Below are 288,358 nucleotides of genomic sequence, written 5' to 3'. Positions count from 1 at the left end.
TAGTTTATCTTAGAGTTTGTAACATAACTATTTTTAATTTAACAGGTACTTTTAAGGTAAAACACAATGACTGGATTTAGGTTTATATGAGATTCTTTTCTCTGGACATGAGAAAATAAAACAGCATGCAGCAGTGATTCATGATGTGTTTGTTGGAGCTTGCTTAATGGTTAGCTGTTTAAAAAACAATATATATTTTCAGTCTCTGGAGCGGCACAATCTCATCTTGTGAAATGTATTTCAGTGAAAGTGTAGGGACAGGCCACCACAAAGCTACATATAATTGTGAATGTGGAAGCCCAGCTAGCATCCTTAACAAATTTCTTATGAGTGGTGCTTGTTTGAACCCACATTAAAATGCTACACTTCGCTGAAGAAAGGCTGAACATGATTTCCCCACAGACGTCCCCAGTTCAAAGGTTCTGCATAATGTCTAAGGAGCAGCAGCCTGTCGGACATTTCTCAATGTAAAAATCATAAACACAAGGCTCAGTTTCTACTGTAGACTCTGAATTACAAATAATGGCTACAAATTATGCAGAAAAGGCTAAAAAAATTAAAAACTGTGATTAATTTTATAAACATTTGTGAATAATATCATCTTTTTAAAATCTGGCTCCAGAAATGTGTTTGTGTGTGGTTTTTTCATTCTGATATTTCACTGCTTTGCGTTGCACAGAATGATGTTTGTGCACGTTTAGATGCTTCTCACTTTTGCAAATTTGAATATTGTCCATATATGAAGACAGACAGTGCATTTAACTTTCAACATGAGAATTATTTACATATTTAGGGTCCTTGACAGGGTCTTTTGGGGGTAAAACATAGATTAAAATTGAGACTTTGTGCAAAACAGTGTTGGTCTTAAAGTTCTGTAAAAATCTCTGTAGCAGACTTTTAAGATTTAACTAAATAGTTTTGGCTTGCTGCCTTTATTCAACCTCATTTTAAGAAGAGAGAACCTGCTTTCCCTGCCAGCTGGCGCTCTGTGCAGTAACTTATAATTAAGCAGTGAATCACAACTGTTAAAGTTTAACAGTTAAAGAAAAATAGCTTTGTGAATAATTTATGTGGTGCTAAATACTGAGACCTTTTTTCTTTCTTTTTGTTGTCCGGATAACAGCAAATATTCCAAAAGTATAAAAAGTAAAAGTTCATCAGCTCATTTTGACCTGCTGCCAACTATTTATAATTCCATCTACAGTATATCATAATAATGTTTTCTCCATGTGAGGAGAACGTTAGAAAAATGCTCTGACCACAGGGCAGATAAAAAAATAAAACATAATATATTTTTTAAAAAAACAAGTGGATTACAGCTTCATAATATCAGAAAACAGTGCACCAAAGATAATCCTTAAACACATATAATCAGTAATTCAGTTCTCTGAAAAGAACATCTCAAAATTACAGACTGAACTAGAAACAGAGTAAAATATCTGGTAATGGGTTTAATCTGTAACACAGTTCCTGAAAATCTGAAATGGAGACTCTCACAGGCACTCAGTACATCATGTCATCTTGCTAATATAGGGATATATTTTCCGCTTGGAGGAGCATCCAGTGATTAAACATCCTCAGTTTCCAAGCCCATAAGAATGTCTCTATAGAGTGCTGAAAATTGACTGGATGGCCATACGGCTAAACAGCACTAAACAGACTTTTAGTGTCTTCTACATGGTTCAATATCTGTATGTGTTATTTGTCCTTTTCTGCTTCTTTTTTTAGCATTTATCACACAGCAGTTTAGATTTACATATTTTGAAATTGGTCCATGTACAGGGCCATGACAGTGATTTCTTCATTTGGTATAGATTTGCAGACTTAAAGCATGGTTCAGCCTTTTGAGATGTAATATTCAAAGAGATAAATGAATTTTGGCATATCAAACACACACACACACACACACACACACACACACACACACACACACACACACACACACACACACACACACACACACACACACACACACAGAGAGAGAGAGAGAGAGAGAGAGAGAAAGAGAGAGAGAGGACTGAAAACATTGTTTTAGCATGAAGACTTTTGGCTAGGAGCAGGCAAAATAAAGCTGCATAATATTATCTATAACCAAATTAATTCAGTGAATCAGACCTAACATAACAAACTGAAATGTAGAAGCTTGTGTTGCCTTGACATTTACAATGTCAGTGACACAGATAACATTTTTGGCTGCCTTGCAGTCTAATAGGTGAAACATCGGTCACACAGGAAATAATGGATGGTGAAAATTGTTCATTATTTATATATACCGATGTATATATGAAGAAAAAATAAGATAGCAACCTATTACAGAGGTATGACCTTTTCCATGACACTTCCTGTGATTAATGTTCAACATCTGTGTATATAAAGGTGGTCATTAAATCATTGAATATCTGCGATACAGTGGCTGTAAGAGTCCAGTAAGCTGTAAGAGTGCTGAATAATTAGTGCGTTTTTTCAATCATCACAAGAATTTCAGGTTAAACTGTGTTCATTGCTATTTGCTTGATATCTTTGGATTTAAAGCTGAAATCCCAAAATAATCCAATTCAAATCCAAAAAAGTTGCCCCATGATCAGAATTTTGATGTAGACTGTGTAGTATTCTTTCCACTTCCACTGACTTTATCTATATAAGCTGGAGCCATCTGATAAATAACAGCAGGGAACCATTACAAGAGAATTTAATCAAACTGCAATGATTATAATGGCAGCTATTTTACACAAGGATAGTTGAAACTGTCCTTTCAGACTTGAGCTTTAGATTTAAGAGCAACATATATGCATGTTCTGGGAACAATTAAGCCCAAAGTGCAGCCTTACAAAGGTCTTAGTGCCTTGTTAAGGATACATGATCAATGACATTGGGGCTTGGAATGGCCACAAGCTACAAACTGCCAGCTGGCATTTCAAATCCAGCCCTTTGTTGTACTGATCAAATTGGAAATGTCTCTTTATCGAGGCTTTACTTCCAAGGTCAGCATCTTATCTCATGACTTATTAGTGAAAAGCATTTACTTTGTGTTTGTCTGTTCTGCAGATACCAGTTTGTATTATTTTGAAGCTAAAGCTGCCTGACAGGGCTAATTTTATTTTGTCTGCTGGTACAGTACACCCATAAGAGGCAAAGTAAAACACAGTCAGAGCGAAATGTCAGAGTTGGAAGATGTTTTCTGCTTAACTTTTTGTTAACCATGGTGGAGTTAATGGCACTGTCACCTCACAGCGAGAAGGTCCTGTATTTGAATGTGGGACCTTTCTGTGTGGAGTTTATATTAGGGGTGCAACGATACAACAAAATTCACGGTTCGGTTCGGTTCGATACTTTGGTGTCACGGTTCGATATTTTTTCGATACAAAAAAAATGTTCATGCCTTTTTATTAATTTGTCATTTATTAAATTTTCACGGCACATTCTGCACCACATCTCTGTGCGTTCATCATTTGTTTGAAGCCAGCTCACCTCCTGCAACCACTTTTCCGAGAATACGTGCTTCTTTTGTGGTTCGGACTCCTTCTGACATTTCTTTGGAGGTGGAGGAACATCACAGTAATTGCTTAAAGGAGCTTCTTCGACATCTTTAAGAGTTCTAAACAAATGTCTGTCCTCTTCCTTAAAATCTTATGTACGCAAACACGCGTTGCAACTTCTTATCTTGTGCGGGTTTTTATTTTGACAGCGAATGCGCACCTGCGGACCACTTATGTGCAGCCCTGGTTATTTAGCTCGTCATATTGCAGCCACAGAAATTCTTTTGTCCATGAAACCATAAAGCTGCACTTTCTTTTTGCCTTATAGTCTGATTTGTCATAACCTTTCCGTTTTGTCACTTCTTCACCCTGACCTGTCTTATTTGGCTCAGCAGAACTAAAATATATATCCTGCTGCTTTTACACACGCACTAACATAACGCTCAGCGATTCTCTGCGCGATCAACCTCTCACATGTTTAAGCTGCAGGAGATTTCACTTGTCATGTTTGCATAGTAAGCTAACGATTGATAAGACGATGTCAGAGGAATTGGTGCGCAAATTATCATCACTCACCAATCAGTGCTGTCGCTTTCTATACACAGTTCACGCGATTGCAAAGTGAAAGCAAAAAACAAGCGCAAATTCAAACGCGATTTCAGTATGTCACATATTGACAGTGGCCGATGCCAATGACATAATTACCCAGCTACATTTCCGAAAGAATGCAAAAGCATTGACATATATTTTTCCTTCCTACGATAGGCCGACGGGCAGGGCAGAGATAGATTTTGGTAGCCCGACTGGAAAAAAGCCCCAGGACGTCGGGCTAGCGATTTTGCGAGCCCTGTATCTGATTGAGGAATCACTCATCTTTGGAAAAGAGAGTTTATTATGGAGAAATGTCTCTTTCCAAAATAAAAGCTATACTATACGCTTCTTCTGGGCTATATTCTCAGCAGCATATTAAACATATCAGGTCCCCATAAGGAGAATCATGTGCTAACGGCTGTCTAAATGACTGGGGTAAAGTTTGTAGCATGCGTGCTTGTTTTTGTCTGCTTCCACTTGTCTTTGCACTAGGATGATGTCAGAGTAAATGTGCAGTCATATTGGTTGTGTTCCCACTAGTGCTGTCAGCGTTAATCTGAAATGACGTTAAGGTCACAACACGGCAAATCTCCGTTAACGAGCTACCGCGGATCGCCTCATGAGTGGGGCTGGAAGACGTCAACACATTAACGAGCTAACTGCGCTAACACACTAGTTCCCACCAATTAAGCATTGCTGGCACATCCAACATACTGTTTTACTTTTGTCCATGACGTGCTTACCTTCAGGGTCATACGTCACATGAAAACCAAAATAGTTCCAAACGCCAGATCTGAATGAGGGTGGGGGAGGTTCAATTTGCCATGTTGCAACGAGCTTAACTTCTGTCTAGCTAGCTTGCCCTGCGCTCAGTGAATCTGTGTTCGACTACTCCGCCTAGGCTGCACTGTCGAGCGCAGATCCACTGAGCGCTCAACACAGACAGCATCGTCAGAAGGAAAGTTGATAAAATAAATTAAAAATGTTGTATCGTTCGATACATATGCGTACCGAACCGAAAGCACTGTATCGAACGGTTCGATATCGATACGAGTATCGTTGCACCCCTAGTTTATATATTCTCACTGTGTCTGCATGGGTACTTCTCAGGGATTCCTCCCACAGGGTGGGTTCAAGTTAAATGGTGATTTTGATTTGACTTTATGTGTGAACTATTGTCTGTTTCTGTGTGGTGGCCCTGCGAGAGAGAGGCGACCTGTCCAGGGTATACCCTGTCTCTTGCTCTGTGGATTCTTTAAACACTATGACTTAAAGAAAAACGTTAACCAAACCTTCATGATTCAGTCTAAGTGCATTCAGTCAAGTGTATAAAACACAGCAAAAATGCAAAGATTTACAGCAGCTGTTAAATGATACAAGAGCTGGATTGTTTGAGATTCTGAGAAAAGACAATGGAGTAAAAGTAAAATGTCTTTTATCAGGTGCTCACAGGTTCTTGCACTAACATTAAGTACAAAGTTTAACAAATTGGTTTTTGTTCCTTGCTTTATTTTTTGCTTGCTTTTCTTTCTTTTTACATAAACATTTTAAATATTTAAAAAAGAGTTTGACTTAAACATAATAAATTTACTGCAATTAATGTATTAATAACTTTTATTTATTTTTGTTTTTTTTTCCATAAAAAACTACATCAACTGCAAGCTTTAGAAACAGTCAAGTGATCTTTTTAAATTAATTTTGTAAGGCTTCACTAGTGAGGTCATTTCCTCTTAAATATGGAGGTCTGCCCACTTGTCTGCAGTTGTTTGATTTTGAAAAGTGAGAGTGCGGCATTCATTGAAAACCTACAAACACCGGTGTTGTGACAGGTCCGTTAGGTGGTTCTGTATTTATCACTCGTTACCAGCATCGTTTGTATCGCAATAAGCATTCAAATTTTCTTTAGCTTTCTTTTTTTTCCCAAGCTCTTTTAGTGAAATGTCAGCAAAGCAATTCTCATTCAGCTGGCTAACAGCTAATAAGTTAGCTGAGTTCATCACAGTAGCTGAGACAGCCTGCTAAGTCCCCCCCCCCCCCCTTTTTTTTTTTTGATAAATGTTCTCTATTGTATACAAGTATTATGTAAAATTCTTTCAAATTTAAGGGGATGGAGTTAATAAGATAAGATAACCTTTGTTAGGAAATTTGTTTTGTTGCAGCAGAAAGTGGACAGTGCAAAGTTACAGTAGCAAAATTAAGAAAAAACACTGGAATAGGATAAGATAATAAGAATACAAATAAGATACTGTACACAATAGAATAAAATACTATATACAACAGAATAAAATACAACATTGTCAGAAAAAGAGAATTGCACTTAGTGTTATTGCACATGTGTGGATGTGTGTCTTAATGAAGGAATATGTTGCTGCACGTCTGCCTTTTAAAAGTTCTTGTTTCAGTCTTTTGCAACAACAGCTAATATTACGAGAAACCAAATGTGTTACCCACTTCACTCACTTTAATAAACAACACAGGTTCCTGTTCTCACCACAGCAGAGCATGGTGTTGGGCAAGCATTTCGAGCATGCCCAACACATTCTACCTCAAGCTTCACAGCCGTCTTATTCAGCCAATACCTATTTTCAAATAGAAGATTTCCAATACAGTTAATACAGCAAAGGTTTCGGCTGAAATTTAAAACTTTCACAATGGAAAGAGATTTAACCCAAACCTCAAACTGAGATTTTGAATTCTAGCATTTGCCCACTTTGTTTTCATTTTTTGTTTTCCTCTTTTTCTTCTCCTGCCTTTTCTACTGTTTACAGCTCAAGCTTCAACATCCTTTGTCCACTATATCCGCTATCCCACCTCTGCACATATCCAAACCATCTCAGCTTTCCCTCTCAATTTGTCACTTGGGTTTGGTGGTCTCAGAACTGATTACTATGAAGAACATAGATCATCTGTTTTTACCAATCCACATGTAATTTGTTCTCAAAACAACCATAAAAATATAGAGTTGTAGCTAAAATATTACATAACTTTCAAACATAAGTCTTACACACCAAAAGTTTCTGGGTGACGCTAAGAGACATAAAATTATTATGACGATTTGCAGAATCGTCTGGGTCACTACTAGTGATCGTGAATTGGAGAGATGATTTGTCATAAAATCATCTTGTGAAATAGTTGATTAATTTTCGATCACACGCTTACATTCATTCAGGACGAGCCTGTTGAGCCACCTCTTTTTTGTTATAGTAATCCATGACAACGACCTAGACTGTTACAACTTTATGGAGGTCTCCCAAGAACTGCTGATGAACTTCTTCATAATGATTGGAGTGATCTTTACACTATATCTGCTACTACAATTATTACCAAGGGACTGAATAACACTGTATTCATTCAGAGTACAGTAGTCTGGAAGCTGGTAAACTGTTCCCCAACTTAGAGACTCAAGTGTGCGGATCACTGTATCCAAGCATAGTGTCTTGTTTTGTTTTTTGGTGGAGTTATTTTCATTGTTTTGTTGCAATAACTGGACTACAATAGAATTCTAATAGTCACTGTTTTGAATATGAAGGTTAACCAAGCAGGTATTAACAAATCACAGAACCAGGACAGTGGTATATGTACATTTTAGAGTTTCGACAGTTTACAGTGTAATGAATCAAATCTGTTACTGTGATATTCAAAAGTACATGCCATGTCTTTAGCACTTAAAAGTCTTTTTTAAAATGATTTATTTTAATATTTCTTAAATATAGTTTACTATAGAAATAGTTTTGTGTGATTTGTTTTTGAGTTTTCAATGTTGATGTTTGACCATTGTTTAATTAAAAAAAGATGATGAAAGTGAACAATAAATACGCAGTTTTCATAACTCAAAAAATGACTTGTACTCGTTTCTTTTAAGTTATGCCACCTTATTCACATTAGATGTCACAATCAGCGGGGCTGACTGTGTGTAGAGTGAAAGGTGGACCCAAATGCAGACGAAACAAAACGTGAAACGTGACTTGAATAACCAAACACGAGCCATTTATTAAGGCTGGCAAAATAACTGCAAACAAAAGGCAAAAGGCAAGGCTAACAATAAACTAAACTGGGTGAGCTAAATTAAATAAAAACCTACAACAGGAACATGGACCTGATATAAGAAAACTTGACATGAACTCTTGGCCTAGAAACAAAGCAGATGATCTGACAATGACACAATGAAAACAGAGGACTTAAAAACACAGGAGGTGATTAGAGGACGTGGGAACACATGGGGGAACAGCTGACTGACATGAGGCTAATGACAGGACAGGGGAAGTGAAACTAAATACATTGAGCAAAGAACACACCACTCCTTCAAAATAAAACAGGAAACATGAGACGCAGACATGACAATACAAGCTTGATAACATAAGACACGCAGCATGAAACACAAAGGGTGAGGGAAACTTAAATACAGGGGAAGAAAACACAAGGAGTCTAATAACCAAATGAACTAATCTAATGAACTTAAAAACAACTAATAAACAACATCCAAATAAACTAAAACTTAAAACGCTGGGTCAACAGACCCAGGAACATGACATTAGAGACATAAATCAAGACTTTAAGTTGTATTTAATAAATATTTGTGAATATAATTATTAAACATTTTACTTTTAGTCAAATGTAATTCAAATGTTGGAGTTCTTATAAGCTTCAACTTTTAAGTTCATAAACTTAATAACCTTAGGGCAATCGATTGCCTTAATTTATTGAAGTTCTGCTAACTTCTTTGGGTTTACACTGTACATCACATGGGTTATTGTGGATCTCTGCTGAAATACACATTTCCAAAATCAAAAACTGAAAAGAACTGAAAACATATTTTCATTGAGGAAGCACTTGTTTTTACTAAACTATGTAATCCATTATTTTCTCAGATGGTTGTACAAACAATAACGATATTATGTCATATCCATATCACCGCAGACAACATATGCTCAAGTGTTGGGTTTTCTTAGTTATATTTTGTAGGGTCTTAAACCTACAATGTGAAGTGCCTTGGCATTCATTTTGTTGGCACCATACAAATAAACTGAATTGTAATGAATATAATATCAAGCCCTACACTTCTGCCTTTCTATACACTTTGTCCAAAATACTGGCTCACACCACCAAATCAATGCACAAAACAGGGTCCACAAGGACATGGATGAGCGTGTGTGGTGTGAAGGAACTTGACTGACCTGCACTGAACCCTGATCTTGCTTTTGGACTGAGTTCATTGATTTGTAGGGTGAGCCAATACATGTGACAATTAAAGTGTAAGTAGCTGAAATAATTTTTAACAAACTGGTAAAAGAAGGAAAAAAAATCAAAACTGCTGCACTCAAACCTATTGGACAGAGACAGCGTCTTGCAAGATGGCGAGAGAGCTTGTCTTCATTGTTGTTCGTCTTGTGTAAATGTCCAGAAATCATGGGCCATGGATCATCTGTGGAGACAAAGGTAACAACACATTGGTCACTTAAATTATACAAGAAATTCACTAAAAATGGCAAAAACAGTTACCTAATTTGAAGTTCTCCACTCAAATTCAGTAAGCCGCTGGAGGAAAGTTGTGACATGAGGGTTAATCGCTTCACAGTGGTCCCAGTCTTTCTGCTTGTCCCAACCTTGGAGGTACATTTTGTTCCCTCTTCAGGGTTTATCCTTACAAAAAAACTTAAAACATGCCATAATAAATAGTAACATACAGTAACATTGAGTTGTGATGTGAAATAATGAGGTACTTAGGGATAATTTATTCATCATCTATCACTATTAGCTAACTGTTCAAACATACCTAGTTCCAATGTTGCACACGCTGACTCCTGGTATTCCAGGCATGAACCAAAGAAGACTGACATCACATCAGCAAAGGTATTCTCTTTGTCCAGCTCAACAATTACACGCCCCTCTGCACTCACCATCCAGCAGGTGGCGGTCATTGAGCTTTGTCCTTAAATGTATAGGGGCAACATTGTCATTGTCATTATGCAACATAAAATAATTTCAGTACTTCACTTCTTCACACTGTCTAGATAGTCATAAAGCAAATAGCTACGTACAGTTAATTATTAATGGCCTTATGTACACAAGTCTGTTTTAACATATTATAATTGTACATAATTGGGAATTATTCTGCACATTAAACACACCTAACAAAGAGTCAGCCCAATCAAATTACCAGAGACGAATCAACTGTATGGTTATTTTGGAGTTTATAGTTTGTGCTGCTGTTAAACTTTACAGTATTGACTTCAGTATTTCTGCTGTTGGTGTAGCTAGACTACCATGTTGATCAGTAATATGTAATGTGAAATTTGATATTGTTACTTTGCTGGATTCACTGAGACACATGTCCAACAACCTTGGTTTATAAAGGAAATTACAGAAATTTGAGCTAACAAAACAGAGACTGCCCTGTGTCCACGAAAAGCTCCTGTGCCAAACAGAAATTTTAATATGGTCTAATCAGCTCTATTTCATGAATGACTTCTTACCAAGCATAATCAGCCTTGGGGTGATGGGCAGGTTGCTCTCTGCTTCAAGGGACATTCTGGTAGATGTTTCCTGCCAGAAAAATGACCAAGACATTTTATGTAACAAAAAAAAAACAAACAAAAAAAAAAAAACAGGACAGGACAGCAAGCAACAGCATCAAACATAGAGCTGTATAAAAAAAAAAGCTTACATCTGCTAAGACAAAGAGGGAGTCTTCATCTTCCTTGTAATACTTCATCATGAGAAGTATGGCTGCTGTGCCAACCTTGTTGTTGGTCAAAACTCCCTCACTTTCTATCTGCTGGATGAGTGTCTTTATACCAAGGTTCCATTTGAGCTTCTGGCTGGAGAAATAGTTAATAATCCTTCCGCCTTTGGTTATGAGGGCCTGACCTAAGTGCTCACTGATATCGATGGCTGTGAGTTTGGAAAAGTGGTCCGAAAAACCTTTCCGAGTAAACAAGAATGGCCACCGCTCCTGAATTTCAGCTACTGAAAGTGAGGGACAACTGTTGATAAGGTGCTGCTGAGAAATATATGTGAGGCACATGAAGTCATCCACATCAGGTCTCTCCACAGCTCCAGGTTCTTCTGAATTAAAAATTGTTAACAGGATGTGTTTCTTTTCCTCTTGCGTTTCCCCCTAAGGAAGTTCAACTGGCTGCCAATTTATACAACCATAGCTATCAACAAGGCATCTAACTTTTTTAGGTGAGGTTGCATTACTGTTGGGACTGCAGTCTTCCTCATTCCTGGTTCTCTTTGTTTGATGAAGTCTATGTGTTGTATTATCTTGATTAACATGTTCAACTCTAGATTTGATGCTTCTTAGTAGTGAATAATGTCCACAACCCAGTCTTTCTCCCTTTTCAGTAAAATCTGCAAATGTTTGAGGGTATCTGTTTACAATGATCTTAGCAACCTCTTCACAAGATGCACGTTTAGGGTTTCTGCAGTTAACTTGTATGGCCTCCACAACAATTCTAACCATACTCCTCCTGTCCTCTGGATGAGCTCTCTCTCCTCTTGTGATTGCATGCAACAGTTGGAGTGGAAATCTTTCCCAAGCTCCAGAGTAATGGTGTCATTCAAATTCTTTGGTCTGCCATCTAAAAAAAGAGAGAGAGAGAGATCATTGGAAAAGCAACTTTATATGGCTATTTCAACAAATATCTCCTCATTAAAAGATGAACCCTGCAATTAGGATTGGGTACTAACAGAAAGGCAGTTTTGGGGACCTTGTCTGAAGATGAAAATCAATCCCAGGACTGCAAAAGAACTACAAACTCAAGGTCTTGCATTGAAAAGTTGAAAAATACATCGTAAAATACAGTATATTTTACAGTTTGTCACAGTTTCCACCCTTAGTCCTACCATTACCAACGAAAGGTTAGTATTGGTATTATGGTACTAGATTCAGTGTCTACTTTGTTTCGTGCATTGCACGGCTGCAAAGATCCTGAAATTATGCTCTGTATAGTGCTGGTTGGCAAGAACATTTTAGCCTGCATTTTTAAATGACACAAAGTCAACTGTCTTCTAATAGATTAACTGTGTCCTGTCCTTGTATTATGGCAAATCCCCCAATTTCTTGTTGCCTTGACTGCTGAACTGTCTGCTTATGTTTTTGAGAAATATGGCTGGAAAATGATGTTCGGACACTGAAGTATTTAGAGCAACCTTCAAGTGGACATAATCCCCCCCCCATCTTTGATATGAAATCTGAGAGGGGCACAAAGAGCTGTGAGGTTTTGTGCAGCATACCCACATCCAGGAACTTGACAGCTGAGGTCACCAGTGAACTTATAAAACTCCTCCTCAGTGGTCTCTCTTCTTGTTCTGTGATTTCTAGGCATATGTGAATTGAGGGCAGAAAATGTTCTGAAAGTGGCAGGGCAGTTCTCAGTTCCACAAGAAAGCCTATAGTTAGCTACATGTTTGTGGCTTTTAACATGCAAACTGAACAATATAAATTTCCATGCACTGAAGCCACAAAATTTAGAAATACACATAGTTGCAAAAAGTTCAGTGACCAATTACCTTTCCTAAATGACATATACAATGCAAAAAATAAGAGTTTTGTCAATAGGGACCAAATTCCCAGTTTTTACATGATCAAAATTATTCACAAAAGGCTTCAATAAACAGAAAATGTGTGCCGACAAGAGAGCAGTACACAAAAATGAAAAGATATTTGAGCTCGAAGCTTTAATGGGTTTAACATGACTTAGTCAGCACTCCGCACCGTACAGGTAGTACAAGCACACCTGAAAACACTGACCAGCTAACAGCTTTAAGCATTTGGGCGCAACCTCGGTAGTTCACCGATTCACCTGTTGCAAACATCCAAGTTTCTATCAAGTCTCATAAATCCATCGGCAACTATTACCTAACTAGTCTTTTGAGTCTCCACATTCATAGATATTGACATTTTGTCTTAGCATTTGAATGAAAATATCCTGGTAGGGTAGCTTAAAAGTCAAAACAAACAGTAATAAGAACGCATTGCGGACTTCTCTCGAATAAGTGAAAAAACACTTACCTTCAGACTGATTAGCTGATCCGATCCAACTTTAATGTGTCCCATGTCAGTCCGTTTTAGGGAAAAAGTGTTAAGTGGTTTCATTTAATTTTGAAATACTCCCGCATGGACGCGCAATTTGGAGTCTAGCAGAGTTATCACGAATAGCATAAGATCTTCAGATATAATCCAATCAACCTTGCATTTAACCCGATTGAACATCCAGTTACCTCTGACTACTTCTAAGTTGCGCATGTTAACGGTCTCATCATCACTCTGTGCTGCAGCGAACTGGATCTGTGGCACAGAATAGCAGATCAATATTTTCTTCTTGTTGTTATTTAATGGTGGCTGGCAACCAGCGAACCACCTCGAGCAATATTTTCTATCCCCATTGTTGTTTTGAAAGTGAATACCCGACATGTGCGTCATACGTCACGTTGTACGTCAGGTGAAGGTGTGGTGTCGGCTATCGCACCTGTCGCATTAAAAAGCTTTAAAAACGTAACAATGGCTTTAAAAACACAACCCAACGCGCTAAACATGAACAAACATAAACACCCGTGTTACATTATCACGTATATATCCAGGACATCTCTTCTGAACCAAGACGAAGTGGTGCTACAAAGGAATTATTTCTTTAGGAGAGTGCATTTAATAGCAGTCTGGCCTGCCACAAAATGCACCGCTAAAAATACAGTTTCTGCTTATACCAGAATTTATTAATTTTGAGAGTGAAGTTGTAGGACTGATGCTGGTTAGTGGTGTAGGTTTTATGGATGTGACACCTGAACTTGTGTAAAATGACGACCAGAGCATATTATTAGGTTAATTCACTGTAGTTAGGCAGAGGTGTCTTAAAAAGTACCACCTTATACAAAACAAATGAAGGGCCAGTATAAGAAAGAATAAAAAGAGAAAAAAGGAACACCATGCTAAATGAAGTCATTTTTAAACCTTACTCTAAATGTAGCCATTTGGTTTTTTTTGCTGGCCATACAAAAAATAAGTATACTTCAATTATATTTCCCAAGTATACCTTACCTAGTACGTATACTAATAATGCTTCTTGGGACTATATTGGCCCCCGTTTTAGTACATAACAGTATTCTTGAAATTAACTTTTAGATGTACTTTTTGTTCACCATAAATGTACTAGCATAATGTCATAATGTCTACAAGAGTATAATTAAAATATACTCGACTCTATCACAATACTAACATTACAAGTATACTATTAATTTACTTTTTAGTTTATATTTGAGTTACTTCTGATTGAAAAACAGTAATTAAAATGCAATTGAAACATATTTTTCACATGTAACAAATCTCTTCATTCCCCAGATATCAGATCTAACTATCAAAGGCTTCATTTGTAGAAAACTGCACCCATAGTTCAAGTACCAGAATTATATTGTGAACAGGTGAGGAAGTGTTTTGAGAGTTGAGGTTTATTAACTATTGACCCTTTTCACTCACAGTTTGAACAATTTCATTTTCTTAAATTAATGATTTACCCCACTTACTCTGTTCAAAAGGTAAAAGACATTGCACAAGAATTTTTGACAGATTCTTGTTTTAAAACATCATTTGTTTCATAGTTGTTTTAATTTCACAGTTAAAGCACTGCAATGCATGCTGGGTATTTCTTTTTACTTCTTAGTAAACCTCAGGTATACTTCAAATAAATTACATACTACATAGTATACTACAAGCACTACTATACTACAAGTATAGACTAAATGAACTTATACTTTTCTGCATACTTCTAACTGTACTTAAAGTATGTTTAAATATAATTTGGTCTAAAAAAGGAAGAAAATACATACAAAGTAAACTAAACGTATACTTGCTTGTTTTCTAGTTTTTAAAGTATACTTATACTTAAATATTCTTTTTGGTAAGAGTGAGACTGGTTGTTTGATACAAAGTGGGCTGTAATAATGTTTCACATTGTTTGAATAAACAAATACATTTATTAATATATGAGGTTCCATTCAGTTCAAGGAATTAAATGTTAGTGTGGCTGCAACTTACTCCTCAAGTGAAAAATTATGCTGTATATTGTAGTTTATATGTTATACTACTTTCACAGTGAATCACATTTTATAGTAATACTCTCTGAATGAGGATTTAAGTAATTACTCTTAGATCTACAGTAGAAAACAACAGAAATCCAGATGGTGTGATAGTATAATCTTAGTAACATCACCAATTGTTACATTTGCTGTATTTTACAGCTGTTTCCATGAGTACGGTGAGTTACCGTAAAAATAATGTAATCTCATGGAATTTTCCCACAATTACATGCAAATTACAGTACTAAACTGCTAACATCCTTTAGATTTTTTTACTGGTGATTTTGCAGTACTGAGCTATGGAAATTACTGCAAAGGCTAACAGTGTAGTCTAAAGTTCAATAAGGGAAATGGTTTTCATTGTCTGCATTTAAGGCCTCTGAAAAATCTGCTGAGCATTCTCCACTGTAAGAACAAGATTGATTAACTTATTTCTTTCCCATCAATGTCCTGAAAACAACTGCCAAAGGCATGAATAACTATTATAATAAAGCATGAGTCAAGCTAAGAACTGGTTGTACCATTTTTTTCATGCTACACTTGTCATCCAGAATCACTTGTGCTAGTGTCATCTAAAAACACGAGGCTGTCATGGTGTGGACACCACAAAAGAAGAGCCTGTCCTTTTACATCCACCACAAGTAGGTCATTTATCTTGTAATAGTCATTTTCCACTCTCAGATTCCCTGGTTGGAGTTAGCAGTGGGTGTCTTTCCTATTAGCTCCCTCCACTGAAGCCAGAAAAACATAATCTTTATGACTTTTGGATCTTTCAGTGTCCACTGATTTTTTTTTTTTCGTATAAAATTTCTCATGTATTTCATGTTTAATCCATAATATAAATTAAACTGATTTATTCCAGTGGTAACTTTGTTCATGTCACAAATTACACATCAAATGTGCTGTATATTACTAAGAGGTATTTTATGTTATTGCATAATAGCAACAGATGTGCATCACAGCCTCATTGATATATACATATAGTCATTATAGTCAAAGTGGCTATCACAGGACTGTTAAGTACAACAGCAACACATATACCATTTCCTGATACAGAAATTCTAACAATCTACTGAATGTGAAAGTGAGTGAGCATTACACAATGTGTGTGTAGGTTCTCTGTGATCCAGGTCATGGTAGTTTAAGGAGCTTAGAATGAAAGTGACTGGACTTCTTTAAGGTTTGAGGAGGTGATTCACCTCTCATTCAATGTGAGGTGAAACATCCAGTATTTGACATAATATACCGGTGAGCATCATTTTTGTTTTATAAGAGGGGCCTGCTGCACGTGTCTCTCAGTGGCATCAGCTAAGACCCTCCTATGCACGGCCTGCTCCCAGAACACACCATCCTCCCCCACCACTTCTGTCGGTTGAAGAGAGATGGCCAAGGAGAGGAAGAAGACAGCAATTGATTTTCCAGAATAAAGCTGTTCCCGCTGGTGAAGACCAGATCCTGGCACTGGGGTTGGGAGGTGGAAACGAGACGAGGGCTCGGGGTTGGTGTCTGCAAGGGCTGGAATTGCTAAGAGGTTGCTAGAATGGGGATATGCTGGATTTGCATCTGGCCCTGGCTCTGTTGCTTCGATGAGTACAACTGAAAGGGCTGGATTTTTGCATCTTACACTGGAGTCCTGCAAAGTCCTGCTAAACCGAATAACTAAAGCTGGTTAAAATTGTTAGTACATGTGTATTGTATATTATTAGTATGCTAAATTATACTGTAGCTTGATATTAACGGTATTAAACTCAGTAGAAACGGGAAGTTATTTATAAAATCATATAACAAAGTACATCAGAAAAAGAGACAGACAAAAGCTGCTGTCCATCATATATTGTAATTATTCTGGAAAAAGTTGTTACCACTGTCAAACTTTAACTGTAAAAAAACGCCTTGTTTTGTTATTTTGTTGCTATTTTCTATGATTCGTCAAGCAGTAAAACATTGTGTATAAAATGCATGTATATCAAATCTGATATTCTTGAATCTGCACCCGTAGAAAGATAAGAGGCAGCACAAGTACTGCTATGCCTTTAAGTCCAAACAATAAAGACAGCCTCTTAAGTAAAACTGAAACAATGTAACCCGGACTCTGACCGAGTGACGAGCACAGATACAATCTTTACATATTTGTGGCTCAGCGGAAGTTGTCAAATGACGTCAGACGCATCCTGTTCTGTGAGCGGGACTCTCACAGCTGAGCGCCGAATAAAAAAAAAGTGCTGAGGCTAACTTTGTCAAGAATCTGCGCGTTATTTCGGAGAAAATGGCCTTCGAGACGGAAGCGGATCTACCACCTAGTCTCGCATGTCTGAAAGTAGGTTGTAGCTATGTTTGATTTCAAATGTTTTGTTGACATGCTGGCTGTTAGCCCCCAGCTAACTGAAAACCCCAGCAGTAACACTTACATCACATTCGTTCAATCTTTTCTCTATAACTCACTTGAGTATCTGACGTGCTTACAGTTAGTAATGAAACGTTTGCTAACCTTGTAAATACAGTGCAACAATGACACAAGTCAATCTAATTTGACTAACGCTGAGATGTAACCCAAACCAAACCAAACATGCAGCTCTGAGCAAAAGTGCATCTCTAATCTTACAGGTCTTTCGTCTGGTCTTCGCTGGGTTTCCCTTCTCCTCGTTAAGGAGATGTTAAGGACATTATTTTCAGATACTGTTCATCTGCTGTAGATGGCTGTGTCATATTACAGCATCAGTGATAGTGCCACAGTGCATACAGTTTTTATTCTGTTGGTGTATTGTCAGAAATATTATTGCAAATTTCCTTTATGTTATCATGTTGAGGATATAGCTCCCACCCTACCTGGCAGTTCTAATTTTGACCTCTACTTGTTCACTGTCCTAATAGTGCTTTGGAAAGTGAGTAGTTGGTGCAAACATACTGTTTTGTTGTGGGTTGTAGCTTAGGACGTTATCTAATAATCAGAGGGTTGGTGGTTTGATCCCTGTCTCTTATAGTCTGCATGGGCAAGATACTAACCCCAAGTTGCTCACCAATGTAACCGTTGGTGTGGGAATGTTGGATAGAAGGCACTTACAGTAGAACAGTGCTGTATAAAATTATAATTATACGACAATACTATAATTATCATAGATTCAGCTTAAGAAATGGGAGGAAATTTTGACCTTATTCAGCCGGCTGCTAACATTGTGGCTATTTATGCAATTTAAATTTGGTTCTGTGGTAATTTATCTGTCAATTTGCAGAAGCAACACTGTTTTATCCCTTGAATTATGTGGGTTTTGTATGCTTGGTTTATTTATAGGTCAGTATTAAGTGGCTTAAAAATCAAGAAGAAAAGTAAAACATTCCTCTGAAAATGGTCAGGTACAAGGAGGGGACTGAAAATGAGAGAAAAAGCTGTTAGTGACCAGAGAAAATTTTTTAAAGGCCTTTTTTTTAAAAAAATTACACGAAAGCCTGGCTCCATGGAAGCAAAAAATAAAGACATGAGGGATGACTCAGAATGTGTGCACAGTATTGTCTGCGGTCAGAAAAGAAAGGACAACTTGTATTCTCGAATGCTATGCAAACATCACATTAAAAAAAGATGTGGAACCTTGAACATTCTTACAAGAGAACATTCAGCTTGAGACAGGAGGGTTAGATAGTTTCCTCTTATTTAGTTGGATAGACTGGTTTTAGGAAATGATATCCTTTGTATGGAAATGTATGGGCTAAACGAGGATATTCACCAACTCTAGTGTACTACATTTATTTATCATTCAGTGAGTAACATCTTCATCTGTGAGAACCTTTGCTATCCTGAATCTCTTTTTAAATGTATTTTCATCCTATATCTTGATGCATGCTCAATCATCCAGGTAAGTAAATCTCCAGAAGTTGATTCTGTTCACTAAAGGAACAATGGGCTGGGAGGTCAGTTCCTTAGTCTTAATCATGCAAATTCTCATGACCATTGATCAACACCACTGACCAAAACCCACTGATCAAAGCCCATTGTTCCTTCAGTGGGCTGGTTTCAGTCATTACGCAAATGTACTGTTTATAAGATTGGAGAAACCTGCAGTCAGCTCAGACTGAAGAAGTCACTTGGATGAGTAACGAAACATTTCTCCCACAAAACGCTACGTCCAGATGAACAGAATCAACTTTTGGATATTTTCATCCTAATATAATATATGATTAAAAGTGCAAAGGTTCATGCACGGATGCTTTGAGCCAGCCATACTTTTAGTAGGTAAAATATATTGTTGTTGTTGTTGTTATTATTGCCAGGTACTTGTTGATTTTCAGCTCTTTTTTTCTCTCTCACCCATCTACAGAATGTCGATGCGCTGCTTCGGTGTCCTATTTGCTTCGACTTTCTCAATATTTCAATGATGACAAAATGCTCACACAATTGTAAGTAATAGCAGTGCAAAAAAAAAATGTTGATGATAAAAAAAAAAAGTAATAGCAGTGCAGATGCAGTCATAAAAGAAGTTTATGCAAAATAAAAGGAAGAACACTGAGTGGTTGTTTGAAACGAGCAATCAGCTGTCCTTTGGCTGGTTTATGAACTATATCCCACACATTGCAGAGGCAGATCACGGAGTATATTTACATAAATTATTTTTGATTGTCTACCGTAACGCAACATTGACGGGCACACATTAAATTTCTATTGTTTTGTTTTTAACGATTTAAAATGGTTTACTGTAGAGCTGCAGACATAATATTATTTTTCTCATCTTCTTCTAACACTTCACCCTCTCTCTGTCACTCTTCAAATTTTACAATTTGCTAAATTAAAAACTGTCACACACATCAAATAGCGATGTGATAAAATGTTAACAGGCTGACATGAACAAACTTTACTGGTAGTGGAGAGGAGAAAAACCTGATTAAATGGGTACCACTTTACTTTTTTTGTAATTGATTAACTATACCAAAACTTTGTGTTTGCATTTTATTTTGCAGTTTGTTCTTTGTGCATCCGGAAATTTCTTTCTTACAAGCTCCAGTGTCCAGTTTGCAATACAGTAAGTATGACCATGACTTGTAATGGAATTACATAATAATTAAGGACATCACCTAAAGAGACTTAATCAATATCAGTAAATATTGGTTAAATTATTTAAGTAATTCACTGAAGAACATCACTTAAACATTGTCTTGCTCAACTTTAATTGTAAATATCACTGGATTTTGGACCTTATAGGCAGAATTTCTTCATATCTCGCTTCTTTTTCTTTTAGCAAATGACAGAAGCAGACCTGAGGAACAACCGTTTGTTGGATGACTTGGTCACAAACTTTCAATCTGCAAGGTAATGTACAGCTCATGACAAGTAGCAAGTGAACTGTCTTGTATCTGAAATGAAGAAGAGCTTTTTATGCATTTAGATCTTATTGCACACTGAATCACCACTAGTGGGGTCCACAACAATATTACAATATTAAGTTAAAGGACAGAAAAAAAAATACTTGCAGCTGTATTGCATGATTTGGTACACATATAGAATAAGTATGTATGCAAACTATATACTTACCGGCCACTTCAGTAGTAATACATTATCGGGTTTAACCCCAGTTTACCTTCAGAACTGCCTTAAGTCTTCATGGCACTGATTCAGCGAGGTGCTAGGAACATTTTTTTGTCCGTACTGATATGAATCACACAGTTGCTGCTGATTTGTCAGCTGCAGGTCCAAAAGTTGCTCTCTTGGATTGAGATGTGGTGACTGTGGAGGTCATTTGAGTACAGTGACTTCATTGTCATGTTCAAGAAAGCAGTTTGAGATGATCTGAGCTTTGTGAGATGGTGCATTATCATGCTGGAAGCAGCCACCAGAAGATAAGAACGCCGTGGTCTTAGATAAATCATCTTTTTCACTCCTCCAAGCTATACAGAATGTCACAGCCAGACTCCTTACACATTCTTGTAAGCAAGCTCACATTACTCTTTAGGTTGGCTCCCAGTAAATTGCAGGACTCAATTTAAAATTTTTGTGCTCACAGACTGAGCACTTAACAGCCAGAATCCAGACTATTTATCCCAGCTTGTTACTAAACACACTGCTGCTTGTGGTCTTCGATCACAGGATCTCAGAATTTGTTAGCGGTTCCTCGTACAGGATGAAAGACTAGGGGGGACAGAGCCTTCAGTCTGTGGCACCAAGGCTTTGGATCAGCCTCCCACTCCAACTTCTGACTGTGGACTATTTTAAGAAGCAGCTAAATACTTTGAGATGTTTTCAAACTACCTGTTTTACTTTGTTCTGCATCTATTGCCATTAACTGCACTTTTATTTTATTGTGCAGTGCTTTATGACTGCCTATCTATGAAAGGTGCTTTATAAATAAACTAGTATACTGTGGTTGTCAAGGGGCACGATAAATGACAATACTCGGGTATCCTGTGGAGATTAAATGATGGTCAGCTGGTAGTAAGGAGCCAAAAGTGTTCCAAGAAAATATTTCCCCACACCATTACACCACCACCAGCAGGAGCCTGAGCTGTTGACACAAGACAAAGTGGATCCATGCTTTCATGTTGTTTATACCAAATTCTGACCCTACCATCTGAATGTTGCAGCAAAAAGCGAGACTCGTGAGACTAGGTGATGTTTTTCCAATCTTCTGTGGTTCAATTTTAGTGAGCTTGTGTGAATCCTCAGGTTCCTGTTCTTGGCTGATATTCTCCTCTGATCTCTAGCACCAACAACCAACAGCATTCTAATTTCCTTTATTGTCATTCAGTTAATACATCACAGATGTACACAGTTCAAAAAGAAAACAGCCTCTCACTGGATATTTTCTCTTTCTCAAACATTCTCTGGAAAGCCTAGAGATGTTTTTGTGGGAAACTCCCAGAAGATCAGCAGTTTCTGCTATTTTTTATACCTGATGCAAACAACCGTGCAATGTTCAGTGTCACTTAGCGGTTGCTCTTGATGTATATTTAGGTCAGACATTGAGTTGCTGCCAGGTGATTGGCTGATCAGATATCTGTTAGCGAATAGTTGTGCCTAATAAAGTGGTCTGTGAGTAAGCTTCTCATCTAAGTATCATTAATGAAATATTTCTTTCTGGCATTTTGCACATCAGACTTGTTGGGACACAATGACTTAATATAATCCATTTTGCTACAGCTATCCAAAGTGTTTGTTTTTTTTAAATTCTTCATCCTGCAGAGGCAGGCTAAATGAGTAATAAAAACGGCAAATCAGATTTCCTCTGCAATCCACGTAAACCTCTTTACCATGAGCACAGGTGCTCTGAGCATCTCTTCAATTTGTATTTCATGATTGTAAGACCCGAAGGGGTAAAAAAAAAAAGATCACTGCAGGGATTTCAGGGGATCCCATTGTTATTGGTGAGATTACATTATGCCCACTAAGAAAACTATTTCACTTTTTCTTCTGTACAGTACTGAAAAAAACAGCCTGATTGCCTCCTAGTAATCTACTTCTTATTTACAGATTTTCTGTAAATCAAATGGGGATTTTGTTTTCATCAGCTGAGGTCACTCAGAGTTCTCATTGAATCGCACTTACCTGTGTGCTGTGTAGCTCTGGGGCTGATAAGTTTTCATTACAACAGGACGCAGAGATGAGGTGCAGAGTCCAGAGCTGGGCTAAAGGAAATTTCAAGGTACAATTTAGGTTGCATGTTATCCTCAATCTTCTGCTCTAGTGACACAGTTCACACAAATGAAAACCTTTCCCTTAAAATAGATTGTAAAAACGGATTGTTCTGTTGTTAATAACACTGGCCACATGCTTGCAGTCACAGGCTGTTGGTTTGTGTTTCTGTTGTGGAACAGTTGTTTATAGGGAGGTGTAATTATTGTAAATTATTTACAGGTCACTCCAAACTCTAATTATTTATTCCTTCAGGTTGGCACAGGGGTTATAAATCACACAAGGTCCCCTGGTGATGCTAAACTTATGTAAAAAGGGTTTAACTGTATTATTATTATTATTATTATTATTATTATTATTATTGTACATAGCTCTGGAGAAGCTTACATTTTCACCCCTCAGTAATAAAAGGCTAATGGTTATTGTCGTCACGCGGGCAGTCAGTGTCGACAAAACTCGAGAATGGGGTGACGTAGGATTTTGAAGTTTATACGACGGGCTTAATTGTCTTGAGGCTTAATTAGTACCAAGTGTGTCGAGAAAATATCTGCCATGGCATCACAAAACCAGTAACATGAACTGTTGACACAGTGCACAATTGATCCAAGCTTTCATGTTGTTCAGTCTAAATTCTGACCCTGCCATCCACATCTCACAGCAGAAATTAAGACTCATCAGACCAGGCTAGTAACAGGCAACAATTTTCCAGTTTTCTATTAGTAATGAGAGGTTATTTGAGTTACTGTTGTCTTTCTATCAACCCCTTATCTGACCTCTGACCTCAACAAGGCACTTTTGCCCAGAGAGCTGCTGCTTACTGGATATTTTCTCTTTTTTCTTTTTTGGTACATTCTCTATAAACCGTAGAGATGACTGTGTGGGAAAATTCCAGTAAATCAGCAGTTTCTGAAATACTGAGGCCATCCCATTGGGCACCAACAATCTTGTCACGCCTAACATCACTCCAGTAGCTATTCTTCCCCATTCTTATGCTCAGTTTGAACTTCAGCAGGTCATCTTGCCCATGAATACATGCCTAATTGCATTGATTTGCTCCCGGGTCATTGGCTGGTTAGATATTTGCAAAATGTAATTTAGTCATGTTTTGTGTCACCGTGTGTTGCCAAAGCCTCTGTATGTTAGCTGAACACCATTCTTCTGTGTTTTGATGATCTGCTGACTGGAAGAACCATAGCATATGATTATGTTTCAACCATTTAGGCCTGTGGATGGGATATTGTTATCCTGTAATGACAAGGATAAAAGCAAAGCCCCTCAGACTGACTTTGCATTGATTTGCAGTGACCCTTCCTTCTAGGGGACAAATGGACAGAGACTATGGCAGTAAATTGTCCCAAAAAGCATAGAACAACGCCACCTCACCCCTTCTCTGTACTGGAAAAAGATTCAAGTTTGTAATATGCCAAACTCGTCACATTCATACCAGCAAAAACTACATCTGTGAAATGCTTTTCTCTTTTGCTTGCGTTTCCATTTCTTCTGTTAAACCTACATGTCAGAACCGCCCTGCCAGCAACTCTGTATTCACAAACCTTAAAAAAAAGATCTGGTCCAGGTTTACCGATTAATACTAATCCTCCTGAACCACTTGAGGTGGCTGAGGTTGACTCCTTCTGGAACATTTCATATCTATAGACCACATGTGTTACTGAGGTAACGCATAACAATCTCCATCCCGGGGATAGTGTAAGAGTGGGGCTCCAGACAGCAACATTTCTAGTTTGCGTGAAAGTAGGGAACATTTTGAGAAAATGCTTCTGGCCGGAGCCTCCGCCGTTCAGGGCGTTAATAAACTCTTGTTCACTGAGAGTGACGCCATCCTGTCAGTCTTTTCTAAAGAAATAATAATCCACATGTAGGACAGAAAACATCTCTCGAAGGATATATATGTCCCTTTGTATTATAGATAGTCATCTATTAACAGATCATTTTGATGATCCATACTTTGGGGAATTTTGTAGCAACTCCTATTTAAAGATTAGTTGAAAATAAGCCTGTGAGCCTAAATAGGGCAGCCCCCCCCCCCCCCCCCCCCCCCCCCCCCCCCGCTTAAAGTCATTAGAATTGTTTCTTCAATATCTGGGCTGATGCCAATGCTGAATGCTGTTATCAGTCAGTCTACCACAATGTTTCCATCAATCACATCTCTGTTATCAACAGTCTGAAAGGTCTCCCTTCAAACTGTAGCCCTTCTGATTGTCATCACAGTTACGAATGAGTGGATTAGGCAGCAGCCTTTTCCTTCTCTTTTTAATTTCCTGTTGTCTAACACTGAGCATCTGAGAAATTGGATTCGTTGGTTTTGACTCTGTCAAAATGTTGTTTTGTGTAAAGATAGACTTGTTTCAACTGGATTATTTGCTTTGAAATGACAGCATTGCAAAGCATTTAGGGAATAATTATTTAAACATCTGTTTATGCGGTTGGTAGATTCTCTGGTCCAGCATGTGTTTGGGGATAACTTCCTTCATTCGGATTTATCACTGTGAAATCAGTGCTTTGGGTTGCTGTTATCTGATGGCTCTAATTTACTTCTATTAGAGGCCTTTCCCCCTCTAGCACACCATTAGCTGTTATCTCAGTGCTGCATATTTACACTGGTACAGTAACCAGTTACCTTGCAGCCTCTTGTCTCATTTGTGTATTTGCACATTAGGATAAGAGATAAATTGCTAACAAAAATATTTTTAATCACAATCACAACATGCCCTTTTCTATTATAAATGCAACATGGTTTGGATTTAGTGTTGAGAGACCATTTGTGAGGCTGAACCATCGCATTATGAAATTGTGTGTCACAGAGAGTTTCATTTAGATGTGGGTTGTGTAGTTTGTTGTATCACAGCTTCTTATAAAATAAAAATACTCTAAAATACTGACACTAATAACAGTTTCTGCAGTTTTGAAACTTTCTGGGTATAAGATATGAGCTGTTCTGATGTTCGGGCTCTCATTTTCTTTAGGTTTCATTTCACAATGTCTCGATGGTGTTTTAGCACCCAGACTTTTCTACTAGAGAGCCCTCCTATTGTAAAAATCCATTTTTTTTTCTTATACCATTCATTAGTCTTTATTTACGTTCCCTGAGGTCTACTGATATCCACACACAAAATCCTATTAATGAAATGATTCTGACTGCTGCAGGGCTGCTTTTTTAAAGTCTTGGCACAATTACCGTGTGTATTGTCCCCGAGTAACAGCGACGGCGACTTTATAAAATGTGGTCCAAAGGCTTTGTGTGGAATTCCTCTGATCTCCTGCTCTGTATCTATGGTTTAAGGTCTCTAACACCCAGCTTTAAAAAGTGCTGTAGAAGCTATACCTGCCCTTTAAAACCCAGTTCTAATTATAAAACTTTAGCCCTCACATTGTAAAGAAAATCAATGATGCACCTATTTAAATTCAGTAAGTGTTGGAAATTTAAGTAGGTTGTATTGATCTTACAGATCAGTGGGATTGTAAATAAAACTTTAGCTTCATTCCCTCATAATAACTAAATTCATCCTGTACCACCTAATCAGAGATCAAAGCTGAAGCACAGCTTTTGAAGAGAAGCTAGAGAATATAATAGGACCAGTTCTAAAGTAAGACGGTATTGTATTCATTTACCTCATAGTAATTTTTTAAAAATTATTTATTTACTATAAATTCCTATCTACTCATTGATAAAAAACAAACAAAGACGAATTCATATACAACAGTATGGTATTGGGCTAATCAACTGAATGATGTTAGTGCACTGGAATAATTATTTTGGATGGTTGTGAATACAACACATATAAATCTTTTACATTTATTTAATATATTGGTCAGTAAATGAAATCTATAACTCTGTTTAAATTTCTCCATGTCTGTCCTAACATTTTAGGAAACTTTTAGTTTCTCCAACTTGATCAGATTTTATTAATAATATTAACTAATAAGAATGGAGAGAGGTGGTTTTATTGTAATGCCATTGTAAGTCTCTGGGACACTGCGAGACCACGAGTGCAGGGGCTAACTGCCCTGACCACATCTCTGCGTTGGTAAGCTTAGGTGTGTTAATTGTGAGGCTCTGTATTAATATTCATGAAAAGAGCTTTGGACATAACTTGATAGCCAGGTGGTTTAAGTGCATCACACACGGGGAAAAATGTCATTAGCACAAAGATGGTGGGTTTGTTCATTGGACTTTTTCTGTTCATTTTTGTCCAGACTATGTGTATGCAGCATTACTGATGAATGTTATCAGGAGAGCATATTTGTTTAAGGTTGGGAGGAGTAGAACGTGTTTCCACATCACATGTGTGCAAAGCTAACTTGGCGTGTGCTTGCATCTGTGCGTGCACGTGCATGAACCCCCTCCTAATGTAGACAGAAAGCACAAATAAGTTCTTAAATATGGAAAGTGGAACATCGCACACCTCATTGGTTCCATTTTATTGCCAAGTAACGGCCCGGCTGCAATTTGTTTGCTTTCCACAATTTCTGAGGCTGCAGCCAAAGTGTCTCCTTTTTCTGGCTCAGTAGAAAAGGAGCGAGATGATTAAGCAGGTGAAGAGAACATCAGAGGGCTCACTTCAATGCCAACAACATTTATTCACACTTCCTATGTTGTCGTTTTTTTCTTTTTTCAAACTGAATGTAATAAAAGAGCATGTAACTGTGTTGTATTTTTTTTTCATTCATATGTGCCCTGTTTCTTTTCTCTTTTTCCAGGCAACAGTTGTTAAAAGCACAATTTGACTCTCCTCCAATATCTCCGAAGACTCCTGCTTCAGCCGTTAAATGCAAAACTCCGAAGGAGAGGGGCCAGAAGTGTAACAACTCTGTGCTGAGCCAATTTTTCCAAAAGAAGCCTAAAACACCTCCCAGCAAAGAAACGCAGCACAATGGTTCCATCTCTGAGTGCGTTCAGGAGGGTAAAAGATGGACTGCAGGAATCCATAATGATACTGACCTACATTCAGGAAAAGCTGAGCTTTCAGTGGTTGTGAAAGAAGAACCCATAGATATGGACGATGCGTCTACTCAGGGTTCGACGTCACTCACAGCCTTTCCAAGTATTAGCACTGAAAATGGGATGGCACATTCTTTAACACCTTCAAAAGACATTAAGCCCATAATCAAAGGTGAATCCAGTTTAACTGTAAACATACTGTGGCTGTTGCCTTTGAAATTATTGCTTTAAAAATGGGTAAAAGTGGCTTTTGAAGCATTCAGATGGCGATTAAAGGGCAATAAGACGGCATCAATCTGCTATTAGCTTGTGATTGACTCAAATTAGGAATTGCATGCTAACTGTTTATGATAAATGGGATTAATTGTGATAAACTGGGGAAAATCACAAATCTGTTAGTTGGAACAGCCTCATAGATTTAATACTGAAATTCCTCCACAAATAGATTTGTAGTTGCTGCAGGAGGTGGATTAACTGGAAAAACAAACCCAGTATAGCCACTTGGCAGCCTTATTTTTATATAGGAATACTAACAGGAAGCAACCAGTTGAGTCAGCTTCCTGTCTTGGAAGAAGCTGTGCTCTTCAGCACTGTCTGACTCAGACTGATTGCAGAGTGTTTGACTGCACTCTGTGTTTATAAATGAGAACAATCACCTTGCACCCAGAAGGACTGCAAGAAGTTGTTGGTGTTGTAGATTCAAACTGGGCAACTGGTCACTGCAACTACTTGTAATTTATAACCAAATGTGAAAAAACCTGCAGTCAGTAGGCAAACACTTTTTTTTCATTCTTTTTTCATTTTTGTCATCCTATTTCAGAGGTGGGAAGTAACTAAGTACAAATACTTCCTTACTGTACTTAAGTACTTGAGTAGCTTGAGTAGATTTTTTCCCCTGACTCCATTTTTTTTAAACTTTTACTCCCTACATTTGTAAACAAATATCCATACTCTGTACTCCTTATTTTCAAAACAGGCTTGTTACTTTTGCTGTAACACATTTGAGGGGAGTTAATATTTCATGTCACTGCAAGCCTTCAAACATCAAACCACCTTGAGCCTAAACAGAAACACTGTTATTAAACATAAGAAGAGACGACATGTGCCAAAGTAAGGGGTTAAAAGCGGGATGGTGGGGTTTTTTATGTTTGTTTGGGAGATTGGGTGGATTTTTGGGGGGCTTTTTTATTTTTTACATTTTTGACACCTGAACGACTGCAGGTGTCCATAAGTTGTGGTTGCGGTACTTCAGCATCTATGTAGCCCTACATGTTTTTAAACCCGATATTAGGTCTGTGCATGTGACGTTATGTTTTTTGATATTATGAAACGTGCTGCAACTCAAACTGAGGCAGACTACCTGTGTTATTTAAAGGCTGCATGGCAATCCTCTGCAGGTTAGTGCAGGATAAACAGGTTAGTTTGCTGTACTGTGATGGATCTAAAGTACAGAACAGTGTGTGACTGCTGCACAGTGGCTGTGGTTTCATGGTCAGAGTTAGGTTACAGTGTAGCTGAGATTCATATGAGTTTTAGCTGATGATGCTGAGATACATTGACTGAATTCCATCTTCATACCAACTTTGTACCATCTACAAAAAAGACAGCATAGAGTACAGTTTACCGTCAGTGTTTTTCATGACCTTTTGCTGTCACTATTAGTTTAACTGAGTCACAATTAAAATTCACCTCCAGTGAATATAACATATTGATAACAAAACATACAGATATGTCATTTCGGTTCAGTTCTTCATGTGCTTAATTTGAATTATCAATGAATTGCATAACTGCAGCTGGTTGGATGCATGCACTAAATTGCATGGAAAACTATCAACATTATTTTGTGTGTCTTTTTTGCAGTGGAGTGCCCCGTGTGTTCTGTAAGTGTTTCCCAGCATTTTATCAACAAACATCTGGACACGTGTCTTACCAGTGGCGACAAGAAGGAAAGCTTGAGAAGGTAAAGTATCCACTTTACTGATCACTTAAGTGAAGACTGTTCTGATGTCTTGTCAAGCTTTAATGCTCCTTTGGGAGGTAGGATATAAATAAAAGGGTCGTACGTAGGAAGAGTCAGAAGTCTCCTAAAGTTAAGGAAATTGTAGCAAAGAGAGGTCACACAAGATCAGTAATTTCCGAAGGTGAACGAACACCAGTGTGACAACCTAAGATGTGGGAGGTCTCGGACATCCAAGATAGCAAAGACAACAAACAGCCATTAGAAATGGTAGCCACTGCCGTTATCTCCAAACTCATCAGCAGCCCTCTTGTGGATCAGACAGACTAAAAGACAGATACGAATCAGATTAGCTGTAAAATTATTTTTAAACTGTTAAACATAGCATTATTTCAACTGTCATTAACATGTGTATGTGTAGCCTAACATGTTGAGATGTTTTGTTTTTTTAATTACTTGTGATTTTGTTTTAAACTAAAAATACCCCTTATGCTTCACATTAACAGGTACCATGTGGAGTTATGTTTACGTGGCATTTTTATTTAATCTTGTGTATACCTGCCTAGGGACAGCAGATGGAAATTAGCTTGTGGCTAAATGTCTTTTCTATAATGAGATTAAAGTTTTCTTGTGCATGGATGCAGTAAAAAAAAAAAAAAGAAGAATAAATAAAAGTTGAAGATAAAGAAAACTAAACAAAACAGTTGGGTTTCAGTCAACCGATGACCTTATGTCCTCCCAGCAGTTTTTTCCTGCTTTATTAATAACATTTAATACAGTTTGATACAAAATGCCGTACAATTACCAAAAACAGAAATGTTGGGAAAAATATTGTAGGGTTGGTCTGGATAAGCCGATTATAGCCAGACACAATATGACTTAAATGAATAACTCTCGTGAACAGGTCATGTCTGTATTGATTTCACAATTCACAATTACTCACAGTCCAGGCAACAAAAAGAGTCTATGCACTCTTGAATTTCATAACTCCAAAATAATGTTTCCTTTATACGCAACAACTTCTGTCAAATGTTTCTTGTGGTATCTTATCTCTTCTCCTGAAAAACGGTTTCAGCTTATCAGTTTTTATATTGATGAACAGCATCTCGACTAAGTTATGGTCAGGATTTCCATACACGAATGATCTCTTATCATTATTATTATTCAGCCAGTCCGTTGCTGATTTATGTGCTTTTGCTTGTTGTCTTGTTCCATTACTGAACATCTGCTGAGCTTTAGGTCATGGACTCCTGCCCTGCTGTTTTCCTCTACAATTTGATACAATTTTGCATCTATTGTTCGTTCAAAGGTTGCAAACATCTAGGCTGAGGTAGCCAAGTAGCCTTAAACTGTAATACTTGTTCCAATGCTTTAAGGCTGATATGAGAGTTTGTGGCTATTGTGCAGTTTCTTGTTTACCTCCAAGCATGCTGGGGAACTTTTGTGCCTTTAGAGAGGTTTAAAAGATTTTTCAGTGATGTATTGTGAAACATCCAAGCTGTCTTTTTAACATGAGATGTGCTTGTTTTTTTGGTTTTTTTGTATTTTTTTGAGAGAGTTTCCTTTGTTGTATTCTTCTTGAACCCCATTGTTATTCATTTTTTATTTTTTGTTGTAACAGAAACATGAACAAAGATCACAAATATAGATCTAGTGTTTCATTGTAACCCCTGGGCTCGCTCCCATTCTTAGGGAGAGTAGCAACAGTCATGAGTTTCTTGAACTCTTATGAAAATCTGTCTTGTTGTAGTTTGATGTCACAGGGCTTAACTTGTGAATAACTAAAGCTACAATCACATTAGGGGAACCAGTGGTTGGAGACTTGGCACGACCAAAATTAATGCGACCCTGTGAGCTCATTGGCTCTGAAATGGTTGCTTCAAAGTGGGGAACAGGTCTGCAAGCACTTGCTTTTCTTAAAAGTAAAAGTGTAAAGATATAAATTTTATACCTAATTTGGAACCTTTTCTGTTATGACAATAAAAATTCTACTTGTGTTCAAGAGCATTTATTTCTATAGTTGTAGATTTTTTTTGTAGCTTAGCACAGAGATGCACCTCAAGCATTAAAATGTCATATCTGTTGGTTACTGAAAATATACAGTGAATCTGTTTGTTTCCGCTCTCTTAGCCAGAAGAGGCGTCCAATGCCGAAGTTGGTGTACAACCTGCTTTCAGTGCAGGAGCTCAAGAGGAGGCTGAAGGAATGCCATCTTTCATTGCAGGGATCTCGAGACCAGCTGATCAAAAGACACCAAGATTTTGTCTACTTATACAATGCCCAGTGTGACTCTCTAAACCCGAAATCAGGTGAGAGGATTTGGTCTGTTTTTTATTAAAATGAAAAAACAAAACAAGAACTCTAAACTACTGTGATATCACAGTGTTTTGTTACACAACAAAAGAAGTGGACTGTATAGGATATTGTCAAACCTCAACTTGAAAATCAGAAGTGTTTGTAGTCTATTCAAATAGCCACACTTGAATGTGGAATGAAAAATCACACATCATAAAGGGGGCCAGATGCAGTGTTGTTTACAAAACAGGGGAACAGTCATATAATAGCTCTCAGTTGTGTACTTGTTGCCCTTATTAGTTATACAACAAATGAGAGGAGGGAGTGTGGCAGCCCCTGAACCTGTGCCTGCACTCTTCATTATACCAGACAGAGGCTTGCATGGACTTAAATGCTCTAGCCAGAAAATGACACTCAAATATTTAGAAACACAGTAGAATCCCCCAAAATTGAGATTTTTTTGTAAAATGTGAATAAAAACGAATGCAATGTTTTGTAAAATCTCATAAACCCATATATTATTCACAATCTAGGAAACATTAAATGCTTAAACTGCAAAATCTTTAACATTTCAAAAAAAATATTAGTTCATTTTGAATGTTATGCCAGTAACATGTCTCAAAAGTTGGTATGGAGGCACCAAAAGGCTGGAAAAGTATACCCCAACGTTAAAGAAAAACAAACAACAAATCAACATTTTATAACTAATGAGGTTAAATGGAAACAGATGGTAACATGATTGGGTATCAAAAAGAGCGTACAAAAGAGTGAACATGATCCAGAGCTATCCACAGCTTTCGCTTCTTGGCCATTTAAAATAGACGGAGCAAAAGTGGAAAACCGTTCTATCCTCATACTATTGGGAATTTGAAATTCCACACAGGGTCCTCTGGACCAGCGGTCCCCAACCCCCGGGCCTCGGACCGGTACTGGTCCGTGAGTCGTTTGGTACCGGGCCGCGATAGTTGAGGCTCAGGTGTGAAATGTATGGTTTTCAGGGTTATTTTGTTATCGTTTTTATCGTTAACTCGGTTTTCCTGGGTCTTTTCACGTGTGTTATGAATAAATCTTCTTTTTTTCGGTACCGTTACTAGTTTTATTTTGTTGTATTTATCCGCGACACCTTAAAGGCCGGTCTGTGAAAATATTGTCGGGCATAAACCGGTCCGTGGCGCAAAAAAGGTTGGGGACCGCTGCTCTGGACAAAAGAGAAGAGGGACCATCCAGTGCATCCGGACTTTTAAACAAGCATTCTCCCATCCAGACGACATTTATTTCAGTGAAGCTTTTGCATATTTCACAGTCCTGAACTTTCACCAGCTGAAACATTTAACAAATCGTGAAACAAGAAATACGACAAAGACCCGGGACTGTTGAGCAGCTGGAATCGTGTATAAGACGAGAACGGGACAACATTCCTTTTCAAAGTCCAGCAGATGGTCTCTGCTGTTCCCAGACTGAATGTTAATTCAGCAAAATCAGACTGAACCGTTCTGCATTCACTTTAACAAACACTCCGCTTGTTTGGGAACAGGCAGTTTTTTTTGTTGTTTGTTTGGGGGGTTTTTTGTAACTCTATCGTGAAATGCCTTTGCTGTGGTACAAAGCTTTAACATTTTTTCCCCATGAGACTTAAACATAGAATGAAGTATCTGATATTTGACCTCACTAGTTTGGTTTTTGTCTTGATTTTTTTTACTTTTCTTGAAAACCTCAGTTTTGTTTTGCCACCTCATGGGTCAAATGGTACATTTCATATAAGGGACAATATTTGTCACCTCAAGCCAAATAAAGATTCATCTTTCGTCTGTCAACAGATGAGGAAATTGCCAAAGAGGTCGAGGCCAATGAGAAGATGAGAAATCAGTTGCGGGGGAAGGCCAAGCCAGTATGTATTAACTGCTTAATGAGAGCTTAAATTTTGTTTTTGTTTTTTCTGAAATGTACGTTGCAGCATCTTCAGTAGCGTTTATATATCATCGGTAAGGTTTATTTTACTGTATTTTAATGTTGTTGTTTTTTTGAGAAACAATAATTATGACAAGTTCTTACAATTTAAAAATTTCGCAGTCTTATGAAAATGAGTTATTTGTAATAATAAAAGCAGTACTTTTGTTGCACGGGTGCTGGCTTAAAAAAAGACAGGTTAGCTCAGTTTCTTTACAAATATTGCAAAATTTCAATATTTGTTTTTCTTGATTCATTGTCAATATAAACAAATGTCTCTCCAATTAATCTTTTTCCAGGTGATGGTTTTCTCAAAGAATCAGTCTGAGAAAGAGATCGAAGTAATGCATTCAAATTACAGTAAGTTTTTCTTTTTTCCTCCTGACACTTTTATGTGCTGAAGCGTTGCATGTTTTACATGCATACAGCAACGCAGTCCTAGGCAATGATTCGTTTAAATCAACACTTGTGAAGAACAACACATGTAGTGACAATAAACTTTGGTGATGGAAAACAAAAAGCCAGAGTCCTGTTGACTCTGTTTATTTTGGCCAGTAACTGAATGGTGTTCATTTTTGGATGCTGCTGTCTTTGGAAAGAAAGACTGAAATGTATGGCTCACATGAAATACAACACACAAACAGTATTGTGAAAGTCTTAAGCCACCTCTCATTTCTTTATATTTTTCTAGGAAAATTGTAAATGGGTGGGTAGATGGCTGTAGACAATCATTGTTGTATATTAATGTCAGTTTGAACCAAAAATCTCAAATTTGAGCTCATCACTGATTTCTGTCAGGTACAATGAGAACGCTTGAAAGAATTTAGGAGAGCTTCTCTATTAACTCTATACAGAGTTGTTTTTTTTTTTTTTAATGAAGGAATAGAGACGTATTCAATTCAATAAAACTTTATTGATCCTGAAGGTTGACCCCGAAGAAAATTGGGTATTCAGAATTAGAGTACATATTATATATTTTTTGGCTACAAAAGAAATAAAAGTTTAAAATTAGCTGGATAGATGTTATTGACAGCCTGTTATGACAGTTTTCAAAGCCTCCATCAGGCTTCTCGGTGATCAATTCTTATAGGTCACTAGTTCAGTTGGAAAATCCACTGTAAGAGGACTTACTGAGAGGCCGTCCATCTTGGAGACTGTATGACATTTTTGTCAGGTTGAGTAATTGTTGCTTGGTAATACTGTGGATAGGTCGACTGTCCCTGTGAAAACCGGCATAGGTTACTGATATTCAGTATCTCTAATATAACATGCTTTTGTTTCTCAGAAAGAGGATTGCAATTTTGCATATGAAGTGTGTCGCCCAGCCATAACACAAGTGTTACTTTATTTAGTCTATAAGCTAGCCTCACATACCTTCATCAACAAGTTAAAAAAGAAGCAGAAACATGGACAACAGTTGTCTGAGTTATTTTTTGCAGCACGTGGTGACATAGGTTTTTGTCTGTGTAAATAATCTCCAGTATTTTATTATAATTTATAGGGCCACTTGTCTGTTGATTTGTATGTCTGAGACTTTTTCCCCCCCATGTGACCTCGGAGGTAATCACTCGGATACACAGAAGCAAGAAAATCTAGATGAGCTCAGTGTTTTTATCCTCGGGGCAGAGGCCAGTTCACCAAAATCACAGGACATTGTTCTCAAGTCATGTTGACATAGTTGAACTAGATGAAAAGCTTGTTGGAAATAACTCTTAAGAGCTAACTTTAAAAGTGTTTAAAAAATGGATGTGACTCACAGGAGGTGTGCTCTATAAATAGCTGCGCTGCTGTGATAACCTCCTGATTTATCAGAGGAGGATGTGGATGACTCACTCTGCCAGCATGGGCAGTGGTGCCTGAGCAGGCAAGAAGGTGAAAGCGGCGTATACACATGCACACACCGTATCCGCCGGGAGCTCGCAGCCTTTTCTTTCTGTGACACCAATTTCTTTTAGTGTTAATACAGTTGGTAGCTAGTTATTCAGAAAACATTCCCATTTGGTAAAACAACAGCAGGTTAAAAAAATGTTCTGCAGTAACTTTCTGAGACGTGAGTTTAAACTGCAGCTCCAAGTGGTCAACTGTGCGTTACAGTCATTTTAATTAGCAACCATTTCATTAGAATAACTTTAATTTATGACTGCATTTAATCTAAACATTGAATTCAAGGTTAGACTCTCGAACCGCTATTAGAAAACAGTGACTGTCACATAACGTCATAATCATTCTATCCTCTTGATGTGTTTGACTCTATAGCGATATGCTATTTTGCCCACAGGGAAGCAGCACAGCAGTGACTTTTCCCGGCTAATAGCGCAGGTCCGCGGCCGCATGGAGACCACCAGACAACCTCGTGTTAAACAGGAAGTCAGCGAGGTGAACAAGGACGTACAAAAAACGCACTCTGCAGGTACTTTGACATTCAGACATAATATTTTCTAGCCAAAGGACACTTCTGTGCACTTCTCTGACGCCCTTTAAAAAAAAAAAAAAGTCACTTGATGTCTGTGGTTACCTGCTATCTTGTACACTTGCGTGAAAAGGAAAGCTTTCAGGGGATCCTATGCAGCCCTGTGAAGACTAAGAACACCTTTGCTGTTTTTACAGGAGTTAAGAGATTAAGTAGCAGCCAGGCGCTGCTAATCAAATTCACTTGGTAAATTGATCGTCTGCAAGTGTGAGCACCTTTTATAATAGCAGACGTTTTGGTAGTTTGTTAGTCTGGAGCATTCGTCGGTGTGAAGACATGATGTTGAGAGAAAATGCAAAAAATCAAAGCCCCACATGTTAGAGTTCAGAGGCCTCAGTTAGCATGTTTAAATTAGAAAAAGACTGAACAAGCATGGCTGTCAGGTGGAAGCCTCTTCTTTTTAAAATGATCATGGCAGCCTGGCTTAGCTTTGCAAACGTCTGAACAAACCTCGAGATTTCTAGAACAGTGTCACGTTTGGGGAAAAAAGCAAATACAACATATCAACACAAGCAACTCATATAAACTGTCAAGCATGGTGGTGGAGGGATGATGATTTGGGCTTCTTTTGCAGCCACATGAGCACCTCGCAGTCACTGCAACGACCATGAACTCCTCTCAAATTTAAGGCCAGCTGTCTGACAGTTAAAACGTGGCTGAAATTGGGACAAGCAGCAGGACAATGATCCCAAGCACATCAGCAAATCTACAATCCAATGGATGAAAAAGAAATAATCAGATTGTTGCCTTGGAAAAGAGCTGTGCTTGAACAAATACCTGCACATTTCAGTGAATTGAAGCAATGTTGTAAAGAGTCTGTGCATCAGTGTTTGTCTGATGCAAAAAATAATTACTTCAAGATATTCCTGCAAAATGTGGCTGTGCACTTAGTTTTTTCACAGACCCTGCAGCCCTGTGAAAAATGTTTTTTTCCACACAACTGCCTTTAAAGAAAAGAAAAGTCCCATCTTTTTGTAAGAAAGTAGTTTTTCCAACTGAGTAGAAAATCACAAGCACTTTTCCACCACCGAATGCTCAGTTTTTTATCAACAAAGAAATGATGCCTGGTGTTTGTTCATTCAAATGCTCTCTCAAAATTGGTGTTGCAATCCAGAAATGTTAATTCCACATTTAGCATATGTCATGCCACTCTGTTTACACATTACTTATCACATCGGTGAGGAGGGAAAGAGATTCATTTTGCATAGAAACTTTCCTCCTGGATCTGTAGCATGACGTTGTACAGCAGTTACTGTTTGCCTCTTTCAGATCAAGGTGCACAAATAAAAAGCTGCACAGAAGTGAAGGTTGAACATGAAGCTGAAGACGAGGAATCAGGAGGAGTAATCGAGGTGCCATCCAGCCCCACCTATAGCGACGTGTCCGTCAGCAGGTAAAACAAAACAAAAAATACAAACAATATTTAGAACCACTGAGTGCTGCACTGGACACCAGCATCTCAACCCAAAATAAACAGGTGCATCAGACACACCTCAGTCTCTTAGTGTTTCATTTATAACCAGACAGCGCGTGCACACAAGTGCCAGCAAATAATCCAGAAGCATCAGTTAACACACATGACAGCTAACGTTGAGCCCCCGCTTGTGACAAGACTCTATAAAGATGTTTTTCTTCTCTTCTCTGCTTTATGTTTCCGTGTGTGTCTCCTCTGCTCATGGGTCTGCTCCGCTGGGCAGAGGAGACACAACTAAGATGAAACCGAGAGCAGCAAAACAAGTAGATCCGAGCACTGAGCCGCAATGAAACAAATGCAAATAAAATACTGATTCTCTCTTTTAAAGCACTGCCTGAGCACTCCAGACTGGATCCTGTCATCTCGCTTTGCTATCATGTTCACCCTCTTAGTGGAAATATTCAACTGTTATGAAGAGAGGCTCGTATCTGCTTACATGTGGATCTGCTATCAAACCACAGGCCTGAGAAGCCTGGATTTCAACACACACAGAGGAAGCAGCGATGGGAATCAGACCGGCTCCAGGAATACATAAATAAATCAGTAAAGAATCTGATCTAAAAATAGAATTGATGACAGTATACACACCCCATCCACGGAGTTTCACTTCATTGTCTTTACATTTCAAATTCCTTTTTGAAAAACTAGCGCGCTTCCTCCAATAAGTTCTACAAGACATGATTTTTTCTTTATTTTTTTAAAGAAGTCATTAGTACCATATTTCCAGAAACATTGCAGCATTTCTTTTCATGTTGCTCTTACTGCGTTCACATTAAATCTGTTGGATTATTTTCTTACAAATCCTAAAGGCATTTGTTTTGTATATGTCAAATAACACATTCTTTTGAGGGCTTCTAAGCTGATTGTAGTGTTTAATTAGAACATAAAACGCACTGGTTAACAGTCAATTTTCTTTTTGTGACTTTTGAATTCAGATAGTCCAGATTTACTGACAAGTTCCTAACTTCTCTATAAAACTGATAATTAGCTGTTTTTCATGTAATTAGATTCCCCTCCCTCCAATCAAGTAGGCAAAAAGCATCGGTGTGGAGTCACGCAGGTGTTCAGTCTGGATTCAATTATAGCTTTGAATATAATTGCAAAGAGGAAAGATAACTGGCTGTCACTAAATTAAGCCCCGTGCTATGAGACTCGGGAAAGAGACAAGGTCCTTTGCCGCACAGTTATAAAGGATGTTGATAGCCTCTTGTGTGTGCCGCCTAAATCAGACAAAAGTGCCTTTTTAAAGTTGGGCACGACTGAGGCCGTTACTTTAAATTCATAATCCCTTTCAGCCTTTTTTTGTCCATTTGACGCATAAAATGAGAGAGAGATTTCCAACAATACAAATCCAGATTCATGTGCTTCTATGTGGGACACATCACTAATGATGAGAGGTAGACTGAAGCTTTGAGAAATAAAATAAAGGATAAAAATGCAAGATAAACAGACAACAAATAACGTGTAGTTTCTGTAAAATAACATTACCTACAGATGAATAAGTACAGCCTTTGATTAAATATGTATATTGAAGGCCTACAACAGTTAGGTGTACACTGATAATGGGAAAGAAGCCAGTGCAGCACTCATGTCTCTATCCTCAGAGATCACCTGCTAACTAGAAAAATGGCTATTCCTAGCACACCGCAGACAGCTGAGGCAACAAAACTCTTGCTGTGAGTTAAAGATGAAATGGTTGTCATATTTTTATATAAGCGGGACGTACCTTTAAGGCTCCGCTTATGAAGTGTGGCTTTCACACAAGGCTGACTTTAGTTTCTGTGCCCAGCCATAAAAAGTTGCGTGCAATAAACACAGGCCAAGTAGCCAGTAAATGATAGTATGGGACCAGCTCTGGACCAATTTCCACTTCATTTTCTTTTTTAAAGCACCCCACTGTTTTGAGCTCCAAACCTCATCTGGAAGTTGTTCAGTGATGTTGAGATATGCTCGATGCTTCGCACGCACCAGCTTGCCCACAGGGACCTGCTGGTAAATGGCAGTGCCTACCACTAGCACATCTTGAGAAGCACTTTTTTGGTTTGGTTTTTTGTGGGTTTACACACTTACATAATACCTTTTGTCAGCTCAGTATTTGTATTGTTGGTTTCTCAGAGTGCCTTTGCATGTTTTTTGTTTTTTTTAGCTTATCCTGGAGTTCATCCACCGTCTGAAACAAGCACTTTTAGTTCCTCTCCTTTTAAGTCCACCCTGACTTTAATTGGCCGGCCCATGCTTACAGGAGATTTGAACAGTAGCAATAACTATCCAAAAGAGTTGTGAGGTATTTAATGGTGTTAGGAATGATCCGTGCCTTTAAGGATCAACAGCTTGGGGAAACCAAAGGAGCTCTCCCAGAATATTTAATATAAGTGGAGAGAGAAAGTTGCTGTAAGACCTATTCGCCCTCAGGGAGAGAGAAGCCCAGTCTTAGGTTAGATTGTGCTTTTCAATGCATATTTTTGCAGTTTCTTTTGATAAAACTTTAATTTCCTCCTTTTTGACTCATGACTTCTCAGCTCTGACACCATTTCACATTTTATTCAAGTTAAAATTGCTTATCAGGGAGTTGGTGTGCCACATTTCTAAGGGGTGTAATGTGTAAATTTCATGGTAAAATGTAATGTAGTTTCTACTAGAGTTGTGTTTTTTATCCATTTAAATTTGTGTATTTTAGTCCACATCCCAAGTAATTTATCATTTTTTTAAGGGTAATCAATCACGTCACCGTTAGTGACTGCTGAGCTAACATGAGCTGACGTATTTTGTTTTTAGAGCGTCTTGTTTTGTTTTTTTATTTTAAAAGGGGGAAGATAATGTTTTTTCCTGAGCTCTACCAGTCACATTCTGTTCTTAATATTCACACTTGGCTTACTAGACTGAAAAGGTGCAACTAATCACTTTGGACAATTTATTTTCTTTTTCTAAGCCATTAAACACATGAGTGGAATAATGTTTTTCACAGATCTTCCTCCCTGTTTCTACTTCTTAAAATCACAACAAGATGTGACTTGCAAATGCAAATGAAATCAAAGTCCAGCGCCTCACAAAACTCAAAATGTCACACAGAAACTAAAATACACGGCGAAGTCTGATGCACACCGATAGCTTATTGTTGGTTTACAGCGAGAACGGTAGAAGAATAAATCATGGCGTGAACAAAAAGCTTTTTGTGCCGGAGGTGTTGAACGTCCAAATCAGTTAATACGGCAGAGAGAGAGAGAAAAAAGGCAGCGAAACATCCACAATGCATTCAATTAACAATATATTGTTATCAGGGGTATGGAATTGTTCTTTATTTTCAGCGCCCACAGAGCATGAATGTGGCAGAAATTAGATCAGTTTATAGTTTATGCACCCCACCGATACAGCACAGCAGCCTGTTGTGTGTGCGAGAGGAACAGCAGCACATTATAATTGCAGACTTTTAGATTTTATGTACTGACAACAGCCCAAAAAAAGTGAATTTCTTTTTGTATCTATATTCAGATTTATGAAGTGTTTGCCCCAGCTTTGTGCAATACCTTCTAGTTTCAAATCAAGCCGAAAACCTGGGGTCAATTTTTGTTATGAAGTAACATCCTGGGCCTTTTTCACATTTTATTGATCTTGCCAATCAACTGGCTTTGCCTGTGATTGCAGGTACAGTAAAACACACAGTGAATCTGAAATATGAGGTTTTAGTGTAATCTCACATTTCTCCTGCAGGCAAGTTAACACAGATACAAGGCAAATCATTAAATGTGTTTATTATTGAAACAGCAAGTATCCTGAATCACGGTATATCACACTGGTACGTTTTTACTGTGTTTATGTTCAACATTTACAGTACTCCATTAGAAATTTTCCAAATGTAAACAGTTTAAGTGTTTTTCATTTAGTTTTAGTTTAAAAGCTGCAGGATTTTGTTTGTCGGGACAGACTCTTTGAATGTTTGTGTCAGTGTTTCTCAATCACATCAAGATTGAATCTTATCAGACGTGAAAAGTAAAGTGTAAAAATCAGCTTCACCTACGTTACGTTTTGTAATTTTAATACTAGCTGTGTGGACACTTCTTACTATTGCTATGGCTTCTTGTGTTAGTGTGCATGTAGCCACAGTTAAGCTCTTTAATTTATTGCCCTTTCCCTTTCTTTGTTTCCTCCCCTACAGTTCTATTTCTGACATCTTTGGTCCAGAACCTGCCAGAAAGTAAGTTATTACTTTGTTATTGCTGTTGTCTAAATTTGATATTGTTTTACTGCCATCCATCTGTTTCTTTTTTGTTTTGTTTTATATTACAAGTAATGTTGTATGATAGTGTACTGTTGATGTTGTTGTGTTCGTGTTGTACATGCAGAAGCGCGCACACACACAAACAAATATATACAGTAGAGTTTGTGGGTTGTGCTAATGGAAAATGGCTTATTCTGCTATTGACTCTTGTTTCACTCACGTTATAGCAGTATTTGGAGTGAGCCCCAGTACCACCCCTAAATTGAAGGCCAAGTTCCATGTAACACTCAGTGGCACAACTTTTGTTCCGCTTGATACCTCTGAAGGCCCCTACTAGCTGGGTTTTTTTTGTTTGTTTGTTTTTTGGCCAGTTCTAGTATAGCAGGGAGACTGAAAGGTAGAACTTACTATAATTTATTAAAAAAAATATGGTGCTGTCAGCTGTTATATCCTGAAGTAAATCAAGACCATACAGTCAGGTCCAAGTATTTTGATCTGACTCAGTTTGGCCGCTCTGCCCTACCACAACGGATTAGAAATGATGCAATCAAGATGCAACTGAAGTGAAGACTTAGCTCTAATCCAGAGGTTTTGGCAAACTTGCGCATAAAGGATTTAGAGGCATTTTTACATTCGCTCCACTTTCACTGGCTCATGAGTAATTGACAAATAATTTTATTACATGAATATAAATTCTTTGCTGTCAGTGAGTGCCTGAAGTTTCCTTCCTTGAGATGCTTTGTCAGACTTTTCCTGCAGTGAACTGTTAGTTGATGCTTGATTGTGGGTGTCATGCAGAAAGCATGCTCGCTTGGACTGAGGCTAATGGGGCTATAAAAAATATTACATTACAAAAAATTACATTTCTGTCTTAAGAATCTCTGGGTAGCTTTAGGTCATCATCTATACTGTGAATCAGTATTTATCAGAAATAATAGCTCCATGCTAAGTTCCTTATGTTTCTTCATTCATTTAGCAATTTGTCAGTAAACACTTTTTCCAGGACACATAAACTCTTGGGAACCAAATTCAGGATTTTGTAATTACTGTGCTGTACACATGATTTTAAAGTCTTAAAAGATTGAATCTTTTTTTTTTTGGGGGGGGGGGGTTTTTTTTGGATTAAGAAAATTCACTTACATGAAGGCAGAAATATTGAGTCACTCCTGCAAATTTCTTATTTATTTATTTTTGGCAAATGGTTGTTAGGTGCTTTTTTTGGAAGAGGGGGTTCGTAATGTGTTCCAGTGCACAAACATTATTGTTTTGACTTTTTAAACATCCATAGAACAGTGATTTTAATCAAATTAAACAATCAGAAACTAAAATCTTTCTATTAAAAACATCTAATTTTTGAGGAGTACTGGTGGTGGTCGGTTTGAACACACTGTAGCTGTCGCGTGTGGGCTGACTGCAAGTGTGCCTTCTGGGTTTTCTTTTCTTTTTCCCTCATACTTACTTTTTCGGGCCTGTTTCTGTCATCTCTGTCAAGTGAGATTCAACCTGAAAAGAACACCACACGCAGCATTTAACCCCCAAAAGACTCACATAAATAACAACACTTGAGTCGGAGCTCATTTACTTGCAAACCATGCACTAGGACACTGAATCATTCCAGGGTGGTGGTGGTGTTTCAACCACAGAGTTTTGCATCTTTCCTTCCTCTCCATGCATGGGTTTTTGCTGCTTAAGTAAAATAAATAAATAAATAAAATACAATTAGAAAATGCAGTTTTAATGTAGGACAAATTAGAGATTCATTCAACAGCTCTACGGTCACAAAGGTGATAGCACAAACATTTTCTAAGCTTATTCTCAGCTTTGTTTTTGTTCCTTGTCTGGACTCCCCTCTTTATCTGTGTTTTTGACCCTGAAGTTGGGCTCAAACCTGCCAGTTTTCACTCCTAATCTTTTCGTTTCACATAACATTTGACTGAATGTAATCATAAGGCACTATTCAATACTGAAGTCGAGTGTTTTTGAAACAAGAGTGACAGGAAAGGTTCTTCCATTGAGCAAGGATTTATATCCATCCTCTAGTTTTTGTCAGACTCTGGAAAAGTACTGAGCAAAGTGTGGACCAGTAGAAAAGTGATCGGCTTTCTACTGTGCTTACCGATAATCCACAACACCTAGAAGATGCCTCCTTACTCTTTTACAATGTCCATGTGGCCTTGTGACCCTATTTCCAATGCGGGAATATTGTTTTTTCCTCTTTATGCAGTTATGATTAAAAGCCTTGTCTTGTCTATGAATGGTGAGTTATATCTATAGGTAAAACTTTAAGTGATTCCCCACATGAGACACTGGTGGCATCAGGGCTCCCTTTTGGTTTCTAAGCCATGTTATCTGCACACTTGTTGTGTAGGAGATTACACATCGTTGTCAGTTAATGTCAAGCATGATTCATTAACGGGGATGTAACTTTAAGCTACGTGCTGAGCTGTTGAGCCCACATGGGGACACATGGTAGCAAAACATTGACGTGGCGAAAGGTAATCCATAAAGGGAAACTGCCTATTTAGAAGTATTGAGTATTTACTCTTGACGTCTTCTGCAGACAACAGCGTCACTTCCCCCAGAATAAAAGATGGGAGTGTGAGTGAGTGAGTGTATAGATTCACCTCTATTCTTTTCTCACTATAGCTTTCCTGTAAACCTTTAAATGTTTGCTTCCAAGATGATTATATTTTAAGAGTAAGAAGGGTGCATTTCATTTACCCATCTTATTTAACCCTGTAAAGCTCAAACTATGAATTAAATGCCAGGGCTCTCAAAAACTCATGTTCTTGTTATTGTTTAGGAAAGGAGGAGAGAATTTGACTCCTAATCTTATTCCTCCACTTCCCTAAACGTAATCATATGGAGGATAAAATTATACAAAGTTTCCTCCTCTGACAGATTTAATTGACCTCTTTCACATAACATTTTGATATGAATAGCAGGAAAAGCACAGCAGCGAGATTAGCGCTACTGATTTTGTTAACGATTGTGCAGTTTCACCGAGGTTGACTTAAAGGATGTGCAGTTGTTTTCAGTTGCACGTGTGCAGCTGACCTCATTTCTGTATGTTGCAGTTTGTGCTTTTGCAAAGCATGATAAATATAATAGTTTGATTAATAATTTTCTGCCACGTTCTCAAATGAACATTTTGACTTTAATTTTGCCCGATCGTCATCGGGCAGTAGTGTGAGAGCTTTTTGTTAGCGGAGGCGTGCCTTCTTCCTTTCAACATTCTTCCTTTCAAAGTTATTTTGAACTTGTGTGTGAGCAACCTTTTAACCCACTGTAATAAATTTGCTGGAGGGCTGTCAAGCCGTCTGTTGCCGAAGATAGTCGTTTTTTTTTTCCTTTTTCTTTCAGCAGCGTGACAATCAGTACGAATGCAGTACAAGGCTTTGCGTCCTCGCTCCTGTTCTCATCAGAACGTGTAGAGTCTTCTCCGCATTAGTTGGTGATATTAAAGGGGCTTTTGGTGTTAATTGGCTGTATGAACTTTTGGTTAGTCAGATGCAAGTGCAAATAGGCATTCATCTTCCATTTTTAATTTGCAATGTGCATCATAACTCCTGTTGAAGGTTTTCTTTGGCTCGAGTAATCATGTCTGACTGGAAAATCACAGAATTTAATCTTGTAAGTGGCTGAATTGTAGGATTTCTCACACCCATTTAAATGTATTCTGTGTTTCCTCAGAGAACAAACCTAGAAGCTACTTTAATGAGATTCAGTATTGATTAAAATGAAGGGATTTAAGAGCCCATGGCTCCAATATTATGTGTTAGACAGAGGCAAAGGTTTGTTAACTTCTCAGAGTAGCACTTAATTTGTAGGTGAAATTAAAATAAAATGAGGTGTTTTGTGGGACGACAAACAGATGTGAGTGGATGTCTCGTTTTTATTTACCAAATGGGGATCTGTCAAAGTGTATTATGGCATGGACAAAGCATATTTCTGAGGGCCTGATGCTCTTCAGACTCATCGGGCGGGAAATGGTTTTTGCCAATAAGTCAAGCAATTAAGTACAAAAAGTGGAAAATCAAGACCGTCATACATGGTGGAATAGTTTTACAAGGGGGTCACGCTCAATACTTTTGCACATTATTTTTCCTCAATTAATAAATAACCAAATCTTTTGGTTTCAGTTTTACGTTGTCAAAACATTACCGATAAGAACATCTGCTGACGCTCCAGCCTTCCAGGCTGCTTGTTCTAATCTCTTCTGTTCACAAGACATTAACTAGCTGTCTCTAAATATTCATTCACAGAGATGTAGAGAGGACCCCAGGCCAAAAGCGAACATCCCACTCGACAGAAGACAATGGCACTTTATCGCCTGTTTTGGGAAAGCGACGGCGAAAAACGTAAGAGACGAAGGAAAGGAGGGAAAAAATCTAAAGAAAATCCCACGGCTTCTGTATCGGCTAACTTTGAAGGACATGCACATTCCTTTTAACATTTCTTTGTACCCTGATTATGTTGCACTGGTAATTTCATGTTTACAACTAAATCTTTGGTCTTTTTTTACAGTTTTGACTTTTGCAATATTCTGGTCAATGTCCCATTTCTGTTGTTGCTACCTGTTTGTGTTTTGACTCGAATCCATAGTTTGTATTATTGCATGTTTTGCTACATAATTTTAAGAGCAATAAACTAGTAGAAACATTCAATATTTTGACACAGGAATACTTTATATTTTACATCATATACTGCCTTAATGCTTTGTGGCATAAATTCAATGTGGTGCTGAAAACATTCCTCAGAGATTTTGGTCCATGTTGACATCATGGCATCACACAGTTGTTGCAGATTTGTCCATTTTGTTGATTTCCCATTCCATCGCATCCCAAAGGTGGTCTGTTCAAGGCTACAGTGATCTTATTGTCATGTTCAAGAAACCAATTTGAGATAAATTCAGCTTTGTAACAGGGTGCGCTATGCTGATAGAAGTGGCCGCCATAACTTTTGTACAACCAAGGTGTGCCAAGAAAAGGCTGAACTGTTAATAAAAGGCAGGATGGATCAATGTTTTCATGTTTACACCAAATTCTGACTCTACCGTCTGTATTTTGCAGCAAAAATTGAGAATTTTCAGATCAGGCAAGGTTTTCCTAAGCAGCTGTCATGATGTGAATTGTTGTCTTTTTCCTGTGCTTAGCTGACAGGAGTAGTACCTGGCTGTGTTCTTCTGCTGGTGTAGCTGCTTCAAGGTTGAATGTGTTGTTGCTTGAGTTACCGTCGACTTCTTAACAGCTCAAAGAATTCTGAAAGGAAGGGTCTGCCATCAAGGCATTTTAGCAATGTTTTAAATGAGTCCCAATTTTTGTTTCCCCCATCAGATAGCTAGGTTTCAGTCTTGTTTGCGAATCTATCGTTTCCATCTTCAAAATTTCCCTCATGAGTTTCCAAATCCTGTTAGGGGCACTGTCCTGTGTGATTCCTCTGTCATTCTCAATTTTCAAAGTTTACAACACATCTGTAGCTTTTTAAATTGATTTGTTTTTGTTGAAGGAAAAGTAACCAGGGTCGGTGTAACCCAATAAGCTCGGCGCTCGCAGAAACCCGAGGTCAAGGCAAGAGAGAGTGTAAACACTTAAGAAGAGATGGTGGTGTTTATGTGCAAATGCATGGGAGACTTAGCAGGGAAACATTTGGGAGCTGACCTTGATTGAAAACAGAGCTAGCCCGGAGTCAGACACGTGGTTCTTCCGAGTCAACCGTCTCACTCCTCAGACAAAGCAGAGACATGGCCAGACATCATTAGGCTCCGGCTGAATGGAGGGAAATGAGCATTAAGCCACACATGCCTTATCTCACTGCATCCTTATTCTTTCCTTTACAATGATGCATTTTGTCATTGGGTTAATTAGCATGAGAGCAACTGCTCTTTCAAATAACAGGAGAGCACTGAGAGGCTTTTGATCTCAGCCTAGATTTAAGAAGAAGTGAAGCAGGTAGTGATCTCATTGATCACACATATACCCATTGTGTCTGGCAAAGATCCAGACACCTCACCTGAATGACAGTCACCTTACTTGCCTGTTCCTTGACAGCAATGTCGAACAGGATATTTATCAACTGTCTAACACAAGGTGAAAGAGATTTAAAGGCTCATAAATATGCAGTAAATATTATGATGTCCCTCTCTGGTCCCAATTCACATTATATTAACTTAAAATGACCTTTGAGTGGCTTTTCTAACTGCCGAGGTCCCATCAAATCACTTAAGGATAACCAATCTTAATGTCATGGTTACAGATCAGTCTGAATCTAAGGCAGCTCGCGTACAGGGGCACATTAATCCTCAGTGCTCTGCATGAACCTCTCCACCTCTGGCTGTAGCTCACTTTAAACTCATCATTGATAACAAAAAATTATCCATATTTAGTGCATTTCTGGTGAAAATTCAACATTTGTTGAAATGGGTATAAACATTATTTTCTTACCCTGCAATTTGTATTAGCATTGCACTGTATATTACATAAGACTCACTGCGGTAAATACAGTTTCTTTGGCATAAGTGCTTCATCCTTTTTTGTACTCCTTACTTTTTGTGATGGAGTTTCTTGATCCAAAGCAAAATGAAGCTGGTAGAATGACAGGGTTTTAGATGGAGCCTTTAATTCAGCTGGAAACAAATGAAAATGATTCCTGTTTGGTTTGGGATTCAGGTAGATGAAGAAGCAATTTCCCCTGCCTAAATTCTTAGATTTTTTGCAGATTTCTCACACTTACATGTTTCATGTTACATGCATCATTGTGCATCATCAAACAGATTTTAAAATTAGACAGCGATAACCAGGCTAAATGCAGAATGCAGTTTTTTTAAAAGATGATTTCATTTATTAAGGTGAAAAAACGCAATCCAAACTTACCTGGCCCTTTGTGTAACAGTAATTGGTCTTTGAACCTAATAGCTGGTTGCATCACTCTTGGCAGCAAGAACTGTAAATAAGCTTTTGTGATAACAAGCAATGAGTCTTTCACAGTGGTGCGAAGGAAGTTTGCTCCGCTCTTCTTTGCAGAATTGTTGCAGGTTACTCGAAGAAGCAATGTGGCTCTGTCCTTCTGTTGACCCTTAGTGGTGTTCTGTTATTGTACTATAAAGAACACCATATTTGACAATAAGGGTGTTGTGCACATGCCACAAGAACACCCTAGGTTACAGGCAATGATTTTTGTCCATGTCTTGGACACTGGGGTAAAGAAAAGGGCTGAGCTGTCAACTGATCACCAACTGGGGTTGAGTTAGGTCACCACCGGGGGACGGACCTGGTTCCAACATATTGTCAGGGTGAGCTGGGAACGTCTGGTAGAGGCCCCACTCTCCACAATATTCAATTCCCGCCTCTTGCAGAGCTTTGATTGCATTCTGAGGGAAGCTAAGGACATTGAGTCGAAGTGGACCATGCTCAACACCTGCATTGGTGAAGCTGTAGTAGTTCCCAAAACCAGATGTTGGACACCAGAGGTGAAGGGAGCTGTCAAGCTGAAGGAGGAGTCTTATTGAGCTTAGTTAGCCGTGGTTAGGCAGTGTGGTGTGGGAAGAGTTTGGTACTGATAAAATGTTTAGATTTGACAGTTTTTTATACTGCAAGAGTGTTGACCTTTTAAAATCTTTAACTCGTGTTACAGGTACTGCAAAAAAATTAGAGACTTGCGGTATATCTTCCATTGTTCCACTGCCATGTGATTGTTTATTTCTATTTCAAACATTAAAAAATATTGTGATGAAGTCACTTTTCCCCATTTGTTCTAATTAAGAACACAAATGTAAACAATATCTTTGGCAGGATTATTGTATATGTTTGACTTGTCAGTTACAGTCTACATAGAAATTTGAACGTGGAGAACTGGAATTTATTGACATACAACCCACAGTTGAAGCTTGCTAAAACATTTTTTTAAAGTTTCAATCCTACAGTTTAAGTCTCAGTAGATCTCAGTGGTCCACACATTACGAGATAGTGAAAACCTTTCAAAATACAAACTGCTTTGAATGAAGCAGAACTGTAAGCAGACGTAAAGGATTCATAACAAGAGGGAACATGGAGCCATTTCCAAGAACAACAAGGAAGAACCTTCCTCGTTGACCAAGCAACAGCTTGACTGAAAAGCCATGTACATGATTCCCACTTGTATTATATTTCCAAAGCTTTCAACGACCTCTCGTGGCTGTCTTCACGGGATGAAGTTAACCATCTCCATGACAACTCAGTTTTGTATTGCTTTAAGAGGATTCTTGACATTTACTTGGAAGTTTCCAAAGAGGACTCGTGATGGCAAATGAATCACTTAAATTACTTTATGAAACCTGAAAGTGAATGTCCAAATGTTTCCTGCAGCCAAATTACTCAAAGTTTGAGGCAATAAATACCAGCATTACTGATCTCTCCTCCAGTCTGGTTTACTTATGAAAGAGGGAATCTAGTAGTAATTTTTTACTCGGTACTGTCGGTTGATGCTCAGGTGGCTAAAGTGGTGGACCCTCTACTTTGCCCACCATAGACAGTTAAGAAAGATCATGTCTTACATATTCACTAATGACTTAGAAAAGCATCATCCATGCTTTTATCTCTTGCAGTATCAACCAGTTCGGAGCACTTTACTTTTAGATCAGCAGGTGAAATATCCAAAGACTGCAGTTGGTCTGAAACACTGCTGTCAGCCTTGTAACATGTACTGAAAGAATCAGCCCAGATACACGAATTGTCGCTGTCCTTCAGTGGGAATCTGGGAATGCTAGAAATGGTTTTACGATATTACTGCTTGATTTTTAAAGCCTTAAATGATGGTGCTCCTGTCTACATCAGCAATCTTTTAACTCCCCCTGTGAGTCTGGTTACTACTTCAGATCATCTATAAGAACCTTTTTTTATGATTCACGATTCTCTATTTGGCCCTAAACTTAGGAATTTGTTAACTGAGTCCCTCATCTGTGGAATTCTCTACTTGGAGATCTCAGGAAGGCACACTCAGAGTTCATTACTACACACTGCTCGTTTTTAAGTGGAGACAACAAACAGTGTTGGTCAATGATATCGTCATTGTGCATTTAACAAAATATCTCTCATGATATTATGTGATAGCAATTAATGTTAAATATGTTTCTGGTTAAAATGATTCAGTCTTTCCTAAACACTAAAAAGCCATCTATGGATAATGGGAAGGTGCCTCTACCCCCCAAAGAGCCAATCAACAGCCCAACTAGGGAACACAACTTTTAAATCCAACAATATGTGCTTGAAGTGTAGAAAAAGGGGATAATCAAAAATTTCTAATTAGAAATTACAGCCATTTTTATACTTAGTCCTCCAATTTCAGAGGTGCAAAAGTAATTGGATATTTGCCTGACAAGCATTCATGGCCAGATGACACGTGTCCTCTCAGTATTTCATGAAAATTAAGCAGATATAAAGTCTGACGTTCGTTTGAAGTGTTGAACCTGATTTTGGTAGCTGTTCACTAGACCTGCCAATATTAATTCCAAAGAGATGTCAGTGTAAGTGAAGGAGTCCAGCACTAGGCTGAAAAAAAATAAATAAAACTACCAGAAAGATCGGAAAAACTTAAGCAGTGGCCAAATTAACAATCTGGTACATAGTTTTAAAAAAAGAAGAATGCTCTGGCAAGTGTAAGAGGCCTGAAAGACCACAGAAGACAGCTAAAGTCACAAAATCTCCTTAATCTTAATTATGCAAATTCTCATGACCATTGATCAACATCAATAAGATTGAGGAACTGACCTCCCAGCCCATTGTTCCTCAGTGGGCTGGTTTCAGTCATTATGCAAATGTACTGTTTATAAGATTGGAGAAACCTGCAGTCAGCTGAGACTGAAGAAGTCACTTGGATGAGTGATGAAACGTTTCTCCCACAAAACGCTACGTCCAGATGAACAGAATCAACTTTGGAGATTTACTTTCCTGGATGATTGAGAATGCATTAAGAAAAAAATCACTGGTTATGAATGGTATTGACACGTGCAGCTGGTAGTGGAACCTTGTCATAGTGTTTAGTGATGATATGACTGCCATCAGAAGTAGCAGGATGAATTATGACTTGTACAGAGTTATACTATCTCTGCTCAGGTTCAGCGAAATCCTGCAAAACTAATTGGATGGTACTTCCCAGTGCAAATCAAGAATGGCCCAAAACATACTGCAAGAGTAACCAAAGAGTTTTTCAAGGCAAAGAAATGAGATATTCTTAAATGCCCGAGTCAGTCACCAGATCTCACCAAACAGAGAGGTTTTTAAAAACTGAAGATAAAACTGAATACTGAATCAAGCAGCAACTGAAGTTAGCTGCAGTCAAGACCTGGCAGTTCATCTCATTATAGGAAACAGCATTTGGTGCTGTCCATGGGTTCACTGACTGACTACAGCTACTTGAGGCAACTGTTGCTGTTATTTGGCGCAATATAAATAAAATTGAATCGAAGGAACTGAATTGAATTAAAATGATTTACATCCAAGTCTTAAAAACAATCCTTTTAATTAAAATTGTCAGTTCACCCAAAAAATAGCCGTAATTCTGAAACAGTTTATGCAATACTTTTTTTAAGCCCCTTGAATTACCACTAAAAGCACTTCAATCACATCTTGATTTTGTGGTGGTGTACAAAGGCAAAATTACAAAAAAAAAGCCAGATTTCTGACTTTTTCTCAGAATTCTGGGGCAAAAAACGACGCCCACATTTTTTCCCACTGGTCCTGACCCACTTCCGTACAAAATTTAAAAAATTGTGTCGCTGATCAAAATTTATGGACCTAACTATGAACCAATCATGTTGAATGCATGTCTACTTGTTACTATAGCAAAGTGTGGAAAGCAAGACTCAGTGATAATTATGATGTAGTCGAACCATTAATGAATGAATAATACAAGATCAAAGACTGCAAAATTGAGTTTCCTTCAAAAGAGTAATTTTTGGCCTAGGTATATGTCAAGAGCACAGTATTAGTGTAGTAGTGTGACCCACCCAAGCTTTCAACTGTGTAGAGTGAGCCTGGCCAAGATGAGGCCATGTGTTGCTGTGGATTTGTGTTCCTTTAAATCTGTTCAATTCTGGTCACATAATCACGTTTTACTTAAAGCAACCAGCAACAGGCCCCTGATTGTTTTCTATCTCATTGTCAAATAGGAAATTAAGACCTGAATGCAATCGATTACCTAGTAAGATGAAACACCAGCAGCAATGACAACAGACTCAGAGGCACAAAGACAAGGTTTTATCCAGGAAGTAATTTTGTGTCTTGACAGCATCTGGTATAATCAGCAGATTGTTCAACGCTTTTTGTTGTTGTTGTTTTTGTTTGGTCTTTAACTGTGTTTTGGTTTGGTTTGGTTTGCTGATGTTTCCAGCATCATTGGGGTGTTCTCGAATAAGATGAAAATTAATTTTACCACTAAAAGGTAATTCCTAATTCATTAAAACAAATGCAAAACATTGAGGCCTAATTTGTTTTTGTTATCTTATAAACTGTGAACTGTTTGAGAGGAAGCCGAAAATCCTGTTCAGTCTTTCATTTACTTGTCTATAATAACAATGGCAGACTCAGGCTTATCATTTAACACAAAAAGTACTGACAGATTAAATTACAGTTATTTACAGTATTGAATAGCTTCTTTGAGACTTGATGACAGGAACCTATTCCTTAGTATAATAAACTGGAGGTGGCACAGAAGCTAAAAAAGATAAAACACTGGAAAGCTATAGCTTTTAGAGAAGTAATGACATGTGATTGTTTGTCTTAGCAGGACTATTTCTATTTAAATAAGCACATTTCCCATGATTGCACATGGGCAACAGTGTTCTTGTGCGTATTTTGAAAACACTATTGCTTCTTCTCTGTTCCAATTCTTTCACTTTTCTTATTCTTTTAATTTGAGTGTAAAACAGCTGTCTCAGCTTTTAACATAAATTTAAATGGTAAACCTTTAGTGTCACAGTTATATATGGTATAAAATGCTAAATGCATCCTTTGTTTCCTATACCAGATGGAAACATGACAGTTCGTTTAGGTAATAGGAGAATGGCATCTGGTCCCATTCGAGCAAAGGTATGTTCAAAGGATTTAACGCAGGCTGACAGATGCTGGATCCAAACAAACACACAATAAGTTCATTATACAGAAAACGCAATCTGTTATTGCGAGTTCAAGAGGAAGGCACAAACTGTGCTTCCAGCACAGAGACACACACTAGCAGATGACAGTAGGACGCACAGTATGTAAACACTACTGTATATGCAAATATTTAGCAGCCCTGCTTAACATTCAGACTTATGTGGGTTTTTGCAGATGATCAAATTAATTTGCTCCATCAACAACCTGCATCATGTTTAGAGATGTGTCAAGGTTTGCACAAAAAAATACTGTACTGAGAATAATAGAGAATAATAAGAGATTTGCATAAATACATCAGAGGATATTTCATATTGAATCACAATCACGCAGTCGTGCTCCATAATCAGATCCCTTTGAATCAACTTCAATTACCTTTGCCACATGCGTTTACTCTAAACAGGGATTGTATAAGTAGCATTCATTTGCCACTAGACATGTTTGCAATTGCAATGAGGCTGAGGTTTAGCACTTGGATAGAAGAGGTGGGCAAGTTGACAAACACACTGAGATTCTCAATGAGGCCTTAAGTGATTATTACGCTCCTGCTTCCATGTGCCCCATGAGCGCTTTATTGATGATTCCTGTTTCTCTGCTTGTGCCCAAAGGTGACCGGGCATTTGCTGTCTGATTCCCTCCGCTGTGGAACTCCCCACCTATCTCAGATTGGCACATGAAGATTTGATTACCACACATTTACTGCTTGTTTAGTGGGGACAAAAGACCATTTATAGAACAGACCATAACAGAATTAAGTGACATGATTAACATTATTTCTTGGCAATTAAAGCAATATTATCGTTTCTTCTAGACATGCTGTTGCATGTTCGGAGGCAGCAGGCAGTATCTGCAGCCAAGTTTTGTGATATAAGACTCTCTCCAGTTAGTGCCCAGAATGTGAATGAAAAGGAGAAAGTGGACAACTTTTTTTTTTGTTGTTATTGCTGTTAATAGCTTTCTTAACTTTGAGAGATGTGAATTGGTCCCTCAACAGCAGGCTGTGTAATGACTTGAAATTGAAAACAAACATTACACAGAGCTCAAGTGTCATTGGGTAAATTTAATAACCATCTGTACCAGTTCTGTTGTGCTCAGGCTGACTTTGTTTGACCTCAGTGGAGAAAAGCAAGCGAAAAGAAAAATTTCACACACCAGTAGACAATATACATCAATTTCCTCTGGTGTATTTAAGCCATATTTATAGTCTGCTGTTTTTGTGGTTTTAAAATTTTAAAATTTCATAATAAAAAAAAATCTTCTGCTGTGGCAATAATTATCCTCTTAAATTTTGTTTAAGTCTTGTGGCATTTCCCAGCTGCTGCTTGTTGCCATGTTGAGAGACTTCAGCCAAAACAGGCTGAATGCCTGAATTAACCTCTCATCTGCCAGTGAGGCAGATGAGAGGTTAATTAGGTGAAATATATTTTTTGGACAATTAAAAAAAAAACCTTTAAGTCTCCTTATAATAATTATTATTTTGAAACAAACTCCCCCCTGAGCCTATTAATTGAATTTTAGATGGCATGAAATCCTTTAGCGTTTAGATTGGTGATATTCACTGATGCGGGGATTGGACATGTGGGCAGAAAGCATCTGTAGACATAATACTGATATGTACGGTATGAACTTGTCACTAAAGCCAATCACATGGAAGCAACTCAGTGCATTTCAGCATGCAGACGTGGTAAAAACAGCCTGTTAAAGTTTGATCATCAAAAAGAGGGAGAAAGATTTTCTAAGTGACTATGAATGTGTATGGTTGATTCTTGGTGCCAGATGGACTGCTAATTTACTGGGATTTTTCCACACTGAGGTTTATACAGAATTGTCCAAAAAAGAGAAAATATCCAGTGAGAAATGAAAATGTCTTGTTGATGCCAGATATCAGAGGAAAATGTCCACACTGCAAGGAAGGCAACAATACCTCAAATGACCACTTTCACAAGATATGCAGAATAGCATCTCCGAATGCAGAATATCTCAAACCTTGAAGCAGACAGGCTACAGCAGCAGAGGACCACAGTGGGTGGCACACCTGTCAGCTAAGAACAGGAAACATAGGCTACAATTCATTCATACTCACTAAAGTTGGACATTAGAAGATTGGGAAATGTTGTTGAGTCTTGATTTCTGCTGCAACATTCAGATGATAGGGTCAGAATTTGACTTAAATAACAGCACTGATCCATCTACTGTATTAACAGTCTAGGTGGATGGTGGTGGTGTAATAGTTTCGATTGGGCCCCTTAGTACCAGCTGAACACAGCCTGGGTATTGTTGTTGACCATGTTCAACCCTGACCACAGTGTACCCATGATTTGGTGGCCACTTCGAGGAGGATAAAACACCATATCACAAAGCTCAAATAATCTCAAACTTGATCTCCACAGACATCAGATCTCAGTCCAATAAAGCACCTTTGGGATTAGTAGAGCAGGGGATTTACATCATGTATGTGCAGCAACTGTGTGGTGGCATCATATCACCATGGACCAAAATTTCTGACAAATGTTTTTAGCACGCTGTTGAACTAACAGAATCAAACCATTTCTAAAGGCATAAGACCTAGGCATTTAGCAATACATGAATTTCAGATCTGTCTGTGTGAAACACACGTCCATTTTTAACATAAAATAAGAAAAGACATATTCTTTACTCAGTCTAAAACAACTAAAATTACATTTTAAGGGGATGGTTAAATTGTAATAAAGTAAAATAAAATAAAATAAGGGAACTTCATTTATACAGCATTTTTCAGAAAAGACATGCAAAGGCTTTAAAGTGCTTAATTGACTTGGCACTTAGTTATTGGTGCTCTTGTGACCAGTACAAACTGGTTAATAACTGAATATTCCTAGTGGAAAATCAAATATTACCATTATCCAGGTGATTGCCATTATATTGTAGAGTGCATTTGAAGTAGCACAATCCATTAACAAAGAAAACAAATGATAATGAACTTAATTTATGTAATAACTTTTCTAACTATGTTACAACATGCATTTTAGATAAAACATGCACAAGATCTTATAAACACTTTATCAAATTAGCATTGGAGATTAAATGAAACAGGTGGCCAAAGCATTTACAATCACATCTCCATTGCCTCCAGCACAACATGACATACTAAAATTTGTCACACTGCTGGCATTCTCCATTATCTTCCTGATGTTATTAGGTCTTGATTAGCACTCTATTTCATATTTATTTTTAATGTGAGAAGTTACAGCTCTGCAATTCCATTTGTACAACATGATTGTGCTTCAAGGGACTAAAATTAAATCTCTCAGTGTCTGAACCAGATCTGGACATTGTATGGCCTCTAGGCCACATCCAGCCCTTTGGTTGTCCCTGAGTGGTGAGGTCAATGGTAAAGTAGGATTCAAACATAAATATCCACCATACAGTAGTTTGAATCACCATTAGGAGACTAAAGTTGCAGAGAAGTACAAGAATTTGACTGATGCAGAGTGGCAACAGACACCTGAACCTTTGCTATTAAAGCTGTAAAAGCAACAAGGACTTCACACATTCAGGGACAGATTAGTCAAGATCAACCATAAGACTAGCCATAAATTCAGAAAAACTAGTAAGCCATGATGGGGAGTTGAAAAACAAAGCGGGCAGTTTTGACAGCCCATACAATCGTTTTTTGTATCTGGGGTAAAGAAGGAGTTGGAGGTTATTAAGACCTGGCAGTGTGCACTGAATGAAAGGGACTCAGGCAGAGAATTCTAGGGAGGTAACTTAGATAACTTAGATAAGCTGAGGCTGAAAGGGGATTGTTGATTAAATAGTGGTAAACTGTTGGCATGTATTTTCACTTTTTCATTGCCTAATTGTAACATTTAGCGCCACCTGTAGCACTTTATAAAGAAATAAAATTAATATTAATTATTGGTTCTGATGTGGCCCCTTGGGAAAAATTAATTGCCTACTCCCATCATTTTGAATCAATCACAGGCATTTTGGAAAAGATGATCTGTCGAGCATGAGCACTGACTCTCACACCATGACAACTGTAAGCTGAATGAGCAGTTCAGACTGACATATGCATGTATGTTCCTCCAGTACTGACAGTCATCGTAGAAAGTGTGGACGTGCCGCAGCTGTGTTCAGTCTTGTGATGAACTCAACTTATGAACCAGTCACTGATTTTGTTTTGATATTCCTTTTTTTTGTTGTCCCAGGTCAAAGCACATTTTAGTTATTTGAGCAGGTTTAGAGTGAAGATAAGTTGGAAAACTGTAGACATGAAGCCATACAAGGAAGTAAAGCAGCTCTGCAGTACCTCCTGTGTCACATTCCTGTTGTGTTATCTCACCAAGCAGGAGATAAAACCAAGAAGGGAGGGTAACTGGAGAGAGAACTGAGGTTCCAATGACAGCCATGCAATATCAGTGAGATCTGAGCTTAAGTAATCAACAACTCCCATCTAACAAAATCTGGATAATTTTTAAACTTGTTCATTAGATTATAAACTTATAATTGGGATTCCTACTTTTGCATTAAAAAAAAGCAAATATCACATTGACATAAATATTCAGAATTTTTTCTCTTTGAGTTACTTCTATGCCATTGTTTGTTGCTCATTAGATTTTTCATTGATACACTACTCACCTATCCAACAATTGACAGTGCATATGTGTCCAAAATCATTTGTAAATGGGAGAAATCTGGAATAGACAGGGTTTATGCTACTGCTTGTATTCTTGCCAAACTAAGTATTTGGGGGAGAAGGGCCTTGGTAAGACCAAGTAACAAACGATAACTTTGGGAGACCTGAAGAAATCCTTGGTTGAGATGTGAGAAATCTCTTTAAGGACTACCATCAATGCCCTAATCTCTAATCTGGTCCACTGAGACGTTTTCTGGTTTGATGAATCTGTGATTAAACTTTTTGGCCTTAATTCTGAACCTTGTGTCTGGACAAAAATTGGTATTGGTATTGGTATTAACAATATTCTCAATATTCAGGTGTGATGGTGGCAGCATCATTTTGTGTGTTTGTGTGGTGCTCTGGTCAGGGTTACGCTGAATGGCAGTACAGTACACCAAGATGAAAATATGTTTAAGAGTGCTAAAGGTAGACGTTTCAGCTTCCAACATGAAAAAGGCTCAAACGCATGGTGATGAAGCAATATGGTAGAGAAAACTAAGTGCTTAGTCCTTTGCTTTTTCACCTGGCACTATTTTCAGTGGCAGCAGCTCCTGTTGTTTTTTCATTTTAAATCTTAAATGGACTGATTCTTACAAAATGCTTTTCTACTGTACTTGAACACTCAAAGCAGTTTATACTAGAAACCTCATTCGACTGTTCATACAAAGACTTTTTCTGTGCCCAAGTGCTTTCTATCTAACAGAAGTCACATACATTTACACTCCAATATATGCATCAGCACAAACTATGAACTCAGTGTTTTGCACAAGGACACAATAGCATACAGAAATTAAACCAGTAACCTTCAGTTTATTAGACAAATTGCTCTAACTCCTGATCACACAGATTAATGACTTCATCATCACATTAAGTTGACTTTTCTTGGTGTGGTGGAGAAATGGCTGCTTTTTATTTTGTCAAGTCTTGTCAAGTGTTGCAAGTCTACCCTCTGCTTTTTCGCATACTCTGAAAACAGAGATTCTCACCAGCTGATCACACCAGCAGTTCTAGTCCCCGGAGCGAGGCTTTTAATCCTGGAGAACCTGCAAGAAGACCACGGGAATGGCTAAGAGGAGGAAATATAAACCATCTGTTCCAACAATCATCATGGGAAATGTGAAGTCCTTGGACAGTGAGATGGATGAGCCTGGTGAGCAGTTTAAGAACCAGAGAGAATAATGAGTGTAGTTTGATTTCACGGAGCCACACTCACACTACCCAAACCACAGTGTGACTTTTCCTGGCAGACAGGGAAATTAATCTGAGTGGTAAGAATTAACACTGAATTTACAGTTTTTCAGTAAGTGGTTTAATCTCAGTAATGTTATTTTAAAAGAATGTGTCTGTGGCCTGAATTTTGAACTGCTAGCTCTGGGAATTTGTCCATCTTACCTGCCAAGGGAATTTTTGTCCCGTCATTGCTATTGCTGGTTGAATCCAGTTCCTCCATCATTCCTCCATCAGCTGCTGCAGAAGTCATCCAAATGACTGTGGCTGAATGCATAATGAATGGATGCAAACCACTCTATGCACCACTTGCTGGATAGGCAGCACAACACTTTGTCTTTTTGTCTGCTTCAAACCACAACACCCGCATTTAGTAAGAGTTTATTTATCGGGCTTCTTTTCCTATTTTGTTCAGATTTTGATTTATTGAGCTCTTCACTTTTTTCTATGTTTATTTTATTGAGCTGTTTAATGTTTTGAATCTATTTTGTTTGGATTGTTGTTTTGTTATGTTTTGGCTGCAGTAACACAATAGTTTCCCAACGTTTATAATAACTAGACCACATCTTATCTTGTGTGACCAAAGCCCTGACTTGAATGCAGTCAAACTTCACCTTGAGATGCCTTGAAATGTCTTCCTTTATCTCCTTACTTGCATGTTACTGAATATTTACTTAAACATTAACTTTAGCGTTTAGTCTAATAAACTGTAAGAGATCGTACTTTGGATACTGGTATTTGATTCAGTAAGTTTGAGCTGATACTGGGTGCAATTCTAGAAAATACTGCACTTTTCACATAGTAAATGAGTAAATTAAAACATGCCAAAACACAACCGCAAACTCTAAATTCTCATCAATTATAGGTAATTTAACCCAAGACACTCTGAGAAATAAAAAACAATTTGTCAAGTACAGCTAGCTGCCATGGAGAAATCAGTATAGGTCTCTGGATAATCTGCTGTAATGCTTGTTGAAATGCTCCTTGATTGGATTGCTAATACTAATAATAAAGCGTGAATGTGTGGGTCAAGACAAATTAACTATTTTCCATCTATGTTTTCCTCTAAGGGTGTTGTTGCTTCGTGTTTATCAAGTTTATCACAATCCGTTCATCCCCTGAACCATCATGCCACAACTTTACAAATCACATTAGCCTGCTGTAACATTTGCCTGAGAATGTCTCTTAACAACTCCCAGTTTCAGTTTGCTATGTGCAGGCACTGGAAGAAGTTTCAATAGAGACCAGAATTTACAATTTCATTTCTATCTAAGCCTTCCAGGTCTCCCTTTTTTTCCTGGCACGCAGACAACTGTTTCTCAGCAAGAAAAAACAATGCCAGTGCTTCTACACTGGGGTTTTCTCTGTCCTTTTTCACTTCTGTTTTGTCTTTTTCCTGGTTGTCAGAACTTGTTCCTAAAGGATTGTCTGATATTATGCAAAGGCTGTGTTGAACTAGAGGTCAAAAAAAGCAAACACAGAGAAACCGAGCAGGAAATTGCAAACACCAAACGAACAATGTATGCTTTTTGGGGTTAAAGCCCTGTGCATGAAGGTCACAAGATTGTTTTAGTTTTACCGTTCCTTTTAATGGCTAACGCTGTCCCATTTTTCCTATCATGGTGGTGTTTTTCACATATGAAAATATTACTTTGATCAGGAAGGTGATCACATAAACACAAAAGCATCCCTGTGACTCTCACTAAAAGCTGATATCTGCTACACTGTTACAACAAGCTCAAGTGATTACATTTCACTTTGTCATTAATTATTAAAATGGAATTATTGGTGTTATCACCATTTGGGAAAAGGTAGTATCCTGGTGACTTTTTATGAAAAAAAGAGAAAAATGAGTGCAGGAGAAAACAAGGGAAAACCTGCAGCAGCTGAAGAGCCTAAAGGCAAACAACATGCATTGTGGAACATATGCAGTGTAAATGAATAATATGAAACAAAGTAAACAATGCAGGCAGTTAAAGAGTGACAGTTTCAAATCGCATTAATTCACAGATAACATAGGTGAAACCACTGGGAGCACAATCTGTCATCACACACAAAAAGCCAGCTTCCACTTTTCACGGATCACTTCACGTGTACTTTGTTCTTAGGTTTCCTCTTGATTGCTTTTTCCGGGTACCGGCCTTATGTTTTTCTCAGCACAGAAGGTTCTGTAGCTCACAGTAAAAAGCTTTCTCCTTATTCTTAACTAGCTGTTATTGTACCTGCGCATAGCTGGCCGTCTTATACTGTATTTCCTGTCTATGACATTACACAGTAAACGCAAAATTTCCAAGGTTTCTTACTGGAGCCAATGAAATATTACAGTGTAAGAATGTGTTGGCTCGTGCCTCCGTTTCTACAAGTTATGTGATTTAAGGTGCAAAGCTACCTTGTGTCTCTTTTCCAAGAGCTCTAAATCAAAAAGATAAATAGAGATGATGAGACATGCCCTGGCTAAATTTCCACCGCTTTGACAGAGAAGAGATTTACAGGTAATTCAGTGAGAGCATCTGAGCAGCTGTGGTGATTCATCTTTAATGTTTAATTGTGCAATTATGTCATTGATGTGGTGCATGAGCTTCAGATTCGAAAAACTAAAATGTCACTCTGTTTACGGTCTTGGTTGGTAGAAGTCAGGACAAAAGCACTTGTTTTAGACATTCTTTCTCAGGAGTTGTGCACCCTGTGCTATTGTTTGCCTTTCATACATACTCCAGCTGCGTAATCCCTGTCTATCACATTATTTCAGGGATAAAGACCCGAGGCAAGACATGTGCTGACTACTGATGTATCCCCGCAATGCCAGCACAGAACAAAGCAGCTTTGCAGTGGTAGGAAGCACATCTGTCCTTCTGAGGGGCAGCATTTCATTTGCTTTCTTCTCATCTGCCAATATGCCACAAACAATCTTATTTGTTACTGCTGCCAGTCGACGGGGGTGCGAGAGTGATCCATTTCCAAGCTGCAGTACGAGGATGCCGCGAGACTTGGAAAACAGCAAACTTGCACAGAATGTTAACGTTACCTGATTTCGAAGGAGTTCAACAATAACGTGGAGTTTTGTTTACTCGGGTCAGTTTTGTGCTTTGAATGAGCAAATCTGATGTTAATAATGTAAGAAGTTGTCCAACAGGTGTAGAGAAGGCAGACAAAGAAAAGACTGAAGGGAAAAGAGTCAAACGAAATCACAGCTTCTTGCTTTTCTGGGCAGCTGACATTTTGACTAAGTTGATTTTATTAACTCGCTCCAAAAACCTCCAGTTGTCAGCCACCCACCCCCACCCCGATGTGTCACTGAATGATCTATGTTGGAGCATGAAATGGATAGAGAATGAAATGTGTTTAACAGAGCCGCATCACACTTTCAGTTGTCAAGGGGATTGTAAACAGGATAATGCAATTGAAGGGAAGGAAAAACATCAGCTCTGCTTTAATATGTGCAGAAAATTGTGCGTGTAATCATTTCAATGGCTTGTAAATTAAATGGTTCCTTGGAGACAGCACACAGTGTTCATGTTGGCTATTATCAGCTAGAGGGTTGTCACAGGGGGGGCAACTACATAATCCTGTGTGCTATGAGATTACAGCTGTCCACAGTTACCCTGCGTGTTATTGACTGTACTCTCTGTTCTGTTGACCTGCTACATCATGCAGTAAGACCAAGGGAGATCCACATAAACATGATGCATTCAGTGCTGCCTGACAAGACAGATGCTTTGCTTTACTGATGCCATTTATACCCATAGGCTCCCACATATGACACTCTTGAAGCTGATGCATTAAAGTGAATGTGCTATTCTTCATGTGATGGTCTGTGTAGATTTAGTCACAGATTTATTACAGCTAACGAGCTATTCATTTAAGTCCTGTTGCCCTTCCTCTTGTCTGCTATATGCATCCCAGCTTAACTGTTGCAGGTCATCCATAATGCAGCTAATGCAATATAAAATTTACAGTCGCATCACTTTCCACTGCCCGGCAGACATCATTTAGTCTTTTTGAAAGATATCATTATTAATCTGAAGAATTTCTGGGACTGTGGAGATATTCTTATCCCTTCACTTTTCATATATATTTATAGCCTCATTTAGTTTTCGTTTATACAGGACTCTGACTGTTAAATGTTGTTTAGCATTTTGTGCTGTCCTGTCTGGAAATGAGAAAGTGCTTATAGCAAAGTAAAGTAATTTACTCTCTCATTTGGTGTCTCTTAGCATTAAATCCTTTTTTTCAAATTAACTTCATTTATCTTCAATAGAGTTTCTCTGTAATTCCCACAAAGTCGAGGTAAAGCAGCTGCCTCTGAGTATAAGTTGATAGTAACATTTTAATTGTAGAGTAGTGAACGAGCATACTGTGTGTTTTCTGGAATGACAATAAAGGCCATTTAATGTTCTGATGACTTCTGTTCTGTAATATACCTTTGCCCCAAAGCTGAGACATTGGGAGAGACGTCTGCAGGTAGAGATATTTTTTCCATTCTCAGTGCATTTCACTCTGTAAACTCTGCATATTCTTCTCCATTGACCATCTACAAGCCGAGAAGGGTCACTTTTTATTCACATCCATTAAAGTTCAATTTATCTATTTAATGTGAGTTAAAACTTTACAAAAGAACAGAGCAGAGTCCTCGAAGAGTATGTGACAGATGTTGTCAGTTGCCTTTATCTCGTCTGGTTAGTGTAATACTGTAGACAGCAGTTGTTCCTGAATATTGAATATATGTTTTAAGCAGTTCTGGGGAACAAATATGAATTACGAATGTAAAAAGGCAAATTATTAATGCTAAAAATAGGCGTTTGCATTCAGAGCTGGACACACTTATGAAATCATGCCATCAGCTCTCCAAACTGCATTGCATCTTAACCTCTGTGGAACTAATTAGGACCTCACATTACACTTGCCTGAAAGTATTTCCATTCCCAGGTGGCAACTCCAAACCAATTCTGCAAGTCAGATTTATAAACAAAACAGCCAATACAGTCAGTCAGTCTGATTGCACCGCTGACCACAATGAGACTCTGTAAAAGTGACACCGAGAGTTAATTGCTGCTGACATACGGGGCACATTTTAGTGCTGCAGTTGGCTTGATTTCCTATCTTCGAAACTATCATGAAAACACTTCAATCTTCCAATACATGTCAAAGTAATTATATTTTAAGGTAAGAAGATGTGCTTTTCCATCCAGGATTGTGTACAGAGACGTATATGAGTTATTAGTATGTGCACTTCCTCCTAAGCACAGTCCAACAGGCTCAGCACTACTGAGTGTAATGGAATAGCTGAGGCCTCCACATCCATCTTAGCAAGATCGAGTGGAATGTCTCAGCCCTGCTATCCTCACAAAACTAATGACCAGTTATGGCCCTTGTCATACATATGAGGAAGCAATCTGTGTGCGTGCGTGTTTATTTAATTCTGGTCATACCCTAAATATAGCAGTCACTCAGCTTCTATCTTTTCAATATTTATTTGGTTAACGATGAGTTGATAAGGAACTCACAAAGCACATCAGAATTTCTCACATTCGGTTTAATGTTGAGGTGAATAACAATGATGTGTCTAAGTTCTTTTACACAGTGTTGGTATTTCAGACTGATTGTGATGTTTTGACGAGTTGCGCAACATTAAATTAAAAATGTGGGCTAATTGTGTAATAACTAGGTAATTTAAATGAAATTAAATAGTTTAGCAACATGATTCAGTGTCCCACTTTGACTAATAACTCTAAATCTCTCAGTGGTCTAATTCCCCAATTATGTTGCTGTTTTTCTGTGTCAAAGTCTTTTTGACCCTGTTAGCCTGATAATCCATATCATGCATGCAGCTCAAAAAAATTAAAGAAACTCTTTTTAATCAGAGGAAAGCGTTAAGTCAGAAAACAGGAAAAAGCAGGAACGGTTTTACAGCTGGAGGTCATTTTTCTGTCCTCATGTTTTCTGGGTCTTTTTTTCACTGGTTTTGCATTTGGCTAAGGTCAGTGTCACTGCTGTTAACGAGAGGCGATGCGGTGACCCTACAGAGGTGACACGGGATGTCAAACTGCTCCAAGGTGACACATCAATACATGCCATTGTCTAAAGGTTTGCTGTGTCTCTCAGCACAGTCTCAAGTGCATGGACGAGATTCCCAGAGACAGACTGTTCCTCTAGGAGAGCTGGACAGAGCCGTAGAAGGTCCTTAACCCAACAGCATGACAAGTATTTGTTCCTTTGTGCACAGAGGAAAAGGATGGCCACTGCCAAAGCTACAATATGAACTCTGAATCTGAGGGCCCAGTGTCCTCTACAGGGCCCTGTGTTCACTGCCCAGGAGTCTGATAAGCCTGAGTGAGAGATGTGAAATGGTCTGCAGAAGCTGTGGAGAACATTATGCTGCCTGTAATATGGTTCAGCTTGACTGGTTTGGTGGGGGGTTGGTTCTGAGGAGGCATATCCATGGAGGGACACACAGACCTCTACAGGATCCTGGGTTTCTCCTGGTGCATGGCAATGCCTGGTCCCCTGGGTGAGAGTATGCAGGCAGTTCCCAGAGGATGAAGGAATCGACGCCATTGACTGGCCCCCACACGCACCTGACCTAAATCCAGTGGAACACCTCTGGAACATCATGTTTTTGACCATCCGATGCTGCCAGGTTGCATTTCAGAGCTTAGCAGATCCAGGAGCTCATTGATGCCCTGGTCCAGATCTGTATATCAGAGACATTCATTGTCACACAATAATAATAATATTAATGTCTAATCTTATTCAAGGCATAGTATGCTGCTTTCCTGTGACTAATTTTAGCTTATTAGCCCCCAAATCAGATTCAAGATAAAGATGTTTTATGAAATCATTAGGAAGAAATCTATTTTCTACTTTCCCACAGGACATCCTCCATGATATAATTAGTTGAAAATATGAGGAAAGTTATCATAATAGAAGTGACACCTATGCATGAAACTGGGCCCCAAGTGCATCCAGGTAAAAATGGGAAAACACTGATCTAATGAAACACTGTCCCAAACACTGAGATGAATGCAGTAAGCTATGCTATTATAAATGAAATTAATTTAAAGCTCTGTCTCTTCCTCATTGCCATCTATAATTTCCTTATTTAAGCTTGTCTTGTTTCTAAATTAGTTGTACGTGTCTTATTGGCAATTATTTCAGTTGAAGCTCCATCATGCTGAGCATAGTTTGTAAATAGGTTTGAATAAGACAGGAAGTCAGCTAACAAATTAAATTGGATCCAGTTACTCTCTGTGTTCCACGCAAGCTGGAAGAATCAGTAAAGAAAAACAAGTATATCCATCGGGAGCTCATCAACAGGGGTAAGCATGTGGTGTAGCCTGCTTATACAGTCATGGTAAAAAGAGACACCACCATTTGTAAATTTGAAAGTGTTATGTATGAGGACATAATGAAACATAATCTGGTCCTTAGTGGGTTCAAAATTTCAGTAAATGCAATCTCACATAAACAAAAAATATGAAATATTACACCGTGTTGTTATTTATTTATTTAGTTAGAAAAATAATGAGCCAAAAAGTAAAAGCAGCGTGTGAACATCTAAGTGCACCATTATGAAGAGGGTAAGGTTCAGCCAGGCGCTGCTAATCAAATGCACCTGATTAACTGATAATCATGTGTTAACATCATGCCAATGAGGAAAGAAACGTTTCTAAACAGTCTGTGGTCATCGTTCTATTGTGTAAACAATTTTTTATGAGTGGAAAACGTTAACAGCAGCTGTCGATCTTCCCAGGATTGGACAGCCCAGTAAATCCATCCCAAGGACAGACTGTACAAAAATCTGCAAAAAAGTTCCTGACAGTAAAATTAGAAAAAGGCTGAACCACAGTGTTGCAATGGCCCAGTCAAAGTCCAGTCCACTCAACCTGATTGCTATGGTGGGACCTTAAGGGAGCGATGTTAAATGAAAGCACATCTCCTACAACGATGTGAAAAACAGAGTTATTAAACCATTGGGTGTACTTAGTTTTCCCACACACTGCTACTGCATTTTGGCTCAGTGTTTGTTAAATAAATAATGGCAAAGTGTAATAAGTCATGTGTCGTTTATCTGAGGTTTTATTTACCAGATTTTGAGACCTGATAAGAACTTCATCATTTTTTATCATGACCTGATCAAACCTTAGAATTAACAGTATTTCCTTTTTTACATTATTCGATGTGGGGTCATAGTACCAAAAGAGTAAAATAAGATAATAAATGAATCTGTCAGTAGTATTTCCTTTTTGGTGTGGCTGTATCAGGGCCAAATTGTAACACTTGGTTATGCTGAAGTGCTTGGTACCCATAAAGAGGGTATGCAGGTTTTTTGTTTGTTTTTTAATTGTTCATAATGTCATACTACTTAATGTTTACTCTAATTAGCAACTGGAATTTGTCAGAATTAGTCATTCATCTGTAAGTCACAAAATAGCTCAATAACTTTCACAATAGCATTCCTGGTTAATTGTATGTACAGCTTTGAGGCAAGTCTTGAGAAGTCTAAAGTATCCACTCCCTAGTATTCCCTAGTAGTCTCGTTTGTGCTCCTGATTATAAAGAACTGGAACAAATTAGTAAAGACATGTCCCTGTGTGGGCACAATAAGAGGGCATGATGGATTTAGAAATAAAAATGGTGGACTTCCTTGTTTGGTCTAAATTGAAGCATAGTACCCAGTTCTGTCCTTCAACAAGAAGCACCTTAATTGCTAAAATGAAATGTCCAAAGTGGATGCATAGAACTGGAAAGCTCCACAGATGGAACGTGTTGTGTTTTTAGATGAAGCTCAAGGTAAAGCAAGCAGTTCTTGCTACTCCACAGAAGGCTCTCAGAGTTGCTTGCCAGTGTCAGCATTAAGATGGGCCCCAGGGGTCCAGGCCTGTCCATAAAGGTTGCTGTGTCCCCTCAGCTGAATTTTACTAACATACTTTTACAACCAAATAAAATGAAATCATAAAATTTGATAATGAAAAACTTGAACACCCTTATTGCCGGTAAGTTTTTGCAGCAACAGGTAAGCTCATGTTAACAAACCGGTAGCTTTGTGCAAACACAGCAGGATGGCTGAGGAGGACACTGATTTTGGAGCATATGGTCCTATTCGAGTCATACTTTGGGAATTAATCCCCATGTGTGTCTTTGGAACCCAAAAAAAAGTCATTCTTCAGCTTGTGCAGCTAGTTTAAAAGCATGATCTTATTCAAAAAAATGGCAGAACAAATGGAAATGTGTTGAGTTTATCTGCTCTTAGAGTCAGTTGCCGCAGCTGTCCTGGTGAGTGATGAATTCATTGATCTACTTCTGCATGTAGAGAAAATGTTTCTCCTGTTTTGCATACAATGTCATCAGTTACAGATAGCTTTGTAACTGTGGCTACATTCCTCTATGAGCATATTATGTGTGCGTGATTGTATGCACACACACACATTGTATTGTATTACATTGTATTGTTACACATACCAGTTCATTATGTGATTTAAAATATGTTGTTTATGCTTAAATTGGTTGATTTGATTTGTGAATTTAGTGAACCAAATGCTTGTCAGGTTGGCTGCTTGTGCAATCCATCTGCTCGGGTGCTGTTCATAGAGCTAGCTAAGCTAGAATGAGAATAAAAATCAATGATTGTCAGGTCATGCCATGGGGCTGTAACCACAAACTGTACCATGATGTCCTTTTCTTTCATTTAGCATCTGGCATTTGTCATCAGGCTAATTAGCTTATCACCTTCAACAGTGACTAAAAATGTCCTTCTGGGGCTAGGTACCGCATGCTAATGATATTTTGTGGGGCTACACATTAAAGAAAAACATCCAGAATGAAAACATTAAACCTGCCTCATCTATTAGCTGCTTATGCCCTGTGCAAGAGCAGGAAGCTTGATAAACAACATTAATCTAGTAATTCAATGGGATAGGGGTTTGTTTTTAGCTAAAGGTCAATAGCCGCTGTGTGAAAAATACTGACACTTAATTGAAAACATGATGAATTCCTATGTAAAGGGACAATGGAGTCACACAAACCACCTGCAACTCAACACCTCAAAGACTAAGGAACTGGTTGTGGACTTTGGGAGGTCCAGAGCAGGTCCACTGCCGGTTCAGATAGAGGGGGAGGAGGTGGAGGTGGTCAACAAGTACAAGTACCTCGGGCTGTGGGTGGACAATAAACTGGACTGGTCATGCAACACAGAGCACCTGTACAAAAAAGCCCAAAGCCGACTGTACTTCCTCAGGAGGCTGAGGTCTTTTAACATCTGCAGGAAGCTCCTGAGGATGTTTTACCAGTCGGTGGTTGCTGGAGTACTGTTCTATGCTGTGGTGTGCTGGGGGAGCAGCACAGCAAAGAAGGACTCATCCAGGCTGGAAAAACTGATCAGGAAGGCTAGCTCTGTGGTCGGCATGAAGCTGGACACTCTGGTGACAGTGGCAGAGAAAAGGACACTAAAGAAACTGCTGGACATTATGGACAATGCTGGGCATCCTCTGCACACGGCCATAAACAACCAGAAGAGTCTGTTCAGTGACAGGTTGCTTCTCCCAAAGACAAGAACCAACAGACTTAAAAACTCCTTTGTCCCTCACGCCATCAAACTGTTTAACTCCTCTCTGGAGGGGAGAGGGAGGGGAAACAGGAGGACAAAGGAGGGGGGAACAACTGAGCTGTAGTGCCTCTCCACTTCACTGTGCAATCACCTTTTGTGCAATACTTTTTGTTAATAATCAGCGGTGCAATAGACTCCATACTTGAATGTGCAATTCACTTGTATTTTTATTCCTATTTATTCTATTTATCCCCTTTGTATATTTTATCTATATATGTCTTTGTATTTGTATTTATATATGTGTGTGTGTGTGTGTGTGTGTGTGTGTGTGTGTGTGTGTATATATATATGTATATATATATATATATATATATATATAATATTCTTAACTCTGTAACTTATGTCGGTGCTGTGCTTTTTGGAAAACAAATTTCCCAGAGGAACCCACCCGAGGGATGAATAAAGTTTTATCTTATCTTATCTTATCTTAATAAGGACATCAACCTGCTAAGAGGTAGATTTCCTACTGAGGCAGATGAACCAGGTATCATGTAAAGTATGGGACCCTGACATGCATCTATTCATAAACCAATTAAAGATCCAAGTTGTCCTTGCTTTCTCGCCACCAAAAGCAATTTCCAAACCACTTTGTTAAGACTGAGAAAAGCTATGAATTAGAATTCTTTACATTTTAGAGAGAAACATCAATTGCAGGTTTTTGTTACAAGGATACTCACTCTTGGTTCTTTAAAGTTAGGGAGTCTAATTGCATCTGAGGGTACACATTAAACAATGCAGACATATCAGTGTTTTAAAGCCTTATGAGTTAATTCCAGCAGTGCTGTTGATGTTTGAGTTGGCTTTTGCTCGACTTCATTCTGCTCTGAATTTTCTCTTTTCGAATAGAAGATAATGAAGGGAAAATGATCTGAAAATTATGGGCATAATAGACCCTCGGCTGCTCAAACTGAAGACAAAATCTGACACTAATGCAGGCTAAGCATGATCCTCAGTCTTGCTCTCAATGGGGTGATAGAGTACTTACTGATAAGCTAATAATAGCTTTCATTTGGTAAGAGGATTATGTTTTGTTTCAATTAAATGGGATTATTGACCTCTGATTCTATTCTCTTTGGTGTTGGGCAGGATGATGAGAAAAAGTTCACTTTCATGATTGCTTCCCACTGTCTAACAATAACTTTGTTACGCTCATATGACTGCTGAACCATGAAGCTTGGCTGGATAGAGGGTGCACTAAGAAACTTGTGGCTCTTTGAGAAAGTTATATAACTATCAGTGTAAATGTAATATCAGTAAAATTAACTTAGCTGTCTCTTCTTGGGAATATTTAAACACTTTGCTGTCAGATATTTATTTTGAAGTCTCGGGATGAGCATTGACACCATTGCCCTCTTGTTTCGGTGGCGCTTTCTGTCAAACTGCTCATTCGCTAATGACTGCTCATTAGTCAACCACTTGTGGTTTCATAAAACCAATAAAGCTCCATTTTGGAATATAGTATGAGCAAGATTTGCAAAACACACTTAATTTTCTTATTCAGTATGAGCCAAACTGAGTGACTGACACACACTTTGGTAGCTTTAGAAGAATGCAGGTTTAAGAAACTTGTGCATTGACTTAGTTTTTCAAACCAGGAAGCTTTGTCCCTGCTCTATACAATTTCAAGAGGTCAGTAAAACTTATGTAACTACATTAACTCCCTTGTGCACACATTAACATTAGCCATTGGTGAGCTTAGACCCTTTTTGGGGGGTGCCCAAGCACACCTAAATTTCAGCTGAACCCCTCATAAAAATAACATTGTCTTCTAATGTTTTTTTTCCCCAGTTTCTATGCTGTAGATTCTGTTTCACTGTTGCATTTACCTTTTGGTGACTGTACAAGGATGATACAGAGGGTGAGAAGGTGAGAGCTGGGGGACGATAGCAAAAGGAGAGAAATAAGCATGAGTGGAGATATAGTCTGAGGTAAATTAAAAACAGCAATAATACAACATTTAAACATATTTAAACATTTGGCCTCTATACATAAAGGCCAAGATTCAAAATATATATAAAAAACAAAAGCAGTCCTGATTGGGCTGCTGCAAATATAAAACCACAACACAGTTTAAATAAGCAAAACTGAATGCTCACTTAATGACTATGGAAAAAGAATTCTTAGACAGCATATGTAACCTTCAAAAGATAATAAAAGCAAGCCTGTATGGTTTATATCTCCTTTAAATTCTCAGAAGTTTCCTATTTTTTAGTTGCAAGCATATAAAGTCCAAAGAGACAACGCAATAATTTTTAAAAGTTTCTCAACCCGATCAGAAGTCAAGAACAGGCAGCTGATTCTGTGAAGTACTTAGAATGTTGATAGTATCCCTCGAAGCTTTGCGGTTTATTATATCCACCTCAGTGTTTATTTTGATTGCATTAGATTATGGATTTGTTTACATTGTTGCTGTGTACATTTCGTGTTCGCTTAGTATTGCATTTCTGTATTGATATTGTAGTCCCCCATGACCCTAAATCAGATAAGCAGTTAAGAAAACGGCTCAGTGAATAGATTTTGTTGTTTGAACTATAATAAACTTGTTTTTCCCGACAGGTTGGTGTAATTTGTCGTTTAAGAAACCAATGAACTTGAACCTTTCGCTTTGCACGTAAAAGCGGAAGCAGCACAAACACTTAAAAGTTTAAAAATGCACAGACACGTTCACGAGACACGAGCACGTCAGCTCTACTGATGATTGCTGGCTGGTAGAAGAAGTAATCTTTCATTTATACTACATTTACATTAGAAATTAAAAGCTATTATGTATTAAATGCAATGATGTAGTTTTTGTTTTCTGTTTTTAGGGTATTTTTTTTTTATCCCATGTAGCCATATTATAGACTCCAAAACCTCCAAGATACACCAATACACAAACACACAGAGGATAACAAACAGTCCAAAGGCCACCGGCCAACTGGTGTATTTGGAGGTAATGGTCCGAGAAAAGGGACCTACCAGTTGTTCAAAGAGCTGTAATTATCCTCCCTCACGTACGTCTCAGTGCTACTAGTCTCAGCACAGTTTTCTTGCACAAGTCTGTGTCCGAGGTATTTTGAATAATTTGAAAGAAACACCGGCTTTACCCAATGCCACCAAATCCTGGTGTTTCATTTCTGAGGCTGTTTGAGGCAACGAACATAAAATATCAACCCAGTTATATCAAACAAAGAGAGGAAAAAGAAAAGAAGTGAATATTTTTTCAGTCTCATTTTCAGTCACGTTGCAAATATCAGTGTGAAGGATTTGTTTTTGGCTGCACATTATTAGAAGAGCACTACCTAAATATGGGCAAAGAAAGAATTACTGATCATTTATACTGATGGTGCGGCAGGTGCATGCGTGGTGGTTACAGTCTGTGATTGCCATAAACCCGACTCTGCCGTTTGCTCCATTCACTAATAACATACTCTAAACACTGTCACACTGAGTGTGACTAACAGTGTGTCTAACACTCAAACAGTGGCTGCATCTCAGTATTGCTGCTCCCGTCACTGCCTTGTTTTTCCTTTGCTTTGAGGTCACGGTGTAAATGGAATAATGTTATCTGTCGTGCCTTTCACAATTTTTACTTGTTTCAATGCTTGTGTGTCAAATATTTGCATGTCTGAGGAACAGCTGCATGAAGTTAACATAAACGTTTGTTAGAATATCCGAGGTTATTAAAATATGTGCCATACTTCAGCAAATCAGGCAAAATAACTGAACAAAAACAGTAGTTGTAGATTGCCGTGTCCTGTAATGTTATATACCATATTGCACCACTAGAGGGTGGTGTCATAAAAAAGTGGGGAAAAAAGTAGCATCAAAAAAATTAAGCTAGTTAAGATGGCGAACTGATAAACTTGTATGTAACACCATGCTGTTGGTCATTAATCAAAATGTCTATCAAATTAAAATCTTGACTCCATAAAAGGTCAGGGGTCACCAAAAATATGGCAGTTGCTAATGAGCTGCTAGCATCACCTAATATATTCAGATTTTTATTTATTTATTTATTTATTTATTTTGTACTTTTCAGAAATGCAAAGGTTGGTTAATTTGACTAGTTTTAGATGTAAACATTACAATGTGCTTTTTTTATTAGAGGTACACTACAAAGGTGGGCTGTAATGGCTGACACGTCGTTCATCGTGGCCATGCCTTTGATTCATCTCACCAATAAAAGCAAGAGGAAAGAAAATACAGTTGACTGGTCATAAAGATAATAAGGCGAACACCTCTGCTTTTATATACTAAGGCACTGCGCATGTGGAAAAAACAATTACGTTTATCTGACATCAACGCAGACTGTGATTAAAAGTGATCCATTCTTCACCCTTTCGTGACAGGAGCCATCTGTAGAGATCCCATAATCACTGTTTTCTTGGCAAACAGGCCAGATGTTATTTGTGGATTTTGTCGGTAGGCTGAATCGAACAATGTGTGTTTCGTCCAACAAACGTGAAGCTGGAATTGGGAAGAGTTATTGTTTAGTCGTTTGCTTTTTTTTTTTTTTTTAAATTCAAGATCCTGTAAATTCCCTTCAAAGCCAGCAAACCCACATGTACGTAAGTTTTCCAGACACACTACATGAGGTCTTATTGTTTTATTGTTCTATAAGAAGATGTCTTTTAAAATAGCCTGAACTCAGGAAGCTCCTGTAATGAAGTAGGGCATTTCCGCAAAGCTGAGGTCCACATCAAGAACTCTGCATGCAATATCGTACAACAAGTCTGTTATCCAACAAGTTCCAGCTATTGCAGCTCCATGTTTGAGTGAGAGATGCCTCGAGCTGGTGTGATGCATGACTTAGTTTGCTTGTTTAGACAATCTATCAAGCCACCGACACCCATGGCTGTAATCTCAGAAATCACTAACGTCCTCTCCTCTGTGAAGGTAACGTTTCTCAGTAATGGTTTAAGTGACATTAGCATGCAGAATATATCATACTCCCACTGAGCCAGGAGTGGCAGAATCCCGCAACACTTTAGAGTGCATTGTTATGCTTTTACATGCCTCGAATGACACAAGATCACCCAGAGGAAAATGACTGAGAACATCATGATCTGAGTTATTACAAAAGCAGCAGGAGCCAAAAGTATTAGCGAGCAGATTCCTTGCATCCTACTTCAATAGAAGTTTGAGCCTGAACCTTGTCTCTAATTAGATCTGTCAACTGAAAGCCCAAGATGTGTGGGAACAGCACAGAGAAGTGCTGAGCAAGTGGAATCAGTCATGAGGATGGGATACATATGCTGAATAGGTTTTAGTGGGCAGAAAACGTGGAAACCAAACTTGTTTTAATGAGGCTCAATGTGATCACAGCAAATTTATCAGCGCTTCGGAAAAAAAGCATTGCCTGCGTTTACTATAGCTCCAATGTCCACAACTATCTGTAAACTTATACTGTTTTTACAACAGTTGTCTCAGTGCCATATCAGCTGTATGTCTGTACAAACAGAAAACATCTGTCACATCTTTCTACTGTGACATGGGAAATTCACACCACAGTGGAATGAAGACAGGCTAAAAGGTAAGAAAACAAATGCAGTACTATCTAAATAAAATCAATTAAAAAGTAATATGATGTTTAAGGCACACACAAAAAATCTTAAACAACATGTATCCGCCTTTGTAAAAGTTGGATATATTAATTTTATTAAACACTTAGCACTATATGAGTGATTTTGTGCAAATATTTCTGCAAAAAAAGATCGATACTTTAAGTTTTAAAGCCATGATTTGTGTGTAAACTTAAGATCCTATAAATATATAGTTCTAGTTATGTATAGTATAATACAATATACAGTACCGTGCAGTCTTGAGCTAACCCTCATGTCTTTATATTTTGCTTCCAAAGAGTGGCCATGAGCAGTAGTTTTCTCTTCAGGCAGCGGGTGCAGTCTTTACACCCGACCATTTTCAGAGGAATGTTTTTTTGTTTATTAAGACACTAAAAATTGGCATATAAATTATTTAAGCATAAAAAAAAGGCATCTGACTCAAGGGATGAACCAGTTTTGAAAATTACACAATTTGACATGAAAATAGAATTTTTGCACCAATAAGATGATTTGCACAGAATTATTAGCTAAAATCTTAGTATATCTCAGCATTGTGTGCAGTGTCTACTTAAAAAAAAAAGCATTGAGGAAGTTGGACAAGTGGAGGAGAAAAGAATAAGTGGCAAGCCTTAAAAAAAAAATCTATCTAAGTAATCTAATCTAATCTAAGTCATGTAAGAGGGAAATATCCAGCAAAGACCTGAGCTAGGACCTGAGACATGCATCTGGACCTGAAGCTGAAACATCTACTGTTCTCAGTGGAAGGGTGTTGACAACAGCTCTGATCAAGTGATTAATGCATATTTTTTTTATTGAAATTGTCATAAATATGTACAGGAAGAGGTCAAAAGAGAGGTCCAGGAGCCAGAATTGGCTCACTGCATGTCTTTAGAGTCACACATACAACCTTTCATACTATACAAGAGTAATCAAGTAACAGATAATCAATTAAATGAGAGAAAAGTTCCTTTTCTGTTTGTTTGTTTTGCTTTTACGATCTACTATAAAGATCTGACTTTTTTTTTACAATATGTGCAAACATACAAACGTTCTGCTTTATAATAACAGGACAGTCTGGGTAATGAGCTGCCAGAACTTTTTCTGTAATTTACAATTTACGATTTTTTAAAGTCCAAAGAGTTGTGCCAACAGATCTCTGTCATTAACTAAGTAGCATTTCTTTGTCTTGTAGAAAAACTGAGACGTGCTGTTAAAAGCACACTGTGGCTTTTCTCCATTCTGGCCCATTTGAAAACAAAGTGAGCTGTATGTGGCCCACGATGTAAAATGAGTTTGACATCCCTGGTCTACAGCCATCTGTAAACACGGTGGAGACTCATGGTCATGGTCGAGAACTGCGTTTCAGCCTGTGCTGTTGGAGAGCTTGCCAAAACTGATGGAATTAGGAAACATCTGATTGGCAGTGGCTTCACTTTTTAACATGACAATGATCCCAAACAAACTGCCAGTGCAGTACAAGCATACCTGGGTAGAAAAACACACAGTGGAGTACTATCAGCCATGGATTGGCCTCCACAAAGTCCTAATTTCAACATTATTGAAGCAGTGTGGGATCATCTTGAAAGAGAACAGAACAAAAGGCAGCCATCATCCAAAAAAAAGAGCGTTGGATGCCGTTCAAGAAGCCTGGTGAACTATTCCTGAGGACTACTTAAAGAAATAACAAGAGAGTTCAGGTTTAAAGGTGTTAAAGAAAAAAAAAGTGGTCATAGCAAATATTGAGACTTTTGTAAAGCGCTGTACATTATTAGGAAAACCTGAGCAATATATTCAATACAATAGCACATTCACAAATGTTGTCTTAACACGAGTTATAATGTTCAGATTTTTAAACAATAGTGTGTATTAGTGAGGTCATAAATGCTGTACTGGGAAACATTATTTTATTTTACTCCTGCTTGTGATGCAATAAATGTCTGCAAATTAAATCACCGCAGTTAGACTATGTGAAGACCTTTTATTATACGGTATTCTCTGTAGACCAGTCGGCTGTAATTTGCCTCTGAGCTGAGTCTTTTTGAATTATAACATTGTACATATGCATCCATCCACATTTGCCATCCTGTTCTCCTTCATCACCCAGACACGGGTAAGTCCTTATGCAAATCCCCTCCAATAGTTTCCAATGAATTTTCTCCTTTAACGTTGCTAATATCAGGAAATTCTAGACCATCATATTTTCCATCTGTAATCTTTCTTACTTTCCTAATGTTTCCATGACGGTCTGTCCTCACCACAAGGAACCTGGACTCTGAGCCTTGTCAATTTTTCTCTCTTCATGGGGGAAAGATCCGTCTAACACTCTGCTCTCTGCTTTGTCACACAAACCTGTAACTGTTGCAGCCTTCTTTCCTTTTCAAACAATCAATCAAGCACAAACTTCGAACCAGACTTCCTGCTGCTTAGCACTCGAAATGAATTCACAATTATCCACACCTAGTTCGACCCATAAGCACGACTTTGATGATTTGTTGCTTGATTTTTTTTTCTATTTTTGACCAAAACTACACAAATTAAACGCTAAAACACGATCAACAGATAAACCGCACAATACCAGTGTCACATTTCAGTGGCCTCGCTTTTAATAGATGCACAACATGAAGCTGTGTTCTTCAGGCAGCCTGCAGCTCTGACTCAATCTGTGCTTCTTCCTCACATCAAAAGGTTTCATGTCACCTGAGCATATAACAGAATTAACTTCAAATTAGGCTGCCCTCGTGAAGCCAACTGTTTCCAAGTTTAGCACCAGGGGGTTTACCCGAATTGAAAACAAAAAGAAAATACCATGGAAACATTTTTTTTTTTGTATTTTAAATTTAAGTTACAAGCATTACGGAGCTACAGACATTGACGCATAATAGAAAATTAGAATATTGTCTATGAGATCAGCAGTGATAATTTGTTATCTGCAAACACAAAGGTGTACAGTAAGGTTGGCTCGCTTTATGACTTGCAGGGTTTTATTATTTCATGCTACACCACAATTGCTTCAATAGACACTAGCCAGAACACGTTTTTGTTAATACGTCCTGATGAGGACCAATCTGTTCTCAGAATGAGCACCTCTACCTGTAGACAGAAACATAACAGAAATGTATTTTATCTTATTTATTTTTGCCCCAGTTTGTTGAAAATTAAGTGTTTATTGAATCTTCTGGTGTGTTTTTTTAATAAATTAAATATCATTTTGTATATATGAGTTTTAATTTGCATACATTTTCCTTTTTTGTGCCTTCCTTTTTTTCCAATTTATTGGTTTCAAATGATATATTTTGCTAATTATTTAGGTTTTAAGGTCCACACTGGTGATGTAGAAGACTCAAATACTCATGTATGAAATATGATACACTAGTTGTTAAGGGGTTAAAATCTGCATTTGTCATTGTTACTATGGCAATGGCTTTTAAATAGAATAACTTTTTGGGTGTACTGGATTTATTTAACACATCCCTGAAGCTAAGATTACTCCTCTACATATGTCTGTTTGCACAAATATCTTTTACGTTGTCTGCCTTTTTCGGTAACTCACTTATAAGGCCCAGACTTGGCAGTGTGGCTTCAGCCTTTCTCTGTTGTCAGATAGCATCAAGACACAGCCTCTGACAAACCCTCCCCTTAAAGCTTCGCAGCCCTGATGGACTAGAGATGTGCTTTTCATTTTCAGAACCATTTTGCAAACATTTCTCACTTTAATCCACATCTTCTTCCATGAAACGTTTTAGTACTCATCAAACTTTCTGCAGAGCTGCAGATTGTGATGTACTGGATGTGTTAAACTTTTCCATTTTCACTTCTGATATATTGGGACAATTTCTCTTGCTATTCTGTTATTTTCAGACCTCCCCTGTTTCATTACTTGCTGACACACTCTAAGCATCTCACCAGAGATGTAGTTAACAACCACATTAAATATTTTCACTGCAGATTGCACAGTAGATTCAATTCATCGTTACCCTTCTTTTCTTCTTTGTCTTCTTAATTTACAGTCGCTGCTAAGCCATCTTCTTTTTTTTTACGTAACTGCTTTCAAACTCCGGGGTGCCTCTGCCTTTTTCCAAACCCAAAACCACAAAAGTGGGAAGGACCCTGTGGCATAGATATATTTTCCCACAAGGCTTTCAAGGCTGTGTTGTTGGAAATGTAAACAGCGTGCAGTAGCAGACAAATCCTATTTTTCATTAAACTCTGTCAAATAAATCACATAAAAGAGCATTTTCATATGTTTTTTTTTTTAATGTGGTCATGAAAACAGCAAACCTCAGGACTCATTAAGTGTAATCATCTACACTGTCAGTTTCACATGGTTAATGGTGTATATTATTTCTCTATCACAGAGAGAGTGGCACACATTATTTAGTATTTCACATGATGTTTAGCACAAATCCTTCTGTGTTTTCTTTTCTTTTTTTTTTGGTCTTTCATTTCTGCACTAACTCTCCAAATTAATCTATAACAGTTTTCATGTTGGTGTAGGACTTGCGCAACACCCTTCACGCTTAAGTAGTATTAATCACCATTGTCATTTGAATCCCTAAATCCCAGTGCAGTGCTGCTCTTGGCAGCACATGTAGGAAGAAAAAAGAAGTATATGTTCAGAGGAATCAGGCCAATGTAACACATGGATATGAACATTTTAAAGGCAAATGTCTTCTTGTGATGGCATCAGCCACAAAGGGGTAAATCAGTCCATTTTTTCACTTTATTAGTTCGCTTTGCAGTTTTCTTCATTAATATAATTCATTAATCATTTGGTTAAACCTAACACTGATATTATGAGGCGCGCACATAGTAGCATTGTGTGGTTTTTCTAAAATGTTTTGTTATATTAATTATGTTTCTCTTACTTTGAGTTACCTGGGTTTGGGCGGTGGCTGTTTCCTGTCTGAGGACTCTGGGAACAAAATGCCTGCTCAGCAGGACCAACCATGGGCTTACCAGGAGCAGGGGTGTTTTAGGTTTAGTTAGGTTATTCTGTGCTTAGTTAATATTAGTGTGTTTTTGTTTTCCCCCCTATTGTGTGTAAATGGTTTGGCCAAATCATTATAAAAGCTACCCTCATGTGTCTTTGTAATTAGGTCAGTTTGTGAGTTAAGTTGTGTCTCACTTTGTTTTGTTTAAGTTTCTGGAAATTACTTTTTGTAGAGTTATATTTAGTTGACCTCTTTTATGGGCCTGCAAGTATATTTTTGAATGTTGTTAATTTTGGGCTTTTTGAGGGTTAAAATAAAGAAAACCCTTTTTGAAGATACTTTTTTGCCTTTGTCCTCTTTGCTTTGGCTGCTTGGTCCCTCACACTTATCCCCATGTGTGTGGGGTCATCATTCTGTCTTCCTTTATTATATAATCATATATATATATATATATATATATATATATATATATGATTATAGAAAGAAGAATAAAAGAAGAAGAATGCTGGTCACATAAGCAAAACCAGTGTTATTCTTGTCCTACTGGACAGTTTAAAGGGACCCGTAGAAAATCAGGAAGACATTTCCAAAACTTAAAGCAGCCGAGTCATGCATCTGGTCTAAGATGCCTTTTGATTCAGCCAATAAAAAGCATATGCTGAGAGCACCAAGGTGCCTTTAAGAATAGTTCTTTGTCAGGTCTCAGTGCCTCTCCTAAAAAGCTTGTGCTTCAGACATTTCATATGCCAGCCAGCACTTCCTCCCATTCATAACCAGATCAGCTTCAAAGGGCGAAGATGATGTCACAAGACTGAATCCATTACCATTTATGGCGTGCCTTATAAAAATGAATTGCTTTCTTTTTCTTTTTTAAATGTCATTTCATACATACAATCAACACGTTTTTGATTTTAAGTTATACAAATGTGTTTTATGGCACAATTTTTTAAAAAGTTATTCACCTGTATGTGCCTGCACTGACATTTAGCCTGTGAATGAGCTTGTGTTTATTAAACACATGTTTACTTATCTAGCTGTTCCAAAATTTGACTCTGGGTGTCTTGACATCAGGATCCCTTCAGGTCTCCAGCAGAATAAAAACATATTTCACTCTGACTTCCCAGGTGGTTTCAAAATATGAAAACAGCTTAATATATCTTCTATATCAGACTTCAATTTGGAGCTAGTGTTTTCTTCATAGCTTTCTTGATATTAAATCTGACAACAAACAATCTTCATCAATGAGGCTGGTTGGTTATAAAATGAGCTCCGTGATTTATTGCAGATCTGGAGGAGAGTTGGTACTCGGAGCTGCAACCACCATCGACGTTACTACTGAATAGTGCATATAGCCACCTAGTGGTAGTGTTGGTGATGAGTAAGGCTGTTGTCTGTTTTTACTGAACTGGGGATCTTATAATAGGGGCTTATGCTGTAGTGCCGGTCATTCGGATTCTTACCGCAGATCATGGTGGAGCTTTCCATTTCTATAGCTTTTCACCCCTCACTGTAACATTTTAATTTGCATGCCTTAATCTTAATTTTGAAAACAGATGAATGTATATTTTCAAGACCACAGCCTCTTAATTGAGAAAGAATGATTTTTGTTTTGGGATGTTACCTTGACCAGTGAGATCCTTATATTTTAGATCCTGTTGTTGGTCGCTACTGTTCCCTTCTTCAGCTAACGTTTCTTTTTCAATGGACTTTTTGTGAACTGTTCTATATGATTTAGATAAGTGGAAACATTTGCTTCCCTCTCACACTCACATCCTGCTTTCAGAGGGGAAAAGGTATGGGTGATTGAGATTCAAAGAACGAGTTCCTTTCTTTATTATTAAGGAAACGTTTTTGAGCAGGGTTATGTCTTGCCACTGGTGAGGACGCACGGAAGACTTAAAGACCCTCCAGGTGACTCTTTCAGCTATTGCATGACTGCACAACCCTGACGCATCAGCGGAGGACGAGACTGCAGCAATGGAAAGTATTTCAAATGAAAGTGACATTTGGCAATTCAATGAATCTTGGAGGAACTCGAGTCTCATTAACGGAACCGGTGGTTTGAATCAGACAAACCCCTTGAAGCGGAATGAAGAAGTGGCGAGGGTGGAGGTGACTGTGCTCGCCTTGGTCCTCTTTCTGGCGCTCGCGGGTAACCTGTGCGTCCTGTTGGCTATCCACACAACCAAACACAGCCAGTCTCGTATGTATTATTTTATGAAACACCTGAGCATCGCCGATCTGGTTGTGGCGATATTTCAAGTTCTCCCTCAACTTATCTGGGACATTACATTTCGGTTCTATGGACCAGACATCTTGTGCCGGTTGGTGAAATACCTGCAGGTCGTTGGGATGTTCGCCTCCACTTATATGTTAGTTTTGATGTCTATAGACAGGTGTTTGGCAATTTGTCAGCCCCTCCGTTCATTGCACAGGAGAAAAGACCGTTTATATGTCATATTTTCCTGGATCCTGAGTCTGCTCTTCAGTATCCCCCAGATGTTCATCTTTTCCCTGAGGGAGGTTGGTTCGGCCGGATCAGGGGTGTATGACTGCTGGGGCGACTTCGTGAAACCTTGGGGAGCCAAAGCTTACATCACATGGATCAGCCTTACCATATACATAATTCCAGTGGCCATACTGAGCATTTGTTATGGGTTGATAAGCTTTAAAATATGGCAAAACTTTAAACTGAAAACCAGACGGGAGCAGTGCATAAACCTGACGCCTAAAACCACCAAAAGCAACACACTGGCCCGTGTAAGCAGCGTAAAGCTCATCTCCAAGGCGAAGATCACGACAGTGAAGATGACTTTTGTGATCGTGGTGGCTTACATCGTCTGCTGGACCCCCTTTTTCTCAGTTCAGATGTGGTCTGCGTGGGATCCAGCAGCCCCCCGTGAGGGTAGGATCAATGTTTAAGTTTAATAATATGTCAAGTTCGCGCCAGTGCGCAAAGGATATCGTGCTCCACGCGTCCTTACGCACTTACATTAATTTAAAACATGCTATTCCCACCACTCCTTTACGCACCATCCACACAGTATTTACAAATGACAAAATTTATTTATTTATTTATTTATTTATTTATTTATTTATTTATTTATTTTTAATCTGGTCCTCGTTAATTTGTGCACCAGAGCTCGAGTTAGTTGAAACAGACTGACAAAGAAAACACAATTTAAGCCGTGCGTACTCGGGTGCTTCGTGTCTTACGTTTTATAATGACTCAAAGAAAACCTGGTTCTGTTTTTACTAGAACGGCAAACTGTACAGGGTGGGGTAAAGATTGGGTAGAGGTTTTACGGTGAAACAAACGCAAAGAAAACAAAACGAGGAAAGATGTCTATGAAGGTTCTCAGTCATCCAGGTCATCGTAGTCAAAAACGAGGAAAGAGTTTCACATAAACGTTTGGAAACGCAAAGCCAATGTGAGATATTCACGTGATTTTAACAAAATATATAATTTCCACTGATACACCTGGGACTACGTAATTAAAAGGTTTAAATGTGTATTGCCATCATGTGACTGGCACATTCTAGGCAGGAAACCAGTGAATTCATTTTACTGTTTTCAGTAATGTTTTCTCATCTCATAAAACACATTTTTGCGGTTAGAAACATCAGTGTTTGGGTTTTTAAAGGGCAAAGCAGGGTTTTTCAAGTTTCTTTTGAGCCTCCCTGCACTGCAGAGACTGAGTGATTGCTAATCATTAACCAAATTAGTGTGCGCCACCACGCGCTCAGCAGCTTTCATTTGCGCCTGTGGGGTACACTGACATTTAGCCACAATGGCCACTAAACAGCCATCTACTGTATTTGGTCTCGGTGTGTATGGATCGGCGGGACTATGTCCACACCCACTCAACATCATAAGCTTTAATGAGTCACAATACATTTGCACATCTGAGCGACATTCTTTAAGCAGAAAAGATTAAAAGCGCATATTTATCACCTTGGTGATTAAGGAAATTAAATTTCAGCCATTAATCCGAGAGAGTTGCAAAATAATGTGCTTGCATCTCATTGTGAATAAAAATAAACAGCCAAAGGGCATTGCAAAACCTGTTTTTTGTCACTAAATCATGTGTTCTTTAGTGACCATGAAAAATTTGTCTTTTTCCACACATAAGATGAAAGAAACTGTCATGATGCCCCCCTGAGAAAAGGGGAACATTGTCTGGTGTTACGGTTCTTTCTGTTCTTCTGCTTCTGTGCGTTTGCATTAAAGGGTTCGGCTGACCGGAACTTCCTTAAGCTCCATTGTTCACACCAGATGTTTATACTTACACTTAAGTTTTAAAATAAGAGGCTTATTGCGCGATAGTTTGCTGAAAAGGCTAATTGGTGTAAGGGCACCATAGTCAGTGTCAGAGAAGCGAGAAAAGAGTGCTTCGTCCTGTGAATGGAAAATGAAGTGATTCATTTATTTTCTTTTGCAGTAGGCTCCATCAGTGCAGGTTGATGATTGAAAGTGAACAGCACTCAGAAAGGGCAGAACTGGCAGTGACACACGCCAGTGTTTATGCACAAAAGGAGACAGGAATGCCATCCATGTGTGCGTGTGCAGATAAACTTTTCATTAAAGTCATAATAAATTTTTTTAAGTTAACCCAGACCAGAGTGCTTAAGAAACAACGGGAAGAGAGTTATTTAATATATGTTTTAAAAAGAATCAGCAAATGCTTGTCAGTTTTCAAATGGTATAATCATTCATTTCTTTAATCTAATATTTGGTTGGGATACAAGGAGATGACAGATTGTGCTTTGTATTACACTGGACAATTGGTAAGGATCATACAATAAAACTGAATCACTGCTCATGGGAATAAACAACTTTTGCATATTTCTCTTCTAATTTTAAGAGATATACAATTTAGAAAATGGGGAGATTCAGAGAGAAACAGTTACCCCGCTTTGTCCCCAAAAAATTCAGGCTTTGCCAGTAACTGCCTGCCATTCCTTCTATAATTAAAGGCCAGAAAACATTTTTGACATACTGGTTAAACAACTAATTTAAATGTGTTCCTTTCAGATTTCCATTTTCACATATTCAGTTAATTAGATAAAATTATTAATAAAAAGATGTAACACTCTTGACTACAAGTGGATAGAGTCAGGCAAGCTGTTTCCTGTTTTTTCTAGTCAATATGCTAAGCAAAATGTCTGCTTAGGTTCTTGGTCATCCAGGTAATCTAAGGATCTGGGAAAGAAAAGCAACTTGACTTCTCTAAGTTTCTTGTAGATGTTTCACGTCTCATTTGAGAAGCTTCTTCAGTTCTAAGACCAAATTATGGAGAGTCCCAGGTATTTAAGCCCTAGTGGGAGTGTCCCTTAAGAGGGTCGTTGAATCATTTGCCTCATCACATGAGCCAACAACATTGTCATGCCTTATGAAGCAGGTTTATCGAGAGAAACTCAGGAGAATCTTCTCCAAACACAACATCCCAGTGCACTTCAGACCCAGCCACACACTCAGAAAAAAACTGGTTCATCCCAAGGACAAAACTCTCAAACAAGCTAAACAATGTAGTGGATTCTGTGCAGTGCAGCGAGGAGTGCTCAGACCTGTACATTGGAGAAACCAAACAGCCTCTCCATAAATGCATGGCACGACATAGAAGAGCCACCTCAACAGGACAAGACTCAGCTGTACATCTGTATCTAAAGGACAAAGGTCACTCTTTCAAGGATGCTATTTTTCACATTTTGGACAGAGAAGACAGATGGTTTGAAAGAGGAGTAAAATAAGACATTTATGTCCACTGTGAACGACTATCTTTGAACAGAGGGGATGTCTTATTAAGGAACAACTCCAACTAGGGCTTAAAATTTGGGACTCTCCACCATTTGGTCTTATAACTGAAGAAGCTTCTCAGATGAGAGGTGAAACGTGTTCAAGAAACTTGACGAAATCCAGTCGCTTTTCTTTCCAAGCTCCTTAGACTACGTTAAGCAAAGCAGCTCCAGTGCAGACAGCACAGTGATATCCATCTTCTCTCGCTTAGCTTGCAGAGAAACCAAAGTATTCCCTTGCTGTCATTTGAACAAAGCATTTGAATGCTGTATATGGTTGTGCAGCATACACACATTTAGTGTAGGAATATGTCCTCAAAGCTAGTGAGTCTTTTTCCAAATTCCTCCCAAACTACTGAGATGTCAGCGTTATTATTCATGTTAAGGAGGCAGGACCTTTCACAGATGAGAATTTGACCATTTTTAGCACCTGGTTAGGCTTATCAAAGCTATTTCTGGAAATGTCATAGGATACTAAAATGTCCCATTCCTCTCAGGTTTGCTAGAAGGACATCAGCAGCATCTGTGATTTCACATTTAACAACCAGACAGATTTCATTATGTTGAGGACAAAAACAGAAGAAGGTTAAAGCCTGAGTCAGACACTCACAGAATCACCCCACCCAAAAAAAAACCCGAAAGAAAATTTAACACAAACATCTCCCCACTGAGCCTGCTGCCCTCAGACACCGGCTCACACTCTATATACTATTGATTAAGAGCTTGAGGAACACAAAGCCCCATTGTTCAATCTCCAAGTGTTACACTTTTTAAAGGACAAGATGTGAAGTGAAAAATGCAATTTACTCATAAATATCACATATTGTAATGATCAAAATGAGATTACTGCTGATGTTTGTTTGCCCACAGGAAAAAAGACTCAGTATTGGGTCATCTCAGTAATGAATTGCTCAGAAGTCTTATGTGCTGGCTATTATCAGTTGTGGCAGCCAGACGGATGTACCACCCAGGAGATGATGCTTCTTATTCTTTTCATTTGCTGAGTGATTTATTATTTCCTTGTGAAAGACACCAGGAGCTAATTTATTAAAGCCTTTTTGGGAGTAGTTCCTATTATTCAGCATCAGTGCAGGCCGTGCTCTCGCTGCTCTGATAATAAATGTCTGAAAACTGCTAGCTGATATTATGCTCTGGCTGTTTCACACACTATTGCTCAAATCGTAACATCCATGACCCTCTAAAAGAAGTTCTTTGAGGCATAAATCCAACCCTTAATGGCTATCAGTCAACTACCTTTAATCATGCATGTGACTTTCACTCCCTTCCAAAGAGCATTTACATTGATTTTTTCTTTCTTTCAAGCTTAGAAATTAAAGACAACATGAAAATGGGAGGAGCATAAACACACTGAAGAAAAGATCAGCAAATCAGTGAGATTAGGTTAAATACAGGGTGTAAAGTAATTATATATATTCCACTACTCATTTGTTAAATGTCATGTGAAAGGTGTAAACTTCATTTTGCACGCTTCTGCAGATTTCTTAGTGTAAGGTAATGACACTGCAGGGGAGCCATTTTCACTTCTCTTATTCTAACTGTTCCTCTTTGCAGGAATTCCCTTTGTTTCAGAAAGTCATCACTTTTCTTCTTTAAATAATTCACCATTTCAATTCTTTGTGTTGTATATTCCCCCTTCTTACTCTGCCAGCATCCTGAAACAGGAGCTGTTTTCAGCAGGAATGCATCTTCAGGAATATGTCAAATGTGTCGGCACAAGCAATTTTATTTCAGGTATCAAGTACTGCTCGAGTCACCGTGTGACGTTTAATGATGACTGAGGTTGCAATTATAATGCCAGACCAATTGCCATTAGTCAAAATTTTTAAATGTTGACTATTTTTTAGGAAATTTTTAAAGGAAGCCAAGCAAATATTACAGATGACTGCAGGTTGGTTTAATCTGTGGCTGCCATCGTATCAAAATTTTTACCCCATCATTAACTTAAAAAAGTATCTTTCAGTTTGTAAGTTTGTTTGTTTTTGCAAATGAATTAAACTCATAATATGATGATATGAAGGAAAATGCACAAAAGATTTCAAGAAGAAAAACTGCAGATATTTCAATATTATCAACACATCCTCACCTCCAGCTGACTGTCGTCGTCTCTCCCCCCCCCCCCCCCTCCCCCGAGTCTTGTTCTGTTGATTTCTTCTTGTTGAAAGGGAGTGATTTGTCACACTATAAAAAGAATAGAATAGAATTGAACATGATATCAATATTTATTTTAAATATCACAGTTATGGTCAATATCAGTGTAACACGGTGTAAATCTTTCATCTTTGTAACTTTTCTCTCTCCCCACACGCAGCCATGCCCTTCATTATCTCCATGCTGCTGGCCAGCCTCAACAGCTGCTGCAACCCCTGGATCTATATGTGCTTTGCCGGGCATCTGTTCCAGGATCTTAGGCAGAATCTTCTTTGCTGTTCCACCCGCTACCTCAAGTCATCCCAGTGCCACTGTGAGCGTGACTTTAACTCCAGTCACAAGAGCAACTCTTCAACCTTTGCCATTAAGAGCACTAGCAGTCAGAGGAGCATCACACAGACTTCTACCACATAAGCTCCGGGCCCTCCATTCCCCTCCTCTCGCTGTGCCCTCAGCCGCTCACTACGTGCTGTAGACCATAAAATATCCAGCAGTTTGATTTCTTTAATGCCTCCTCACTGAGGCTTGCTGTTTAGAAGTGGGAAGACAACAAAAGTCTTAATTTTTTTTCTGTTTTATATCAGAGTGAAGTGGAAAAGGAATTGTGATAAAAGGAAATCTTCAGCCGAGTATTCCTAGGGGGTAAAGTGTTGCTGTTTAAAACTCACAGAGAGATAATCACAGACTAAGCTGTATCTTCAGCTGATTTTTTGTTGTATTTTCTTCTTACACTTTTCATTTTAGATGTACAGTATATGTTTGCAATGCAGAAAAAGTACAGTATTTACAAAGCTTCTAAGCGCTGTCAGCCACAGCATGGGTTCAGTTAGTGTCACCAGCAGAGCTTCTGGATCCTACTTGTCATGTTGTGTTATGATGAAATTGTTCTTCTGTTGTAAATACTGCGCACCACATTGTTCATTTTGTCACATTTTCAGTAGACTGCATACCTGTAAAACATGTAAAACGTTACTTGAGTTCTTGTTAGATGTGAGATACAATGACTGTCACTGGTAAATATTTTCAAAAAACATGTTAAAACAATAAAGAATGAAAGCAACCAAAAATACACGTATGATAGAATTATTTAAACACAGCTGGTTAGTTTTCCTTTTGCCTCCTGAAAAGAGTCTAAAAAGATTCTTGGCATAACATTCAAGTTGGGAACATCCTGTTTTAGCCACAAAATTCAGTATAGGGTTGAGACCTGACCTGGTTGAGACTTTATACACTAATGAGTGTCTCATGTTTCTGTCAGACACCTGAAGGCAACAGTTGCTGCATGACATGAAAATAAAATAAGCTGTGACTAAATAACTCTGACGTGTTGACAGTCTGGATTTGTTAATTACAGCACAATGGTTATCAATACTGGTAGTCAGAAGGGACTTGAATGAAAAGCCACAACTGTATGATACAATGAATATTATAATTAAATATGAATAAATAATACTGAAAGTACAGCAACATTCCTCAGATGTGTAAAAGGCAAGCTTCATTATTATTCAACTGCCTTATACTGATCGAGCCAAGCTTTAGATTTAATAATGAAGAGTCAAAATGATGGATTTGAGTAAGCTAATATTTACCTTGAACACTAATTGGCCACTTTTTCAGGTACAACTGTTCGAATGCTCATTAATGCAAATATTGAATCAATTAATCACATGGCAGCAATTCAATGTATTTAGGCATGTGGATTTGATCAAGACAACCTGCTGGAGTTGGAACCGAGCATCAGGATGAAGAAGAAGATCATACAACTGTAGGTGCCACTCCTGTCATCCAAAAACAGGAAATCGAGGCTACAGTTCACACGGACCCACCAAAATTGCACAATGGAAGATTGGAAAAAACATTGTTTGCTCTGATGATTGTGACAGATTCCGATTCCAATCATTTTATTTATCCCCAACTTATTGGGAAATTAAGAGTGTCACGAGTGGCATATAGTTACCCGAGTATTGCTGCCAACCGTATCACTTTATGACCACAGTTATCCATCTGCTGATGACTGCTTCCAGCAGGATAATGCACCATGGCACAAGTTCAACTCATCTCAAACTGGTTTCTTGACCATGACAATGAGTTCACTGTACTCAAATGGCCTCCACAGTCACCAAATCGCAGTGCAGTAGAGCACCTTAGAGATATGATGGAATGAGAGGTTTTCATAATGAATGTGCAGCCAGCAAATCTGCAGCAGCTGTGTGATGCTATCATGTCAATGTGGAGCAAAATCTCTGAGGAATGATTCAGCACCTTGCTGAAACTGTGCCACAAACCATTAATGCAGTTCTGAAGGCAAAAAGCAATCTAACATGTACTAGCAAGGTGTACCTAATGCAAAGGCCAATCTTTCTATTAAACAGGTATACTGTGTATGGATTCAGTCATTCGTAACCTTGTTACTGTGCTAATGTTTAAAGCCACTAATGGCACCATTATTATTAAATGACTCATAAATGAGCAGTTATTGACCACATCAATAACTGCTCATTCACAAGTACTTTATGGGTACATTAATTAAAAATAAATATGGAGGCCAATCAGTGTGTGTGATTCTGCTTTTTTAATTCATGTTTCGCAAGAGGCAGAAAAAATATGTAAATGAAAAATGTAAAAAATTAGTATTTATATTTTTTAAGTCATATACTTTACTTGCTAACTGCCTTTTTTTCCAGTGATTCAGCAGCATAAATTTTGTGCTCATGAAACTGACAATTTGTTTTTGATAATAAAGCCCTGCATTTCCTTTTAATCTGCTTTCCAGTGTATTCAACCTGACAATTCAGTGTAAGAATTGTAAAAATCAGTGAAATGGTAAATGGTAAATGGCCTGTATTTGTATAGCGCTTTTACTAGTCCCACCTAGGGACCCCAAAGCGCTTTACACACCCAGTCATCCACCCATTCACTCTCACATTCACACACTGGTGGAGGCAAGCTACAGTTGTAGCCACAGCTGTCCTGGGGCAGACTGACAGAAGTGAGGCTGCCATATCGCGCCATCGGCCCTTCTGGCCAACACCAGTAGGCGGTAGGTGAAGTGTCTTGCCCAAGGACACAACGACCGAGACTGTCATCTCGAGACTGTCGTCTCGGTCATGAAAAGGTTTAATCTTGCAGTAAACATATGTTTGGTATCACAGCACTAAAGTCTGTGAGTTTAAAATGTGAGTCTTGGTTATTAAAATGTGTGATGTGTGAAGAGAGCTTAACCTAATTAAGTCTGACAAATTAAGAGCATCATTCTAGTAAAATGAAAGTGATTAAAGCCATTTCGTTTTAATAAAATGTGATTGCATAACTACATAAGGCTTAGCATTAAACAGTGGGATAATGTCTTGAAGAGTCTGCTATTTCTCAGTACTATGGTATGTGGACAAAAGTGATTTATAGCTAAGAAAAAATGAGTGTGGTGACAATGAATTATTGATCGTGGATCTCAGACACAAAAGAAAAGCACATGAAAGATACACAACAGCAACCTCTGGTGGGTCACAGGTCACCTCTTCCAGAAGGACAGTATCAGTGAAACAGATGTTAGGCACAGGTCTTTTCTGACGCCTCTCAGAAGGTTTTGAAAAATGCACACAATACACTCAAACTCTGGTGCAACATAGTCAGCAAAACGATTTTCTGTCCAGTTTAAGGTATTTTTGTAATCTTTTTGCTTCTCAGACTGCAGGTCTAAAAAAACAAAAACAAAAACAAAAAAGAAAAACACTGTGAAAAATTAACACAGATCTCACAAAGAATTTTTACTTCACTCCAACTTAGATGTTTAGAATTGACAAAAATACGCAAATAAGCATGTTTATTATTCATCTCATCACACTTTGAATAGAGGAAGTGTCTGTTTGACACATGTATGCATTTGTAAGTCTTCAAAACAACTATTATGTTTTGTACACTAATCAGAAATTAGGGGGAAATTACATCAGAATACACAAAGAAATCGGATCAGACAAAGATAAATTCTTTCACTCACATTAAAGTATTAACAATAAGATCCATTCATTTAATTCAAGTGAAACAATTCCAGATGCAGGATCGTACAGCATCAATTTTAAGATGGCCAAATGCTATTCAATAAAGCAGCAGCATCCTCAGGTTACAGCAGTGTCGTGCAGTTCGTTTCATGTGCAGTGAACCAGTAGACATTGTCCGAGCATTTTGTGTAACAAATAATACATGAGGGCAGTCGTATCTAGACAGGGCCTTTCTCCAGAAGTGCCAGAGCTGTCGGAGAACCACACTGCCTGCTTCAGCTGTCACAGAACTTCTGCTGGCAAAACCCACAGTGGGCATATCAGGATTCAGATTGATGAGTCAGACACTGGGAGGGTGGGGAACAACATGTCATGTCAAGGTGGAGGAAGAGTATTAGGCAGCAAGCAAGATGCCAAGTCTGATCTTCTGGTGTATAAAAAGATACCACGCTTCATCCGATCACGCTACAAACACTACTGCAGGAGTTCTTAGACTTCTTTGCGCAGTGCCACGCGAACACTGCTGAAGATCTTGCCCAAGGCTTCAAAGAAGGGATCGCAGAAGGTCTGGATGCAAAGGGAGTAGATGCGGCTCACGCACTGCGACTCAATCAGGCAGCTCTTGATGCAGGGCACCACAGCCCAGATGTGGCAGAAGGAGATGCAGGCAAACAGGAAGCCCCAGAGCAGGGCCACGGGGATACCAAAGACAGCAGACAAAACGCGGTAGCACCAGTATTTGGAAACAGTGAAAGTGGTGTAGCTGAGCTTCCACACCCCATCCAGGCTGTGTGTACCATCAGGCTCTGCAATGACATCCTCAAACTCCACCTAATAAGACATTTTAAAAAGCCATTCATTAATACCGATACACAAGAGCACAATGCTATTAGAGCAAGCGTCATGCACATGGCAAAGACATGCTTAATAATTAATAATCATATGCCTCAGAAAGCTGCAGTGTTGGCGCATGCAGAGAAAATAACTGTTTGTTGCACTTTGTGTCTTTCAAACAGAGAAAAACTGAGGAGTGTGTTTAATGCAGCATCGTAATAATTCTAAAAGCTTTATTGCAGCACAAACCGAAGATAAACTCGTGTAAAATTCATGAGAGCTACTTTACATTGGTCTAATTTGTTTTTTAGTTTTCTAAAGTGCAGTCTTGGTGAGCTGCTTTTTCAGCTCAGGCTCAGTGATGAAATGTTATTCAAGCTAGAAAGTGATCATGTCCACATCTAAAGCATTTTCTTTGCTTCCAGAACATTGGTTATGATCAATTTGGGAGTAAAAAGGCTGTTTCCCGCAGAGATAGCGGGGTGAGATTATACTTTGAACGAACAAATGAATGAATGAATGCACTGCTGTTCTATATTTTTCTGCATGGTCTGGGCCATTTCAGGCATTAGAGTACTATTAGAGGCATATGTAAAGCAAAAAGCAGTGTAATTTTAGAACAACCTAACACGCACGTGGTTCATACACAAGCTGTCAAATCCTCTGAAGGATTCTGTGACTAATTGAGGGATAGCGTTTTCATGGATCATAAATCATTTTGGTTTAATAAAAAAGCAAAGAATATGAAGTGTTAGTAAAGAATTGGATTACATTATAAGTGCTAATTCATCAATAAAAGTACTATCTATGCAGGAGTAAATGGATTAGAGATAGCCCTTACAGTTTGATAAATATTTCAGTTATTATGAGTTACTGTTGTATAATTTTCTGAAAACTGACAAAAGCAAGCCTGTAAATCAGTCATGAGCTTACACACTACACACTTTCGCAATCCTCATTGTTTAAATGTTTACCTTTAGTCAAACAATATATAATCTAAAGTATGGTGGGTTCTGTCCTTACATAAAGGATTTTGTGGTGACAACATGGCAACAATCACAGTATAAACAGTAACTTAAATAACACATTGTGGCACAGTGTATCAGTTTCAGGCTGTCCTGCCCCTTTCCTAAAATAAACTTTGCGTTCTGCACAAGCAACAGGAATAGCTCTTGGTCTATTTTCTTTTTGCCATTACACTCATATGTTATCACTTCTTTTTTTTTCCAGCAACCACTTAAAAAAATCCACATTTCCATACATGCAAAAACAGATGACGGATTCTTAAAGCTGTAAATGGCAGGGTGTCGTGTCCATGCTGCACAAACCTTCACCACGTCCTCATTGATCTGCTTGGGATCTCTGTTAATCAGATCTATCTCTTTGGTATGGCTGTCCTTCACAAACTTCTCCTCATTAGTGTTGTACTGGTACTGATCCGCCATGGTCGAGCTGCAGGTCCTGGATGAAGAAAGTGAAGATAAACCTTTAATCAACCTGCGCGCAGCAGCCTCAGTTCGCTTCTGACCCTAGTATCACTACTGTGCCGCTCCCGCTGACATGCCAGGGGACAGCTGCTGCAGACGCCCTGATAAAAATGGAGGCCTGACCCCACCCCACCCCACACGCACAGAGAAGGTTTACACTCACACACTTGCACACAATGTAATGCACACAGACATAAAAGGAATGTCTTAAAGGAGAACCCAGGGTTGTGTCACATTTCACACAGGGTTGTTGGGCTGACTGGGCCGGGTTTGCACAGAGGCCCCAACTTCCACTAGAAAGTGAGGCAGAAAGTCTCATCCTGTGGCTTTAGTTACTACACACAGTCTTAAGACTGAAGTTAAGTTTAGAGGATTGACTTTAACATGTTTTCACGTTAACAATCAATGATAACAGCACTCTGTTCCATTAATGTAATGGTAATGTAATTAATTAATGTTCACCTTAACACTCAGACTCATCCTCCATGTCCTATTTTTCACAGCTTAGAATTTGTATTATAAATTATATGAGGCACTGTATATTCTTTTAGAGGGCTTGTCGGGAAGGTTTTGCCATTACATGCTGAATATGTTTGCAATTTCCAATGTTTCACTAAAAAATATGAAGTCTTTGGACACACAACAGAGTGCTCAAATACTGAAGAAAATACTGCTCCATCATTGGAGGCTAAGGCAGAAAAGTGATAACAAAAACAATTTAGCTTTTATATTCTAATCGATATGTTTACTTTCATAATGGTAATCATAACAACAATGAGACTCAGTCATTACTTTCTATACGCTGTGGTACAGAGCATGACGAGCCCACACAAATGCATGTCCGTAGCCTTCTCGTATACTTCTGATCTAGTGACAGGGAATACATAAAATTCAATAGACCCCAAAATAAAACAGGCTTCAGTCTTTCCTAAGCTCTGCAGTTGTTGCTATCAGTCATAGCTTTCTATATTAGTATATTCCCTAAACAAACTCATACACTATTGCTGCAACAAAAAAAAAGGAGGTGGGGAATAGAAGGCAGCGCAGAGATTGCTGTTATGAAAATTGTTTCAAAGGCTCTCAGCACCACCAGCAGCACCGGCAGCTCTATGTTGCTATGTATCTCAAACAGTTCCGTGTAAGAGAAGTACAGGAAGCTCGACTGTGGATCAAGGATTGGCATTACTTGTCCCAGTTTCCCGTTGGTAGAGACGGAGATGAAGAGGGAGAGGCGGAATGAGATCAGAATGCATGTGATTGGGTGCCAAGCCAATTAGGGGTGTATTCTTGGCACTGAGGCAGACGGACAGAAATAGCTCTGCAGAGAGTCACGGTGGGCATACCTCTGTCTCCATGGGTGTCAGCGCAGTTAGCTGAGACTGCACTGGCTCTTGTCTTTCATTTAATGTACACAGACACAAGCGAGTCTCATGCCTATATTTAGACTCATATAGAATGTAGTGGGTAGAGTAAGTATCACTAACTCAGGTTATATTATGCACACAGGTGGTGCTCCCTTTGCAATGAGCACTGCTGGGTGTGTAACTTGAGACAAATACAAAATATGATTTATAATGAAATGAATTTCCAATAACAATAAATTCTTAATTTGTTTAATCAAATATTAGGTTTGATCCTACAAGCTGTACAAATGAGGTGAATCACAACATTTACAGATTTGTTTTAATTTTTAAACACAAGGGGTAGCACGCTGGTTCAATAGTTAGTTTTGCATGTTCTGCATGTCTGCATGGGTAATTGGGCTTTCTTCTACAATCCAAAAATTTGCCTGCCAGGTTAATTGGTGTATCTAAATTGGAATATGCAGATGTGATTGGGTGCCTAGGCAATCAGAGGTCTCTATTTGAATATGCAGATGATGGTCTGTATTTGACTATCATCCACAGATAATGGCAGACAGGTTCCAAGGTTGCACACCTTCTGGCTCTTAAACTTCCACTCCTTTCGATTTACACTACATTTAACACAGGAGGCTTTCTGTTATAAATGTGTTACTTCCAATCAAGCTAAAAGAAGATTCTGAGGAACCTTTTTCCATAGAAAAATAAATCAGAGTGAAATTAGTTGTTGGTCTCCACCTTCAGCTATCATCTTGTTTAGTAGATACTACAACATATAGCTGGATTCAAAACCTTAAACCTAAAGTTGTTAGCAGGTGTTAAAACTTTTTTTTTTTTACATATTTGCATTCATATAGTCTTCATTAACCTCACATACACATCAGTCCATCCAGAGGACTGTCCAGTGCTCTACTAGAGCTCTTAAGGCCTCCTAATCTGTTTTTATAATCAGTTCAAATTTTACGGGTGGATATCTTTTGCAAATTAATTGCAATATTTGTCATTCACTTTGCTTTCAGTGGATACTTCTTTTACATGTGTATTAAGGAGGTTTTTAATATAATTTATTATTGAATTATTATTTATTAATTCCCCCCAGTGTATGCTTTTTGTGTTGCCCTTATCTAGACAGCCAAAAGGTTTTATGCATAATGCACTATTATATTTAGAAAACAGTAAACGAATTATATATTTCAGCATGACAAATTACACGATAAGTGAATAAAAACATAGAATAATCACAGATGGTTAAAATACAGATGATCATTTCCCTCCCAGCAGAATTAGTTTGCAGTCTGTTGCCGCTGTTCATGTGCCATAATTGCTGTTTTAACCAATCGTTTCCACACAGTGTGTTTCCATCAGTTTTCATCTTTTGCCAGAAGGATGGTGATTTGACCACAGCACTTTCCATTACTGGTAAAGAATGGACTGATAAAAATGTTCAGTATGCTGGCCCACACAGTCTGAACCCAGCGCATATTGATGAGAAGGAGCTGCACACATGGCACGATCAACCTGAAGGACACAAAGAAGAGGACAAAATATGAGCTCATTTAATAAAAAGGAAGTAAAAATCATTTTGGACTCCTGGACGGAGTCCCCTGAATGTATCAGAGAAAACGTGACAACCATTTCTGCCTAAAGATTCTTACTTAGCAGAAAACTAGTGCAGCTATTCAGTCTTGTCTGTAAGTCTGCTTGTCACAGTGTAAGTGTCCTACCAGATATGCAGGCAGCTGAGCACAGCAAAGAGGAGCCCTGCTGCCAGTGAGACTGGCACAGCCAGCAGGAGAGAGATGAATCGGTAGCACCATAGTCTGGACACCTCAAACAGGGCGTGACTCCATAGCCACACTTTATCAAAGCTCCGCACAGAGGGGGGTTCTGCAATCACATCCTCAAACATAACCTCCAGACACAAACAGGGAGACTGTAAGTGATTCCTATGCTGGCATGAATGCCGTTTGCATGTTACAAATATCAGAAAATGATCATGAGAGATGAGGTAAATGAATGTGTTACTGTATCAGAGAAACAAAACAATACTTTATGACAGTGGTCCAAAACTATTTCTGCCATGCTCTTCCTCAGATTCCAGTAAAATTTCAATACACTCACTCCACAATTTTTATTAATGACTAACAATAAAAAATCATTTACATGTCACTAATAGCACTATTAGAGTATGTGCATATGTCCACTTGAGGTCAGTATTGGGAAACACGTTATTATTAAACTGGTAATTCCTCTTTCATTGAGTGGAAATTAAGCATAAGGAAAGTTTTCAACAAGGACTGAATTTATCCAAACTGGATAACAATTTACTCTTACAAACTTTTTAATTGGATGAATCACCTGTACAACAACAGCTTAATAACTAAATCTGAAACACAGATTTAGTTACTAAGATTTAGTGCTCCCTGTCTCGTGTCCTGTACTGTGTATTCTCTGCTCAGGTTTATGCTGGTTGCACATTGGTTACCTTAAGGCTGCTGTTGACTTTTTTGGGATCCCTGTCATAAATCACAGGCCTCGTGTCACTGTGGATGAAGTCCAGAGCTTCAGAGTGAACATCCACCTTTACTTCCAGCAGTTCGCCCAATGGTCTTTTGTGTTTCAATCTTTCGTCCTCCATGTTCAATAAGCTGCGCTGTGTGTCTGAATGGTATCATCGAAAACAGGGAGGAAGAGCAGGAGGACGGCTGGCTTGTTGCTAGCACCCAGGTGGAACATAGTATTCTGCTGACTGAACTGACTGCTGTAGAGGAATGCCTTTATTGGCTTTTACAGGCACGCTTTGACATTTTGTGACACCCTACATTATAAGTCTCATTTGTGCCTGCATGAGAAATAGCCATCACTTGTGGAATCAAATCAGTCCTGACTTCCTGCTTAAATATTGCCTGGGTGATGATCAGGGGGAGTACTCTGGCACTCACATTACAGAGTTACTTCATCACAGCGACAGTGTTTGGCAGTGTTGGTCAATCAAATATAGACTCCTCACCAAATCAGCAGCTTCTTGCTAGCAGTCCCTATCCCTCACAGCATAAAGTAAGCTGTCCCACTGATTTTTATTTTGTATTCTTTTGTCTATTGTAAAACCGTGCCTGTGTGTAGTCACTTTTTTTTTTAGCTTCAGCATGGCTCCTTGTATCAAGAAAAAAAAAACCCTCAAACCTTAGAGTCTTTAAATTGTCCTCACAAAATAAATCCTCATTCATTTCAAAGCATCAAATTACAGTGTGAGCTTTATGTATTGATTTCATATCATATTAAGTGTATTTCTATATTTTGTTGTAGGTTGTGACTTTTTCTCCCCTGACCTTTAAAAATGTATCGCTGAAGGATTCTGTCACTTACGTGTGTGGCGTAGGCGTGTTTTTAACATGTTCTTTGGTACTGCCCTCTGAATTAATCAAATGTATCTTTCAATTTATATTCTGGGCACAACCAGATACAACTGTGCTGTAAAGAGTGTCAGATTTGGCCATAGACAGCACTGTCGCATCTGTATAAGACTTAATATTCTGTGAAAAAGAACACAGCCAGACACTGCAGACAACGTCTATCCTGTTATGTGTTGAAAATTATTTCAAGTCTTGGTCTTGTTAGAGACGTCAAAATAAAAGGATGTGAGGAGGATTGACTGGTATGTAGCACACTCTGTTGGTCATGGTTCTTCATTGCATTTTTTTTAATACATCCCTGTTACTTAAATCAGCTATTCCACTCACACATGCTTAAATTGGTCTTTTTCCCCACATGCTTGGGATGCAGTACTGTGGTAGTGTTGGCAGGATCTGATTAGCTGATGATTAATAGTGTTTGGCAACCACTGTGATGAAAAGCCCCTGGAAGACTGTGTTATATGATTGTGTTCACAGTCAGTAGATTCACTTATTATTAAAAGTTGCTTACATAGTTTAATCTAGCTTATAAAATTATCATTTTAATCAAAGTCATATCATCAAGAAAAATTAAGAGGAAAATCACAGTAAAGCAGTGTATACTTACAGTTTGAAAAGATAGCATAAGCACTGCACAAGTACTTGGTTGGGTATACTGCTAAAATACCCAACAAGAATTAAAATATCAAGTGTACTTTATCCAGATTAGGTTCTGTGTGCACATGCTTTGTGAAAATGGCAAACAATAAATGAAAACATAATATTAAATAAAACGAATAGCAAAGCCCAGGCCATAGTGGTATGACTTATAGTATTGTATGTTTTATTGCTATTTTCTGAAAATGTATTAAAACTGTACAAAATAAAACCTGAAAACAACAGTCTAGGTCATGATTTGTGTTGAGCTAGAATTCTTCACAACATTCATCATAGCTGTATTACACTATGTCCTCTCTGTCTGTAGCTCACAGGCCCAGATGAATTGCCTGAAGATCTGTTAAGGAGGCAGGCACACTGTGATTTGAAATACCTCAAATCTTCGTGACTGGAATTTTTATTTTCACGCCAGCTGCAAAATAAAAACATCAAAGAGTGCATACGTCTGTGTTGTCTGTGATCAGTTTATTCCAGATCAGGCCTTTGAAATGTGTGTGTCAAAGTGAGTGTTCTTCCCTTTGCCACTATTCAGCCGGATGAGATAACACTTTACAAATATCTTAAAACAAGCTTTTCTTCCCCCACCCCATCCTTCAATTTCCTCTATCTGCGCAGATATAAACTATTGACAGGTCTTGAACCTCTAGAATTACATTCTCAGATTCAAAGGGTGGTAGATCCACACATAATATGAACATCAGCAAATAGGCACAAAAGCACCCAACACCAATAACCCGCTGCTGTTTTAAACTCCCTACAGCTCTGTCAGATTTGAAGAGAGAGGTCAGACTTCTGTCCGACCTTTTTCCTGTTACTGTAAAAGAAATACTCGTACATTTCAAAGCTGTTTCCACACCAGCTGTGTGTGTGTGTGTGGTCGTGAGAAATAATATGATGGTGATCCAGACTGCACGGTAAGAAAATTCCTCATTAAAGTATAAGACTGTATTATAGGATTGCTAGTATTAAGATCTTCAGAGTGTACATCCACGTTTACTTCCAGCAGCGTTCTCGTTAATTTATGGTATGTTTACTGTAATTTACAAGTAAAATTTGTTACTGTAAAATGTATAATACAGTGCTGTGATGCTGTGATGTGTTGAAGCTTTGCATTTTTAAATTGGTGCTACTGTATTCTCAAAAGAGTTTATTAAGCTATGTAAACTATAAATGCACCTTCTATTCTTTTTTCTTTATTTATGAAAAAAAAATGCTTTGATTATGGAAAACTGTTGTAATCAAAATTTTACCAGCTGTCCTCAAGGCAAACACACACAAACACTGGAAACATTACAACAACAAAGGCTGAAAACAGCCTAACTGGGGGAAAAAAGCAGAATAACAACAACTTATTAATTAATGATTCGAACGTAAAGATTTTGTGCTTGTCATGAGAAAATACTGAGGTCACAGTAAAAATGTACAGTAGTCGGCGGTTTACATTATCCCCAAAGATGTCAGCATTTACACAATTTATTTTTGCATCAATGTTTTACTGTGTGTCCTACTATTAATCTCTTGATTGATGTGTGTGAGTCCTAAATTGTGCGTATTATTATTATAATCTCAGAACTGTACATTTGAATAATAGAGTCCTTTATGCTCCCATGTGTACTTCTGCGTCATTAATATCCACCTGGTTAAAATAAAATAAAAAAAGCTACCACGGCATTTACCCAGGGATTAAATATACAGCTACAGTAAGGTAAGAGTGGTGCATCGTGTATAGCACAGCAAGTGAAATGGTGTTAGTCGTTATTTGCTGTAACCACACTATTCTGTCTTTTTCCCTGTTTGTGAAAGACTAACACAAACAGCAGGGGTCATAAAATAGCACTTTGTCACCACTCTCAGACCATAATCATTGCCCAGTAATGATTTCTATTGTAAATTCACTATCGTTTCCTCACCATACCCACTATTATAGTAGTCCATATTTGCAGGGACTTCTGTGATCTACCTTCAGTCTTTCTTTGCATGTTATTGATCCGTATCTGAAGTTTTAGACCTTTTAGATGTGAATTAGCAAACTCCAATCAGGATCTGATTCTTAAGTATACATCCAGCTGAAAGGCCGCTGGTGCTGTGCGAGTCACCTCCAGTCACTCAATTTCCATGACGACAGAGCCAGCTGATGCCCACGATCCATCAGCATATCTGTTGCACAGAAGAACTCAAAGGTATTAGCCCTCAGGTTCATTTGACCTCTGAACACAGAGAGCATTGGCACTTCCACGGGATTATTTGGTCATATATGATAACCACAAGCTCCTGAATATTAAATAGAAAGGCCCACAGCTTGGAAACATTTAGCACTTTAAAAATGTCAACACAAAAATAGCATTTAAATATACATTATTATTGAGATATATAATATACTTGTTATTGAGAGGAAACCGGCAACCAACTCTCAAGACCTTATTATTGCAGTATTCCAGATTTACATTCATTCCAGATTTACATTTACATTTATATAAAATTACCACAAAAACTGTTAAAATCAGAGAAATCAGAGAAAGGTAAATTTACGTGGGAGAATAGATCATCATTTCAATAATTCAGGTTACAGTACAACCACAGTCCCTTGACCTAAATAGGAACACTTATCATAATTAAAAGATAAAATATCCAAAACATTATATTTGTACTTGAACAGATTTTTTCCAATACTATCTTAAAACAATACTATCAATGTCCATATGTATGTTAAAAGCATTATTGTAACTGTTCCTTTTGTTTATAGAGGCCACTGGATTTTGTCCACCATCACTTATTCCTTCAAAAGTGGCCTGCAGTGGCCTGCAGAAACATATTGATAAAGATAAAATGTCTTGCAAAAACAACGAACAGTGACAGTGACTACATATTAGCTCTGTAGTACACAACTTCTGCTCATCATTGTTTAAGCATGCTCTTCTGGTATTTGTCCAGGTATCTTATTTACTTGATCCACAGTATGGTTAGTGGATGGTTGGGGACTGGAGTTGGCACAGTTGGATCGAGTTTCAGTTGTACTAGTGGTTCTTTGGATGAACTGCAGGAAGTTTTCCTGAAACGAACCCTCTTGGCTTGATGCCCCAAACTCCAAAGGCTGTGTAAGGCAGCAACGTCTAAACTTTACCAGCTCCTCTCTGATCTGTCTGTTCAACAGGCCGTAGAAGAATGGGTTGACAGCAAACGAGGAGTAGGCCAGCCAGGTGACAGCTTCCTCCAAGTCCCCAGGGCTCTGCATGGAACCAGTCAGAGACATCTGTAGGTGGAAGATGAAGTAGGGCAGCCAACAAACCAGGAACTGGCCTACGATGAATACCAAAGTCAGTGCAGCTTTGCCTCCACTGAATGCCCTCTCTGGAGAAAGTCTTTGTGGCAGAGTACGGGTGGTAGTGATCATGGTAGTCTGGCTGTTGATGGAGTCAGAGCGATCCTTGGCAGGGCTTGCATTTGCCCATGTTGTTACTGCAGGGGCTTGCTGCAGGGCTGCAGAACGAGCCACCTTGTACACAGCACAGTAAACAGCAAAGATAACCACTGCTGGAGCCATGAAACAAACCACACTAAATAGCACTGCAAATACTCCTCTTAGGCGACTGTGGCTCGCGTGAAGAGAGCAGTGAGCCGCTGCAATCGAGCTCTGAGGTCCGTAAGCTGGCCATCCAAACAGTGTGACAATAGCCAAGAGGACTGACTTAACCCAGATCAGTAACATGACACCGATAGCAAGATTGATGGTCATCTTGACTTCATAACGCATTGGGTGCACAATATAGAAGTAACGTTCTACACTGATGGCTGTGATGGTGAGAATGGACAGACAAATGAGGAAAACGTTAAGAAAGATGTAAACCTGACACTCCAGAACAGTGAACACAACAGTTCCAAAGAACGGCGAGCTGGATATGATCCCCAGAGGCATCAGGAGGATGGCACACAACAAGTCAACTGCACACAGGTGGCACACAAAGGCAAACCTCTTAAGGTGAGGCGCACGAGCAATCGCCACCATCACACCAGTGTTGGCCAACAAAGCAATGAGGTTGAGGGTAACCATGCAGAACAAACCGAAAAGATCTTTGATCTGTGACTGAGAGCTTGTGACAACACCCACATCAGCAGGAACGGTAGGATTGGGTTCCCACTGGGCAGTTGTAAGATTCAGAACAGAATGATTTGCCACAGAGGCTAACATGGACCTGGTCTTGTCAGCCATTATTAAATCGCAGCTTCCTCCATTTTTATCTCAGATTTCTTCATATGTGGATCTGTGTTGAAAGGAAATGAAAAATTCTCATAAAACATCAATAAACATTTTAAAGTAGTATAGACTTTACAAGCGTATTTATGTACCTATTAAAAAGGTATGCTTTTTATTTCTGTGTATGTGATCGCCTCTGTCCATATAATGTCATGCAATTTTATTTAATATGAATTAATTGAGAAATATATTGCAATTAAATTTCCACAGTCATTTAATTCCTCACTGTGACTTGTTAAAAGGTCATAAGAGTAATAGCAGCTGGTGTAAACATATTGATGGGTAAACTTTGAAACGTTTAGAGTAAAAACAATGGTTATACAACGTTCAGTCAGCTTACTAAACTGCTGTTAAATTAAAGAGTTGTGAGGAGAGTTGTTTCTCTTTAAAAAGTCTAATCCATTAACAGCCAGTACTCTAAGAGGTTTTACAGACTGACTGATTTAGATCTAACTGCAATCTGATAAACCTTTGTTCACACGGCCTTTTGTTTTCATCAGGAAGGAATTATTGACTCCTTTTGTTGTATTTGCAATGTCAGGATCAATTACAAGGAGATGATGTGATGTAGAAGTTATTATAATCACAACTGTGACTGAACAAATTTTGGTAGATTTGGTAGATTTTGGTAGACACACTAATAAAAGTAACTGAAATTATAAACCCATTGTTATGGTAAAATGTAGACAAGTACAAGTTACTACTTTAGACCTGCTGTAGGAACACACTAGTACCACTACCAGATACTGAAATAGATTGCAATGGTACACTTTCAAAGATTTCTGTGCCTTCATATGTTATTGTGGGGAAAATATATTTATTGACTGCATTTTGTATTTTTGTATGCTTAATAAAGAAACAAATAGAGCACTGAAAAATGAGATCAAACTGAAATAACTTACCCATGAACCACTCTGTTTCTACACCATAGTTAAATCTGAATAGGTTAACCAAGTGTCAGCGCTGACACCACTATAGCCTAAATCCCACATATTGTTTATGCAGTCCCAGCTTTTTTGTTGTTCTTGTTAATTCCACATGAAAAGTTTAAGAGGAGAGTTTCAGAGCTGCTAGACAGGTATATTCCCAATTCCATGACGGTTTTCCATTTTTAAATGATGCTTCTTCTCTTCCTGCTCCCTTCCTCTAGTAACACCCCTATTGCTGTTTGATGCTGTGTATGGCGGTGACTGTCACACATTGTATTGTGTGATTGTGTGAGTGATGTGTTTTTTGTTTTTTCAAGCAGACACACACTCCTCTGTCTTCCTCCAGAGCCCAGTCTCTCCTGGGTCCTAACAGCCACCAGTTCAAAGATTTATTTCTGTTTTTAATGTAGCTTACGTTGGCACTGCAACTGTTTTCTTTTTACATCTATTTGACTTTAAATATTTTCAATTTACATCTACTCCAAAAACTATTCATACATCTTAAACTATATGTTTCACTGAGCTGGATTATAGTATACCTGTAGAGAACATCACTCGCATAATACGAACTTTCCTAAACATTAATAAATAAATGATAAGCAGTGTTTGCAGCAAACACAATGTGAGCTAGTATCTTGCAAAATGAGTCCTTTAATCCCTTTGCAATAACAAATACAGCGCTTAAAAAAAACCATTAAACCACCTGTTATAAAAAAGAAACCACAAATACACACACAAAAAAACCATGTTTAAAACTAAAAAAAAATGTAATTTAAAAAAAAAATAAAATACATTTTTAAGCTGACCCACTGGACCCCTCTGAGAATTAATCAAGGATAACATTCAACCACTAAAACTAATTTTTCGTGTCATGAATCTAAGTAAGTAGCTGTAATCTGGGATCTTAATCTTCACCAATATGCTATACTACATTTTCCACTTTTCTGTAAGATAATACATTTTTGGATAAATTCACAGATAATAACAATAACTTTACTTTAGCATTAAAAATATTAGTCCGATTAAAGAGTCTGCACATGCTGGTGGATTAATCATTACATTGGGTGGTGGACTAATAAATTTGTTAAGCACTCTACATAACACATAAACATAGCATTATATGAGAAACATTATGAATTCGAAAGAGAAGATATCCAAACAACCAGTAAACATTTTAGATGATTTATTCTTTATTTATGGATTACTTGTTTACAATCACAGTCAGTGCATTACCATTATGGCATCATTTTAACTGTTTGCCTTCATAATAAGAGATGTTTCAGGGACACTTCAGTATATTCTATATTCACGTAATGTCATAGAACATTGTTTTTAATCTAAAATGGAGTTTCTCATTAATGACACCATGTGGTTGTATTTGGAATAAACCAATAAGGCATAGTGGGACTGGCTTACAAAGCAGAAAACTCCTTGAAACATTCTTACATTTGTAACAGTTCTTCAATGTTACCTAAAAATTTGCATTTTACATTTTCATAAATATGTCTTTGTATAGGTACCATTTATGCCTCTTTCCCACACCAGTTTATCTTAATTTATCACTACTCAAAATGCATATATAGGTGCACATTCAAGACCCTTTCTTTCTGAAGCACAGGACTGTGTCCTTCGTTGTCACTTAGACAAAATGATGCGTATGCAAATATGTAAACCCTATAGAAACAGAACTGAGACGCCAAACAGAACGTGAGGTTCAATATGTAATTCAATGGTTCTCAAACTGGCAGGCTCCACCTCATTAGTTGTAAGAAGTCATCCACTGCTTCTCAACAACTAAAAACTTGAACATTACTGTTTTTTCTTAAAAAAGAAAATCACATGAATTGAAATCAGTTTTCACTTTACATTTTTCACATTGTAGTCCAGCCCTCCAGTTTTAGAACCACTAACTCAATTCAAAAACAAAAATGTGCAAAGACCACCATGCTCTTCATTGTAAATTAGCTTTACATTTTTTAAAGTATGTATAAAAACTTGCAAACTACACAAACATAAGCGTAAGGCACAGAAAAGTGCATCTAAAATGAACAGATCCACATTCACTGCATTAGACCATAGCCTTATCAGAAGGACAGTAGGAAGTCCATCACCAAGAAACAAACAAAAGGACCTTCATTTTTCTTTGGTTAGAATTAGCCATACATGTTTAGCTCCAGCAGGTAGCGAAGGCGGCACTGACTCTCTTTGTAGATGAGATATTCACTGTTGCTGAAGTGGCTATCAGAAAACTGGGGTCGCTTTATTGGCTTACCCTGAGGCACAGCAACCTTCTTACCCTCCAGGGTGATGAAGATGTCCTTGGACGCATCTGAAATCAAAGAATCACAAAGTGATATAATAAAATTGACAGGAGGTGGCATTCATATTGCACTTTTCCCAGACTAATTGATCATTCAAAGTGCACTACAGGCCACAAGGTGCTTACATGAACACCTGCAGCCTATTTAGAGTCACCATTTCACCTAACATGCATGTCTTTGGGCTGGAGGTAAGGCAACTAGCACAGGGAGATCACGCAAGCTCCACACAGAAAAGCTACTGCCACTCTGATTTTCAAATGTTTATATTTTTATTCATTTGGGGGAAACTGACATAATCGGATAACATGAATAGCAAGTTTCTTTTAATGAATTTGCCATGAGTTACCAGTAGAAATTAAACTTCATCCAAACTGCCAAACAATTTCAAGGACAAAAGGCACGCAGATCTCTCAATATGCTGATAGTTTACTTTGTGACATTGTATATTTCTTTATAAAAGGTATTATTTTACCGTATAAAACTTAAAAAGTACTGCACCTGGTTCGACAATGCCTCGTGCCACCACACTATCACACCCGGCTGGAGGCGTCCTCAAGGAACAATCGTCTCTGGTAATGGTATGTTCTTTGCCAAGGGCGACCTCACTGAGAAACATCACTCCTGTATTTTTGGAAGGGCGCACTGAAGATGGACAGAAAGTGAAAAGTACAATGTTATGACTCCAATAAAGACTCAAAATTGTCTTGTTTCTTGCTTCTAGCCTTACCGTAACCTGCAGACTTGCTGTTTTCAGAGGCAAAATAGATACCACAACCGACACGGCCTCCCGAATGGGGCATTATCCTCAGACCACTCTTCAGGATAGCTGCAACCACTGCTATGTTCGTACCATGCCACAGCAGACGCCGATTGTCCAGATTATTGTTCTCATTAAAGCGCTGCCCCTGCAATGCGGAACATGTGCTTTCGGTCAGAGGATGCCCGTTTCCTGTGTTTGACTTAATAAAACTGGCTGTAGTGCCTACCTCTGTCTCTCGATCGACTTCCCAAACATTGAGAATTTTTGGTTTGTAATAGTCACCTGAAGTCGCTTTCAGGTAATTTTCTATGATCTTCAAATGCGAAAACACAAAGAGGGAAATAACACAACTGCTACTATTGTATAAAACAACATGAATAGCAGATCTGAGATAAGCAGCAGTCCAAAAACTTTGTATTTATAAGACTTAGTCACGTAAGAGACAGTACCTTGAACATTTCTGTGTTCTTTTCCATCAGAGTCAGCTTGCATTTGAGAGAATTGTAGTCTTGGTCTATAGGGTGAGGAACCGTCTGTATCATCTCTTCTTGAGCCTTCTCAGTTTCTGACTTCAGAGTCTGGGCAAGCTCAATGTCAGCCAGCACCTGTAAAAAACACACAACAGGGAACAGACTTTAGGAATGAGAACACAGCACAGCAAGACAAAGCTTCTCCTAATTTATGAACCAGAAAATCTTACCAAAAGCATCTCTTTTTTCTTCTCCACAATCTCTTTATCATTAATAGTAGGCGGTCTGTTCCTGCCAAAGTTATGTGGGATTGTGGTGTAGAATTTTGAGGAAAGCTCTTCTAGACGTCCTTTTCCACTTTTTTGATTCATAGCAGCGTCAATCTCCTCCAAAACCTCAAAGCCTTTTGCAATCTGGACCTTGCTGAGCTTGCCCAAAGGCATCTTTTTGATGTCTGCGTAATAACCACATACAAAAAACACAATTCTCAAGCAGATCATTGCATGTTTTTGTCATTTTTGTGCCCAGGATTGCACTAAAAACACTTGACTAAAAAAGTGTTTTTAATGCAATTTAAAAGGTTTCCAAATGAGAAACAAAAATGTAAGGTTAGGTTGTTTTCAGATGAAGTGTGCTCAGTGTGCTAGTGTGCTCATAGAGGAAACTACACAATTGAGCCTTCTTTCGACTTTGATTTCAGGGTTTAGAAAAGTATAGTCAAAACAGGACACTCTCGTAAACCACACAACCTTTCAGACCAAATCAGATAGTTACTATTAAGTCTTCACAGGAAACAAGTTATGGAGGTGCAGTGGGTTAAGCATAATAATGTGTGAAGCCAGAAGCCAGCACTCACTTATTTTTAGAGCTATGAAACACGTGCAGATGCACAGAGGACAAAGGTGCAGAGAGAAGCCTATCGAGTTTTAAGCCTAGGATTGCTTTTACTGTTTTATCTCTTCATTTTTGCCTTTTCTAGCTTTCTGCCTACTGCAGCTAGCAAAGCTCTGAACATTGATCATATACGTCCAAAATGCTGAGATGAGGGAAGATATGCAGATGTAGACTTTACCCTTTGTTTGTAACAATGTTTAATCATTTACATCGCATCCTTTATTGTTTCCTACAGTTCTTAGAAATACAAGTTAGGCTTAATACACAGGAGTATTTTTAAAGTACGCACCCATTTCAGCTTCACAGGTACATTACACAACTGGTATTTTAAATACAAAGAGTGTTTGCAGACTGGATCTGTCGTGTGAAAACTTTTAAAAGTGAGACACACCCACCTAGGTTCATACATTCCATCGCCTCCTTGAACATGTCATTGCTGAAAATGAGCTTAATGAGGCTCTGTGTAGCTTCATCGAGGGTACAAGGTAGGGCGTTCTTTGCAACCTGGGCTGGCTTGCCATCAACACAGTCTACCTGCAATGTCCAAGAAAACGCACAGGGAGATTCTGCTAAAGCTCATACAGAGTGTCAAAAGTCTAAAATATTAGAGACGCAGTTGAAGAATTTGCATTATTTATTTATTTTTAGAGACTTTGCTTCTCCTACTGTGATTTTAACAATTTGAGGTTTCATAACCACGCTCAATGCTCCTTGATCTAATCATACAGGTATTCAAATTACCTTGATTTCAGCATCTTGCTCTCCATCCACCTCTATCAAGGTGTACTTCCCAGGGTGAGAGACAAAATTCATTCGGTCGCTCCAGTTGTTCTTTGTCTTGTCCTTAAACTTCTTCTCAAAGTCCTTGACAGCATTTTCAGCCTTATCAAAGGGCGAACTAAGTTTACTCTGTCCGACTTCCCCCTGAAACCAGGTTAGAAATGAAGCACTAACAGTGATGCTAATATGTCAACACACAGCAATAAGCATTTGGGGTTAAAAATCAATAATGTCTGCTTTTTCCCCCCAAAGCCCTTTAGAAAAAGAATCAATCTATCTATCTATCTATCTATCTATCTATCTATCTATCTATCTATCTATCTATCTATCTATCTATCTATACATATATATATATGTATAAACATATATACATATATATGTATAAATATATATACACATAGTGTGGGCGTGTACATGAATTAACAGACCAAAATGCATTTAAAAAAACAGTAGAACAAACTCACCACTCTGCCCCATCTGTTCCATGAATAGTACTTGTTGTTTGCTTTAACAACTTGGATGACATAAAACTTATTGTTGTTATGTCCGATATTTGTCTGATTGAGCATGCAGTCACAATCCTCATACACCTGGTGAAGACATCAGAGAACATTTATCAAAATCAGCTTTCTGTTCCTGCACTAACAAGCCCTACTTCACGTGTCCTACCTCTCCACAGGATGACAATGAACAGTGTTCATCCACCTTCTTGTTGCTTTTTACTTGTGGCCCTGCAGCCAGTAGGGCTTCCTTTGCAGAGGTAAAGGCATCTTTGGCTTTTGGTGTTTCAGGCTCCTGTTTGACCTTCTTTCCACCAGCCTTGGCAGCAGAAGCAGCTCGTCTCTTTGGTGCCATGGTCCTAACTGAAAGGCCTGTACACAAATTTATCACTTTGGTCTCTGGACATTATGACTGGACAAGTTCAGGCATGCCTGCACTACTCATACAACCATCTCTGACTGTTCACCAGAACAAGCCGAAGTACTCCCCACACATCCGTTACCGATAATTACAGACTATCTGCCATTAGTAAAAACAACACCCGACACTGCAACAGTAGTTTTGATATGTTTTGAAGCAGCGCAGACACTGGACCAGTTCCGCCCCTTGTTATTTATCATAAAAACAACAAGAATTCCCCTGTGTACGGGACTCACCTTGTAACGATAAATGATGCTAACAGCAGACTCAAAGATATTCCTCGTCACCAAAGCAGAACACCGGCTGTAAGTGAGTGTCTATGATTTTCTGTAAGTTTACAATCACTTTACAAAACGCGGAAGTGCTGGAGCTGAGTTGTGCCCTCCTCCTCCTCTGCTGCTGGAGTCAACGGAGCGAACAAACGGCTATACCGCCACCTAGCTAGCTGAGTCCGGTGTGAGGCTCGTTTGTGCCTTTCACAGGTGGATTAAGCGAGGACCAAGGCCAAAATGAACTGGTCTTTTAAATCCTGTGACTATTTGTGCCCTACCTATAGCTATATAATATAACAGAGGTACTTTCTCAAAGGTTTAATCACGTTGCTTTCCCTTCATCCGGTCCACGATTAACAACAGTAGGAGCTTCACAACTGTGCGTTTCTTTTTCGGATTTTCATGGAAAATATATTTTATATATTAGCTTAAATCTTTTTATATTCATAGAATTTTATGTAGTAGCAAATTGCTATATAATATCATTTTGACAGCTCCCTTAACTTAAAAAAACCCCTAGCAAACAGTCTTGCTAAGCAAAAATATTAATTACCTGATGTTTCCAGTTCAGTATATTTTGACATTAAATGTGTGAGATTGAACACGTTACACTTACTGCAACTCGATGAAAAAATTATTGCAGTCATTTTTAACTTATATACATATTTTATGCTAAAATTATGGAGTGAATAGGTTGCAGAGAAAAAAACATTGGTGGTGGTGGTGTGTGACAATTCATTAATGTACAGTTTACACTCATCAGCCACTTTTCAACTGCTCTAATAAGTTAATCGCATGCATAATATAAGATAAGATAACCTTTATTAGTCCCACACTTGGGAAATTTGTTGTGTAGACATGTATACATGTCTGTGCCATGTATACATGTTTATTTCTAGCAACCTAATAAAGGGATTGTTGAGACAGCAGGGTACCATGTGACCTTTGTGTTTGTCCAAGGGTTAGACAAACATATTGGACAACCTTTGTCTCTTAAGCAGTTTAGTTGTAACTTAACTTAATAAAAATCCAGAAAGTCTGTTTAAAAGCTGCCTAACATGATGAACTAAAATGAATGAGCTACATGCACAGTGGTGGTTTTCCTCATGAGGGTGAGACTATCAGTTCAAGAGTTTAACAGGATTGCTGCAATTAACTGTATTGCACAATCAGGCAATACCGAAAATTAATTACCCCCACAAAATTGTGTCTGTGTCTTGATAATATGCTTGATATATTGCGAGCCTGTCTTTCACAGTAAGGAACAGCATGTTTGGCCTGTCCCACGTAAAAACAGCAGTTTGATGATGTTCAGTGAGCAGATCTACTGAAGCAGAACTGCAATTATTCATTGACTTCCTTCATATGGAAATGTTCTATATTTGGATAAACCCCAAAGCTGCGTGCATGTTGGTCAAATTAAGACAAATGAAAAAAATGTGGACACAAGATGGCAGTGTTAAATCGTTGATACTGTATGGGCCGGGTCCAGGACAGCTTTGGTGAATTTTATCTCATGTCAACAGATGATATTTGTGCAGGTAATTCTCATTTCAGTGGCTGTTTGGTCTAGGCAGATGGTGTAGATTTAAGCTGTTAAAATTTGGGCACCAAAGATTTCAGATCCCAGCTGATGGAGGTTTAATTTGCACACTATTATTTTAAAGAGTTGTGAAAGTTGACTTTTGTATTCATTGCTGGGTTGCTTCTTTTGTCCAAGTGTGAAGATAAATAAGACACTGAGTCCCAAAATGTTCTTCTGGTCACATCAGTGCTTTGCATAGTCCTGTGAATAAATTACTGGAGTTAGGGGAAATGAGAGGCACAGTGCAAAAACACTGCATATGTGTACTCTGTTTTGCATTTAGATGAATCCTGCACTTGCCAAGGGTGAAAATTTCATGTTATAACATAACATGACAGCAGATTTACAGCATATTTGACTGATTTGGCTACTGAAAATTGAAGGTTTATTTCACATTTTTAGATTATTGGCAATGTTTTTTTGCATATGTTACCCTCTACAATATGAATCTCAATATGGCGTGCAAAGGAACAGACTTTGAATCATTTCAGTTTTAATAAAAAACACATTTTATTTACATAAATTACAAGAAAGCACAAACTGGTTCACCAGAATCTACATTAAAAACGTCTTGTATATATTACATTTAACAGATTTACTATAATTTACTCCATTGTTGCAAGTAAAATCCTCAAAAACAAGGGCTATATGCGACTTTATTGGCATCTCATTTCAAATATGCTACGAGTAGAAGAACAAAAGAAAATAATTGGGACATTGTACTCACAGCACTTTGAGGACAACAAAGTCAGGACGATCATCTGTGTGACCTCTTCGATATCTGAGACACCTGACTCAGGACTAGTGATTATATAACTTTGTTTACAATGCTTGGCAAAAAATAAAATAAAATATAACTCAGCTGATCTTCACAAAGAGGATGTTGTGGAGTCCACCACCTCTCGTCCATTACACACTGTTGGAACAACATTGGAGGCCGTTGCTGCAAAACATAAAAAATAGGATATTTTGTGTAATGTCAGCAGTGTAGTTACAGTTTGTGATATAAGCCAAAATTACTGTACTATGTAACAACCCAAAGGGGCACCTGGGTCCCAGATGCCCCTTTGAAGCATGATAATTAACTCATGGATGATGTGGAGTGCAATGCAGCTTGGTTTTTTCTACTTATGATATGTATATTGAAGCACTGTATTTTCACTTAATTATCATAATAACACAGCACACTTTCTGTTAATATCTTATAGAAATGTTCTAAATAAACAGACTTTGATTTTTTATTTACTTATTAAACTTATTAATTTATTTTTGGCTACACCAGATCTGCACCATCAGGGATTTTCTTGTATGGGGCCATTTTTGGTATTTTAAAAGGTTTTGTTTGGTTTTGGGTTTTTTTTTATTATGTATGACTTAAAAAAGACAAAAAAAAAAAGGTTAACTATTAATAACTCGCAGTGTCAGAAGTATGACAGACAAGTGTGACACAGTGATAAAGCATGTACCAATATTTTCATAATAATATCAATTGTATTATTATTATTTAATATTTGTTTCAGTTTCACGAGTTTTGCTGTATCTTGGGTGGTACCTTGAGAAAAACTGGAGCCGGGGCCAGTGTTTACACTGAAGCGGGTGGTGTTCACCCTGAGTGTACTGACATTCTTCTGTGGCTGGAACAGGATGATGTGGATCTTGGGAGCAAAGAGGCAACCCAGTACCACCGACCCACTGAGACTGACCGAGATACACATGGTAGTGGTCTGTACCTGGAGGAGGAAACAAAAGGTAAAACTCCAAACTGTTGTGTTTTAGAGGTACAAAAATATGTACAGTAAGAGAAAAAAAAAAAAGTCACATTTCTAGATTGCCAAGCGTTGAGGGAATTCCCGTATACCTCAGAAGTGCTACTCTTAATTTCACACCTGTGGTTGAAAACGCCCGAAAGTTGCTAACTCTGTATATGGAGGACCATTTTTGCAGCTCAAGAGTATTCATTCTGAACAAAAAAAAAAACCCTGAAGTCAGAAAAGAAATGATAAGTACGTCTTTCATAATTCAGAATCAAAGCCAGGTGCTACAGAGGAGGAAGGGGATTGTTTATCAGCTGGGATTTCTAATTAGAGGTGTTAAGCGATCTGTTTATTTGCTTGTCAATCAACTGCGTAACCCTCGCTCCTTTTCGGCTCACCCTGCCCACATCTTGCTATGCATCTTCAGTCTGCTTCTTGCTTTCCAACGCTTTCACAGTCGTCTTTTTAGTTTTTTTTCAGTGAGAAGATATAACACAGCAACATGGCAGGTGCATTTCTTTTTCGCGAGACGCAGCAGGTGTCTGTCATCAACCTGAATGCTAATATCGGTATTAAAATATTGTGGGTACCAAGTGTGATGCTGTGCACTGACAGCTCCACAGAAAAAGCTATGCGAGTTGAGACAGAGATGTAACTGGCACAGCGTCAGTTTACCTGGTTTATGTTGAAGGAATATTGTTTAATTACTGCGTCGGTTTCTTACTCTCTCTGTAAATTCATGACTTGAATATATATTTTATGACTAATCAAGAAAAATATCTACAGGACATTATTGATATGTATACTGTATTTCACACTTTTGAAACATAGTGGTTATCACTATGTGTGGTCATGTACCATGTAGTGTGAAACAGCTATATCACTAAACTGACCTTTAGTTGCATCGAGTTTTCTAAGTTGCCATCTGCAGTGAATTCAACATTAAGATTCTCCTCACACCATCTTTGAAATACAGTGCACACTGACAGGCTCAGGTGCTGTGTTGTAGTGTAAATTCACAAAGCCTCAGATTCCCATTTTTTCACTATATATCTAAGCTGTAGTTTTGAAAGCATGGAGTAAGTGTAACGTACGGATGCATGGAGGCTGTTTAAAAATAATAATCTCACCAATCCCAATGCGGACAAAGGCTAAATACTTTTGGTTTTGAATAACACCGTGGACAATACTGCATAGAAATAACCTGTTAAGTGGTTTTAATAATTCACAAGTTGTTGCAGTGAAAGAGCACAAGGAAGAAGAGGACAAGGAATCTGCTTTTCCCCTTATATTTCCCCAGATGTGTTATATTCTGGAGTATGGATATAGAGCATGGCTGCTACAGTCTCTCTTCAACCTTGTTTTTCGCTGTGTTGACCTTTGATGGTGCTGTTTTTGTTGCACAAATACAGCATTGTCTCTGTGTCTGTGTTCAGCTAACCTAATCCCTACAGAGACCCTCTGAGATGAGAGATGAAATTTCTTCTTTTTATTGCAGGTTTTACTGTGCGTTTATTGAAAAGCTTTACTGAAGTCTTCCAAGTCTGGCATGGATGCTGAATTTGCTAAAGTCACAAGTAATTTAAAGATCAGTTTAATATTTATTCGATATTTAGATGTCGAGAGAGGGGTTTTTTGTTTGTTTTTCAAACTGCTGAACATTAAACTTTGGACAGTGAACAGTTACTTGCTATGCGTTTGGTTTTCAAGGAATTTGTGGTTCACCTCTTGCTTAGTCTGATTGTGTCTATCTATATATCTATATGGTTACTATATATTTAGTGGCGTTACACTAATTTTAGCTGAAGGCAGGTGTACCCTGCCTCTCGCCCTAACACAGCTGGGATAGGCTGCAGCGCCCCCCGTGACCCTGAAAGGGATAAGGGGAAGCAAATTGATGGAGTTTGGAGCTGAAGGAAATCAAATTTAGGAAATATCTGTCTAAACACTCTTCTTGATAGACTTCACAAGCAGTAGTTACTTTAAGTATTTTCTGTAGCCTTCAGTGATTTCATAGAAGCACTTTGAATTTTAACAGTAGTAGCTATTTAATTAGCTTGCATTTGCTGCTGAGATGACCAGCACTGGCATAAGAGAGGAGCCCTCTTCCCCCAGCGGTGTGGAGAGCATCTTAAATATTTCATTTGGTAATCAAATGTGTTATTCATGGCTCAGTAGATTGTATTTAGCTTAGTTTAACATTTCATGACTGCCTACTACAGATCTGTATTTGTTATTCAGCTGGAGGTTTGCATCAGGCTGTGGCAACAATTTGAGAAGAAGTGTAAAGCAAGGAGAACGCTGGTAATGTGTCCCTGCCTGTGAAAAACTAGAGACACTGTGCCAACTCAGTTGCTTCAGTAATTATTCATCGGTCAAAGGGGAGATTTGCGTCTATCTGATGAGCCTGTTCAGGCTGCGAATTGCGTTGCCTACGGGGCCTGGAGGAAGGGTTCCTCTGAGCCTCACTACAGTCCCAAGACAGAAAGCACAGCTGGGACTCAGCAGCCCAGTCTTTCACACTCCATTCCACACAGCTACGCACAGGGACTCACAGGGACTTTCAGTTCCCTAGCAGCCCTCATGGTCTAGCCTGTCTTCGCCATGTTTCTGTAGAGGCAGCTGTGTCAGGAGGTTCCGCTGTCTTTCTCCCTTCTGCCTCTGTCTCATTGCACGTTGTTCAGATCCCAGTGGGATGAACCCACACAACTCAGACCACCTTTTCTCTGAAATTCTATCAGTTCAGTGTATGATCCTATTCAGCAGATGTCTGGCTGGCTGTCTGCCTGCCAGTTATTTCATTTAATCATAAGTAGTGTATAAAATGAGAGTGAAAACAATGTAACCAAAACCATAGCGCACAGCACATTTTCCCCAGAGAGGGAAAAGACTTCTATCTTTGAAGTTCTGTTAAAGTTTTACATGAGGTGCATAGTCTCATTAATGGGTTGCTCTCACTCCCCACATTATTATTTAAACATTAGAGGTAAAATAAGGTAGTGAAAGTGTGCTGATAATCGTAAAAAATTGAAGCAACTGTAATAAAGAATACATATTGTTGGGAGCCACAGGCAATGCAGATATTGCTGACAACTGAATCGATATTAACTGGCATTGCATATAAAATTGAAATTCAAGCCCAGAAAAAATTATCATTATCTACAAGGATGTATTCTGGTCAGACTATAGAAATCTAAAGCCATCTGAATAAATAATTTATTGCAAATGATTACCATCCCGTGTGTGTGATTTAGAGAAGAATTAATTAACAGTCAGTGATAGTAAGAAGTCTGTGCATTCCCCAACTTCCATTAAAAGGGCTGTGTGTGCCTGCTCGAGGAGCAGGTATAAGCTCAGTTAACTCACCCTGTAGTCACTGGCAGTAACATAGAAAATGGGCTGGAAAGCCAGCCAGATGATGCAGGTGGTGTACATGGTAAAGCCGATGAACTTGGCCTCATTGAAGTTCTCGGGGCATTTGCGGGTTTTGAAGGCGTAGACTGTGCAGAGGATAATGAGGATGCAGTTATAAGTGAGAGACATGAGCATGCTGGAGTCCTTGCTGTTACACTTCAGGGTGACCACATCTCTCCTCTCTGGGTTCACTTCCTTCCTCACCCCTGGGGTCTCCACCAGCAGCCAGACCACCACCACTACCAGCTGGCAAGAGATCAGAGCACCACAGATGGCAACCTGGGAAGCTGGGCTGATAAAACGAGGCCTCTGGGCTCCATCCTTCACTCCACTGAAGATCCGAGCAATGCGATTGGTCTTGGTTAAGAGGGCTGAGTAGCAAACGGCAAAAGAGGTGCCTAAGCCTAGCCGGCGTAGCGTGCACACAGCTGTGGAAGGTTTGGCGATGTAGATGAATGTCATGCAATAGCACATCAGCACTCCAAGCAGAAGAATGTAGGAGAGCTCACGTCCACTAGCCTTCACTACTGGTGTCTCATTGTGTTTAAGGAAGAGGCCAATAACAAAGAGTGTACACATGATCCCTAGACATGCAATGGTGACAGGGCCAATGGCCCAAGCATCTTCCCAGCGGATGTACTCCTCAGGCAGATCATAACAGCCTGTCAGGTTGGCCAGGGGCCACTGTCCAAAGCTGCAGTCAGCACAGGTAAACTCATCGTGCAAGTACTGGTAGGGCTGACAGGGGATACAGATCCAGCAGCACACATCTCCCGGCTGCATACTCTTCACCTCATTCTTCCTGCAGGGGTCACTACACTGGGAGGTGGGCACAACATCACCAGGCCAGGGAATCAGGCTGTGGTTCAGGCTCAGGCTTTGAGCCCAGTAGCCGACTTTACGGTAGACATAGCGTTCCCCGTCTTTGTGATAGTGAAAGATGTTGTAACGACCAAGGCTGTCTCCAAAAGTATCAAAGCGGACTATATTGTCTCTGTCTGGAGGACGAAAGGGGGCTGAAAGGAATAGAGAAAAAATATTGTGTAATAGTAACAGATGTAAAAAAAATCATCATAAAGAGTACTTTAAAGAGGACTACGGTATAAAATGTAAGGTATAAATATCTAAATTGGTCAACTTTGTAACATTTTAACTATTCAATTGTTTCGGAGCAACAACAGTGTGGACTGGGAACTCATATGTTATGCAACTCATTCTGTTTGTTCTGAAAGGAGAGTCTTATCTTTTAATATGTGCCCCTCAATATAGACTCCATGACTGTGAAAGGACACAGGTGCAAACTGGCAATTTACATGATGGAAGTCACAGTCTGAGTCTGTTCCTGGATGGAACAATAGCATGGAGATTCAGAACACACAGGACCTTATATGGCAAAATGTAAATTCATGGAAATCAAAGAAGAAATGAGCTATCATCTGAAAAATTGAAAGGTTACCAGCATATAAAAATTAGTGTTTGGGCCAGCCGTTAGTGATAATTTTCAGTACTGGTTAATCTACCTGCTATTTTTTCATTTATTTAAATAACATTTTAAAAGGTTGTAAATGATGCCTTTTATTGTTTACTGGAGTATGAGGTCAATTTTTAATCACCGTTACTCATTTAATCTTATTATTAAAAGTTACAATACTAATATATTACTCAACTTATTATTTCTTAAAATTACAGTTAATAAAATTGCAATCAAGTAACTGCTTCAGTCTGCAACAGCCATTCTTTTACATACACTGTAGGGTTCCTTATTCAGTATTTTCATTTACAGCCTACGTATCTATCACACGTAGTTTAGTGGTCCACCTGTTTTTGTGTGTTTTCTCCTTAGAGTGTTGCAGCGTCTCATGGGATAGACTAATTTAAGGCCTTTCATCCAATTTTAATTCTCTGGATAGTAAAAATCCTTTGGGTATTTTATTATTTATTTATTTATGTTTTTTTTTAATTTAGAAATCGTGAAATGCAGCACAGCTGGATACAAACACGACGCTCCGCATTCATCTCATATCAATGAAAATGTCAGTATTTCCATAAATCAAAGCTAATTTGCACAAGTAGGAGCATTTATATTGGAGAGCCAATCACTTACGATGTGTGTGAACTGATGCTGTTACAGTAGTTGACACTTGTTTTGTGCTGCAGCTTTGTGTAGACAAGCAGGAAACAAGTTATATTTTTTAAGCTGTGTCTGATTTGTTTTAAACTGAATAATCCATTGCTCTTTTCACACTTGCATGCATGACAAAAGCAGCCTCCGAGCATGAGGGTGAGGAAATTGTTTCATCTCTGCTAATTGAATCATTATAGAAATGTTCTCTGGGTGCAGTGAATAAACGTGCAGACTTAGTCTTAAATTCAACATTTTATGGAAATCTAAATTGATTTAACTCAATTTGGCACCATCTAGTACATGCATTGGTACCTGGAGTTATATTTAGTTTTATATACAGATGTTCAAATAATGACAAACATATTTCTTTAAAGCTTTGCTTAAGTAATGTTAGTTCATTAAGATTCACTCACCATCAATTTTGACCTTGAGAATATAGTCTCTGTAAAATTTTCGTCCATTGCCAGGTTTAAGAGCATCGCACACCTTGGTGGAGTTTGGGCACAAGGCTTGTCTCATGTTATGTAAGGCAGTAGCCATTGCATAGACAGCATTCACTACAAACATGATCTTGGATTCTGGTTGAAATGGAACCTCCCGGAGCGAGTGTTTCCCACAGCCTAGATCATGGAGGCTGCACTGGAACTGGTTTTCCCAAAACTCTCTGAACCAGGGATTTCTGGTATTGTTGTATGGATGTAAGGAGGTGAAGTAATCATTAAACTTGGGAATTTGATAGGAGGAAAGTTCAATGGTGAACGCCCCATCTGCCACAGCTTCACTTCCCCTCACCACGCTCTCCTGGGCTCCCCAGCCATCGCTTGCCACCCAGGTAAAGGTCACATTCATGCGGTTGGCTGCTACCAGCAGCTCACGGGCATCTTCGCTGCGGGTAAACAGAATGACCACCTTGGCGGTGGACTTCTGCTGCAGGGAGCGGATCACGTTTTCATAACTCCACCGGCTCATGGAGCGGCTCACCTTGGCCGAGGTGGCAATGCAGATTTGGCGGGCACGAGCTTCCTGTTGGAAGGCATCAATGCCAGTCTCACCGTAGTCACCTTCTGATGCCACTGTCGATACGTATGTCCAGTTAAAGTAACGTAGGATCTCTGCCATGGCCTTAGCCTGGTAGAAATCGGGGGGCACGGTGCGGGCAAAGTAGTCATAGCGGGACTTGTCGCTTAGCTTGGCACTGGTTGAAGCATAGCTGATCTGAGGGATCTGGAAAAGTCGCAGCAGGTTGGCAACCTGGAGGAAGGGAAAGACAACAAATAAGCCTTTATGAACTATTGATAATATGAACATGCAGTTCCACTTTTCTATATTTCTACATAAATATAACCAGAACAGACCAGAATAGATGTTCATGCAATAAATAGTAATAAAAAGTAGATAAGGAGACCATGGTTAAACAAATAAAGCAAATACTATTTATTTATTTGTGTATTAATTGAGGAATAGGTACTTCACTATAAATCTGTGAGTGTGAAAAGTAGGAAAGCTCTGGAATCAGAATCCACTTCTATTTAACGACCAGGGATATAAGGCAGTTAGATTTTCATAACACATGTATCAGGATGGAAAGGGTTATAGAGCCTAAAAGGTTTAGACTGCACCCATTTACTGTTAAACAGACTGTGTACAAATAAGAAATACAAATGAAGCTTATAATAGCCCGGGAGGTCATCACAAACCCAGGGCACCTCCTCTGCAACGACAACCCTCTTTCACTGGCTACAACAAAAACAATAGTCTTCAATCCAGGGCTGCTAAAGGTCAAGTGATCGAGCCAGAAAGCTGTTTGACAAATGATTTATGAAAGAAAGAGATCAAAATAGAAGTTTCTGGTTAGGGTTAGGGTTAGGCAAGGTAGTGGTAGTATCAAGGTTTGGGCTTATTTTCCTGCATCTGGGCCAGGTGAGCTTTCTCCATCATGGATGAAATAATGAATTGTGAATTAAACCACTAAATACTAGAGGCAAACATTAGGCAAAAACCTGTATATGAACTGAGTTTAAAATGCCAGGCAACAATGCAACGACCCCCAGCACATGAGTTATTCTATAAAATAATGGTCAAAGAAACAAACAAAGAAAACAAATCTGACGGAGCAAAGAGTTCACGTAAGAAAACCCACCAACATCCTGGTTTGAACCTGCTCAGCACTGAAACCTGGGATTAGCATTGAGGAACTAAAATCCCTCAAAACTAATGAGCAGGTCTGATCCACAGTCACCTGAAACAAACATTCCCATGCTTTTGCCTCTGAGAGATACATAATATTAGATCATTGTCTTCAGTAAATAAATCACAATGTGTAACACAATTGGATTGTATTTTTGAATGCAATGATATGCAGCTGCATTTATGCAGAAAATCTCAAAGGGTTCACAATATTTTTGTCACAACTACGTTTTTTCTTTCAGACTGAAGCGATTAAGTTGTTAAAGCTACACAGAAAACATACACGGACCATCGGTGGGAATTGTTATAATTGCCTATTATTAAATATATTAACGAAATTAACTACACTACGTCTTTTCCCCCTGCAGATGCAATTAGTCTCCCTTCATCCAGGCTCCTATTTCTTAAACGGACCCTTGCTAGTCTCTTTAAAACTTAACACTGCTGTTGAATCAGTGGTGAGATCCTTGTATGTCTTTAATAATTGCAGTGACTGCCTGTCTACCTCATTATTTTTGATCTGTAATGCTTTCAACAAAAAATAAACAATAAACGTGTGGAGCACAAGTGGCTGAGTGGCTACAGGTGGTACACACAGTAAACAGAATAAGAAGGAACACATTTTCAGAAAAGTTTCTGATGAGAGAAGAAAGAAGCATGACGAGACAGGAGTAGAGTGAAACCGAGGGTAGGGATGAGAGTGAAATGACGTCAAAGTATCAAAGAATCTCAAAACTTTGTATTTTCTGTGTAATAAGCTTTGTCAGTGTTGTGACACTTCATGCTGTGTGTGCAGAAGCCGCCCCTGACTAACTTTTGCTTCAGGCACTTCTGTGGGAGCCTAAGGGGAGTCAGTCTGATCAGTCAAAAGAATGCCAACCTAATTATGGCGCACTTTAATGCCGACTCTCACACCAGCACACTCATGGTGCTGCATCCTGAATGCCAATGAGTCATTCTTAAAAAAGTCAGAAAGGAAATTCACATTCCAGCTCATCCAGTGTGATTTCTTCTATCATTACTATATATTATCTGGATGTAGCTGTAGTGAGAGCAACCTGGTTTACGTTACAAGCAGTTTATAATAGTGGAACTACAGTTTATTGCCATTTTAACTGTAGTATTATTTTGACATCTATTTGAAAATAATGGCACTAATTTAAGTGCTTTGATGTATCAAAATCATGAAACGGAGACAAAGTAAAAGCACATATATGTGAGGCTAGAATAGTATTCCTATAGGTAGTAGCCAATATGCAAATTGCAAGTTATTGGTAACAAATCGCTTGATTTGGATGGAAAACAGTGAGTAGCAAGGAAAAAGCAGGTCACATCAAATAACATAGGCAGACACTTCTTAGATGAGAATTTATCTTTATAGAAACACAGAGCAATGCACTGAAATGTCCCCTTAGATCTGCTGTGATGTGCCTGGATTTAAATCATCAGAGCTTTATAATTCTGTTGGATCGTAGTGAGATGAATGTTAAATGAGCCAATCACAGTGATTTCCAGGCTGCTAATTTTATTGAAATGAATGACAGGATGTTTCACACAAAAAATGATATGCACAATCAAGTGCCACTGGTCTTGTTTTTTTACCACCACTCAAACAGGCACAATATCAAACACTTTTACTAGCGGATGATTTAGAGCTTTTATTTTGCTTCTTCTGTAGTGTAGCAAATGAAACACTATGAAAATCCAGGCTGTTGAAACACTTTACTGATTTTTTTTTTCAAAGGTTCGTATTCAGTGAGAGTTTGAGGTCAGCTGGTGGAACTCTGATTATGCAGAAAGGCCTATATGTAATCACATTTCTACATAAAATCATCTCTCTCCATAAACCGTCATGACAGCCATTCTCTCCATGTGGTAAAACAGCTGGCAGTACTGTGCTTGCTTGCTTTAGGAAGAAATCAGAGCATAACTTAGAGTGCAAGTGACATGTAAACACAGATTAATCATTTTTACATTTACCAGTTCACCCTATGATAGCTAATCAGTGTACTCCATAATTCTTTCATATTTGCAGTGGGAAATGTTTCCTAACAATTCATTGGGGACATTCACAATTTTTTTGTGTTAAATTGAGTTTCTCCTGTATTTCTTTCCTAATTTAATATTTACATAATGATATCAGCATGTTGGTGATATCTGACTACAAAAAAGGACAGTAATGTTTCCAAAGAATCAAGGTTTGCTGATGTCATTAATATATTACTAGCTGTGTTGTGCAATGTGTTTCTGTCATGGACTGCAACACCTGACTTAAGCAGCACCTTGATTATCACCATCTTGATTTTTTTCAATCTAGACATCACAGGTGTGACATCTCACCCTCTATGCTTCCTGCTTCTCCCAGTCTCGGTGGGTCGTCAGAGAAGTGGCTGCACCTGAAAAGAGGGACTAGCTAAGGGTATAAAGTTTGCACTTTCAGTCTATCCCCCCTCTCTGTGACTTCATCTGTTAATGTGTTAGTGTCATGAAAATGGCTCTCTTTTAACCTGGCTAAATCACCATGGTAACTAATGCTAACCTGATCAGGAAAAGGTTTTGACCTGAATTTTTGATTGATTTTTGATTTTTGATAAAATTAGCTTGAAGTGCCACATTTTCACTGATTATTTACTACATGTTTTAATTGCAATATGGATTTTCTGCTGGTGGAATACATTTTTTGTGCAAGTTTTACACTGTAACATCAAGATTGAAGCCCAGCTGTAAAGTTACAGCAGCACAAACAGTGTGTTGCATAATTAATTTGGTGATGCAGAAAATCTTTGCTTGTTTTTATACTTGATTCTAGTCTTTCATACACTGTTTGAACTGCAGCTACTAGAACACAGAGCACACACCAAGAACACCTGTCCAGTCAATAAATGTAATTTTAGAAAGTTATCTAGAAACTGAAATGATTTCCACGTCTCTTTTATTAAGCTGTAATGTTTCCAGTTTGAGACCTCTAATGTACTGCCGTCATGTTCAAAATCCCAAGATTAATGCTTTTCTGCAGCATTATATTCATGTCTTTTTTTAGACTTAAATGTTCTATACAAACTTTTATTTTTACTTTTTATCATCATCATTTTATCATCATCATCTAATAGAATCACTGATTGGAATATGCATCACTTCCCTGTGAGTTATACGAGACATGAAATGCATGTGTGAGCATGCACAAAACCTGAAGCTGAAAACCAAGTTTAACAGAGAAAGCTGAAAACCACCATCACCACCATCACCCCAACCCCACCAGTAAAAAAGCAAAAAACAAAAAACTGGATGTGTTTAACATCTTCATAGTGTTCGCTGTTATATAAGGAACAAAGGCTAAAATTTCCTTTGGTTGTACTGATGGTTTAAACCATGTGTTACATGCTCAAAGATGATTAATTGGTGAGATATAAAATGAACTTGAAAAGTAGAAAATTCGAAGTATAAATTGCTGTGAAAGATGTTTTTCGTTCAGTTTAAAGTTTGTATTCACATCCTGACTTTAGCATTAACAGAAAAGCAGCCAGAAAGTCTAAGAGGGCTCCTGTAGGCAAGAAACAGACTGTCATCGAGGCCTGTGAGTCCCGTGACTGTTAAGCTGAGGGTATTAACCATCTCTGAGCTGTTATAGACAAAGAAACAGATGTGTGCTATTGATGCTAGGAAGACCATATTGGTCATCTGAGAATACTCACTGGAAAATTCATTAAGTATACCTTGCTGGTACTGGGTTGGACCCTGTTTTGACTCAATTTTTCATGGCATACATTTAACAAAGTTCTGGAAACATTCCTCAGAGATTTTTGTCTATATTGATTTGATAGGATTACACAGTTGCTGCAGATTTGTCTGCTGCAAATCCACGATGCTAATCCCCCAAAGATGCTCTCTTGGATTGAGATCTGGTGACTTTGGATGCCATTTGAATGCAGGGAACTCATTGTCATGTTCAAGAAACCAGTTTGAGATGATTTGACCTTTGTGACGTGGCACATTACCCTGCTGCAAGCTCCCATAAGAAGATGGGTACACTGTGGTTATAAAAAGATGGACATGGTTAGCGACAATATTCAGCCAGGTCATGGTGTTTGCACAATGTTCAGTTGGTACTAAGGGGCTCAAAGTGTGCCAAGAAAATATCTCCCACGCCATTATACCTACCACCCACCTGAACCATCGATACAAGACAGGATGGAGCCATGCTTTCATGTTGTTTGTGTCAAAGAAACAGAAATCGAGACTCATTAGGACCTGACAACATCTTCTATTGTCCGGTTTTGATGATCCTGAATGAACTGTAGCCTCAGTCCATCTGCTTCAAGGTTCAGCGTGTTGTGCATTCAGCTTTCTTGGTAGTAATGAATGATCGAGTCACGTCAGCTCCAAGTATACTGCCCATTCTCCTCAGACTTCTGACATCAACCAGGCATTTTCAGCCAGAGAGCTACTGCTCATTGGATATTTTCTTTTTTCCGGACCATCCTCTGTAAACCCTCGAGATGGTTGTACAGGTAAACCAGCCTATCTGGTACCACTGAAAGTCACTTAAATCACTTTTCTTCCCCATTCCGATGCTCAATTTCAACTTCAGCACATCAGCTCGATCATGTCTATATGCCTAAATGTAATGAGTTGCTTCCATGTGATTGGCTGGTTAGATATTTGTGTTGAACAGGTGTACCTAACAAAATGACTGGTGAGTGTATTTCGTTGTGTTAATGTTCATATGTGAATTCACCAGCTGCCTTTTGTTCTCTGGTTCCCTTAGGTTTACACCACCTGCAGCTTGATGCAGGTGGTTGTTACAGCTTGCCTCCTTTGTGTCTGCGTTTTGGCCCCTTTGATCTGAACTCTATTACTCTGTAATTATTTTTATAACTTAGCACGCTGCTTATAAGGAGGTTGTCAGTATCGGTTGTAACAAACTTTCCTAATCTTTGCTTGATTTCTGTCGTCACTACAGTATGATAGTATGATATAATGATGACATTTATATAAATATCTGTCTAGGGTACCTAATATTCCACCTGCAGTATCAGTACATTTCACGGCATAGTTTTGTTGCCATGATTTTCTGTGCACAGTTAGAAAAATAAAAACATTTATCTGTGCTGCAGAAATTCTTCAATGCTCACAGTGATAGTTCTCTGTGGGGTGTTAAATGGAGCTGTAATCCACTTACACGTAGCTTATGAAATCTTGTATCACACAGCGGCAGGCATGACACTGATACAAAAGGCTTAATGGAAATCATTATATTGATGTTTATATGGCATGTATTAAAAAATGACAATTTAGGGTCGAGGCCACTGGTAAAATAGGATAGTGCGCGCGCAACTTCAACAATCACCATTTTTCTTTTTTCTGCTTATCCATTTATTACTCTTGTCATCTTGATTATTTTTTTAACATCATTACGTTCCTTTAACCTGGGAGGTTTCTGCCAGCTGGCTTCTGCGGCACAAGGATTCTCAGTCGAGAATGAACTCCCGACAGGTTCAAAGGAATACAAAATATGACAGCAGAGGGCAAGAACTTGAGGAATGAATCCTGTCACTGGAAAATCTGTGGCAAAAGAGGGAACAATGTGAAACACATTAAGTCAGTGTCTACAGGAGAAAAGGTTTCATCCTGCAGTCTTTTCTGTTTAACAATTTGCACTCGGAGGGTTTCTTTCTGCCTGCACCTGCAGGTTTTAAGAAGGTCCTGAGAACGGCTCTATAAATGGCTATATATAGACAGACCTGCGTGTGCTTCTTCATATCTGGTGTTGTACATTAATTTAATGTCAATATTAATACTTTTGTACTGGAAATTAAAGAGGGAATCTTAATCTTTAGTAAATTCGGTTAATTTAGTGGTCGATATTGCATATCTTATGTGCCGGAATTCATTTAAGAGAGTAAAATTTATTGATATAGCACTTACCAAGATAAAAGCTGAAACCTTAATTACATAACTTACGGTTTGGTGTCGGATCCCCACTAACACTGCTACTACTACTTACTTTTTGCAGGCAACGATTGGCATTTTGTCTATTGTTTTTGTTTTGACAAAAAAGACAGCAGGTGGTGTACAAATATGAAATCTTAAAAATTCATGCAAAGGTAAATGGTAAATGGACTGATTCTTATATAGCGCTTTTCTACTCTCCCGGAGTACTCAAAGCGCTCTATAAAGCGCAAAGGGGAAACTGAACACTCATTAAATTAATTTACTTGAATGGATCAAAATACTAAACTATACATAACTGCCTTTGGTTTTAGCTGTAGTGTATGGCTTCCAGTCTCTTACATTCAGCTATAAGGGATCGTGCTGCCTCAGACAGCATCTTATTTAATTAATAAAATTAAGAACTGGCCTAGTGTGGATTTACAGCTCAGGGTCTGGTTCTGAGCAGATTACTGTGAAAGTGGTTTCCTACCAAGCAGTGAGGGCATGCCTCATCTGGTAGCAGCACTTGGGCCGATCTCTCAGCTGTCATATACTGCTAGTTGGCAGGAGAACAATGAAAAGATTTCAGACTGCATGACGGAAAAGTAAAAATATATATGTGCAAATTTCAAATGTAAAAATATGCTTTGATCTTTTGGAGATATGGAACATATGTTGCACTGATTTTTTTATTATTATTAATTCTCCAATGGCGAAACAAAGCATTTTATATCATCTCCCCCTCCACCGAATCAAGTTTTCTCTGATTGGTTGACCCACATAAACAAAAGGTTTCAACAGCAGGTGGGTGGGACTATAACTATATATATAATTATATTAATGATATTAGTGAGCTAATTGCCATACAGAGCTCATAGTTTTAAAAAAATGTTTATAAGAAAGTGTTAATAGCATTCTGATTTTTGTACATCCGTTGACCTTGATATAACATTTTGGCCATGTTCATTATAAGCATCCACCAATGTATATACGGCAGTAATGAACTGAAAGAATTTAATATACTAGTGAGGGGGTGAGATGTACTCAAAAGAAAAAATTGAAAAGCGAGAGATATACAAGAACACAGAAATAAGAAACTGAAACAGTGTCCTCGTCCAGAAAATATCAGGCCTCCTTTGTAGAGATGTCATGATTTTTTTTTTCTTTTTTTTACATGAAAAGCCCATCTGCTCTTCCCAGAAGACTGTTTCTGTGTGCTTCTACAGCAATAACACTGTATTCCCAAAGCAGCAGTCCTTAGCTTCACTCAGTATCACACACACACACGGCCCACTGCAGCACTGTGGAACACTCAGGCAAACGCGCACACGGGGAGTGGACATGCATGCACGCACGGCACACGCACGGTGTTATCATTAGCAGTGGATCATTATCCGTTTATTTCTTATCATTTAGTTGCTTGGCAACAGCTTTAACAGAATAGAAATATGAGCTGTCACATACTTGGAGCAAGGTTGTTTTTGATCAGGTCCTGCCCTCTAATGCTGCTGGATAATACGAGTCTCCTTTATGCTGCAATAGTCTTTCAAAGCCCCCAGAGCCATGCGGCCATTCAGATTACACTAAATGAGAGGCTACGGCTGCACTTCCATTCATTTTAATGTCAGTCACTCAGCTTTGACATGTACTTTTATTCATTTTCATTTTTTTTTGTCATTATTTCAATTTCATCTTTTTAGATTTAAATCATATCTGCCAGAGATGGTCAGTACAATCCAGCCGGACACTGGTGTTAAAAAGCCTCAGACACAGAACAACAAAACTGGGGTTCAGCTGACCTTAAGTCATGTTATCATTCATATCTATCATATAAGATAGATATAGATGTTTGTGTGTGTGTATGTGTGCGGTGAACATGATATTTATTTCAACCGCACAAATAGTGGATTTGGTCAGGTGGCTGAATAATCCAATCATACGTGAATTATTTACAATTTCAGGGCGCATTCTTCACTTTTACCCATGAATAATGCATTTTGCACAGCATAGCTTTACCGATACGTTTCATCATTATTATTCTCCGGGGTTTGCGTTCTGTCATGTGTGTATCCATGTTTAAATCCTTCATATGACTCATGTATGCTCTGGAGATTGGCACAGTCTACCTGCAGATGAAGACAATTCTAAAAATAGTCTTCTTTGCGGGTGATAAAAATGAAATTCTCGAGCTGGCTGAAAGCTCATATATATAAATATATCCTATTATTTTGCTCACACAGTTTAGTCTTCAAATGTCAACCAGACTGCTCATATCAAGATCAACATTTTTTTTTATTCCAGCATGCATCCTTGTGAATCCAGAAGAAATTCCAATTATCCACGAAGTTGCCATTATTCAGAAAGCGCTTTTATCCAAATACCCTGGAACAAGCCACGTTTCTGCCTCCAGACAGCAATTTTTGTGTGCTGCTCTGAAACATCACAGTGTGTTATTTTCCATTGTTTGCGGATTGGTTCCAGAGGTTTTTGATTTTTTCGTTTCTTAATCTATCCGTGTTTTATGCCTGAGCATTGTTCTTTTGTGAGCACTTGAGTATTTGACATTCCAGAGGTGTTGTTCTTCTAATGTGCCCCGGTGATTATGTTTTGCCTGGGGATGCTCTCATACCGGTGAGTCATATTCAGCACCGAAGACTGCTGTCGGGGTAACAAAAAGTGGAGTCCCGTCCGTGTATTAATCAGAATCCAGCCCCGAGGCTAGATGTTCCTGGACTGCAATTGTAGAATATAATGCACCCTTTCTTTAACCCACCCATTTAGGCCACTGCAGAGTAATAAAGCTAATGTCCCCGGTTATATAACGTGACGCCGGATGTGGACTGGCAAAGCGCTTCAGTGTCTTTGCTTCAAGTATAGAATGATATGTCCAGAGGGTAAACGTGTAACTTGTTGGTGCTTCACACATGAATAAAGATGCTGAATGTAAGCGAGCATGTCATCACAAGGTCATTACTCACCTTGCACTGATGACCCACTGCTTGGATACTCCGCAGGGAAAATGGTCGAGGCTAAAAATTTGAATCACCCAACGATTTCTACATGTACATTTAGTCGAAGCATCCAGATGGCATCACAGACTTCCCCCAGACTGTTTAAGATACAGACTTGGGGTTGTGAAGTGCTTTGACGCCACATGACGCCATGTGACTCACTCCATCTCCTTCACTCTGTGATCAGATTTGCACGTCGGCGTCTCCGCGTTTCTGAGAAACATGAGCTTTCATTCCATCCCCCCCTTTTTTTTTTGTCCTCTGTGTGCATGCACACCTCTGCCAATCTACCAGACAGCCCGGCTGCAACCACAGATGGGAAAGACAGGACCTACCCTGCAAGAGCGTCATCAAACTTCGCCTCCACACTTAACTCAATCTGGGCCCATGTAGCTGCAGCATGGCTAGGCTGGCAGCCAGATCCACCCCCATATCTGCGATTGTCACACCACAACACCAGCAGCACAGCACAACACGCTTCTTCATTGTGACAGATTTAGACAGCACTCAGCGTTCTCACCACCTGTCAGTTCGACATGTTCCGCCACGTCGCCGGACCGAGAAGCGTCTTTAAACTAATAAATGCTGCTTGTCCTGTAACTGCCTTGCCTTTGGGGTGAAATACACACATGTGTATTAACTCTGTGCCATTCGCACAGACATTATAAAGTTTCACTCACTCAGGCTGGTTCACCGAAAGGTCTGACAGGCTATAGATTATATACAAATGAGGCAGTTACAAAGAACAGACACATTATGTGGAGATGATTTCCAGCAGCAGCCCAAAAATATCACATATTTCTCATGTCCCAAATGCATATGTTTGTGGAAGAACACTGTCCCAGAAAATAGCAGTAAATCTTTAGAACATTAGGAAGATTAAATATAACTATGTGGTTAAAGTTCATTTTAAAATGCTAGCAAGTGTGTAAGAGGAGGGCAGATATATTTGCATAATCACACGCTCACCAACCAGGCGTGAGAAAGAGACACCTCATGACTGAACTTCATTACAAGTTATTTGTGGTATTGAAAAAAAAATACATCTGTATCCTATGGTGTTCTTCTACTATGAGAATTATTCAGCGAGAAGCTAGGGCAGACCTGAGACCTCAGGCTTGTAATAGCATACCCATAAATTACCACAAGACAAGGGCACTCTCTGAGGAGCCCCAGATGCAGAGTTTTGCTAAAATTACAGCTCGTTTATCAACTCCTTTATTTTCAAACTTTCCTTTTGAACAGAATTCCCTCTAAAGGTGCTATAGGCACGACTTTCCTTAAGCCTTTTCCCTATAGCTCTCCAGGAGCTCTCCACCTGCAAAGTGTATCATTTCTTTACATATTTGGTATTATTTTATGTCAAGACTACAGTAAATGAAGATGTTTGCATTTACATAGCGCCTTCCCAAACTTACTAACCATCATTTACTCATTTAAAAACTTTTGGAGTTATCGTATCAATTTTTTGCAGAATAGAGACAGATTTTTCATGTGCCCGCTATAGCTAGTGAAGCAGCTGTTCACAGGGAATTAATTATTTTTGGCTTAGCATTGTGGGCATGTCTATATTGTAGACAAATCATGACTAAAAAGTGTGCATAGGCGCTTCCCCCAGCCTATTGTCCTGCCATACGCAGTGGGGAAAGGCTGCAAACAGCACACTGCCACTGACAGGGGTTCCTGCAGAGTCTGTTGTTTATCGGCGACCTGATTTTTGGATGAGCAGAAGTGTATTTCTTTTCTTCCAACAAGCAGATATCTGGAACATGAAGCTGCATATCTCAAGTGAGGTGAACCGTGCTCTTCAGATGAGACGGCGTACTGGGTCGTCTGGCTGGCTGAGCCGGGATGATGAGTTTGGATTAATGCTTTGAAGGCATGTATATTTGTGGATGTTTACAAATCTCAGTTCTGCAGGACGCACAGTATCTCTTTTCACAATGACTTGAAATTGCATTTATGTGGCAGCCATATTACAGCTGAAGATTGGGAGGCCCAATTAGCAGAGCTTTCATCGCATCAGCTTGAGTGAGCCGAAAGGAGCACTGCTGCTGAGAGTAATCATGCCATCACTAGTCATCCTGTCAGCCCGTCCTGAGTGCAACATCTGTAGCATGTCTGCCTCTGACAGGACCACTGCTGAAGTGTGAATTACTGGGAAAGAGAAAGAGAGCTTCCAAATTAGATCAGCCAAGCACATGGGCGTACAGGTAAACAGATCCTTCTTGCGGAACTGATACTCATTAAGTCCCTGTGTTAACATCTCGCAAGGGGTAATTGCACGTGGTACTTAAGTCTAAATGGACAGTTATATGACAATCCATCACAATCACTCTTGGGTTAGTAATCCCTCCCCTCTCTGGCGCTCTCTCTCGAGCCTACAGTAACAGCTAAAAGTGAAGTTCATCTTTTGAAAATGGTCTCTTTGACAAATTTAATGCAGAATTTTGATCAGTTTATTTATTGGCATAAAGCATTTTTAAAATAACAAATGAAAAAAGATGAACATTTCTGTTTTCACTAGTCCTTACCTGAATGGAGACATCGCTGTAGGACCCTCCTATGACCCCAGAGATAGCCAGAGGGACATCATCATGGATGGCGTAGGAGCCATCAGGGCACGTGTACTCACTGTCATCCACTTTGGTGAGGGAGGCCCTGACAAACTCTAGGGATTGCTCCAGAGCATAGGTGTCCTTGGAGCATGTGTCCAGTATATGAGCTCCCAGTCTGAGCCCATGAAGGATGTGTTCATCCTTGTTGATTTCGTCTAATGCCAGGAGCATGGCTTCCAGTCTCTGGATCCCTCTCTGTGCATTGATCTTTCCACAGTCCTCTACACCCTCGCCCTTCTGGTGCACAGGGAACAGGCCACCGATCATCAAATCTCCCTCCAGCGTGATCTCTTTCTTGGTGTCAGTGTTGTAACCCACCACAGGCAAACCCTGGGGAGCCTGGGCAAAGAGAGACACACATAAGCACAGCAGGCTGAGGTTGGACAGCCAGAGGGGTCGGGGTTGAGGGCGCACCCCCGACACAGGGGCTTTCCCCAATGACATATCCCTGGGCAAAACAAAGTCACCGTCCCGCCTGCGATTTCTGGTCAGCGTCCGGTCGGCTTTTGAATACGGCGGCACTGAAGAAAAGAAGGTGCAGCAGCAGCCCCGCCAGATCTCAAAGCTCCACTGTTTTTATTCTGACAGAGGCCATTTACAGCATTATTGCCATCCTCCGCATCCTCTTCTTCAGAGTGTTTGTAGATTACAGCCTGCAGATCAAACAGAGAAATTCAGTCACAGCTTTTGAGCCGAAGTACAATGATCCCTTTGTCTCACAGACTGTGCGTCTGCCAGGGACAGACTCAGCCCTCGGAAATATTTGACATCTACACATTAGTAAATATTTGTGTCCTTTGATTCTTATTGATGATAGATATGACAGGCAAGACAGTGAAAACAAATACTCTCCATTTGTTAACTGTCACCACACGCGCTGCTACACAGCTGGAGTGAGTTCGCTATCTTAGACAATTTTTTTTCCAGTTTGTTTTCCAGTTTTCACAAAGACCAATGTTTCTCTTATCCAGAGTTATATGACATGTCTAGCTTTGAAATAGCCAGCTTATAAAGCAGCTTAAGGACAGGGTTCACCATTAGATCAGAGTTCACTGAGAATAACAAAAACATCCCCGTAATGGCTATCGCGTGTTTTCGGGCAGCATACAGTTAATCTCTCATTGTCGAGGGCCTCATTTAGTGAGCGTGTACGCTACACTTTTGATTCTGCTTTTCTATTCTCCCTCCATTTCATCCCCTCTATCGTTGTGACCTCACATTGCTTTTCTTCCAAGGCAGATGATTGTACAACTCTTTTATAATCACATGTGCACATGCTCCTGTACACCGAAAGTCGAGAGAGATAACAAATCGTGTCCCGAAGGAACATTTTGTCAAATCACATTAAATGCTCACAGAGTCTTACAAAAACAATATTTATGCACAACAAAAGAAAAATCCGCGCAAAAATAAAACGAGATGGATTTGAGGACTCTGTTTTGAGCAAGCAAATTGATTTTGTTGCCAACAAATTGAATTAGTGGGATTTTATCTAGAGATACATGAATATACTTCAGTCTTCGCTCACTGTTTTGGAACATGATTTATTTTCATGGGTTTGATGAAACGCAAAATTAATGTGGGAAATTCTTAGAAAATAAAAAAACATTTTTGTAAGACCAATGTGAACAAGACAAACAGTGCAGTGGGTGCAGATGTTCAGTAAAAGTGCACCGAAGCTGCCATTTGGGTGTTAAATCACAGCCAGTTACACTGTGTTTATTTAAAGCACTTGTTCTCTAACGATGGGTCAGACACCCTTTTGTTTTTAGGGCACACAGTGTGTTATGTTTAAGTTTGGAATATAAAAAATTAAAAAAAATTCTCTGGATTTGTTTCATTTGTGTAATCATTACAAACATATAACACAGTATATGATGATGCTGTTGTCATTGAAAAATAACAGTTCTCAGCTTCATGCACATTACTATATATAGTTATATATATATAATCATTATTAAGTGTATTAAAACCAAGTATAATTCCATTGCTAATACATACATACCTTCTAAAAACCTGTTTTAACTATAAATTTAACATTTGTTAACTGGTATAATTGGACGGCGTTACTGAAGAAGGTGTGGTAAAGTCACTCCTCACTCACAAAGTACACTGAGTCTTCTGCAGTCAGTCTTGTGTGATATGATGTGATATCTATCCATCCATTCTCTTCTGCTTATCCAATTCAGGGTCGCGAGGGGGCTGGAGCCTATCCCACCTGCCATAAGGCAAGAGGCAGAGTATACCCTGGACAGTTTGCCAGTCTGTCACACGGCTAAATGATGTGATATTATGGACATTAAATATAAGATTGAGTATAAGTTCAGAAACTTATTCTTACATAATAATATGATTGTTTAGTGTTCTCCTGATGGTGGTTTTTACAAACGTGAGCATTAGTCAATGTGAGCGTGGCATAATTGCTCCAAAGTTACCCTGGTTCCTTTGTGACTTTTGAGATTATCAAAGTATACACTCACCAGACATTTTATTAGGTACATCTTTCTAGTACTAGATTGGACCATGTTTTGCCTACAGATTCAGACATCGTCAGCAACAACATTCTGGTGTTTAAATGATGCTCACTTGGTAATAGGGGGCCTGAAGTGTACCAAGAAATTACCCCCCACACTATTACAACACTAGCAGCCTGAACCATTGATGCAAGGCACGATGGAGCTATGCTTGTATGTTGTTTACACCAAATATCTGAGCCTACCATCCGATTGTCGCACCAGAAATCAAGATTTATCAAACCACTGTTCTATTATCCAGTTTTGGTGAGCTTCAGTTTCCTGTTCATAGCTGAGAAGAGCGACACCCAGCATGGTCTTCTGCTGCTGTAGCCTATCTACTTCCTATCTTCTGCGTACCTTGGTTGTAAGCAGAGATGATTGTGTGGGAAAATCCTAGCAGATCATTCCTAGCACATTTGGCACCAATAACCACACCGCATTAAAATCACCTTCTGTCCCCATTCTGATGCTCGGTTTGAACTTCAGCAGGGCATCTTGACAATGTCTACATGCCTAAGTACAGGGCTCGCAAAATCGCTAGCCCGACGTCCCGGGGCTAGCAATTTTTCCAGTCGGGCTACCAAAATCTAACTCAGCCCTGCCCGTCGGGCTATCATAGGAAAATATATGTCAGTGCTTTTGCATTCTTTCGCCAATGTAGCTGAGTAATTATGTCATTGGCATCGATAAGCCACTGTCAATATGTGACATATTGAAATCGCGTTTGAATTTGCGCTTGCTTTTTGCTTTTATTTTCATTTTGCGATCGCGCGAACGGTGTATAGAGAGCGGCAGCACTGATTGGTGAGTGACGATTAATTGCGCACCAATTCCTCTGACATCGTCTTATCACTCATTAGCTTACTATTCAAACGCGACAAGTGAAATCTCTCGCAGCAAGCTTAAACATGTGAGAGGTTGAGTGCGCAAAGAATCGCTGATCATTATGTAAGTATGTGTGTAAAAGCAGCAGGATTTACGCTGGTATTTTAGTTCTGCAGAGCCAAATAAGACAGGTCAGGGTGAAGAAGAGGCAGCCAAAGAAAAGCCGATTACAAAACGGAAAAGATATGACAAATCGAGCCCGTTCTCACTCCCGAGGCGTAACATGGCGACGTTTTGTCACGTCCCGCAGCGTTCCTTAGGAACGCGAAAGGAGACTTTCGGCGTTCTTATGGTACGCGGCGGGTTATGGCTGAAATCCAGTGCAATGACGCTCCCGCGGTAATCAACGTTCCAGCCCTGTATTCCAGCCCTAAACCTAACCTTATCCCTAGCCCTAACCATAACCTTTTTCCTCACCTTAAACAGGACTTAAATGATGTTAAATAGCGTGTTTCTAAGCTATTTGAAGGAAAAGAGCGAACATGTGTAGATTGAGTCCATACGGTTCTCACATTTCCTCATTTTTCCGAGGTCGTTAGGAATGTGGTGGGTAGCCGAAAACGTAATATGTTGACGATTTGTCACCTAGCCTAAAATGTTACGCTTTGGGAGTGAGAACGTGTTGGACAAATCAGACTATGAGGCAAAAAGAAAGCGCAGCTTTTTTGGTTTCATGGACAAAAGAATTTCTGTGGCTGGAATATGACGAGCTAAATATCATGATGTTCTGCCAGGTGTGTTGTGAGTTTCATTTGATTTCTGAGTCGACAAGCGCCTTTGTTACTGGGACCAGTCATTTTAAGAAAGACCCCATCAGAACCCATGAGAAATGCAAGAAATGCATTATTGCCCAGTCTGCAGTATGTTTCCCAGAACAAACACCAATTGCAAAAAAACATACTACAAATAAACCAAGCACAACAAGAACTCCTGAAAAAGCTGTTTAGAACAGCTGCTATATTGCAAAGAGTGAACTACCATTGGCAGAATTTAGCAGTCTTTGCAAACTTCAAAAAGCAAATGGCCTAGATCTTGGTTCCACTTGCCTCTTACCCGTGACTTCAGTGAAAATTTCAGATTCAGGATCTGACACAGACTGATTCATGTTCTACACAGTTCTTACAAGTTCATAGAAATTTCTGTTCAATTAGAACCAAGTATTTGAGTTGATGGTTTTAATTTTTATACAGTTGTTGTGATTTGTATTTTAACAATTTTTTTTGATTAATTTTTGTTTCCGTTTAAAGTATAATATTGTAAAGGAAACAAAACGTAAAAAAAAATTCTTTTTTTATTCGGGCTACTTAAATTTATTTTGGGCTACCAAAAACTGAAGAATGCCTGCCCGAAGGGCTACCAGAGATTTTGAAATTTTGCGAGCCTTGAAGTACAATGAGTTGCTGCCATGTGATTAGCTGATTAGATATTTGCATTAAATTGGAGTTGAACAGGTGTATCAAATAAAGTGTCTGGTGAGCATAGTGTCACTGACTAAGCGAATTCTTTTCTTTTTCTTGACATTTGAGCGATTAGTTATCTCTAAATGTTATCCTCAGCTCTCTAGAACTTTGTCTGTTTCTCTTTGAAAGCTATAAATTCATTAATGTCACACTATGGATGGATCCAATAAAGGTCCACAGCAATAACAATTATGCATAATGACATCTGTTCTGGCGCTGATGGAAAACCTTACCAGCGCAACTAATGTCCAGTGACTGTGCATGTATCAGTGTTCGATGTGTGGTGAACTGCGGGAGTGCAAATGGGGCTTATAAATGTGCGCCCAGCTCCACAGTGACAGCAAAACAGAGCCAGGCGTACTTGTGGCTTTATAAATCTGCTGAAAAGATTGTGCATGCATATTTCTGCTCTCTGTGCATACACAGCCTTTTAGTTGTTAATCAACGCAGAGTTTTATGCGCCTGTTCCCTGGTGTCAGTTCCCACAAATCCCAGAGGCTTAATTAAGCAGCGTGTTGAGTGTGGGACAAGTTTATCGGAGTAAATTATTGAGCTAGAATGATCTGTCTCAAATCCATTGTCTCACCAAGTCAAGTAGGCTGACAAGCAGTAATTATCTGTATTGATGAGAGATTATGAAAACAGAGCAGGGGGATATTAATGCGCATATGTCTTCAAATCCATTTAAAAATACTGACTTACCTATTAAAACAACATAAAGCTCTCAATGGGATCAGGCTGCAGACCACGTTCTTTGGGGTTTTTCTCTGTTTCTCTGTCTACCCTCTCTCTTTTTTTCTCTTTTTCTCTGTTGTTTCCATGGAAACTTGCCAGTAGATGGAGAGGGTGAAGGGAAAGTGGAAGACAGACCAGGACAAGTGGGCCAGTCTGATCATGCGTGGTGCCTGGTCTTATGGGAGAACTGGGAAGCCTGCACTGTTCACTGACCAAACTTATCAAATTCCTGCCAGAGCGTTTCATGTTTTGCCTTCTAAACAGCAGCCCACCCTCAACCGCGACTGAAATAAAACAGCAGAAAGACGCAGCTAACACCGCTATTGTTTTAATATGTTATCTTTGACAGATTCTTAGTTGTTTAAAAATTGTTTGATGAAGAATTATCGCCTAGGAGATGCTTCTGGTGTATGTGCGACATACTTTACTGGGAAACAAGATGTGACACGTAGCGTTACACTTCAGGAACCATCGGTGAAACTTAAAAGGTCCTTTTTCTTCCGCACAAAATAATTGTGTAGGTGTCAGACTTTCCATTTGCTCCCTCAGCAGCTTGTCAACAAGTGAAACTCCAGTGCAATCGCCTGCGCTACTTGCCGCACGTACAAAGGCAACCACAACAAGCGAAGGAATATGACTTTGTACAATAAGAACATTCTAATGTTTGAAGAGTGTATTCCGGATAAAGTGTAGCTCTCTGCCACATTAAAACACCGATGCACAAGTTTTCATCAAATGTCTGAGATGTAAGCTGACTAAATGTATTTACTGGAGATTCTGCAGGGGGGAAAAATTGTCTGCCATGGCTCTGGCAAAGCACTTAAGCACACAGTCTCAAGGGAGAAGGGTGACAAAAGGATTTCTGACAGACACATTGTCAGTCTCTTTTCTGATCCTGCATTCCCACTGGGAGCCTGTGTGTTGCCAGTGGACTCCAATTCTCTGTTCAGAACACTCCGGTGTGCAACCTATCACGGTAGCAGACAGACAGACTCCTGTTGGAAAACCAATCTTTTAAAAATTCCAGTATGTCCATGTGGAATACAGGTTGGGATTCCCGATCCCATCAAAATGCTGCTATTTTAGGGCAAAATAAATTAGGCAAATTCTATGTATGTAGACACAAATGTATCTGAAATTGACAGTCAAAGGAAAGGTTTGACATTATACAGCAAATATGAAGTTCATTATCTGTTCATATACTTTTAGTTTCTGCAAATTAATAAGATTTTTCACAGTTAAGCTTTGCAGTTTGTTGTATTGTAGATCGGTGTGGTGCCATTCCAAACTGCTGTGTGTATACTTAAATGACAGACGCTAAGAGCGATATTTACACTTTAGATGTAATACCCCACCCAGGATTCTGTCTGCATGTTAACTTCAAAGACAAACTGTTCCTCTCATTTTTTCCTCTCCCCTCCTATCCAGCCATCTACGTTTCTGTCTCCACCAGATGGCCTTTTTAATTCTGAAGTGTAAAGCCTGCCAGCCTCTTACACACTTCAAACCAGACTGTGCGAAGGAATTGGTTAGGGGGATGGGGGGGGTTGGGGGGGGTAGTCAATGGGGGCTGCAGAAAATACAACAAAAGATAGCAGATGTGAGAGGCAGGGGGAAAAAAGTGGAGGGAAATAAAGAGGGGGGGCTAGGTTTGAGGAAGATGGTATCCAGAGTGATTTTTTTTATGACACTCATTTGCCCCAGGAGCATTAATATGGTAATATCACCCGCAGGCAACAGAAAGTGTTGAAGACTGGAGGTCATTTTCTGTACATGCTGCCATGAGTCTGGATGAGCAGGTTGGAGATCCCCAGTGGAATGACTTGGAGTCTTGCTAAGAGGAAGCAGAGGAAATGGAAGTCAGGCTTCCCTAAAATCACATTTCCTGCTGACAAAGAGAGTGGTCCTGGGCTGGGGGTGGGGCGGGCCGAGCTGGAGGTGGTCTGTAAATGGGAAAGAGGGCTCAAGAGTGCAAAACATATATATGCACATATTGCCAATCATAGATGGAAGATCAGGCTGGAAGAACCTGAAATTCTATATCAGCTTCTTAATATTCTATTGCTTATTGTCAAGAAAACTCTTATGGCCCAAACCCAATCTGACATTACTCAGCTCTTTAGCTTCACGGTGTTCCAGGATGTCTGGAGGGGCGTTAATCTCGAGTGCATCATTTTGCTGCCAGATGACTGGATGAATATTATTCTGTCATTTCAAATTTCCCTCTGAAATTGCACCACTGACACCACACAGTGCCCAGGTTGCCTTTAGGCATCACTGACGCGTCCTATAGTGTAACACTAAATGTCGTATCTTATTTCCCAGTACAATGTGTTGCTTTTGCAACCAGAAGCTTTTCTAAGGCAATCACTCTTCATCAAACAATTTTTTGATGAATTATTTTCAGTATAAAAGCTGGAAAAATGCAGGCGCATCCACTCCAAAACAGGGATGGTACTGGTGGGCTGAAATAAATCAGGCAACAGAAATAAAAGGGAAAAAAGCTAACTGCTTGGATACTGTGGGCCTCCACTTTTACCTCCAGATTGATTCCTTCAGTTTTTCTCAGTCTGCAAATGGAAAACCTCTGTGTATGCTTCCTGTTTTGTTTTCAGCAGCTTGCTTTGTCTTTTGCACTTGACTTTATCGCCTCCTCTTCATCCTCTTTCTACCTGCGAAGGGGGAATCCCTCGCTTGTGTTGAATGGTTCTTTGACTCCCAGCAGCCTCATCCTGCTTCCATCATCAAACATTTATCCACTCCCTTGTCTCTCAGAGATCATTACTGCCAGGCTTATGACTGGTCCGAGCACGGTGATAGACGTGCGGCGCTTGGTGTTGTTTCAGAGATTTGCGTTTTTTACAAACACAAAAGATCGATGTCTGTTTTCCAGCAACTGGACTAGAGACACGTGCTACTGGGGGAATTTTAAGTTTTAATCATTATTTTACATGAAATATGACAAAATGAGAAGTCACATTTAGTAATTTTGGGATCTTATGTAACTACAAATCCAGATCCCACAGCAGGATTGCTTTTAAAAACCTGCTCCAATTTTTCTCAATTAGCTTTTTCTTCAGCTATATGAAAGTTTTATTGTATTCAGGCTAGGTTGCAAGATTAAGCAGTGGTTTATTTCAGAGGGTTATTAAGTTTCCTTCTTGGTTCCTTGTTTTACGAATAAATCCTGAACGTGAACCTCAACATTTTATTTGGCTTGATTTAGCGACTCTTTCAAACTTAAACTGAAATGGTAATCCAAGGGGCAGGGATAGCTCAGTAGGTAGAGTGGTTGCCCCATGATCGGAAGGTCGGGGCTTCGACTCCACTGAACAGCTACCCTGAGGTACCCCTGAGCAAGGTACCGTCCCTACACACTGCTCCCCGGGCGCTGCATTGGTGGCTGCCCACTGGGTGAATGGGTTAAATGCAGAGGAGTAATTTCCCTATGGGGACTAACACATACACATTATTATATTTATTATTATTAAGGTTTTGTTTTTTTAAAAAATGATTAAGACTAAATAATTACTTGTGATTACTCAATTATTCAGCATTCAGAGTTTCCTGTTTCTCAGTGTGGTATCATGCAATGAAATTGTCAGTAGCCTGGTAACAAAACAGAAAATTAACAACTTTCATCACATTTTTATTCAAATACAGCTTCGTGATTGGTGCTTTGTACATGTCATCTCATTTTAGTCAACTAAGCACCATCCAATTCAAGCTGGCAAGAAGAACACAAAGGCAACATAAAACCCTAAATCATTTTGGTACAATGATTTGGGGGTTTGTTATAAATCCTTATTCATCAAGTCCCATTTTTAAAAGCCTTGACTTGAGCATTTTGGTCGTCACTATCTTGGTTTTTGAAAAGGAAGGAGTGTATTTGAAATCAAGGATGCTGAACAAAACTGCTTTATTAGCTGTCCACACTTTACATAATGAACACAAAGTTTAGTATTAAAAAGGCATCAAACTAGTGATTGAAACCATGAACTTATTGTGAGACTTTTTTCAGAGGTCATAAATCAAGTGGCAAACTAGTGAACAGCTGTTTTCTCATACACTTTTATACAATCAGTCATTTTGGACATTACATGCACATCTACGGTACTTCTGCCTTGACTTTTGACTCAGAAGCTTAATCCATATTTTATGTACACTCTGTGACAGGAATAATGAAATCCTTTATGTGAAACAACCAACACAGGCCCAAGGACTCAGGCGCACTAGAATAAAAGTAGGATGCCAACTTTTTTGCAACTCATAAAAACTTTTAGTTACCAGGATTATTATTATTACACTGAAATCTTTTGCATTCAGCAGCTGATTGCAAGTAGTTGCATTGACCAGCTTGTCGCTAAGAGATCAACTGTTCAACACCCTCAACTTCTGGGACTCTATTGTCATGAAAAGGTGATTGTACAGGTCATCAATTATTAACAGCAGTCTGTCTTCTGGTGTGGTTCCTGCAAATTTCAAACATGCAGTAGTGCAGCCACTGCTTAAGAAACCTGGCCTTGATCACACAGTTTTAGCGAACTGTAGGCCTGTTTCCAAGCTGCCTTTACTTTCCAAGGTTTTAGAGAAAATTGTTTTTAGTCAACTGAAAGATTTTCTAGATGATAATGGCATCTCTGAGGTTTTTCAGTCATGTTTTAAAACCCTTCATAGCACAGATCTGCATTATTAAAGGTTTTTAATGACATCCTTCTGGCATGTGATTCTGGTAACCATGTTGTCCTTGTCCTGCTTGACCTAACTGCTGCTTGTGACACCGGAGACAGTGTTGGGAAGGTTACTTTTGAAATGTATTCCATTACAGATTACAGAATACATGCCCCAAAATGTATTCTGTAATGTATTCCGTTACGTTACTCAATGAGAGTAACGTATTCTGAATACTTTGGATTACTTAATATATTATCATGCTGTTTACAACTACATGAATGTACTATTGCTGTGCTTTATTACTGTTACTGAAGGTCCGCGGCTCCGAACCGTAGTAAAGGGACCTCTGGCTAATACGGTGGGTTCTGTGTCGGGCTCGTAGCCGAAAAATAGCTTTACTTTGTTGTCTGGGTCAACTTTGCTTGCGAGAGACAGAGAGAGGCATTGAAAGGCTGCTCCAACGGAACTTATTGTTTTTGGAGGAAAACACGAACACGGTGTATAGTCGAGTCTTAATAGCTTACTTACAACTGGGCTCGTCAGGCACTCTTCTTGGCTGCAGCGGTTATTATTATATTTACATGCTTCCAGCTCCTGTTTTTGCTCGATGACAGCTCGTACTTTTCCTTTTTCTCCCTCCCTCGCTCACAGACACATAACGTGTATGGCAGTCCATTCTCCCTGCAGCACGGACTACGCTGCCTATGATGCTACATTCTTTAGAGCTATACCTGTAGCATTCTGCCTATTAGCTTAGCACAACAACAACAGGCGCTCTCTCACCCAGGAAACACGCAGAGAGAGAGCGTCACCCTGTAACCCTGGCAACCGTAACGCTGCCGCCTGGAACAACAGAACATAGCTGTCAAACAAACCCAGACAATCCTGACCCGCGACAATATGAAACAGGGAAGTACCGCCGTGTAATCCATTTATTTCAACAAAGTAACTGTATTCTAAATACCACCCTTTTAAACGGTAACTGTAACGGAATACAGTTACTCATATTTTGTATTTTAAATACGTAACGGCGGTACATGTATTCCGTTACTCCCCAACACTGACCGGAGACCACAATATTCTAATTTCTCGAATAAGTAATGTAGTAGATATTGGTGGCACTGCACTCAATTGGTTTAAGTCTTATTTATCGAACTTTCTCTGTCAGCCTTCTCGGTTCCGATCATCTTCTGCTCTTCTGTCACGCTGTGTCCCACAGGGCTCAATTTTAGGGCCACTACTGTTTTTACTGTATTTATTGCCTCTGGGTTCCATCCTTAGAAGGCATGGGATCGCATTTCATTGTTATACCGATGACTGCCAAATTTATTTGCCACTGAAGCAGAAGGATGGCATCTCCATAAAACCTCTCCTGACATGCCTAGATGACATTAAAGCTTGGTTGGCTCTGAACTTTTTAAATTTTAATGAAAAGAAAACAGAGTTGTTGGTGTTTGGACCCAGTGGTCCCTGTGAGTCCTCCTCTGTGGATTTGGGACCCCTGGAAGTCTATTTTAAACCTGTTGTTACTGATCTTGGTTTTAAGTTGGACAGTGATTTTAGATTGGACAACCAAATCAGAGCAGTGGTGAAGTCCATTTTTTATCATTTAAGGCGACTGGCAAGAGTAAAATCTTTTCTTTCGAGGCAGCACCTTGAAGTAGTGATCCATGCTTTTATTTCCTCCCGCCTGGACTACTGTAACACACTTTATGTGGGGGTCAGTCAGTCATTGCTCTCACATCTGCAGCTGATTAAAAATGCTGCTGCACGACTCCTAACAGGAACTCGTAAAAGAGATCATATAACCCCTGTCCTGGCCTCACTGCACTGGCTGCCTGTGTCTTTTAGAGTTCATTTTAAAATTCTTATGTTTGTTTTTAAATGCTTTCACAGTCTTGCCCCACCTTACCTCTCTGAGCTTCTTCATCTCCACACACCCTGTCGGTCTCTCAGGTCAGCTGACCCGCTGCTCCTGGAGGTACCAAGATCCAGGAGTAAGCTCAGAGGGGACAGGGCCTTCTCTATCATGGCTCCAAAATTTTGGAATAATTTGCCCTTGCACGTTAGAGAGGCCCCTTCACTTTTATTCTTTGGCTTTTAACCTCAGTGAGACTTAGTTTTCCGTTGACATGAAATTAGTTATTTAATTAATTATTTTATTTTTTCTTTCTTTTATTTGGCTTTTATATATATCTTATGTAATTTTATTTTATGGTTCCAATGTACAGCACTTTGTGTCCGCTGTGGTTGTTTTAAAGTGCTTTATAAATAAAGTTGATTGATTGATTGATTGATTGATTGATTGATTGATTGATTGATTGATTGATTGATTGATTGATTGATTGATTGATTGATTGATTGATTGATCGATCGATCGATCTATCTGGTGGGAGACTGTCGCCAGACAATCAGTGCAACTTGGACCGACTGTCAGACTGGTTGCCAAAATCTACAAATAGCTGTCATCTAATTTATTAACACAGATTACCAACATCTTACAATCAGTCTTAGAACAATTGGTCACGCGGAGCTGCTGCTTTATATTAAGTTACTAAAAGCAAATGAAGGTTGGCTGTTTTAATTAACATTAACACTGGGTCTGCAAACACTAATCAGCCATAATGTTAGGCCATAATGTTTCATCAGCAGAAACCAGGTGTCACCACTTGATGCTTTAAGACACTTTCTTTTTATAGTAAATGTGCAGTATTAGAAGCAGAGCAAGGTCATTGGGCTGACCCCTTTCCACACTGACGTTTTTCCCACAGACACATACAGAGGTCTCTCTTAGACCATAGCAGAAACCAGACTCCTATTGCTTAATCCTCAAATACAAAGTATAATCCTGTTCAAGCAAAAGTCAGAATTTATTTTAGCACGAGTTGGAAGTAAAAGGACTGAACAGCTGTTCATTATGACTCACAATGGAAATTATTGGTGCAGCTGACCTAGGACTCACCTAGGAACCTCTCACATATGCCCAGCATCACTCCAGCAGTCACTTTTAATCTGAGTCACGCGCATCATTAATTACCTGGAAGCTCCTGTATGCTTTCACTGGAATCCATGTTTAAATATTTCTACTTCGTCAGAAATCAGCTGAAGGAACAATACTTTGTTTTTTTGTTTTTTACTTAATGCTCTTTGTCCTTTGTCTCTTTGTGTATTTTGCATTACCATATAGTGACTTGAGCTTCATTTTAATTTATATATAACAGAAATGAAACTGTAGGTTTCTCCATTTATTGTAAAAATTGGAGCCAAGACCGCATTTCCGTCATTTCCCATCTTTCATGCTCACTCTGTCTTCACTGTGTGCAACGCAACTGCACCTTATTAAAACTGGTGCAGATGTACCATCTGATTACCAAATCTAAATCGGCAGATGAACTCCTATGTTAACACTGGTGAGTGAGAAATTAAATATTTAACTAAACAGATGTATTGTAGAGACATAATATGATCAGTCTGTGGATCCCACCTGCATGTATGTGTGTATTTGCGTGATCAGATGGAAGGGTGAGCTATTAAGCTGTCCTTTCGATAGCACAGGCGTGTCGTCATGCTTGAATTTAATCACTTGTGGCTGGTAGCAAATGCAACTCGTGTGTATTGTAAAAGGTTTGAATGATGATGAAGTAACAAGACCGATGTCTCTTAACATGAAACTGAAATCTAGAAAGCAGAAGGGGTAAAGTTTAGTCACGCTCCATTATTAATAACTTGGTAGTCAACCACACATTGGTGCTAATGTTTACATAAGAGTAAGCTGGCACGCAGTTCGTGCACAGAGTTTTGTGTTCTCTGTGCATTTGAGTCTTTTTTGTATCGTCTTTGTTCACGCTGCTATCTGCACTGCTCTGAGAAATGAAAGTAATTAGGGATCCCTATCCCTGTGCCGCACTGGCAGTGAGTCCCCGTTGTCATCAAGTGAAGAGTAACAGGTGAACCTGGCCACACACAGGAGTGAGCTGTGTGTAGGGACCACTAGGTTAGACAGCCTTGCCCCTTTCTGCCACTTTTTGTTTCTGGATTCAGATGATGGCAGCAGAGCGTGTTCCTCTCCAGTCAGCCATGACCTGAATAATTTACAGTAATCAACATCTTCAGCCGTGAGAGCATGAGCTCACATATTATTCCAGTTTTTTAGTCTTAGAGGAGCGTGCCTGCTGTAATTCTGTTATGTAAGAAATTCAGATACATGCATCTGATATATTAACAGTTGATCAAGCAGCCTAATAAGTACACCTTTTGGTTTAATCTAAATCTGGGGTTTGACTAAACTGAGGCATGAAAAATGAGGCTTTTTTTTCTTTCTTTCTTGTGTTTTATCTGCTGAACGTGCAGCCACACAGATGCCCCCTGGGAATAATCCACAGTGCATTTTGCCTCCTTTAATACCTTTGTCCAGTATTAAGGATGCAGCCTCACACTGTTTGCACAGCTTTTGCATTTCTTCATATTCCCCACGAGTTTTGAAAATGCTTTTTAGACGCTTGTGGAACAAATAATTACACAGACACCCCGTTTCTAGACACACACAGGGCATCACAAGTCTCGGCTGCTGAAGAATTAATATGAAAATGCCCAATTTAGTGCCAAAGGGAAACATTTGAGATAGCAATCCATTTTCCCGTGGAAGAGAGCCAGAGTCAAGTAAAAGCCTTTGCCTGGAAAGAAAAGAAACAGCTCCTTTGTGCAGATCATATTCTTCTTACATGTAACTAATGTCAATCAAGTTTTTGTCTCACTTTGAAGTCACACGGGAGATCAACCCAGTGAGGGAGATGGTGGATGTTGTCGTGTAGTAGTTACTGCATCGCCTGTTTAGTAGTTTTTTCAGCAGCCTCCCTCATTTATCATTCTTTTACTGCTTATGGTTATGCCCGGAGCCAGAGATGCAAACAAAAATCAGGTCAAAATGATGATAAGCATCGAGATAATAGCTCCAGAAATGAATGCCTATCCACATGTGTAGCTTGCTGCATTAAAGGGTGTAAAACCACAGATGTCTTGTCAGCATCATAAGAATAATTTTGTCAACCATACAAAGTCAAAACGCGACTTAAGCGCCTTCCTTGCAAAACAACTCGTTTAACTTCAGAAAAATGCACTTTGGAGGCTTTCAACGCACAAATAATCCCAGAAAATAAGAAAGGGGGAAAAAAGAAACACGTTTTCTTACCTGCCAACGGTTCCTCAGTTTCCAGCGCTACCGTGCAGTGGATCCTCGGTGCAGACTAAACGCATATCCTTCGCGCCACTGTTGGAGTTTTTCTTTTTAAAGCCTAAAGCAAGTGTGTTTGCGAACTACAGAGGAGCTGGGGAGCAGGGTGGATGAAGGAGGTGAGCGTAGCTGCCTGAAGTTTGAGCCGCGTGCCAGGCAGCTGTCCGTGGTGCTGAAAATAATAATAATAACGCCACACACACACACACACACACACACACACCGCAAAAAGAGTCGCCGGATTCCTGGAGGAGCGATTCCTGCAAACAGCGGTTCAAAAGTCACAGCTCCTAAACGCGCTTGAAATAAATGCAAGTGAAGCCCACATCACTGCTTTGAGCGAGAGAGTGTTCTCTCTCTGTTTCAGCGCCAAGTGTGAGAGAGATTAATAAGACGGCGTGCATTAAAGGTGTTGTTTATCCTGGTGGGATGCCAGTTTATCGACTTGGCGCCCTGAGAACCGACTCAAAGTTTAAATTCTACCTGTTACTCGACTGGCAAAATCCCCCATAGCTGGCAACGAGACACATATGTGTATATGTATGTTGTTTTTTTGTTGTTGTTTTTTTTACATCAGCTGATGAACGCGCTCGCTGCGGATATGGCCACAGCAACCTGGGAGAACTCTCAGAAGGTTTTTCGCACTTGAACAAAGACGCAGTTGCTCCACGCAGGAGCAGTCCTGGATATAGCAGTCTGCCTCGTCGCAACTCTGTGCCAAATTATGTCATTTAGAGCCCAATGAACCGACTGCGTAGCTTCCTCCAGACGCGAACTGACGGACTGTGGATGTCAGTGGAGAGAGGCTTTAAAGAATCACCCGCTGTTTAGTTCAAATGAGCGGGGGGGGGGGGGGGACTGATTATCTCCAGATGTGGTAATTTTTATTTGGGATCGGCAAACAAGTTGTGACACGGCGCGAGATGAGTGTGAGGTCAGTCCCAGATGGCAGGCCGATGCGTTTCAAGGGACGTGCGCTTGGAGAGGGGATGTGCTGGGACCCCCCCTCCTTCCTGTCAAAAGCAGCTTCGCACACGCAGTCGTGGGCTTCTACATTTGTATGTTGAGACTTCACATCGTCTCTCTCTTTCTCTCTTTCAGTGTAATGAGATTGATAATTAACTTCATGGACAGGCAATAATCTCCGCGCCCTCGAACGCTGTGTGACACCCATGTGGGTTTCACAATTAATTAAATCAGTTGTTGACCCAGTGTGTCATCGCACTCTTTTCCTCACCGATTTTTATTTTTGCCTTTGGACCACGGCTGGGGTGCCAGAGTTGATCCTGAAAGTGCAACACACATGTGGTGAGGGCATCTGTCCCCGCAGACTGGTCACGCACAAGACACTGAGCTCATTTTTTTTCTCTCATCAGAACAAAGACAATATTACTAAAGGCTGGCGTGGTTTGTGCGTTTTCTGGTCAACAGATAAGGTTATATTTCTGTATGAGCCTTGCAAGGCAATCGAGGACAAAGTGAAGGAAAAAACAGTGTTATAATGAACCCTCCAACAAAAGTGGCCCTTGGTTAGATTGCGTGCTTGATTTGTGGGAATCACTGTATAAGACCAAAAGATCAGCGCTCTGTTGATGGTGGTTGTTCAGTAACACTCAGGTATCACATCTTCATCATCTGCCATCATCTACTGTTCATTTATTAGGATTTCCTGAGAGTTTGAGGAGCCAGACCAATATTACATTTTGGTGATAACATTTGTAATAGAATAACTGTAATAGATTAGCTGTTGCGCATTTTTATAGTCACTTTTTATTATTTAAAGATCTGTTAAAAATGAACACAGTACATTTCTGCAACAACAGGGTTTAGAAATAACACTGATGTCATAATAAAGTTAACACTTATGAGATTTTTGCATAGTATCAGTATAGATGTTATGGGTCCAATAAACATGGAAGGCAGCTTAAATAAAAGATTTCATTTCTGCCTAACACCATTGTGCGGCTCCAGATCTCTAAAAAGCCAAAACACATCTGAACATTAGATATGCCAAATGTGAAGCAGAGTTTTTAGAAGAACTGGCTATTTTGGTACATCAGGGTATCCATGTGTACCCATTTGAAATTTCTCGAGTCTCTTTCAGTCTGCTATGGTGACGTCAAAGCATGTGGAACATTTTTGAAACTGCAAATATGCTATTGCACATACTGTGCTGTGTTACTGTGGTAATCATGATGTCACTGACGTGCAGACTGAGTTGTAATTCAGTGGGATTAACAAAAGTATTATTTAGGATTTGCAGCCATTTTATAAATAATCCTCTATTTTTAGAGGCTCAGAAGTCATTTAAAGATCGAATGACAAAAAGTTTCATTGCCAGGTTAGTGTACCAGAGGGGTTAACAGTTTAAGATCAACACATGGAAGCAACTCTAGATCTTTTATCTGCTTAATTTGTTGTGAAATACTGTGGAAACAGACCTCGCCTGGCCATGAAAATGCTTGTCAGACAACTGTACAGTTGCTTTTGAACATGCGAATATAGAGATTATGTACAAAAATGGCTGTAATTCCTAAATAATACTTTGAAGTGAAGCTGAAGGACTGTATTGCAGTCATATCTGGATTGTTTTATATCCAATCCACTGTCGGTGGTGGTGTATGGGGGCTTCTTCTTCTTTGGCCGCTCCCTTTAGGGGTCAACACGGCAGATCATCTGCATCCTCCTCTGTGGCACCAACCCCATGCACGTCCTCCTTCACTTCTCTTCCTCCTGCTGGCAAACCATCTCATCTTGCTTCTACTGGCTTTTATTCTTCTCTCCAGAGCATACCTCCACCTTTCCATAGCCTCTTCCACCTGCTCCCAAAATACGTATCACTGTCCAAATACTCCAACTGCAAGTCAAATGCAAAGAAGAGTGTAGCTGTGAAATCCTTCTTCAGTGGACTTTGGTGTCTACACATCTAATTTGGCTTGCATTCCTAACAAGCCCTAAATACATTTTTCTTTTTTTCAATTAAGTCAATATCCTCAAAACGAACAGCATGACCAGGCGCATGAAAGGCTTTTCTCTCTCTCTCTCTGGTTAGTGGCGTATTACTCAGTAAAATTACCATGGTTACAATGGCGCTGGATTGGAAACAAAACATTAACACTTATAGGTCATGATGCTCATTAAGAACCGCAGGCTAAAGAACAAGTATGTCCATCAAACTTCAGTAGTCAGCTGGAGCCTATTCTTCCTGTTGTTTTGTGCACACAGCTGATTAAATAAATTGTAGAACAAATGCCAAACCACTCAGTCAAATGTTGACCCGATCGATGCAGCGCCGGCATTTGGATAAACAACATTTTGTGAGACTAATCTTAAGTGTTTATGCTTTCCAAATGTATCTACATTTGTATTATTTTATGCATTCTGATTAAATAGTTTCCCAGTTCCCCAGTCCTAAGGGTGCTGCGGAAATTGCTCACTTAAAAAACAAAACAAAAAAAACCCCTTAAAGCAGTGCATTGTTTAACTCACCCGGCACTGAAAAACTGATGTTATGGGCTATTTTGTACCATTTCTCTTTTATGCAGCTTATGAATTCACATGTAAGCCCCACAAAGCAATCGTTACATCGTAAAGTCATGAAACTTCAGAGAAAGCTTTGACTGCCACACACACACTTTGTTACCTTCCTGCATCCCTGTTGGGAAACGCACAAATAAATATGGATAAAAGACCATTTTTGCTATTCTTCTCAAACTAACATTTCTTTGAAAATTTTATTACACACAGGAAGACATGGCAATGCATCGTACATCATATCCGACGTCAACCTACAAACATGTTACATCTAGTTTCAGATAATAGGTGAATTTTGTCTACAACAACATAAATGTAAATGAAATGTGGCAGAACAAACTGCCCACAGAAAAAACATTAAAATAATTCAATTAACCTTTTTTTGCAGAGTGACAATAAAATATTCTATACACCTTTCAGGGGGAAAGCTTACAAATATGTCTGAACTTTAATCTAAATCTTAGTCCTGGTGACCCGGAGGCATTGATGATGTTACTTTAATAACCTTTTTCTCCACCTCAGCTTTTAGAATTTCCCCTTGTATAAAATAACACAATGAAACAGCACCATGAACATTTCTACAGCAGCGGCAACGCCTGCACTTTTTCACCCAGTCGTTACATCACAACACCAAAGTCAGGTAATGCGCACAAACGCGTGACACAAATTTCCTCAGGACTTGACCTTGAGAGCGGGGTTGCAATATCACCTGTCACATATGGGCAAAACAATATATACTTTCTGATGATCCATGATAGTAGGTAACTCTGTTTCCCCTTTGCTTTTAATCCTTAATCTTAAACTGAAGGGTTACTTCTAATCTGAAAGGGAATAAAAGTGATCCAAACAGGATTACAATTAAAATGAAATATCTAATTAAATCTCCCATTTGTTGTGTGTATGTTTGTATAGACAGAGATACATGATCTGGATTTTTTTCTTTTTCTTTTTTCTTTTGAACTGAGATTAGAGCACAACAGAAAGTACAGGCTTCAAAAAGAGATTTAGAAGGCGCGGAAATACGGCATGTTGGTCATTACATTAACGGCTTTAGATCCACCAACAAGATTACATGACAGATAACCAGCAACAGCACAGCTGAGAAGCTCTCCAGCAGGCCAGTGTTACGTGGCTACATCCTTTATCTCCTCAGCATCCTCCCTACTCCTCTCCTTCCCCTAAGCGCTCCTTCTTCTCAGCCGCAAGTTCAGCTCCTTCTCTAGCTCCGCCTTCACCTTCAGGAGTGTCCTCCTCTTCCCCATATTCCTTCACCCTCTCTTCACCTTCCCCCAGCTCCTCCTGATCCATGTCAAGCTCTTCAAAGGAGGAGCCACTGCCCACTGAGTCATTAGAGCCTCTGTCGCTATGGTCCCTGTATTTAAGGTCTTCACTGGCATCCAAAACGTCTCTCAGGGGCAGTGAGGAAGCCATGGAAGCGGCTGTGGAAACAGCCAGGGACGTCTCTCTGCTGTCCCAGGGCACGCCACCGCTTACTGAGCTCACATCACTGTGGGAATCTGCACCTGCATCAATGCAAAAAAACAAAACAAAACAAAACAAACAAAACAGAAGAAATTGGCTGTGAGAAAGTGGGTCATGCACAACTAATTAACAAAATAAAATCATTGGAGGAAAGGCAGGAAAGCTCACGTAGACTAAAACTGAATGATTGATTTTACAGGTGAACAGAGGAAGTCTGTACTAAATATTTTGCTAATTCAGCAAGGTGGTGTTCTGATACTGTGATGTGAAAACTTTGAGATGAAGTCAGTGGCTGAACAAAGTCATTAGGATTCATCCTCTGGGACATTGCTGCAGATATTCAAATAATGGTGGCAAGGCAGAGACTATTACTTACACAAAGCACACAAACAATGGAAACAGCTACGGAAGATAGTAGTTACTGCATGTATATATCTGTAGCCAACTTCACAATCGGTTGTCATATCTCGTGACTTTATGATCCATGGCAACACTGCGAATATGGTTAAAAAGCATCATCTTCTCAATGTTGGTTGGGTAAGTAATCTTAACAATATGCTTAGTATTGAAGCTCATCAAAAATGATGCAAGGATGTGAAGATATGGGTATATGCACTTACATATTCCTCCATCCTTTGATCACAGATTAGAAATGTAACGTTGGCTTCATGAAACCTAAAAGTGCTCACCACTTAAAATTCAGCAGATGTAGCTCAGTCAACTTTAACTAATCAGATGAGCTCAGAGGGACAAAAATATTATTGAGAGACATTATTTATACAAAAGTCACAGACCAGTCATTTACATGTTGGCATTACTTGCATGAAATTGTGTAATGGACTATAATTTGCAGAGAGGGATATTCTTGCTGTGCATATTGCATATCTGTAATCACAAAGAATGTCCATTAACCTGATTGATGGAGATTTTCTCACCCACATGATCAGCTTACTAATGCTCTCTGTCTAAACCTGATTCTAATTGCCCTTTGATCTACGATTCACTGTGACCCAATAACCACTTATTGTCCCTGATGAATGTTATTCATAGGAGTTTTTGTGCGAGCGATTTGGAAGGTTATTGCTGTACTGTGTAGGTGGACCAAAAAAAATCTGCATTATTTAGGAGAAATTTAAAAACTAAAACTTACTGGAAGGTTTAAATACAACATGTTCAAGGTTCACGGAAAGAAAAATACTCTGCATGGGTCAAAGATGTAAGCAGAGACACGTGAAAGATATAAAGCTTTTTCTGCTTAGCCTCCCTAAAATTACAAATGAAAACTGGCATTAGGGCAAGAAATGTGAGAAGCACATCACACCTCCCACCTACAGAAGAAATATTACTCAGTGATCTTTCCGCAGTTGGTCTTCTCAAAGATACTTCAAAGAAGTGGAGGAAAAGCCCATGTGACGATAACTCTTAAAAAGGCTCCCTGTATAAAGCTGTGATCACATGCTGAATTAATGTGTTGAAGTTTGATTTTATACATATATGCATTACTGCGCAAAAGTCTTGAGCCACTCCTCATTTCTTTATATTTTCCTTCTAAGGAGCCAGACTTTGTTTTAATTATTTTAAAGTGGTGTTGAGAAAAGGTTCTCCAGGCTTTCTGAAGGTCTTTGAAAGTTTTTCTTTGAACATTGGATGCTTGTTCGCTTGTTTTCAGTTCAGTCCTTGTACCTGACCAGTATCAAAGAGAATGCTTTTTTGTATGTTAACCCACTTAACACTGATCTATGAATCATTAACCATAAAAGTACCAAACTAAAGGGATGAACCACTGTTGTGTCTACACATAACAGACATCTTGGCAAAGAAAAGAAAAAAAAAATACATTTTTAGGCAACTAACAGCTTGTCACAAAAACAGTTCATTTGATTTCATTTCTTTGGTTGAATCAACAAAAATTTCCAAAGATAAATCCGTTTGATAGCTATAAAATTAGACTTTTGCACCAACAAGGTAACTCGCAAATAGTTTTTAACTAAAAAAATTGGCATATTTCAGCATGGTGTGCAGTGTGTCTTTTAAAACGTTGAGAAAACTAAACAGTTGGAGGGCAAAAGAAGAAAGAGCAGGTTTAAAACCTACAGCAGATGAATAACACCTGAAAGTAATGTCCTTACGAAACAGGAAAAAATCCTGCAAAGACCTGACAGAAGAGTTTCAGCTGATCCATCTGCTACTCGCTGAAGCTCCTCTCAAATTCTGATGAGGATTCTTAAGGAAGGGATACGGGGAGAAAAGGCTGAGGTATGACAAATTATGCAAGAATTCGACTGAAAATCAGTGGCACGAGGTTTTATGGAGTGATGTATCCAAATCTAATTGTTTTGGTTCAGATAAGTGGAGAGGTAAAACAGTGTGTTTCTACAGCCATCTGTAGAACACAGTGGAGACTCTGTCATGGCTTAAGCTGCATTTCAGTCAGTGGTGTTGGGGATCTCATTAAAACTGGTGGACTTACAAACATACTGTGATACTATCTGAAAAGGTTTCATTTTTCAGCATGACAATGATCCCAAACACACTATCAGTACAGTAAAATCAGACCTGGGTAGAAAAGCAAAGAGTGGAACACTAGCAGTCATGGATTGGCCTCCGCAGAGCTCAGACCGCAACATTAATGAAGCAGTGTGGGATCATCTTTGAATGATCATTCAAAAGCTTTGAATGTCCTCCTGGAGCCTGGTGAGCTATTCCTGAAGACTACTTAAAGAAATGATAAGAAAGCTTGCCTAAAGGTGTTCAGACTGTCTTAAAGAATATAGGTGGTCACACCAAGTTTGACTCTCAAGCTTGTCTATTTTTGCGTCTGGACTTCTTTAAGTTGCTTGAAGACGTCTCATCTGAGAAGCTTCTTCAGTTCTGAACTGAAGAAGCTTCTCAGATGAGAGATGAAACGTCTTCAAGCAACTTAAAGATGTCCAAATGCTTTTCTTTCCAAGCTCCTTAGACTACAATGACCTGGATGACTGAGAACCTTCACAAACTTAATTTGTTTCTGCAAAGTAGAAGGACAGCCTTAAAATGAAATGTGTTTGACAAATAAAACCAAATCTGACTTGACTATCCCATTAGACACTAAAACACTTGTATCCACATCATTGTCTTTCTGCCTTCACACTCCAAATGAATCTCATCCACACATCTAAGTGTGTCTGCACTAAATCTATCATCAGGGACCCAAACACAATAAACAGGGAGTCTCCAAGCTGCTCTGTGAGGTTCACCATTTCTTTTTATTTGAATCCCAACAATCTAATTATCACATCCAGCAGATCTGATCTTGTCTGGAGTGTGAAATATTACATACGGGAGTCCATTTAGGTCATTATAATAACTATTTATGAGCCTGTTGATTAGCTAGCATGTCCAAACACACCCGATGGGAACAGTCTTGGGTGGCACAGAAAGTGGTTATTTGACATGGTGGTGCTGCTTCAAAATGCATATAAACGGGTTAATGTAGTGATCCATAGTCTATTTCATTTGTGTGTTGCAGTGAAAAGATTGTTCCAAAGATTCATTTTACAATATAAGGTTTTACAGGAAATAATGGGTCTCTTTAGGGTAATTGGGTGGACAGCCCCCCAAGGAAAAACCTCAACATACTGGACAACTTTCACCCTTCACTACAACTGCAAGTCCTGAAATTGGTAGTGTGGTTGAAGCCTCTGAAAGTCTTTTAGGTAACATTTGCCTAAATTAGTTGTTAAATTGGGCCCATTGGGATTATTAGCAGAGAATCAAGGTCTTGTTCTTCAAACTGTTTGAAAGAGAGAAGAGGATTTTTAAGGAGGCAATTAGACACAGACAGGGCTAAAGCTTCCTTAGTGCTTGGATAAGCAGAGTGGATTGCGATGCATAAACATACATTAAGAAGTGATACACTTAATAGATCATCATATTTACAGATGAGAGCCAAAGAGAACAAGCGTTTTAAGGAAGCTCATCATAAAAAACACACTTACACTGTGTTTAATGAAACTTCTTAATTTGGATTGCTTGGTTGTATTTGTTGTATTGTTTCAGTGTGCAGTAATATCATAGTAAAATGTCTTAAAGTAAACAGTGTACAGCCCTGATGTACAGTTAATATTTTCAAATATATTAATGAGCAGAGCTGAGCCGCATATATAATATATATACAGATGGTCAATCGTCATTAAATTGGTATCGGCTTACATATAGTGTGTCTGCTCTGATTGCCACTCAATACACACTCCCCAGCCACTTCATGAGTTGCACTTTGCTTATACTGGTTTGAACCCTTTTTAGCATGTGACAAATCCCCTGTTTAAACACATCCCAAAGGTGCTCTACTAGACTGAGATGTGGTGACTGTTGAGGTCATCTAACTACAGTTAGATGAGCTTTGGCGTGTTATCCTGCTGGAAGCAACCATCAGAAGGTGGGTACACTGTGGTCATAAAGCAATGAACATGCTCTGCAACAATACTCAGGTAGGCTGTGGTGTTTAAATGATTCTCAGTTGGTACTGCAGGGTTCAAAGTGTGAAAAGAAAATACTCCCCATAGCACTGCACCACCAGGAGCATGCTGAACTACAGATACAAACTTCTGACCCTGCCACCTTAACTACAACCCTGCCAATAGAAAAAGGACTTCTTTAATCAAAGGCAAATACTCACTCATTCAGAATATTTGGGGAACTTTTCATTTATCTGTTATCTAAAGAAAACTGATTTGACCTCAGTGTTGGAGATTCCTCATGATCTACCTATAAATAGCCTTTTGTGATATCCAAATGATGCTCTGAAATGTTTTAAGCACTGGGCACATCTTGGCTTTCTGAGTAATGGGCATTTAATAAAGATAGATTCTGTTTTTCACAGTGACGATTTATGGACGCTAATTCAAAACCACAGATCACAGCCAAGAAGAAAAACTGCCAAGAAGTGGGTAAAAAAACATTTCTCTGATGGAAGAAACGGTATTCAAAGGCATTCAACAAATATTTCCAAAGAAACTGATTTCCAAGCCAATTTTCACAAGTATGAAAAAGCAGAACACACAACTCTCTGATAAAAGAAACTCTTCAAAATAAAATAAATAAATAAAAAATCCACCTCTCTGCAAACTCCACTTATTGTTTCATTTCTACTACACACAGTAGCTAAGCATTGTTAGCAGTGTCAGCATTGTACTGAATGATTAAAAAGGCTCTGTGTGTTAAATGTGGAGCATAAAAAGAAATATCACATCTTTCCAAAAAAAGTGTTTAAAGTGAATGTGACAAATGTTTATACATTCTGTTGTACCACTTAGTAAGACCAATGTTTATTGAACTGTCTTTGATTTAGTTTGTGAATAGAATAAAGTGATGTGATAAATCATCGTTAGACTGGTGCCACACCAGTTGAAATACTACAACAAAAGAATAGTTTGAAACTTCGACAAACGCTTTTGTTTTCAATAATGTAATGTTTGCAGGCAGCCAGAGGAGAATCCAGTAAGTCACTGTATAAGGAAACGGTTAGAGGCAATAATTCTCCCTAAAATCTACCCATTTGTGTTTATTCACCCAAAAACAGCCATTGCACTGACCACCTTGCTGTTGGCTAGCTTTGAGCTTTGCACAATGGACACACCACTCGTCTGTGTGGAGTGAGTCTGTTTGTCTTCTGATCTTAGAGCCTAACAGAGACTCATAATATCTTTTATTTTGCTCCAGCCTCTCTCTTTGATTTTATTAAGTTTAGGCTAAAATATTTTTATACAGACACATCTTTAAGTAAATTCACATGTAGATGTGTCCTTTCATTGACATTGTATTATAGCTGTGTCACCTCTACTTAAAAAAATAAAACTTTTACATTTCTATTTGGAGACATGTTCATTAGTAATATTAGTTATGATGGGGACATCTTTGGAAAGAGCAAGGCTAGCTGTCTATTCCCTACTTCTAGCCTTCATGGTAAGCCAAACTAATTAACTCTTGGCTATGGCTCCAGACCGAGCACACAGCCACAAAGGTCTGCTGGATTAACGCAGACACGGCGGCGCGACGAATTAACAAAAGATTTGGAGACCACTGGGTGAATGCAGAAAACGTAAGAGTGTGCAACGTTGCAAAATCACTTTCTCCTCATGTGATTAAGACATGTGGCAAATCGAATTAATTTGATCTGAATTAACGTATTTAAATGCTTTCTGGCACTTTAGGTCTTTCTTATTTACTTTCTCATTTGTTAGGGAAGCAATAATCAAAACTTTGTCTCGGTCTGGTGATGCTGACAAACTCATTTAAAGTTGTGAATAGTTCAGACTCTCAGTTTGCTCTTGCCTCTCAGAATGTGAGAGTCTCCACAGCGGATAAAGCTGCTGTGTATGGACAGTGGTCTTCACCTCTGTCATGTAATGACGCTTTATTTTAAAGGTGGCTGCCAACTAACCATGGTCAGAACATGTTAGGCCTTCTTCCATATATGTCTCTGAAATTTAAGCTGTGCTTACAAGGGATGTCACATGATCTATTCTTAAGGCACCTGATTTAAATCAACCCATCCCCACTCACTCTGTCCCCACAGAGCAACACCATTTTTGTTCTCTGGAGATTTGTACGCTGATTAAGTCAATACGGCTCTGAGACCAGCCCACAGGTCGGCTGTGATTCAAAGAGTAATGGCAGCATGGAAGACATCGCGCTTGAAGGCACATACTTGTAATGACAGAGCAATTACAGAGTCTCAGATATCGCCCGTCCTCTGTGATCCAGGGCGAGAGAGGAGTCAGCGCAGTGGCAGACAAAATAAAAGTTGTTACACATTTTCTCTTTGTTTGTTTTTAACTGACACAAGCTGTAGGATCAACAGAGTAGAAATGAATGCTTGGTAAGACTGAAATTAGACGACAGCAGTATAACCACATGATGGCTCCTTTTTCACGTGGCATTTGGTTGTCCCTGATTTTTTTTAAAGCTGCTTTCACACATCATTGACTCATCAGGCTAACCACCTCATTGTGGTTAAAACCACTGGCCACATGGTGAGGTTTGCTCTATTGTCACATAATCCGAGAATAGCAGAATATAGCTGCACATCAGCGCAGTCCGGTGATAATTTAAACCACAGGAATCGGATAAGTTTAGTTACCTTACTACTCTCTTACGCTCTCCTACAAACTTCTTATAAAATGTACGCATCAAACAAATTAAGAAAACACCTGAATCACATATCAGATCTCAATGAATGACACATTAAAAGTTGAAAATCTTTACTGATATACATTTTGTAATCCATTGAGAACAGCGAGTGAAAACCGAAAGCATCAATTCTTTGACGGCTAGATTTTAAAAAAGATAAATAAATAAATCACACAAAAAATCTAAACTAAAGTTGTTCCGCTCTGAAAATTGTCCCTTAATTTTTGTGAGCCATATATTTTGAATCAGACAAATTGACAGCTCTTTCTTCTTGTTTGAGAAATCTTTTTAATGCTGTCACTAATTGCCTCCGGGGAGCTAACAGTATCCGAGGATGTGTAAAATCTTTACCTGTAATGTCGGTTCCTCTATCGTCGTCCGAGTCCTCTTCCTTCACATCTGTTCTGACCTCCTCTTTCATTTCTGGTACAAAGAAGTCCGTCTGACGAGACAGCGGAACCATATAGTTGATGACATCCGAACTGTAGATCTCAATAGTTGGGAATGCACAAAGCTTCCTCTCCTATTAAAATGGAAAAAGAAAAAAGACACAAAACAGGAAATGAGATTTACCTTATAATATCCTATTACCCTTGCAAAGATAGGCGCGTTCGTTCTGTAAAAACCACAAAGACACTGTCGAATGTCACCTTAATATTTGTGCAAACTTGTGCTTGTGTCTCTAATTGAGAAAGCGATAACCTTTCATAATTGCACTGAGCTGGAAGAGGAAAAAGAAGAAAAACCAGCACACAGACAGCATGAAGTCTGACTAGCTTTGAGCTGTGAGAAAGATCAGATCAACAGAGAGCAGATTATCTGCTTAAATGACTGCTATGCACACAAGATAACAGAATTCTACATAATCGTCTTCACAATGATCAAATTCAAGTGATGCACAATCTCTGTAAACAAATAACATGCCCTTTTCTTCACAGTGCCAGTGGCACCGGGGTCACTGGTTCTCAAAATGTGATCCCCACTGGTGGGGAATAGAGCCACTGCAGCTGTGGCGTACACGACCAGGAGAAAACTACAGATTTCTGATGGAGTCGAGCTAACTAACTAAAAAAACTGAACTATAATCCTGTTTTTTTATCTTTGGTGGTAGGATATGAACTTTTTTGCCTTATGTTGTCAGACATGCCTGAAAAAATGTTTAGGAAGCAGTGATGCAAAGGCCCTCGTGTTTCATTTGCATGAAAAAGGTCTGAGCAGACTCAATTAACTTCAACACTGAGAGTAAAGGACATCTTCAGTTCTCACTGTACCCATCATGTTTTTCCAAGTTATTATTTTGCACTACAAAAGCTAAACACAAATTTAAAACACCCAAAGGCCTCATAAAACTACTGGTTAAATCCTTTCTTTCAATGTTTCTCACATAAAACACGACAAAGAGCGTAGGGACCGAGGACCCGTGCTGAAGGAGTGTGATGAACACCTTAGACAAGCAGAAAACATTTCAAATATGCAGTTCAGAAGTGCCTTTGCTGATATAACACTATGTCTTTCATACATTAATATGTATATACTGTATCCCCTTCCATGTGAGTTCATTAAAGTTGCATTACCATCTACATCTGTGCGTCTACACTCTCCGCAAGAAGTATATGCAGTGAGTGGAGAGTTTATAAATATTATACTATATTTTCCTCTAAAGTGGACATTAGCCTTTCATAATTTTTCTTTATGCTTTCATATAGTTCTCAAGGGACTGCAGAGGAATGAGCTGTGTGATGAGCCATCAGAGCGCGGCAGAAGCAGAGGTGAGCTGCACAGGCTGGTCTCAGCTGTGAACGGCTGCAAAGTGACATATGAATGCTGGAATGCACAAACATGAACACAAGTCAATAAAAATCCCACGCAGTGTTTTTGCCCTTGATTTTATTTTTTTATTCCTTATGATTCATAAAAAAAGTTGCCTTGTTGTTCACTTATAATAGAGATCTGGCTAAGGGTAACACTCTGTAGCTACTAAAGAGAAGGGAGCTCAGTATGATGGGTTGTTTTACATAATTCTTTCTCGTTCCTCATATTAAAGGCAAATTTATGACTGTATACTGCTGCTGGCTGTGAGCACAGCTGCAGCTGCTCTGTCTGGCTCTTATAGGTGAAGCTGTGGCTGGATACAGTTATCACTCAGCCTTCAGACAGCTGCATTCGAAGGTTGACTCTGTGGTGCTGTGAATATGTACGGCTGTACTATTTGCTTCTGTGACAAATGTGTTAAACCGCCAACCCCATTACAGCACATTCATCACTGCACACACACACGTGCAGTCAGTGTTCTTCTCATTAACAGATATGTCACAGTCAGAACTGCAACAGCCCAAGTACAGCCATGGCTACAGTGGCAGCTTTGTCATACCAAGGCTGCCCTCACAATCACAGCAATTACAGCCTCTGCCTCAATCAGCTTTGGCAGTGGTCACTGAGACCCCCCTCTTCCAGTTTTCTTTCAGTGCCACACTGAGGCTGCACCGGCCTGCCTTTACATCGCACAGATTAATGCATACCTATGAGATTTTCTCTATTGGGGAAAAGGATTAAAAGGTGGTGCAAAAGTTTTGCAAGGAGATACAAAAGTAGTCCAGGAAAACCCGACCTTTTTGGGTCTAACTATATTGTTGTTTTTGTATATTTTTGGGGGCCACATTCCTGACATTTTAGGACATAAGCATTATGTGGACAACTGATATCAGCAAATGGCTCCAAAACACTCAAAAGAATTCATAGTTTTGAGCTGTGCTTTGGGGCATTAAATCGCTACAAATATGCCCTTTACCAACACCAAAGCAACCTTTAACCATAACATTTCTCCACCATGCTTGAAAGATGGCTTCAAGCATTCCTTCAGCATCTTTCCATTTGCTACACATCTAAGAGCTCAAGCACACATGTGTCTATACACAACACTTCTTTCCCCCCAAACTGTCTCTGTCCAGTGTCTTTGAGAGTTTTTTTTTAACCACTCTTAATCATCTCCTTTTTACTGGCCAGCCTCACATTTGGCTTTTTTTTGTTGCAACTATGCCTAGAAGGCCAGCTTCCAAGAGTCGACTCTTGACTGTGTGTTGATAATGGTGTTTGGTGGGTGCCATTTAATGAAGCTGCCAGTTGAAGACCTGTGAGGCGACAAATACATCAAACTACTTGTCTTCTTGCTCAGTCGCGCTCCAGGGCCTCACACATCTCTTTCTATTCTTGTTAGAGCAAGACCGCTCTGCTCTGTGCAAGGAGAACTTGCCAGCACTGCATGCGATCTTCAGTGTTTGTCAGTTTCCCACAGCTTTCATTTCTTAGAACAAGAGCAAGAATAGCAATGTTTACAGCTTTTTGGGGGGCCCTTTTTAAGACTTGAATAAAACCTGCAAAGAATTCAACATTAACTGAATAAAGAAGTGTTTCAGAGTTCAGCCGTGATAACAGGAAAAGGAGTTTTTAATGATCAGTTAGGATTTCGCTTGCATTAGAGAGCAAAACGTGCCGTTGACACACAGGAGTGCGCTTTGCTATGAGCGTCTGTATAAGACAACATTCCATTATCATCATTAATGGCACTCACAAACAATTTCATTAATTTTATTTATTTTTTATGTACATGTCTTTAAACTTAATAACAACATATTTAAGTGATAACTTATTTTTTAGCTAAAATTACAAAAAATCAATAGAATGAAAAAGTAAAAACATATGCAATGCTAGTTACAAGTAAAACTATAAAAGCATTAGAACAAAATTGTCATGGTCCTGGGTCGTGTGACCCAGTGTTGAGTTTCATGTATCTTTTGTATTCATTTATGCTTAAGCTTAGTTCGTCTAATTAATTTCTAGGGTGCTGTTTAGCCCTTTGTTTCTTAGTTGTTTATGTCATCTCCCTGTACTCAGTCTCCCTGGTTCGTGCGTCTACCTGTCATGCGTCATGTCTGCGTGGTTATGTTTAGTTCATGTCATGTCTAATCTCCATGTTTCCTGTTTTACTTTGAAAGTCTGTATTCAATGTCAGTGTATTTAGTTTCACTTCTCCTGTCCTGTCTTTAGGTTCATGTGTGTCAGCTGTGCTCCCATGTGTGGCCACTTCCCCTGATCATCCCTCATGTGTATTTAGTCTCTGTGTTTCATGCAGTCTGTGTCGCGTCATCTGTGTTCCCACCCTCCATGTCCTCACGGCCAGTCTTTACAGTCATCGTCATGGTTTTCTGAGTCTTCATAGCTTATCAGTATCTGCTTCCAGTTTAGTTTAAGTTCCGTTTAGTCACGGTATTTCTGCTTTGTTTGAAACCTGTCATCAGCCATAATAAAGGCTCGCTTTCAGTTTAAGTTTACTCCGGTCTACTCTCTTGTGTTCGCACATGGGTCCACCACACACATCACTGTACCGTCTGTCTCCTCAGATCGTGACAAAAATGCCCTTGAAGTATTAAAAGCACACAAAACAGAAAAATTGCCTCATGATTGTTATGTTATAACTGATGTCTCAGTATCTCCTGCTGAAACTGAGCAAGCCGGTGCTAATTTGAGCTACTGAACCTTGTAAACATAGCTTTTATCACCAAGTTTATCTTTTTAAATTATTACCACACAAAGTAGAAAGTAACTGTAAAGGAGAAGCTGTGAAATAGCTTTGAAGATACTTGATATTTTTCTATTAAAAACAGGAGACTTTGAATAGAAGGAAGCATGCAGGGAAAGCTCCAGGGAAGTATAACTCTAAAAATGTGACTTTGCACCATTAAATAGATTTAAATATTCTTATTCTATTCACTTTTTATTCTTTGACTAGCAAATAAGCGAAAATGACATTTACAAGAAGTGCTTTTGGTTCAGCTCGTTAGTTAAACCTCTCAGAACTGAAGTGACCACTTCAAATTTTTTAAAAAGCAGTTTCTCCCCAAAAAACTAAAAAAAACCTTAAACCTGGTGCACTTTTCAAAACTTCTTTTTGCTCTTTGAAAATGTTGCGAGGTTTATTTCTTTAAATCTGCTGCTGGATAAATGTGTTGTTGTGTTAAACCGCACTTCTGATTTCTCCTTAGCGCACATATTCGTTCCCACGTGGAAACCTTCACGCACTCGCTCTCTTTATATTACACAGTATAACTCCACTGTTTGAATTTTTATGCTCGCGCTGCCCTTCATCTCACCACGCAAATGTTCATAAAGGTCTCGTCTATAAATTTAAGTGAATGTATATACTTGCTGTGTTGTCATGGTTATGTTACAAAACAAGCTATTCTGAGCTCTGAGGGGGAAATAATGAAAGAAACAAGTTGGATGGCCTAACTGCGGTAACCTGGCTCCATTTCCTATGGGTCAGGGTGATCTAGGTTGACTGATGGGTTTTAATCTAATCCTTGCAAAATAAGACTATAGGAGCTGGTATGAATCACCTGGCTGCTACACACAGAGGCTCCAGCCTTGGGGCTCCTTATGCAAATGAGTGCCCATCTCCTTGAACCTACTCCGATAATGAGCAGAGAATTTGAGACAAAGACAGTTCACTATACTGTAGGCATATATGTATCTCCAAGGGATACGGTAACAGATAAAAGAAAGAAAAGCACATATAAGAAAGGTGTAAACCAATATATCTGCATTACAGACAGTAAGAGTTACTTTAAAACAGTCATTTGTTAATAATTTCCCATTTCTTTCCATAAAAGATTCTTCCAGCAGTGACTGCAAGATGTTATTTAAACACTTGGCTGAATCTGATGAATTAATGGTTACCACAGCATCAGGGAGACAGGATATAACTTCCATTATCTTTGGTACAAATACAAATTTAATTTAATTTAACAAAGGAAATGCAAAGTACTTTCTTTTGCAAAAGTCTCATACCTGAATAAAAAAATAAATGAACAAATAAAGCAACACAACAGCATGTGAAGCTACAAGAGGCACAAGATGATGCACATGTTCAATAATCCACTTTGCAGGATGCCAGTGTGTTATAAAGACAGCTTATTAGACAGCACAGGTTTTCTTTGACTTTAAAACAATTTTTGATTCTGGACCTTTTAATTTTGTAAATCATGTCATGCATATTACCAATTAATTACTAATTAATACTATATAGTGATTTACTGACACATATATTAGCCCATCTCAGTCCTGAGGAGGAATGTTTCTATAACATCTTATCTCATCTTATCACCTAATCCTGCAGAATGGAGTCAAAAATCCTACTTGTGACCGTTAATGTAAAACTCCCTGTGCATTATGGTGTAGGTCCCTGTAATGGCACTAAAGTAGTTCCAAAACATTAGGGCACGGTCTGCTGGGTCATGTGGGTGGAGCTTCTGTGTTCTTTGGGCTGGCGGTGTGGTTGCTTAAAATGCAGCAGCGTTAACGTACGTAGATGCCAAAATGACATCAACATAAATGTCCACAGTTTTCCAGCAGGGCATTCAGTTGTTGTGACAAATCACTGGGCACTTACTTAATTCACAAACGCACCACTCTAGAGCTGTTCTTCAAAATAAATGTACTCCACATTAAAACAAAATTTGCTTTAACAGAAACATTGAATATCATTACTGCACTCCTGCTAACGCATTAACAGTGTTACGTTGTTGAATATATTTATTTTGAAAATCATCCTAAAAATTACGACTGGTGTGTTTTTCACTTCCATTAACATATTTTGCAGTATGAAGTTGATTTTTTGAAAGCTTTTATTCTAATTTTCCGATTATAAAATCTTCACATAGGTTTGTTTATTCAATCATCTTCCCTGCTGCAGGCATTTTACTACACTTAATCTGTGGTTATAAGATTCATTTCTATTGTATATTCTGTTGCTCTTTAAGGTATTTCAAAGACCTCAGTGACAGTTTTTTTTTTAATTACTCCTTCTGCTGTCGACACAAACAACTACTTCTAATTACACAGTAATTGATTCTTCACTTTAACTGTACTTGCCTTTATGAACAGTGCACAATCAAAAGGCAATCTCTAAACTGAAGTAACCAAAGTAACATTAACATAATTAGCTTTTTTCTGTCTTTGATGATATTTAATGAAAACTAAACAGAGACAAAAATACCAAAATATATACGGAAGCAGAGGTTTTAACTAAGATCTTTGTTTCAAACATAAGCCTACCTGTTCCAAACTTGAATATCATTTCCATGGGTGCCTCAGCATTCACTTACACTGCCTAGTTATAGCTGCTCAAATCTTCAGGCAGCATTAATCTTTACACCTGACAGTGACTTCTGTGATAGATTTTTATGAAGTTAACACCTGTATTTTAGGGGGATTGCACTTCTTTTTCAGGAGGCCTGATGGAACCTTTTGGAGAACAATGACCCATGTTGTGTTTGGTGCTGTTTGTTTTGGCTCTAGGATAGGCCTCAAGGACAGACTAGTTGCTTTTTGATAGTGCAGAGGCACAATTTGTTTCCTTATCTGGAGAGCAGACATAGAAGGGGGTATATGAAACTCTGTGTGAGATTAGAACATCAGAACAGGGATGATGATACCTGCTGTAATGTGTTTTCATTTCTCCTCTCCTTGATATTCAGTCATTTTCATAATAAATATATTCATATTTTATACTATTCTTCTGGGTCCCTTGATTATTTCTGCATGAAGAAAACCTCTCATCATAACTTCTTACTAACCTGCTTTTGTTTACTCCAACATTGTTGGGTACCCCCCCCCCCCCCCCCCCACCACCACCACCACCACCACCACCTCCTTTTTTTAATCAAAGTATTTTTTCTTGTGGTAAATCCTCCTCAGCTAATATAAAAAGCAGGTCTAACATACATTAGTTTATTTCAGAAGGCATTATTACTGGTACTGATTGGAGTCACTATCATATGTTACATAAGTTTCACTGAAATAGGCTTGTTCCATATTACATGTTATACACAGTGTGTTTCATTTTTCTTACCTGTTTAAATGATTACAGCCATCTCATCTGACAGCCAGCAAAAGGAAAAAAACAACAACAACTAACATCTATTATTAAACAACGATATGTACAACAAAGGGGTCTGATCTGTGAGGGGTATGTTTCACTGACCAGTAATCTATACTTACTGTCACTGGGGAAATAAATAAAGAAATCGCAGACAGATTAACTGTCATAATCAAAACTCGCTCCCGGCTTGAACGTCTTAATTATACGACAAGCAAGATGTTCTCTTTCCACCCAGTGGCCTTTTGTGGTTTCTGCCTGTCTGCTCTCTGATTGGGTGCCATCTATTTCCCGAAAGCTTATCATGGAGTCAACAAGCTTCCACTTAACCTGTGTCTTGAAGCTGCTGGGAATGAAATGTGCTCTGCTGCAGGATACAGAGGCAGATGGCTGAACCATCGAAAAACAGGTCACTGCTTCCTTGCCCGTCGCCTCCTAGCAGACTCAATGGTTATCATCGTCACGGCCACACTTTCCAAAATTCCTCATCACATTAGGAAATCTCACCTCTTAATAATTACTGATGACCAAAGACTAAATTGACTACATTTAAATTAAGAGCGAATACAATTTAATGATTAATATTTACTATACAAAATAGTCTTTTCTTAATTTTTCCCATAAATAATACATTTGAAGGAAAAGCTCTTGTGCTTGCAAATAAACAGAAGATAATCCCCAAGTTGGTGATGTAAACAAATCAGAATATAGTGGAGGTGTGAAATCCAGGTATAATTATGTGCAGTCAAGTGCTAAAGGCACAGAAGTTTGAATTTCAATAAAAAAATACACCTGCTAAAGTCACTACTGTATTTGGTTACATTTTGTCTATGAAAAAAACACATTTTAATTAGAGAAATCAGACAGTCTGGAGTTTGATTTGCATGACAGCTCAAAACTCTGGGGCCTGCTGTTTGCTGACAACAGTAGAAAAAACATATATGTAGGCGTTGCGGCAAAGTGTAAGACACAGAAGTGGGTGATATCCATCATATATCCACCAGCCACCCCTCATTTCTTTTTTATGTTTTGCTTCAGAGGAGCCAAATATAACGCTTTACTGTATTAGTTACCATGTTTTCAGTTGAATCTATGAAAACTGGCAAATATCACAGTTTTAGGCATATCTCAGTATGAGGAGTGAGTCCTTAAAAATTTAGGAAACTGGACAAGTGGACGACAAACGAAACAAGTGACAAACTTATAAACTATCAACAACAGATGAACAGTATCTGAAAGTCATCCTTAAGAAACCCACCAAAAGCCTGACACAGGGTCTAAAACATGCATCTGGCCCTTCAGTTGATCCATCTACTGTTCACGGACGCCTCACTGGTGTGGGATCATCTTGACTTAGAACAAAACAAAAGTCGACCAAAATCCAAAGAAGAGCTTTGAATGTCCCACAAGAAGCCTGGAGAAATATTCCTGAAAACTACTTACAAGAAATGACAAGAAAAGTGCCAAAGAGAGTTCAGGCTGTGTTGAAAAGTAAAGACAGTCCGACCAAACATAGATTTTCAAGAGATCTTGCCCTATAAGCTGTATTTCCATGTAATGTTTGCATATAGTTCAATACATTGCTGCACCTGTTTCCCACATTCCCTGCAAAATATAAAGAAATCATGGGTACTGTAGTACTCTACCTTCAAAATACGCATCACAATCTCTGGCACATGGCAGAAGTTCAAAAGCTAAGAAAACATAAAATGTTAGAAAAATATGTTATTTGCTGCATGTATTGTTACTACAATACAACATTTCATGCCTACACAGGATATTTTATCTTATGTGTAACCATGTCAGGATTTCCTTTGGAAAGAAAAGTATTAATTAATATCAGTTGCTTGGCCGATGTAGTGTACAGGATTTTTAACCAGAAAAGAATAGTATCATCTTGGCTTAGGAATGCTTCTTGTATCACATACCTCATTAGGTAATGAGTAATTAATCAGGCTCTATCCTTAAAATAAGACAAGTACTGTGATATTTACAGGATCTCACAAAATGTCCGTGGAAGAAGAGGTGTGAAGTGAACAAACACAGAACAAGTCAGTTTGAAGGAGAACGAGATGATTAAATAGAAGGACACAGGTTGAAGCATCAGTTCTGTGGACGTGCCCTTGAACACAGTCTTATCCCCAGGATAGTACTCTGACTGACCTTTTATTAATACTCACTTCAAGATATAGGCAGTAATTCCCGCACTGAATCAATAGAAATGCCCCCACTTTTAATTACTGCTCATAAAGCAGCCTTCCAGGAGGAATATAATACATCCTACTGTAACAATCAAGATCAGTATATCAGTCAGATCGGTCTCATAAAAAGTCTTCTCGGGTGAGATTGAAATACATACTTTTTTCACATTAATTTAAAAGCAACTGGTTTTCTGTAACTTATAAGAATATATGAGAAATGATAGCAGCTGCTCAAATGATTGAACAGAGACAACAGTCAATTTCTAGACCACAAAAGCAAATGACTTGAACCCTAATAATTTCCAAAAAGTTACAATGTTTTGAAACTGGAGATTTAATTGAATCTTCTGACAGAAAAAGAAATGGCATATTAAAATTAAATAATAAATTAAATATTATTTTGCACACATGCATTGTTGTGCAATTTATTCACGTTTTTCAGTAAAAAGAAATCATACTGAGGATGAGGAGGTTTCAAAAACTCCCAAAAAACCCGTGTATCGAATATGGAACACGTGGCATCACAGTGCCAAGTTAGTAGTTTATGGTGATATAACTACACCTGTGGGTTACTCAGGACCAGTGTTGGTCAAGTTACTTGAAAAAAGTAATCAGTAATTAATTACTGATTACTTCCCCAAAAAAGTAATCCCATTACTTTACTGATTACTTATTTTCAAAAGTAATTAATTACTTAGTTACTTAGTTACTTAGTTACTTTTTAAAAACATGATTTACAACCTGAATAGGTGATAAAGCGATAGATCTTTCAGCCCAATTCTACTTTTTCTACATAATCCATCATACAAAATGTAATCAAATGGAAAAGTCTCTTTTTAAAACTTGTTTTGTTAGTTTTAATCTTTTAACTTTATGCATGAAGCAAAATTTTAATTATATGCACCATTATCTGACTGGAAGAAATTTGTTTAACATTTAAACCTATTTTCTGCACATTCCAGCACATAATAAATATATATATATATATATATATATATATATATATATATATATATATATATATATATATATATATATAATTTTTTTTTTTTGTTTAAATTATTTTTTTGTGTTTACACTCACTCTTTCAGATGCAAGTAAAACACAGCAGAAAATAAATAAAGTCAAAGACTAGCGGTCCTTTTGCTCTATTTTCACCTGTAAAGCAGGAGTAGAGTAGGCGGAGGTTTATCCTGGTGCAGGTGTGCTGCAGCGGTCAGCGGAAGGATACCGCAGTTTCTCTGTGAGTTTCCCATTACGATGTAGCTACTCGGTGCTTGCTTGGAAGTTTAGGGGTTTTTTTCGCTGTAAAAAGAAGTTTTCTTCCCACGCACAGCGGACACTAATGTTTTTGTCACTTTTTACGGAATCAAACTCAAAATAAGGTCAGTACTTCCACGCTTTAAACGCTGCACGCTCATACTCTCTCCGCACTCGATATATGATCCATTGTTGATCTGCACACAGCTGTTGTCACGAACATCACACTCGCTTACGTCACTGTCATGAGACATTCTCGCAAGAAAATCACGGTTTTAGTAACGCAGTAACGCAGTAACGCAGCGTTCCTACGGGAAAGTAACGGTAATCTAATTACCGTTTTTGCAATAGTAATCCCTTACTTTACTCGTTACTTGAAAAAAGTAATCGGATTACAGTAACGCGTTACAAGTAACGCGTTACTGCCCATCTCTGCTCAGGACTGACTGGGACAAAAAGGTTTGTGTTTTCACACTGTGTTTTAGTGTAATTAGAGAGTGTGTGTGTATGTGTGTGTGTGTGTAGGGAGAACTGCAAGACAAAGATAAAGATATAGGGGAGACTGTCCTGGGGTTTTATAGTCTTTGACCTCTCTGGCAGCAGCTCAGTGAACGCACAGTATCCCCTCCTTCAATAGAAACAGCAATAACAGGAAGGTGAACATGGATAACAACACCCCTGGAGCTTCATTTACTGCATTGCTTAACTAACTCTGAACTGACCCCCCCACTCCCCCAGAATAATGAGGCCATAAATGCAGCAGAAGTATTTTAGCCTTTCACATATTATATGTATTCTATCCTCTTAGGTCTGATAAATAACACTAACACAAACAATCATTCACTTGCAGACTTGCAGACGTGTCTTGAAAGATGTGATATCAAAAAAAGGAGATTTTCAAAGATCTGAGCATTAGGTTGGTTCTTCCTTTCATGTCTCAGCTCTCATCTCCGGGTTTGTGTTCAGCTCAGGAGCTGTTCTGGCTGTTGGCCAGAAAAAGAAGAGACAGAAGACACAGGAGAATCTCACTTTGAAAACGCAGAAGACTCACAAAGTCGAGGAACAACCCACAGCAAATATCAAGAGGTCTGACTCTAGATTGACCGAGACACAGGGGTCATCCTTACCTCACTGTGTTCTTTATATTTTCAGGGATGCAGTGTGTTGTTTGTCAGGTCCCATGGATGAAATTTAAACTGTGAGCAGTGGATAATTTACCCAGCATCCTTTTCCGAGACCAATACTACATGGTGGATTTTGTTTTAGGAGCAATAAGATGTGTGACTTTACACCTTACTGCAACTACTGTTTGATTTATTTGGGGACTATTCTTGTGATCTAGCTTAATAATCCCTAATAACGAGAGCTGTTCACCTCAAGCTGTATTTTGTTGTTTTAGCTTGTTTTCTATTCTTTTTTTAACACACTACATAGTTTACACAATTGTCAACAATCACATAAAGAAATAGATCAATTTGTCAAAAAACCTGTGCTCAGATTTGATTAACTCTTAAAGAAATGGCAATTCTCACTTTTTAAACTCTTGCTAGAATCATTACTCCCAGCTCAAACACCATGTCTCAGCTTGACGTTCGTTGTCGTGCAGAGTTGCAAATGTTAGAAACTTGCTGCCTTAAATAGAGGTAGGCAAGGCAGACTAATATGGCCAAACAAATAAAAAGCAAATTATCGCCCTTCATTACAGCTCCTTTTACTCCGTGTAAATCACTAAGATGTTATTTAGGACTTTAAAATGTGCCGATCCTATCGGTGAGTTAGTGTATATTCCATAAGTGAGTAGCCACCAGGGAAGCCTATAATTGACTGTCCCACATGACTGAACGCAATTTGTGACAGGTAGCCCATGAAGGCAGATTACAGTGCAGTAGGTAAAAATCCATCCTCACACTTACTCACTGTTAAAGAACACCATCACACCTGATATAGTTATGTTACCTTGTGGGTTATTTTTGGACTTTTTTAATTGTATATTTGTTGAAAACATGCTAGCTGTGTGGCTTTAAAGTTTTTTTTTCCACTACCTTGGGCCACACTCAAAAAGTTTCTACAAGTGTTACAACTATGTACTGTCCCTGAAGGATTTAGCACACTGACCTCGATAATTCCCAGACTTCTGAAATATTAACATGTTAAGATTTACTGTATCTCAATTATGGTACTTTGGTAAGTACAATTGCTCATCATATACACAATGGTCTCTCTAAACTGTTTAAAGTAATTTCTAATATAGGACATGTTTGAATAACCCAAACTGCAATATTTCAGTTTAATTTCTGGTGTTAACTAAGCAGAGTAAATCACCTAATCTGCCCAGCTAATAGTAGATCTCTTCTTTAAACACAGCTAACTATCGTTAAATAAACTAGCAATCCTAAAAGGGACGAAGCTATAGTGTTGTCAGGAGTAAGACACACTGACAGCCTACCTCCGTGTCACAGGAAACATGTGAGCTGTGTAGCAGCAGTGAATAATGAAAGGAAGACAATGTTCATTCAGCCATGTAGTAAACTGCTAGCCCAGTGCAAGCTGGTAAAAGAAGCTTGCCTCTAGCTATGGGTGTAGGTCACTTTATCATAATAGGGTATGTAAAGAAAACAAACCCATTCATACACACATGAACATATGGACACACTTGGGCACATTTATTTATAGATGGATGATTTCTCACCCCAGCCCAAAAGCACACAGAAATGAAAATTAATACAAAAGGTAGGTGACTTCTGGTGATAATTGGTGACAGTCTCCCGAGTTCCCTCTATCCCCTGGTGTATTTACTCCCACTGCACTATTACAGCCACAATCCACCCTCCTCACACCCTTCATAACCTCCTCACCCCTTCCTATCTGTGGAAAGAGACAAAAACTCTACTTCACACCTCTGCAGAGGTGTCCAATTCAGATTGTCCCTTATGGTCACACACTTCTCCGGAACAGAGCATTTTCATTCTGCCTCCAATAAGGCTATTTTCTGCATCCCTCTAAGCAAGCCCAGGCCTTCTCCATCACCTCTATCACCTCCATGCTTCCATGCCCCAGTGGAAGTGTGCAGAGATGGCTGGCTGGAGGTGGCAGAGATCTGACGACTGAAAATTGCATTGCTGCAGAAGGCAGGGCGATGGGTTTGTAGCAACCTCTCTGTGCACCTGTGCAATCAATAAGTACACAGCCTTCATGAGCTACAAGTATAGCGACTCAGTCAGCAGCTGCTGTGGCCTCCAGAGGTCTCCCAATTGATCTGATGAGCGGGCAAGAGGTAAAAAACAGTGAGAGTGGCTAATTCCCAAAATGTTCATTATAAACCCCATCTTACTTGCTTGCTGTAGGACATACAACATGAAATCAAAGTAAAAGAACAGGGTAGTTAATATGAAACTAGGAAAAGGTACCACTGATGATCTGTTCCACCATATTATAATGTATGCAGTGTCTAAATCACTGCTGACGAATGAAACATTAGCTTAGACTTTTTATGTCTTTTAGATTTATTCCCATTTCTTTCTTTAGTGCTATCTGAGCAGTTGAAGCACTACTATGGTCCACGCTGAAATATTTAAGCAATATTTGCAGGAATTCTTACTTCCAACAGGTTTAACTGACATTTTTGATTTCTGAGGGTATGTCTTGAAAATATCAAATGGAATGCAGTGCAACCTGGTACAGACATCCACAAAGCCAAAATAAATAAATAAATAAAGTCAGTTCACTTTGTTAATGCTACAAGTAAGTTAGAGTTTCACATACAATATGCAGCAAAGCCCTGGATAAATTGCAACAAATATAATAACCACCACAAATAACTACCATGCTAAACTGTTCTGCACATATGCAATGCAGCCCTGAACATTTCTAGATGTTTCCACCAAGGGGGGCATATGAGAATGCAAATATCTGATGAAATTGAATCTGACATTAAACAGGCTTTAGCCTGATACCACAAAATAATTGTAGTGTCCAGTAGTACACATGTGAGAATACCGGAGGCAGTACTGTGTCATGTGTGTCCTGCCTCATGTTCACTCTATTTATGCTGCTTGCTCACACAAACCACGGTACTTCCATTAAGGAAAACTCATCTATCTTTGCTCTGCACCACATACATGTCTGTTCCTGATCCTGCAGACATCTTCTGAGATCCATGTGTGAACTTGTAACCTTTCCCCAAATTCCACTATAAGACTGACAGTTGCGATTTGAAGTGAAATGTCTCCACAACCATAAGATGGCTTTCCAGATAAAATGTTTGGATTTCCAAATATAATATATCTGCTAAACATCAGGATGTTGAAATAGTCCAGGCCTTGAGGTTTCACTTCAAGGCAGAGGATGCCTCACACAATACGCAATGACACAGACAGGCTGAATGAACAAAAGGTTCTTCTGATAACGTTTACTACAGGTAAACAAATGCAGACAGAGAACAAAATTTAACAGAAAGCATCAACAGAGCGCAGGAAGGCTGAGTACAAACAAGATCCAACAAAAGACGATCTAAAAGAGTAACCGAAAACAAGACGGCAACGGCTCAAAGGAAAACACAGGAGCACACAGGAATGGACAATCAGAAAAAGATGCATTGACAACAGGAAGCAGACGATACAAAGAGTGTTTTGGGTATTAAGACACAGGTGAACCCAATGAGGGTAGGGAAAACGTTCAAAAATAACAAACTAGAGACAAACTAGGTAACTTCAAAATGTGACTGGAAGTAAATGAAAAAAGAAAATATGCACACAGAGACTAAAACCACTGACAGGGAAGCAGGAGGGGACGTGAAAAACAATAAAAACACAAGTAAGGATTTCTATGATATCAACAGTTAGTACAGCTACATGCTGAGGTTTATATTGGGCTTAAGGCACCATCCCATATACATAAAGTCAGAAAGCCTACAGCATGCTAAAACATGTTAAAGCAAATCAATGATAATAATATTAAGTGCACAGATGTTGCATTGTGTCTGTTTTATGTGAAAATATCTTATTTTAAATTAGCTATTGCAGTTTTTTTTAATCCAGCATAAGCATTCACTTGCACTATCATGATTTATATGCCTGAAGGTTTTGCACTGAATTATTCACATTTAAAGATCATCCTGGTTACCAGCAAAGTATTTATATGTTTTAAAAAAGGGGGCAGTGTTAAAAGGGTCTCTCCTAAACTCTTACCAAGCCTGTAAACAAGCTAAGTGAACTGCAGAGTTCAGCTCTAAACACATCCTCTAAGAAGGATACTTAATATGCCTTTAAGACCTAAAGTAAACAGTAGCTTTTATTGTGGCAGTGAGATTTCCCTCTGAAAACAGATTTAAGAGTAAGCACGAGGCCATTAAGAAAACCATCGGAGAGGTTTGCAGTCAATTAGTCCTGAACATTAAAGCTTCAGGAATCAGTGAAGCACTACGTGGAAAGCAGGATACAGAAATGCATGAATATAAATCGTGACTCATTTTAAATAGGCAGAAAGATTCCCTCCTTTATTTGGGATTTTAATCTGAGAATCTAATGTTTGAGATATCCACATATCTGTTCTAATGAGATACAATTAGGATAAGGGGATGAGGACAGTGACTGTGACATGGAGAAAGAATCTATCCATTTTTTGCTTCTGCCGGGATCTCATCTGCAGAGCACCTTAAATATTTGCCACAATGAAAGTCTCTACAAAGTGCTGCAGCTTCTTTGCACAAGCAAACCCGGAGGCATTTAGAGAGCCCAAGAAATGATTAGCAAATAATTTTTGACCTGTCAAGTGAAGAGGGCTCAATTCTACGGAAATGGCATTTTGCTAAGTTTCAGCAGTATAATGAAGCTCTACAAAACCTAGGGCAAAAAACTTGAATTGTGTCTACGTCTCAGTGTCATCCTTAAAGAGAGCCACACACAGCCAATCAACTTATATACACAAATCCTGCCCAGACATAATTTAAAAGTTCTGAAAGGCAGCAGCAGAAGAAAAGTATTGTCCAAAGATAGAAAAAGGTGTGATTAATGTAGCGGCGATGTGTTTAATGTGGCGGTAATGAGTTCTGCCAAGTATTTTGTGAGATTTGGCCAAAGAATGAAATGACAGACAGGGCACATTATAACAAAGAGCTGTGAGTTAAAGACCTGCACAGGATAAAAAGGAAGTAAGGGGTGATGAAAATTATTCCTTCCACACCTAAAATTTCATAATCAGCAGACAGAAACAGAATTCTGTTGGCCAGGATTTACTTAGTGCAGTGTCTCCAATTAAGTCCACAACAACCTGGCCTTGTAGAAATCAGCCATAAGGCATTCAACATCGTCTCTTTGAATAAACCATGGCTACCTATCCTTGGCATTAACAAATGAAGAGAGTGCACACATCAATCTTAATAAATCACAAATCACAAATCACAAACAGGACTTTTTTAACATTTTTACAATTCTCATGTTTGCCTTGAAGTTAAAAACACCCACACTTACTATATATTCTCTACAATTCTGTGGCTAGAGATGCTGCTTTCCTTTCACAAACCCTCATCTCCTGGCATTCAAAGTTCACAGCAAACAAACAATTACAGCTGATGGAACTGAAGACATTATAAAAGAAACAGTCTAAGCAAGATTATGAGAGAAACGTGGCACTCAAATAATCTAGAATCTAAATCCATATATGAATCCGTTCTTTAAGGATGGGCTCAGCACTCTGTAGAGCAAAAAGTATATGTATCTGCAAGCTCTTTCTTTCGATTACTACCCAGAACTAATTACCATAGGTTTGGCTTTAGCACAGACTGATTGGTAAATTGACAGTTTTGCCTTCCAGCTCAGCTCTCACAACACCACTACAGGCAGGCACAATGCCCACGTACCTGCAGATGTCCCCTGACCAACCTGAAGCTCTATTTCCTAAGATACCGGTAGTCTCTCCCTGACTCTCATCCCAGCCACTGTACAATCAGCTGCACATCATGCTTGAGGCCATATTATAATCAAGTTAACACAACCACATTGTCTGAAAAACCAGGGATTTCCAAAACAAAAGTTCTCCTATCCCCAGCTATGCTTTAAGGTCCTGTCCATGAACAGAGACGAGAGGCAACTTTTGCCAAGAAACACTGCTTGACTTTATACCAGGCATGTAACTATGGCCCAAGACCCTGTACTTCCACAGTACCCCTTCTCAGCTAAACCCCTGGGGAACCCAGTTCGCATGCTTCTCCAAAGCACATGTAGACGTCTCTCATTTAAGCGCTCCTTCGGCTGCACGAGAATAAACCCAGCTAGGATTGGCATTTCCCTGGACCCAAGCCCTGATTTTCTTTCCTGAGTTGAGGCCAAGCCAAAGTTCTTCTCCGTTGCCTCCCCAACCGCCTGCCACACTCCAACTTTTCTTATTCTACCACCACCAACTGGAGCCTTCCCACATTGTTTTTTACATTTTCCAGTTGTACACAGTGCTATCAAGTTTAAATGAGCCAACACAAAGGCGACATACTAACATCCTCAGCATTATTATGCCAGTACATACAAAATCTGTTGCAGAGCGAAGTGGCTAATAGGACTTTAATTAACTCCAATAAACTACACATAGAGCCAACAAAATTATAATAAAGAAGGAAAACAAACTTCAGTTTCTCAGCCACAATCAGTGTGAGTGGAAGAGAGAGAACAAAACAGGAAACTCAAACTAATCTTTTGACTAATGACATGTTTTAAGTGGTACCAAGGATAACAATTTGTTTTCGCATCACGCCTCCATCCTTAAAGATCCCAAAAATCACAGGGAGGGATGGTCTGATGTCAGACACAAGACAGAAACTGTTGGGTCTGGGTTAAAGTCGCCATTGCCCTACCGCTGTCCACAGGGCAAGAACCATGTTTAAGCCACAGGCCACCCTTTATTAAGGCTCTGTCAGCATGGCACAACGGCAGCCTAATGGTTACAATTAACAATCCCTTCTGCTGACAGAGCCCCTATCAGAATGCCCCCTCTGTGATACTTGCAGCCTGATCTTGTTCTAATGATTGTGTTTTATGGGTGCAGTGAAAAAGAAACCTGAGCTAAAAGATGGAGCCAGAAGATGAAGAATAGAGAAAGAGGAGGTTGAGAAATAAAGAATAGCGCTAAAATGGGACAGAAGTTTCAGATAAATCTAATCATGAATGGAGCTTTGAGAAAATAACACAGAATGTGGCTCTTGGGTTTAGACAAGGAGTAGTATGCAGTGCTGAGATATACTGTAGTTATTGGTTGGAGAAAAGCACAATCATATAACAGTATAATAAAAAAATGAAAGAAAAACATTTTTTCTTATAGGTTTGGTTTTATTGGGTTGCTGCAATGATAAACACAAACACCAATATAAACCATCTTCATACTGGAGACACAATTTTCAGTTACAATTTTAAGAAGCACATATGTGTTCTATTGCTACATTTTCCATGCCTATTACATTGAAACAATATACAGGGCAGGGAGAGGACAAAGATAGTTTTACACTGATCTGTAAAATTATTTTGGCTGTTGTTTGCTGGAGTCAACCCTGAGATTGGGGAAGAGCTGAGAAGTCCTATAAATAAAAGCTTCAACATGGTGGTTTCATTCGTTTAACCATCTATTTTATCCCAATTCCATTTCCTTCAATCGTAGCATATTCTGCGGATGAACAAAGCCGTTTTTTTCCATCAAGTTTTGAAAGCAAATTTATTGCTTTATTAATGTCAGTTCATTTTAGCTGTTTTAATGTTGCCATCTAAATAAAGAGCAAACTGCTCATTTTAAAATACCACTTCTTTAGTTATTTAGTTATTCAGAATAAAGTTCAGATGGTTATTGGCAGTCACAAGCAAACAGGCCATCTGGAAGTGTGAGAGTTTTCCTCGTGGAGCGGTGAGCTGGTCATGAGTCTAACAACACCAAATATGAAATGAGATTGGAAAATTCTCATGTTGTTTGATCCTTCTGACCAATTGACGCCATACAGATGTTAGTCTGGCAGTGTTTAAATTAGCATTTGACAGTTTTTTTCCCCCTCCTGCCAAGTTTACTATGGAGTTGCAGTGTCCTTAATTTATATTCAAGTTATTATGTTGAAATTGAAGTAAAAAATGTTCATGAGCCAGAAGAGCTTCAATTAATTAAATTCATTGGGTTTCTGCAACTCTGTACATGATTCTTTCAAAACACATCCTCTCATTTGGTTTGATTATGGTAGCGGAGAGTGCTAACGCACCAAATATAAAGGGTTTTGCTGAACAACCATTCTGATGTACCTGTTCAGGGTGATACGCTTGTTGTACAGCGTTCTGTTGATGACAGGTGGCTGCCAGCAAACATTTTAGGCTCTGTTGCCTAGGTGATGCTCTAATGTATGTACCACCATGTGATTGAATGAGAGTGTCCATGAGTTTGGTATCCTTCATTCTCACTTGTAGTCACTTCAATCACTTGCCTAAAAATTACTAACTGGTTAACTAAGGAACCACCAGTTTAACCACTGATCGCTCACTGAATGTAAGTGATTTTCTCTGGTCAATGTGTCACTGCTAGTTCCTTCCTGTTTGGATGGTATTTACGACCTCAGTTACACAAGCCTAGGGCCTGGCGTGTGACCACCTGGCAACAATCACTTGCAAAGCAAAATTTTGTATTAACCTACGGCAACCACTCACCAAACGGTCGATGAACATACATATTTCCCTTGTGACCAGAGAGTCGCCTACTGGCCTCTAGGTCTCCAAACTGACGCCTTAGTTAATCACTTGCCGACAATTCAGGCTCTGGTTGCATAGGTAACCCTGTTATATCTGTAGTTTTTAGTACTGTTATTAACTTCAATCACCAGTCCATTCATATTGTTTAATATAATACATGCCCACTTCATGTCTAACAGTTATTTCACTTTTCATTGCTACAAGCTACTGAATCCTTTCATTCTTTCTTTTAACAGCATTACTGCTAGACCATGCCATATGCTTTACATATTTCCCAGGACCAATTAAAAAATCTCTGCAGAAGTCATTTTAAGTTAAATATGTAACATGTTACATCACTAATAAAAACTCAATTACACGCATGAGTATAGTTTAAATAAATACATGTTTAAAACACAAGCCAATGTGTGTTTTTTCCTTAACAACATGGATATTTGTTAGCCTGGAAAATGTTCACCCATACAGAAAACAATTACAGTGTTCAATTTGTCCTGTTCCAATATATTTGCAAAGTGAGAGAAGCTGTGATTTCCAACTGCACAACCTCCCTACACTAATACAATTTTAAAACAATCACTGGGGCTTGGTAAGCAAACTGTACCCAATGAGTTTAAGCACCCATCTATATAATTGATGGACTTGGACACACTTCCAAAACAATCTCAGCGTTCCTCTCAGAGCTGTGTCCTTAGCCCACAACAGTTTACACTGATAACCATCAATTGTAGTGTCAAGGACTGAATTGCGGACAAGACAACAGTAGTCGGCCCACTTTTGGGCGTCAAGGAACCGGCTTATAGGGAGGAGGTCAAACAACTTGTGAGCCGGAGAAAGACCAGCAATCTATCCTCGAATGACAACAAAATGAAAGAGATCACCGCTAACTTTGGCACCATATTGGAATCCTTGGGATGCACATCACAGACAAACTGGTCCAAAAAGCATGTCATCCCTAACTACAACAGCCTGACACCATCTGGGCTTCTTGGAACAGATAAGGACAGCAAACCTCCCCCCTCCACTTTTGCTGCTTACTACAGGTATGTCTAGCTAGCTGCTTCTTTACAGCTATGCCTCCAGATACTATAATACCTTCTTTCCTTAAGAATTCTGAATAATTAACTGGCAAAAAGGGCTTCAAAATAATTTTGTTACCTTTAGTATTATTATTAATCTGTGTTGGATCTTTTTAATGTTAATAACAAAAACAATAAAGCCAATAAAAATGTTGCCGACCCAAAAGTTCATTTTCAAGCTACTTGTACACTGCATCTTTCTTGTTATAATTCATCCAAATTATAATCCAGAAAGACTTGAAAATGTTCTTCCCTTATCACATTACTTTACTCAGACTTTCTCTCACTTTTCCCTAAAAAAATACCACTTTGCTTCAGCGGGCACTTAACTCTGACCCATCCTCCCCCCTAAAGCTCATTCAATTTGGCCACACCTCACTGAATCTAAATTACTATATAAAAAGCTAAGAAAATCCTCATCAGAAAAGCCTTGTGTTAGAGCAAAAGCCTCCCATTAGCATGTCTGTTTCAATGCTTTCCATCACTATTTCTGTCCATCAGTCTAACTAGTGTCACTCCACCTCTGATAGGTTTTTATTATGTGCCGTCCCCGAAGGTAAAACGTGAACTTCCAATATTGTTCCACTGTCTGTCTCTCTTGAAATTCACAGCCTTATACTTTTAAATACCTGCTGGCTTTATGAGAGTAAAACTACTCTTCAAAGACACTTTACTCCTTTGTGTGTGGGAGGGGGGTCCTTCTTAAAAGTTTTTGAAAAGTTTTACACACACACACACACACACACACACACACACACACACACACACACACACACACACACACACACACACACACACACACACACACACACACACATATATACATTCTTTCTTGAGGAAATATATTTAAAAAGGGCAAAGTTTATTTGTAGTATTGTATTTTCTTTGTCCTACATTGTTGATGCTGCATAAAATTTCCTGTTTCCTAAAACTCAAAGAACCCAGGAGAGTATACTCCAGACACATCGGCATTGTGGATGTTTGTCCATTAATTGGTGTGCTGCTGCATTTAATATCACTGACATTTCATTTTGGACTTTGACTTTTTTTCTTTCCTACCTTAGGTTTGCATTCCCAACTTGTCAACAAATTACTAATTGGATTGTACGGTCCCTCTGGAAACTAGACTATGACGGCAGAAGAGCTGCTTACAGTCAACTCAAACTTCAACAGCCCTGAGGCTTCGGTATGTCTGTTCATGTCAAAACCACAGGTAACTGTCAGGCCACATCAATAAGATATACATTATTTAGTATTCCTGATTTTGGATGCTGCGCTAAACAAAAGTAAATCAATACATTTCCTCTGTCTGACATAGTACATTCAGCTGTATTGCACAATGGTGTCGGACTCTGAAAGCAAAGCCCTTCAAACTTAATATATTGCAACATTTGTATATTTTACTGTAGCACATCTAAACTCTTTCAGAAGAGGCTTCAAATAACCTGTAGTTTCAAAGCAGAAGCTGGAGTTTGTCAGGTAGAGATTTTCTGATTTTCTACTGGAGCTGACAGCAGCATAGAAGATGGAAAATGTCAACACTGACTGCTTCTCAAAATGAAACACATGACACTCACTTCAGTCTGGCAGTCTTTCTTAAAAGACACTTTTGCACAGGAATGTGCAGGAAATGGAAACGCTCAGCAGCAGCTCTGCCTAACAATCACTGACACAATATGATTTGAATGACAGCAGCAGGGAAGTGCATGTTCTAAAAATCCAACCTAGTACACGTGCAAGACAAGGCAACCCACTACTGAAGTCTGCTTGACTGCTAGTGTCAAAAGTGTGGGTGAATTTATCAGCACTCTTAATTCTTCCAGTGAGCAAGTCATTATCATAGCGCTACAGTACGCACATTTTTTCCAGGGAGAAACTTTTGGAAAGCTGAATAATTCTTTAAGAATAAAGGTATAATTTTATAATTGTTTAAGAAGCAGCTCTGAGACATCTCATAAGGCGGTGCAAACATCTAGCAGTGCTATTTTGTCCTCTAAACAAACTGTTTTTCCCCACACTGTCTTCACCCCCATTGTCTTACTCGGACGGGACAGGTTGTCAGCTGCCCACTTTCAGGTATGTGGTTTAGTCATTTGTGTTTTACCCCCGCTCTGGGCAGCTGACTTGACTGAGCTTGTTGCTAGGGGCAACCACCTCTCCCAAAGATCCCCCTTTGTGTTTTCCATGGAGACAGGATACTTTGATAATGTGAGGGATTACAAAAGACGTGGGGGAAGTGCCGAGTGGCTGGCAAACGTCTTGTGAAGAATGTGAGTTTTCTCAAAAGAGCAAAATGAGTAAAGAAGTAGAAATGCCAACAGAAATACTGTGTGTTCTTGAGATGTCCGCTTCTATCACTCAATCTTTGTAAGAAATTAACAGGTTTTGCCTTATAATTTCAGTAGCACTTTACATTACACCTTTATTACAATATAATAGTAGCCATTGGGTAACAAAGATGTTTTTCCCGTTTACCTTCCATCAATCCCAACTAGTCATTGCAGATAGCTGGCCCTACCTGAGCCTGTTTTTTTCAGAGGCTTTTTCCTGTTAAAAGGAAGTTTTTCTTTTTTACAGTTTTTAACTCTCAGTGATGCCACAGTGATCGTGTGACTTAGGGACCTGCAGCGGAGTTTGGGCCCAGGCACGGCTAATGACGTCAGACTTAAAGACCGCATTACACCACCACCAGCCTGAACTGTTGATACAAGGCAGGATGGTCCATGCTTTCATGCTGTTTACACTAAATTCTGAACTACGGCAATTTTTAGTGATCCCATGCGAACTGTAGCCTCAGTTTCCTGTTCTTAGCTGACTGGAGTGAAAGCCTCTTGTGGTCTTTTGCTGCTGTAGCCCATCTGCTTCAAGGCTTGACATGTTGTGTATTCAGAGATGTTCCTCTGCCGACTTTGGTTGTAATAAGTGGTTATTTAAGTTACTGTTGATTTATCATTGGCACAAAGCAGTCTGACCATTCTCCTCTGGCCTCAGGCATCACTAAGCATTTTCAACGAGAGAACTGCTGCTTATTGGATATTTTCTCTTTTACAGACCATTCACTGTACACCCTCGAGGTTACTGTCTGAGAAAATCCCAGGAAATCAGCAGTTCCTAGAACACTTGGATGTCCCTGTCTGGCAACAACCACTCCATGTTCAAAGTCACTTAAATCACCTTTCTTCCCCATTCTGATGCTGATGCTGTATGCCGAAATTCATTAAGATGCTACCATGTCATTCACTGATTAGATTTGCAATTTGAATAGGTGTATATGTAACATGTAGCAGGTAAGTGTATTTCTGTGAAGTAAAAACTGGTAACAGCATAATTGTTGTGCTTAAAGTGCACTCCTTTTTGAGTCAGTGTAGCTAAATTTATATATTTAATGCTCTGCCGTGTTACCTGGAAACACTAATACACAGAAACTGAGAGTTTCTGCGTATTAACCACACAAACAATTTCTTTTTAACTCTGTTATAATATTTGAACATTTATATACATTTAATAAAATAAGCAAGAGTTGAACAACATAGCTATGTCTACCACATTGTCAAGAGGGACTGTGAGAAGCTGTCTGTAGCCCATATCAAGGTCAACTTTTAAATACCTTAAGCTTTGTAGTCATTATAACACCATCTTTAGTACAATGGCTTTCAGAGGCTCAGAGGACCTTCTTTCTGAATTTTCCAGTCTCATTGTTCCTTTAGCAAAGAGCAGATCTCTACACTGGCTGGTGTTTCTTTCAAAAGAGAAACAGTTTAGTTTCAGGTCATCTATTAAAATAACTTACAAGAACACTATTCTTCTAGCTAGTCATTTTCATCCTCAATCTCTCAAAAAAGGTTTGCCCCCAAGACAGCTTCATCATGTTAATTGGATTTGTGATAGTGATGAAAATTATGTTAAATATGCTGGTGAAATGATGAAACATTTTAGAGATGATTCACAAGCCTTGTATACTGCTGCCAAAATCAAAATCAAATAAGGATCAAAAACACAGAAAACCCCATGAAAAATGAATTTCTAGTCATTTTCCTTGTTTTCAAAAAATTTCAATCAATGTGCAGCACATTTTATACTGACAGTACCGTTACAGTAGACAGAAATTCTGGTGAAATCGCTAAGTATGAGATATAAGAGCAAATGCTAAATCATTAGGTGACATTGCATACTCCAGTGCAAGGTATAAGCAAAAGTTTGAATCGTTACACCATTACACTGCACCACTAGAAGAGCAAACGAAAAAACATATATTCCTGTTGCCCATCGGCAGAGACACACAGAAAATGAGCATATATGCAAATGAGCAAGGGAAAAAGGAAAATGTAAATCTGGTTGTGCTCTCTATACAAAACTGAGAAACAATTTATCTTCATTTTCAGAGAAATATATAAAAAATCCCCAGACATAAATATATGAAAAACAATAAGCTGCCTTCAAGTCTCAAGGGACAGCAGATCCATACGAAAGCATTTCTCATACTGTGCTAGTGACAGCATTGAGACGAATGAAGGCACCGCAAATTTTCAACGGTGGCAAAGTGATGCCATTATGTCACATTATTATCGTATAGAAAACAGACATCATCGTGGATTGCTGATCAGCAGCTGATTGAAACCCACAAGCAGTTACAAGGAATAAAAACATACATGTGCATACCTACACACACAGACACACTTGCAGTGCGAGAAACACGTCTGCAACAAATCTGACTTCCCACTCAATGTGTAAAGTGTTCCAGGAAAATTCTATTTATGGTGCATCCACTCCAATTAGCAGACTTGTGCAAAAGCAAAGCAGCACGCCCACACCCAGCATAAATTCAAGATCTTTCTGCTGCTGATACTATCAGTTCATAAGTTTCTGGTAAAACTCGATAAAACTGAAAAAACAAAGACATTACATAATACAGTGTCCATAATTAAATATATGTCTGCTGAACTTTATTTCTAGACTTGAACTGTTTTAGAAGCTTCTGCTGGCATAAATTTTAAAAATGGCAAATGGTTTTCAAAAAATACTGACATTTCTTAGCGTGAACACTTGATATAAGTGTGTACTTGTTTAGTTAAATATAGGGTTTAAATAGTGCTAATTGTTACCTTTTGTATTTATTTTTTGTATGGCATTCCAACTTTTTGTACATCAAGCCTACAGTGGCTACATTAATTGACGTTTAGGTCTAAACTACTGACTAAAGGTTTAAGGAAGCTTTTATGAGTGTATTCAGTTCTTATATACTGTCTTTCTGGCACATATGTTAAAATAGTTACTGGCCACTGGAGTCCTTTGTCCACTGTTTACACAAAGCAATATTCTACCTTCCTATGGGCCTTTTGACTCATTGGCAACGACTTGGCAACCGCCAGTCACTAAGGAGAAATGTCATTGTGGTAGAAATTCCCCAACCAGTTGGCAAGCAGTTACTGGAGGCTAGCTTGCTGTTGATACTTGAAAACTAAGGGGTCACTGACCGGTGTGAGCAGCCTGCATGACTGGGTCTTTAGCAACCAACTTCACAAGGACAGCCAGCAACCTCCAACAACCACTCCACCACTGGTTTCTTCCTAACGACCGGTGGTTGCTGATAGGCCTCTGTGACTGAGTTCTAGTATGACTAAAGTATATGAGCTGGAAAGATATTCTGGACTTTAATGGAAACTAATATAATGTTATTGATATCATATGTTAAAAATGTAACTTTTTAATAGAAATAATTACCTCCACACAGGTAAAAACACTTTATTTTAAATTAAAAGTAAAGCCAAATACATTGACACTGGACTTCAAGCAGATATAAATATAATCCACTGAGTGTAACAACATTCACCAGAAAATAAACATTAACTGTCAGCTGAGATAGAAGAAGTAGCTGCCAAGTGTCATAGTGATTTAAAATGATGTCACATCTATCACAGGCAACACTGTCCTTGACCTGTGACATTAAACCTACTATAGTAGTCTATAATCCCCAAGGCAGAATGGAGTTAAGATCGACTAGTTGGAACGATTGAAATCATGTGTAAATGTGACTGCCTGTGGATCAGATGTCATTTATTAATAATTAATAATCAGGTATAAATATGGCCTGGAGGGAGGAATTTAGATAAGAGAAATCTTATCAGCAGAATATCATTCACCAGCCTGACCTCTGACATATTTTGAAGCTCGTCTGTATGTCATCCACTTCATTTCAGATCTGCCTTGCTGTCGTCCTCTGTGATCTGCAGCACAGCTGACTGGTGTCCTGCTGTTAAGCATGTCTACTCCTCCAAGCTTGAAATCAGTAGGCGAGGTGCATGCCATGAGCCAAACATATAAGAAGCCATAGATTTACACATAGGAGACCAGAGGGGAGGAGGTTTCAAGCAGCCTAGTGGTCTTCAGAGTAATATGTAATCTTCACTCCTTTGCTCGTGCAGTACTCATCACTGCACTCGGGCGCATCCCATAACCTTCTGCCATCCTGCTCAGTAAACCGCTCAGTGCCATGAAGATGTTTATGGTATTTCACACCCTGCCCTGCACCGCCTCATTCCTCTGAGCGACAGCTTCCTGAATGGCATTAATAAATTGAGCTGCACTGTTAGGCGTCTCCACTTCGGTTCACAGGGGAACAAGCACTCATTTGGCAGTTATAAGAGATCCAGGTCAAAAGGCTAGGTTTGTCTGTACCATTTTATCAAATAAAAAAAGTAAAATGTCCACTGTGTGGCACAAACTTGTACACTACATTAATTTCTCATTACCCTGCTGTAGTAACAGTTCACAGAACTGTGCTTTTAAGATACCGCCAGGATATAATCACCTGTTTGTGTACAGCACTTGGATCAGACCCAATGTTCAATAAATGTATTCACTCACACATACTTTTTGATACTTTTTGATCGTCCCTAAAATCTAACTACAAGTAAACATCTTTAAACCCACCTTTGTTACTATCATAGGTACGCCTGTCTGTGAAATATAATTTTTTAATCATTTGTTTCTCAGTGGACTCACAGGCCTGTTTGACTCAACCTCACACTTTGACATGATTTCTGTGTAACATTAACCTTTCCTTGTGCTGCTACTGTTTGCAGCCTCTGTGGGAAAACAGCAAAATTAGAGTGGTAAGACTGGCTGATACAGAGACAGACACGGTGGTTTTAGAGGTGAGTTGTGCAAAGGGATGTACCTTAGAATACTGATCCATAGCCCGCAGCTTGTTGAATCTGCCTCTGAGATAAAAATCCCTTCCTTCACTCTTTCCCTTCCCACAGCAAAATGATTTAACATCTGCGCCAGGGAAGGGTGCTACTTAAAGCAATATAGATACGTGTTTATCTTCAATTTGGCACATAATATTAATATAGTAATTGGATGTTATCCCTGGGCTAATTTCTGTTGCATGGCTCACTTGATTTATTTTGAGTCATCACTTTAGTCATATTAGTTATTTATCCAAACGAATCGTACCTCTGTGAACAGTCAATAAACAGGGAAAGGGCAGAAAATACACAAACCACTTAAGTAAGTGTAATTTAGCTCATTTTGCACACACTTCAGAAACAATAACTGATGGTGATTTTGAATGAGAAAATCAAAATGAACAAAAAATATAACAAGATGGGAAAAAATGCAAGCTTTCTTATCATTTTCTTTTAGTAGTCTTTAAGAATATTTCTCCAGGTGTCTTGAAAGATATTCAAAGCTCTTCTTTGGATGTTCTCTCTCAATATGAGTTCACACAGCTTCACTAATGCTGAGGTCCGGGCTCTGGGAGGCCAATCCATGACTGATATTGTTCCACTGTGTGTATTTTTATCCAAGTATTGCATTGGCAGTGTGTTTGGGAGCATTGTCATGCTGAGCCATTGCCAATCAGATGTTTTCTAGATGACACTGCATTGTGGATCAAAATCTGCATTAAAAATTCCATCAACTTTGACGAGATCTCCAACACCGCTGACTGAAATGCAGCGCCAAACCATGACAGAGTCTCCACCGTGTGTCACAGATGGCTGTAGGCACTCACTGTCGTACCTGATCTCCTTCGTACATACTGACGATGAATTTGTATTCATCACTCCATCAGACCTGTTGCCAGTGATTTCCGCCCCAGTTCTTGTGTAATTTGCTATACCTCAGCCTTTTCTCCCTCTTTCCCCTCTTAAGAATTGCTTCTTAACAGCCACATTTCCAGGCCATTGTTGGAACCACTGAAGAGACGGATGCATTTCTCAGGTCAGGCCTTTGTTAGATTTTTTCCTATTTGTTAAGGACACAACTTTTAGATACTGCTCATTTGCTGTAAATAGTTTTTTCAGCTTCTTCTTTTTTTCCCTAAATTGTCCAGTTTCCTTGAAAATTTCAAAGCACACACTTCACAGTTTTGGCTCTCTGGGAGTCACCTTGTTGCTGCAAAAGTACAATTTTAGGCATGTCAATCTGTGTTATCGTTGGCATTTATTTAGATTAAACTAAAAAAAAAAAACCCTTTATTATGTGTTTTCCTGGCAGGCTACTAGTAAAAAAGTGCCTAAAGATACAATTTAAAATTGGCTTTTTGTTAAGTTGTCTGTTATGTGTGTCTAGGCTAGGAAAAAAAATGGACTGAGTGGAAAATTAATGAAAACACAGTCAATGTCAGCCAATTACATGGAAACCCAGGTTCTTGTAAGTAAATCATGAATAAATGAGAGGCGCAATAAGAAAGAAAAAAATACTTGTTTACATGTTTGTGTAACAGAATACAGAAGTAGATTATGTAACACTTAATACTAGTTACTGTACCACTCACTATGTGTCACATTTAACAGACATCTGAAAATGACCTTTAATATGTTTTTAAGACAAAAGGAAAGTGGTGCATAGATAACTGCCTGAATAACCATTTAATGCATGACAAGGTAAAAATGGCTCAAAATAGAATATTTAGCAAATGCGGGAAAATTGGTTTTGTAAAAAAAAGGTTAACAAGCTATGAGCACTTGAATGTGTCAGCAAAAAACAGAAATAATAACCCTGAATTGCTTAAATTGGTATTTACTTTTGTGCTGCTGTGCTCTGGAAGAGGATGCTAATGTTGGTTTATTTAGCCCTGATTTATTTGACTGTCACTCAGAGTCAATGTCAGTCTATAATTCTTTAGCTGTTCAAAATAAAAACGATTTCATCAAGCGAGTGCTGTCAAAACATGTGTAAAACAACAGCATAAAAGCCATTTATCTTTAAGTGTTGTTAAATATTCCTGCTGAGCACATTTAATAGAATTCTCTCCCATTTTATTACTGCTGATGGAAACCACGCCAGGCACTGCATGCACTAATGAGAGACTGGATTAATTACACTTGTAATATTATTTGTTAATAAAATAAAACTGAATTTGATTCTGTACATGGGGGAATTCGACATCTTCCAAATCTGATTTATTTATCAAGGGTGGTCAGCTTTTTTTTCCTGGTAGGAAAGGTCAACTGCTGATTTAAAATGACCACCTGAGACTATAAATTAACTTACCAAAGGGATGTGTCACTATTAAAGCTGTATTGCTAAAGCTGTATGAACAAAAATGTATCACAAAAAATACCACATTGTTTGATAGACCCTCTGAAGCCCTTGTGACCGAGACCTGTTCTCCAGCTGGACAATACTGCTGACCACAACATGCCTGGGCTTTGATAGAGGAGCTGTTGCAGTGAAAGGTGACAGATGAACCACAGCTTTCATTGTCCACTCAGGAACAAAGCCCTTCTTTGCCAGTTCAAACATATTTTTAAAAGGCACTGTGCATCAATATGGACACTTTATATAGCACTAAATAGCATAACTATCTCTCATTTCTTGTTGATAATAAGCAAAAACAATATATAGTCCTCCCCATCCTATATTAATACTTTCAAATACTGCTGATAATAAGCTCTGTCTTAATGTTTGATTTTACATTTGTTCTGCAGTTATTCATCATGTTTGTTTGAGCTGAAAGAGCTAAACAGAACCAAGTATATCACTTTTTGATCAATTTTACACCCCACACATTTTTTTTTACTATATTCCATTTGCTGCCTGTGTGGATGCTCTTAAAGATCCGTGAAGGCTAAAGAAATACATAAACCATGATGGAAGCTGCTGCTTTGTCTGAATAGGGGATCTATAGGCAAAGCCGTTTTGAGAGCTGTCTGTGTGATGCCTGTGGGCCTGGGTCTCAGGCATGCTAATATGGCATTTGGGTTCAGAAGTGAATGTGACAGGAGATGATGGGAGTGGGCAGAGGACAGGCAGAACCCCTATTATTACTATGATAAGCAGCTCTTCCTTTCTCTTAATTTCATAGGAGGTCAATCCGAATGCAGACTATTAGTCCGCTCATGCCTAACTTATTTAGTGTAAGTAGGCCCTGATGTAGAATGGATACATGGAAGCAGAAGATTCTAAGTATGCAAATTTTTAAGGCATCCTGTTTTGTTTTTAAAGAACATCTCAATTTCTTCAAGTGCAAAAAACAAAACAAAAAAAAAAACCACAGGTGTGATATGAGACTTACTGAGAAATGTGCTGCATACTAATATAATAATGTGCTATACAGAGGTAGTAATACACCAAAAACTACGCCCCACAAACACTAACATACAGTTTATGGTCATGAGTAAAATGTTAGTGGCATGCTAGAAATGTCTGTGCCTGTTTGTCTGGCTTCAATCACTCTGATATGAAGACACAGACACGCGATGCTTTATGCAAATGCTGTTCCAACATGTTGAGTTACAATATGCAAATAAGCTCTCAAGCTACACAGATGGGCATTCAATGATACATTGAGATCCAAACTACATTTTTTTTAATGGGACACAAGACACGCCGTTTAGAGGAGACAATTATCTATCAAAAATGTACTTTTGCAAACCATTATACTAATATTCTGGTTTAATAATGGTCAAATGTTGAGCTTATAACTAGAGGATGTTGCTTTCATTGCTGTTCAGTCAACTGAGTTCAAATTAATGAAAACTGCTCCCACTGCTCTAACTGGAATTAAGCTCTCTAATGTTTCCTGAGAGTGTATAGACTAGGAAGGCTAAATGGAGAATGTCTGAACCTGTGTCATTCTCTAACTTCTATTGATCACAAGCCAGTGTGTGATCCCCAGCCTTCTAACTTTCCTCCAACACCCAATTCCTGCTTAGCCTATTGGCACATTAATCCTAATCTGCAATAGCTGCCGTAATGCAGATTGCATTAGCTACTGAGCGATCAAATTAGCCGCCAGCGCACTCACCCGCCTCCTCTATCATTGGCACTTTCCGATGGAGACAACTACACACTTACATTCAATTTGCTGCCCTAATCTAATCGAGCAGCTCGCACGCAGCACTGCGGCCTGCTTCATTTCTTGCACACTTGGTGACACGGAAAACATGATTTCTACAGGTGGACAATGACACACGCAAGCATCCACAGGCACGCACACGCCCACGTGCACTGACATAAATTCATGCGAGCATATGTATAACCCGTTTCCCAACATTCGAATCCGGATATCCTCGTGGATGCTTCACTGCATCTACAAACAAATTTGATGCAAGCCCTTCCCAGGAGCTTGCTGCCTCCTTGTTAGAGGTCGGTCAAGATGTAGCGCTGTGAGTTGGTGTTCACACTTTCTCTTAATCATCGTAAATCATCTCCAAAGCATGCTTTAAGCAGCCTCACAGGTAGGTGACAAGAGGAGCGCCACAGTCAGACACGTCACTGTCACAAGAAAGTGAAAACAGTACTGCTGACTTTATTTAAATAAGCTCCGGTTCACATTTTAGACACAGCAGCATTATTTCAGTTGGAAAGCATAAAAGGTATCTGGTGAATGCAAAGGCTTTAAAATGCATATGAATGTATGTTAGTGTATATATTATTATTTAGCAATTAATCCGCATGCTTTATTTTTTGTGTTTATAAGTTGTTGTTGTTTTTTTACCAGTTTTACAGAAAATATCCTAAAAACATAAAATATCCATAATAAAATTCCAAGATCAGATTAAGACAAGCTTTTGTTTTCACACATCAAAAAGTTTCCTTTCTAGTGCAATTAAAAAGACAAAGCCCACTGTAGTAAAGTAACAGACTTTTAAAGCATAAATGAGATTTCCTGCTGATTTCCTGCTTAATTTCTTGATATTAAAAGTTTGTGAAACACTTTGTATCTCAACAGTTTGGTCCATACATTCACCCAGATATTCAGTGCTTTTTAATTACGTTCTAATGTTTAAGATTAACACAGATAAGTCTGTGAAAGACAATAAGCTCCGTGACTGCTAGTGACATGTCAGTGCAAAATCTTAATAACTTCAGACTTTGATCATTAAATAAAGAAAGAATTCAACCCCATGGATCTACAACATTCTTCCCACAGGGAGAGAATAAATAAAATCAATATTTGCACCCGTGAAGCATTTCTCCAAGCTCCACACTACAAACCACTGATGTCTCATCTCTTTTAATGAGGGATTGCTCACCAGGCCTCTTTAACACACTGACTGTTCCCACTGCAGCTTCAGGCTGCTGCTAGTTAGAATGTGACGTACAATGCTGTAAGTGTGCCCACCATGAAGCTATGCAAGAAGGGGTTGGCAGCATTACTCTTCAGAACAGTGGTGCTACCAGCCACTTTATTAGGTACAATTTGCTAGCATCACCCCCTTATGCCTTAATTTTTCACAGCACAGATTCAACAAGGTGATTTTCATCCTTGCTGACATGGCAGCATCATCACACAGTTGCCACAGATTTATAAGCTGCACATCATAGATGTTGATCTATAATTTTGTTATTTGGAAGCAGCCATCAGAAGATGGGTACACTGTGGTCACAAAGGGATGGACGTGGTAAGCAACAATATTCAGGTAGGCTGCAGTGTTTTAAAAAATGCCGAATTGGTTCTAAGGAGCCCAAAGTGTGCCAAGAAAATATCCCCCACACCATTACACCACCAGCAGCCTGAACTGATGACACAAGGCAGGATGGATCCATGCTCTCATGATATTTTTGCCAAATTCTGATCCTACCATCTGAATTTTGCAGCGGAAACCAAGACTGTTTTACACATGTACTAAAGAAGCAAGAAAGAGTCTGGATTTGAACTAGATTATTTTCAAAGGTGTATATTTGAAAGTAATCTCTTTCAATTGGAAGAATGTTTGGTTTCAGTTACTCTTTTGGCAAGCTAGAAAATGAAGATTTGAAATATGTATTTTAGCCCAAGGCATGCTTTTAAAAAAAAACAACAACACATAAGCAAATAGAGTTTTGACCTGAGAGTAGAAATAGTAAAGTGGAAAGGCACTGGTCCCCTGTTACATTTGCACTTTAGTCTCATAGGTCTAGCGTAGCTCTCCTTTTCTTTTTTATGCACTACCTTCAGACTATATGGTCAAGATTTTTCTATCTATAAAAAGCTAAATTTGTGCCCAGGAAAATTAATGCAGGGAGACAAAATTTTGTCAACACTTTACAGACTGTTGTGTGATCACACATCCAGTATCAGCTAGTATTTTTATCCTGGATATTAAAAAATGGCAACTACAGATTCATTGTCTCTTGGTTTGCATCATTTCAAACATGTTAGATGCCACTGATTTAATTTCATCAGTATCGGGATATAAAGATAAGGTAATAAAACATTTATTGAAAGCAGAGTTTTAGCTGCACATTCAATGGTGGTAAAATGACATATGGTTACGCTTTTACATATACTGGCTGCTGATGGGCAATTTTTCCTGCAAGTTTTAACCGCAAACAAGCTTTGCATGCTAGCAAACATAGAAATTGGGCAAATGTGGTCAGCATCAGCCCGTGTTTGCATTGCTGCATAAGTCGAAATAAGTTTCAGCATCTGTACACATCTCTTAAAGATTAAAACCAGTAATAACGGGATAACCGTGACCGCTCTGGCTGGGGCCTCTCAGTGTGAAATTTGTAGGTTCGCCTTGAGTCCTCACAGGTTTCCCCCGAGTGCTCGAGTTTCCTCTGAAACTTGCACAAACACATTAAAGTTGGGTGAACTGGAAACTTGTCTGTAGGCGTGAATGCAAGTGTAAATGTGTTTGTTTACATCTGTGGTAACTGCGACACTGACTAGTGACCTGGACAGGATGCATCGAGCCTCTCACCTAAGCCGGAGCTTCAGCTTCATTTTTCACAACAGCAATCCCCTGTGCTTATCTTGTCACTTTTACATATCGCCACTTCTTCCCTATGGGAATAAGCCACAAACAGGAAAGGGTGTGTGCAAGTTTACAGGAACACAGACAAAAAACACACAGTTTATACACAGAGTACAAGACAGAATGAGAGTCCTAAGTAAATCCTTGCCTAATTAAAAGATGCTGTATTGGAAAAACTGGTAACAGATGGCTTCTAAAGAAGGCTCCCAGTGAATTCATTAAAGGCTGAAATTACAAATACACATTGGGATGCCTACCCTCGAGTCATCATAGAAGAATCAAAAGTACTTAGGCCAGTGCTTTTTTTAAAGTCAGGTGTTGTTGCAGCAGGGCAGCTGCTTTGGAAAATAATTTGTGTGAGATAAAACAACAGTTCAAAGACACACACTGTGTTCACAAAGATCAACACACACCATAAGGAGGCAAAACAGAAACCGAACAAAAATATGTGTCCTTCTACCACAACATCAACTAACTGTCCGTGTGTAAGATTAATCCAGTGTTTAATCTTTATAGATTAGCTTTGAAGTGACTTCTGTTTTTGTAATTGATTTTCTTTCCTTATCACCCTTACTATTCTTTGCTGTTTTTTATTTCCTCGAGGACTTCTGCGAATCACATTTTTTATAAAAACAGTGACATTTCCTTTTTCATAAAGGCTACATAATTGATCAAAGGTTCAAAAGTAAAATGGACTGTAAGGCCACCTGGGACCAAGAGAAGAAGGACGCAGCAGCAGAAAAGATGTCTGACAATTACTTTCGCATGAGATAACACAGCATCTCTCCATCTCACGCCTTCCTCCTGAGAGAGGACAGAATATTTATCCTCTGCTTGCTCAATTTTGATTTCACACTTTCCTGAATTCAAATATAACTTTCTAAGAGCACCTCTTTAAATATACATAATTAGGGATCAGCTTCTCCACACAAGGTATTTCAATACTAGATTAAAACACTAAATGTAAAAAAAAAAAAAAAAAAAAAAAAGGCCAACTTGGGGGAATTTTAAACTTTTGCAGTCTCATTGTGCATAGTGTGGTCTCTGTCTGACTTGCACCACTGTATATGTTCCAGCTCTGTTTATTAGTGTTGGAGATTTAGCTTCAGAGAGCAATGGTGCCAATATTTTACATAAAAAGTGAGAGTTATTTAATATACATATCCAACTCTGATATAAGAAATAAGTGCCTCACTGTGGTGGAGGACAAGTCATTTTGCTGTAGCCTCAGATAAAGCACTCCTAAATGTGCCTACAGCAAGACATGTTTGTATCCCCAGGCAATAGCTATGTTTTTTGTAAACTATGTGAAAGTGTGCCCAGGAGTTCTAAAGATAAAAACCTTATATGTTAACATTATGCTGATATTTAATATAATATGCTATGTAACAAGGACGTTACTCTAAGGCTAATGAAATTAAACAAGGTTAACTGGAAGCAGCATTGTCAAACTAGGGGTCTGATTCAAAACACTCTGAGTGTCTATGCACAGTGAGGGAAATGTGCATCTCATTTCTGTCTGATTTATAAAGCTGTGGTAATGTAGGGTCCTCTTATAGATTTGAATCATCGCCTACATTTTAGGCATCTGCAAAGACCTCATTTACAATCCTGTCTTTAGTCATAAATGCATGTAGACACTCCACTGACACTTCATTATTTGCACATGAAAGTGCTGTTTGCACCACAAGCTGAAACCAAGATACTCCTAAAATAAAGGTTTTATGTTATGATCTCAGCTGCGGAAATCAGAAAAAGGGGGGGGGGGGGGGGAGGGACAATGTAAGTTATTCTCCGACAGTAATTATAGCAAAGCATTTGTCTTCTTTTGCAAGTACTGTGCTTTACAAAAAGAAAACATGGAGACAAAACAAAGGAGACAGAACCACACTATCAGTGTTGCATTTACACAGCGTCTAGCATAGCGTTACCAGAATATTACCACTTTTTCAGCATAAACAGAGCATGTCCCGTCTCCCCTCATAATATTATTTCTTTCCCCTGCTGTTGGTACGGAAATGCCCAAAGGCCATCGCATGCCTGTGCGGCTACTTTACATAATTCTAGTATCTTATTGCGCATCCAGTAGAAAACAAACGCACAAACACAGAAAGAAAGAATTCTGCAGCATAGCAGCAGCTACAGAAATCAAGTGACAGGGGGGAAAAAAAGAACTCAAAATATATTTTAGGAAATGTCAACAGCTGATCTCTTTTGACACTTCTGCTCCTGCTCCTCTCCTGTGTCACAACAGCCAGAGGGTTGTGGATTAACAGCCGTATGTGCCAACCATAGGGGTCTTTCTAAGTAATCTGGGATCTGTTTAATATTTGCTCACCCCCAGTGGTAAGGCAGTGTGGCCTTTTCACTGAGGGACAGTCACCACTAATATAGCAGACTGCATTCATGTGGTCCACTGAAGGTCAGAGCTACATATGACATGAAGATTAAGATTTGAAAATCAGTTCTTGGCAAAAATAGAGACCTTTGCTTTGGTTTCAGTGAGTGAGGCCTAATTAAAATACAGTGAAGCATATTTCATTCTCTACTTAATAACAAAACTACATAGGCTGAGTACATTATTCAGAGATGACATTGGAGTATTTACAAAACGCTGCTCTGTAAACCAGGCATGAGTGATAAAGCAGGGATAAAACAACACACACACACAAACACAGATACCGTCATCACTCAAACAAGTGTATGTGTTTTGTTTTGTTTTTTGAATAAAGTGGCTTCTCATGAAAACAAATGAGTATCTGCTCACTTTAACAGCAAACAGAGATTACTGTATTATGTTACAGCCTGAATTTGCAGGAACAAGATGTCTTCTTAAAATATATCAACCAACTGTGACTGCCCACATTGTTGACACTGACAAGATTTGCATGCTCTATTCAAAATTTGGCTAAAAGAAATGGCATGCTCTTAATTGTACAAAGTGCACGGGAGTTAATTAACTGAACAAACTTGCATGAATATTGGTGTAAATATGAGTACAAGATAAGAAACGTGGTCCAACTCAGGCTCAGATGCAGAGGTGTAAAGTGCACCTCTTTGGCCCACATTCAACCGAGCAAAAATAAAGTCTTACTGCTAAACTGAAGAAATTAGCGGGTCACTGCTGAAGTATAAGAAAACTGCAAACATACTAGCTGCTTTGTGAATGAAAGCTATATAAACTGTTTAGCAGCCCAAAACAATTCAAACGTAAGCAAACCAAGTAAAAATCTATTAAAAGTATTTCTGACTGAAATCAAATTAACAGTGCAAACACAAAAAATACACAAAAATCATGTGTCTGTGTATTTTTCAAACATCCTGGTATGAAAATGTGTGTCAGTGTTTAAATGTTCTTTACAAAGTGACAGATTCTGAGTGAGCCAAAAGTTCCAGCAGAGAATTGTTTCCTAAAGGCCATGAACTTCTGTTTAAAGGCCAAGGTGTCCTCGCCGACTTAGCGAGATGTAATAAGCTGAAACCGAGTCAATAAACCTCACTGGGCTATCTGACGAACAAGTTACTTGACACACACTAATAAGATTTTGTGTGCGAATGTGAATGTGAGGAAGGAAACAGTGCTTCCAAATAGGGATCGTGGCTCATTGTGGGAAATGACCGGATACTGTGTGGCTGCACAAACCTTCTATCTAAAGTAAACTCTCCCGCTGCCTCTGCCACATCCAGGCTGCCATTCTCAAAGCAGATGAAAGAGGGCAGGCTCACACATTCAAAGAGACCTTTATTAAAAGGCTAATGAGAGAACAAGCCGTCGTCCCAGACTGAAAATGACCAAATCTGATGTTTTTGTATAAAGGAAAAAAACCCCTGTCATTACTTAGTGACAACAATTATGCATATATCGACTCAGGTGAAATGTAGTAGGTTAAAAAAAAATGTGTGGCCAACACCTCTCACCCAAACAGCAAACCTGTGATTAGTGGAGAAGACAGATAAATGTACAAACTACCCGAGTACGCTTACAAAGAAAAAGCCTAATTGGCAGCATGGTGCGTGATGTCCTGCAGGTGCTGCAGAACGAAGAGTATCCAAGAGCCGAGGGGAAGAAGGAATCGATAAGTGCACCACAAACGCTTCTGCCTCTTATCACCTTTACTTACTGCATCACTGGGCTGTCGCTAAGAATAGTTTCCTCAGACCAATGTTACACCTACCAGGATGATTAAACCCTGGAAATGCTTAAATGTTTACAACGTTTTCTCAAAATGTGCAGACAGATAACAGACGTAAAGGAAATGATTTTACTGAGATCGAGTAGATGGAGACATAGCATTTTAAAGCATGAGGTTACAGCCAGCATACCAATGTCATATTGTCTTTTAATTGCAATACCTGTAATTTTGTGTAGTTCTGAGCTTCTTCACCCCTCCTCACCTTGTCAGTCTCTTCTGGAAGCACCGAGATCCAGGAGGAAGCTCAGAGGGGACAGAGCCTTCTCTATTGTTGCTCTTAAATAATGGAATAACTTTGTGCCCTTGCACGTTAGACAGGCCCCTTCACTGTCCACTTTTAAAACACATCTTAAAACCCATTTATTCTTTGGCTTTCAACCCCAGTGAGACTTAATTTTCCTTTTAGTTTTTCTTTTAGTTATTTGACTTTTTAATTGGTTTTATTTATGTCTTATGTATTTTTATTATTTAGTTACAATAAATACCATTTTGTGTCAGCTGTGAAAGTGCTTTATAAATAAAGTATAGTATGGTATTGTATGTTATGTTATTTATACATGTCTGTGTCCTGAAACATGAAGACCTTCTCTGTCGTTCCTCAATTTTTTGTGTGTGTGTAATTTTTTCTCCCCTTCCAAGTGAGCGGTAACAAGGATGAGTTACATTTTAAAGACTTCTGATACAAATTAGCAAATCTGACCTACACAGCAAATTAGTACTAAAAAGTACATTCCCATTCCCAATCACACTTTGATAATCAGATGCCTAGAAGCTGACATTCAGCCTAGTGAGGCTTAATTGCACAAACCTTAGAAAAATGCAACAATTTTGCTTAGGCGTAAATAGGTTAAGCATTAGCTGTGATTTACTGTAGATGTAAACAAGTGCACGGCTCTGTGTGAAAAACAGAAAATAAGTGAATTACAGAAGTGCTGTTATTCTCTGAAAGCTCGGCAGAGCAAACAAGAAAGCAGGCATTATATGAAATTTTAGGCAGAGCCCAGTGTGTACACTGGGCTTCAGAGCATCATGTACGTTTGTAGGAAAGAAAGGGGGGGGGACTGATGAAACTGCCATCGGCGTCATTGGAGTCTAAATATAGCTTTGTGCATCTACAGCCAAGTGTTCCCTCTGCAGACTGTCAAATGGCAGACTGAAGGAATAACAGCCATATTAATTGTAAACATATAATATGTAGCCTTGCAGGTCAGGCCTCCGCCTCTTGGCTCGATGCTTTCTGTTCTTCCAAGGTTATTATTTCTGAGAGCCCTCAAGAATCGAGAACCTGGTGTTAGCCAATAAAATGTAATGCAGAAAACAATGCTGAGGAATGAAAGCCTTAATAATGAAGGAGCTTTATCTTGCTCTCACCACGACCTGCATCTTAAAGCACACAGACACATTCACAGAAAAAGCAGACAGGCATATTCCTCCGCCAACTCAAATTTTCACCAAGCTCCCCAGCAATCAGTCACTGAGACAAATGCGCGCTCGCAAACTCACACATTACTTATTGACTCTCACTCTTGCTTTCTGCACTTTGATGGCATCGCTGCCACAACCCCTGTTTTTCTGCACCATCCCACGCAGAAATCATTGGACAGAGAGCAGTTAAGGGAGTCTACGCCTTGAGCCTCCGAGGCATTAAAGATGCAAAGGGGCTGAAGAGGATCAAAGTAGGGGCGATGCTGCCAGGCCTTCTCCCCGCCTCTATTTCCCTTTGGGCTGGTGCAAAGTTCTCAGAGCCAAACAAAAAGAGCAAAGAGAGGTTCACTTTAAAACTGTGTTAAGGCTTGTGATGTCTGGTGATAGTGCAGAGACAAAATATTGGTAACTGAGTGCAGCAATTGCATTTGCGTGTTTTTAAAAAATATAAAGCCACTATGCCACCATGCACCATAGGCTTTCTGTGTGGAGTTTGCATGTTCTCCCTATGTTTGTGAGGGTTCACTCCGGGTACTCCAGCTTCCTCCCACAGTCCAAAGACATGCAGTTAGTGGGGTTAGGTTAACTGGAAACACTAAATTGCCCATAGGTGTGAGTGTGAATGGTTGTTTCTGTGTATGTATTAGCTCTGCGACAGACTGGGACCTGTCCAGGGTGTCGCCCTAAGACAGCTGGGAAAGGCTCCAGCACCCCCCGTGACCCTGAAAAAGATAAGCGGAAGCGAATGGATGGATGGAATATTATAAACAAAAGTATAAATCTGTCATAGGGTGTTACTCTAGATGGTCATGCCCCACCAATACTGTCACACCCATTTTCCTAACTCAAACTAACACATATATCTTTAATTAGGTAAATCATCTTTACACAGAGACACATATTAGCGCTATTTAAAATAATTAAACTAATCAACCTGTTTTGTAAACAATACAGACTCCTGAGTTGATAATCACTGTAGGAATAAGCCCAAAGAAAAAAAAATACAATGTGGGATATTTAAAGGACAAATTCCAGTGAAAGGTTTAATGACAAACTGTGGTTGTAGTTCCCACTTACACCTTTGTACACTGTAATATAAGAGGGGGAAAAAACTCATACCAGAGTTTGATCTCTCAGTGGATCAAACTCTGGTATGTTTTTGGTTGTTTTGTTTTGTTTTTATTTCCTGGCCTGCAGTTTTAAATCACAATATGCTGAAGAGCTGTTTTTTGATCCCAGATAAATTCATAAAGTGGGTAAAGGTACTTACTTTCATAAGACATCTGCACATTTATCTCACTTGGGTATGTAGGAAAAGTTGATAGATAGATAGATAGATAGATAGATAGATAGATAGATAGATAGATAGATAGATAGATAGATAGATAGATAGATAGATAGATAGATAGATAGATAGATAGATAGATAGATAGATAGATAGATAGATAGATAGATAGATAGATAGATAGATAGATAGATAGATAGATAGATAGATAGATAGATAGATAGATAGATAGATAGATAGATAGATAGATAGATAGATAGATAGATAGATAGATAGATAGATAGATAGATAGATAGATAGATAGATAGATAGATAGATAGACAGACAGACAGATAGATAGATAGATAGATAGATAGATAGATAGATAGATAGATAGATAGATAGATAGATAGATAGCACACAAACCAAGGAGAGCATATTAGTATATTGCACTCACTGCATATCACATACTTTACACAGTCACACAAATGGGGAGTGTTGGACAAAGCAAAAAAAACAGCACTAATCAGATATCCTTATATGCAAACAACCAAAGCACCTTTGAAAAGCTATAGAGCCTACATTCCCAGGGGGTCCGTGCTGTATACAATATACTGTAGAACAATGCAAAAACGAGTAGGTATCTGCATAACAATTCAGCCCTAAAACATGTACCTGAACACAGCTTTGTCATCCAAGTACCGGAGAAAAAAAAGGCTCTACTACAAAGCTTGATATTCAGACAAGCTGGGATGGGGGCAGTAAGTGGGAGGATTCCTCTACCTGACTTTGTAGAAAATAACTCACACACAACAACAACATGAGGCAAAACAGTAATGTAGAAGCAACAGCCACTCATTCTCTAACTGTGTTCAATTCCCATTCACCATCATGCTGCCTGACAGACAGCATGTAGTTTTTCAGCTGCACGCGAGGGGTACATGGCTGGTACAAGGCACAAACACTGACTACAGACAAACAGACAAGAAAGATATGTTAAGAACAGATATCTCTGAGTTTTCTAGAAGCCAAAACAATTCTGACTTTGATGACGGAAAAACCTGAAAGCAAAAGCATACTTCTAAAGCATAAAGTGGTTGCAAAAACAATGGCTGGCTGTGACTGAACAGACGCATTTATATTCAACCACAGAACCATCTAACCAGAGCGAAGGGCACTTCAGTTGTTTACTCTGTGGATACACCTGAAATCAGCACAGTTCCTCTGGATAACCTCTAATCAAGCCATTGCATGAAATATAGATGTTGTGGACAACCAAAACAAAATTTCTATATTTAATTCAGCAAATAATAAGATCAAAGAGGATGAGGAAGAGTGGCTGGTGAATAAACCATGAGCAGAATGAAGGTGAGGAATCAACACTGTGCGGTGGCGGAGCATGAAGGGTGTCACTAACTTAAAAAGGTGAAAACAGTGAGGATTTTACCAGCAATTAACAGCAACACTTCGACATCAGTGCAGTGGAAGACAGAGTCTGGGCTGCAACTCATTTCATTATTCATAGATCAATTATTAATACTTAAGAAGACAACATTGCAGAACCTTGGGTGACATTATCAGATGTTTTGTGAACAACAACCTGAGTATTATGATATAGAGAAGCAGCTCATCTCCTCTGAGAAGATTAACATATTGCCTGTAATTTATATGTTATTTTTAAGGAAGAAAAGATTTTTTAAAAAGGGATAAATACTTTACATTGCAAATATTTTTATTTTACTTTTACAATTTTAAACTAATGATCAATGATGGACTTGGTGTGATCAGGGTGGGAATATTCAGTATTTTTTTTTTTTTTTACTTTCATGACAAATAATGAAGGATGAGGATTTCTCCTAATATACGTTTAATTTAGGTTTATTAAATTTAGGTTAATTAGTTCATTTAGGTTTTAAAATGTGTCTGCATTCATAAACAATAACTGGGATGTGGAACAGGAAGTCCTGAATCGAATATCGCTACTGACCACTGTCCAGTTAGAAGTTTGCAGACTGCAGTTTTCTGACCCATCAAGCTACAAAGCGTTTATCTTTTTTAAGATCATATTAGATTGTCTGAACTTGCAATTGGCTTCTTCTTTTAAACATTCCTGGTCAGTTCTGCATTGTGCAGACTTCCACCGTCCACTGCAGAGTGAGTATCTGAAGTCATATAGAAAATGAAGAAATGGGAGCAGGCTTCATATTAGATCGCACTTAGCAGGTCTTCACAGCTGCTTCTGGATAGCTCGTGTCCCCGTGACACACAGAACTGGCCCCTCAAGTTATTAGCTTCAACTGTTGCCGACCTGTCATCGCAACAGACCCATACTCCTCAAACTGTGGGCTGTGGGTTTAGATGCACAATTCTAATTCAGGCTGAGCTCAAAACAATATTCCAGTTATTTATCTTTGTGACAGTGCTAAATTGCTTAGACTTTCCTTCCAGGCACTACTGTGAAACAAAGGAAATTGAGCTTTAATGCTGATAAAGATTTAAGCTTTCCCAGTTCCGCTTACAGTATTTTTGTGGGCAATGATTTGTTAGTCTGCACTGTTTACGATTTCCGCTCTTCTCTATATAGAACATATCGTATCTTTAAATATGATCTAAGTAACCTATGAAGCAAAATTAACCCATAAAAGCCCAGACACACTTTCACTGTCAAGAAAACTATATAATTGCTGAAACAGAAACTTTCTTCAATCTGTAAAAGGATTTTCTGTGTTTTCTGTGGGTTACGATAGACTGCATTCGTATACAGTCACAAACCTCGGATGATACAATTGCAGGATATTTCAGGATGTTTATAAATATGTTTCTTTTAATTGTTGAGGCACCTGCAGGGCATACAACATCATCCTATGACACAGTATAGAGGGAAATGAGGGGAAAGATGCTTTTATGATGTTTAAGCTTGATTCAGATAAATGGATTGGTAAATGGACGGGGGCTATCAGCATCTCATCTTGCTTCTGCTCACGGGGACTATTACAATTTTTTTCTGGGGCGAACACCAAAATAACAGCACAGTGATTGTTTGCTTTGATTCTGTAGGTCCTGGGCTTGCTCAGTCCTTTAATGTAGCTACTCCTTTGTCCTCTAATTTTTCCTTTTCTTTCAACACTGGCATTTTTATAACTCAGAGAAGATACCAAAGATACCAGTCCTGCTGTCTTACCTGCTCAATCATTGCTTTCATTTGAAGTGATATTAAGAATAATGGCCAAGACCTCAGGCATTAATCTAATATGACAAATTCACTGACATTTTAATTTGCTTTTAATAGTCAAACCAACACATGCTGAAGATATTTCTCCTCCTTTACATAGTTTAAATACTGTTATGATTTGTGGATAAAAGACAAGTGGCTGACTCGCAGTCAGGAGCACCAGGGAAATTTCACGGTGGCCTAAGGGTTGTTTTATCCTGCCATGAATGTGAGCAGCAATATTACAAAAGCAGGAATGAGCTGCCTGACCTCTCGGAGTCCACACATCAGCTGTAGCTCTCTCGTGTTTTCCTATAGACTGTATGTTCTCACCGGGGACGGCTGTGGACATCATGTGAATGCATGCATGCAGCAAGCTGTTTTCTTCTGCAGCAATAGCATAATAGATGGTCAAGTTAAGAGTGGAGGTGAGAGAAAGAGAAGGAGAATGAATAATCCTCCCAATTGTCTCATTGCCCAGTTCTTGTACAGCTTTTGTATTATTATGGTTACACCTCTTATTTTGAGAGTGAGACAAAGCGTATCAACAGCACTATTGTTTTGAATAATCTACACTACACATCCACTAACACGATTAAAGTGAATTCTTTTAATCAGATAGAGACAATCTGTTGTGGTGACAGCCCTAAATAACACACAGCCTAAGTGGAATGGAGCCAAATTCCCAGCCTGAGTTATTGTTTCAGTCTGCCCCGTGGCTGGACACACAAAGAAAGTGCTCAGGTCCAAAAGGGCAGTTAGGCACTTAACCTGCTCACAGATAGCAGAAGCATTACAAGAAGCCAGTGGGTTTACTAAAATCCCTGAGAAAACACTCTCACGCTCTCCAAACACTCTCAGAAACTGAATCTACATCACCCGTCTCTGCTCCACAATCCCAACAGTGTCGCTGCTTTGAGTAATTTAAGAAAAAGAGTATATAATTATTATTATACACATATGAGGATTTCATGGCCCACTTTCTGTTTAGCCATTCTCTCCAGGCTTGTGTTTAGGTGCAGTTGGAGAAAAGTTATTTTAATCATTTATACACCAACTAGCACAAACATTTAGTAGAAAGAATATGTACGGTTTGTGCAAAACTGTCACACAAGTCTTACGCTCCTTTCAAACTCCCTCAAACTACACATCTACTCCATTAATCATACATGTATGTATACATTTCTAATACATTCACATACCTTCCCCTTAGACCAAGCCACACTAAACCATATTCCATTATTCATGAGCCGTGCTGCAGCTAGTATGCATAGTGCTCTTGTCAGTGGGTGTTATTAGCCCACAGAGGAAGCTCCTAAACCCTGAGTGCAACAACCTGTCGCAGCACTCAGGTCAACTGACGGACTAAGCATTTCTGTCTCGCACACATACACACGAGTGTGTGAGTGAAAACAGATCCCAGCATAAAAGACACAGCTGCAAGCTCACAAGAAACGCACACGCACACTAGCTATGATTATGTAACTACTACTAGATCTTAACATTTAGGGATGCAGTGGCTTTGACTTTAGACCTTTTATTCTGTGTCAGCGCACATATTACAGTTTGTCCTGCCTCTAAAAATCAGGTGTTACAGCTCATAGAGCGCCACATACTTCAAAGATCTTAAAGTTAGACTGTATATTAGTATAATGGCTAAAGTTGGTCCTAGTTATCCCGACCAGAAGCAGCTTCAAACTACATACTTGGAAAATATGACATATTAAAATATAGATTTTTGTGATTTTTAACTCCCCCCTCATTTTTCTGTCATTACTCTTGCAACCCCTAACACTTAGTGCAGCTGTGCTGTGACAGAGCAGGTAAAAAGAAAGAGCAGGAGACTATACTACATGCATCAGAGGAGTTAAATGGCAAGACAGAACTACAAATTGATGTAGACATTGTATACAGGCAAATTTTCACATTCCACCTGATATAGTGGACAGCTAAGAAAAAAGATATCAAATTATTTCAGTACCAATAATTGAAACATTAAAGAGAAGGCCAGGATGACAGACAACAATATAAAAAGTGAGAAATAGCTGTGCCTACAACAGACAGCTTTGATGTGGTGGCTGAGCTGATATACCCAGTGGACAGTCCTTGCACCCATTTTCCTGAACACAATAACAGATGAAGGACTAAATGCAGTAAGGCACTACTGTGATGGCATAATGGTACCATTTCCTTCTACATGCTGATCATTTAATGGCTTTGTGTTGTCAATTGAAAAACTGCAGTTTACAGATAAAGCATAAAAGGTTCACAGAATTAGAGCCAAACCACTGAATTTCTGCACTCAAATGTGAGGCCTCTTACACTAAATCATCTTTTTTGTGAACTAGTTTTCTGTCACACATCGTCACGAATTTGAGAGAGGTGGTTTGTTCCACTTTGAAACACTAAATGTCACAAAGATCGAGCTTTTTTTTCCCCCAAATATAATCATGCATTTTCTGTCTAAAAAATAATGGGGTGTTTTCAACTCCTGTGAAAAGACAGATATTAAATAAACAGATGATCAGACACGGAAGCAGGCACATGCATGCGAGCCCCCCTACACACAAAATTACACGAGGAGCATTATTCATGCGACGGGACGCACCTAAATGAAACCATGTGTGTAAATGTCATAAGCAAATGTCAATAGCTTTTTGAGGCCTGTCCTGAGGAAATGGAGCCAAGCATACGGGCTTGGAGGACTCATATGTTCCTTCATTTTCTACTATTTCATCTAGTCTAAATATGATTTGAAGACCTCATCTGCTCATGTAATGAATTAAACGACACATAGGCTGGGAACTTTTTACAAGCAGCAAGGAGAAAAAAATGAGAGACAAAACCACAAGAGAAAAATGGAAGAAAACTCCTGCTTCTCTTGTTCATATGATGATATACACTATATGTGGAAGAGTGCATGAATGAATATAAACAACCTGTAAACATATTCACACTGTTTAGATCCAATGAGAAAACAAGGCTCACTAAGAATGCTAGCTAAATATAGTAGCTAAATGTGCCAGACCGAGCTCGACCCAATACTACTGTTTAAAAAGTTTAAAAGAGTATGTACCTCAATGTAGGAAGCAATTCTGGGGTACACCCTGTAAGGCCCGAGCACGTGGGACAGAGGGGTGGTGCAAGGAAAGCTGGTGGTCACAGCATGGCTCACATCTGGCATAGAAAACATCTTGAAGCCAAACTTCTCATACAGTTTCTGCAGATCTTCATCTGGCTTCTCTTCACCCTCACACAGGATGCTGCCCACCACGTAGCGGCACTTCTCTGGTGGCCTCTGAGCGCACAGAGAGAGAGAAAAAGTGAATATACAGCATATGATGCATGTTCAACCCCATTTCAAGCCCTTTAGTGTAGAAGGAGTAAGAAGTCGTGAGGTTTCAGCTGGACGAAAGACAAAAAATGACTGATCACAGGGTTGTTATTAATCAGCCATGCTCGCATAGACAACTTTTTTTTTGCAGAGTAAAAAACAAAAGGTCAATATTTTATGATATATTACGATTATTACAAGCAGTGCTTTAAAGCATATGAAGAGGCCCAGTATAGTGAAAGGGAGCGAGTTGGAGGATGCAATCTGTATGTTGGGATTAATGCTGCATCAACACAAAACTACACACGTGTGCAAGTAAAAATAAAAGCCATTTGACTGAAACATGTTGAGACGTTGCACCTTCATATAGCCCGAAGTGTCTCTGGACAGAGGGCTGCCAGCTCTGGTGAACATCTTACCCCAGATATCCAAAAGCCAGATCACATACACGGCAGTCCAAATTGTATATGTGCTAAAAATGATGCCCATAACGTGGGCAAAATATCTTATTTTTATACCAGGTTACATGCAAAAATGATTTGAAACATTTCAAGTGATAACTAAATAGGATGTTTTGTCTTACATGAAAAGCATTTATTAATAACAGGGCTCTCCACACAGTTAATTTACTTCCTCTGAATTCTGGAGGTATTATACAATCAATTTGATGAGTAATATTGTAATATTTCTAGGTTCAGCTACAGAACATCACCCCTAGAACTGGCAGAGACTGTCTGTCTTGTCTTATGACATTTGAGGAGAGCAGACACAAACTGACAGGACGGTATGATCTCCCTCACTTAAAGGCCTTTCTGCCAACATTATGTCTCTTAATGTGCCCACATGTCTGCATGCAGATGTGAGATAAGCACAGGAACAAACACTGAGTGAGCTGTCAGTCAGAAAAGGATCTGACAACGGATCTCCCACTCACATCCGCTTGTAAACGGTTTGCAGCCTGTTTGCTGCAGAAGGAGAGTGGGAGCTGTGGTTAAAGGGTCATACCAGTTTGGGTTTTTGTCCCCAGTACATTTTATATTAACTGCCCTTTCTTGATGAGCGTTGTCACTGTACTTTAGATGCCCGAGTCTTAAGTTTTCAGCAGTGTGTAAAATAAGTTGTAGCTTAGATTAAAATTCCTAGACATGAGTAAACTGCCAATAATGATGATGCTGCCTTACTGCGGGAACTTTTATGCAGAACAACAAACAGGCTCTTTAGAATGAGTGCAATTCTAATGGTTCCCATTAATTCCTGTACAGTATAAAAAGAACTTGCAGAGACACATAAATAATGTTATGTCAAAACAACTGGATACAAAATAGAATATTCACTGTGGGAAATTAACAGATTCAAGGGCATTTTAAATTGCTGCCATGAGATTTTCATAACACAGTGAAATCCAGAAACCTGATGAGAAAAGCAGGATTTGCAAGTAAGTTCAAGTTTCACAAGTAAGTTTAAGTGACTCCTGTCAAATGGGTTAAAACATGCAAAAAAACAGTGTAGTGTTTAAGACCTGCTGCTGGTTTCTGCTCTGTGACAGTGGATGTCTGTGGAGGGCTGGCACCGAGGGGGCACAGATGGAAGACGCTCATCTTCATGTCCCTGGCATCCTTGCATAATTATCACGTCTCAACACCACAACGTCCTCTTCTTTTCCATTTCACTTCTCACATTCGGAGCTATTTTTTGACCACACTGCTACTACACTGCGCCATCGCTGCTGTCTTACTTTGTTCATGCAGCAGCTTTTGTGTTGTATTTCAGCATTTTTGGTTGGGTGAGATAAATATATTTCAACACACAGACCCATCAACCATGGGTGCCGCTCGCATGCATGTACCATGTGGGTAATTATAATGACTGACAGTGTCTGTTTGGGATGAGCAGATAATCTTAACTGTCACATGACACCATGTTCAGTGGTGATTCAGAGAACATAGATCACCTGCTTTTGACAGGGAATTATTCATACATGGCAGCGTGAGATACACTAGATCTATTTACAATGAAGCAATGAGTCACTGCAAACACAGGGAGTCACAATGGCTGCGTTAGCAGTGTCACAGTGAATTGTCGCAACAATGTAACCATGCACACATATCTATTTAAAAGCCTAGTAACATATAAAGGAATGTAATTACTAGTTACTAACTATTACTGGTACAAAAGCAAAAACACTGACACTAGGAACCATGCTCTCCCTTTAGTAACTGCAGACAGCAGGTGGAATTCTTCTATAGCTTAAAAAATATATTAAATTTAAAATTAGATGAATAAAGGAGCATTAATACGATGTGTCGTGTGAACATGATTTCTTCTTTAGCCTCTCCCCTCTATCCAAATGGATTTATGTGCAGGGATTGGCCTGCATCGCCCTCTGTCCTACATGGATGCATCAAATGTATGGGCTGTCAGCATGGCTTCTGTACAAAGCTACTCCCTGTCAACACTGGTGGTTTATGATAAGACAAAACAATAGCCATTCAAACACAGAAGGGATAACAACACCCCTCCCACGTACGGCCTTTCTTCAGCGTCTTATATCTCGCCATCTCTCATGCTCTCTCTGCACTGATAGACTAGAGTGCTAGCCAAACCAGTAGTTCACTAATGATATCATTCAGGGCTCTAGCTATCATTCACATCCCACACAGCAACAAGAACAAACAGCAGCTCTGACTGCATCTCATCTCTGCTTCCCTTCAGATAACACACCCCAGAAACTACAGGCAATTAGGAGAGGGAGAGTAACAACACTCCATGTACTTGACTTGTACTGGCTTCTCCGCCACAGTTGTTCAAATGTCCGAAAGGCAGAAATTCTTCACCTCTGTCCACACTGCCAAAGCTGTGATTTTGCCAAGACCATTTCTCACAGGTAGCTGAGAAAACGCCGACTGTGGCTTTTTGATTGGCGGGAGTAAAAAGCAAAGTGATAGATAATGGCAAGACTGTGGTGCTTTTACCTTGGAAACTGAACACAGATATATTATATTTCGGTACCGAGCTGTAGAAACCCAATTTACTTAAAAGTGGCTTGTAAATGTGTGTGTTTTATGTGTGTGCAGCTATAGATACAGGCTTATAGATAGATATAGATCTTTCAGCATAACATGAGCATTATCAGCCATAACTACCTTTTATCGATTTTCACTGATTTTCTTGCTAAGGGGATGAGTGTGGCTAAACTCTCCCAATGAGAAAATGTCCTCTAAGGGGTAAAAGAGCTATTGGATCCCTTCGAGGTAGAGGTCAAGGTTTCAGGTTTTTCCTTTAATTTGCCAGTTGTTTTGTACATATAAGCCAGCTCTCTAAGGACCAGTTGAGAGACAAAGTCATTTCAAAAGCAATTCTTTGCTTGAGGCTACAAGGGTTCTTTTTTGATGGATGAGTGCTCTCCAACAATACAAAAGCGCAGCTGAGAGAGGTAATTTTTTATTAGCAGACACGTAATGAGGATTTACTTTCTTCATCTTGCTTGCTCTTAGCCCCGTATCTCTAGCCTCCTGGCCTTCAGTGCTTTGTATGCACTGTTTCCAGTGTGGGGCGCTTTGTAATTGGTCATTTCTGAAGTGTCAGCAGGTTAGGGAGGACTGGGGACAAACACACCAAGGAGACAACTCTCTACCTTGCCGCAGCATAAAACAAAGGATCACAATAAGCATGCCATGCTCTGCTTAATCCAGGATGATCACCACAGTCATTAAGACAAAACTGGAAAACTTCCACTCACCAAAAAGTAAATCTAAAATGTAAACTAGGAGGGAGGGAGTGACTAATATTGCTCGGTTTTTAAATAAACCATGTAAACCCTGTAAAGGCAACATAGCAGCACAGCTATGAGCTGTGAAACAATGATTTAAATAAATAAATACATCATTCTTATTTCATGTCAAGTTTGCTACAGCACAAAACTAAGTAGTGTCACTGAAATTAGTGCTGAAAAATGATAAGACTTCGAGCCAAATGCGACATGTTTGCCCTTCATGCTCTTGTTGGCAAACTGGGTTTTGCCATCGTGACAGAATGGAGTTAAAGAGGCTGTGATAGTACAAGGTCCTTTCATTGCACTGCAGCCAACAAATCTGCAAATTTGGACCCTCTTTAAAGCACTATGCCATCTTCAGATCAGTGTCCCCAGTGAAGTATGACAAGGAGGAAATGCAGCATTCATAAAGAACACCCCAAGTCTGTGTAAAGCGGATAACAACCACAATCATATTTCATCTATGGTTAGGGCACTTCAAAGACCAAGCAAAGAACCTGACACATGGGGAGAAACAAGAACAGGAGACTACAGGATAAGCAATTTCTCAACAAGAGCTGTCTTTCACCTCAGTGTGGCAGAGCGATAACCTGTCTCAGCAGAGTGGAAGCCATTCGCCCCCCACAGGCAGATGAGACGGCAAAGACAAAGTCACCAGGAAGGAAATTGAAACTTGCAAGGCTGCACAGCACCAGGACCACAGGTATGCTGTGATGGGCTGTTTGCAGCTTAATTATCGCAAAAGTAAAGGAAGCACATGTATCCAACTAACAAAAACAAAGAACTGTGCCATTCATTTTACAATTTAGGCACAAAGCAAAATTCAACCATCATTGAGAAAACTGAGTGATTTAGCATTAGACTATTTAATATTGGATCAAAATCACTTTTTGAACTGAAAGCTCAAAATATAAAAATGTCCTCAAATTTAAGTGAGCCCTAAAGCATCCAAATCAGATTATACATCCAGTGATGTGATGTTGTGTGGGCCCCAGTGGCCCTTTAAGTCAGGAGCCAAAGGAAATCCATTTTTTTGTCTCTCTTGTTTTCACCAAGTGCAGCTCTGTCCCTTTAGGCTGTGCTCAGACTTGGTTTGTAATTACACATGGCATCCTGGGAGCACTGGCATGTATAATTACTGGTGAGGATAAGCACCCTGCTGGAGGCAGGACACAGTTTTCCCTCACAAAGTTGTGGAGGTGGTTTACCACTCCAAGGCCAGCTGGACACTGTGTGGCACTCATCAAGCGAGATGTAACAGAGTTAATCTTCCCTAATAGGAAATATGAATGAATCCACCCCCTCATCCCCAAACATGCTTAGCTCTTTCTCTAAAAAATGTTCAACTGTATTCCTCTACCATCTTTCTCCATGTCTTGTCTAATAAATATTCAGCTCTGTAATCCAATATCCTGTGTATCCCGGCCTAAAAAAAGCAGATGCGTGAAACGACGAGATGGATGGTGCAGAAGATTCAAAGACATTTTTCACCCTCTTGTTTCACTGACTAATCTGAACATGTCAGTTTATAGAGTAAAAAAATGAGTAAAACAGTTTGTGAAGACAGCCGAATTGGGGGGGCAAAGCGGTTCTCCATTAAACCGATTCCATCTGGATTGCTCCCGTTCTCGATTTTCAGTGTCTTTCTCAGTCCATAAAAATTAATGGGGTGTTTTACTACAGGGAGAGTTGGCATGTCCATATCCTTGCATAATATTGGCTTGAAGACCTGCGGGACCAGACTCCAGGGTATGAGTGTATTTATTTCTCGTTTCATATCCACCTTTAAAAGCGGCAACCCCTTGCCAGAAGCCCCTCTTTTATGTTGTTGCTGTTGACAGACAGACAAGCAGCACTAAAATGCTAATAAATCTGACTGGGAGTGAAGCGATGCTCCGCGCTCTGATCTGAAATTCCGATTGATGAATTGGAGCAATGCGATGCTCTCAAGGTGAGTCAGACTACCAATTTATACCCCTCTTCCAAGGCACTTCCACACCTCTCACTGCCACTCCCACATATGTCTACACATGACATTTCATTTTCTCCTCCTTGTCATGGGGAGCCATGAGTTGGTTTGCTTCGGAGAGCTAAAACAAAGTGGGAATTCAGTAGATCAGAGGATGAACCAAATAGCAGCTCTACTTGAGATTCAATGCTTACACAACATGTTATGAGTGTCACAGACAGCTGCATTTGCTATGTAGCTCCTTTACATATAGTCAGATGCCATTATATTTAAAGTGAGACGTAAATTTGTACTGTACACTAATTTGACTGAAGGAGTGAAATTGCACGCAGTTGTCCCTCTGTAAACTACTTCTGGTAACTGTAAGTACCTCCGGTAGTTTACTGCTTTATCCTTCATGACACGTTGGCCTCAGAGCACTCACTGCTGCCCACTCTTGTTAATGAATTCTGCTCTGGAGATTTCTTGCAGACAGGCAGCCTGCTTGTAGATTCTTTACTCGCTTTCATGCTACAACACAAGAAAGGGCTACAACTACAAAATCCAGTCATTTAGTCTGTACTCATCCAATCTGGGATCATGTCATGGAGCTTATGTCAAAGCTCTATTACAGGAGATCCCGAGGGAGCTCTCTGCCTTCGATTGTTAAGTCCGGCCGTGTAGGGTCACTGTGCAGCTGACTGACACCTGAGAGCCAAACGATTATTTTGAAATTTGACGTTCAATCCTTCAGGTTTGTTGCAATAATAAGTTAAGGTAATTATAAGACCAAGCAAACAACTGTATAGACGTAAACAAGCAACAGAGACGTCTTTAATATACAGTCAAAGAGCCTTCTGACTTGCCACATATACAACTGAATATATTCCACTGCTATAACAGAAGCCCTCTATTTTACGTAGTCAGTTTGAATCCACATTTTCAGGGCACAGACCCCTTCTAGCTTTCATCATCATCATTAAACAGGCACCGTATTTCAATCTGAATGCAAGGTGAATGCAGAAGAATCATCGAAAACCAGCCATGCCCTGGAATAGAGAGCCAGGAGTGAAAACCACTGGAGTAATGTGTCATGGTGACCAGCCTCTCAAGCAGGTATGAAATCCAATTTTATTTTAATTTGATGAAACTCATTTTGACTGAATGAATACTAAGAGGCTGGGCTGAGTCACACTACTTATGCCATTATAATAAATTGAGTATAAAGATCAATTGTGGTTTTGAGGAAGCGCCTTCCTCCCACACAAACTCAATTTCAATGCTAATAGTGCCATCTAGAGTCCGTCAGTGTGCAGCTCAGCTGTTCAGTACATAGTAGATAGGAGATTAAGGAGTACTAATTCATAACAATCAAAGTAAATACTGCGTAGTTTAAAATACCTTCTTACTGATTTAACTAAGGATTGTCAGGATAGTAACTGCATAAGATTCTGCATCTCAGCTGTGCTCCAGACATTACACATGGACTATCCTCTTTATTATCATATTCCAGATGTGGTCTTCTCTTGTTTTTACATGTAAACATACATTTATTGCACAATTTAAATGTATAGTAAACAGCTTTGCTGAATACAGAAATTCAGGTATTCATTTTTCCTTAAAATAATGACTTGCCTTTTACTTGTTCTGCAGTATGAAATTTTGACTTATGCCATTTTCACATGGATTTACTACAACACTTTGGATTACCTCTACTGTAAAACCCCCAAAATGACCTAACTTAATATTAATTAGTGCATTGAGCTTTATGTATTGTTCTTTTTGATAGTGGCGGATGGGGGAAGTGAAGTTTACTTACCAGCACTTTAATCATTTAACAAGTTATATTAAATGTGATTTTAATTAACTCAAGCATAATAGACATTTTTTAATCTAATGGCCTGATATAACACGAAACTATGAAACAGCATATTTTGAATAAGGTAACAGATTAACTGCCTTCTCTGGACGCGGGCCAGTTATGCTTAATGCCCAAAGATCCATTCTGAGCCAGGAAAACCCCTTAGAGCCTTGATAGTTTCACACAGATAAGTACATAGTTTCATTCTTAGAGCCTGAGAAAGAAAGCCACCACATGCATTGTGAATGCGTGTGGTGGCTTTTAAAGTCTGTGTGGCTTAAGCTCGTGGTGGCTTGCTGTTAGCAAAAGCTAAACCCAAGACATTAGCCATTGATGACTTCCAGCCTGTGTTCACACTCAGCATTACTATTGAAATATTCATTAAAGCACTGTTAAAGCACACAAATTACAACAAAAAAATTATTTCAAGCTAGTTAAACAAATAAGAATCTGTATTAAATATAAAAATAAGTAAACTTAACATACTGTTCCTTTTGCACAGTATGTTTTTTGACTTATTATACTTTATATTACTATTTATTTAGGTATAGCATGCTCATAATGAGAATCTGTTCAAACACTTTTGTTTTAAAGCCAACTTATTATAACTTATAATGTAAGGCCGCGCTATCAAAAGGAAAATAAGAGTTGCAGTCAAGTGAAAGAGAAAGTTTGCACAGGAAGTGCAGCCCTGTCAAAAAATAAGTAAAGTCCTGTAGCTTGTAGAACCACTTTTTAGCAGCAATAATTTAAAGTAATCGTTTTCTGTATGACTTTACCAGTCACTCACATTGTTGTGGAGGAATTTTAGCTCAATATTCGTTAAAGCTAATCAAGTTAATTCTTCTTTAGTTAACTGAGGTTTGTGAGTCTTAAATCTGGAGCATCTGGACTTTGATCTGGTCATCGCAGGACCTTGATTCTTTTATTTTCAGTATTCTGCTGTGCTCAGGATCATTGTCCTGCTGCACGACTCAGTTTTGGCCAAGCTGCTGGACCAGTGTTCTCACATTTGACACTTTTAAGAATACTTTGGTAAAGCATTCTTAAAAGTTTATTTGAGGTATTTGTGCTTATATGCTATTTTTGGTTTTCCCCAAACATGGCTAAACATCTCCACTCTGATCTTTCCAAAGGACATTAAGAAGTCGTGTGATTTGTTCTGAACTTAAACTGCGCTGGCATGCTCTTTTTAAAGAGAAGAGTCTTTTCCCCCTCCCAAACAGGCCATACTTGTTCAGTCTTTTTCTAATTGCGTTGTCATGATCTTTAATATTTAACATGCTCACTGAAGCCTGTAGCTCCTGGATTTGTTTTTAGATTTTCTGTGAGCATTGCATGATCCGACACTGGTGTCAACTCCTGTGAAGAGTTGAATGTTCTCGTTGAAATAGCCTTTTAAGTTTCCAGATTGATGGACAGCAACAACTGCTTCTCTAAGGTCATTGCTCATGTTGTTCCTCTTTGGCACTGTGCTAAAACACACCTGAAGACTCCACAGCGGCAAACTGTCAAAAGTCCTGCTTTTTTGGAGGCGCTCGCACTTCCTGATAATCAGTTAATCCATTGCATTTAATGAGCATCACCTGGCTGCTAATTTACCATCTTAATTCCTTAGGAAGAATTAAGGGTGACTGCAGAGTCCTGTGAACTTTTTTTTTTCACATGACTGTAGGCGTAAATAGTTTCCTTATGTAAAGTCTAAACAGCTAGCTGTTAACAGCTAATAAAACTCATGCAATAAAAAAAGCAGTAAAAAAAAAATCTGACCACATAAAAACTGTATCTCTTCACGCAGATTTACTTCATTACCTTTTAGAGTCCTGTTTGAAAAACTTTTTTTTAACATTAGTGTTAAGTAAAATTTTCAGCAAAAGTTAGGCCATGTGGCACCTTTGCAATTTATGTTTACTCCTGCGGATGGTGGGGAGTAATCAGAATGTCATGTCACTTTGAAAACAGTAAAGAGCCGTGGGTTGACAAAGAGTCAGGTCAAAAAGGGATTGAAAATTTGCACTAAGAACCTCAAACCTGTCAGTTAAGTTCAAATACTTGCCTACTCTATTTACCCCAGTAAAGCCTAATTCCTCATCACACTTCTTTTTTCCAGTTGCAAGAGTCATGGGATCTATATAGTAATCTCTGTGTTCTGTAGACACCCTATGAGCCAGACTCTCCACAAACTCCAGCACCAGCAAAAAAGTTTTAAAAGCTCTTCAATTAGTCTTTCCCCAGAACTTTCCACTGGCATGACTCACAGTCAGAGCTTCTACTAAAAGACTTCAGTTAAAAAAAGACAGAGAAAACAGTGGGTGTAAGCAGAAATACAGACAGTTATGCTGTTGTGTCACATTCTTTATTCTATAAAGGGAACTGAATTGTGATCGGGCCATATAGAAATTCTGAAACTCTTACACACATGCAGTGACACTGCTCCTTGACCACCACATAGACTGAAGTTGTGTCAAATGCCTCTATTTTGTCAGCAAGGTCAGCTCGTCCAACAATGTACACTCACCACTCACCTTCCTTACCCTGTGTCAGCAGGACTGACGCAATATAAGCAAACAGAGCCTAAGTGTTAGGTTTTTTTTTTAAGTCAACAACTAAGATATATATAGAAAATAACTTGCAACTGTGAAATTTCATCAAACTGCACAGTGTTTGTGCTGCTCCCGTACCAGCTGGGAACTCAATGAACACTCCCATCAGCTGTTGAACAGACTCTTTTTGTTGACTAAAAACACAACTCGTGATGGCCAGCAGTATGTGGAATGAAAGCAGGAAATAACCGCAGTTCTCAGCTGAGGAATGACCCGGTTATGCAACATTTGGATCTGGATCCATATGACAAAAGGATATTCATTGCTTCTTTTATCTGGATTGTGACTGTAATATAATTCATTTAGGCTACAACAGAACCCGCTACATTTTCAGACATCTGTCAGCTTTTCCTAGACACATGTGAAGAGGCTGTGTTTGCCCTTATAGTCAGGAGTCTGGTTACCATTTCTGAGTCAGAAAGAGGCAAATGCCAAAGTGCCTTGGAGCCACAGATGAGAGGGGAAACAATATCAACAGTGCAACGTGGCAATGAATAGCCGACTGGTTTCATCATTCAAGCTCAGTTACTTTAAAAGACAGCTTATATATTTAAGCCACTGAGCTACACATAGTAAATTACACTGAAATAAATCTGCTTACACAGTTCAGTGCCATGAAAAAATATGAATAAACAATATTTAGAACGAAAAGATTAGTTTATCATCCAAAAGGGATCAGTGGCCACTTAACAACTTAGCCGATGTTTCGTAGCTTTAGTAAAATAAATGTATTTACATTTAAATACAAATGTATTTACATTTAAAGCAAAAAATGCCAACATAAGCACTTTCCAATGACAGGATACTGCATGGAGAAAAGAACAATTAAAGATGTAACTGTAGCTGCTGGGAAATTGTGAGGTGACTTTAGAGACAATACCATAATGCTACACATACTGACAATACTGATAATACTTTTAAATATAAAGGCAATCTTTATAAAATGCTAACATGTATATTTGTTCATTAAAGGAAGGAGCTTTTTGTGTGATAAAATTAAACTTGTAAGACTGGAAAGTTTTGTAACACAGGTTTTAGTCAGCCTTAGAGGAGTCTCTTATACTGCATGGATGCTATATATCTGATCTGTGCTGCTTTGTTTTGCGTGCTAAATGTTTTACTTACTAACACATTATAAACTGGTCATAAAAAAAAGACAATCTATCAAGAAAATAACCAGCAGTTATTGAAGCCATGGTCATATTTCACTTTTTTTCCACGGGTATTGTTAAGTCCACTGCACAGACAATCACAGCTCAATGCAACAGTCTAAGTTTTAAATATACATTGTGAGCCTTTGAGTGACCTTTAGGACACTGTGCAGGTCAGCATATCTTACTGGCTGCAATATCTTATCTGCTAACAGAGTACATTGGATTTCGATGTTATGTCACGGGGTCAAATGTAAATACACCTTCAGTGCTGTGTAGTTAAACATTACGGTAACAGGTGCTACGTCTCACGGTCTCACCTGCTTGGGGTCATCGTAGAAGACACCGATGGCGTTCAGCTTTGGCCCAATGCTGCAGCTCTCAGTGTAGGCTGCACCGCAGTCCTTGTATGGTCCCTCTTTAAACTTATAAGCAATGGTGACATTTCTAATTGGAGGCGGTCCAGTCTTAATGACAATGTCTGACAGGACCCCCGAGTACAGCAGTAAGCTCCCCACCGTCACAACCAAACACAGCAGAAGGACAATTATCAGCAGCAGCAGAAATAAATCGGACATGGTCTCTCAAGGCGGTACAATAGCTGCAGACACTGCAAAATCTGGGGCTAAACGTCCTCCTTCGGGTCACTCTCGCACCGATGCTGTCGTCCTAATGGCTCAAATAACACGGCACAAGAATCGGGACTATTCACAAGTCAGTGCTGAATTGTTGTTGTTGTTTTAAGCCGAAATAGCTACACGAAGTCCAAGCACAGCGGAAAGCTAGTTATTTCCCCAAACAAAGGTACACGCTTCCCGGTCAGACCAAGCTTATTCACCTCGGGGGGAGGCGTTTATGTTTTATTTAAAGGACTTGTTGGTTTTTGTAAATTACGTCGGTAAAATAGGAAATAACCGTATAACACTTAATACTAAATTAATATTACTCCTACTGAGCTTCGAAAATCCGGCTTGGACGCAAAGAAAAACTCATTATTTTCAATAGCACCCCCTTTCCATTAATATGAACAAGTCTAAAAATAAATAAATAAATTGATAAATGAAAAACTGAAATCAAACATTACTGCTTTATAGTGTGACAACATTCAGGTAACGGTGTAAATTCAAAAATTCTCAGCCATATAAAAAATACATTTAAGCAGAATTTGGTCGATATTATTATTACAGTATGCGCAGGCATACCAGAACAAGTCTGGAGTACTATTTGGGACAGGAGTGGTGTGACAGAAAACAAAAACAAAAACAAAAAAAACAGATGCACTGTTTTCCTGCTTTTCACAGAAAACTACCAAAAACAACACAAGATGATGTGTACACTCACCATCAGATTAGAGGTCCTCAATGCTTATTTAGTTCCTGGGACCAGAGACACAAACCATGTTTAATCTCCTCAGTGCTATCAGCTCTAAACCACTTAGATCATGAGTATGAAGTGTGACAAGTTATCATTGTTTGGCAGATCAATGGGCTGCAGCCAGTTTTGGTGTATTGTTCCATTTCAGTCAGCTGCATTTTGGAAAGCATCTAATTTATCACATACTGTTCACATCACATCCTGTTTGCTAACTCTTTTTGTTCCTAATTTTATTTATTTACTAGATTCATAATTATAAGCAGAGAAATGCTGATTATATTTCAGCAAACATCTTTTGTGTACCTGTCTCATGCTGTTTTCAAGTGCTGCTGATGGAAATTTTGTGATATAGTGCATTACGATATATGATCAACATTGCTGAAATAAAGGCCGCTACACAGAAATGTGTGCTACTATCTACTGAAATAAAAATGTTAGTTTTAAACTACATGGAATAGACACAATAAAACTAGCACAAAGGCACTATTTCAATTTCTTTGGTGATGTGTTAAATAATAAATTGTGCATTGGACCTGTAGAGGATTTCTCTCCTCCTCAGGTATTTTAACAGCATTCAAGCCATAATGTATTATCAATAAAAACTCTATAATAACCCTGCAAAAAAGAAAATCCAATCCTTTAAGTTTCAGGAGCAGAAAACTCTTATACATTCATTCAAAGCTGCATCTGTTCTTTGTGAGGTGAAACTTTCCCCAAAGCTATCACATCATATTTCTTTAATTATCATGTAATACAACTTTAACGTGAAATCCTGTGCTTTTATATCAGCAAAAGCAAAAACTATGATTCACTGCTCGTAGCTAGAGATCCATAGTACATAAGGAATGGCACTATTTAAGAGTTGTTGTTTTTTAACTCTAATGTAGAATTTTAACCATCAAGCGCTGTTATTAAATGCTCATAAATGAGTCTCCAGGACCTTAAAGTATCAAATATATATCGTTTCCTTTCCTTTAGAGCTTACACTAATCAGTGCTGTCCCTCATTACAGGATTTGCCAGGAACAAAGATCGCTGTGTTGAGCCTGAGCACTGTGATGTGATTTTCCCAGGCTTACAATACAAAGAAAAAAACCTAAGTTCTCTAACATTGCCTCAAATGACAGAGCGTGTTAAAACACTACATTATTATGGTGATATTAAACTAATGACAGGACATGCCATTTTATACAAGATCTGGAAAAGAGAGGTCTTGAAAATTAAATGAAACCATCAAAATCATTTTTATTTTTTTTATTTTTACAGTTTCAAAGCTGATAAACAAGGTATTTTATGAGAATCGTTAAATTGGTAAGCATTTTAAAATATAACATATGAATGACATATTCATCCACCACTTTCAAATGTAACACTTTTTTTAAGACTGTGCCCTAGTGTGATAACTTATTTAATAGGATAAACAGTAATGAGATTTTTTCACCTGTAAATAGAAAAAAAATGAAAATAGGAAGATTCAAACATTTATTATTATGTCAGTAAAGACGTATTACTCAGAGTCATCTGAAGTATCCTCCTGGTCCACATTCTCCACTCTGTTAACCTTTTTAATTCCCTCAGAGTCACTCTCCTGGGCCTGCACACAATAACAGCACACACATGGTAAACATGACTATTTGTGAACACGCAAGCATGAAACAGCATTAATGGTAGAGAATAAATACAGTGACTATATGTAAGACAGAGTTACATAGTTATACAGTACACCGCCTCCCTGTTAACTGTCTCAGCCACTAATTTTTAGCCTGCTACAGAATGACAGTTATCTTATCGGCCCCACTGCTCTACAGCTTCAACTGTCTGTTACCCGACCAGTTAATACTTCTAAAAGTAAGTATAGCGCATTGGAGGGGGGAGGGGCTTGTTTTGTGTTTTACTTTAACCAGTTTCAGGTGCCAAAAAGTTCTTTTTTTTTGTTTAATAACTATTCAAAAACCAACAACAAAGTGTAATATATATACACACCACAGCCCACTTTATTAGGTACACCTTACTAATACATTGAACTCAAGGTGTTGCTTAATTTCTCAGAGATTGTGGTCCATATTGGCATGACAGCATCACACAGCTGCTGCAGATTTGTTGGCTGCACATCCATGATACAAAAATCTATTTCTCTTTTAAAGGTGCTCTATTGAACTGAGATTTGGTGTCTGTGGAGACCATTTGAGTGCAGTGACTTCATTATCATGGTTCAGGAAATCAGTTTTGTGATATAGCACATTATCCTGCTCGAGTATTGCTGTTGACCATGTCCATCTCTTTATGATGATGGTCAGCAGTAATAATCAAGCAGGCTGTGATTTTTAAACAACGTTCAGTTGGTACTAAGATGCCTAAAACACCACCAGCAGCCTGAACTGCTAATATAAGGCAAAATGGATCCATACTTTTCATTTTGTCGACACCAAAGAGAGACCCTACCATCTAAACGTTGCATTTGAAATCAGGACTCATCAGCAATGTTTTTCCAATCTTCCATTGTTCAATTTAACTGAGCCCGTGAAACTGGTGTACCTAACAAAGAGTGTGAGTCAACAAACGTCTAAACTGCAACAAGCCTTTGGAGTGTCGGCCCAATTCATGTTTTATCTTTTACAAGAAATTACAATTACCTCATCTTCTGACTGCTCCTGTGGAGGTGGTGAACGCTCTGGCTGCTCCTCCTCCTCCTCATCATCATCATCTTCTTCTTGTGACCTCTGAGAAAGAATCTCTTCCCCCTGCAGGGTAAATCATATCATTCTTTTAAGTTAATGATTTAAAAATGTATTAGGAATTAAAGCAATAATAATTAATAATATTTTACCTTCAGGTTGCGATTCTTCAGATTACCCATCCAAAAGGCCTCCTGACAGTTGTTGAGCGTCAGCATGGCCTTCACTCTGTATACAAACAGCTCGAGGCTCTTCTTCAAGGCTGGCACGTGGTTGGTCAAGCTGGTATCCTGATGCATCTGAGCACCAATGTATTATAATCAGTTAAAGAAATCCCGAGGATAAAGGTGAACACTACACAGACTCGGTCTTTTCTTCAATTTAACAGAAATAATCAAATTACCTTAGAATGTCCACACATGTGATGAAGCTGCCGAGTGCTGAGCTGGAAGGTCTTCAGCAAACCTTGGACATCCTCCTTGAAAGATACAAGCATCGCCATGTCTATTACAGGTTCATCAGCATGGACAAATATTTTCCAATATGTGCTGATATATAAACTTTTCTTTGCAGAACATAACATGGAGAAAGATCCTTGGCTTAAAAATGGTCTTATCATATAGCTAGCCAGCAGAGCAGCTCAGGTTCATTGTATGCAATCCTCAAGCTTGACTGAAGGTGGGGTAAAGTTAATTAGATTACTACGCTGATGGTGTTTTTATTATTTTGCCAGTATATAAAATCATGGTTAGGGTATACTCTCCTACAGCACCATTGAGAGTTTTAGTAAACATGACATTGTGTAGTGTGCATGTGACGGGGGTGGGAGATCTGACATGAAAGTATACTGGCAGCTGTGAAGTGGCTTCATAACTACCTTGTGCCTTTTGAAACTGTAGTCCAATAGCGGCATTCCCAACTTCAGGAAAGACTCCAGGAAAAGGCGGCCATACTATCAAATACAAGATTCAAACCAGTTAAGGAAAACGTTGAACAGTTAGTGAAGGTGAGATCATAGTCAGCATGCAGAACCCACTCACCTTTAAGCACACGTTGAGAACGGGCCGAGAATCAAAAACCTGCAAGGACAAAAACACACACGTGACATGGAATGGATATTAACTCCCTTTTTAAATATCATTCATTCTAATCACTTTTCCAACAGTACCGTGACCATATACTTAGCTAAAGGTCAGCAGTCAGTCAGTTTATATGTTATACCTTAACCAGGTTGACCAGGATGTGAAAGTCCCTGACAGCCAGGTTCCATGTCAGCAGTTTCTCACTCTGAGCCTAGAAGAAAGGCACACATGACTTTCTGAGTTTATGGGTCTGACTACTGTGATTTACATAAAGGAGAACATGCTGGACAGTGTGACACCTAGTGGCTGACCTCAGTGTTGTCACTCATTTTGCTAGAGGGAATCTTGTGAACAGCTTTCTCAAGCTCTGCCATCAAGACTTTGTAGAACACCAGGAATGTCTGCCTGATGAAAGAGAGAAAACCAAAGACTCAGATCTTAATCTAACAGCTTAACCAAATCACCAACAGTACAATCACCAGAGTTGACTCTAGTATGACTGAGAATCAAGAGCTAATGGTAGAGACCTACCTGCTGAGAGTGGGCCAGGAAGCAGAGCTCTCATCTTTTGATGCATTGATGAGCTCTGGGATTCCTTGAGCAGCTATTTCCTCCACTGCCTTTAGAATATCATCAACATGTTCCAGATAGATGCTACAGAGGCAGCCGAAGAAAAAGATATTGCAAGATAAAAAGATCGTGATTCTGATTTCTGAATTACCTTAGACTAAATTTGACACTGATGTGTGATGTACTTAATTTTTTATTGCCTACTGGTGATATATTTATATGCACTCACTGGCTGCTTTGTTAGGTACAGCGGCTCAACTGCTGGTTAGTACAAATATCCAATCAGCCCAAAACATGGCAGCAACTAAACGCGTTTAGGCTTGCAGACATGGTCAAAACAACTTTCTAGATGTCACCAGTCAACAGAGAACAGCAAGCTCTCTATGAGTTTGTAGGAAGGCAACAATAAATCAAATAACCACTTGTTACAATCAAGGTATGAGGCAGATCAGCAATTTGCACAGGATCAGCAAAATTAGGAACAGAAGATTGGAAGAATGTTCCCTAATCTGATGTTTCAAGATTTTTACTGCAACATTTGGATAGCAGAGTCAGAATCTGGTGTAAACAACATGAACGCATGGATCCATCCTGTTTTGCGTCAATGGTTCAGGGTTATGGTTGTGTTGTTATGGAGTGGGAGAAATTTTTTGGGGGTCCCTTAGTACCAAATGGGCATCTTTAAACACAGTCTATCCGAGCCCTTCCCATAGTGTAAGCAATCTTTCGATGGCTCCTTCCAATAGGATTATGCACCATCTCACAAAGCTGGAACAACATGAATGTGGTTTCTTTTCTTAGAATATATTTTTGGGGTTTTACAGTGGAGAGAAAACAAGAAAGCTGGAAGAAAGATCAGGGGGAAGACATGAAGTAAATGACCAGTCAAAGTGGTTTCTTTAACATCCCATCAGATCCCATCCAAAAGTGCATCTCTGGGATGTGATGGAACGGGAGAGCCAACAAATCTGCAGGAGCTGTGTGATATATTGTGTCAATATAGACCAAAATCTCTGAGGAATGTTTCCAGCAACCTTGGTGAATCTGTGCTTGAATGAAGTCTAACCCAGTACTAGCACGGTGTACCTAATAAAGTGACCAGTCAGTGTATACTCAAGACTTTTAGCTGCTTTCATTTGAGTTTACATTTGCACTAGAGGGCCACAAAAAATGCAGACGTACCTCAGGAGAGTGTGAAGTGCTTCGTTGAATTTGGTGCCTCGCTCCTTCTCGCCACTGGCCGTCACCCAGTCCTGGTTCAAGAAACGCCGTGCAAGGGACGCTAAACCAAGAAAAATAAATAAATCAGGTCCTCACACACTCTTTGAAAATAATTCAAGTGAATAAGTGAATTAAAATGAGGCATCGTATTAGCCCAACCAGTTTGCTCTCTGTAAGCGGCAGGATTTCCTCCTTTCTCTGACACAGTGGAGAGAAGCTGAGAGAGACACAGAGCTATGCTGAGATTTGGCACTGTGCTGCGGAAGTTGAGCAGATATTCAAAACTGTGTCTAAAAAAACAAAACAGAGAAAACAAATGCATGTATTATGTTGTGAAACACAAATATCAAAAATGTCTAAAATAAAAACAGAAGAAGAAGAAGAGAGAGAAAGAGTTTCGTGGGGAATATTCTGTCAACAATAGCTTGGTCCCTGGATATCAAATCTTTTCTTTTTTTTTACATGTAAGCATGTACATGTAACAATCTACCGCAGAAATAAGACTTCTTAGTGAGAGATGAAAAAAATAAATCAAACTATTTAGAGAAGTGTCCTCTAGCAGAGTCTTAAAACTTAACCACTCACTTCACAAGCTGCTCCAGAGTCAGCTCAGCACCTCCCTCTTTGAGTCGTCCAGCAAAAACTCCCAGAGCCTTCTTCAGTAAGCTCTTCTGTGCTGGTTGACTAAATCCAGACCTGAGAGATGCACATTTGTGTGTGTATATATATATATATATATATATATATAAGACTGAGGCAAACACTTCTCAAGGCACACTGCTCTAGATGTCTTCTGAGGTAAACATTAGTGCTCCTGTTTCTCCTTACCAGCTGAAGGTAGTGTTCAGGACCTGCAGGAGCAGCTGATAGGCTGAAGACATTAACTGGTGTTCCTCCACATTTGTTGCAGGTCCATCAACAACGCCGTTGTTTTCAGATAGCATAATCTGTGAAAGAGCGAAAGCATGTGCGAGAATTTCTTAAAAACGTGATTTCCCATCTGAAGTCAAGACATTTAATGATTCGATACCTGGAAGTGGTTGTGGCAGTTCTCCAGGTGTGAGCAGAGAGCAGGCATAAGTTGGGCACAACAAGAGGCAATATCCTTAGAGCTCCTTTGCTGGAGGTGGGAGAAGCCCACACTCTTATCAGTTCTTCCCTACACAGGAACATAGTTCAATAATTACAGTTAAATTATTAAATTTATACTGTATGAAACTATTGAGTTTCAAGGACAAACAGGTTTAATTAATTTGGTCTAAATAAATTGCTCCATCTGTGACTAGAATTCCTGCTACAATATATGAAATGTTAACCTAAAATGAGCAGTGTTTATTGTGACAGAGTATTTGTCTTCTCTAACATTGCTCCATAATGCTTGTTACTACTGTTGCTATGCTTTTTTCCACACCTTGAGGAATGGAGCTCTTTTGGCCGGGGCAGCTGTTAGACTAAACTCTAATTTGCGAAGCATATCCTCCAGGAGGAAGACGAGCTCAGCAGGGCCCAGCAGAACCTCCTCTCGCACCTTAGCAATGCAAAAACATTAGCTTGATTCAAATGGTGCACACAGTATAGTTGTAAAATACATTTAAAGCAGCACACGTTTCCAAAAGCGCTTATTTACCTTTGTGTGGAGCTCAGAGTCCAGCAGCGAGCGTGACAGCAGCCCACACTGCAGAACGCTAAGCACCTCCATGTCGAGCTCCCTAAAAAACGGTCTGTAGGACGCCAGGCTGACACCTGGCCGGATCTCCTTTACCTTCTCCTTTTCTGGCTGCTCCTTAATCATAAGCAAGTTCATATTTTAGTTTGTTTTGCTTTAAACAAACACATGAGAGGGTCGACTTTGTCAGATGTTTACCTGCTGAGTTTCATCTGCTTCTGTCGCCTCTTCAGCCTGTGAGCTGCTTTCTGAAGAATTCTTACCAGGGGCCTTCCTTTTCTTTCCTGTGCCATCTAAATAGCACAATGAGGTCAATGTTATTATGTATAACTAACATACACATAACAGAAGTATATAAACAACGTAGGCTAAAATATCCTGTTACAGGTGGACTCACCTTTCTTTATCTTATTCACAGGAACAGTGGAATTGGGTACAATCCCATCTGTACTGTCTCCATCAAAATTAGCAATAGGTGGCACATAGCCAGGTGTTCCTGAAAGTCAAAATAAAGTAAATTGTTAGTAAAACTGACACTGCAGGGCAGAAAAGAGGGATTCTAAGTCCTTTTATTGTTGGATCAAAAACACACCTGCCAGAGCTCTCTCCAACAGTGTCTGAAGATAAGTGATGTTCTGCAGGCGAGTCAGTACTCTCATCTTCATATCTGTGTCTTTTTGTGTACAGAATGCATTTACCACCTGTGGAAAAACACACACAGCTTTAGGCGACAGTCACGCAGGCCTAGAGACCAGCCACTAGGGGAAACGTGTTGTTGTGTGGCTGGGGCTTCAGTCACACATCTTGTCTTTTCCAAATAAGTGAACTGACATTAACATGCAGTTACCTCTCTGAACCAGTTGATGGTGTGAAAGAGCAAAGTACAGAGGAACTCCCTCTCAGCTTTTGACAAGCTCTCAACTTTCTCTACTACGTCCATGTCTGTTAGGATCAGAGGGCACCCTGTAATGAAGCACATAAACACATAAGCATAAACTGCTTTATAGCCACAGTACCAAAAAGTATTTGTCACTCCCTCTTCCTCACCCAGAAGGCCGTCAATTTCCTCCAAGTCTCCCTGATGCCGCTTCTCTACACACAACCTCAGGAGACGGAAAAATGGGGACAAACACAGAGAAGACACTCGCCTTCTCCCACAAATACAACAAACAGGAAATATCAAATACAGTAAATACAATTAGCAAAACAGATTATTGATTTAGCATTCTCTTATCATGGGGACGACTCACTTATGTGCCTTATTGACTTGATTTTGCAGCTCTCCTTTGTTTTGGATGTCTTTGGCCAGTAGAGGCATCAGGTTGATAGCAATGCCTCCCTGATCCTCATCTTCATATAATTTGTACATTGCACGGGCCGGAAAGGGAAAGGACCTGAAAAAACAACAACAAAAAGACAACAAAAAGACAAAAAACAGGCTCAGTGATACCAATTATATAAAAATATAACTCAGTATGCTGAAAACAGTTACTACGTCATCATCACTAACCCTGATATTTCCGGGCCCAGGTCCACTACAAAGTCATCCTCAAAGTCTTGAAGGACACTTTTTCCAATCATGTCCTAGAAGAATAAAGAAAATAACAGGAAGGTTTCATCTGACAAAGTACAGTACAATCAGTTTTTACTTTAAAGTATAACGCGTACAGTTATTAATGTATAAAAAAAGTTTTAAAAAGAAATTGAAACTACCACAAAGAAAGAAAAGAATTAAAAGTTATGTCTGAGCAACCAGCTAACACCTATAGCTTCACATAATGCTACTTTGGACCTCATGATGAGACAGTTAGTAAATGTAGCCTCCAGTTTGCCTTCAGTACAACATGACAAACTGCATTTGAGAAAGCCTCTTAAGCAGCAAGAGTGAGATATTCTACATATTGCAGAATAAGAGAGAAGGTTTTGTGAGTTTCTGAGACATACCTGGACCTGTGGGTCCAGAGTAGAGCTCAAAATCAGGTTGGCCAGTTCATCATAATAAAGAGCTTCAGCCTCAGGTGAGCTTTCACTGCTCGACTTCACCAGCTCCAACAGAGCCGTCACCTGCAGCGGGAAAAACAAACATAACTGGAGATCTGTGACAGACTTCAAAGGAAAAAAAATACTGGTTCAACCAAAATGAAAGGGTCCAAAGTTTGAAAGGTTCTGAAGTTTTTACAATGTAGATACACCATATATTTAAATACTAGCTGATCAAACACTGTTATCTTAAATAAAGCAGGCCCTGTGGCAAACATAAAAGAATAATGAGATTTTAAAGAGTAATAAATAAAAAAATCATTAGCACCACTTGTTTTAATGGCTAATACGTACCTGTCTGATTGTCTCCTGGGACAGCGACCTGCTCTGCGATTCCTTCGCTTTGGACCTGGGACAGACAAAAGAGGTTAGTCTGCTGATGACACCGAAAAATTAAATCACAGAGTAAACAAGGCACTTATCTAATGTTTGCCAAACAAGTTTTTACCTGAAAGCCCCCATGCTGCCTACAATCATCACAGCACCAATGATGCCAATGCGCTTGTACTTGGGCACAGTGCTGGAGAGCTGTTTGCGGATCACTATGTGCATATCATCCTGTTTGGAATAAAACAGAAGAACACAGGTCAGTAGATGAGAGACAGTAAAGAATTTAAAAAAAGGCAGAAAAAGTGTCCAAGGCTGGGCTGTCCAATATCTGGATCCCCCGAATGCGTGATTTTGCACCTGAATGTGAGATCCTTGCTTCTGTCCAAAGGCCAGTTTGCTCAGAAGGTGGAAAAGTCTTCGAATCTGCTGCGGAGTGAGGTTGTCCATGTAGTCCAAGATTCCCTATGTCAAATATCATGACTGGTTACAATCAGAACCAAAAACATTTTAAAAACACCGCTGCTGGGTAAGAAAAGCCATCATCCGCACGCTGCTTGCTTTGTATATTTGATTTGCAGCTACAATGTTTCGATCGCCTCGTCACCTTGACAAAAACAGCATACATGGCCATTTCCGAGGGTTTCTCGTTAACCAGACCACAGAGCAGCTCCAGAGCCACGTCCACCTCTCCACCCACACCACTACACACGTGGGTCACGAGAGAGCCCACCACCTCCTATTAAAATACCACAGGGTTGAATTACGCAGAAGAATCTGTATTTAGAAACATTTACGCATGATTCAAATTATTCTCAAACTCACCTGATGGCAGTAAGAGTCAAACGCAGTGAACGCATGCAGGTACATGTTTCCTCCGAAAGGCACCACGCAGGGGTCAGGTGAGCGTACCAAACTCTGAGCTAAAGCAAGGGTGGAGGGGAAGTACCCTCGCATGACCTAAAAGAAGAACAATAATAAATACAATGAAGTATTAAAAATAAAAACTGCACTGGGCTTGTGTTCTTATATTTAAGCTTCTATTTCTACAGGCTGACCCACCTGAGCGTAGTCCCTGAAGGTTCTCTGTAACAGAGCCTCTTGGATCAGTCCGTTTCTCACTTTGACCTTCAGCACTCTTTCTGCCCCCCGTCGGCTCTGGTTGGCATTGGTGGAGTGAAGAATGAGCAGCACCAGCAGATCCATGACCTAACGTGGCAAAGCAGAAATATTACAAAGAGATGCCTAAAAACCTTAATGTGGTGTATAAACAGGCTTCCTAAATGTCCTCCTTCAAAATGTTTCCCATAATCCAACTTTGACAGCTGACATCAGTAAAGATGAGTAACAACATGGTCTAGTAGGTGCATGTATACATGGTGATGTTTCTTTATAGCTTCAACATCAAACAAGTCACTATGATAAGCAAGAGAAATTAATTTCTGTAAAATTATCCAGATGTTATGAAGAAATGTGCTTGAAATGTTAAAAGTAACTATCCAATAGCTTTCTAATGGTGGAGACTTTTGGATGCCCGTGGTTCTCAAACTCTGATGATACAGAAGCTAAAATCACATTCGTCACCCCAGAATGTTTTAAATCTGTCACTAAATACAAAATCAGCAGCTTAACTGCATAAATTATATTAATTCAACTTCTTCTTAAGCCATGAATTTTTCACCTGGTGACCCATGGCCCCCTTCTGTTTGAGAACCAGTGTATAGACCTAAGAATGGGACCAAGCCGTCAGTTAGCATTCTTTGGGAATATGCTGAACTTACCTTATGCCCCTCCACCTCATCCACAGACTCTATGGCCTATTTAAAAAAAACAGAGAGAAAGAGAGAGAGAGGGGGGAAAGTACATTTAAGTCACCGACACAAGCAATTGACTCAATCAGTTAAGTGAGGGGCCAAAAGAGCATTAGTTCATTTCATACCTTGATCCAAGCCTCAGAAATGGTTTTCTGGAATCGCACTGCAGACTTGATGCAGTCCAGTATCAACGAGATGCTGTCCTGGCTGCTGCCAGCTGCTGCCGCGGAGGCAGACCTGCATCAAAAACATCAAAAACTGGATCACATCACCAACAAACCACATTTCTTACTTCAAAACTTCAGGTGCTATAAATGGGCTATAAATGAATTGGAATGCGTGTTATCTTACCCGCCTGCTGCTTTGCTATTCATATGATTCTGAGAGACTTGCAGCACAGGCGGAAGGACGCATTGCTCAAGCTCAAGCTTTTTTCGAAGATTACAGACAACCTAAAAACAAGGAACCACTTCTCATATCCATTCATTTAGTAAAATTATGAGGTGTATGGGGATTTTTTGTATTGCTTGACCACTCTGACCTCGTATGCATCAGAGGCCGACACAGAGTGCAGGATGAACTTGACCACTACGGGGAGGTCCTCTAGCTGCACAGCAGCCAGCGTGGCCATAACAGCTCCACGGACCTGAAAAACCAGAAAAGCAACAAGTAAAAACGCATTGCTACCAGTGCACATGTGTGTTTATATGTGCATGTGCACACTACCTCTGTCAGCAATGAAGATGTGAGGTTAAGACTAGAAAGGGCATCCAGGATGGGAACGATCAACTGAGTCTTCTCCTGGAGTAAAGAGCTGCAGAGAGGAGTGGTATTAGCAGCAACCTTAAAACACAGATTGACCACAGCACATGTGTGTTAGAGATTTAGTGTACATACTTGAGCTCCCTGGCTATATCATTGTGCTGGGAGTCTTCCAGTATCTCTGGCAAACTGGTGATGATGTCACACTGAACCTCCACCGGAGCTACTGACACCAACTCCATGAGCTTCGACGCCAAATCCTGCAGGAAGATAAATAAGCACAAAAGAAGAAACATGTGATTATAGGACAAACTCAACAGGCCAGACACACCTTCAATTACAAAAGCAACAAAACCTGTCATCAAACAAATGATTACCTTAGCGTCCACAACTCTGTCTAGCCATTTGAGTTGGTTAATAATAATGCGTGGGATACTAACTCCTCCATCGCTGGTACTATGGAGTAGAGAAGACAGTTAGATTTTTTTTTTAAAGACATATTAAAAGTATTCCAAATTTTAAACCAAAAAATTGTGTAGTACATCAAAATGTCAGGAAATACTGACCTATCTAACATATACTCAGGGAGCTTCTCAAGCAAGGTGTTAATGATGGAAGTCTATTAAAAAAAAAGGACAGGTGATTGGGGATTTGTGGTAGTGTATTTGTACTAATACATACTGCTTTTCATTTTGACTGTGCTTGTAAAAACGCAGTTTTCTTTTACAGGTCATCACAGAAAATCTCACCTGTAACATTTCAATCCCCAACAACATCCGCAGCAGGCTTTCCTGGAATGAACTGACAGAACTGCAGCACACATGAAAACATATCAGTTTTATTAGCTTAGTCCAACTTCTAGCTGTGTCCTCCATAATTTATGGAGCTGTCAAAAGTAGCCTTATAATTCATTGGTTGTTTATGGGATGTTTACCTGGGGTCTCCATTAGACGACTGTGGGATGCATGGAAGAAGGCAGTTCCTAAACCTGTCAGTGTTCTCCATATATGACTCCAGTGCTGTGATGAATTCTTGAATGATCTAAGAGATGAAAAGTAGGAACTTAGGGGGAAACGTGTTTTTTGTTGTATTTTTGTGTTCACTGTAGGGTTGTTGTACGGTTTATACTCACACCAGGGTACCTGGGGCTCTTCTGAATTTGCTGCTGTATTCGTCTCTGAAACACTACTTGGTCAACACCTGGAGAGGGATAAGACCAGATGTAGGTGAGCATCTCATTTCATTTACAGCGCTGCTTTGTTTCAAAACTGAATTGAGTGCGTTTACCTATCTCGTTAGGCATGCCGCCCTGTCTCAATGTGACACCGGCCACTCTGACAAAGTCAACAAACACACACTGACTGGTCTCCTCTGGGGCAGCTTCCTTAGACTGGCGACCAGCGCTGCGACTCTTCTTCACTTCTGAAAGCAGATATAAAGCTTAAAAAAATAATATCACAGAAAACAGCTATACAGCTTCTCTCGCGGGAAACTGTGTCAACAGAGGTGCTACATAGCTCCCAAGACTGATGAAATTTTTGGGAATACATGGAGAAACGTGCCTTATACACATACACGTTTTAAACTTACTAGGTGCTGCAGGAGCTCCCTCTCCTTTATCCACGGAGGAGCGTCGCTTTTTGCGCATCATCTGATGAAATATGAAGGACAGAAGGCTGTTAATAGCTATATTAGGCTACCATACACACACAGACACACACAGGGGAGTTAAAAAAGGAGGGGACAGTTCAATAACTTTAACACAAACGTGCTTTTTGTCTTTAACATCATGTCGATATGAAATGTTCTGGTAAGGTTGACAGAAATGTTTTTTATGAAAAATGGTAGACATACTTTTACTGAGCAGACGAAGCCACGGACGACCAAACACCGAAGTTACAAAACAAACTTCCGCGCCAAACAGCTCCGCGTCATCAGTGTCGTCACACTCGCGCATCCTATTGGCTGCTAGAAAAGCTCAGCCGTAACTGCACCGTTATAGGTCACTCTGTTTACTGATCTGTGTGCTGTAATTTACAGCAGTCCGTCAGTAATGTGCAATATTTTCATTTTCAAACACTCAGCCGGTTTGTATGAGTTGGTCATACTTAAGCGTTTGGGACTGAATACTTAATAACTGAACAGCCTTTCCGGGACAAGCAACTCCATCAAAGAGTACACTGGATCAAGCTATTGCAGTGCCCCCTGCTTTCTTCTTCGTCTCTCTTAGTTTGCCAACAACATTGTCCCGCTAATATTTAAATTTATTAAGTTAATACATTACTTATTTACATAAAAAATATATTAATAAATATCCTTTTTATAAGTATATTTTTATTAAAAATAAATAATCATATTTATACATGAGCCTGTATGGAAGCCCACAATATTTTCATGACAATACATTAGTGTGTATTTTGACAGTCCGCCTACAAAGTATTTGCATGTACATTCAGCTTTAACTGTACTTATTGTATACTTTCTTTAATTTTTACTTTTTTGCTATCAACTGATGACATGCATATGCAGCTCAAATAGCTGATTTTGTTTCCACAGAAAATTTAGAAAATGTGGGCTAGTTCTGAAGAAGCACCAAGGCAGGCCTGGCTTTGCACCTGCAGCCAAATTGGAGCAGTGGAAAAGAGGCAGGACACAAATGTGCAATCAATACAGACAGTGTACATGTGCATATCAATTCACATGTACACATATCAATTCACAGGTTCTCAGGGGTGTTTGGAGCAGGTTATCGCCCTCCGTGGTATACCAGCCCACTAATTTCAGGGAGTGAACTATCTTGGCAGGCAATACAAGCTCTTTGACCATATAAAGCTGGTCCAAAGAAACAGAAGAGCGCACTGTGTCGGTAGTGAAGAAGGCATCTGCTCTACCAGAAGAAAGGAGGAAGAAAAGAAAAGAAAACAATGGCTACAAGTTTTTACGACCTCACGGCCAAACTGTTGACCGGGGAGACGTTTAATTTCTCGTCCTTAAAGGGCAAAGTCGTCCTCATTGAGAATGTCGCTTCTCTCTGAGGTACGACCGTCAGGGATTACACCCAGATGAACGAGCTCCACGAGCGGTACGCCAGCAAGGGGCTTGTGATCTTGGGAGTACCCTGCAACCAGTTCGGCCATCAGGTGAGAAATTTATCCCGTCTGTCTGCGCTTTGGAGCACATGGCTAAGGCCTTTCTATCCCGTCAGTCTAGAAATAATCATTCTGTAAGTATTATTACTCTAAATTTCCTGCTTTCACCGTTAATGTATCATATTTTCCCGGAAATGGCTCATTTGAATGAAAGAGGCTGACTTATTTGTATTTAATCAAATTAGAGGAAGTTATTTCCACCCCTTATTTAAAGGTTTAATCTTGTATAGTTTCCAAGTTTACTGGCAAGTTTTAGATCGGGCTTTAGTATAATATTAGTCAGCTTGTAAGTACAAGAGACACGTCTAAATCCATAGGTTATCAGTGCTGTTATTATATTAGCTGAAAGCGCAAAGCATTGGTGATTTTTAGGAAGGAGGAAGTTGTGGCTGTGTGTGAGATTTTCGTCTTACAACAAATAGAGTTCTTACGCAATATGAAATATACTTTAAAATGGTTAATATTTTCTTAGGCGCTGAAGGACTACACAGTGATTGTTACTAGTTACTTATTGATACATAGTTATTGGTGGGATTCAAATAATATTGAGTACTTGCTGTAGGGAACAGGGAAGTTCTTCTTCTTTCTTGTTCTTCCCGATAAGAATGAGCCAAGAGTGTAACTGTGTGCAGGAGAACTGCAAGAATGAAGAAATCCTCCTGTCGCTGAAGTATGTCCGTCCTGGAAATGGCTTCGAGCCCAAGTTTCAGCTCTTTGAGAAGATGGACGTGAACGGGAAGGACGCCCACCTCCTGTTTGCGTTCCTGAAGGACAAGCTCCCAACACCCAGCGACGACGCAACGTCTCTGATGACCGACCCCAAGCTGATCATCTGGAGCCCGGTGTGCAGGAACGACGTGTCCTGGAACTTCGAGAAGTTCCTCATCGGGCCGGACGGTGTGCCGTTCAAGCGTTACAGCCGGAGGTTCCTCACCATCGACATCGAGGGAGACATCAAGAAGCTCCTCAGCCAGACGAATTAAAACCTCGTCGTAAATGCTGAAGCCGCCTGCAGCTTAGCACTATGTGTGTGTAGCCTTCATAACGAGGGGAACACCACTGCGCTTACAGCTTCAATAGATGCCACCTAAACTCACCACCTGTGCTCTCCTGTACGCAGTAGCTGTCTCCTACTTTTTTTACTAAATGAAGGAATCCTCTGAAACCAAACTGTGAGGAGGATATCTGATGAAATGTAAAAGGCAGGACTGTTTTATCTCTTCAAAGCTGCGCTGGGTGCATGTAAAGCACAGCTGTGGTGTCAAGTTTAAAGGGGATCAATAAATATATTTTTTGCAAACATTTCTGACTCCTAATTATATATATATTTATATATTTTCTTGTTTAAAGGTCATATTTGAGGAAATATTTTGTCAGCTTAATCTTATTAGCATATCTAAAAATACTCAGACATTTTCTGTAAAGGAGGACTGGGGTTAAGGTTATGAGTGGTAGATTATTCATCCACAGGCAAGTGTTGGCTTTGTATATAGCTACAGTACACCAGATTACAGGGGTGTTTCCTGTGCTTACATGTAATTATACATCAAAGTTCCTTTTGCAAATAGTCAGCATTACTGGCAGGCAATTTAGGTTGCATCACCTGCAACCAGAGGTAATTATCTTAACACAAACAGCAGTACTTACAGCTTCAGCGTGAGGGTTATATTGCATGCAATTATTCTAAACAAAGCACCTCATTGAGGACTTGAGCTTTATTACGCTTTGAATCAAAGTACATTTAAGTATTGCATCACCTGAAACCAGAGGCAATCTGTGTGATATTGCAGTGCATGTCCAAACAAGTGAGCTTGTTGAGGCTTCCAGTCTTTATTGTAATTTGAATTCAAATATTATTCAGTTAAAAACAAAACTGCAGATATCGGCAACAAGATAAATATGAGAACAATCATTTTTACACCTATTTAAAATAGTATTGATTATGTACAGATCGAGTTTAAACTGCTGACATAATTTTGGGTGGATAAGGAGACAAGATTTTCTGCTGCTGAACTGTGTTTTCAGTTACATATCTAGATTACAGATATAAAGCTTTTCTAGTTTTAGGCATAAATGATTATGTTTAGGTAGTTTGAACAACATGATGATGCCAGGACCAACCAGCAGGGAGGACACCCAAAGGCCCTGTATGTTAGCTTGCCATTATAAAACCAGGTGCAGATTTATGCCCCAGAACAAGCCTTGTGGGATTACATTATATTAAGTGTTAACTGTCACAAGTAAATGTATTCTAGTTTTTACTTGATCACATTCAAAACACCCAGTCACCACTTACAAATGTGCTCCAGGGGATTGTTGTGTATGTCTGGGCTTCAATAATATAAAATAAAAGAATCACTTTCAACTTTACTTAAGCTGTATTAGTATCACTGGAAGGAAAACTGGCTCAAAGTGCCTGCATTCAGTGAGAATGCTGTTAAATGACCCCCATCTGACATCTAACACATTTTTCCTCGTGATAAGGAACAAAGTTCAAGTTTCATGAATAAAGCACCACTTTTATTCTAGTTTATTTCGCTTCACTCAGTGTGCTTGGAAGATATCAAATATCATAGCCATTTCAATACAGAGCTGCATTATTGTACAAGACTAATTAGGACAAGCTATCGCAAGTGTACTAAGGGTCCGGTCAGGCAGCTTAAAAGACACATTAAAATTATGTGGACGCATATGACAGACCAAACCCTTTAATGCTAAAGGCCTAACCATACACTTCCATGATTTCTAGATACACCAGAAGCAGGTAGATTTTCACGGAGAATTCAAAGTGCCTCCTTTTTAAACAGGTTGCAGGAATTGAAAGGCCGCTTTTTTCATTATGATTACAAAAAAGAAAAGAAAATACAAATTGTGAGCAGGGTAAGACTCCTCTCATGAGTTTAGGGCCCCGAGAGCAGAGCCCGTGCTGTGCATCAAAACATATTTGGGGGGGGGGGGGGGGGGGGTCCATGGCTGAACTAGAGCAAGGCCAAAACAAAACAAAACAAAAAAATAACACAAACCCCCCAAAACAGCTTCTGCCACAACTCATGTCAAGATCTAGATGTTAGGGACCTTGAAATGAGACACCCTCTCTGTGGTCTAGATGCGGCACAGATCCACTGCTAGTCTGAAGCCGAAGGATCCCCTTAGAAATAGTTTAACTTTAAACAGGTGGCATAAGGTAACAGGATTCTTTCAATAAAGAAGGTGCCATGTACTATCATGTGTGCACATCACACTGCTAAAATTTACCTTAGCACAGCAAGAATATGTGAGATAAATCTAGGCACAAAGCCAGCATCCTGGAAACACATCAGTTTGTTCATTTTATCATAAATACCTTGGATCGCTTTGGTTGAAACAAATGCATTTGGCTTTTTGTTTTAAATATTTCTGACTGGTCTTGTGGGCAACAGAAACATTTGTTTATCTATATATTTGAGGGCACTTCTAACCTTAAGTTTCTATATTCACTTATATTCCTCTTCAATCCAGACTAGCAAACTACTTTAAGAAATCAGCAGACCACCTGCTGCAGGGAGGAAAGTCTCACAGTTCACTCTTATGTCAAGGCTGATGGCTGTAGCTGACAACAAATGAGACAAATAAAAATACAGGGAAGGTAGGATTAATAATTTTACGTCTGTGGAATCCTCTGCCACTAAAGTAGCTTTGTGTGTGCGTCCGAGTGTCTCTATTTGCCATATGCATTTCAGTGTGTGTCCCTTTTCATCTGGGCTTCTTAATTTGTGTCCATGTGGTCATCGGCTGGCTCCGGGGCTCCTCCCAATGACGCCGAAGGTTGAGGTTTGGAGGGGCTTTCTTCGTCTATGCGCTGATAGAACAGCACGTAGGCGGCTTTAGTCTGTAATGGCACAACACGGCTAAGATTACATTACTAGAAGAGGAATACCTGACACCAAAGTCAGTGTCAGTACTCAAACATCATTCTTTCACTTGAAAGACTAAAGAAAACAAACACCCAGTGATCACCAGTTCACAACACTATGAAAACTCACCACAATCTGATCCTCTGTGGCAGATGAGACGCTGCTGTCATCAAAGTAATACCACTTTCCGTCCACTTTATTCTTGCCATAAGCCGTGTCTGTTACACAGAGGTTAACGTAAGGTTAACGCATGACTTTTCAGGAATTTTGTTCAGGAAGACATAAAAGTCTGATTACACTGCTTCACTATGACAAAAGATGGCATGTCAAAGAAAAATATACTGAGGGTGAGTGCACAATGAAAACAATGATGTACGAGGCTCTACGCCTTATTAAATTTTAACCAAATGCAGCGTCCTTGGAGACAGAGTGACTTTCTGAGCACCCCATCTGCTGATACATACTGTGTTCATGTTTAAAGGCTAAACAAACTGCGACCAGCAGTTGGCATCAAAGACTACATAGGGGAAATTTCATTGTATAAATTAAATGCTGACTTACAGTGACCCCCTCCCATTCCTCCATAGTGGTTTGACACAGCAATAAGGTCGTAGATGTAGGGGCCGGCCTTAGGGTCACACACAAACTCAGACATGTTGAGATCCCTGGCAGAGAAAATACCATCAGATGGTGAAACCCTGCATGTACTGCACTGTTTAAGCCATCCTTAATAAGTGTGAGTCAGACTTTTTTTTTAATAAGGATTTCAGTAACACAATGTGCTCTGTGGTTTCCGTTGGATCAAGTTCCTCAACGGTGTCCTAAGATTGACATGTAGCTGTTAGCTTAACTGTGAGGCAATTTCCCTTTTATGACACAATAGAACATTTGTGTCTCTCTAATGAGGGAGTGGGGAAAAAGTTAACAAATTAACCAGCGTTGGGAAATCTTATGCATTTGTCACCTAACATCTTAGTCATGTAACAAAATCCATTGTTCCTCAGTCACACACCCACAGCAGCAGGTTGCCTGTCTTTCTGGAGCAACCTTGGGTGTCTAGCCCAAAGTTGCCATGTGGAGAAAAAAAACTGCAAAGCCTTTGATTAATGAACAACCTGGGCAAACAAATCAGTGACCATCAGTATTACAAAAATCCACACAACCATAAAAGATAAGAGCAGAAAGTAGGTCTAAATGTTCTATTTGGGGTCATGCCAGTTTATAAGATAATAATCCACTTCTTGTAAGTTGAATGAGTATTTCCTCATTCAGAGTTCTGGTTGGTTATTCTGTGAATTTCAAATTACAGCTCCCTCTAGAGTCAAAGCTATACCAATACTACAGTGTTTTCCAGTTCCTTATTTTTAAATTTTCACTATTTTACATAAAACTGCATTAATGTTTGTAATCATTTTCATACACTTCCTTTAACTTTTAAGAAAAGTCTTTTTAAAACACACAGTTTTTCCATTTATATTACAAGAGGCCTCTCAATCAATGCTGTAACATCAGTCATGGTTTAATGATGTTAAGAGTTGTCATCTTGATTGACAATACAAACTAAAATTTAGCTGACATGACTAAGGAAGGAACCATCTTTACAAAGAAGGTTCTGTAAAGAAGTATTATTTTCTACCTTCACTACATGGGTAGCTGCTATGTGGAAAACTAAATCATTGTTTAGCCCATTGCTCTCTTATCTATAAACAAAACAAATCACACTAAAAATAAACTGAGAATCATGTCCTTCTTTAGTTTTTCAGGAAGTTATATTTGTAAGTACTGGAGTCAAAAATGTGTGATACTGATCTTGACAACAGTATGCTGACAAAGAGAATTTTACACACTGTAACTTTAATCCTTAGTTTTATATTTCTCCTACCAAAAGGTACAATATTAAAAAGGTAATTGGTAAAAAGCATGTGACTGAGTATATAAAAGGCAGGAGGATTTTTTTGCATCTTTATTTGCTAATGCTACTGGACACAGCCAATAAAAGAAAAGAGGGAAAACTGAGTAAAATCTCAAAGTCCCAAATGGCTAAAAGACCAACTGGGGATTCTGCCACGACACAGTACACACCTGATGGGAAAGTCCACCACTGTGTCCAGCTTGTCCCTCCAGCATCGGTTGTATGAGAAACGCTTTAGATGAACCACCAGAATCCGAGGAAGTGACCATAAGTCAAACTTCTTTGTGGCCTGTTGGTGTTTCTTGCATGTTGGACAATACCTACAAGAACATATTCAGTTTAGATAAAATATAATGTGTGTAAACATTTAAGAGTAAGTTATGCTGAAGGGTCCTCACCATGGGTCATGCTCTCCCAGTGTTTCCATTGTTGTAAAGAGCTCGATGCATTCCCTTAGAGCCACAGTGGTTTTCTTTTTTTGGGGCTGCAGCATGCTCTCATGCTTCTCATAAGCCTAAGCACAATATTTACACAAATATAAACAAAGTGTTTGAGCACTGTGTCACAGAACTGTGTGACGAATATCAACTGACCTCTGCTTCCGGTTCATCATAGTAGAGTTTCTTCGACTCTGTGTCCCAGTCGATGGCCACTGTGGAATGTGCTGCAAAGGAGAGAACGTGGAAGAAGCTGTGTTATCGTAAAGTGGCCTGAAAAAAGGAAACTTTCCATGCAATTGAAGTTTAAAGATGTACACTGACGATTAAGTTTGAGGACATTTCCATCACAAGGCAGCGGGCTAATGTTGGCCGTTCCGTAAGAGTTGACTATGCTGAAAGTAAAGAGCTTGGTCGTGTCTCCTTTGGACCCATTTTCTAAGTCAGAGGCCTCCTCCTCCTCTTCAGATTGGCCATTTTCTGGCTCTGGACTCACTTGGTGGTCCATGGCCTCCTCTTCACCTAAACAGTGACATAAACCACATCTAATTATTCTTGTTGCAATGCTTTTTGAGTGCTCCTTGATGACGACTCCTCAGCTGGATATGAGTAGTTGATGTCAGCTTCGTACCATCATACAACCCATTCGTTTCATTGCAGGTCCCTGAGTGGTTGCTGCCATTACTGGAGCTGGCACTGCAGGAGGCCCCATCTGATAAGGGACTGCCACAGCCACCCAGGCTGGCATTGAGACTAGAAGATGTAGAACATTCAGGGGCCTGACTGCAGCTGGATAAGGTGGCTGAGGCTGACGCCCTGCTTTCAGTAGAAGGGCTCTGGGAGTGTTTTACGTAGCGTCTGCAACACACAACAAGGAACACGAGTTAACATGGTTAACCAATTTTGGAAATAATTCAGGGTCTGCATATTCTGCTCCCTTTCCATTAAACTTCTTCATTCCAGATGTACTGTATGCACACTGCTACTACACCATAATATAGCTGAATTTCTTTTTACCAATACAGTAGGTTCTTACCCAATCCTCTCTAGGATCTTATCATAAAGAACGTCTGCTATGAGGTTATGTCTGGGCACGGTGATAAGTAAAGGCTGGCCAAACAGCATGGTGCTTGTGGAGCTTCCAGCATGCTTTGAGTGGCGCTCCCTGAAATAAACAGGCAGGTTCATCCTTTCATTGTTCTCCTCCTGTACCTCATACCTGCAGAGAGCGTTGACACAAAATAGGAAACATGTCTTACACTCACATTGTACAACCACAGTGAGTGAGTTCTCAGATCATCACCAGGTCAATAACACAAACTTACACAAAGATGTCATCCTTTTCCATGATTTGGTTGAGGCCATCATCCCGTCTATAAAGTTTATGGAATCTGTGATTGTAAACATCTGCCACCACCATCTACAAAGATAAAGGAGGCAAATTTAGAACAAACTATAAACTGTTTCCCAAGAGTAAGAAAAACAAACATGTGAGCATCATAAATTAGACAAAACTCGTGATGTAAAAGAATAAGATTCTAACATTTTCTGGAGGGATTCCACAGAGTTTGGACAAGGCGCTGCACAGGTCTGTTATAGTACCCAGTTTGGGGACCACCACCCGATACTGTAAGACAAAGAAAACAACATATGATGTTCTCAGTGACTATGCTGCTATTTTAAAGAGATATAGAAATACATCTTAGACATATCAACTACCAATTTTTTTTTAAATCTCCAAATCATAGATACTTATCAGTTTGACTGTGGATTTAGGTCTGGAGCAGCGAGAGTGAAGGTTAATGCCAACTCACCTGTGTGGGTCTTGACTGAGGGTCTGATCGCACCAGGAAAACTTCCATGGTACGGTCCTTCTTCAAGGGCAGAGGCAATGTGAGGTAGCAAAATGGGTCAAAGGTAACAGATACCTTGGAGCACTCTGGGCATACCAAGGTGGATTTGAAGAGGCCATGGAAAATATCAACTATAATAGAGTCATTGCGCAAACGGTGGTTTGTCCAGGCTTCCTTGGCAACAATCTGTAGTTCACCAAGCAGTGGAGAAAAGGAAGAAGACCTCCATTAGATGGCATTTTAAAACCATCAATTCAACGATGATATTGCTTTCTTGTTACTATACAGAAAAACTATTTCATGTTTAGCTGTCAGTATAAAGCAGACTGGCAGTCATTCTGTTTCAAATTTAAAGTAGAACAAAAATGTAAAAATAGCTCTGTAAAGGTTGATATTTCGGCACCATCATGAGAGACTTTTACTCTTTAGAGACAAAACAACACGATATCTACATTTGTACTATACCTCATCTGGACGGCCCTCTGCATCCCTTAGGGCCAAGTAAGGCTTCTTCTTGACCCTATTCAGATCTTCATGGAGCCCGTCAAGCAGGAAGGCCAACAGCTCCTGAGAGTCCTGCTGCTGATAGCCTGAAAACTGGGGGGCAAAGCGTCCGACCTGGGTCTGACAATCAAAGGATGATTATTATTACCTTCATAGGCCTCGATGAGTTTGCCTGGATGTATTCAGTCGGTATACACCGACTTCAGTTCAAGCTATTTGACACAACTTACTTTGAAGGTACGTGGGGCCACATAACTGCTGCGGCTGAGCCACATTTGTTTTACTAGATCTGCATAGGCCTCAGCTATCTCCCCCCTCATTCCCAGAGGATTCTCTCTGTTTATCTCTGCCTCATACTGGTCAGTGAGGAAGTACTCTGTGAGTGGAGATGCATTGCTCAGGCACTGAGGGAACAGGAACCAAAAAAAAGAAAAGACACAAAAAATGATTATGTGCACAGAAATATTAAAGCTCACTTCCACCAAGCGTAAGCTGCAAATGCTTGTTGTTTTTTTACCTGAAGGGCAGAGTTCATGAAGCACGTATTTCCCAAATTACTGAGCCCACATAAGCCAGGCTGCGATTGTGACTCCCTGTAATTGTAGGAGCTGTATGAATTGTAGCCCCCATATCTGTTGGCAGAAAGGATGTGATATTGTTTGTCTGTAGTATTGTATTCAGGATACAGCTGTTAACACATGGTAATCAAGTAAGCTAGGTGCATATAAAATCCCAGTTGTCCTACAAATATGCCTATAAACTACATGCTCTTTATTATTCAGCATACTAGTACACTCAAGCATGCATGCAATCTACATTTTTTTTAAACTTAAATATGGTCAGACAATAGACAACGGGCATCTTTAGATCTTTAATCACTCTCTCGATGTAACAAAAACTAATATTTTCTCATTTACTATCTACATATTTCTGCAAATTTCATTAAAACAGCAGACTACATAAAGAGCAAATGCATGCAGCTGATTATACCGACACAACATATGTAGTTGCAAACTACTGGAATTTGGTGTGAATATATTTTTCGCTCTATTCTGGGTGACATTAAGGAGCTAAAACAAATAAATACAAATTAAAAAACTGAGATGTTAAATGATAAGATAAAGACTAATGGCATTACAGACAAAGTAAAACATCACATTCCTAGTTTTGCAGCCTGTCAAGAATTTTTGTTTGTCTTACATTAAAATTTGTAAGAATTTTAACAAGTTGGAAGATGTCGTCACATTTCCTTGAAATGTCTTTGAAAACTCCACTTGTTGAAAACTTAGATTGGATATTGGAAAGTTGTTTTTTCCCTCTTTTTAAAATTAAGTGACAAGCTGTGTGTAAACAGTGAAAAGAAATATCACTCCTATGCCTTACAAGCTTTGCCAGTATTTATCCATGAGAGGTAAAGTTTCAATAAACAACAAAAGAGAAGGGAGAAAAAGTTGATTAGAAAAGGTGCCTTGCCTGTTGCTGGATGAGGTGCTGTTGTTCAGCGTGTATCCAGGGCTGCAGTTGCTGTCTCCATTGGTTACTGTTGGGGATGAGTTTGAGGAGAGTTTTGGAGAGGTAGTGAAATTCCTGGATGGGGTTGTACTTGATCTAGTAAGAAAGAATGAAATTGTGTTTCAGAAAAGCACATTCCTAAATATGTAAACAAACATGCCTGCGTGACTGGAGAGGAGAAGAAGAAGAAGTAGTAAAAAAAAAAAAAAAAAAAAAGCTTACTTGGGATGTGAAGCTTGTCTGGGCCACGTACCATCCTCATTTTTGCGCTCAATCACAAGCACCTGGGAAAATATTCGACATGAAAGCCAGGTTGGCACACCTGAATTTCATGCATGACTTTACACATCTCAGGCTTGAGTTTAATGCTACACATATGCCACCAAAACTACATTAGCTGTAGTTAGGTTTATGACCTGCACTTTTGTGACTAACTAATGTTTCTTTATTCTAATACATTGTATTTTTCTTCTAACTTGAAAGCTGCTATGACTGATCTGGAATTCAGTGGCCGCTGTTATAAACAAAGAATTGAATTAATGCCTTCATCTTCTCTAACCTTGATTGTGAATAAAACACACAAGTTTATTATTAAGATGTAGTCAAACAATATTCTCAATCTTATTTGAATAGCACTACCTGTCCCTGGAAAAGACCAGCATCCTGTACGGTGCTGTCTGGCTTGTTCAGCTGCTCGTACGTATTGCTCATGTATTTGTTCCAGAGCCTGGTCTCTTCCTCTGATGGGATATTGAACAGTGTTCTCATCTCCTTCTCTATAGTGTCTAAAAATGAGAAAAGTTTGATAAATAAGCATGAAGAGTCAAATAGTTTTATCCAGCAAACACCAACGTATAAATTACACATATGGATGCTCACCTATAGTATCAGCTTTACTGAAATGACGTGTAACAACATTGTCCATATTGTCATTCTCACACAAGTTCAGCTCCAGCAAATAGACCTCCACTTTACAGTGCTTGACAAACATGCCATGTTCAACGACCTAGAGACGAAAAGAGACATTTGGAAGCCCAGTTCACGCTCTCTGGTACATGGCTAAAATTAAGAATATCTTTAACAGCCTTACCTTCCTGACGATAGGTCTCTGGCCCTCAAGGCAGCCGTACCAGCTCACTAGCTTATTCCATGCCTCAGTAGGTACTAGGACATAATCAAGCTCATCTATAAGGTGCTCTTTCAGGGCTTGAGTCTCATGGTCTTTAAAGAGAAAAAGAAAAAAAATCCACAAGTATAAGCTAAGGAACTAAATGTTTTGTTTTTTATTTCTATGTGGAACTCATATTGTTAAAGCAAAATCAACAGCAGTCCATTAGGGGATTCTTTTTAAAATGACAATTTTACCTGAGAACAGGCCAGAGTTATCAATTGGTCCTGGATAGAGGCTTCGTTCTCCAACACTGTACATATCCCAGCTGTCAAACCCCACATACTTCTTCCACTGTTTGAACCACCGACTGTCTATTAGATACCTAAAACAAATTGATCAGTCACAGTTAAAGAAAAACATATCACTCGTTGGAAGATCCTCTTTTCCCCTTAAAAGCTTTAGCATTTATATCTCATAAAAGATTTCTTCCCCCAGCATTAAAAAGGGTCAAGAGATTCTAAAAGGTATGGTATAAAAGCCCTACACTTTCCCAGACGATTATGCAATACCAAACTGCCTTGGCATTTATAGTAACTGCAAGCTAGTTTGGCTTAATCTCATCTAAAGAATCTCCTTTGGTTAATAAGCTTGTATCCACACTTCAAATGCTAATTCAAAAAGCTGGACTATGGCTCTTTCGTGTCAACACTGTAAAATTAACGGGCTTCAAAGTGTCAAACAAACAGGTGCATGATCTTATCCCGAGATTAGTTTTGCCAAGCTATGCCTGACAGTGTTTAAGGCTCCTGGAAATGAATACCAAAGCACAGTAGTTCAATTTTAACAATACCATAAATGGAAGGGCCGAGTCATTTAAATAACTCCAGAAAAACAGGTTAGCTTTGCAGCTAGTGGCTGCAAGAATGAATGTGACCTGGTCGTTTGGCACCCAATTCTATTAACAAATGAGATTAACGGGGACGCTTGCCCATCTCACATGTCTGTCGTGTTGTGTTTACTGGCTGAGGTGAAGCCTCTTTAGTACACCGGCTGCAGTATGCCCAGGCCTGAGCAGTGTTAATGGTCTGAAACTATGTTAGCTAACACAGTTGCCTTGCCGGTAAGGGGAACGTCACACGGTTTAACCGGTATGTCATGACAAGCAGGTAACTACTTCTCACATTAATTCTGTCAGCGAGCCCATTTCCTCATCATCATCCCGCAACTGACAACGAGACTGTTTCACTGGAAAATGAAACTACAATCTGAATCCAGGGCCTTAGCTATTCTGACAGCCCACTAGCTACCACGACTGCTAACGCCGCTCAACTCATCACAAAACAGGCACTAATTAATGTGCAAATGAGTCACTTAGCAGCTGGGTTGCTTGTGTGCGTCAAGGATAATATCTGTTAATACAGGCATTAGTACTAATAGAGAAATTCAAATGTCGGGCTGACTAGCAGCAAGCGTGCTAGCCTGCCAAACTATCATTAGCACAGCAGCTATCGAGTTCAAGCTTACAAGCATTGCTGTCATTAGCTTGCTAGCTTAGCATGCTAACACTTCCTGTTTATCGGCTAATGATAGCTAAAGACCCAAGTATTGGTGGCCGCTAGCTTACCATTCGTCACCCTTTCTCAGAGACGTTTTCAAAAGAGACCCAATAGTCTGTTTTTGACTTTCGGTTGAAGGAGTCGGTATTTGTGCAGCTACCGGCTCCGAGTCGGAGTCCGCTGCGTTACCCGACTCGGGTCCGCCTCCCTCGGCCATCATGCAGCCTGTGTGCCGGTAACGTGAACGCGCTGAAACACACGCACTGGGACTGGCTTCATTTGCCCTCATAGAAAACCTTCTTCCTCTACGGGTGGTGCATAGCCGCGGAGAGCTGCTATTGCACTCCAGCGTTCAGTCACTAACACTACTAAACCGGTAAGTTACGGGACATTCAAATGCCAACTGACTGACAGCGAGTTTCCCATAAAAATGATCTTACAATTCCTGTGCTTCAACTCTGTGTTCGCTAACCTGATGATAATTTTCACTTACATGATAGGTTTTTAGAGCTCGTTAAACAGACCTCCAGGCAGTTAGATAAAGCGAAGACTGTAAATTTTAACGGGGATCAAATGCAAATGTTTTGTGTAACAATCAGCTATTATTACTGACGAGGACAAAATTATTATCCTCGCTATGATTTAAAAGTTTTTGTCAACATTTGTCCAAGTGCTTTTTTTAATATAGCAAGGGGTTTACAACATAGCATTTGCAAACATAATAGTGCTCTTTAGAAAGCATAAATAATTTCAGAAAAAAAGGATGATTACCAGGGTCAGTATTATTACCCCCCTGAAAAACTGGTCTTTTCATTGACCCACAGCACAAACCGTTGTTGTGCAATGACGGGTTTTAACTCTGTAATGCTCAAAGCTTGCAAATTCGAGTCAAAACTGAGGACTGTTTTTCGGTTTACACATAGTATTAAAACCCTTAGCAAAGAGCAAGCCTGGCATATGAAGGTATGTATCTTGCAAAATGTGAGAGCTTGTACTGGCAGAGATAGGAAGCAAACGATTTCAGACACTGTGGAAAGAAATCAAGTGAGAGATGTGTCTAAAGAACAACTGCCAAGACATTACTCAATGACTGAGCCAAGTCAGAAATTGTAGTATCAAAGAACACAATCACTAGAACCCTGCACAGAAATGGACTGCGAGGTTGCAGACCAAGAAAAACACCTTCAGGCTAGACTGAAGTATGCTAAAGACAACTTGGAGAAAGACTCTGTATACTGGAAGTGTATCCTTTAGTCAGATGAGACAAAGCTAGAGCTCTTTGCTCATGGCTGCTTGTGTTTGAAGAAGTAAGAGGCGTACAACCCAAAGAACACCATCTCCACCATGTAACACAGTGGTAGGAGTATTGTGCTGTGGGGATCAGTTCATCTGAAATGTGGAATCTTCTCAATGTGTAAGGGATTGTGAAAAAAAAGGATATGTGAAGATTTGTGAAGACAATGACACAATTATAAGTCTCTGCTTGTGAAGAACAAAGCATTTTAGGTTCTCACATAGGGGAGAAAAGCGCTATATAAGAACTAGTCCATTTATTGTGTAGTATTGAGATATTCATTCAAAAAAAACATTGGAAGAGGGTCAATGGATGCTTTTTTAAAATTTTTTTAGAAAAGTACATCTTGAAATGTATTTGATATGTAAAGTTAATATTTCATAGCCACCATTATATACCCAATCTTTGTACCATGCAATCAAAAATGGTCAAGCAGAAGGCTCATGGTGATGAGATCAAATGACTCCATTCATAGACACTGCACTTTTTTCCCTATAGAACATGGTCATGAATGTAGCCTTTTCACAGCTCTAATCGCTTGTCTTTTCTATAGATCAAAATCCAGATTTCACTTTGGTCACAGTTCTTACTGCGACACTGCCCAGTTGAGCAGTCTTTGTGACTGAAGCGCTCACCACTGAAGCCTCTTTCAAGTCACTTTTTCTTCTCTTTTGTGCCATTTTGACTACATCCATCCTGCCTTATATCGACAGTTCAGGCTGGTGTTGATGGTGTGGGGAATATTTCCTTGGCATACTTCGGACCCCTTTGTTTTCCACAGAGCATAATTGGATGCTTATGTTACATTTTACACCTGTGTTCAAGCATGATCATCCTTCATGTTCCTCAATTCATTTGTTCACTTGCCTGCATTTCTTTAACATACCAACATGACTGACAGGCTGTTAAAACAAGATTGCAGTATAATTAAAAAACAACTTACTTTTAAGTGACATTTTGTCCATTTAAAAAAAATTCACCTCACTGCCTCACTACCAATCATCCTAATCCAGGTAAATGAAGCAGACACTGTATTGTGGAAAACTGACAACAAAAGAGTAATGTTAATGTCCACGGTATCTATTCAAATCTTTTACTGAGGATGAATGTGCCATGTGTATTATTTGAATATTCAGCTGTGGTGCTTTTTCTTCCCTTACACTGATCACTATTATTCAAAGAAACAAAAAATAAAAAACCCAGCACAAAACAAAAACATCTCTTTCTTCATATTTGAAAAGTAAAGTGTTAGTGTACATGGAAAACAAATAAAACTATTTTGAATCAAAACAGACTTTATACTGTACAAAACACAAGGGAGTTAATTACAAAATAAACCGTCTACATACTTCAAAAACAATATCTCGATGACAAAACTCAACATTTCCCCTGCCACAAAACAAACAAACAAACCTAACCTGTTCTGGACCTCCAATCTAAAATATGAGCAATGATGGATGGTTAAAGCATTATTAAATATAGATCATTTTGACCTGTAAAACTGTTTTATGTACTATTTTGCTTTTAAATGACACATACAAAATGAAGACAGCTAATCTAGCTGTGCATGACATTAGGAAAAAGAAGCACTAGGCAGTTCAGATTCTATTACTTAATGGCATTATGATTGCATTCAGTTTCAAGCTAACAAGAACACATTAAAAAAAACAAACACGTAATTTCTCTAGAACAGCCCCTTCTTTCTTTGAAATAACAAAGCAGGGCTCCCTATTATGCATGAGGCAGCAGTAGAACCAGTGTATTTGTGTTCATTTTAGTTCATTTAAGGACAGGAATGGAAGGTAGATACAAGTGAAAAGACCACTACAACAAATTACACGATGTAAACTTTGCATATGAAGGGATTTGTCCCAGTTGTGTGGTTTCAGATAAAAAAAAAAACAACAAAAAAAACCCCAAAACAAATCCCTGAAATAATCAAATTTCAAATTGAGTCTCCAAAAAGGAAGCGATTAGGCCTTCAGAAGATTCCGCTTGGCAGCTCCTTGCTGAACATGCCATCAAAGTCCAACTCCCGGCTCATCAGATCGTCCTCTACATTCTCAAGCGCCCACTGATGGTCAGTCAGTTCCAGTGCCTCCCACTCAGCCTAAAAATCAAAAACAAACAGCACATGAAATTCCCAAGGCCCCATGCCACCAACCCCCACCCCTCTGTAGCTAATTCAACTAATTATAGAATACATACTTTGAAAGCTTTATTTGTATCTGCAGGCATGGCCATGGCAGCACCGCTCATCTGCTCTTGCATGATCCTCGACTGGTCTGCGCCTGCGGGCATTCAGTCACAAAGCAAACACAATCAGTATGTGGGCATTTTCACTAAAGTCACATGATGTAATCTTATTATCCGTTTTAACATTTAAACCAATTTCAACTTTGTGAAAGACTCCACTTACCGTTATCTTGGCCTAGGATTAAAGAGTACATGCTTCGAAGTCCAAACACATTCAGGAAATACCATGATGCTGAGCTCACCCTGCATAATATACACACGCACAAACAAATCACAGTGTCATCACACACTAGCTTAAGCATTTTCATATCAATAAATAATCAGTGGTGCAGTATGAGTCCAAGTATTACCAAGAAGCATCCAATGAGAGCAACTCTATTCCTTGTTGCAGCATGGGCTTAAAGCGCAGCGTGAGAGGGAAGGGAACCTTAGCTGTGCGAAGGAAGCACAAGCAGAACATCGGCATGTAATTTCCATTTAAATGATATCTTGACAAAGGCAAACTTGCTTTTGTGTGGGTCAGGGAGATAAATTACTTGTTACAAATCCTGAAAAAGTCCAGTTGATCCAGCCACCGATGAGGATCATGGGAAGCACGTTGGTTACGTTGCCCTTCATCATATCTGTCAGCATGCTCGGATCTGTGAACATTTTATGGGTAAAGAAAAAACTTTAAACGCCAGATAGCTGAAAAGATATTCATAAATACTTTTTGCACATTGGTAGGAGATCCAGCTTCACTCTTGATGTAGAGAAAGGTGTCAAGTTGCTGGTTGGCCAACCTGCAGTATGTATGCTGGTACCATGTACTCTAGAACTAAGGCTGATGTAGACTTCTGTGGGGAACCTTTGTAGAGTCTACGACGTCACCTACGTAAGTTGCCAACATTTATCCTTGTGTGTGGTTACGTGTTAAATACAGTGTGGTCGTGTCCTGGTGTTTTACATGCAGTCCCAAGTCAACAGAAAAAAAGAAAATGCTTTCTGGTAACCCTGAGCCAAACCTATTTGTCCCTCTAGTCTTTCCACTTCTTTGTACATTCCCCCATATCAATCCTGATAGTTTCAGCACTCTCCCCCTCCAGGAATTTGCTGACATGTGGGAGTCCTTATACTGATGCTATTATACTGGTAACTTCTCTTTATAATTAGATGATGATTGTTATTGCCTCACTGTTAAATTAAAAAAATATGCAGTGGAAAAAGTTTGTGTACAGGAGGAACCGACGGTGCAGAACGAGCCAAGCATAATAGTTGTGGGCTGTGTGGATGTGTTCTGTAGTTCCAGTTCCAGGGAAGTGCATTTTAAGTTGCGCTGTAGGGTTTCAGAGGGGTTTGCATAAATCCCCAGTCAGTCTGCTGAAGAGTCCTGCTCTAGGCTGTGCTTTGTTTTTCATGCAGATTGGTTTAACACTATGAGACAACACTTTGCATGGTCACATTTCAGCCATCTGAAAACAGACTTTTTGGGGGTTTACATTTTACATTTATCTCAATAACAATGAAATTTTATTTGACTTTTTACTATGCACCTGAGCCGAGAATCTTCTGAGACCTCCCCACTTGGCCGAGAAAAAAAATGTTAGTACTGTCTCCCAGTTTAATAGTGACTTAGTAAAACTCTCACAGGACCTGATTAAAAAGGGTCTAAAAAACTTTATTTCAGTGAGGACATTCAGTTGACCCTCTTGCTATTTGTGTGATCACCCCGCTGATGAAGGCTGCACAGAATTGAGTCATCACCCCTGCATTGTTGCATTTTCCATATCTTTGTATTGATCACACCTAAAAACGATGGCATTATTGAACTAGATTAGAGATTTGAGCTACTTCTAATGATATCAACCACAAATGTGCAGGATTTGACCCGCAGCTTTTCATTAGGTCAACATTTTCATTCATACTTCTCCTTCCTCTTTGTTGTGTTCTTTCAGTACTGGATGACACACAAAAACACACCAATGAGCTCTGCGGTTATGTAATCACTGATAATATGTTACCATAACTGCATTACATTACAAGACAAGTAGTAATGCTCTGTGCAGCCACATCTCAATTGGCAGAAATTGGTATGAGCTGATGTTATGAATCAATCAACACACTTTAAATATTGGTATGACAGCTTTGTACATTTGTACATTCAGTATGCTTTTACTGGTTCTCCTCGATGTTTGAACCTTTTTTTTTTTTTTTTTTTTTTTTGCCTGTCCCATTTGGTTCTTTAGCCGTCAGAATTGTTGTCTGAAGACCAACAAGGATACCCAATGGATTTATTTTGCCAAATGGATCATCATGGCATTGCCGTATTGGTCCATTTGATCGACCTTTGTTTTTATTATTTATTTTATTTTCAGTTGTTACAGACGGGACAGACATGAGTGAGGGATAGGAAAGGGAGAAAGAAAGAGGAAGGAAAAGAAAAACAGAAGGGGAGAGGGACATTGAGAAAGGGGGGGGAAAAAAATATCTCCGGGATCACCTGTTGAGAGAAAAAGAATAGAAAACAAGCAAAAAAAAACAAAACAAAACAAAGCAACATACTATACACAACACCATCGCATTAATCTACCTAAGTGTAAACAGCAGTAAATACTAAATATTGAATGTTGTTGTGCAGCACGCAGGACAGACAGCGCACAATGTGCTTTGAAGTAGCAGCCAAGAAAGGTGTGATTTAAGTCTACAAACAGTGAACACCTGTGTGCACACCTGTGTGGATCGGCGCGCTTGTATTCAAATGGTTTCCCCATGTAATGGTCTGCAAGAGGATGTAGAGAGCCATAGCCCTGTCCCCCAGGGCATGAAGCAGGCATGGAGGAGATCCAGGCCCCAGACATCCAGAGGCCCCAGAGTGCAAGAGCCCAAGGAGGACCACCGGAGGGGCATCCGTGCCACCTTCATGGGAAGGGCTGAGGATACCCAGGCGAGGGGTCACCCAGTAGCCACCGGGCAGAAACTAGAGGGGGCTGCACCGGCGTGCCCGCCGGCTCCGCCGGCAGCCAGCTGTGCCAGAGTGAACCGAGCCGCAGGCACAGAGGCCGGAGGCCGGAGGCCCGAGGGCCCTCCGCGCCCCGGAAGAGGCCTGACTGAGCAGCAGGCGCCAGGCCCCGCCAAGTAGCCACCGGGAGTGAGCTGGCACATGACCTGAGCGCCCAGCCCCGGACACCAAGAACCAACAATGCACCGACCCCTGAGGGCATCAGTCACCGGCAGGGAGTGTGGTGAGGGGAGATAGGCCTCCACACTTGGAGGGCCTGGGAGTTCCCAGAGAGGTGGAGTCTAAGACCCGACCTGACATATAGACACAGACAAACAGGCACACACAGACACAGACATGCATTCCCACCCTCATGCACACATATACAAACACTCAGCACTCACCCAACGTAGGAATAAACGTAAATGGACATGTACACACAATCACACTCCCCAAACATACTCTATACCCCGGGTCCAGGTATCCTCGCCCCCAGAGGGGGAAACGGCACCCAGACCCAAGAGATGTTACCCTTCCCTCCGGGGTGGAGGCTAGCAGACCGCCCCAGGCTCCGCAGCAGCAGGGAGGCCAATCGGACAGCCAGCATCTCTTCCCAGCCCCCCCGCCCCGATGGCTAGCAGAGAACGGGGGTGTGTTAAGACCCCATACCCTCCTCCTCCCGCTCAAGTGTAGTGTTGCTGCGTGTTGCTCTAAAGTGTGTTTAAAACAAGGGAGAGCATGGTGCTGCTGCCAGAGAGCAGCAGGTGTTAGCACGGCCCCTCCCGAGAACCCTCAATGTCTACATGGATTTAAAATTGAGAGGTGGGCACCGGCGCCAGAGGTAGGTTTGAATACACAGACCGTCTACTGGACGCCGTTAACGTGCCCACCCTCAAGGCCCTATATATATATATATATATATATATATATATATATATATATATATATATATATATATATATATATATATATATATATATATATATATATATATATATATATATATATGTGTGTGTGTGTTATGAGAGTGTAAGTAATGTGGATGTCTAAGTTGTGAGATAAAATTGAGGCACAGGTGGCCAGAAGAGGACAGAGGGGGGGGGGAATGTCTCCCCTGCACCCTGGTGACACACCCGCACCCCAAAGCCCTACCTGTGTGGGTGGGTGTGGTGGAGCGGGAAGAGGGAGGCAGCCGGGGATGGGGAGGAAAAGAAGGGAGGGGAGGGTGTCCCTCCCTAGGGCCAGCTCCCCCGCTGACCCCAATAGGCACCCCCGTCCTCTGGTATCCACCAAGGCAAGGGAGCCCAGGCCCATCCAGACCGGGGCCTACGGCAGCAGCACCGCCAAGCCCCACAGGACCCGGGGCAGCCCACCCTACCCCACCGCAGAGGAAACTGTACCCACCCCAACATTCAATCATCTCCCAGACTACACAAGACACAGACACCCAGGTTAAGTTTATTCTCCACCTCTCCTATGTCTCTCCCCCACCTGCAGAGTGGACTCCTGCAAAGATGGAACAACCTCCCTGCCAGTTGAAGAGCCCCCCGGTTAGGCCGATGCACAAGAGGCCCCCTGCGCCAGGGCTGAGCCCCCGTGCACCCACCCGCCCACAACCTCGGCGACACACCAACGAGGACCGAAGCCCCCAAGGCCCAGCCAGAGCCCCAGCACGGAGGCGAAGCACCCCCGAACCCCAAACCCCGACGCCCGCCCCGGATCCACTCAGGGGCAGCCAGGCCACCAGGCCAGTAACCTACGTCCGCCAGCACAGACCATCCTCCAGCCCCGCTGCACGCGGCCACGAGGAGAACAACCTCTGAGAGCGACCAGAGCCACTAACCAGGTTATGAACACAACCCCCGGGTTAAGCCCTCCAGGGATAACGTCTCTAGGGGTCCTCCAGGTGCCCTAAGCCCATCCCAACCTCCACATCAACCACAATAGCCAAGGCGGGACCAAACCACGACCCCCCAACCCCGCTAGGTGATGGAGCCGATCAAAGGAGCCCAGAGGGATTGATCTAATGTGGTGGCAGAGGCTATATCGAGGCTAATGTGATCTATTAGATAGTTTCTATATTGGCTAGAATTAAGATTATTTTTATTTTTCCAGTTCATGAGGACCGTTTTCTTGGCGATGCATAGGGCAGTAAAAACCATGTGGACTGTATTAGTTTCTGTAGTGACATCATCCAAATTTCCCAACAAGCATACTAAAGGGGAGGTTGGAATTTTACATTTCAGACACTTTGATAAGTCTTCACATATCTCGTGCCAAAACTTCTGCACTGGTGGACAGAACCAAAGAGCGTGGATGTAATTGTCTGGTGTATTGCCTTGACAGTGTGAGCAGTTGTTGGCGGATGTAAAGCCCATCTTGAACATTCGATGACCTGTATAGTGCACTCTATGCAGTATTTTGTATTGTATTAATTGCAGATTGGGATTTTTAATCAATTTAAAGGTTTTTAAGCACATCTGAGACCAGACGTTTTGGTCTAAGCTGACTGATAAATCTGCTTCCCACTTTGCAATAGGAAGGGATATTGATTCATCTATTTTAGAAAGTGTTCTGTATATTTTAGATAATAGTTTGGGGGATTTAAGAGTAAGAAATTGAACCACACTTGGTGGTGTTTGTAATTCAACTTGACTGAGGTTAAATTTCTTTTTTACTATGGATTTAATTTGTTGATATTCTAAAAATCTTTTCTTGTTGATCCCATATTGTGTAACTAGTCTGTCAAATGGAATAAATTCTGTTCCCTCTAATATATGTTCTAAGTATTTGATTCCTTTACAACTCCATTCTGGGAAATTAATCTTATTATTGTTTTGTAATATGTCAGGGTTATTCCAGATAGGTGTACGTTTGCATGGGATTAATGAAGACTCCGTTATTTTTAGAAACTCCCACCATGCTGTCAGAGAAAAGCTGATGTTGATGCTTTTAAAGCATTCATGTCTTTTGATGTTTGAGCTAATAAATGGTAGGTCTGAAATCTCTAGATCATTGCATAGTGCCTGTTCAACATCTAGCCAGGGCTCATCTAAGAGGGTACATTTTAACCATTCTGAGATGAACTGAAGCCTGTTGGCTAAGAAGTATTGGTGAAAATTAGGCAGATCTAATCCTCCTCTATCCTTGGTTCTTTGTAGTGTTTTTAAGCTGATACGCGGGGGTTTATCTTTCCAAAGGAATTTAGAAATATGTGAATCCAGAGATCTGAACCAATCTTGTGATGGTTTGTTGGGGATCATTAAAAATAAGTAATTTATTTTTGGCAAGATCATCATTTTTATAGTGGCGACCCTTCCCATGAGTGATATGGGTAGAGATTTCCATCTAGTCAGATCGCCTTCTACTTTCTTTAGAAGTGGGATGTGGTTTAATTTAATTAAGTCTGAAAGCTTAGGAGAAACATTAATACCTAAATATTTAATATTTCCAGATTGTAGTGGGGCAGAAGATGAATTATGGAAGGAGCAGTTAATGGGAAGAACTGTAGATTTTGGCCAATTAATTGAATAATCTGAAACTCTTGAAAACCAGTTTATTAGAGTAATTACCTCAGAGAGGTTGATTTGTGAGTTTTGCAGAAAAAGCAACACATCATCCGCATAGAGACTGATTTTATGTTCTACGTTCTTACATTTTATGCCCTTAATTGTTGTAGCCTGTCTAAATGCTGCTGCTAGAGGTTCGATAAAAATTGCAAAAAGTGAAGGGGAGAGTGGGCGTCCCTGTCTGGTGCCCCTCATGAGACAAAAGCTGGAGGATGTCTGGTCATTTGTTCTGATACGAGCTGTTGGGGAATTGTATAATATTCTTATCCAATTTATGAAAGAGTTTCCAAAACCAAATTTGTGTAAAGTTGCAAATAAAAATTTCCAGTTAACTCTGTCAAATGCTTTTTCTGCATCTAGAGATAATATTATGGTTTCAATGTTTTTATTGTATGAGTAGTCTATTAAATTAAGTAATCTACGAGTGTTTGTTGAGGAGTGCCGACCTTTTATGAAACCAGTTTGGTCAGGATGAATTAAGAGGGGGGTTATTTTCTCTAATCTCTTTAAGAGAGCTTTGCAGATTATTTTAAGGTCTACATTTATAAGGGATATTGGACGATAACTTGAGGGAAATAAAGGGTCTTTTCCTGGTTTTAGCAGGAGATTAATGTTGGCTCTCAAGGTTCAAACAGTCATGTTTGAACCTTGAGAGCAGGGATGGACAATTAAGCTAAACTGCCCATCTCTGATGCTAATACTAATAATAAAAATAATTAAAATAAATAAATAATAATAATAACAATAGAGTCCCGATCAAAAAAAATTAAGACCACTTGTAAGGCAAAAAAGTAAAAAAAAATACCATTTTGTATGGTTGGATCAACATGCAAGAAATGGGAGTGAGACTAAACATTTTTTTGAGCATGCAAAACTGAAAACAACGCTTAAACTGAAACAGGCTGCTATCAAGTGGTCTTAAACTTTTGATTGGGACTGTAATATTAATGATAATAATCATAGTAATGATGATAATAATAATAGGCAAGAGAGAAATTTCTATTGTGCTGTACTGGTTTGCTCCAGCACTTTCTCCTCCTCTGCCTCAGAAACTCTTAACTTTCTTCCTAACTCACTTTCCACCTAAGGAGTTCTGCAATCAGCCAAGACTTTATGAATTATTTTACCAGGACTCAGCCGTAGCTTTAAGTGGAAATTCGGAGAATCTGTTATTAAAAAGATTTGTGAAAACACTGCTCGTGTCCCATGTCTTTCAGCCACATACTAAACAACCACTTTTTATTTTAGAAATTAGAAGTTGTTACAATTTCACAGCTTGCGCTTTATTCAAAAAAAAAAAAAGAAAAGAAAAAAGGCTCACCTGTCATTGGAGAGGGTGGGACAACCTTTCTTTTGGTCTTCTTGAAGAATCCGTCTTCTTGGTTATTGAAGTAGAACTTCCTCATCAAAAAGGACTAAAACACACAGAAATCATCACTGATATAGTCAAAACACATACAAGTAAACAAATACATTGGAGTTCTCACTCAACTTTGCAACTCACTTTAGGCAGCCTACCTGTTTGGGAATGTATTTTCCATTTTCTCTGAGAATTCTGCTCCGAATAAGTACCTGGCTGGATTTGAAGAAAAAGTCACACATATGAGCTCAGCATTGTTTTTCCTCCCTGTGATTCAGTTTATAATTAGATATGATGTATGACGCACCTGTCAGAAACTTGTTCTAATGTCAGCTTTTTGTCACTTTGAAGGAGAATAGATACATAATGCCGTATAACCCCAACCAGAAAAGTGATGAAGACAATGGGCAACACCACCCAAAGTCTAATATTGGAGTCCAGCAGAAGCTCCGGCTCAGCCATTCTGTCTGGTTACCTGACAGGAAAAATAAATAATTAAATAAATAATAATAACAACAACAGAGCAAAATAAGAACTACAAACAGAAAACAAGTCTAGCTGCTTAACCGAAGACACCAGTAGGCTTTTTTTTGGTAATAAATAAAAGAGAAGCTGAAGTCGGGCTGAGACTGACGTTACAGGGATGGGCTGTCAGGTCCTCCGCTTAGCTAGCCAGCGCCCGTGACATTAGCGACTGACATTGAGCTAAGAAACTCCAGTTAAACGACACCGTTTGAGTTCATCTTCGCTGTGTGGTAACTATATGTTGAAAGCGTCAACATTTTTATTTAATAAAACTGCTATGTGGATTAACAAAGCTGACGCTAGCGGAGTGCTAATGTTAACATTAGCCGGCTGGCTACCTGCTTCTGGATGTATGGGTCACTGTAGATGAGAGCTGGCCAGTGGTCTCAGCACAGGAACCGCCGCTCCTAGTGTGTTCCCCAGCGGCGACAGACACACCCCATGCACCGTGTGAGGTAGTTAAATAACTTATATAATTTCTAACGGTTCGCATCCACTGCTGTGACCACTGCTCTGCGTTGGCTCTGGGAATGAAGAAGATTTTCTGCTTCTGCAGCTCATCCGCGTCGCAATCACTGGGACTGCAGCGCCACCTCGCGGGGATGTACGCATTGCATTTTGCTTTTTCTTCTTTGTCACACCATGTCATCCTTCACCACATCCAAAAGGTTATGGTTAACCTTTTTATTTACTATATTACATTATTACATTATTTAAGGCTTAACATATGTCTTCCTGTTTCATGTTTTTCATGTCTTCAATGACAACTTGCAATTGTACAGTGCTGTGAAACAGTATTTGCACTATCCCTCAATTCCTCTTTTTCTTTCCTTTTTTCATATTTGTCACATTGAAATGTGTCAGATCATCAAAGAAATGTTAATAGTAGACAAAAATAAAACCAGAGTAATTACAAAATTCAGTCTTTAAATTAGGGGTTTGTTCATTTAAGCAAAGGGGTTACCCAAGTCTACCTGGCCTAATGATAAATAGTAAGTTCAGTGTAAAGTTAGTGTTCGTAATTAAACAATCACAGAGAGACTGCATAAAAATGACATCCACAGGAGAGTTACAAGAAGAAAACCACTGCTGACCAAAAAGAACACAAAGGCTCACCTCACATTTTCCAAATCCATTTTGATGATTTCCCATACTTCTAGGGAAATATTTTGTAGACTGATGAGACAAAAGAAGGTTTAAGTCATGTTACATCCTATTATAGAGCATTTTATAAAAAGGACATCGTACCAGCAGTCAAACTTTGTGGTGGTAGTTTGCTGGTCAGGGGCTGCTTTGCTGCTTCAGGCCAACTTGGTGTAATTTATGAAGCCATGAATTCTACCAGAAAATCCCGAAGGAGAATGTCTGGATTTTTTCTGCATTGTCATTAAATGAAATCATCAATGAAAAACTGTATTTTGTATTTACTCTGGTTTGTCAGATTCTTTTTTGTTTGTTTGTTTGTTTGTTTGTTTTTTGCTGATCTGAAACATGTTAGTATGCAAAGTATGCAACCCCCCCCCCCCCCCCCCCCAAAAACAAAACAAACAAACAAAAAAAGAAACCGATTTTACTGTTTTAATGCACCGCATTAGGGCACACCTTGTTGTAAAGGATCATAACCAGTAGGTGGCGGTAATGCTCACTTAAATGCTTTTTAATGCTCTTAAAAGGTGAAGTCAAAACAAAGAAGACTTTTGTCGCTACAGACCGGAACAAGTGGAAAAGCTTCTAGAAAGGTTTTGAGTATCAGGCTGTCATCGTGTGTAGGGAGGTGATTTATTAAAACGGTATGTAAAACTGACAAGAACTGCATTTTATATCTGCTTCCGGCTATTTATTTATGTAAAGCTTACGTTTTGCTACAGCATCCATGAGACGTATCAATCAAGCATACAGCTAGCCTTAAAGTGACCTTGCTGTGTTAGCGCCTGTAAGCAAGGTACAAAATCAGCCTGTTTTATATAATTATACAATTAATGTCCTCAGTTAATCTCCATATTATGTGGTTTGTGTTTCTGCAGTTATGAGTAAGATCAGGCCTGTGACATCTCTGGCTGCCTTTCATCTTTAGCGTAGCTCAACTCATGTTACCTAACGCCAGTTACTCTATCCTCTTATGTTGCTGGTCAATTGACCCATTTTACAGTGGAATAATTACTAATATATTTTTTAAATATGAAACTACTTCTGCTTAGCTGTAATACGTGTAATGAACATATTACACGTTTGTTTTATTATATTACAAGTGAACGTTAAAGTGGTTAGAAGTATCAAATGTGTTTGATACTATGTGTTTCTTTGAAATTGTGAGACATATTTTATGTCAAACAGACACACACAAACTATCTAGCCTATTGACCGCATATGTAAAGTGCGAGAATGAGGGTTGTGTTATATCTTTTGACGGCAAACGTTTCTGTTCCCGTGAGCAAACTCCATCCACAGTCTGTGTAACGCAGTGACATATATTTGGTCCACAGTGTCTCTGGAGACTTGATATTTTCACCAGAATGTGATTTGATAAATGAGAGAGACAAGCTGACAACTGTTATTACACTCTATGGGGAAAAAAAAAAATCAAAATGTATAATTAATTGAAAAAAAAAAAATCATAGTCATGAAAAACGATATTAGTTTTATGTAGGTTCTATGTACATTACAAAAAGTTTTAATATTCATTTTTTTAATGGAAAAACTAGTAATATAGCCTGACTGAACCATGATCTGTTAGAGGTAAAGAACACCATTGCACGAAACATTGATTGAAATGGTTAGTAACAGTTAGTACTAATAATATTTTTTTTTTCCAAATTTTTCCACAGGATTGTCCACAAACCCTTGTCCTGTACTAAACCATGGGAACTGATAGAAGGTGAAGTCCACATAATCCTTGTGATGTTCAGGAACACGTTGAACATGTGCTCATATATTTAAGTCTCTGGTGCTTTTTGCAGGATTAGTCGTAGTGAACGTACTGGAAGATATGGTTCTGATATGCGCAAACACGATCCAGAGTGCTATGGAAAACGAAGCAGAGATGTGGAAAAGGATTATGATCGACGCTGGGTCCATGATAGGTACAAAGACTACTGTGATGAACGCAGGGACCAAGACAGCCCAGAGGTAAGTGGAGAAGAATTCCTTTGCGGCTTGAAGTACGTCTTGATCAGAGTGATACTGAATTTGTTGTTTTTGAAGTTAAACATTACATTATTATTATATTTTTTTTTTTCTCTTACAGAGGAGCCGAAAACGACGCAGCAGCAGCAGATCTGATGATGAATATGATGGTGACTATCCAGAGCAGGACTACAAAATGGAGCAGGAGGAGGAGGAGGAGAGCAAAACGATTATGCTGAGAGGGCTCCCTGTCCACGTCACGGAAGATGACGTAAGCTCACAGTTCGCCATTCAGTGGCATTCATGCTTTTTAAAGGAAAAAACACACCAAACTGTATATCATATAACTTTTTCATGAGTTGTAAGGAATCTCTTGCAAGAAGTTCAAAGTTGTAAACTGTCACAGGATGGGTGTAAAACTTTGGCACAGAAATCAGCAACACTTCACGACCTGTGTGTGTGTGTGTGTGTGTGTGTGTGTGTGTGTGTATACACCTGTGCACCTTGCCATCTTTCCCTTCCCTATATGGAATTATCCAGGTGTTAATCTGAGCATTTTGGAGAGGGGGATTTATCTGTCATAATTAATATACACTGGGAAAAAGAAAAAAATAGTGTCTTGTTGGTAAGTACAACAATATGTCAAATATGTCAACAATGTGTCAAATAATAGATTAAAAACTGCCCTAAACTTTGCCAGGCATCACTTGACACAGGTGAAAGTGAGAACACACATTCCCAACGCAGACATTAGTAAGTCTGTAAACTGCCTGCTCATTAGTAAAGTCTGTATGATGTTGGATTGTGATAGGATATGCTGGGCTGAGCCGATAACGTCCAGGGTGGAATGATTGTAAAGCACACATTTTGAATAACTTTATACACGACTTTGGTGCACAAGTTTGAATTTCTTTTAGATTTTCTCTAATCCACACAGGTTCAAATACATACACACATCCCCACTAACATTTGGCTGAATGTCACTTCCACCAGACACTTCTGAAAGCCATCAACAAGCTTCTGTTATAATTCCAACTGAATATTTGACCACTCTTCTTGGCAGAATTGCTAAAATTTATTTAAATTAATTGGTTGGGACCCTGGAAAAAGAAAAGTCCAAAAAAATATTTAAAAGCCCAAAATTACCATGACATTCATTTTCACGATGAGTCTGCGTGGGTTCTTTATGGGTACTCCAGGTACTTTTTACTCCCACAGTCCAACGACATACAGTTAGTGGGCTTAGGTTAACTGGTTATTCTAAATTGGGAACATGTACCTCATGGTTCACAACCAGTTTCCAGAAAGATGGTTTTAAGTAAGGAAACAGTAAGTAGGAAGAAGATCTGTGTTCTGATGAGTCTCACCGTCTGCTTCTGTTTTGCAGATGCGTACAGCTCTGGAGCAGCTACAGGGACCACAGCCTGTGGACATACGTTTGATGAAGAAAAGGACAGGTGAGCGATACTCTTCAGAGGAACGTTCCTCGTTCCTTTCCGCGCTTGATCTTTAAACCCATCTTTCCTACTTTATTACAACCCCTGGAAAAAGAAAATTAAATATTGTCGTAGGATTCTTTGTGTCATATAGAAATTCTGATTTGATGACACGGACAGGTAAGAAGTTAAGGGTATGTAAATTCTACCATCATGATGTTGTAAACATCCCCACCGCCGTGCAAGCCCATTGTAACTTTGAATTTTGCACCAAAGCATTCTGACTAACACGCCTCCCGTCTATATTTGAATGCTGTCTCTAGGTATAAGCCGAGGTTTCGCCTTCGTGGAGTTTTATCACTTGCAAGATTCTACCCGATGGATGGAGACCAATCAGGTTGCTTCAACAATCACCAAGTCTAGAAATATTCTTGGAGATTAGAACCCAAATTAAGCAGTACAGTAATGATGGCACTTTACAAATAGCCCAATTTGTTTGTATTTAGCCAAAAAATCTTGATCATAAATCTGTGATATCTGAGATGTAGTATTTCAGATATCACACGTCTGGTGATACTTCATAGCAGCATTATTGAATTTTTTTTTTTTCTGTGAACACCACTGTAAAAATGCACATTTGTTTGGTTTATTCTCTTACAAATTTTAAGTTTATTCTCTTAAAGCTTACAAAAGAGGGAGAGTTTGCTTCCTGTTAGCGAGTGGACTTGTTTAGTACCGACTGCCCCGAGGTTTTTTGCACATTCTGCTCCAGCTCTGTCACTTTGATAGTTTCTCATCTCCATTTAATATCCGAAGACTGGAGTGAGATGTGGACGGGCTGGCAGCACTCCGGTCCCAAACACTTAGAAATCTCTTTTTGAACTCAATCCCTCACTCTCTGAACTTCTCTTCCTGTCTCTGCTCCTTTTTTTTGTCCTTGAGACACCCCCATCTAAGCAACAAGTTAAAACCTAGCCACTCTTTCCTGTTCCCTCTGCTCTCACTCATTGGGTGGGGTAGCACCGGGGTCTCAGCACTTGCCTCTTTGGCTCAGACGTGTCGTATTTTGGTGTAACTGTTGTTTGTTTGTCTTTATTTTATTTCACAGAACAAGTTGGTGATCCAGGGGAAAACCATCGCAGTGCATTACAGCAACAGGAAACAGAAGTTTGAAAACTGGCTTTGCAATGCTGTGAGTGTTATCTTTGAACTTATCCTGCAATATTTCTCTTTTTGTCTTTTTGCTTATTGTAACCAAAATACACAATCGATGGTTGTTGCAGTGTGGTCTGTACAATTTTCGGAAGAGGCTGAAGTGTTTCAGGTGTGGCGCGTCAAAAGTTGGTGAGTTTTCCCCCTTAAGATGAGTTTTTTGTCTCTCTGTGAGAACGAGCAGTTCGCATATATCCTGCGTGATGTTTTTTGGCATTGCTCTTTGTAGGTGACTTTACTGGTGTAAATGGTTTAAATGTCGAGTCTCAACAGCCAGGAGAATACAGTGGAGACAGTAAGTGTTTTTGTTTTGTTTTTCATGGATGACAGAAAGGGTGCAAAACAAAAAATGTATTTGGTATAAATGTAATCATCTTTATGTTATTAGTTTTTATTTAATAATCATGTTTTATGTATTCTCTATATTTCTTTTTAAATTAATAGTAATTAATTTCCACTTTTTTGGGGCAACTTCTGCTTATCATGTGAATGAGTGGGATGTCATGACGTCAGCTTTTTGCTGATCAGTGTCAGGATCAAATGCCTGCTTTTAGTTGGGAGATTACTGAAAAACTGAAGCGCTTAGCTGATCTTTCTGAAAGTTATACTATCAAGTAATAAATATGTAGTAATATAATTAGATATTAAAGAATGGGGAAGACATTAAAATAGCTAAATAAATACAGAAGGCAGTAAACAAAGTTATGTCACATTTCATAAATGAAATAATGTCTGCATGTAGTTTTTATATGAATTTTTATGCCTTTAAGGGCATTTTTAAATATATATTTATTCTTGATTTTCCTTTTGGTCTACTGAAAGATTGCACGTTCCCATACAGACATTTATTGATGACTTTTCTCTTTGTTCACAGCGATCATTTTGAGGAACATTGCCCCTCTCTCTACTGTTGATGGAATTTTGAACTTACTGGCACCGTACGCCAACCTGTCCACCAACAACGTCCGCCTCATCAAAGACAAGCAAACGGGACAGAACCGAGGCTTCGCCTTTGTCCAGCTCTCATCCCCGCTGGTGCGTAGCTTTATTTTTCAGCAGTCTGTATGACTTTGTAGTGTACGTTGGTGTGTTTCTAGCAGAGGTGTTGAGACAGTGTGGCTTTATGTGTTTCTACAGGAGGCTTCTCAGCTGCTCACCATTCTCCAGAGCCTTCAGCCACCTCTGAAACTGGATGGGAAAACAGTCGGCGTGGATTTTGCCAAAAGTGCTAGAAAGTGTGTAATTCTGCACATACATAACACATATTTAGACAGCCTGTTTTATATTCGTCATATATTCATCATATACTGTGCATACCTTTTGAGATCCTAGAATATAATGAATTACAAATCGGGGTCTTATTTTCATTCTGCATTAGCTTATATTTAATTTACACATAATTCTTTTCCCAGAGACTCAGTGCCGCCTGAGGGGATCAGAGCCAGCGCTCTCTCTGTTGCCAGCACAGCCATTGCTGCTGCTCAGTGGTCATCTAGTCAGGTATCATAGACTGTACCATGTCTAAGTAGAAAAAGTGAGCTTCTATGGCTTGAGGGATTTAAAGAAATGGACCAAAAAGCTACAAATCAGTGATATTGTCGATATTAAGAACTAATTAAAATTACAAGGACTCTTATATCTTATTGTCAATTAAAACAATACTTGATTAGTGGAGCCTAATGTGCAGTATTTAGTATCGTGGCATCAAGTTCCAGGAAAGGATTTATTGACTTAACTAATTTATTTGAATTATGCTGATACAGTTGCTCTACTTTGGGTTGCTTTATTTTGTTTCTGACGTCACATATCTGTTTTGTCTTTTCAGTTGCAGCAAAGCTCAGGTGCAACTTCAGATCAGATCGCTTTTCCAGAGAGTTATGCAAACATGTGGCCACAGCAGCCTGAAGGACTGGTTCCTGTCGTTGGAGATGGATTACTTGGAGGTAAACAAGGAATCACTCGCAAAAATTTGGGGTGGTTTTATTCCGAGGCTGAGATTCTTGACTTCATCATCACTCTCCCCAGCGGCTCCAGGAATGGCGTCTGTGATCTCCGCATCTACAGCTGTGGTCATATCCCAGGCAGCTCAGGTCTACCACCCCATCATAATCAGTCAGCCTGCTGTTCAGGTAGGAAGTGTATTAACGTGGCGTCTTTGGGGTGAAAAAATGCTACTCGAGTGTGATTTCTGTCTGTGTTGAATCCAAATGTTCATCAGGGTTTTTTTCCCCCCCCCTCTCCTACCTCTCAGACACATCCACTAGCTGTTGCAGCCCAACAGGCTGCTAGTGTTTGCACCACATCACTCACAACACCAGCATCTTCCACTGTTGCAGCAACGATCTGTGCCGGACCGACTGCTAACACAACAGGTGAGAGGAGTTAGCTGCAGATATACTCCTCTGTGTGTGAGTGATAGAGATGATGATGATGATAAAACTGAAGATAGAAAAAAGGTTTTGCTTCATATCTGCCTCTATTTCAATGTTTTTGTTTTTATTTGTAGCTGTTCCCGACACCTCCACGTACCAATACGATGAGTCTTCAGGTTACTATTACGATCCACAGACTGGCCTGTACTATGATCCTGGCAGCCAAGTATGTGCACTTGATCTTGTTGCATGTGCAGAACCCATGCCATGCAGCATATGTATTTATTTTAAATATACTGTTCACATTTTTTTGTCTTCTGCTTGTCATCAATAGTACTACTACAACTCAGAGACTCAGCAGTACCTTTACTGGGACAACGAGAAGCAGGCGTACATCCCTGCACTGAGTGAATCCGGCACAAACACAGAACAAGCGTCCACAGCGAGCTCTGCAGCCACCTTCTTAACAACAGGTGGTAAAGAGACTAAAGAGAAGAAAGAAAAGCCCAAAAACAAGTCTGCACAACAGGTAAGTGCTGCTCTGAAGATGTTGATCCTGTTAATAGCTGTTAGGTCGTCTTTGAAATAATGTTTTTGGCATTATTAAATTGCAGATTGCAAAGGACATGGAGCGTTGGGCAAAAAGCCTAAATAAGCAAAAAGAAAGCATTAAGAGTACTGCGCAAGGGTTAGGATCTTTTAAGGATGAAGACAGAAAAGAGTCTGCTGCTGCAGATGCAGGTTTCTCCCTCTTCGAGAAGAAGGTAGTGTAACAGTTATTAAGAATAAATATGATGTGCTTTGGATCAGTGCAGTGGTGTACGGGTAGGTTCTAACTGGAGAAGCACACTGATTTGGAATATTATATTTAGAAAATACATTTTCCCTCTATCGTCACGAGCCACTGAATATCTTTTAATCATGAGATTAGATATGTTGTGGGTCTTTACTCATGGGCTTCATTTGGTTCCTTTCAGCAGATCGGAAGCTTTGAGATGCCGTCCCTCATGACTGAACAAATCAAGCTTGAGGATGAGATTTCGTCTAAGGTTTGTTGTAACTTTGCAGCTATTTCTCCTGTTTATTAGTAAAAATATATCCTTTAACACTTTTCCTTTTGTCTGTTTTCATGTTAGAGTGATTTGGTCGCTGCCTACAATGGGGATAGCGACCCAGATGAAAACGGCTCAGACCGAGCAGCCGATGAGGAGGGGAAAATGACCGACTGGAAGAGGATGGTGTGTCTGCTGTGTCGGCGGCAGTTCCCCACCAAAGACGCTCTGCTGCGTCACCAGCAGCTCTCTGACCTACACAAGGTGAGGATGGCAAACAGCGGGTGTTTAATGTGCAAGCAGCTATGAATATTCTGGGCTGCGCCATCTGTTCAAAGCAAAAAGGAGCTCACATGCTGTACCTCACAGGAAATGGAAGTTGCATTTATTCATGCCAGTGATTATTTTGTTCTCGCGCATAAAATTACTTTTAATTCTTTTAGAAAAACTTGGAAATTGAAAGAAGAGCTAAGCTTTCAGAAACGGAGCTGGAAGAGCTGGAGAGGAAGGAGGCTGAGGTATTTTGCATCATAATGTCATCTTTCTGTCTCTGTTATTTAAAAGAAAAAAAGAAAGAAAGAAATTTGAATGAGAACATACGTTTTCTTGTGATTTTTAACAGCTGAAATACAGAGATAGAGCTGCAGAAAGAAGGGAGAAGTATGGTATTCCTGAACCTCCTGCACCTAAAAAGAAATTTTACAAAACACCAAGCCCAACAGTGTAAGTGGGAGGAGTTTAATCTCACAGCAAACAGTCTATGAAAACTTTTAGTAATATCTTCTCCTTCTTCTCATTATTTTTATGTGAATTGGACCTTTTTAACACCTGTAATTCACCATCATCAGAAACTTTGAGCAGCCCACTAAAGACGGTTTAACAAGCGATAATATTGGGAGCAAGATGTTGCAAGCGATGGGCTGGCAGGAAGGCAAAGGTCTGGGACGTCACCAACAAGGCATCACCGTTCCCATCTCGGTGAGCAGACTTTTTTTGTCTTCCAAACTACCCCTCGTCTGCTGGCCAGATCCTCTTAACAGATGGAATCTGCGTACCAACGTGCTCATTTTTGCCCACATAGCAATTAGCACTGCTGCCTGAGGGGCACCTGTGTCTAATATGTCATCCCTTATAATCGTCTTTGCTTTTCCTAACAGGCTTCATTGAGGACCAAAGGCACCGGTCTGGGCATTAAAGGAAGCTCATATGAACTCTCACCATCTGACACCTACAAGGATGCTGTGCGTAAAGCCATGTTTGCACGCTTCACAGAGATGGAGTGAAATGTGGAGAAAGGATATTGTGCTGTGCTCTGAAATCTTTATCATGTGGACAAAGGATTTGAACACATAACATACAGGAGATTTTTCCACCTGTACAAACTTTTAACTGGAGTTTGTCTTGTTCGTTTAGGAAAAATCTAGTTTTTTAAAGCTAGATTTGTTTGTTTTCAGTGCACTTTACATGTACATTTTGTATATTGTTTGTACATAAAAAAATTATGTAGAACCTCTGAAGCTTTGTTTTGTGAGAACCTGTAAGAGTCAGTGTGATTAAATAAACATGCACAATGTGCCCACAAGCTCTTGTGTGAATTTTTTCTTTTTTCTCCTGATCAATGAGGGTTATTCTTGTCATGTTTGCATCTGCAGTGGTGTAGTCAGCTCCTCTCACCTATTAGTCCCACATTGATTTGACAATTACTATGCTCAGGTCTAAATGCTAGACACAGACTCTTAGTCGATTTGGAGTTAATTTTACCACTTTAGCATCAGGTACTGCACTTTTTTTTTTGAACTGTGTGTTGTAAATCCCTGCATAGTCAAAAATGTATGTAGGAGTTGGATGCATTGGGGCTTTATTGAGCTGTCAAAGTATATACAAGACAAATGGTGATCTTCCTGTTGTGCAAAGTTCATCTTTTATATCTACAATCCTCTCTGTGATTCACAGGGTAACACCGTCCTAAAAAAACCTCAACATTTCTATAAAGAACCATCAATCTGCGTTCCTATAAACATATGAGAAGAGACCATAAAAGTGTCAGCTTGGAGAAAGAAATTAGCATACATGTATTAAACAGATCCCTGGGTCTCGTGAATTTCTCTGAACCACCACTGGACATTTTGCCAATTATTTCTGCCAGACTCTCTTTGGCTTCCTTAATATCCTCTTTCCTGGAGGGGCTTATGGCTGGCAGGTTTCACCTGCTCCTGCTCTTCTTGCCAGTCTTTTTAAAATACTTCACAGGATGCTTTGCTACGTGTGTTTGTCTCAGTAAATGTCTGATATTTACAGGAAGAAAAAAAAAAATCCTAAAGACAGGCTGCTCTTCCACCACAACGGATGTGTGCTACTTTGTGTTTCTTCTGTAATGATAAAAAGTGTTTCACGTCTTGAATTCCTACGCTGGGATTTTCTCTGGGTATCATCAAGCAGTGGCTTATCAGCTTTTGTCCACAGCCAAAGTGCTTCAGAATTAGATTAAGTAGTAGAGACTTTATGAGATGCTAAAATTTAAAAAGGTTGTGTCTTGTTTTCATGATACCGGCAAGTCAGTTCTAAGATCAAAAGTCAATGAGTCAAAAGTGGAAGTGTTCATTCAGAAACTGTTCCTCAATTTGTAAATGTCATTTCCAGACTGACTAACGTCTGTCCATCTTTAATTCTCGATTTGACCTTTGTAGCAGCAGGAAATCTGTAACGTAAAGTAAAGCATGCTCTTTAGGGCACAAACATGACCATAAAAAGTTTGGGGAAAAAACAAGCTTCCGTATTATTATTAATTGATTAAAACTCAACTACTAAAATAATATACCTGGATGTGATATCAAAAATCGTGGAAACAGTAACTAATCATCTATGTGTATTTGGATTCACCACATCAAAATCCACAGGAAGACCATACTGCTGTTTTACATGTGCTGTGCAGATGGCTCTGTTGCACAAAGCTTCCCTTTCATTCCCATCACTAGGGGTCAGCATCAGTTTTAGAGCCAACTCCTTCATTCATTCATAAATTAAACAACCAGAAAAAGAAAACTTGAAATTGGTGTGAAATGCAGTAATTGCAGTTATATATCTGTTTATAGCAATGTCTGCCTCAGCAGTAACATGGAGGTTGTCCTCAGCATACTTCTGTTCATGGGGTGGGATGGGAGAGGAGGATTAAGATGGTGTTGGTTCGTAATGCAGCGGTCACAATGGTGCAGCTAGAGGCAAAATCTAAATCCTCTTCCACGATCCCTACAATGATGATCCCATGTGTCATACCATGTGGCACAAAAAGGAAAGATGCCAAATCTTCCCAGGTTTCCTCTTGACTGACAGCCAAAAAGGGCAGATTAAGTGACCCTGTAGTAGCAGAATGACAGCACTGATCTCCCTGCTGATTAATACTGCAGCACAGAGCAAACCGGGCTCACCGTCTCACAGGGACACTTGTGAATGCCTACTCAGTTTTCAGCATGTCTTTGGCTCAGCTTACCAGAATCTGTGTCAGTTGACTAAGCTGTTTTGCATAACACAGTCAGTCGCCACATTTGTGCTCAATAAAATTGTGAGGATAAGGCTGGCATATCTCATCTCCCAAGCGACATAAATAACTTTAAGCTCGTGCAGGGGCGCCTCCTGAATTGTTTTCAAAGTGACACAATACGAATGACAAAAATTGTGTATGCAGGAATAAACTACAAGTTAATGTTTTAACTCATTGAGGGATGTCTTCTTCTCTTTTGTGCTTATGTTTATTAAAATTATGTTTATTAATTATTACTATGACTGTATCAGGCCCTATCTCAGGCTTACATCGTTGTGGAAGAATTTTTCCTTGAAATGTAAGATTTGTGGGCATTTGCTCATGCACAGCTCCCTTAAAGTCCTGTAACAACATTTCAGTCGGCTTGAGGTTTGAACTTTGACTATTTTTTGACTATTCCATTGCAACACCTTGATTCTTTCCTTTTTCAGTCAATCTGCTGTAGAGTTTCGTCTGTACTTGGGGTCATTGTTCTGTTGAATGACCCACTTTCAGCCAAGCTTTAGCTGTCAGACAGATTGCCTCACATCTGACCCTAAAATACAGAGAGGTTTGTATTGACTTAGGGACAGAGACATGCCCAGGTCCAGTGGCTGCAAAACAAGCCCAAATCACCCCCGTCTCCATCACCGTGCTGACAGTTGGTATGAGGTGTTTGTGCTTGATTTTGATCAGATATGGAACTGTGCATTAATTATGTCCAGATCTGACTTTGTTCTAGAAATCTTCTGGTAATCTTGTAAACCTAAACTGTGCTGCAATATTCTTTATAGTAAAATAAAAAATAGTTGTAACCTTAGCTGTAACCGAAGCCCCAGAGCCTTCCTTTAAACCTAGATTTAACATTTAATAGTAAAATATAAAGATTTACATTTGAGGTTTTAGGTCCCATGATGAAGAAGTCACACCCTCATAATGTGACTCTATAATCTGATTTGGGTTTAACTGGACCACAAACACAAGTTATGTGTTAATACACACACATGCACACACTAACAATGGTTAGCCAGCCTAGGTACTCATGCCCCCCTACGGCCTAGTTATGAAGTTTGAAGGCGGCCCATAAAAAATTGTGAGTAACAGAAGTTTTTACTGACTTTGACATTCTGTGTGACCTTGACCATGACCCGATGTTCACCACAGTGAAATCAGCTCAAGCTCTTATTGTTATCTACCATCACACAAAATTAGAACATGATATCTTAAAAACTGTGGCTGTTAGACTGCAAACAAACAGATATAGCCTAAACTTTGGAGCTCTCGCATGAGATATTTTTTTAAATTATTTTGCAGAATGAAGCTTGTTTATTTTGCCTAAATTGTCATATTATAATTTGTTGTAAGCGGGTAATGCTTTCCAAATGCTTTGAGGCAGTTTGTTTGTTGTCAGCAAACAAGAATTGAACCGATTGTGTTCCAAGTCCCCACAGATGCTATCGTCGTTTTAGTGGTTTACAGTGTTTGCTCTAGCTTACAGATGCTCCAGTGTTGACTGCATGTTGCCCCACGGGCAAAAGTTATGTGCATGTATAGTAAGGGTGTCAATATTTGTTCAAATGCTGAGTGTAGCAGTCGTCCCCTGAGGCTGTAGTGTCTGGAGCACAGGGGCTTGCATTGAGAAGTGATTGAGATCTTATCACAGTGAAACCTCAGCTTGCAAAAAATACTACACTGAATCAACAACTTGTCCATTCACAAACACCCCAAGAGACGTATTAATGCAGGCTAAACATTTCTGGCAACCAGTCTAAGCTTACGAGTGCAGCCTGAGCAAAGACCTTCTCTAGGAGTGACCTGATGTTGTGTAAAGCTTTACTGGTGGATAAAAAATGCCAGAAAAGTAAAATTAATAGAGTTAATCATTGAATTTAATCTCTATTAAGACAAATATCGCCTTATTAGGAAAACTATTTGTATTAATGAGCTTCTCTGTTGAATATATTGGAAACCATCCTTCAATCAGCTATACATATTTATCCTTCTATAATTCAACTAAAGTACTTTAATCCATTTGATATTTATGAGGGGAAATAAATCAAATTTCACTAATTAAACCAACATCACTGGGGAAGCTCACTGATGTCCATGAATGAACTTTGCAAGCCTTCAAGGAATAAAAAGTAAATAAATAAAGATCACAACAGCAGCTTTCTCTGCAGTTTCCAAACCATGCACATTGGATAGGTGTCAAACATAGAGAAGAGGCGTGTCTTCTCTATGTTTGACACCCCTGATATAATCTATAACTTTTTAACTCACAGTTTTTCAGCATTAGGAAAACATTTCTCCAACCTGTGTTTCTGCCATTTTCTCCCATTTCTGCCAGTCTCAAGCCACCTAGAAGTCATCCTCCAAATTATTAATAGTTATTCACTTTTTACCTATGGGATTTAGTCCTAGCTGTAAGTGGAAATTAAACATTTCTTAGAGTTTTCTGCATCAGTAAGGTCAAATCTTTGTATTAGTAAGCTTTATTATGAATATGCCCAGTTCTTTGAAGTTTGTCTGATATGTTATTAATCCAAGGGTGGCATACTGGTTAGCACTGTCACCTCACAGGAAGAAGGCCCTGGGCTGGGCGGGGTCCAGTCTTGGGCCTTTCTGTGTGGGGTTTGTTCTCCCTGTGTCTCTGTGGGGTTTCTCTGGGTTCTTCGGCTTCCTCCCAATGTCTAAAGAAATGCACGGGGTTAGATTAGTTTGAGACTCTGAATTGATTATAGGGATGAATAACTCTCCTTGTTTTTGCCCTTCAGCAGATTGGTCCAGGGTGTACTCCACTTTCTGCACATTGACAGCTGGGTCAGGCTTCACCCCCTGGCTAGAAAATGGATTTATTTATTTAGTTTACAAAAATGACAGTCCATAATTCAAGCCTAGGTCTCTGTTTGTTGCAGTGTGGAAGAACTGAATGCTTATGACTTGCTTTTGGAAGTAGCAAAAATCATTTATAATGTTAATTATTAATAATAAATACATTTATCATTTGTTGATTGAGTTGGAAAAAACTATTGAGAACTGCAAACAGAGCTATAGTGAACTGGTCAGTCAGTGGGATTTGGCGAGAGAACAAAGCATGGCACTGATTTTGACCATTTAATTACGTGCATCAGACTTTACTGTTTATATGTGTGCGTGTGTGTGTGTAATAAACAATGCTGTGAAAAAACAGAGTTGTCAGTTTAAACAGGGAAGCTTTGTGTGCCATGTTGTCAGGTGGGTTGTTGGGAAAGCCACACAGATCCCGAGGACATGCTGTACATTGTCATGTTTGTCTACGGCAGAAGTGTTTTTGTTCCTTTCCTCGGGGATCTAAAAGGAAAGACATCTAAGACTACACTCAGAACAAATGACTTTCAAACAGAAGAACCCACACTGCTAACACGCTCGTCTCATGCAGGCAAGTTGTTCAAGTGTCCAGGCCAGCTGTCCAAACAAAGCACAACTGAATTCAATATCTGAGGAACTCATAATCCACACAATAGCTTAGAATAAGCTAATACATTTATTTGGCAGCATTCATAAAATGTGTTATTTCATGTTATTTGTTTCCTTGTGAATGTTTTGGATTTTCCCCCCAAAACGGATTTGATAACCTCTCTTTAGATATTGTCACGAACCGGGCCGTACGGTCATGACAAAGAAAACCCCAGACATGGTTAGGAATGTGTTCCAAGCTGCTTTATTCTTTTAAAACAAATAAAACAGAAAAGAAACCCTACTGTCAAAATCAAACAGTGGTGTGTGAAGGAATGGATGAGTGGAAGATGATGCATGTAATAGTGTCAAAAGCAAAAACCAAACCTAACGCAGCCAACCTGGTGTCTCAGAGCCAACCCAAACTATGCCCTAAAGGCTTTTTATATAGAGTCCTGGCACGCCGGCCCAGGTGCTGCCAGTGTCACTGATTGTAGATGGGAACCCCGCCTCTCCAATGCCTGCAAACAAGACACACACGAGCCAAAAGGAAGGCAGGGTGCAGTGGGTCATCACAATATTATATTGAGTCTGAGTGTTATTAACTAAGAAAAAGTAAATCTTAAGCATTTTAAGCTGTTTTATACATTTAAAATCAGTACACTTTTAGCAATGATTTTCTTCTTTTACCTTTTATCTGTTATATTCATCTTGTACAAATATTATGACTGCATCGTTTTGATGCATTGCTAATGGATAAATATGTTGTGCAGATACAATCGATTGAGGAGTTTAACAAGTTTATGAAATGAGGTATTCAATCACGCAAAGATCATCCCAGCAGAAGATTTTCTGGGACTCACCCCAGCAAACATCCTTCTGAGCCTTTCATTTTCACTGGCTCTGCCACAGGCTTTTGGTCATTAAAATGATTCTCTCAAACATGCAGCTGGATTGTGTGGATTAAGTAAAGAAATTACTTGACCATATGAATGGTTTGGAGCAAAGTCTGTGTGACATCAGAATTTCTAACTGCATCTCTTTTTAAATCATAATATTAAAAGAAAAAAGATTTGGAAAGAGCAAAAATATTTGTTAAATTTTATTGGTATCATGTATTGGTAATTTGAAAGGCACATTTTTGATCCCCCCTCTGCTAATGTTTGCTGCCTTCACTCTTGCACACGGACCCTGTTCCCTGTTTGGGCCTCAGTGTTTCAGCTCCCTCCTGGAAAAAAAACAGACTGTCCTTCAGGGAATTCCTCCCGCAGGGAGGAATAATGCTATGGACATTTCTCTGTCGTGCAGAGCACTGTCTGCAATGCAGGGTCTTTGAAGGATGGGCAGGTGGCCCAAGTATGTGTTTGCATGTGTAGAAGAGGGGACACTCTACAAACTTGTTTTGTAAAAACTTTCTGAGATGATTGAAGTCTTGAGAGAACAACAAACAGCAGTCCTGTGGTATGACAGATGTCTCCTCTTGATAAATGCTTCTGAAATTCTTTGATTATTTTAGCTTACTGGGCCATTATGTAACATTTACAGCTGGTTTTGAACTGATTATTAACTGATTACAGCTCTATGATAATATGTATCTACAGATCTGTATCTATGCATATATATGAAGTAGGATGCCTTTCCAAATTGTGATATCAGTTCATATGCAAGTGATGTGTTTGATGATGATGTTGATGATGTTTTTACAATGAGGGTAGTATAAGGCCAGATAAAGTGTGCTGTGCTGTGAGAAACTGGCAACGAGCAAAGCATGTGCACCTGAAGGAATATCTCAAGTTTGCCAGCAGAACAATCTCAGTTTTACTTCCTTTGGTGGATTTTTAGTGGACATCCTCCTACCTTACTCCATGTTAACTATTCTACATGTGCCTATAGTCAAATACAAAACTGTAAAATAAAAAAGCATTTACCAAATTCTCCGGATTCAGTACTGTCAAAGATTTTAGCCCAAATTTGTTCAGATGGGCTTCAAGAATATAAATCAACCACAGACAGTCAGCTGGGTTCTAAAAATAAACACGGCAGCAATTTGTGCATATACGATCTGAAGGGGGTTGTTTAAAAAATATAACAGACAAAAACTAAACTATATTTATGTGCTTATTCTCCGCTACCTCCAGCTCCATCTCCTGGGTTCTTGCCATTGCCACCTTCACTACCTCTGCTCCTTACATCTTCACCTTTTCTACCTGTCTCTCTCTCATTTGCACACGTATTCTGTCTTGCTTCTGCTGACCTTCATTTCTCTTATCTTGCAAATTCATACCTCCACCTCCCCAGGCTCTCATCCACCTGCTCTCTACTCTCACTACATATCACAATGTCATGAGTAAAAATCATAGTCCACGGAGACTCCTGCCTGACCTCATCTGCCAACCTGTCCATCACCGCTGCAAACAAGAAGGGGCTCAGAATAGATCCCTGATGTATGTCCAACCCCACCTCGAACTCATCTGTCACACCTACCACACACCTAACGCAGTACCACAGTTCCTCTCTTAGATATCCGTGTCGCATCATCAGTAACGATCTCTTTCTGTAGATGATGACGACGTGCAGCGACACTGCATGCACAAACATGTGAAGCTGGCATCCACAATAGCTCCTTTTAGAGCCTGATGTGCTCCACTATATACAGCACATGCACTTACAGTAAAAAGCTTCAGGTGGCATATAATGATGCATTCAGGATCTTGCTCAAGCTTCCAAGACAAATAAGTGCAAACCAAATGTTTGTGATGACCTTTCATGCCATGCTTAGAAATTTTATGCAAAAATTTAGGTGCTGATTAATTAATTCTGAAAATGCGGTCATAATATTCTTAAATGTACCTACTTTAGGTAACACAAGATATTCCTCCTACTTCTGGAAACATTGGAACATTTGCTTAATCATCACTGATGATTGTCTTTTTGTTGTTGTTGTGTTTTCCTGTTTTTTCTTTTTCTTTTACATTAAAAATGGACTATGATGTCTGAAACAATGTTTTGGTACAGCAAGTTTTGGCACAACAATCAGTTCTACCCACAACATCTGCTCTGTTCATCAGCATTTGTTCATCTTTTACTGGGAATGTAAATAATGCAAGATTTAAGCTTCACTGAGCACTTCAAAATGAGCAACTCTGCATTAAAATGTGTCAGCGAGCTTTTTCTTATTACATAAATTGATCCTTAAGGGAAATCGCTGCTTTTAAATTGCAGTAAAAATAGTTATCTAGTTGAATGACTGCTGCCATATTTGATGTGGATCATATTTTCTCTTCCTTCTTATTTACTTTCTTCATGTAAATCAACTTGAGCTGGCATGTAATCCGCTTTAACACCTACACACTGACTCATGGCTGTAGCCCCCAAAGCCCGATGTGAAGTGTTGCCAGTGTTAGCTGATGTACACACAGCAGAAATATGAATCATCGTCACACTCGATTCACTTGATCTAATACACGGCCTATAGTCCCACATAGAGATTCATCTCACTGAAACCGACTCTCAGGTAATTGCATAACCACATCATTTCCACAGCAATGGCCGGTTATTGCTCATCCACGAGTTGGCCATGTTTCAGGGATAATCATACAGTGACTGGCATCTCTCTCCCAAATGATGAATGCATCAGTAGACTGATCTTAATTGTCTTTGATTGCAACATCTTTCAATCCTGCAAAGTTAACTGAATGGGTTTACTGGTCTGTGATGAGATGTTTTCTCCCTGTTTCTCCTAATTATGAAGATGGTGGGGGCTGTGGTGCTGTGGAGGATTGATAGGAGGCAAAAAAAGAAATCTTGCTCCACACTTGTGAGGAAAGCTCCTTGTAAAATACTCGATGTCTCAATGTGCCTTATTTTTTTCTGTTCTGTGACTTTAAAGTCTAAATCCGCTTATTTACTCCAGTTACCAAAGTCATGAGCTGATATACGTCAAACATGTTTCTCCTGACCTCTCAGTACTCCCAGACGCCCATTGTTTTCATAAATCCCCTCAAAGCTGTTCACAAGGCTGCACTGCTTTGTTTCTCTGTACAAAGATGTGTGTGTTTTTTGGGGGGTTTTTTTTGCTTTGTGACAAAATGATTAGGAATTTAAAACAAACAAACAAAAAATTCTGAAAACACCCTTTAACCTCTTAAACATATGCTTCTGCCCAGCAATTCACTTTCAACATCCCTTTTCCAATACAGGCATTTTCCCTCCCCTATGACGTCCTATAATGTAAAATTAAATCCACCACATTCATGCAAATATTTCTAAAGAACATGCATTAAAAGCAGAAATTAAATGGTTGACTATAAAATTAGTGCATGGCTTCTTGGTCAGAGCTGTTTCTTCTGACCTGTATTAGTCTCATGATCCCCCAGTCCTCCCAGGTCCTGACTCACCCTCTGTATGTCTCCCCCCTATATGCTCTACTCTGTGTGGGCTTGTGTGTGGGCTAACGGTGCTTACCTCCTCACAGCTATGGGTATGGTTGCCCTAGTTTCTCCCCGCACACCTGATTTCCACTTCTACTTGCCTACAGTATATGACCTTGGTCCTCCTCTTCTTGCTGGGTTGTTGACACTGAGATCTCCTGGTGATTGAAGCTTGTTTTCTTGTTGCGCAGTAATTCTATTCATTTACCATATTGACTCTCCTCTGCTGCAGATTTTGAATTGGTTGTGCCAGTCTGCCTTACCTGTGTAAAACTGTTACGATCCTGGGTCTTTTGACCCAGTGTTTTGAGTTTTAGTCTATTTTGATGTTTATGTTTTATGTTTAAGTTCATTAAGTTATCTAAGTTCATTTGTTTATTAGATTCCCCTCGTGTTTTCTACCCCTGTGTTAAGTCTCCCTTGTCCTTTATGCGTTTCATGTCTGCATGTCTTTTGTTGTCAAGTTCATGTAGTCATGTTTTATTTTAGAGAGGTCCTGGTTTGTTTATGGTTATTGTGGTTATAGTTCTTAGGTTTTGTTATATGGCTTCCTGTGTTGCATGTTGTGCTTACGTGGTGTCTTTCTGTCCCATGTTTCAGGTCCCTATGTTCTGTCTCCCCAGTCTGTTAAGTTTACATGTCTAGAGTTCAGTCAGTGTTTTTCCTGTTTTACTTTGAAGGTCCATGTCTCATGTCAGTGTTTCTAGTGTTGCTTCCCTTGTCTCGTCCAGCCTAATTACTCCCAGCTGTGCTCTCCTTCTGTGTCTCATTTCCCTCATTGTTCCTCAGTGTATTTAAGCCCCGTGTTTCTCTTTGTCAGTGTTGTAGTCTCCCTCATAGCTGAGATTTTCCTTGTGTCTGATTTTCCCTGTGTCTCCTTGTGCCTTAGTTTTCCCAGTTTAGATTTGTGTCCCACCACGCCAGCAATAAAGCTGTGTTTTTTTTTTTAGTTTACTTTTCATCTCTGCGAGTTTGCGTTTGGGTCCTTCTCTTACCTGCACACAGCCGTTTTGTGACAGAAACCTCCCCGGCCACATGAAGAAAGAGTCATCTGGATTCAAACATGTGAAATCTGAGTATGCTTATTGTGTACAGGTCTGTGGAAAACACTGAATCCCTACCTGTATCCTTACCTGTGAGAGACTATGAGAACTTACCAGAAACTGCATCGGTGTCAACTTACCAGAAACCGCAACCTGTGAAAATGGTGAACATTTACAGGCTAAATGACCTTTGTGATTTATGGACTAGGGATTGAAACCCTTTGCTTGATCAGTCTCTGTAACTTTGAATTATCGCTTCTACTCACCTGTGATTAATCAGAATTTGTTCATTAAAATCTTTGAACTTTTTCAATTCAGTCCTGTGAGCAAACTGTGACAGCTCCATAGTTTAAAAGCAGAATCTGATTAAGCTCCTTATAATGTACTGTAATCTCGCTAATTGGAAAATACACTTTATTTGATTATTATTGTTATTGTGAAAAAACTACCATGTTAGTCTGTGTGATGTTTGTTGGTGTCTGAGCCAGAACAACAATTTGTTGATCCAAGTTCACCTGTCAACTTTGGCCAGAGAGACAAAGAAGGCAGGCAGCCAGAAGATATTCTTATTTGCTGTTTGTCGGGAGCTTTTCTGCCAACAAAACAAGTTATCTTCAAGCCAAAAGCAAATAACTGCAACCTATCAATTCATATGCATCTCAAGTATTTAAGCTGAAAGGTTTTAGACTGCAAATGACATCTGAGCATAGCTGGTAGTAACCACATGCTTAGTCAGTGCTGATTGAAAGGATGTCCGTGGAATACTGTCTCCAAAACTTGTTTAAACCTCTGGATGTAGCTGTGGAGGTTGAGCAGCAGCGAATTGGAAGGTTGGTGGTTCGATCGCTGGCTGCTTCAATTTCCAGGTGGCATGCCTAAGTATTCTTGGGTGAGACCCTGAACCCCAACTTGCTCTTTGATATGTTCATTGGAGTGTGAATGTTAAATAGAAAGCGGTTAGTTGTAGAAAATGCTTGTGTGAATGAGACATGTTGTATAAAGTGCTTTCAGTGCTGGAGCTGAAAAGTTTCAAGTAAGAACCAGTCCATTTCGTGCTCTGCTGTGTTTGTTACCAATTTCAGTGCAGTTATTTAATGACTTACCTTATAATTAACCATGTAATTGCTCTCTCTGTTCAGATTGGCTGAGATGAATTAATTACTGTCATACTTTTGGGTTAATTTCATTAGTATCTCTTGTCAGTGCTCATCTAACATGTGAAACAAACCTTTGGCACAAGCAGTTTCTATGGTTACACCTCGCTCTCGGAGCACTGTGTGCACTTCATCTTGTTAGCAGACAGATAAGGTGAGGCAAGGTGAGACCGCATTCTTAAAAGAAGGAAGAACAGAGGGAGCTAAATGAATTGCTGTCCCTCTGGAATCAG

The 288,358-nt window shown here is 39.3% G+C and overlaps 13 protein-coding genes and 1 pseudogene across 17 annotated transcripts; 4 read left to right on the top strand and 10 right to left on the bottom strand.

Moving 5' to 3' along the window:
- Positions 1-9,805: 9,805 nt before the first annotated feature.
- LOC148102756 (uncharacterized) lies at positions 9,806-13,317 on the bottom strand (annotated as a pseudogene).
- A 3,990-nt stretch (positions 13,318-17,307) lies between these two features.
- rad18 (RAD18 E3 ubiquitin protein ligase) lies at positions 17,308-50,218 on the top strand. Of its 2 annotated transcripts, none has more exons than XM_006806708.3 (13): positions 17,308-17,457; positions 19,451-19,529; positions 20,088-20,149; positions 20,366-20,436; positions 27,472-27,788; positions 29,573-29,672; positions 31,800-31,978; positions 33,782-33,852; positions 34,211-34,271; positions 36,190-36,321; positions 37,651-37,774; positions 42,009-42,047; positions 46,337-50,218. In XM_006806708.3, exons 1-13 carry the CDS (start codon positions 17,407-17,409, stop codon positions 46,434-46,436), a joined length of 1,386 nt encoding a protein of 461 aa, XP_006806771.1. In that variant the 5' UTR covers positions 17,308-17,406; the 3' UTR covers positions 46,437-50,218. The 2 variants fall into 2 exon arrangements, with proteins under 2 accessions (XP_006806771.1, XP_006806770.1); XM_006806707.3 differs by having other exon boundaries at positions 27,472-27,884; positions 46,337-50,217.
- A 32,406-nt stretch (positions 50,219-82,624) lies between these two features.
- On the top strand, positions 82,625-89,600 carry oxtra (oxytocin receptor a). The gene is made up of 2 exons (XM_006806706.3): positions 82,625-84,068; positions 89,289-89,600. The coding sequence occupies exons 1-2, from the start codon at positions 83,141-83,143 to the stop codon at positions 89,540-89,542; spliced, it is 1,182 nt and encodes a 393-aa protein (XP_006806769.1). The 5' UTR covers positions 82,625-83,140; the 3' UTR covers positions 89,543-89,600.
- A 3,314-nt stretch (positions 89,601-92,914) lies between these two features.
- Positions 92,915-95,549, bottom strand: cav3 (caveolin 3). Its single transcript, XM_006806705.2, has 2 exons — positions 95,286-95,549; positions 92,915-93,954 (listed from the first exon to the last, which is right to left on the bottom strand). Exons 1-2 carry the CDS (start codon positions 95,400-95,402, stop codon positions 93,613-93,615), a joined length of 459 nt encoding a protein of 152 aa, XP_006806768.1. The 5' UTR covers positions 95,403-95,549; the 3' UTR covers positions 92,915-93,612.
- Positions 95,550-98,007: 2,458 nt separating this feature from the next.
- Positions 98,008-99,452, bottom strand: LOC102798401 (caveolin-2-like). The gene is made up of 3 exons (XM_006806704.3): positions 99,291-99,452; positions 98,530-98,717; positions 98,008-98,323 (listed from the first exon to the last, which is right to left on the bottom strand). Exons 1-3 carry the CDS (start codon positions 99,441-99,443, stop codon positions 98,167-98,169), a joined length of 498 nt encoding a protein of 165 aa, XP_006806767.1. The 5' UTR covers positions 99,444-99,452; the 3' UTR covers positions 98,008-98,166.
- Positions 99,453-103,277: 3,825 nt separating this feature from the next.
- Positions 103,278-106,255, bottom strand: gpr61l (G protein-coupled receptor 61-like). The gene is made up of 2 exons (XM_006806703.3): positions 106,030-106,255; positions 103,278-105,134 (listed from the first exon to the last, which is right to left on the bottom strand). Exon 2 carries the CDS (start codon positions 105,080-105,082, stop codon positions 103,778-103,780), a length of 1,305 nt encoding a protein of 434 aa, XP_006806766.1. The 5' UTR covers positions 105,083-105,134; positions 106,030-106,255; the 3' UTR covers positions 103,278-103,777.
- A 984-nt stretch (positions 106,256-107,239) lies between these two features.
- parp3 (poly (ADP-ribose) polymerase family, member 3) lies at positions 107,240-112,819 on the bottom strand. Its single transcript, XM_006806701.3, has 11 exons — positions 112,439-112,819; positions 111,951-112,153; positions 111,746-111,871; positions 111,243-111,425; positions 110,897-111,035; positions 109,838-110,061; positions 109,587-109,742; positions 109,364-109,450; positions 109,105-109,282; positions 108,876-109,019; positions 107,240-108,385 (listed from the first exon to the last, which is right to left on the bottom strand). The coding sequence occupies exons 2-11, from the start codon at positions 112,134-112,136 to the stop codon at positions 108,210-108,212; spliced, it is 1,599 nt and encodes a 532-aa protein (XP_006806764.2). The 5' UTR covers positions 112,137-112,153; positions 112,439-112,819; the 3' UTR covers positions 107,240-108,209.
- A 1,731-nt stretch (positions 112,820-114,550) lies between these two features.
- On the bottom strand, positions 114,551-151,308 carry grm2a (glutamate receptor, metabotropic 2a). Its single transcript, XM_006806702.3, has 6 exons — positions 150,558-151,308; positions 135,016-135,752; positions 121,766-122,603; positions 119,180-120,243; positions 115,612-115,789; positions 114,551-115,002 (listed from the first exon to the last, which is right to left on the bottom strand). Exons 2-6 carry the CDS (start codon positions 135,541-135,543, stop codon positions 114,929-114,931), a joined length of 2,682 nt encoding a protein of 893 aa, XP_006806765.1. The 5' UTR covers positions 135,544-135,752; positions 150,558-151,308; the 3' UTR covers positions 114,551-114,928.
- A 2,995-nt stretch (positions 151,309-154,303) lies between these two features.
- On the bottom strand, positions 154,304-224,711 carry tex264a (testis expressed 264, ER-phagy receptor a). The gene is made up of 4 exons (XM_006806699.3): positions 224,234-224,711; positions 212,321-212,542; positions 163,137-163,308; positions 154,304-155,656 (listed from the first exon to the last, which is right to left on the bottom strand). Exons 1-4 carry the CDS (start codon positions 224,489-224,491, stop codon positions 155,295-155,297), a joined length of 1,014 nt encoding a protein of 337 aa, XP_006806762.1. The 5' UTR covers positions 224,492-224,711; the 3' UTR covers positions 154,304-155,294.
- Positions 224,712-226,566: 1,855 nt separating this feature from the next.
- fancd2 (FA complementation group D2) lies at positions 226,567-239,405 on the bottom strand. Its single transcript, XM_006806698.2, has 44 exons — positions 239,298-239,405; positions 239,034-239,094; positions 238,731-238,865; positions 238,576-238,643; positions 238,378-238,484; positions 238,193-238,253; positions 238,010-238,062; positions 237,821-237,899; positions 237,579-237,703; positions 237,408-237,495; positions 237,223-237,327; positions 237,033-237,133; positions 236,807-236,918; positions 236,649-236,684; positions 235,930-236,076; positions 235,693-235,827; positions 235,475-235,606; positions 235,228-235,332; positions 234,989-235,098; positions 234,835-234,889; positions 234,445-234,564; positions 234,011-234,084; positions 233,751-233,894; positions 233,548-233,648; positions 233,348-233,463; positions 233,093-233,201; positions 232,898-232,996; positions 232,699-232,793; positions 232,462-232,617; positions 232,246-232,362; positions 231,865-231,993; positions 231,663-231,781; positions 231,420-231,530; positions 230,994-231,124; positions 230,796-230,895; positions 229,575-229,697; positions 229,355-229,448; positions 229,183-229,254; positions 229,002-229,040; positions 228,839-228,913; positions 228,365-228,439; positions 228,114-228,260; positions 227,920-228,027; positions 226,567-226,880 (listed from the first exon to the last, which is right to left on the bottom strand). The coding sequence occupies exons 2-44, from the start codon at positions 239,092-239,094 to the stop codon at positions 226,794-226,796; spliced, it is 4,356 nt and encodes a 1,451-aa protein (XP_006806761.2). The 5' UTR covers positions 239,298-239,405; the 3' UTR covers positions 226,567-226,793.
- An 874-nt stretch (positions 239,406-240,279) lies between these two features.
- On the top strand, positions 240,280-241,892 carry gpx1b (glutathione peroxidase 1b). Its single transcript, XM_006806697.2, has 2 exons — positions 240,280-240,583; positions 241,225-241,892. The coding sequence occupies exons 1-2, from the start codon at positions 240,368-240,370 to the stop codon at positions 241,573-241,575; spliced, it is 567 nt and encodes a 188-aa protein (XP_006806760.2). The 5' UTR covers positions 240,280-240,367; the 3' UTR covers positions 241,576-241,892.
- Positions 241,893-243,564: 1,672 nt separating this feature from the next.
- On the bottom strand, positions 243,565-253,730 carry usp4 (ubiquitin specific peptidase 4). Of its 2 annotated transcripts, XM_006806696.3 has the most exons (22): positions 253,439-253,727; positions 252,069-252,196; positions 251,794-251,924; positions 251,583-251,709; positions 251,343-251,488; positions 250,926-250,987; positions 250,665-250,799; positions 249,709-249,823; positions 249,422-249,595; positions 249,153-249,311; positions 248,649-248,873; positions 248,378-248,461; positions 248,160-248,254; positions 247,871-248,053; positions 247,466-247,692; positions 247,159-247,356; positions 246,991-247,061; positions 246,796-246,911; positions 246,568-246,717; positions 245,047-245,150; positions 244,615-244,703; positions 243,565-244,460 (listed from the first exon to the last, which is right to left on the bottom strand). In XM_006806696.3, exons 1-22 carry the CDS (start codon positions 253,657-253,659, stop codon positions 244,338-244,340), a joined length of 3,063 nt encoding a protein of 1,020 aa, XP_006806759.2. In that variant the 5' UTR covers positions 253,660-253,727; the 3' UTR covers positions 243,565-244,337. The 2 variants fall into 2 exon arrangements, with proteins under 2 accessions (XP_006806759.2, XP_087696873.1); XM_087840747.1 differs by lacking the exons at positions 243,565-244,460; positions 245,047-245,150 and having other exon boundaries at positions 253,439-253,730.
- A 1,371-nt stretch (positions 253,731-255,101) lies between these two features.
- On the bottom strand, positions 255,102-265,932 carry emc3 (ER membrane protein complex subunit 3). The gene is made up of 9 exons (XM_087840748.1): positions 265,690-265,932; positions 265,134-265,301; positions 264,985-265,042; positions 264,788-264,881; positions 257,457-257,561; positions 257,271-257,352; positions 257,084-257,163; positions 256,873-256,955; positions 255,102-256,774 (listed from the first exon to the last, which is right to left on the bottom strand). Exons 2-9 carry the CDS (start codon positions 265,286-265,288, stop codon positions 256,646-256,648), a joined length of 786 nt encoding a protein of 261 aa, XP_087696874.1. The 5' UTR covers positions 265,289-265,301; positions 265,690-265,932; the 3' UTR covers positions 255,102-256,645.
- A 1,103-nt stretch (positions 265,933-267,035) lies between these two features.
- LOC102795239 (RNA-binding protein 5-like) lies at positions 267,036-276,122 on the top strand. Of its 3 annotated transcripts, none has more exons than XM_087840745.1 (24): positions 267,036-267,141; positions 268,177-268,226; positions 268,309-268,477; positions 268,596-268,745; positions 269,862-269,931; positions 270,234-270,307; positions 271,019-271,102; positions 271,194-271,254; positions 271,352-271,417; positions 271,997-272,157; positions 272,260-272,357; positions 272,535-272,622; positions 272,948-273,065; positions 273,148-273,251; positions 273,374-273,494; positions 273,629-273,720; positions 273,829-274,023; positions 274,109-274,258; positions 274,475-274,543; positions 274,631-274,810; positions 274,990-275,064; positions 275,169-275,269; positions 275,395-275,524; positions 275,704-276,122. In XM_087840745.1, exons 2-24 carry the CDS (start codon positions 268,210-268,212, stop codon positions 275,827-275,829), a joined length of 2,499 nt encoding a protein of 832 aa, XP_087696871.1. In that variant the 5' UTR covers positions 267,036-267,141; positions 268,177-268,209; the 3' UTR covers positions 275,830-276,122. The 3 variants fall into 3 exon arrangements, with proteins under 3 accessions (XP_087696871.1, XP_087696870.1, XP_087696872.1); XM_087840744.1 differs by having other exon boundaries at positions 274,472-274,543; XM_087840746.1 differs by lacking the exon at positions 274,109-274,258 and having other exon boundaries at positions 274,472-274,543.
- The last annotated feature ends 12,236 nt before the right edge of the window (positions 276,123-288,358 follow it).

This window comes from Neolamprologus brichardi, chromosome 5 (assembly GCF_056152115.1).
Source record: "Neolamprologus brichardi isolate AB-2024 chromosome 5, ASM5615211v1, whole genome shotgun sequence".
Taxonomy (NCBI): Eukaryota; Metazoa; Chordata; class Actinopteri; order Cichliformes; family Cichlidae; genus Neolamprologus; species Neolamprologus brichardi.
This window is presented reverse-complemented; position numbering and strand designations above follow the sequence as displayed.

Coding starts and splice junctions, on each gene's coding strand:
- rad18 (XM_006806707.3), top strand. CDS start 17,407: ATGGCCTTCGAGACGGAAGCGGATCTACCACCTAGTCTCGCATGTCTG. Junction 31,979..33,781: donor CTCTCTAAACCCGAAATCAG/GTGAGAGGATTT, acceptor GTCTGTCAACAG/ATGAGGAAATTGCCAAAGAG. Junction 36,322..37,650: donor ACAAAAAACGCACTCTGCAG/GTACTTTGACAT, acceptor TGCCTCTTTCAG/ATCAAGGTGCACAAATAAAA.
- oxtra (XM_006806706.3), top strand. CDS start 83,141: ATGGAAAGTATTTCAAATGAAAGTGACATTTGGCAATTCAATGAATCT. Junction 84,069..89,288: donor TCCAGCAGCCCCCCGTGAGG/GTAGGATCAATG, acceptor CCCCACACGCAG/CCATGCCCTTCATTATCTCC.
- cav3 (XM_006806705.2), bottom strand. CDS start 95,402: ATGGCGGATCAGTACCAGTACAACACTAATGAGGAGAAGTTTGTGAAG. Junction 93,955..95,285: donor TCAATGAGGACGTGGTGAAG/GTTTGTGCAGCA, acceptor ATGTCTTATTAG/GTGGAGTTTGAGGATGTCAT.
- LOC102798401 (XM_006806704.3), bottom strand. CDS start 99,443: ATGGAGGACGAAAGATTGAAACACAAAAGACCATTGGGCGAACTGCTG. Junction 98,718..99,290: donor AAGTCAACAGCAGCCTTAAG/GTAACCAATGTG, acceptor TTGTGTCTGGAG/GTTATGTTTGAGGATGTGAT. Junction 98,324..98,529: donor CTCAGCTGCCTGCATATCTG/GTAGGACACTTA, acceptor TGTGTCCTTCAG/GTTGATCGTGCCATGTGTGC.
- gpr61l (XM_006806703.3), bottom strand. CDS start 105,082: ATGGCTGACAAGACCAGGTCCATGTTAGCCTCTGTGGCAAATCATTCT.
- parp3 (XM_006806701.3), bottom strand. CDS start 112,136: ATGGCACCAAAGAGACGAGCTGCTTCTGCTGCCAAGGCTGGTGGAAAG. Junction 111,872..111,950: donor CATTGTCATCCTGTGGAGAG/GTAGGACACGTG, acceptor TGTCTTCACCAG/GTGTATGAGGATTGTGACTG. Junction 111,036..111,242: donor AGCAAGATGCTGAAATCAAG/GTAATTTGAATA, acceptor TGGACATTGCAG/GTAGACTGTGTTGATGGCAA.
- grm2a (XM_006806702.3), bottom strand. CDS start 135,543: ATGTCATTGGGGAAAGCCCCTGTGTCGGGGGTGCGCCCTCAACCCCGA. Junction 122,604..135,015: donor ACAGCGATGTCTCCATTCAG/GTAAGGACTAGT, acceptor CCCTTCCTCCAG/GTTGCCAACCTGCTGCGACT. Junction 115,790..119,179: donor TTACTGCCAGTGACTACAGG/GTGAGTTAACTG, acceptor TTCCTCCTCCAG/GTACAGACCACTACCATGTG.
- tex264a (XM_006806699.3), bottom strand. CDS start 224,491: ATGTCCGATTTATTTCTGCTGCTGCTGATAATTGTCCTTCTGCTGTGT. Junction 212,543..224,233: donor TCTACGATGACCCCAAGCAG/GTGAGACCGTGA, acceptor CTGTGCGCTCAG/AGGCCACCAGAGAAGTGCCG. Junction 155,657..163,136: donor TAGAGGAACCGACATTACAG/GTAAAGATTTTA, acceptor GCATTGATGCAG/GTGCAGATTCCCACAGTGAT.
- fancd2 (XM_006806698.2), bottom strand. CDS start 239,094: ATGATGCGCAAAAAGCGACGCTCCTCCGTGGATAAAGGAGAGGGAGCT. Junction 238,866..239,033: donor GGGAGCTCCTGCAGCACCTA/GTAAGTTTAAAA, acceptor ATCTGCTTTCAG/AAGTGAAGAAGAGTCGCAGC. Junction 233,895..234,010: donor CTGGGCCCGGAAATATCAGG/GTTAGTGATGAT, acceptor TTGTTTTTTCAG/GTCCTTTCCCTTTCCGGCCC.
- usp4 (XM_006806696.3), bottom strand. CDS start 253,659: ATGAGGGCAAATGAAGCCAGTCCCAGTGCGTGTGTTTCAGCGCGTTCA. Junction 248,462..248,648: donor CTCAGTCAAGACCCACACAG/GTGAGTTGGCAT, acceptor TTTGTCTTACAG/TATCGGGTGGTGGTCCCCAA. Junction 248,054..248,159: donor GAAAAGGATGACATCTTTGT/GTAAGTTTGTGT, acceptor CGCTCTCTGCAG/GTATGAGGTACAGGAGGAGA.
- emc3 (XM_087840748.1), bottom strand. CDS start 265,288: ATGGCTGAGCCGGAGCTTCTGCTGGACTCCAATATTAGACTTTGGGTG. Junction 264,882..264,984: donor GAAAATACATTCCCAAACAG/GTAGGCTGCCTA, acceptor TGTGTGTTTTAG/TCCTTTTTGATGAGGAAGTT. Junction 257,562..264,787: donor CCCACCCTCTCCAATGACAG/GTGAGCCTTTTT, acceptor AAATGTTCACAG/ATCCGAGCATGCTGACAGAT.
- LOC102795239 (XM_087840744.1), top strand. Junction 272,158..272,259: donor TCCAGCTCTCATCCCCGCTG/GTGCGTAGCTTT, acceptor GTGTTTCTACAG/GAGGCTTCTCAGCTGCTCAC. Junction 275,270..275,394: donor AAAACACCAAGCCCAACAGT/GTAAGTGGGAGG, acceptor CACCATCATCAG/AAACTTTGAGCAGCCCACTA.